The sequence below is a fragment of the Phalacrocorax carbo genome, chromosome 4 (assembly GCF_963921805.1).
Source record: "Phalacrocorax carbo chromosome 4, bPhaCar2.1, whole genome shotgun sequence".
NCBI classification, from domain to species: domain Eukaryota; kingdom Metazoa; phylum Chordata; class Aves; order Suliformes; family Phalacrocoracidae; genus Phalacrocorax; species Phalacrocorax carbo.
This window is the reverse complement of record NC_087516.1, coordinates 14,115,847-14,354,956: the sequence shown is the minus strand read 5'-3', so window position 1 is coordinate 14,354,956 and position 239,110 is coordinate 14,115,847. Positions and strand designations below refer to the sequence as shown.

Here is a 239,110-nt window from a genome sequence, read left to right as displayed (position 1 = left end):
CAGACATCAAAGAGTCAAATCTCTTCATAGGGAAGTAAGTAAATTTTTCTGTGAGAAAAATGTATCTTATACCTGTGGAAAAGAATAATGTGAAAAGAACTATTTTTATTAAAATTGTCATTGAATTATTTTGTTCCTTCTCATTTGAGAAAGCGAGAGCATGGAAACATTTAATCATTATATAGGAATTGTAAAAAAGAAGATACTGTATATTGAAGATTTTCAGAATTTTTGCTCATTAGCAGAACAGATAATTGGTTAAAATATTACAAGAATGAATATGGGGCATTCCTAATATTTTAGACAGTCTGATGACCTAAAACAGTAAACTCTCAAAGACAGCATCTAATTCCTGATACCTCCTCAATATTCTCCAAGTCATAAGGATGGGAAAGCAGAGGTCCATTTGAAACAGATCACTTTCAATAATGCAGCCTTGAGTTACCCAGCTTCTACAGTATACAAAGAGCAATGACAAACATACTCCTGTGTACGCAATATGCATAAAGGCCAATTTGCAGACACAGCCAAGATGGTAATTTTAGAGTGGTGAATTACCAGCGATCAACAACAAATGAATAAAAATCTATTGGCAGACATGACACATGACCATATTTAATTATTAGTGATGGTCCAGCCATAAGCAGAACAAAAATATATTGGAAAAATTTGACAATTATACATTTATTCCAATTAATACAGATACTGCACCTCTATCCACTCAAAATATTTTCTAATGGCCTTTCAATTTACACTCCTGAAAGTAATTTTTTACTCCCTCTGAAACACTCTGCATAGCTATATTTTTGATCAGTGGAGTAACTACAGAAACATTCACATATTGTAACCAAACGTCAATCTCAACTACACAAAATCAAGGACTAAAGCCTAACACCAATGCTCAAACTCACCAAAGTCTGCCCTTAGATTCCGAGTGCTATTTTGGCTTAGAATCACAGGATCCCAGGTCGGAAGGGACCTCGGGGATCATCTAGTCCAACCTTTCTAGGAAAAGCACAGTCTAGAATGATACCTGCCACTTCCAGGTTTTTTCTTATTCAGCTATCTTCCTTCAAACAAAAGTGGTTGAACATACACAGCCTTTTTCCTGCAGGTAGCTTCTGTGGCATAATAGAAGAAGATGCTTCAAAGAAGTTGACTTTTTCAAAATATAATTAACTTCCCTGAATACATAACCAAATGCCTGCCTCCTGCTCGCCAGAGAAATGTCTGAACCTTGGCAAAAACAAATTGCCTTCAGTCAACGTGGCTGTCAAGCTTCTTGGTACAGCTGAGGTGGGAAAAATAACTAGTGGGTTTATATACCAACAAGCACAGACTGATTAACTACAGAGATGAGGATTATCAGTTCTCATTAAATGGACCATTTGTATCACAACTTGTCTGCAACAAAAAGGCAAATGGTGAGCACGCCGTATAGCTTTCCACGAGTGTTGGGCCTGACTTTCCCTGCCTTGCTCCCTGCAAATGACAAGAAAACAGATGGAAAGAGAGCACTTAAGACCTGAGCTGGTGGCCTTTGCCAGTCATTTTGCAGATGAGGACTTGAGTGGAGAAGCAGAAAGTGGCAAAGGCTGGATCCCACCTGGAGCACTAGGCTAGGAGGATAATGTTCATCACTTGCACAATACTGCTCTCATACAGCTCTCACCAGCCTGTGACAATATAGCTTTTGTAGTTCAGTAAGGAAAATAAGCTTTCTGCTGATACCAGTTACATCAGCAGAGCAGCAGAACATTTCTGCATAGGGCAGAGGGGGAGCTGGATCAGCTGAGTGAGCGGACTTGGCGTTTGGTGCTTCAAAAATCCTGCTGTCAGTCTCTCAGGAAGCGAGAGCTGTTGATGAAAGGCAGTGTAATTATTGGCCCTAGGTTGTATTAAGATAACCGCATAAAAGCTTAACATTCCCCAGAAGAAATAAAGGTGTTAAAATAGCAGCTGGGTAAATACAAGATAATGAAAGAAGGCAGCATGATTTCCCCAGGTTCAAATAAAGCAGACAAGTATTTTGCAGAATTGACCTTATTAAAGAGACATTGTCACTTTAAAAATTAATCCAAACCCAAAACTATTATAGCAATAAGTGAACATAAAGTTACCTATTAAACTTAACAATTCCATGAAAATATCAACCCCTGTAGTGAAGTGCCAGGTCCATGTATGTATTTTCACTTTTCTTTATAACTGATTGACTGTTTGACACAACGTTAGTAGTCTCTACCAGAACATCCAGTCATTCATTCTTGGTATCATCCTTCATTAGGCTTAGCGTGTGTATTCTACTTTATAATAAATTAATACATAATACTAAGGACAGGGAAATGAAACAGAAACATTGTAGGAAATCTCAGCTCCCTCGTTTCATGGAAATATTTTCAGCTCAACCACTGCAGAACAACATTTTGTGCACATCTTGCCTAAGATGTTTTTCACCACGTAGGATCTTTTTTATTGAAAAAACCTTTACAATGAAATCTTTTAAATAAAAGCTTGATCTTAGAGTTAAACTAAACAACTGAGTAAGCAACATGTCTTTCATACTAATCCAGTATCTGTATCTCTGATATGCCAAGCCAGAAATAGGGCAAGGAGAATAAACAATCCTCTAAAATCTTATTCCTTCTAAAGGGAACTATGCAGGCTTCAGGCTATTACCTACGAGACTGTGATTTTTTATTTCAACCTCTATTAAGAGATGTAGCAAGGAACTTCATTACTCAAATTAATTAGACTTCAGTAAATGCATTCATGAGGAAACTACAGCATACAACATGAACAACAGGATGATAATACGACGCAGCAGAAAATCTGGTGAATAATTACTTACCCCACTGCAAATAGTTGCACAGGTCCAGAAGCATATGGATACTGATTCTGTTTAAATCTACGGACACTGAGGACCTTGACAATTATAACCATTCCAGTAAGTGCTCATTTAATCTTAAAAGGACCAAAGTATCTTAAAATAATTTTCTTTGAGTCTTCATATGGCACTAGCATTTTGTCCCCTACTAATGCATACCCCTGCATTGGCAAACACTGTGTGGTCCTTCATGACGGATCACACCACGAGCAGAAAGCTGGGCTAATGATAATGCCGAGGAGCCTGTGCACAACTAATAAGCCTCCTGAAAATCCTGAGCTGGGAGCCAAGGGATGCACTGTGCAGTGGGTGCAGACTGCAAGCCAACACTACTTAAGTGCACATTCAAGAAATGGTAACATAAAGCTATAGTCTACTAGTGCAGCGTGGAGAATAATTTATTCAATAAATTATACCATCACCAGTAAGTCAGTTTTTGTTTTTACTGTGTGGATTAAAGCGTTGCTGCCCAAGAGAGCTACTTTTGCCTGAGTTTTTGCACATTTTGCATCCTTGGTCAATAGCTTCAGGTTGAGGGGAGACAACAGCTGCAATGGAGATGGGAGCACGTGGTCAATGGTCAGGCTCAAGATGAGAAGTAATGAACTTCCAGGGGAACACAATTAATTGTGGGATTAATTAGAGGGTCCTTCACTTCCAGGATTTTCAGTGTCAGTAAAATGCATTATATAGCCACGTAGAAACCAACAGGAAGCACTGCTAAACAAGTGAGGCATTTCTCTGGGGCCCCAAATCTACCATAAGTACATTAGCACCCTTAGCAGATACTATTATATTTTATTATAGCAGATGCTATTATTCTAATTTGGCTACATCTGTTTAAAATAGGAGGTTCAGCCAGACTATAAAGTGCCCCTTTCTGATGTTAATTTAGGGAGAAATAAAAACAATTTGCCCCATGCGGATAATGTCCAAAATCCTGAAGAATTTGGCCTTATATTACTCATTGATGACTATGAAGCCAAATGGGCTTAACTTTAATGGCTTGTCCAGCACACATTCCTTGGAAGACTTCAACTGTGAAACTGGGACCAGTGCTGCTTAACATCTTTGTCAGCAACATGGACAGTGGGATTAAATGAGCCCTCAGCAAGCTTGCCAACAGCATCAAGCTGTGTGGTGCAGTTGATGCTCTGGAGTGAAGGGGTGCCATCCTGAGGGACCTGGACAGGCTTGAGAGGTGGGCCTGTGCAAACCTCATGAAGTTCAACAAGGCCTAGTGCAAGATCCTGCACCTGGGTCAGGGCAATCTCAAGCACAAATACAGACTGGGAGGAGAATGGATGGAGAACAGCCCTGAGGAGAAGGACCTGGGGGTGGTGGATGAGGAGAAGCTCTGCATGACCTGTCAATGTGTGCTGCAGCCCAGAAGGCCAACCGCATCCTGGGCTGCATCAAAAGCAGCGTGGCCAGCAGGTTGAGGGAGGTGATTCTGCCCCTCTGTTCTGCCCTTGTGAGACCCCACCTGCAGTACTGCGCCCAGCTCTGGGGCCACCAACATAAAGACGACACAGACCTGTTGGAGCAGGTTCAGAGGAGGGCCATGAAGATGGTCAGAGGGCTGGAGCACCTCTCCTATGAAGACAGGCTGAAGGAGTTGGGGTTGTTCAGCCTGGAGAAGACAAGGCTCTGGGAAGACCTTAATAGCAGCCTTCCAGTACCTGAAGGGTACATGAAAGCTGGAGAGGGACTTTTCGCAAGGGCATGTAGTGATAGGACAAGGGGACATGGCTTTAAACTGAAAGAGGGTAGATTTAGATTAGATATAAGGAAGACATTCTTCATTCTGGGGGTGGTGAGGCACTGGAACAGGTTGCCCAGAGAAGTTGTGGATGCCCCATCCCTGGAAGTGTTCAAGGCCAGGTTGGATGGGGCTTTGAGCAACCTGGTCTAGTAAGTGTTCCTGCCCATGGCAGGGGTTTGGAACTAGATGACCTTTACAGGTCCCTTCCAACCCAAACTATTCTAGGAGTCTATGAAATACAGATGCTGATACCTACTGTACACACAGAGAACTGCACACACAACACCTGGCCCTCCCATGTCCTCTGAACAACTCAAAGCTGAATGCAAGTCAAACCTTTATTGAAGTGGGCCATTACCTAGGCAGTACTTCTCCCATAAGGCACAACAGATGTTAAGATCTGGACTTTTCTTTGAATGATATGAAACTGGTTCATAGCAGGGCATGACTTTCTCTGCTAGAATAGTTAGAACCACTGAACTGGTTCAAAGTTGTGATGAGGTGTGTGAGAATTACAAGTCAGCTTTCTATTATTAGCAACACAGATTATCTGTTAAGGATAATAAATTGATATTGCAATCAATATTCAGATGTTGCATTGTATTATAACTGATTAAAGCTATTGGCCCCAATGTCTAATCCGTGATCAGTACTGTCATTTCTCTTTTATATTATAAAAGCCTAGAGTCTGGGCTTGCCAAGAAATCTTGGAAGCCTCTCATTCAAGACAGCACTCCTTGCAGCCTCCAGCACAGCTCAGGTTCTCCTATTGGCTTTTCTTGCATCAGGCCAAACCCCTTTCTGAAACTTTAAATTCGTCAAGAGAAGCAGGGGCAGGAGGGGAAAAATGTCTTTTTCCACTTGGAATAGAAGCCAACTGCAGACACGTACATTGTAACATTTTAATTTTTAAAATTAAATTGGCACCCTATTAATACAAAGACACAGAAACTCCATACATGAAAAAATACAAAATATACTATCACAGTACCCTCAGAGCACAGCATTCAAATACAGTTAAAAAAAACTCAAAACAGGCTTGAATATCATGAAATGTTAACAAATACGTGTGTTTCTTTTAATTAGCCTCAGGATGTAAGGCTAAGCAGATATGTATATGCTGAAGATCTGGACTACCCAGCTATCACTGTAGGACACAGACTGCAGAAGTAATATTCAAAGCCTATTAAGAACACAACATTAAACAGTAAATTAGCGAGAATAATGGAAAATCAGAGAACAAAGGACTTATGGGTCACCCACTTCATCTTTTCATGTCATCTGCTATACCTCAGTTTGTTACAAGAATATATAAATACAAGAACAATAAATCAGTACTTACTTTATAGAATAAATACCCTTTCTATATAAATTATGAAAATACAGCAACAGTAAAATCAGTGCAAAAATGATCAAAACCTACTGAAGGAACACTGAGCCCTGCCTGCCAGAATGTGCACCATAAAACACCCATATTTCCTCTACTGCATCATATGCTGACAAGAATTTAAAAATGCACAATGCACATCACCAACTGCGTCATTCTAAAATTACAGCTATTTACAAAGTCACACAAATGAGATTAAAGCAACGCCCATGTTAAAATTCACACTTCATTTTTTCTCACTATTTTACTGAATTTTAAATAACTTGCTCTTCCCTAGTTGATACTTTGAATGGACGTTGCCTTCATGAGTCCGTATTTGCACAAGCAGCCTTTCTGGAATTAAGAAAGTTCTTTTTCTTTTTCCTTGGAGAATTATGCAAAGAAAGTATTGGATCACTTGGCTCACGGAACAAAAATACCTTCTCCCCTGTGTCTGACAGCTTTATGGCTTCGGCAGTTCCACTGTTCAAAAGAACAGGTGGATCAGACTGTTCCATAGGAGGATGTGTAGACGAACATCCAAGATGAAGGAATGATGCTTTTTCCAAGAGGGCAAGTTGCTTCTTTATCAAGCTACATAAATGAAAAAAAATTAATTGAAAAATGAAAATGTAGGCAAAAAAAGCATAACTTCCTATATAATATCCTGACATAGAAGTGCTGACTTTAAAAGCTAAAGAAAATAATATTTCAGACAGAATTGTAATTTCCATTCCAATCCCCAATAATTTTATGAAACACAAAATTTCATAAGGAAGGTAACTTTATAATAAATAACCTTAGGGAAGATGGGCAATATATATAAAAAAGCTGTGAATTTTGTGGATATGTATGGAAAAATTTTTTTAGGCATTTACTATTATTGCTTATTACGTGTAAATATGTTGTAGGAAACACAAGCACCGAACAGCAGAACAGTGCAGACAGTGTGTATTTTTGAACTTCTTTTCTGATTTCTAGCAGATATAAGAAGAACCTTTGGAGACGAAATAAAGTATAAATAAAATCAGATATATTTCTTCCTATTTTCTCTTTACCTGTCTTTTCTCTTGTTCAGAGAAGGGATCTTTTCCAAACTTCTATTTATCAGATCTTGCCTTATTTTGTTCTCCAGTGCTTCCCACAACTCTTGGTTCTTCCTGAAGGAGCAGGAAAGAAAAAAATTCCCAGCAACAAATCTCCAAATACACACACTTTCCTCCCCCTTCTGATTTTAGCTACCAAACCCACAACAATAATACCACGAATACAGTCAGTAAGAGTGTTCAAGGATTTTTGCTGCCCTGCCAAAAATCATTTAAATCAGCTAAGATCACACCTCAGGGCACGGTCCCAAGGATCCTTATCTGTTCCTTGACAGCTCACATCTGACAACTAGAGGGCCCAGTGCCACAAGACCTGCTTTTATCCCCTTCCCATGTCATAGCAGGGAGTTGGGAAAGAAGGTCCGGGAGCACTCTCCTCTCCGTGTTAGCTGCACAGCTATTCAGCTGGTGTTAATGGGGATGAACTGGAGGGATGAAGGCTCTAGGAGACTACCTGTCACTGTGAGTAAACAGAAAAACAGCGGCTACTTGGGACTTCAGCAATGAACTACAAAGGGACAGGCATCTGCAAGGCTGAAACCCCCATTATTAGAAAGGAGGACCTCCTTTAAATCTTTAGGAGCTACAGACACCTGAAATCTCATGTGCTATGAATATTATAAATACAAAAACCTGGAAGGAAAATATTGTAATAAACTCCAATTAAAGTCAACAGAAAGAAAATTATCAGAACAAGATTTATGAATCTATAAAATAACCACTTAATTAAGAAATCTATTAACTGTTAATCAATCAATTACAGTTCAAATATTTCACAAAATAAGGTAGCAGTTTCAAAGTATTTTTACCCCACAAAAATATTTCAGAAGGAGACTTATGTGCCTGTGATTTTTCTTCTGTGGCTGTCAATCTGCTTGTCCAGCATATATATATACAGCAATAATCTTCTCTTGCAATGGTCTACCAAAAAATGTCACGCTTACCTTTTCTTACAGCTGCCAGACTCATCTGCATTACTGTCACTTTCAGCAACACCATCTGAATATTTACTGATGGAATCGAGGACAGAAAGAACCTCACTTTGTGAGCTGGAGGGTAGCAACAAGTTCAGGATCCTGTGCAACGTCCCCATTGGCACCCTCGTCAGTTTAGCTAAATAACCTGCCAGTCGGAGCTCCTGGAAGATTAATGAGAAGATGACAGATAAATTTAGCATTGAAAAAAAAAGTTAGTGAATTTTAATTACTATCATTAAAGAACTATACATTATAGAAACAAAAAATATTATTGAAAATCATGTTAGTGGTGACAGTTTTGGTGTCAAGTGGTCATAGCCCCATGTTCACTGTTTCTACCCCCACTGGCCCATATATAGTACGGTTGTCCATTTCATTCTGGATTTGGCCATGTAGATGTTAAACAACCAGTTGACCTTAGTGTACATGCTTAGGGTATGTACTTGATGCCCTTTGGTCTGCAAAATCACAGAGCAACCATATTCTAGCATGTAAGGTTTAGTCAATTTATGGATTGTACTATTATAAAGAAATCCTTTCAAGATAGCAATGAAGCGATATGGCACTCCTTGGTCTGCAAAATTAGGGGGAAAAAATAGCCTCTGAAATTTAATAACAACATTTACATGTTGCCATGGTTGAGCACTTCACGGTTCAGCCTCTCTTAATACCGGATTCTGTGATAAGCTCAGAAAATAGCTTGTAACACTTGTTAAGAGGTGAAGCAAACATCTGTTTTTGTTTTGGTGGTTTTTTTTCCAAATGTCCTCTCTTTTTTGGCCCAAAGGTCAGTGTTAAAGCATACCCATACAGTGTTCAAACAGACCAAGTTCAAATTTAGTTGTTCCCTAGACAATCAACCAGCCCCATTTCCTGCCTCCCTCCAAACACCAAAACCCCATTATTTTCTGCTCCGCTGTCAAAACTACTGTGTCCCCAGGGCAGATTTCTCACACGTATCAAATATGAAAGTCTACAATATATTGAGAACTACATGGAAAGAAAAAAGTGGAGCAAATTAAAGCAAGTTAAATGCCTTAAAGGATGCCAGAAAAATGCTGTTGTAGTCTATTCAAACCATACATGTATCTCAGGTAGCTGAAGTTGGTTAAAACGTGCCAAACATTCAGGATGACCCACAACAGCTGAGTCACCTCCACTCTGTAGACCCTCCTATAAGCATCGATGCAGGAGATGACTAGAAGGCCAGTGTCACATGAAAAACCCATAAGGTCCCACCATGCAGGAAGACGGCCAATTTCATTGTCCACAGTGGATTCAAAACATCACAGCAAATGTTTGAACTCTGCCTCTTTTTTGCATGATGAATTTTCAGAGCAGCAAATGCACCTAGGAGATCCCCTTACGTGAATCTTCTTTGAAAGAAGCCATTTCACCAGAAAGGTTGCTCTGTAAAGGACAATTCTTTTGCCAAATCCATATAAAACAAAGTAATCACCACCAAGCAGCCCTAACCCAAATTTAGATGGCCACACAAAATAAAGAAATTAATCAACCTCCTTTTCCCAAGACTGTTCTCCAAGCAGAGAACTCCTCTCCAAAAGGCAGGAAAACTAGCGACCTCCCAGAGTTTCCTGGGTGTTGTGGTTTAACCCCAGCTGGCAACTAAGCCCGACACAGCCACTCGCTCACTCCCCCAATAGGATGGGGAAGAGAATCAGAAGAGTAAAAATGAGAAAACTTGTAGGTTGAGATAAAGACAGTTTAATGGGTAAAGCAAAAGCCGTGTACACAAGCAAAACAAGGAATGCATTCACCACTTCCCACGGGCAGGCAGGTGCTCAGCCATCCCCAGGAAAGCAGGGCTCCATCACGCGTAACTGTTACTTGGGAAAACAGATGCCATCACTCTGAATGTCTCCCCTTTCCTCCTTCTTCCCCCAGCTCTGTGCGCTGAGCATGATGTCCTATGGTATGGAATATCCCTTTGGTCAGTTGGCGTCAGCTGTCCCAGCTGTGCCCCCTCCCAGCTCCTTGTGCACCCGCAGCCCACTCACCAGTGGGTGGGGTGAGGAGTAGAAAGGCCTTGGCTCTAAGACCTGCTCAGCTGTAACTAAAACATCCGTGTGTTATCAACACTGTTTTGGCACAAATCCAAAACATAGCCTCATCGTAGCTACTGTGAAGGAAGTTAACTCTGCCCCAGCCAAAACCAGCACACTGGACTCTTCAGTGTTGTTATAGGTTTTCCATGGAAACCACTGAGATACTAGAACAAACAAGACAAAATCCTAAGATTGATGAGGCATTAGTAAGCTGTTGCAGTATCTAAAATGTCCAGTATTTTACCCTAAACAGACACCAAAGTTAGGTAAGGGAGATGTCTGTTCAGGCTACTTAGGGCAAGAAATGATTTGGCTCTTCTGGGGAGAGGAACATAAATAAGAGCTTAAATCTTAATACATACACCAAAGTTCAATTTCTATAGCTGCATAGAGACTGTGTTGTACTTCGGGTCTTTAAAAACTGTTTTTCTAGAAACTTACAAAAAAACAACATTAAGTGAGAATAAAAACGACATCTCTGTGACCTACTCTACCCTTTTTGACTAAATGGTCTCAGGACCTTTAACTCAGTAATTTATATGCATCGTGGTGTCAGTACTGTCTTCCTCTGTAATAGTCTCCTCTTTAAATAGTTCTTTTCTGCACTCTGACCCTTAATGGTTTTCTAACCCAGCAGAATTCACAATTAAGTAATGCTGCAAGGTGCCACAATGCTGTCAACAGTACCAAAAGCAGCACAGGCACCCACGGGCCAGGTGCATCTAGCATACATACGGCAAAGGGAGCGCTGATGTGTGAACATGCACCAGCAGTGAGCAGCACTTCCAGATGCTCACAGCTACCCAGGCCAGCTTGCAGACGCAGGAGGGAAAGTGAATGTGCATGCGAATACAAGAATGGTCACACTAGTCAGACCAAAAGCCCTCCAGTGTGGGATGAGTTTGAATCTTCAGGTATATTATATAGTAAGGTACCACAAAGATTAGGAATTCACTTTTTTCATAACATCTAATGGATAAAAATGCTACTTGCACTACCAATAACCTCATCTGTATTCTCTGAATTTGGTCAAAATAAAACCAGGAATGAACTGTAGTTTACAAACAGAATTACTTTTAAGTATTTGGACTGAGCAATGTGTATTCAAAAAACTAATGCAAGAATCAAGTAACTCAATCCATCCTGTGTTTCAAGCTTACTGTGCTGTTTCCACATGACAGTCTGCCTGCATCATTTGTTGTCTCTAAAATGCAGCCAGTGTACCTGGGGCTATAGCTATGATCTTATTTAAAAGTACCTTCTCAGCCAGAAGCTTATGATCCTGAACTCACTATCATTCAAGCAAATCTCTTCTTGACCTAGATCTGCTTCAATAAGGATGTAAGCTGAAACACAAAATGTAGGAAAAGTAAAACTCATCTGGTTTTCCAGAGAGGGCTGCATCCACAGTTCTGTAAACTAAAGGCAAAAATCCTCTTTAAAGAAAAGAATGAATATAATATACAGAGGAAAAATAGCTATAGTTTCCTAATACTTGCCAAATGCGATGTGTTCTATAAATTGTAAGAAAATGGGGGGGGGGGGGGGAGATTTAAAGATCAATTCCCATATCAGCTCACAGGATAAGCACATCCAAAAGTAGGAACGTTACACTGTGCGCCTTAATAAATTAATAAATTCCTCTTCTACTAAGCACATACTTCTCTACACTTGAATTAAGAGTAGTCAGGTTTGGAATTATAGTTGGAGTTATACTATTATACTTGTTGAGAAATTTTGTTTTGTATATCTGCAAGGTAAATATGTATAGGTTTTATGGAATTTCAAAAAAGTATGTCCCAGAATATCCCTGGGCTACACTTTATATGAATAACTATAAATTCAAAAACCCCAATGGTGTATCTAATGCATATTTACAGAAATTATTTATTTCTTCAGGGAATCTTATGAACAAACATAAGTCATGCTCCCCCAAGTATACACTGAACAGTGCATCCAGTTTTTCCAGTTTTCTCACTTCCAGTGAGGCAACAGTGATGCTCTGAAATGTCTGCTTTCAAGATGTCAAAAATCTGTAATTATTAAGGGTCACTGTTCACCTGCTAGGGTGCTAACAGGACTGGGTACTGTGAAAAGTATCACATTCTGTTTGCATGCATCTATAATCTGCAAAACAACAATTTTAACCTCTCAGCTTGCAGAATGCATGCCATGCTGTTCAGAAGTCCTTTCACAATGTATCTGTGCCAAAAAAACTTAACAACCATCACAGGAAGACAATTAAATTGTTAGGAACTTAAGCAACATGGTTTACCTATGCTGTAGAAAAGCAATATCCAGCTCCCCCTCCCAGCCAAGTGGTATAATCTTGGGCAATATAAAACAAGGAGCGTGAGTGTTTAATTATAAAACTTTCTAGGACCGAGCGAGCCAAAATAACATGCAAAACCAGCATATTCCTGCTTAGTCCTGAGCAGACCAATTAAAAATATGATTAACACTTCCAAAAGAAAAAGAGCACTGCCTTTGAACTGAAATGCTAAGAAAAGAGCCAAGCTCTCTTGGGATAGGTTTCCCCTCCAAATGAATGATTCGCAGCCAGCAACAATAACACTCAGCCACCAGGTTTGTCTCTCTTCGCTCCCACCAAGTCCTACACAGCTGCTTCAGCATTCATCTTAACATGCCACACATCTTGAATTCACACCTTCATAAGGGACTAGATGCTGAGGCTTTATCAGAGACAACCCAAACTCGAGAGCAGCAGAAAAAGAACACAACATCCTTAGCAAGATAAGAACTCTTCTGCTGAGTAGCTGGCTTGTTACATGCATCTTCTTTCTACCCTCCTACGCCCAGGAGTTTGGCAAGCTAAGAACCACAGTATGAGATTAATGCAGTCTTCATGCTCTCTTTGAGTTCCCACCTAGTGGTGACTGTTTTTGCCACCCTATGAAATTGCTAAATAAACGCTGTACAAGGTTCTTCAATTAGTCCAAGAACACAAGGCAATAGTGGCTTTAAAAGCATTGAAATTAAACTATGAAAATGGTCTCAGTGGTGCTACTCTGGAGGAGTTGGTCTGGGCTGTTTAAAGCCTTTGTAATGGCCAGCAGTTCTGGATGCAGCAAGTTTTGTCAGATAAATATATAATGAACTACGAAACACACACCTCCACCCCCAAAATCAGTGTAAAAAGAATTCACAAGACTATGTCTCACCAAGATCAATGATTTAAACCACAGTAGTACAGGGAAAGATCAGCAAAGCCCAAAGGACCTTTCAAAGCATTTTCAATTTTTCTACCTGTTCTGATGTTTATTTTACACTAATGTTGAATGGAGTTTATTTTAGCCAAGACTTATATTTATCATACTCAACATGTAACTGAAGCATTTTATGTGGCAACAAAATATTCACACAAGCCTGTTAACTCCTTACCTGTTTTACAAAAAAAAGAACATTGAACAGGACAAAATCTCTGAAATCTTGAGCTATTAGACAAACTACAACTACAAATTGGTGAATAAAGCCTCAGATTTAATATTGGCTCTGAAAAGCATGATATAGCTGTCACTGCCAGTATCACCTTTCCAAGACTGAATGAGTATCTGAAAATAGTGGGTGACTGTCTGTCGTGGTTTTAGCTGGGATAGAGTTAATTTTCTTCACTGCAGCTGGCACAGTGCTGTGCTTTGGATGTAGTATGAAAACAATGTTGATAACACACCGATGTTTTAGATGTTGCTGGGTAGTGCTTGTACTAGTCAAGGGCTTTTCCAGCCTCCCGTGCTCTGCCGGGTGCACAAGAAGCCGGGAGGGGAGGGGGCACAGCCAAGGGAGTGGATTCAAACTGGCCAAAGGGATATTCCATACCATGTAACGTCATGCCCAGTATGTGAACTGGGAGGGGCTGGCCGGGGGAGGGAGGCAGCAATTGCGGCTCGGGGATGGGCAGTGTCGGTCGGTGGGTGGTGAGCGGTTGTATTGTTTGTGTTTCTGGTTTTTTTTTTCCTTTTCAATTTTATTATATTATCATCATTATTATAATAATAATTATTGTAATTATTATTTTTATTGTAATTATTAAACTGTGCTTATCTTAACCCACAAGTTCTTTTGCTCTGCCGATTCTCTCCCTTGTCCCACAGGGTTAGGGAGAGTGAGCAAGCGGCTGTGTGGTGTTTAGTTGCCAACTGAGGCTGAACCATGACACTGCCTCATCACCGTTATGCAAGTTGGGCCCAATATTATAGAACATCTTCATAAGTGATCTGGATAACAGGATCAAGTGTAACCTGATGAAGTTTGCTGATGACACCAAGTTGAGTGGGGAAGTAGACACTCCAGAAGGGAGAGCTGTTCTGCAGGGAGATCTGGATAGGCTGGAAGAGTGGGCCAGCAAGAACCTTATGAAGTTCAACAAGGAAAAGTGTACGGTCTTGCACCTGGGAAAACATAATCCGGGAGTGCAGCACAGACTGGGATCCACCTGGCTGGAGAGCAGCTCTGTGGAAAGGGACCTGGGGGCCCTGGTGGACAGGAAGCTCAGCATGAGCGAACAGTGGCTGCTGCGGCCAAGGCGGCCAACAGGATGCTGGGTCGCATCAAAAAGGGCATCACCAGCAGAGAAAAAGAAGTCATTACCCCGCTTTACTCAGTGCTTGTCAGGCCACACCTGGAGTACTGTGTACAGTTCTGGTCCCATCTATACAAAAGGATGTGGACAGGCTGGAAGGGGTCCAGAGAAGGGCCACCAAGATGATCAAAGGACTGGGAAGCTGCCATATGAGGATAGGCTGGGAGAGCTGGGTTTGTTCAGCCTTGAGAAAAGGAGGCTCAGAGGGGATCTCATCACCACATACCAGTACTTAAGGGGTAGCTACAAAGAAGATGGAGACTCCCTTTTTACAAGGAGTCCCATGGAGAGGACAAGGGGGAATGGGCACAAGTTGCTCTTGGGGAGATTCCGATTGGGCACCAGAGGGAAATTTTTCACACTGAGGACAGGCAACCATTGGAATGATCTCCCCAGGGAAGTGGTTAACTCAGCCATGTTGGACACCTTCAAGAGTTGTCTGGACAGGGTGCTGGGCCATCTTGTCTAGACTGTGCTCTTCCCAGAAAGGTTGGACTAGGTGATCCCTGAGGTCCCTTCCAGCCTGGGATGCTGTGAAGTTACTTTAAAGGAACACAAATGAAGTCATATAAAGTTTGAAGCTATAAAGAAATAATCAGATTAAAACTCACAATCATGTGAACATTTTCATGATAAGCACCCTATAAAGGTCTGCAGCAGAAATTTTTATCAGTGTCAGCAGGATGCTATTTCCCTGGTCCCATTAAAACATTAGTAGCTCTATGTGCAATAGGCCATAGGGACAGAAAACAGTGAGAATGAACTGAAGGCTGGAACAGAATTTAACAGCTCCTGATAGCCACATCCACTTACAAAATAAAACTTGGAGACAACAGCGATTCATTTTTAATACCTTTTGTGGTACTGACAGGCAGCCAACAGATGGTAAGTCACCTGAAGAGGTGATGCTCTTTTTGAAAACAATATGAGTGATGATACTAGAAAATTTAACTAGCAGCCCTTCTATGACTTAGTTTCGTAACAAGATCAATGCAAATCCTTTCTAACACTGATTAAAGCCTAAACAAAACCCTTGACTCATTACATGAAAATCACACTGTAAATCTGTCTGTAAAGCAGATACTCAGGCAATTTAGTTCTCTCCACAGAATGAAATGCAATAGGGCAACCCCCAGAAAGGATTTGTAAGTGAACAAAAAGAAGTATAACTCAATAAAAATCAAAAGGCTGAAAGGAGGTCAGAATTAACTGATGTGAATGATAATACAGACTGCAAACACCAGAACTGGTAGCAACTGTTAGCAGAACTGGGTCCAAATACATCTGTAATTGTTCCCCAAAAAACAAGAAAAGCTGCTTTCTGGATACAGCTGTAATTTAAACTTGGAAGCGTTGTTCAATTTCATGCTTACCTGACTATAAAGTCCCCAAAATGCATCCATTTCTATATTTTCCAGGAGATCTTCAAGCACCACGCAATTCCATTGCTCATCTCTCAAGCTAAGTGAAAGACAGAATTAACATTGAAATCTTCCCAGACGCAATGACTGTATTATAGGAAACAACACCTGACAGTCATCCATTCAGGATTTCTGTCAGCCAAGTTGGGTCAGCAGCATAACTTCTAAAATAAGCCAACTTCTCCCCCTTTCTCCCCTGAACCACCAAGCAAACATCAGAGCAGTATCTAAAGCTATGCTCTTGCACACAATTCAAATCCAGAATCGCTCCAAAACATCATGATTCAGCGTGTCCCCATCCTCCTCTTTAAACTTCATCATCACACATTATGGCAAGTTGTGGATCTTTTTGTTGCTGGTATGTAATAGCTAACAGTTCATTTCCTCACAACTGGTGATTGTTTTGTTTCTGGACCAAATCATGAAGCCATCCTTATGTTGTCTGGGAAAAGTACAAAACTGATACATCTCCACAGTAGTATCCACAAGTCAGTAACCTATCTGCTCATCTAGTGACTCTCTACTTCTGGCAACAGAAGAGTTGTTAATCTACATCGAGCAGAGCTCCAGCCCTTTCAGAACTGAAACAGACTTCAGAGTGCAATAACCCCACCAAAGGCTATCAAAGCCATTTTTAATGTATCAGTTGCTTCACAGAAAACCCTCTTTGTAATGGAAAGCACCCTCTCAGGAAAATTTTTCACAGTGAGGACAGTCACCCATTGGAATGATCTCCCCAGGGAAGTGGTTGACTCGGCCACATTGGACACCTTCAAGAGTTGTCTTGGACAGGGTGCTGGGCCATCTTGTCTGACTGTGCTCTTCCTAGAATGGTTGGACCAGATGATCCCTGAGGTCCCTTCCAACCTGGGATTCTGTGACTTTTGCTCAGCAGAGCAGCTTCACAAGACAGGTATTTCTATATACCTCCCAAGAAGCTTTTTTTTTTTTTTTGGTCACTGATATCTTTACTTAAAAACTGGAGAGGGTAAAGTGAAATTGAGCCTGTCTGAAGAAGGGTTTATATATCCTATCAAAAAGGATTGCATGATAGGTAATTCAGTCTACAGTGTGACAACAGAGATGGAAATCTAATTTAAATTGTCTCAGCTACTTCCTCTGACCCCAGCGGATCTGGTTTTATTGAAGTCCCTACCTGTCTTTTTGGGAGACGAAGGAACAGGATTAAAATTCTTTTCCTCCTTGCTGCTAAGGAGAACTGTTATTTTTCCGCTGTCCCCATCAAAAAATGGTGATTGCCATGCAACACATCAGAATCTATATGTAACTAAGTTGTTATTATTTCATGTTTCTTATTTCAATATTCCCAAGACTCCTCAGTTATGCTCTGGGCCATATCACAAAAATACACTGTTCAAACACAGAACATTTAGCCTGTTGTTTCTCTGTGATATCTCAGAGTTTATAAGGACTGCAGTAACTTAGTAAAACCTGAGACCAAAGTTCTTACCTTTGCTGGTGCAGATTTATAAATTGCCTACATTTATTCATGGCCTGTCTTAGCAGAACCGTCACCTGTCTGTCTGCATTTGTTTCCACAGCTTCACTTGAAAGTCCCAGTCCATCCGGAGTCCACCTATGCCTACTCATCAGATGCTGCTGCTGAGCTGACTCCTTATGCAACATCTCATACTCCAGCTTCCTGTCAAGTTCTTCAATCTCCTAGAGGTTGAAAACACATAATGATAAAAAGACATAACTTGGAAGAACAAATTTCATTTGGAGTGAAGAGAAAAGATGGCATCAAAATTTCTCATTAGTTTATTCATTTCTCATTCTATCCAGCCACTTGTAGTCATTACACTTTCCAATTCATTGCATGGCTCCAGTAAACATGACTTGCACGCTATGAATATTGGAACAATGCCGAAAACTATGAGTTGATTTTCATTGTGTGAAAGGTTGATGCTGTCTGAAACATTCCACTGTAGATGACATCTAGGAAGTACACTACCAGCATGGCTGAGATCCAAAGGAAAGCAGCTCTATTGAGAAGGACCTGGGAGTGCTGGTGGGCAGCAAGCTGACCCTGAGCCAGCACTGTGCCCTTGTGGCCAAGAAGGCCAACAATATTCTGGGCTGCATTAAAAGGAGTGTGGCCAGCGGGACGAAGGAAGTTGTCCTCCCCCTCTACTCCGCCCTAGTCAGACTGCATTTGGAGTGCTGTGTCCAGTTTTGGGCTCCCCAGGTTAAGAAGGACGTGGAACAGCTTGAGCAAGTCCACCGGAGAGCTATGAAGATGATCAGGGGACTGGAGCATCTCCCTTATGAGGAAAGGCTAGGAGACCTGGGTTTGTTCAGCCTGGAGAAGAGAAGACTGAGGGCAGATTTCATCAATACCTATAGATATCTAAAGGGTGGATGATGGGACTAGGCTCTTTTCAGTGGTGCCCAATGAGAGGCCAAGGGGCAATGGGCACAAACTGGAACACAGGAAGTTCCACCTCAATATGAGCAAAAACTCCTTTCCTGTGAGGGTGACAGAGCAGCAGCACAGGCTGCCCAGGGAGGCTGTGGAGTCCCTTCCCTGGAGACATTCAAAACCCGCCTGGATGCATTCCTGTGCCCCCTGCTCTGGGTGTGCCTGCTCAAGCAGGGGTTTGGATGAGATGACCTCCAGAGGTCCCTGCCAACCCCTACCATTCTGTGATTCTGTGAAAAGAATGGCACCATTAGAATTCATCTAAGCTGCATAAAACCACTGAAACTACATAAGAAACTCAGACTGACTAGTTTTAGCTATACTGGATCAACAGCTAACATCAAAGAGGTTTGAAGTTAAAAGACAATAACTCACCTTTAGTGTGCTAAAATTAGGATAAAAATACAATGCTCTGAAAATCAAAGGGTTAAAAACCAAGAGTCTTAAGTGGACTGGAGCCTCGTGCCAAAGATCTCTCCTTGGTCAGAGTCAAACTAGACATTAGAAAGATGGCTTCATATTCCAGTTTTCCAATGTCATTTTGCTTGACCTTGAACAAGTTGCTTAATATCTCAGTGCCCTACTTCCCAACGTTTAGCTTGTAGAACATGCTGAATTTTAATCTATTCTGCCATTTCATCAGCTGTGTTAAGACTAGAAATTCATTGGAGCGTGGTATCCCTATGTATCTGTTCCCTGGTCAGCAAGATCTGACACTGGAGCTTAGATCACTCTCCTAACACCAAAACTGAATATTACTTTGCTATCCTAAAGGGATGAAGTAAATTCACATATAGCCGGATGTGTTTGTTTCGCTGACAAAACTATCAATGTCATCATCAGCTTTAGGGAATCCCATGTATTCGGATATATTTGTTTTAAAGTAACAGGTGTTTAAATTTGCCAGCTAGTACAACAAAGGAGCAGAAATAAAACACAGCAAGAAAGGAAGGTTTGATCACCTGAAGGCAGCCCCCGTACACCAAGCCTAAAAGGCACTTTAAACAATGCCTAAAATAGTGGGCTAAAGAATCCAGTGCTAGCTACTCTAGATCTCTCTTCTGTCCGTCTTTCAATCCTTTTTCTTCATCTGTCCAGGGACAGAGAAGCTAAAAGCAATCTCTTTCAGAGCCCTCTTACACTTACTGCATAAAAGGCTATAATTCCAGATGAAGTTATTTTTAATATTCCATCTCCATACAACTTTCACTATTTCTTACAGATTTAACACAGATTTAAACAGAACTGGAAACATATAAGCATCCTAACTGCCATTCTAAGAGAAACTCTGTAGAGATGACAGTATTAAAATTTACCCAGGAGTTTTCACAGCAATAGCTGTCTAATGATGCCCTCTAGCAAAGAGGCTTTGCTCTTAAGAACCCATTTTGTTTGTTCTACTCCAGTGCTCTCCCAAGCCTCACTTGGATGGTTGCAAATAGCAGAAGTACAAAAAAAAAAATCTTCATGAATACAGAGCACTGAAGTATTAAAAAAGGATTAGAAAACTGGCACATACCATGTATGTAATAAATACGATGAAGGGAAGAAGCTTTTCCGAAGTTTCTGCTATTTAAACAGTATGAGTATAGCTGGAGGGAGGCAGACAGGTAGGAGGCTGTATATATGATCTATAAAAACTTGAGGACTGATACATATTGTGTGGTTATGGATTTTACTATATGGATAGTACTATAACATGAACAATTCTGTAACACAGTCATGACAATTTACACGCTGTCCTAGTCAGGACTCACAATCACTTCCTAATTGTCTTCCTTGCGATCAACGAAACTTCAATATTAACTTACCCACCAAAATACTGCTTTTTCTGACTGTAGATCTCTGGATGCTACTATAATAAATAATTAGTAATACTAATACTAACAATAATAGACAATATTCACTGGCTCTAATGCTTTCCACCTCTTTATTTCCTTTACTGAGTGCATTAAAGAGTACATAATCACAGAAATTAAAGGCTGGGCCACCAGGAGCTGCAAACCAGCACAACTAAATCGAAGTCAAATAAGCTACTGTGACAGTTGCTGTCTCCTAACAGGCATTTTTCCTTTTCAGAACTTAATTACTTACAGGATTTTGTGCTTCTAAAATCTGAATACATTCCAATTTTGACAGGGTTTTTGACGTGCTCAGTTGTTCAAAGAGCAGAGCTTGTATACTTATGATAGCAGTATACAGCTCCAACATTTTGGATTTTTTAACAGTCTTTCGAAAGGCTAAAGAAGCAATATATTCTCCAAGTTTATTTTCCAGATCATGCAGCTGACACTCTTTCTCAAGTAGCAATTCGTATTTAACCTAAAAAAAAAAACAAAACAAAAGATAACAAGGTCAACAAAAAACCTTACACGCATGTTCATGGTTTTAGTATTCTGTAACAAGCAGCAAAGAAATAAATGCTGCTACCTTATAATGTAATATATTATTTAAAAAATTGCTTTTAACATTAAATTCCAAGATTTCATTGTCTTTAAGTGATCAAAAAAATACTACAGTAGGTCAGATATTTCAGAGAGATCAGGCTTTGTTTTAGGTGAATCGTAACTTCCATATTAAATACTAACCTAAAATAGAAGTCTATATAATTTTTAATATAATAAAATTTAAAATTAAAATTATAAATAAACCTATGCTTAACTATGTAATTGGTTAAATGGGAAGATAAAATATATCCTTCTATTCAGCAAATATACAAAATGAATCGAAAGACTGTATTTAGTTTCAAATTAGCAAGTGTCAGTTAATACTGACCAACGAAAATCAACCCACTAGTCTTTAAACAAATAACCGAAAATACTCTTACATAAAACAAAGTTAAACTGTAAATCAACAGTCTATTGGAAATGGATTTCAAAGTGGATTGAATGGACATCGAACAGAATTAAATCAAAACGATTTAACTCAACAGCTACATTGCTGCCACCCATCTGATGGGACATCCACAGAAATTATCCAAGGGTGAAAGGCAAGCACTATCAAAGGCAAGCTCACTATCAAATGCTACATGACTGATGAGCTCTCCATGCTACACCACTGACACTCACAGCCAGTGATATTGCTACTGTGACCATTTTTCTGCAGGACAATGTGGATAGTAGCCATCTGCAATTACCCTCTTCAGACGCTTCCATCCAAGCTTGTCACTCTAAGCTCCCTTTGTATTCAAAGAAAAGGAAAGGTACTTCTCAGTATGCTTCATATCCTAAAAAATATTGTTCCACTGACATGTAAGTGTGGATGTCTAGGTTAGACATTGATGGCTACGCTGCATATGTAACATTTGGGTGGCTGAATCCTCAAAGACAGTAAATAATTATCAGCTTGTGTTTATTCTCTCTCCTTGTATTATCCTCATGGGCCCAGAAGCTGGACTGTAAGAGAGAGAAGACACAGAAAGCACATGCAACCATGAGAGCTCCATCTCCACTACTTGGTGTTGGTGTCAACTGCTGTCCTACACACTGAATTTAAAATAAAGCCAAGCACTGAAACAGCCCATCTGTACACTGCTGGGTATCGGAGTGCAGGGCTTTTCCTCACTCTACCTCTAAACTCTCTTTTAGTCCTGACAAATATAATCTGATAGGTTTCACAGCATACAAAAAAAAAAGGTTTCAGAAATAAGCATTTTCAGAAGTTTCCAGTATTATGTGTTTTAACACATAAGTAACTACTGCCTGTGAAAGAACAGAACCACCACAACCAAAGGAAGCATCTCAAAAACTCTTAAATAAGTTTTAAGTTTACTATCACAGTCACCATGGTACCTGAGAGCAGGTACTCACATTTGCATCCTCTGGAAAAGTATTTATCCCATTAAGTTTGGCCTCTCTCAAACAACAGGCAGAGATGAGCATCCCTATTAATTGAGATACCTACATGGTCACTATCTTAGCATGGTAGGCATCCTGTCATATGCCTTCATTTATGCAGTCTTAATCTCTCTACAGTTTTACCAGTCCCTAACATAAGAATAAAAAAACCCAACAGTATTTGCCCTACAAGTGTGAACTACAACACTGTAAATGTCAACTGTAGGCTTCAGACACTGTATGACTTTCCATTGGCAGAAGACCTGATTTTGCCCCTCAGAATATCTTTGCACAAATAGAGATGGTTATGTACTCAAGACATTAAAACCTTATTAGCTTTCTATTCATGCTAATCAGAACTAGACATTATTGACTCTATGAATGAGTAGCTTTAAAGGAGCATTTAAGGAGACTTCCACCAAGTTTTTAGATCCCTAAGATGATAAATATGTAACACGATGCTCATGAATCTTCTCTGGAAATTTTAATGATAAGGGACCTGCTAAAAGTGACTGGGTATTACACAAATTCTATGAGCCAGTAGGTAGAGCTAAATTTAAAATGTGATTTGGAACCACATATGCTCCCATTCATGCTCATGTGATACCCTCCAAAGTCTCCATTACATCATCAGGAATGCCCTTGAATGCAAAAGAAGGAAGGTTAGTAGGAAATATTTCCTGAAGGTAACGTGAATTAAGGCAATTATAACACAAGAGTAAGAAATCATGCTACAGACACAAAGTAGAGGCAAGATTCATTTTCTTGATATTGTTAACAAACCTCCATCTTAAAAGACAGACATTGTCTCTCAGCATTACTGTTAATCTAACAAATCGACCTTCAGTAATGTAGATGTGTGACACTAAATAATAAGAGTAAGCATATGGGGTTACAATAAAATGGGATATTTGAGTTAGGAGAATTGAACTCAGATCATATTGGAAATATGGTAACAAAAATGCTAAAAACTAGGGTGTTATTTTTAAACATAGGAGACAGATCTCCAGCGAAAAGCAAAAGAGATGGCCAAAATTGGGAGTTTATGGAAAAAGAGCTGAGCTGCCTTCCAGTACATGTTCAAAAATAAGTAGATAACATTTACCTCAGGATAGATCCAGAAATATCTATTGCTTGTTTCTATGTTTCAGCTTCCAGTAGGAAAAAAATCAATAATAGTAATAGGTTTTTATTTATACCTACTATGTTCTTTTCAGGGAGGCAAGAAACCTATTACAGTGAATTTGAGGCCTTTTGTTTTCTGTAGAATGCATTTTACTGAAAAGTAACTTTTGCATTTAAGCTCGCAGTCCAGCAATTCACAGGCATTCAAAGGTGTACACTGTACTGTGATCGGAAATCAAAGATAAAAACTTCTGCAGAACATCCTACAAGTCACGACTTTGATATAGATAGCACAAGACAGCCAATCCGACCGTAACTCAGTTTTTTGGGGGGGTTTTTTGTTTGTTTTGGTTTATTTATCTTCTCAAAGCAAAATTATTTTCAAAATCCAAAGCGTTATTTCAAGATATTCTTATAAGCCAGTGACATAAGACTAAGGCCTAGAAGCCAGAACACCTCAGTGCCGAGGCAAATATCGAAAACAGTAATAATAGTAATAATCTTTCTTCAAAAGCCTGTGCACAAGACTGATTTCTCAAATAAGACTCAAGGTTTTGTTCCAAAAGGCACACTGAATTTACTGTTATACTAGTGATCACTGTGACTCAAGACAATGTTCTCAAAAGCAATTAGCAGTTCTCAGAGCTGTGTTGTCCGATTGTCCCATTTTTTAAGGTCTCATTTGTGAAGTTTCCATTGACTTGCCCTCACCCCCCTTGTCAGCTGTGAAAGTTGTTGCACTCTCAGGTGATTCTTAAAGAGAGGGTGGAATGGAAGTGAGTCCTTAATAGTAAAACAGACATATTAACAAATATCAGAAGTAGCAGCTTCTAAAGGAAGGCAAGGAATTTCTGTTTGGTTCAGCCAGACACTTAATATTTCGCTAACAACAGCTGCTACCTAGCACAGTGTTCAGGGAGATGCATCACTGCAGCAGACATCACTTAAAGGGGCAATTCATGTTAGAAATGAACCAGGTTGGACAACTAACGACACAAGTCACCTTTCAAAACTTTGTCCACACTGAGTTTTGAGTTTACTTAAAAGCAAGAAAATGAAGATGGATGAGAACCACCAATGATGTTGTTGCAAGAGACTACATGGTTTATATTATGATTTTTATTACAATAGCACCCATTCAAGAAATGGGGAAAAAGAAAAAAAAAATCAAGCAGACCTGTCTGACTAGACATAAACAGGTCCATTTTTAAAACAACTAATGCTTCATAGTCTATGTGATGTTCCCTATTCAGCATATTAGGGCAGCTTCTTAACTAATAGAAATTATTACAACACTACTAGCTTGAATGAGTTATGACAACATACACACACTGAAGAGCTGGTCCTGCTTTTCTTTCAGCTTTTTTTTACACATCTAAGATACTGCCTGACAGAATACACACATTTTTACACTATCTCAAAGCAGGGGAAAATATATGCTTGAGGTATGCTTTGTTTTATATGACACAAAATTAGTAAGCAATATCTGAAGGCTGCCTTTGTGGTTTAGGAACAGGATGTGCTACAAACCTTTCAGAATTCAGACAAAAAAAATTACAGAAAAATGTTTTGACAGGTGTGTGGACACAACTGAATTTAAAGTTTGTTTTTTTCTTCACAGGAGGCTCAGTTTCAAACTCAAGGATTTTAAATTAATTATACATGTATGAAATCTGGGGATGGATGAATGAATAATGAATGGATGAATGAGTAAATGAGTGATCACCTTTAGCAGAAGTTTGAACCCGTTAAAGTGAATAATGAATAAGGATGGAAATGGAGTTTGACAACTCAAGTTCACTTCTAAAGCACAAGAATGTATATTTTAATTGCAGCTGAATTCAAAGGCACGAGAGATGACACTGATGACAAACATATTTTTGTCAACTACTTCAAATAACACCTGGTTTATAGGGTATGTTTGGTGTATTTCATGAATCATAAGATTTATGCTTCAAACTGCAAAACTAGATACTATTTGTATATTACTAAGGACAAAACCATACATTAAGCACACCCAAATACATGGGAATGATGTTCAGCTTTATCATTCAGCATCTATTCAACATTATATAGTAAATTAACTGCTCTTAACTAAACAAAATATTGTGTTACTCATCTGGTAGTACTATCTGACCCTAGCCACTTGAGTTTCCTTCTGCCTCCTGTCAGCTCTGAAATCACAGCTCTGCAAACAGAAATACATTAGTGAAAAATCAAAGCTTGCAAGTAGACCTGACTTCAGTGTGACACAGAAGATGACTTCAGTAGAAGCTGGATCAAATATTGATTATAAACTAAATTATAAATTAGTTTTAAACTAATATACCTTAGCCATTCCTGAAGCTTTTTATCATACCAAACAGAAGACTAAAATACTGCTTGACATTGCACTACTTGACACAATATTATCAGAGTGTCAAACTACTTTGGTTATGATGAATCAGCTCCTGTAGGTCTGAACATTTGCTGCTGATTCCACCTGAAACATCCAAACTACACAAAAAATTGCCAGCGCTGTAAACACACTATGATTAATCCATTGCTTGAAGGCACCAACTTCTAAATTCCACATTTAATTCAGACTAATTGCTAACTAGTGTTGTCTCAGTCCTAAATATAACACATAAAGGGAATAATCTGAAAAAGTACTTGATTACCTGCAACCTCAAATACATTTCTCACGCAAGTCTTATTATTGGGTTTTTAAGCCTAGCAGGGAAAACAGACTAAAGAATGTCAATATTTTTACCACTGTTTCTTTGGAGGTAGGTAACTGCTATTTCAGAAAGGAACAGCTATTCCTCATGCACAGCTCAAAGACAGCTCAAGACAGTTATGAAACACACAAGAAGTGATCTAGTCTGCTTCTGAAGATTCTTCACAGCAAGGTCAGTGATACTCTCAGGTGCCCCAAGACTAGGCTTCAAACTTTTTGCTGTGGCCTCCCAGCTCGCTACATCCTGTCTATGAGTTGTTCTTCTCTGTCATGGCTGTTTTACAGTATTACAAAACACATCCTCCTGCTGCTGCTTTCATAAGCATTAGCTGGAAACCATTTTACAGCCATCCTGTAGTGAGACAGAACCCACGACGCAGTATGAAGTCTGCAGGAGAACAGCAGCAGTGAAGGCAGAAACACAGCAGAGCTGTGTTGCTCCATAGTCCTTGTTCCCTGCCTTGAACTGTCTGCAATTTCAGATGGTTGTTTTTGAGTTAGATGATAAAATTGTTCACATTAATGCAAAATTTAGAAGTTTAAGATTCTAAATGAGGAACAAGGCAACACATAGCAACAGCCAAAAGAATGAAACTCTACTTCAGTGATCAGCATAAGGTTTCTTGCAATACTTCTGTGTTCTAAGAACAATGTGAGACCTAATAATTTTCCTTAACAACAGTTTAGCCTCCTTATTGTGAAAAGCCCAAAGCATTTGGCTTTGTATAACTAATGTGCAGCCATTCAATTAGAACAACAACAGGTATGCCAGATGGGGCATATAAAACTGAAACAATGAGGCTTAGAGAAGATAACTTCCCAATTTTAAAACAAGATGCTAAGAAAAATGTCAGGCAGTATTCATACCAAACAAGTATTCAGTACTTACTGTAACATAAGAGCTTAGCCCATACTCCACTGTATTTTCAAGCAACAGTACAAAAAAAAAGTATGTACATTTTGGAGGTCAGGGCATCAGGTATTGCAGCCAGAAGTTTAAATGCCTCCATTAAAGGATTAGGGCATTCTTGGACCAGAGTAATTAAATTATTAAAAAGAGTGCCAGAATACACTTGCCCACTCGTTGCATTCTTGCTCAACCACCTGCTCTCACTTTCAAACACTATGTGCTGGACTAGATGAACATTTGCTTTTATTATCTGCAACCAATACTAACAATGTTGCTCTCACATAAAGTGAAATTATTTCTGAATAAACATGTCGACCCAGTATTTTTCATTCCTCAGGACACAAGTATAAAAAGCACAGGAAAAAGGTGTAAAACCCAAATTTTGTCCAAAATTGTACTAAAATTGGTATTGCAATCATTTGTGAAACTATTTTTAACTATCCATAGCACCTGCTTGTTCTGCATAGTTCTTACAGCTTTGCACTGCCTATGGCTAACATAGTTATCGCTATAATGTTCCTCTGATATACAGAGGTAGTATTACTCATATTTTACAAGTGGGTAAGAGGAGAAGAAGGTTAGGGAACACAAACAAGACCTCATGGAACATCTGTTAGCAGAGAAGGAAAAAGCCTTCAAAAATCCATATTGACATTGGACCTACTCATTCCTTAAGCATTAACTTCACACTGTGGCTGTGAGCCTTTTAAAAGATACCCACCGGAATCAAGGCTACCTTTCCGTAAGCTCTGTACAAAGAGACTCAGCCCCAATACAAGGGGTCTTTGGATCTAAGAACCCATTTCTGGGTTTTCAGTAGCATTAGGAGAGGTCCAAAAACTAAATCTTGCTGAACTGAAAGCCAACTGTATCCTGGGCTGCATCAAAAGCAGCGTGGCCAGCAGGTCGAGGGAGGTGATTCTGCCCCTCTGCTCTGCCCTTGTGAGACCCCAACTGCAGTGCTGCGTCCAGCTCTGGAGCCCTCAGCAAAGGAAAGACATGGACCTGTTGGAGCGGGTCCAGAGGAGGGCCATGAAGTGATCAGAGGGATGGAGCACCTCTCCTATGAAGAAAAGCTGAGAGAGTTGGAGTTGTTCAGCCTGGAGAAGACAAGGCTTTGGGGAGACCTTATAGCAGCCTTTCTGTACTTAAAGGGGGCTTATAATAAAGATGGGGACAAACTTTTTAGCAGGGCCTGTTGCCATAGGACAAGGGGTAATAGTTTTAAACTAAAAGAGGGTAGATTTAGACTAGATATAAGGAAGAAATGAGGGTGGTGAAACACTGGAACAGGTTTCCCCAGAGAAACATTCAAGCTGAGGCTGGACGGGGCTCTGAGCAGCCTGATCCAGTTGAAGGTGTCCCTGCTCATTGAAGGCGGGTTGGACTAGATGACCTTTAAAGGTCCCTTCCAACCCAAACTATTCTATAATTCTATGATTCTACGATTCTATGTTTTGAAAGCCTTACTAAGAAAACCACAGGATCTAGGGGAGTCTTGCATATGCCAAGCCGCAGAACAACCAGAAGAAAAAAGGGTGAGACATGAAATCAGTTCTGTAACTGAAATTAAATTAAAACAAAGCCCAAACCATTAAGCTTCAAATACAACATCTTGACAAATGCATGCAAGAGTAGAGAGATGCATTATACTACTATACTTCATGCCTTTTTTAATCTTCTTATTCACATGCTTATTCACATTGACAGAAAAATGTCATTCGTTAATTACTAAAGATCTAGTCTTTGCCCTCAGTACAACAAAGTTTCACTTACCTTATTCAAATTTTCATCTTTCACCAAGTCTTCATAAATGAAAATTTTGTCCTGTAAAGATTTCTTCAGAATATCTACCTTATTTCTATTCCTGGATCCTGTTCTTTTCATTTTAGAATGTTGCTGTAAGAAGATGAGCACCAAATGCTTTATTTCTAAGAGGTATATAAGGATGCTAACATTAAGATTATTATTTGCAGATCCACCAATTAATGAAACACTTGGCAAGGATGACTTTCACTGAGAACATCTGAAATGAAGGTGCTGCCTATTGATTCAGAAGATTTCTTTCAGACATCCAAAGTTGGAAATTTCATTTTTAATTTCTTTCAAGCAGAATTATATATTCACTCTTTCCATGAAAACTGCTAGCACATAAATTTGATTTTAAACAAGCTTTAGCAGTGATAATAAGAGAAGATTTTAACTGATATGTTGTCTCCTCTGTATGGTTAAAAATGAACAAAGAATATTAATTTAAGAACGACATTGTTTTCAAGACACAGTATATGAATCACAAATGAACCGTGATAGTATTAAGGGGCACCGTTCCATGTAATCAAATTATTCTTGACCTTTATATTTCTTCATGAGAATATCAACTAAGTATAATGTACTCTTGGGAAATGATAACATCTGTTCAACTACAAGGCTTTGCAAAGTCATTTCCCTTCTTTAGTACTTTAGAAATTATTAAGGCTTTGAACTAGGCTAATTCCTAGTACAGTTAACCCAAATTAGAAAACATAACCGAACAAAAAGCAAGCAAGGGAAAGTTCTTATGATGGTATTGGATACAATTTGCACAGGAAACACTTTTCTTCCTCTTATTTAAGAGTTGAAAATAATTTAGGATTCCACAGGTTTTATATTTTACTGAAGGAATTAATGTTCCTTGCCCCTTTCCTACACGGACAAGACAGTGTAGGAAATTCCCCTAAAAAACTCCCTAAACCTTTCCTTGATTTAGTGCCAAATTTAGTACTGTGTAGGGGCTGCCATCTGCTTCTTTATACCTATGCCTTCTTCTTGGGAAAGCTGGAGGACATGCAAGCAGCAGAAATATGCAGGCGTACGTGAAGAAAATATTTATCCAACTGCTACCCAAACCATTATCTTTAAGGTCCACTGACCGACACAGACAGGAGAAGTGTGCACCGCTGTCACACCTATGTAGAAGCTCTGGACCCAGATCTGCAGCTGAGGCCAACAACCTGCAGATACACCCATGAACCCTTTGCACATCCCCACACTGATCCCACACCATTCCCACCTGTTTATTGGTCATTGCTAAATTCTGGTTGACTTTCAGCAGTTCTCTGTCCCTCTGCTCTGCCTCGAAAGCCTGAAGCAAGGTTCTTGCTCTTATCTTGGGCCAAGACAAGCTACTGTCCATCTGAGAGAAGCAGCAGTGCAGCTCTTGCCTCATTCTTAGCAATTCCTCTTCTGATAGCGAGAGGGGTGAACTTAGAAGCTGCCTGTTAAAAAAACAAAAGCCATTTGCTCTTCAGTGGTACAGGAAATTTTACATAAAAATGTAAGAGACGTGCACACAAATACTTTACATGGCAATGGTCATCCTCTATTGTCTTATTCATACATAAGTTAATGATTCCACACATAGGACTGAGCTGCTCAGCTTTTGCAAAATATCCTTGAGGATACTTAAAATTCTGCATATAGAACTTCCTGGAATGGAAAACTTCATTTTAAAGGGGAAACAAGTTTTTGAATATTTTAAAAAAAATAATTTAGCACATCTCCTGCACAGAATCCTTCCACCTCTTCAGAAAATACAAACCCTGAACTTAGGGCTGAAATCGAGATAAAAGCTTCCAATAAAGCCTCCCCGAGCTGTTTCACAGCACTTAGAAGTCACAGCTACTGAGAAGGGATTAAAAAAAACAAACCACAAACCCCAAAACCTATCTCTTTATAATAAACTCATATATGTCATCCCTCCCATCACCAAGTTGCAAGGGTTCTAGCTGTTCTTTGTAAAAAAGCTTTTAGCAGTCTGAACAGCAAAGAATATATTTTAGCAGCAATTTGAATCACTCAAAGTTCCTGTTTTGTAGAAGGCAGGTTCTCAGCACTGAAGTCTGGGGAACCTATTCTCAGGTCAAGCTGAAATTGACTTAAAAATAAAGCATGCTAAAGCCTAAATTATTCTTACAGTTGTGATTAACCTTAGGCTACCTTTACCACCTTATCTTATGGCTGAAGTATTTCCTTAAGAGTATTTAAAAAAAAAAGCATAATTTCTTGTTTGGAAATTTTCTCTATTTACCCAAAAATACATTTGTATTTAAAGCATGAACAGTATATTTTTAACAAAGTAGTTTTATCCTAAGAAATATATTATACTGTATGTTCCCTTAGGACTGATGCTTTTATTCAGTATATCACGGGCCTATACCACCTCATCATTTCACTAAAACTATTTCTGAATTTAGAAATCCTTATTTCTGTTTACTGATTCAGCAAAGTACAGCTAAATCCTAAATCAAAACATTTTAAATGCATAAAGTTTTTCTCTTCAAAAACTTACTTTAAGGCAATATTACTCCAAGCAAGCATTTACAGTATACTTAACCATTTCTCATGTTGTCTTAGACTTTTAGAAGTAAATCCATACTACATATCCATATATACAGATATATAGCCAGAGATATACAGGAACATACAGTAGAACATAGCTTTGTCATGTCCATGTTTAAAATAGACTTTAAGCATTAATGAGCTTCATAAATATTTTGGACTAACTCATAGACTGTTTGATAAGGAACAAAGATAAAAAGCTATCATTCAAAATAATTATTTGTGAAAACTAGATAGTAGATGAGAACACAAACATGAAAGCTGGCATCTGTCATCAAAATATCAAAATTGACAGTGGACTGAACATAAAGACAGTGACAGAATTTAAGGGGCTTTTGACAGGACAGTTGTGCAAATGCTTCATTTCTTCTATGTATTTTCCAGTATTTTATAAGAAAAAACAAACAGCTTACTGTTGCTGTAAATAAAGATAGCATTTAACAAATACAACAGGTGACACTGCAGGCTGGAACACAATTATAATGGAATCTTAAGTTAGAAATAGGAAAGACCTGCTGGGGCATACAATCTACTTTCTGGCTCGTGCAGGTCTGCTCGCAACAATATAAATAAGAGATAATAAGGTAAGATAGAAAATTCATTGAAACGGCTTATAGAAATAATTTAAAAAGGAGAATAAAATACAAAGGCCTTGAAATTAGAATGAAAACAAGAAAAAATGACTTTTTATTTTAACAAAGCAAACATGCAATGGGCAAGGTTTCTTTTCATATTTCTTTTATATGGTTTGACGCTTTGCAGGAGGCAAGCTTACAGATATGCTGTCTGGCAAATCTGTTTTGCTTTAAAGAGGAGCTACAAAGGAGAAACCTTAACTAATACTTTTTTTTGTCCTCTTGCTGTTCAATTTCTCATGCCCAGTACGTTTGCTCCAGGGCAGACAGCCTAATATAGGTTTGCCTGTTTCAGTTGCTTCTCCTAAAGCTGCAATTTTGACAGAAAACTATTTTTTCATGTTCCCATGTCTCTAACAATGTCTGTTGTTAAATGGACATTGTATAGGAAATGTAGTAGTGTAAATATTTAGGTAATACAATGACTAGTCATAAATGTACTTCAAAGCTAAGGAGAAATGGCAATGAATGGTGCAAATCTCTCGGGACCTTGCTGCCCAGTCCGAGTGGCACTATGCATGTCAACTCTCGGCTGCAGCCGCGGCCTCTCGCTGAGCAGTCTCCCAAAGGTGGCAAGTCTATCGCTCGCTTTCCCACCTCCCCAGGGTCCCTTTGTAGCAGGCAGCGATAGCCAAGACATGTGACCGGGGCCAGCAAAACTCACCCTTGCTATGACACCTCTCTGGCTGGGGGCTGGGTGCCAGGGGCGTTTTGTCAGCAAGCCAGATCGGCCAAGCATGAAGCCCATGAGCTGGAGAAGTATCCTACTGTGCTGTGTATTTATGAAATACGGCTAAATGCTGTGGCAGAACTTAAAATGAGCACCCAAGAAGTAAGGCTTGCCTTGCAGCTAGAGGAAATATATCGAAACTGAACATGGGGCTAATCAGGCCTGACATACTAAATGACATTTCCAAAGTGCTGGACCTCTGAGAACAGATTGAGAATAATAATGAAAGATGCGCAAGTGAAACCTGACACGGAGTGAACAGAAGTATAAAAACACTCCACCTTTTGGTTTCAAAATGGCTGTTTCCCAGGATTTCCACTGCAGCACTATGAGTACTGGCTCACCCGCCAGCACCGGAGGGGTTGAACACTTGTGAAAAATCAATTCCCAAGTGCATGTAAGAGAACCAATCATTAGGAATTATACCCAGACAGGTATGAAAACTCCTAGTTCATCTCTATTTGCAAGAATAACTAAGAAAAGAGTACAGAGAGATACTTGCATGAATACTGATTGTTCCCAGCTCCTTAATTTTTTTTGTTCTAAAAGGCTCGTCTCCAGTTCTTGGCTCAGCCTCTGCCTGGTGAGCTGAAGCAGCTCTTCAGCGGTCGTGCTCCTGTCACGCTCTTCCCTTTCAAGCTGTTCATGTTTAACAACCATCTCTTTTTTATGCTCCTCCACAGCTTCCAGCAGGAACATCTTTGGCACACTGAGCTTTACCAGTTCTTGCACAAATACTCCATACTGAACACGTTTAAGCTCTTCAATGGCTTTCTCTGTTAGACTAAATAGAAGCCCTTTCAGCTCTTCACTTGCCTCATTGTCAAGCTTTTCAGTAAGTTCTTCAAATTCAATGGTGTGATCAGTCAGAAGATTTTTCCAGTAGCTCAGATAGTAAGTGACCTCCTTAGTAGTTTTGAAGGGGTCTCCAAGTGACAGCTGCTCCTTCCGATGCTCTTTCTGCTGATTCATTTACCAAAAGGAGGAACAAGGTTAAGAGAAGGAACATCTCAAATTCTAGGTCTTTAAATGTGTATTTCGTTGCAACGTAAAATTTCATACTTATGTTTATCAGTATTCTCAAACTGCTTTTCAGTGTCCAGAGACTTACCTAGCCCTCAACATGATGGCTTTGCGTGCATCTAGCAGGCCTGTGATAATTTAGACTATTGTTAGATAGATGGGCTAACACAGGCCTGTGATAATTTGGATTGTTCCTACATGGAAGGGGTAACACCTAAACAAGTGCATGATATTGTGGTTTGACATAATCCCAACTGCCTGAACTGTAATGATCTGTCAGCATTCCACATTCCAGAAGTGAATCTGGATCAAATACCAAGGAAGAAAAAGAAGGAATAAAATAAAAAGAAAAAAAAAAAAGAGGGGAAAATAAAAGGTTGGGGGTTTTTCCCTATCTTACAGCATACAGCTCCCTATACGGAGAATAAATACAACAAATGAAGTCTCCAACATTATACCTGCTGTCTCTTCTTGCACTGGTACCTGTTAAAGAGCAGAAAACACTAGAACACATATCCCACAGAAGGTTAAGTTACTCTGCCCTAATTTTGGTCATCTAAAGAAATATCACCTAATCCAAGAAGACATTTTTTTCTACATACTTTAGGCAGAGAACAATAGGGACCTCTGGGTAACAACTTCCTTCCATTTATCTCAGATAATCTGCAAGTCATCTTCCATTATGAGATGATTTGGAGCTCTTGGAGTTAGCCTTGATTTTTAGATGGCTGACGTTAAGTGAAGTGAGTCCCACCACAAGAAGCCACAGGTACAGCATCTTTTAAATAGTTTTGTAGCTAATTTTAACTATGCTGTAGAAGTCACTCAATCACACATATCCAGGAAACCCATAGAAAAGGACGACTGTCACAGATCTGTGCCATCTCCCTCACCGATTCCAGAACCTCAGTTGGCTTTTGCTTGTCTGCACATTACAGGATTGTCATAACCCCCTTGCTCAGATTAGGCTAAGTAGAGGGGCTTCACAAGTTTCTCCAGTTATATTACTTTCTTGCAGGTTTTTCTGAACAGTTATTAATTACTGTAAAATGAATACAGCACATGGCAGTACACCGCTAAAAACAACGGACACATTTTCATCCATGCTCCTGTCAGTGTTGAACCCTGTCCTAAGAACTACACTTTATTTTTCAATTCATTCCTTTTTGACTCATGATAAGCCCTATAAAAATAAATATACTGGAAATAATTACCTTTTGTAGCATTTCCCGCCTGTGCTTGGTAATGAGTTTCTGGCGAAGCTTTTGCTTTTCTTGTTTTAAATCATGATCAAATTTCTGTTTAACAGAACTGATTTCAGCCTCAGCTCGGTCCAGCAGCACTCCCAAATGACTTTCAGGTAGATGACCTGCTCTGTAACAAGAGTGTTTGAAGGCTCTTATCCCAAGTTCTTAAAAGCAAATGGACATTTGAGGCAATTACTACCATAATAAGGCTCAACAAAGCAGCAGACACACAGAATGATGTTTGTTTCTTTAGGAATGATACCTGGGGGATCAAACAAGCAAGTGGATAACAGAAAGATAATCTTAGAGATGAGCATAGAATTGAGGCAGTTTGTGAAGGTAGAGTGAAGGTGTATGAAGAAGGAATGGGAAGAAGGAAGGAAGGGAAGGCAACTGCAACACTAATTATATATCAGTTAGTAATGTAAGCAATATTCAAATGAGACATTTTAAACCTTATCTATTATTCATAATATTTACATTTTTCATTTAATGCCTCTGGAATGCAATTCTAGATGTCTATTATAACTCCTTCTCCTCAATTAGAAACAATTTTCTCTTTAAAGGATGTAATTTAATCAAGTAAAAGCTATTAAAATTATTTGAGATACAAAGCAATCATATCTATTAAAAGACTTATATTCAGATTTCCTATTACAGTTACATAATCAGAAAAATTAGAAAGATTTCAGACTGGTGAAATACAATAATCTAACCGTACATATTCTCAGTCTTAAGCACAAAGTACTTTCAAATGGAAGTTTAAGACCGTGGTCTACCTCCAGTTGCTACAGTACTTAATTTCAAAGCGTAAGCAAGATCCCAACCATGCCTGCAACAGTTAGAAAAACCTCCTTCTCCGTGAACGCAAACTGAATTTTAAAAATTACCTGCTATTGTATTCACACCAGAAAATTCCCCAATCTTTCTCAGACAACAGAAGAATAAAAGGACACCTTAATTCAGACCAGGCTGTTGGACATTTTTGAGTTATAATTTCTAACATCAGACACAGTGGACTTCCAAAATGTGGGGCCGAAAAGGTCAACATGGACCTCACACCAAATCCTGACCTGAACCTGGATGTTCTCCAAACACTTTCTCACTGCAATAGAGAAAAGGAGAGATGTGCTGGAACCACCCAGCAAATGAAAGATACAGGAAAAGCCATGCAACATAGAATGACTGGAAGATAAAATATACCTACCTATTCTTAGGATGGGGCAGGCGGGGGGGAAGCCTACATTATTTCAGTTTCAGGTTGTTTACTTAGAGATCCAACATGTCCACAGCTCAAACTGAAGGTGATGAAATACTGTAAAACCCATCTATTTTTTTATTTGGTACCTACTTATTTAGAAATCCCAGATAACAAAAATAATGGGGAAAACACCCACCACCACATAAGTACATTGGAGTTTATGTGGCAACTTACTTACATTAAGCAGTATTACAGTAATTCCTAGAAGGCTCAATCCTGGCAAGACACCTTCGTTTCTGTTTTTGTATAAATACAGTATAAAAACAATTACAATATTAGAATTAGAAGGTGTTCTGTTCCCAAAGGAGTCTGAACTGAAACACAAAATAAAAGGAGAGAAGGATAACAAGACAGTACAGACTGTATGATAAACTGCTTGGTCTCAGCATACCCATCTAATCACTGAAGAAATGTGCAGGCACATCTTCAATGTCTCTGAACAAGGAGAATGTTAATGAAGGAGAATACTGCAGTAATGACAGATGGTGTTTACAGGAGATCCTCCCAAATGCAGCAAGCTCCATGGAAGAAACAGATGAAGCACGTGGCTGACGGCAGCAGTGTTATAGGTCAAGCAGAGGCATACCTTGACTTCTCTGTACTGCCCGAAAGCCAACAAAGTTAGGAGAAAGTATTAAGTGAGTGCACTAAAAGTAAGTAGTAGTAGTTTGTATTTGATGCTGTGGAGAACTATCTAAGTGATGTTGGACTCCAGCAATGGAAGATTGTTTTATGAAAGCTAGACAAGGCACAGGAGAGTCACTAGGACATAAGGGAGATAGATATGAAGCAGAAAAGTTGTACTAGCCTGGATATACATGGAGGCTGAATCACAACACGGTACAGAGACTATACAGAGAGAATCTGCAAGATGGTGCCCAAGTTACTCTGCTTCAGCTACTTCAGGATTTCACCTGCTGAACTGGCATCTTGCTGGTGCCCAGACCAAAATTTAGGTAAATAATTCAGAGCACTAAATGCTCCACATAGCAAAATGCTACAAGCAGACAAGGTTTTAAGCATTATTAGAAAACTTTATACTAATGCATTACTGCTGGAGGCATTCACTTTCCAATACCAACCCACTGAAAGGTCCAGGACACTGTTCAGAAAATTACTTTGCTTATAACAACGTCCCTATAAACAGAGATTATTCAGAAGAGTGAGAGACCAATATGAGATGTTTTGCTTTGAAGTTTTATGTCAAAGATAATCAATTGCCTACTTTAAAGAACACAGTTCACAAGGAATGCTTGAGGTCTTATAAAAACTAAAATTTAGGGAGAAATGCATAAAGGAGCTTGAGTTGTTCGTACCTAGTGAGTCAGCAGAACTGAGATTCAGTTTTTAAGAGGCCAAAGAAGGGTGAAAGCTTCTTATGAATGAGCAGATACTGGCAAAAGAACGATGCAACATGTTACAGCTCCTATAGTTCAAAAACCTTGAGAACCTCGTGCCTCTGGGGACAGCCAGAACCCAGGATAAATACTGCTTCAGGTATCGCCCTCCTGCACGTTTATTCTTTAAGGAAAAACACAAAAAGCCTAGCTAGACATCCCTGAAATCTATCATTACAGATATTTTAAAACTTGCTTTCCTGCCTTTTGTCACTGCAGTCCATGGACTTGATTTCCAAAGGCACTGAGTACCCACAGCCAGTCCTGACAAATGAGACATTTTACATAAATACCATCTTTAAAAAGCCCAGCTTGAAAACTGGCAGCTCTATTTCATTTAAAATATTCACAACCCTCCCTAGAATTGGTTTGATTTTATTTTGTCTTTTAGAACCTTTATTTCTGGCCACACAATCTTTTTCATGTTAATTGCCTTGCTATCTGATAAATTTTAAACATCCTATCAAGCTCCATTTTTAAAAGACCTCTCTCCTCATCATTTATCTGGTGGTTTATGTATCCCTGGATCCGTTTTGCTGTGGTATATATAATCCACATCTTTTCTCAGTTCCTCTTTTCCATACAAACAGTTCTGCATTTTAAAATTCCATTTATAACACTGAGTTTAAGGCATGCTATTAGAGCTGGATACAATAGGGTAAGACAGACCTGTACCTATATTTAGACAAGCGGATTCAATGCTAAAGTAAAAAGAAACAGGACATTATGGATACAAATTTAAAGTACAAGCCATTCAGACCAGACTTCTCTTGCTGCTCAAATTTTAATGCTCCAATTTGTAAAAACACCCCAAATCACTTTATAATTAGAAACTAAAATAACTTCCTCAGGGTTCACACTAGGATAATTCCATTTGCCTGTAGAAAAAGACTAGCAAATAATCTGAAATACTACGTTCTGGAGTTTTATAATCTCAACAGCTAGAGGACGAGTAATAACGTAACAGTTTGGCCAACATTTGCCTGAAAGGAATTCCTGCCACAATAGGTGTGGAAGGTTGAGGGAAAATAACTAGTTCTAGTCCCAGAAAGTCAGATGGGATTGCTTCTCTACAAATGCTGTCTCCAACTACGGACACCTTTCCTTTGTCTGCAGAGTACTATGACCACTACATACTCTGAGAAGTTTAATAGCAGAGTGCTAGAAAAATTAATTTTTCATCTTGGTAGTGATGCTTTTTGGTTTTGGAAGCTTTTGGGTAGGTTTTTTTTCTTTGGTACATTTTTTGGGATCAGATCCATGAGGTCTTGGATTACTAATACTACAATTTTTTTCTCTGATTTGTAGTTGATCTGTTTTGTGACTGTTAGGTGCAATAACAGGCATTAAACAGTGAGGAACATGTTTTTCCAGCTTGAGAAGTCTCAGTTGTTCATGGCAATGATTTAAGCCATGGATGTAGTGGTCATGCAGATGAGAGTTTCTCACGAAGGCTTTTCACATAACCACAACATCTGTGAAAACATCTCAGATCATTTCTCATAATCCAATTCCAAAGGGAGGCATGAACTGATGGAAGGGGACTCTCTGTGAAAGGTGTATCTGGATTATATTTCCTATGCCAAGACATTTATTTTTGTTTTTGAGCCACACAGCTGCAGATGTTAGTAAAATAGGCAAAGCAGTGCAAGCATACTTGAAGAGCCTCTCTCAGATCAGAATATTGAGGCTAAACTTAGGGTATGATTCCAATGAGGCAGCACACAACACAATCAAAAAGCCAAACAAGGAAGTTATAAAAACACACCACCCAGGTAAATTACTTTATTGTATCAACAGATGCGATCTTCAGTAGCTTTTAACAGATTTCCTGTTTCCTAATATTAAATTACTTTTAAATTAAGTCAACATTATGAAAGAACCACCACAGTGTAAAGACTGCTATGTATACTTGCTCTCTTAATGCACGTCCCACATGTTGTCAGTGATTGACACTAATATAGACATCTAAAAGATGCAAATAAAGCTGCATGCACAGGATCAACAGCAGCAGTGCTAGGTTTTTTCCTGCCCACTAATGTATTTTACTGCACTGGCATGCTCCTGAGTAATCTCTCTGTATGCCAAACTAAGATATGCCACAGTTCTTTGGGTGGTCGCAAGAGGTCTCTCTCAGTGCTCCACATTGCTACGCAATTCTAAATAACTACGTCTCTGGTAAGTTACCATTTCTGTCTCTCCACCTTTACTACAAGTGTCCTAGCATAGAGCATTTGAATCAACCTGGATCTGGTGTGATATCCCAAAGAAACTGAGTGTATTACAACAGTCCATTTCAAGGTCTAATTTTTACTTCATCTGAACTTTACTTTTAATATTCCCTGCAACAGGTGTATTCTCTGCTAGTCAAGATCTTCCTCAGTTGCATTATTTATAAACTTAGTCAACTTGCTTTAGAAAATATTCATGCTTTCCAGCTTCAGACTGTACATCTAGCTCTGCAAACACATGCAATCACAGGTGAATGAAAATTGTTCTTTTTTGTTAAATCCCGATATTTGCACATAAAGAACTGAGACAAATGGTCTTAACTGCCACATGTTCCAATGGACTCTGATAGGACTTTTCATATGACTGGGGACTATTTACATTAATAATGAATATATAAAGACATTGAGACTCTTCCATGAGCTGGGTTCCAACCAAAGTCAGAATGACAAACAGGTACTACACATGTTCCCAGCAATTGATGTCTGTGCTGTACAGTGTGGACACAGACAACAAAACCTCACCTTAGTGTCTGCTGGCATATTAACTAAGTCATCAGTTACAAAATATTTTCTTAGAATTAAAAGACAACTTTTTAATGCACCTTTCCTGCTAGGTAACATAGCCAAAAAGACTTCTGAAGAATATTCTACTGTCTTTCAGATAACGTAGTCAAATGGCTGTCAAGAAAACAATTGAGGTATTTACCTTTCCATCTTATAAATGAGACTTGATATCTGGGTTGCTGCTGCATTTATAAGAGCAGAGGCTTGAGAATCCCTTAACTGTATCTTACTTATAAGATACTCTCTGTAAGCAAACCTTCTATTCAGATGATATTTCTTGCTAGCTTGCAAAAAATCCATTAGCTCTTCGATGTCTCCCTACAGGAAAGAACATGAACAAATATATTTAATTAGATGTAATGTTAATTTCAGCTAACACCTGTGCATATCAGACCAGATTTGTTCATTAATAGTGCAAAGTTCAAAAGCTCTTACAAGTGAAAACCAATAAGCTTATATAAACTTAACTCTAATGATAATGTAAAATTATTACTGTTATTTCAACAAAAGAAAATAAATAATGTGCTGAGCTTTTGGCCTGAATACCTCAACATTGTGTGTACTCCCCTGAGTAGTTAGTGCACCTCCTGAGAGCCCTGAATTAACAGGTCATTTAATCAGGTGCCCACAATTAAATACACATTCAACCCTACCAGCTTGAGTAGAACTGGTCCTGATTAAAGATATCTACAGGCTAAAAGGTCTTCTTGAATTGGGACCTGAAGACAGCATGTGTTCAGTAACAGCAGTAAGTGGCATCATGTCCTCCTTTCTTTTTTTCCCCCTTTCTTTTTTCTCTACAATGTATTGTATGAATAAATAAATAAAGGGTAACATTTTCAAAGGCATCTAAACTGACTTTAAAGCCAAGGATAAGTCTTCCACATGTGTCCAGTAGCATTGGGAAAGCCAAGCCCACTGCACACAGGCTGGCATAGAAGTTCCTGCTTCCAACAGTGGGAAATGGGAAGGGTTTAGGTACCTACAAATGAGTCTGGTAGAGACCAGAGGTAGGTGCACAATGGTCTGTCTACAGCAGACATTCTGCTAGCATCAGGTAGCCAAGACAAGATCTGATACTTAGGTGACCCACATCTGAGCAGCCAAAACATTGTCAAAACCTCTTTCACTTGCTCTGTCTTCTGCTAGATGCTCAGCTGACTTCTGCACAAGTGCTTGCTACATCTGACAGCGGCCTGCATCTATGTCTGACTGAGATCTCACAGGGCATCCAGTTTTAAGAGTGGGCATTACATGTTTTGACACCTACTTTCCAGATCACAGAATCCCAGGTTGGAAGGAACCTCAGGGATCATCTAGTCCAACCTTTCTAGGAAGAGCAGAGTCTAAACAAGATGGCCCAGCACCCTGTCCAGACGACTCTTGAAGGTTGCTTTTTAACCTCCAGGCCCTCAACCTCTAGGAGCACAACAGTCACACTCTTCTTCAAGAAGCAGCCAGAAGAACAATTCCCAGAATTCTTGGAACTAGGACACTTGCTTTCAACACAAATGGAGTAAAAAAAAAAAAAAAAAACACCAACAAAAACCACCATCTCAAACCCTTGAGGAAACAACTCAAGCTATTCTGTTGCAAAAGGCTTAAAATGTAACTGAAACCCTGAAACCACAACTAAAGTTCCGAACATGTTCTTCATCAGCATCCCTGACCACATAAGATAGAGATACTCAACCCTCGAAGTACAAAACCATAGCACTTCAGACATGCCACAGTTTCAATAATCTACATGTACTGAGCCCCCCAATCCAAATATCTTCTGAAGTACATAAAAACACTTGATGCCTAGGGGGTTTTGAAAATGCCTATACAGAAAGGCCTCCAAAGGTATTTACCGTTCATTAGACAGCATCTGATCTCTTTTAGAAAATGCCATTCATAAAACAGATTTAGGTACCTAGCTGTTCTCTTAGTTGCTGAAGTCCCTTTATCTGGTCTGAAATTACTTTTGAAAAATGGCACTTTGGCCTTTCTGTACCATGCTGATGGCCTCATTAACACCGGCAAGGGTTGACCTTGAACCAGAAGTTTGCTGCACAAGCACAAATCTTCTCTCTGACCACCCTGTTGGGGAGGGCTTCGTTTCAGAGCTGCACAAACAGAGCTTTCAGTAGCTAAGCAGAGCTGCAAGATGTGCAGATATATCAAATTATTCACTGCAAAACTGGGGATTTATATTACACAATTTCCCACTTCATGGTTTGAAAACATGTCTACTCTTCTTTCTTTTGCATGATACAGGTGAGCTACTGGTCTTATTTTCCCTGAGCAGTAAAGTCAAGCTTTAAGCACTTGGGTGCTTTGGAAATATTACCCATGAAAACAGAAGTCAGCACTAAGCACATAATGTTGTGGCAAATACATCTAACTTACTGTTGCAGAAAAAGGCTGTGCGTATGCATCAATATACCGTTGTGTAGATGTCTAGATGTGCATAATGATGGCATTATACTTTTTACAATTCCTCCTAAGGAAATTCATTATAAAAGTTATAACATTTATCCCAAAACATATTTCCTGAAATATTTCTTAAAAGTTACTGTGAGTTTGTATTCTATAATTAGGTTAGGAGTGGAATTATCATCCTCTAACCTGTATTTTAGAGTAATCTTCCACTAATGTTTTAGCTGCTTCCAACTTCAGTTCTCCCTTGAAAGTAGCATTTGTTATTTGTGTAAAAAAGATATTATGGAGCTCCTTTCTCTGGGTAACAGCCAGCTGTCTATAAGCCTTTGCAAAATATTCCTCCTGCTTTACCAGAAGGAACCTCTTCAGGTGGTCCTGCTCCAGTCTCTGAAGTCTATCCAGAAGACTTCTGTATTCTACAGCAGGCTGCAAAGAAGAGAGAAATAAATATGTTGAATATTGAAAATAACTTCAAATTTATTTTAAAGTATCAATGCTACTAGCTCGTACATATTTTACACATACCCTGATTACTGTCATTTCAGGTTTGAATGAAGGCTAATACTAAATCAGTGTACACTTTCCATGGTTTTCACCTGTTTGGAATGACAAGGGTTGTATAGCTGTCAATCTCTAATCTAGATAACACTTCCAAGGCATAATGAAGTCTTTTTAGAATTTAGAAGCATTATTTAAGATATATTAGACAAAACAGCATGAAATTCAACAAGAAGACTGTATATGAAATTAATTTGTTACGTTTCATCAATCCTGAAATCCTATTAAAATTGAATAGACTCATGTAAGTCAGAACAATGAAATACACATACATTTAAAAAACAATATAAATTAGAAAAAACTATTTTACTAGAAATCTCAAAGTTCTTATTATTGGTGACCTACTTTATCTATTGGTTTCTACAAGTTAATCCAAGAACATGATTTTAGAGTTACAACAGTGGAGTAGAATTAAATGGCAATTTATTTAAAAGCTTCTTTGCACAAAATACTTTCTCGTAGTTCTCCAGTAAGACTTATATATTCAGAGTTTTAACCTCAGGTGGCATAAACTCATTAGAGAATCAAAACATACATGTCCCACAGAGCAAAGAATGCTTCTTATGCCAGCAGAGCTACCCAACAGTAGCTACGTTGGTCTTGTTCTAAATTTCATACTATTTATCTGGGGAGAACTGTCCTCTGCATCTCACCCCTCAGTCCCAAGAGACACACTGCAGACAGCAAATAATTAATCAAAAAGGGAGGGAATATACATTCTGTGTTTTGGCTGTCAAGGGGAGGAGGTTATTGCTCCAGCTGTTTTTCACTGCTGTCTCTTGGACATCAGTACACCCGCTGGCAGGAGCGCGCAAGTGTGGGCCATCTATAGCGCTCCAGCACATCCTTTTGGACCAGATTCCATGGCAAGTACAAAAAGAGGTCCTTTTAGACAGGAAAGTGAACAGCAAGACATTAGTATATGACAAATGCATCAGGACAAGTACTGGATTGGCCTTAATTCTTTGATTCCTACCATTCAGGATTTCCAGTATAAACCAGACTGAACCAATAACAATGTATTTTGTGCAAAGAAAAGCCACTTTGCTGAGAGCTTATTTAGTGTGGATTCGCATACTGAGTTTCAGTCAGGTCCCTCTCTCTGCAAAGGTAGGATTTATCTCAGTGAGGTCGAAGCGTTAGATAGCTAGTCTAGGCTCTGTCTATAACCAACAGAAGGAAAAAGAGTTCTGCAGAGTACAATTCACCTCATCCTTGAAAAGATGTCCACAAGTATCCCTTCCTCACCATCCCTTCTGAGTTAACTCAACTTTCTTCTGTAGTTATCCTACAGATATTTGAAAGCTCCCTAGGGTAACAATTTAAAATTCACCTAGAAACATCAATGAAATTCAACTGGCTCACTAGCCTTATGCCATCAACCTTCTTCACAAAACAGCCTGACAAACCAACACTCTTCCTGAGCGCCTCAACATCCTGTAGTACCTTTGATGGGTCATGCTCCGTGAGAAACTTTTGTCAAAACTGCAATTATGAATTGTCATAAAAGTCCTTAACAATTATAGATATATGATATGCAAATAATTTTTTTAAAAAAAAAAAAAAAAACCACCACAGAAAAAACCAAAACAACCACCAAACCAAACAAATAACAAACACACACAGATGGGCAAAAACCTAAATACTGTCTACAAAGATAGCATACACAAGTAAGTATCATACTGGTCCAAGGGATTACACTCCTAACATAACTTACTTTGCCTCTATAATGGAGCTGAAACAGGCAGCTGGAAACTCGGCGGCATCACATTCCATACCCACACATCCACCAGTCATCCTCTTAATACGAGTTATAACATTTGATAACACAAAATATTAACTTGGGTATTTTAGCATTTTAAGCTTACAGATGTGAAATATTCAAAACTTAACAGAATCCTCTCCAGACACATGAAGTAAAAAGAAAAAAAGGGTGGGGGGGAAGGAAGAGGCAGGGGGAAATCAGTTTTTTTTCCAAGTATATTGAATGTTTATAATAAAAGACATGTAAGGCTGGAGCACAATTTTGTACATGGGACATTGGACTGGTGACCCAGGCTCTATTGCCAGCTAGTGACTGCCTATGAAATCCTGGGTAATGATACTTAACCATTCAGACAGAGATCTTTGAAAGTGACACACATAAGCACTAAACTTACTTAAAGGGAGACTCTAAACTTGTAAGAACATACTCTGCCTTAAATTATTTATCTCGCTATTATCCAGAGGCTATTTCCAAGAGAAATCCACCCCCTGCTGTGCCTAAAATATAGATTGTTCTGCTTGCCTTCACTCGGTTTGGAGGTATATCTGCCTTTGGTTGCACTTATATTCTCATTTTTTAAAAATAAGAATGTCAATATTAAAGATTTTACCTAGTTTGTACATTTATGATGCAGAGTTTGTTCTGCTCTGAGTGCGCAAAATACACACAGTGTCTGACTGGAGTCCTTAGGAACTGCTGCAGTAAAATATAGTAAATAAGAATACACCGTTTTGCAAGTGTTTAAGTGACTATAAAAAAAAAGACTGTAATGACAACCTTTTGTTTTCAGTGTCCCAGATTTTTGAGATAAATTCATTTCATGATGAAGTAAACCAGAGTTTCTTATTAACAACTACCCTAAGTATGACATCTTAATTTTTGAACATGTTTAAATTGTGCAGCTTTTCTCTTTACTCTTGTAAGGGCACATCTCAGCCATTCTAGCCTAAAAGAGGAACCATCTATATAAAATCATATATCAAGCAAAATATCTTTATTTTATTCTAGATTTACCTTTTCATTCATTTTCTTCATTAATTCCTCAGCCTCTTCATTTGCAGCTCTTGCTTTTTGGCACTGAGCCTCCATTTTCTTCCTAGTTTCCAGATTACATTCAGCTGTTAAAGCCACCATCTTCCTTTCATACTCCTCTTGAATCTCCTTCTCCATCGCAAGAAGCTGCTTTTTGAGAATTGAACTCATCCTCTTCTCCACATGAGGAAAGAGGCTGTGACTTAAGACCATGTTCTTCATCATCATAGCAATCACATCTTTACATATCTGCATCCGATATGTCTCCAGATCAGCATCTGCTCGTGTCAGGCTGGCAACCTCCAGGCTGTAGAAAGGTAATCAGGACTGTTTGAAATTGCAGATTATAGGAAATTTCTATCAGAAAACAAGGATATCTAGATTCATTCGATACTGGGTAACCAAATGGCAGTCAGAGAAGTGCAGGAATATTACAGTATATGAGTTTACTAATCACGATAGCAATCATTCATTAAAAAGCATGGTGAGCCAACTTCTACTACAGCAACTTTAATGAAATATGTCTATTCTTGCATTTCCATTTCAGACAGAAAAAGGAAAGGCATTTTTTGAAACTCAAAACATTCCCTCAAAGGCAAACAAACCCCACCCACCTCACTCCACCCACCCCCACCCCCCCCAAAAAAAACCAACCCCAAACCACACTTCTGTTGGGAAGCAGATAAAGTGAGTATCTGAATAGTCTATAAAAATTTCACTGACTTTGTAATAGAGGTATAAACTCACTGACCCATCTACATCGATACATCACTGCCTCGTGTTCTGCACTGGTATATTCCCTTCTGTGCAGGGAAAAGGATTGTTTTGATTATGTGCTGATACAAATAAAATAGCTGATACCTTTCTCTCATGAACATTAACAGAGTTTTAGAAAAGAGATTAAAACCAGAGGAAAATACAAGGTTTTTTACAGAATACAATAAATGTCATGTTGCATATGAATACATTCTCATTTATCTTTAGAGTTAATTAAATTTGAATGATAATTATTCTTATTTCATATACTATGAACTATTGTAATTCTATAACTGCCTATTCTGCACTCAATTCAGATTGAAGAATTAGGCAGGTTTTGCCCCTGCAAGTCAATTCAGATGAACTCACAGCACCGTACACTTCTGGATGTGGATTAAGTATCAAGAATGTCTTTGTGACCTACAAAATAAATTTTTAAGAGCTTAAATCTATTCTTTTTTCAGTTAGGCTAAATTATTCGTTTGATTTGTTCCATAGTCAAATCTTAGAATAAATTTCAAATCCATAGAAAAGATCTTGGCAAGATTTGCAAGGTAGTAGAATGATACCATTTTCAGAACGTTATACATCAAAGCATGCAAATCTATAAACACTTCACCGTTTTGTCAAACTTTCCTTTCCTTATATACGCAAATAAAGTGTAACCAAATCAGTAATATATTATTATCACTACCCCTCTGTTAAACACAAGAGATGTATTTTCCCCACTTAATTACATCCTGTTGATTTCTAAGTTCTTATTCAGATACCTGAGTAGGAGGCATTAGCTTAAGCTGTGAAAATCTATCTATTGCAAAGAGGCAGAGAGATTTTTCTGTTGCAGTCTCTCAAAACCCCTGAAACACCCTGGTGGTGGCCATACTCGTCTTGGTGATCTGTTGCAGCACTGGCTGGTTACAGCTGTAAACCCTCCTCATTTTCCCCCTTTTCCTCCCATACAGGAGCAGGAAACAGTGCTGCATGGGGCCAGATCCCTGTGTCTGAAACATTGTGTGCCTGAAACTTTCTTCACAGTAATCTGAAGATCCCATAAAAGCTAATATTTTTGGTAACGTCCCCAAGACAACACAACAATCCAGCTTCTCTGTGCTGTGTACAGAGGGGCAGGGCAGGACAGCACCTGCACATAATTTGCCTTCTTTGGTGGTGTTCAGCTACATCCATCATTGAGTCCCCTGGGACACTAACCTGCTCCCCCTGCTTGGGGAGAGTCCTTCTTGCTCCAGGACAGCAGGACAGATGCAGAGGACAGGTGATGGCATGATTAAGGGAACAGGATGCTGAAGCAACACAGCAAGCATTTCAACTGGGCAGTGCAGATGCATATTTTTATCTCAGTCTTTCTGTTTACAGAAGTCCTAGGACTTTTGCTGAGCCGCTTACTTACAACAACCAACTTAAAAAGCCTTTCAGTTTTGTACAAAAACACTTAAACAAAAAGAAGGATCGAAAAAAATGGGAGCTTTATGCTATAACATTTCCCTAATGACTGTCAGGCAGTAATAGGAGGCTCCCATTCTTGAATTCACCAATTCATTACTAGCCTGTAAAATCCAAGCCACTGGATTTATTTTTCTGTTTTAAATCCTGTTTCAAGTCCAGTAGCTCTGATTTAACTGAAGCGTGTCTGTCTTGTGTGTGAAACATCTCATCTTGGTTTTCAAGCATCCCCTAACAGAGAACTAAATAACACTTTAATTAATTGTTCCACTTGATCATTCCTTTAAGACCTAAAAATGATCACCCTATCCTCAGCTTGAATTTGATTAGTTTTCAACTTCCAACTCTTTTTGTTTGCTGGAATAACAAGTTCCTTAGTTGTTATTTTTCTGTTCATTATGCGTGAACTGATAGATTGTGGTCACAGCACCTACTAACCCCTTCTTACTGAGGTGTTGAAGATTGAATTCCTCATCTCTCTCCCTGGAAGGCAACACTTCACAACTCCACCAGGTTGATACATGGCTTGTTAATACATAACTTGTAACACAACATTTATTTCTTACCACAAATGCAGGATTTTTTTCAGCATGCTCTGAAAAAAAAGATTAAGCCAATCCTCACCCACCTCCTTACTTGTTACTTTTCCAGTCTTCTTCAGCAGTAATCCCAAGAATGAAAGGCAAAACCAAACATCATCACATTTCCTATTGTTATCTTTCCCTCAGTATTCCCACAGCAATTCTTCCTATTTACTGCAAGTCATTACAGACTAGACCTGATTTCATTTTGAGCAACATTCCCACACTCCTTCTCGCCCACGAAGAGAACTACAGCACCCAGTTAACTCGACTCCTCAAGATCATGACACCAAATGCAGGAGGAGCAATAGGTTTAGTTCACCTGATGCTCATGTGCCAGCAAGTGAGTGATGAAGCTGTTAAAATCTCAGGTGTATTTAATCTGCAACTCTCATCCTCGATTTTCCTGAGAGCACATCTCTGAATAAGGCAATGAAGCAGAAAAAGCATGTGAAGTGCTCCACCAATCCAAGGGTGATGGCACAGGGAAAAAGTAATTAGAAGCCAGAGCCCTCCCAGGTGACATCCTGGAGGACAGCAGTCAGACCGTTACCTTTTTTCAGTAGCAGGTGAAGAAAGGTTGTGTCTGTAAAAACTTGAAATCTACCTTCCATATGATGTGCTCTGCTTCTGGTCTCCCTTCTCCTCACAGCAGCCAGGAGTAAGACAAGCTCATCACATGCACCAGAAACCTTGCTTCAAGCTCTTACTCCAAATGAGGTTGAGGGCAGCCTTAACAAGCTGCATCAACATAGTCTTGGAGTCTTAGATGCCAACAGTCACTACAAAACAGGAATCCTGTACGTATAATAAACCAAATCCTTTCAGATACAAGTCCATCAGAAGAGCAATGCTTACAATCATTCAGATTAAATGCACAATGTTTTGTGACATCTAGGAAAAAAAATCCTATTCTGACATTCTGTACCTCCTCAAAACGAGGCAGATTTAATAAGCTGCTTTAAATACTCTGCACTCTGCTTGTTACAGCAATTCATGTTTAAAAGGCCTAGCATCTCTTCCTAAGCTTATCTGACCTAAGTGAAACATGAAAGCCAATGAAGTAAAGGTAGCAGATGGCAACCTACTGATGAAAAAGATCAAAACTCCTGTTGGACAAAGCATGCAGAGACAGGATGAGGACAGTACAGAAGGTAGGTTATACAAAAGTACGGGGGGAGGAAAGGTAAACAGACATGTAGAAAATGAAGCTGCAAACAGCAAGTGTAAAGGTTTTTCACTCACTTGAAGAGGAAGAGGATTTAAAGATCTGTCAGAGAAGATCTGGGAGGGGAGAATCCCAGATGCCAAACACAGAGAAGCAGAGAGAGTGCCTGAAGCATGTCTTCCACAGACCTAATAAAAGAATACAGGAAAGCAGCTAGTGTCAGTAAAGAAACAACTACATTTAATTTTAAAAAACCACACCACATAAAAGGAAACCTCTCATTAACTACAAAGTAATTGTGTCTTTAAATCTTATTATTCAAATTAGAGGTCCACAAAGGGAATTTTTGAACAGGAGAATCTAATAGCAGCTGAATGTAACAGTAATGGCTTTCTGACACATTTTTAAAACAAATTCAGAGTTCATGAAAATAAGAAACTCCTGTGACACAACCTTATGAGGTCTAAAGGGGAAAGAAACATCAAGCAAACTCCCCTCTTGTGACATTTCTCACCAAAACAGAAAAACTCATCTTTTTTAGAAGACTCATCTCTCATCTGCAAATGGTAGCCAGTTACTAGCATATGTGTTGCAACAGCATCCAGAGGAAACTGGAGCCCCGTGGTAGCAGCTTCTACAAAAGCATTCCTTCATGATAAACAGTGTTGTCAAAAAGGATGTAATTCGGGCTGTTTGTGAACCGTTTGTGTCTCCACTGTCCCAGATGCCCCACTGCAGCCGTGACCTGGAGCACTGCAGCACAGCAGCTGCATCAGCTCCTGCTGGAGAGGGGAACGCAGCTGGAGGTGGACAGATGGACACACAACTGCCCCTAGCCCTGTGGCACCCACTGCTACCCCCTGAGCCAGAGCAGCATGTCTCCTGCACCCACAGGCACAATGCCAATGGGGCAGCTGAACTGAGGAAGGGAAAGGAGAACAAAAAGAAATGTTATGGTCCATGTTGCCTTGTCACACTTCAAAGAAGTGCAGATAGAGAGTGGGTCGGGCAGGGAGAATCGTACAGCTGAGACACGAACCAATCTGTGCTACTGCTGGCTTTAGTAACAGTAAGTGAAGAAAGCCAATTCAAGTATAACAGGCATCAAAAGTCTTCAGTTGCAGATGTGGTCTGTTTCCTAAATCACCCGTTTATTGAGGGCTTAATAATACAACATCAATAAGTCGGGCTGTGTTTTCTTTTCCTTCCCGTTTCAGTTTTGTTTGGTTGGTTTTTGGTTTTTTGCTTTTGTCTTTAACTGCTGTGTCAACGTGGACCCTGCACAGTGCCATAGTTTCCTCCTTTCAGTCTCTCCCTCCTTTTTTCCCCTCCTCTGCTTCCCACACTCTCCTGCTGGGTCCAGCCACAACAGAGATTGCAAACACTTCAGGGCAGGGATTTATGCAGGCTGCAGCAGGACGAGGTGCAAATCTTTGCAGGAGACCAAAACTGTCCGAATTAGAAGCAGAGGTAATGGCACGCGATCTGAACAGCCACCAACAGCTACTGTCTGCTCAAAACCTTCAGGCCTCCCATGCTGGAGCGGGGCGCATTGCCTTTCCCTTGTCTCTCTACCTGCTGCCAGGCTGGGCACAGCCTGCCTGTCTTAGAGGAGGTCTGAAGATGCTCTGTGCTACACCAGTAGCTGTACTGGCCTGCAGCCAGCTCTGAACTGGGGGTAAGTTCATCCATCAGTCCTGTGACACCATTATACAGCTCAGCGTAAACTCAGCACATCTGAAATATGAGCTTACAGACAATACAGGACATCTCATCAGTAAATGAAATTGCTACAAAAGGTATGTGATGATTATCTAAGGATGCATTCACATGGATGAGTCACAGGTTAAGTTTAGCTTTCCAGAAAAAGCCAAGATCCTGACAAAACCAGAAATAGGATTCTCAAGACATATAGCCGAAAATCTAAAAAAAAACCCGACAAAACTGAAAAAGATGATAAATTAAAAAAAAAAATTATTAATGAACATCTGCCAAAAGTCTAAGCACTAGATTTGGCAGCAGTTTCACTATCCAATTCCTTCAACTCTCCACAGCAATATAAAGAGAGTAAAGGTATTTCAATTCTTTAATTAATCTGTTTAAAAAACATTTGAAAAATCCTGCACTTAAGAGACTGAGAACCTCTGCTTTGATTGCAGAAAGTGTAAAAACTGATAAATCAGTGATCTTCAGCAAACCAATTTAATACATACAACTAGCTACAACACAGCTGTTGCAAGTGAGCTCACACAATGGTATTTCACTGAAAAACTACTCTGCAAAAAGAATGTAAAAAAGACTCCAGTCCTGCTTCCAGTGAAGTCATCATGCATTTTACCATTGATTTTAAAAGCACCAGCTTCAGCCTGGATACTAACAAAAGCATAAATAAATGTTACAGTTACATGCATTAATGCCTGAGAATCTTCCAACTTTGCTGTGATCTACCCAGATTCTTCTGATCTACTCAGGCTGGGTGAGTATTCAGATGACAGAAACAGTATGAGACAGCAATCATCTTTCAAAATGTTATGGAATAAAGCATCACCAATAGCACTACTCTCAAAAGCAGACTGTTTTCTAGATGAGATAAATTTTTCTGTGTGGACAGCAGAAATGACCCATATAATTCTGAACACCATTTCTTCATAGCTAGCCAACATCAAAGCGCCAAGTTTTAGATGAAAAAAAGATATGTATTCATTCATTTCAAATGACTTGTTTTCTTCAGTTTCCCTGTCTTACAGACTCCTATCACTTATTAAGAATTTGAGTTTCTCTGATGAAAAAAAAATGTATCATTTACACACTTGTCAAGTTTGTAACAGCACTGATAACACACAACTACAAATGCATTGTTTCAGGTTCACTCCATGTATATTCACTGTATCTTATTGTTATATCCGTGCGATTATTATGTATTGACGTATACCTGCATTGTACACATTGCACAAAAACAGAGCAATGAATATACCCTCCCTTCAAAGATTTGAAAATTTAGATCACCCTTTTTAGAAGTTATGAAATACAGAAATTTAGCTCCTCTTTTTTTTTTTTTGTACTAACAATGTAACTATTTCTCACCATTATCTATGTAGGAATATTCAGGTCTAGCTGCTATGACAATGTGATCTTTTATTCTTACTTTCCATTTGAATTCAGGGTTAAAAAAACTTCATATTTGCTCCCTAGCAAATTAAATTGAGATGAACAGCAAGAAATTTACATTTAGAAAGAAAAAGTGAACTTCTAATATGGTAGTAAATTGACTTTGACTTTTCTGTCAAGGCTCTCTAAAGACAGTTTGATCCTGTTCTCTAATACATTGGCCTCAATGCCCTCTACCATCAGAAAGAAAATCAGCTGCGATGCATACATATTACTTAATGATTTCCCAAAATAATTGGCAGTATGTATTGTGTAGCAGCAAGCAGGTTCAAGTTCAGCTAGGGCTTTGCCAGACTCAAGGAAGCATAGCTGTACAAAATGAGGATGAAAAAGAAAAGGTGTAGTGGTGGAAAGCTATTTAAAGTAACTAAGTTGCCTTTAACGTATCTGTATCTTCTGAGACTATCATAGTCTCAGCATGGTCAGACTTCATCCCCCCATTGGACACAAACCCTAACTGCTCAGCTCTCTTCATATTCTGTTCTAGACATACAGAATAAGAGACCACAACATTTTGGAACATGATCTTCACATCAAATATTCAAATTATATAGCTGCTTCTCATTAGCATTCATTGCCAATGGGCCAATATTCAGGAACATACACAGTAAGGAACCTACTGAGAATAAAAGCCAAGCTATTTTGCTGCGTAATGTACATTGAGGATATGACTTATTAAGACAAAACTCACAAAGTGAGTAACTAAGAAGCTTCCCTATGAAATATTAAAAGTATGTTTTGTTCTCTAGCCAATCCTCCTGACACTGCAAACTGTCTACACCCCAAAGATATCCCTGTCCATAAATACTGAAGACATGCTCCTAATGTATTTGCTAAACAATTTGGGACTGTCACTTCGTAGAAGACATTAACTATTAACATAGCTTTACATTGTAAAGAAGACAAAAATATCCCATGGCTCTTAGTTTTCTGAGTAATTTTCTCATCTGTGTCTGGACAAAAGAACAAAGCACCAGAATGATTCCAACCATGTTTACTACCACGGTGCAATTTAAAAAGGATGTATCAATTGTGTTGGCAAGCTTATACGTATGCCATGCAGAGAAAATTACACATAGCTGCACCAATACCTGCAGAAGGAATTATAAAACTAGTGTACAAGCAAGATGTTGTTGGTTGGTTGCAAATATCTAAAGCATTGAAAGCTCTCTAACAAAAGCCCCTATACTTTTGTCTCCCTAGGTAATATAAATGAGTATTATGAGGCTAAAATTCATATTGGTATACACATGGCTTGAAAAAATTGCACTCAAAATACAAGCCCCATCCTTATTGTCAGTATACTGCCACTCCTATAAGACAATACAAACCTCATTCCTCAGCTTCTTAGAGGAAACCAAACTATTCTACTGGGTGACACTAAATGTAGTAAAACAAAATGCAATATTGTTGAAAAACTGACTATGACCACAATTAGTAAAATTACATTTCATTCAAGTACAGAATCCATTCAAATTGACTGCCATTATCTATTAACAAATCAGAAACATACAATCTTTCTTTTTCCCATTATATTTTGCTAATTACTATCCTTAAAGCAGGTAATTCAGTAAAAAGGATTACTCCATTCTGGTTTTAGCCTAGATCACTGTCATAGAAGCTCCTAAGGCAATGAGATGGTATTTTATCTTTGTCTTTGAAATCAGCTGAAAACCTGGATAATGTGCAACAGGTTATAAAGTACAAGACTAAAATGAAACCTTTAAGGAATATAGATTAGAAATTAAAGGACTGCTTTGCCCCAACTTGCAGAATGAATAACAAATCCTACGATGAGGAAGCATCCTAAGCTAAATGTCATATAAAAGTGTTAACAATGAGAGATAAAACAAGTGGTGTCTTCCAACTACTGAAGAAAGCAGAAATAATATTGCATGTATCTAATACAGGCGGTAAAGGAATGCTGTAGCTTTTTTACCAACCAGCCTGCAAGGCTGGGATTCATCTCACTCACCTCCATACCCCTACGGCCGAGCTGATCAGCCCAGGCTCCAGTCTTTAGGGTCAGTGGGCACAGCAGCCACGCAACTCAGTTTTAGGAAATCTACTTTAGGATGACAATAATCATACCCTAGAAGTGCCCTTTTTCACCCCTGAGGAAAAAACGGGACTCGGGGAAACTTGGTGTAGGACTTCACATTGTGGAGTTCCTCACTCAGATAAACTGCACCACCAGTAAAGAGGAGAGGAATAGGTATGTAGTAATTGAATACACATATTCACTGAGTGCCAATAAAAAGAGGGAAAGAATAGAAAAAAATAAGGTAAGTGCATCCATGTGTCGCCTCCTAACAGTAAACGAATCAGAACTCCAGTTTAAAACTACAAGAAATAAGAATAATTGGGTTAATCTAAATAGGGATTAGGAAGCACCCATTGCTAACAGGTGGAGGCTGATTGGAGCCCTTCACAGTAAGGTCTATCACCCTTTCAATCATCTTTGTAGCAGAAACCACTGTAACTCTGGATGCTTCTCTGCTCCATCTACCCTCCTCATCCCAGAAGACAGAAAAATAACTCAGAAGGTGAAGACGGTTAGTGACTGTTTGCTGATGGGCATCTATTTTACTCACCACAATGCTCCGCCTCCTTAGAGGCAGATAAAATAGAAACTGTGAGGAAAGAAGCGGAAGCAAGAGAGATATTTGTGCTAACTGCGTAAGAATGTTAAAAAACTTGAGCCCCTGGATACATACTCAAACTAAGAAGTTAATCCTGTTTTATGGGTTTAGAAATAATCCAGTTATAAAAATAATCCTATCCAAAGATTTGCAAGAATATTTACCTTTCTAAACTATAACATATCTGAAAATAGTCCAGCATTTTTTTCAAACTAGCTAGATATTCACTATCCTTGAAATAAATTAATACTAAAGCAAGTTAAAAAACATGTTTGATCCTGTTCTTCTTAACATTCACATAATGATTTTTAGGATAAGTCTTCTCAAAGCCTGAGTTGCTGTATAGTTATACAAGCAAGGACCAATGTGCAATTTACAGAGATAAGTATCCCAATTATCAAGGAAATGCAGGAAATAATAATGCTGTTAGTTACTCTTTAAGAAAGAAAATTATTTCCATGGTCCCGTAATTTTTCATTTTCAGCTTCTACAGATTTTATAGTTGCATAATACTGCCTGCAGCCTGACTTGCCAGGAGCTAACACTAAGACTGAACAAACAAAATCCACTCTGTCCTCACATCAGACCTTTTTATCAAATTCAGCTGAAGAACAGATGACCTTTAGCAGCAGCATATTTCTGTCAAACAGCCCTGACTGGCCTTTCAACAACATCAGGAGAGTTTCTCTGCTCTACCCAGTGGTCCCTCTGAACGCAGCTATGTGGTATCTTTCTGGTAGCGCTACAAACTGTCACTCCTTAGATTCTCATCCAAGTGTTTCCAAAATATGCTTCTAAGTAACAATGCTGGCAGGGGCTCTCTTTTCTAGGACAAAAGCCACCTTTTTGGAAGCAGAATGTGTTCAGTAATACACCCTTTCAACATTTTCTTGTACACAGAAAAGTTTCCCTTTACTTAGTGAACCACAGAGAAGCAAAACTGGATGTTAATTTGGACTGGAAAACTTGCATGCCAAAGGCCTAGATGGAGCTGTGACTTCTATAGATAAAGCAATATGAAATATGACAGTTTTCAGTTCCCACTGATGGCTATTTAATACAGTTCAAAAACCTACGGTAGTGCAGTCACATGTATAAACAGATACTATGAAGAAAGATTAAAGGGTAGATACTTAAAGCATGTTCAAAAGTACAGTTGATGATAAATGTAATAAATCTAATGTGATAGCACAGAATTCTTACTCTTCCAAAGCCTGAAGCATGTTCCCAGATTCTTCAAAGGACAGAATATCAATGATGTGATCGTTCATAATTATATCTTCACTGAAGAGATCACCTGAATTGAAGTGAGAATGCTCCAGTTTGTGATTTTGACTGAGCTCAAGCTGTACCTCCTAAAAAAAAAAAAAAACAACACAAACTTCAGATTATTAAAAAAAATTTACACTGAGTGGCTGATCTGATTTTACTGCAGGTAACTCTAGGTGAGAAGGTTCCTACTTATCAATCTGTCCAGCTAGAAAGGGTATAAAGAGCTTGTGCAACCCAGATACGTATCTAAAAATCAAATATACTCCTTTTGTTTCAGGCTGAACTTTTGGTATATAACAGATCTGGAATACAAACGAAGAAATTAGTGGAGAAGTCAGAAGACTCTACATTGACTTCAGAAGGCTTGTAAAGCCTTCTAGGAGGTTATCTTCCACTATAAACTTTCTAGGCCAACTTTTTAAAAAACTACCAAGGTATACAAATTATATATGGCAAGATCTCAGTATTACATGGTGAACAAAATGAAAAACTAATCCTATGAAAGATGGAAGTGACTCAGTTCACAGTTCACTGAGACTCCCTTGAGACTGAGAGCTAACAAAATTACTATGTGAAAAAAACAGTTTAAATATCTGATGCTAGGACCAAACTGGCCCCTTTTTACAGTTTCATTATCACAGCTTTTTCTGTAAAAAGAAACAAGGCACACCCTTTACATTTAAAGGGATTATTTTTTCCAGGCCTGAAAGAAATAAGAATTTTTGATGGAGTGTTGCATTAACAGTAGGAGTCTGAGGAGTGGCTAGGGGGAGACCCTACCTTTGAATCATGAGGTTCAGACAGGACCCCCTTGCTTTCTACACTCCTCCTCCAAGAGGAGTCTAAGTGTGGCTAAACCCAGTCTTAGTCTCAGACTTGGTCAACCATTTATTTTCTAAGGATTGTAGATGTACCCACCCAACTAATTTGGCAGATGTGTTCAATGAGGACAATCACAGCTAGATTAATGAATAGTACAGTTTATTAAAGCAACAGATACACAGGTTGTCTGGATTACTGGTGATACATTTGCTGGTTATAAAGCACACATAAATACTAAAGATATGAGTAACACTGCTTAGCTACAAGTGCGTTAAGCAAATATGAAGCAATTCTAATACACTGGAGATTTAAAGTGACTCTATATAGAAGTTTCTAAGGTTTCCCAGGGAAACACTTGGTATGATCAAGTGTTCAAATCTTACCCAAAGGCGTCCCAGTGTGGGGGAAGAGAGGCTCAGCCCATTGGCTGGTCCCAGAAGTCAGAGTGGTACACGATGGTATCTTCCCTAACACCCTCTTTCTATGTTATACTATTTTTAATTTTCAGGTGTAGCTTGAGTGACTCCAGTCATACATGCCTTGATTATGATTGGTGTAAAATTTCCTCACTTTGCTTTCAAAGGTGTAGACTAGAAAAATTCAAAGCACATGCCCAGTGAGGGGTTGTTGCACCTTCGAGGCAGGTAGCTTTTGGGATGGAGGTGTGTTTTGGTATTATAACGATATTATAATTAGCAAAGTTCACCAAAAGGACAGCATTTTGTCAAAAGTATGACAGACTGTTGGCTCAGGGTGGCAAATTTGCAGCGCACCAGCTCCATGGTACCTCGAGTTCCCATTTATCACAGAGCCTGGCTGTGATGCCTCCACACCGCTCCACCCTCCAGACAGCTCCTCTTACAGTCGGTACGCCAAGTTCTCCTGGCATTGCGACATCTAAGGTTACAGGCCAAAGGGACTTCCATGGAACGGATTTCTCATGTCAGCTGCACTCTACCCTGAAAGTTTCTTCCACGCTGTACCTTTTCTAAAAACATAAGTTTAATTTCTAAGTCACCTCCATCGACTATTCCACATGGAGTAATTTTGAACCACAGAAAAAAAGGCTGGAAGTAATTTGTGAGCTCCTCTGGTCCATTCAGAGGGATGGGAGATCCACCACCATCCCACCAAAGGAAGGGTTCAAAGCTCTGAGCACACCTCTCTTAGAGGACTGCTCCAACCACTGTAATATTCTGATTGAGGTCTCCAGCTCCCTCCCGTTGAAGTTATTCCACTTTACATAAATACCTAAATAACAAATAGAAGCAAGGGCTGGAACCTGGGCCATCCTGGTGAATATTTATCAGAGACTGTATTTTCTCTCTCCAGCCCAGTATGTATTAAAACACTTTCTCCAAACTAGGAGACAGCTTGGATAATGAACACTGAAAATGCTCCATCCGCAAACCCAACTGTTTTGCTTAATCACTCAAGAGATTAAGGCACATCCAAAGAACTAAGACCTAAATTCAAATCCCTATTCCTGATAATCAGAAATATAACCTGGACCCAAGTCTGCTGTCCTTGAGGTGAGTAGTCTACTCCCTGGGCAACTGCGTATAACCCACAGACATCCTGCCTCTCTCATTTTGGGGGACAATAAGGAGAGCAGGAAGGGAGGAATATGAAAAGAAACTAACAGCCAAAGGGTAGTCTCCCTCCAGGTACTGATAGCAGTTCTTTTGATCAGATTATCACTTACACTCCCCTCTAAATCTGGTTGTGCTAAAGATTAGATGTTGTAGAGATTACATTACCTGCAAATCTAATCCATCACTTGGTGGATTTTTATTTATCTTCAAAATCTCCTTGGACAATCTGTATTAGCTAGCAAGTTATATCATCAGACATGATCAATGAAAAAATGTAAATAAAGTACTGTTACAGACAGTATTACTCACCTGGTTTTTACTACGGAAACTCCATTTTAATATTTGGGTTCGGTAAACAATGAAAAAACCAGCAGATGTCAATATAAGGGAAATAAAAAAAGCAATGAAGAACCCTGAAGCATGGATGGCATGGCTGTACGAAATCTGAAATTAAAAGACCACATGATTAAAACTACATTTTAAACATATATAAAGATCAAAGATTATAACTATAAGCAACATAGTAGCTGATTTTAAAATAGCTTCACACAACCTCAGGCTTCCCAGCATTTAGTTATAATTACTACACTTTTATTAATATTTTCAAACAAGTGTCTATTTTCCATAGGTTTTCAGGTCAGCATGGTTCATTTTCTTCACACAGGCCAAATTCCTCTATAACCCCAAGCAACAGAACTCCCACAGATTGAATTTTAGGTGCTGTGACTTTTGGGTGTCCTGTACTTAACAGCTGGTTTTCCAGAGCTGCCAATCTCTCCTAAGTCTCACTGAAATTAACGGCATCTGATATTGCTCAGAGCCTCCAAAAAATCAGACTAATGTTGGCTACCTTTAACTAATGGCCTTTTCTCTGTTCAATAAAACTCAGTAATCCCCATAGGGAAAAAGCACCAATGTGAGTTCAGAATAAGTATGTAACTGACCATTGACAAAACCACCCAGCTTGTGTGCACCCTTGCAGTTTCTGCATGAGCAGTGTCAGAAAAATATAGCAGGAGCACCAGAACCATGTGCCAACTACTAACTTTGTAGGCCTTCATTTTCTCTCTTCATTTAATCTTTATATTGAATTGCATTAAAAATTAATTTTTACTTTGTGCTCCATGTAGGAAAAGTTAATTCACTGTTTGTTTAGTTCTTTGAGATCTCTGAATGAAAAACATAGCACAGCTATTAATGTTTCACCACAAACTAATCACTCTGCTGGGGCTAGAAAGTGTAAATAATTAACATGCTGCTTGCAAGCTGGGCTTGGTCAACTCTTGGAGCAGAAACTGTGAGCATTCCATGGAGTCAATGGTAATTCTGCATAGGAATCAATAATCAAGTGTGATCCACAATTTGAAAAGGATGTATTCCGATGTAACAGCACAATTTTATCCTTTTACTACCTATTTTTTCTCTCTCTCTGATATGTTTTTGTGCACTCAAAATCTCTCATATCTCTATCAGAAAGGAACTGCTTTGCGTCAGACTTTGCTGTTTCACAGGCTCAGCTCCTCAAAGGTGCTGGAGATGCTCAGCACTGATTTCAACATGATTTCAGTTGAATTAGGCAATGGTGTCAGTATCAAGGTTATCAAGACATTACTACAGGCTATTGTTTGGCACTTGCACAACTCCAAGAAGAAGATCCGAGGTTTATTTCATGGTATTGTACATACAGAATGAACAATTATTCTGATTGCCAGAGGTATGTTTGGTTTGGTTTTTTTTGTTTTATAGAATCACAGAATCCTAGAATACTTTGGGATGGAAGGGACCTTTAAAAGTCATCTAGTTCCAACACTGCTCCATAGGCAGGGACACCTTCCACTAGACCAGGTTGCTCAAAGCTCCATCCAACCTGGCCTTCAACACTTTCAGGGATGGGGCATCCACAACTTCTCTGGGCAACCTGTTCCAGTGTCTCACCACCCTCACAGTAAAGAATTTCTTCCCAATATCTAATATAAATCTACCCTCTTTCAGTTTAAAACCGTTACTCCTCGACCTATCACTACACTCCTTATCATGGAGTCCCTCCCCATCCTTCCTGTAGGCCCCCTTTAAGTACTGGAAGGCTGCCATAAGGTCTCCCCAGAGCCTTCTCTTCTCTAGACTAAACAACCCCAACTCTTTCAGCGTGTCCTCATACAGGAGGTGCTCCAGCCCTCTGACCATCTTCGTAGCCCTCCTCTGGACCCGCTCAAGCAGGCCCATGTCTTTCTTATGCTGGGGGCCCCAGAGCTGAACACAGTATTCCAGGCAGGGTCTCACCAAAGTGGACTAGAGGAGGATGATCACCGCCACCAACCTTTAATGTGCTTAGTCTAAAATGATGAAACCTTTGAAGCACTTTGAGGTTCACTAAGATGTTTTAGGACTAAGTATTTACCCAAGTAAGCCAGACATGCTGAATTCCTTCTAATACCTTTCAATATCTTTAAGTTTTAAATGGATACAAGCAAGGAAACAAAAAGAGGAGCAACACATTAACTTCCTGGTTCCACATGTAATTACCAACACATTGTCTGAATGTTTTTTCTTGATGTAGCTTCCTACTACTTTGGCCAATTGCTTCTGTTACGCTCCCCTGTGCCATGGCCAACCACTAAGGACACGCAGCACATCTACATCAGCATCAGTACCAGCTCTTTCCTCCTCTGACTCTGCACTGTCCCCCAGTTCCTTGCCATGAGCTCAGTTAAAGCTGCATCACTTTGCATCAAAATATTTTCATCTTGAATGATTATGCAAATATTAAATAACTCTTTTCCCTAACCCAGTGTTTACTCCCTTCACAGATCAAAACAGTTTAGCCCATACCCTTTCAACAGTCACAGAGCCAACAAACATCTCTGCGTGACTTGGAAAAAATGCAATTCCTCTTAAGTCAATCTGCTGTCCCCAGCTTCTCCAGTTGCACTGGGTGGCCAAGAGGGAATCACAGGAGGGTTCTACTTGAGCTCTGCCATACCAAGGCTCTGCCTGAGGTCCCACCGCTTTCAAGGAACAGGAGATGCTCTAGATAATAACTAGGAAAAAAAATTCTGCTTTGGAACCACTTCATAATTTGGCCTGAGTTCACTCACATTTGTCTAATTTCCAAGCAGTCTGTGAAATTTAGGGATCTCTCTGGGCTTCTGGGGAAAGCAGGAGTCTGGTGAGGCTATGGGTTCAGCGAAGCTGAAATGAAGCTGGTTAAGTTTTGATGGAGAAAAAGCACTGGCTAAGGAATGATCCTGTGCTTTTTAAGTAAACTAAAAGGCAAAATCTGTGATGGGACAGTCAGTCTGCATCAGGGCAGGCAGTTCTGTCAGAGGTTAAGCTCCAACAGAGAAAAATGGACAGGGAATTATCTGTGCTTTTATACTTGTGGTTCAGCCTCAGCTGGCAACTGAACACCACGCAGCCGCTCGCTCACTCCCCCCCCCACCCCTGTGGGATGGGGAAGAGAATCGGACGAGCAAAAGAACTTGTGGGTTGAGATAAGCACAGTTTAATGATTACAGTAAAATGATAATAATAGTAATAATGATTATGATAATAATGACAATAATGTTAATATAATAAAATGGAAAAGGAAGGGAAAGGGAAAAAAAAGAAAAAAAAAAACCACGGAAACACAAACGATACAACCGCTCACCTCCCGCTGACCGACGCTGCCTGTCCCCAAGCCGCGATTGCTGCCTCCCTCCCCCGGCCAGCCCCTCCCAGTTCACATACTGGGCATGATGTTACATGGTATGGAATATCCCTTTGGTCAGTTTGAATCCGCTCTCTCAGCTGTGCCCCCTCCCCTCCCGGCTTCTTGTGCACCCGGCAGAGCACGGGAAGCTGGAAATGTCCTTGACTAGTACAAGCACAACCCAGCAACAGCCCAAAACAGCTGTGTGTTATCTCAACAGGTTTTTTCCATGCTAATTTCAAAGCACAGCACTATACCAGCTAGAGTGAAGAAAATTAACTCTATCCCAGCTTAAACCATGACAATACTTAAAAGAAAATGGGTTCTGGGAAGACAGCCACATCATTGGGGGGCTGTAAACCTAAGCAGGAGGACACAGCAGGCGCCTAATGGCATCTGAAAGCATCACAGCGGATGGTGTGGGGCAGGTGCCAGAGGCCCTGCACAAGCCCCGGCATAGGGCCAGTGTTGGCACTGCAAGCCTACCTTCAAACCACTGACCCACCAGTGAGCCCCAAAACCCATATCCTAAGCTAATTTTTAAGCCCTCCCAAGAGTGGGAAGAGGCATCACAGGCCCAAGTTTCTTCAAAAAAATGCTCTGCTCCTACTGATTTGAATGGTGCTGAGGGAAGCAAGCCTGGTAAAAATCAGATCAAAGTAATTATTACCATCCATCCTATGCAATGTGCTTAGATGGGAGAATTTCCTTTTGTCCTTTTCACTACAGCTTCCCATTCAGCATCAAAACCACCCAACCGAGGACAGAGGTACACAGTACCCACAGCCACTGAAGCGCTGTGGGAGGACTGGCACAGACACTCAGATGAGCAACACTCATATTTTTTCATAACCCACAAAATTACCATGTCACAGGCAACGAAGCTCTTTCTTCCAACGATGCATAAGAGAAAATCCACAGAGTTTGTAAAACTTTAAAGAACAGCATGGTAGCCAAGTGTGCAAGCAAACCATGTGAAAACTGACGGGACCTATTTAGCATGGCCCTGACATGACTATGTAATTAATTCTCCTCTTTTCTGTCCCCAAAGTCAACTTTTAGTATCCTCTTAGTCACACATATGTGTTAGCTTTACCACACCCATGAACAGGTTTAAATAATTATTTTTAATAAATAAAATCTGAGATTGAGAGCATTTATGACAGCTGAAGATATGGATGAAATACAATACATCACACCTTTTTCAGCTGATCATAATTTCCTTGCACAAACTGATTTCATTCTGAAACTCCTTATGCTTGGCCACAGCCCAAAGGCAAATATTACGTATGTGAAACATGATGTGTTCCATAATTTCTAAGCTTTCTTTTTTAAAAATTAACAGTATTCTCCACACACCTTTACCACACATTTTAATGACAAAACCTGTTCGTTTACTAAGTTCAAATGCAGCTGAGCCAATTTTACCTAACTATGGAATAGTCCCCAAGAACTTGTTGAGGTCTAACTATCAAGTTCAAGTTGGAAAAAAGTAATAGGCTGCAGGAATTTTCACGGTGGGCTGACACCAATGTAGCTTACAGTCTTAGCTTAGACATGACTATCTGCTGCAGACCAATTTACACTGAATTCTACAGAAAACCATTCATGAAGCTATTTTTCTAACCCAGTCAGCTACTACATGGCTTACACCTTTAAGAATAAGAGTTTCCAAAAAACACATTTATGGTAATTCTAAGCATAATTCTTAGCTATACAAACATCCACTCCTATTAGATCTTATTAGAACTTTATCCAGGATCAATGAGTTCTCTAGCTCATAGCTAGATGAACTAATTTTACTAGTTATCTAGTAGTTCGACTAGTACCAGAGTTTCACTCTATATCATGAATAATTTCAGCTTTCATTTTAACAGAATGGGCACTTTATCTTCAATTATGAGAAAGGCAAATCTGGACTTATACCTATTACACTAATAGAAGCTAAGAGGGCAAGAGATCCCCAGCAAAAGAGAATACTTGAACCAGAGCCCCCCTGTGCCCAGACTCCAAAGAGACTACTGATTTTAAAGGTGGAGAGGAACTCATGGGACAGGCCCACGGAACAAATGAGTGGTCTAGTCCTCAGGACCTCTTCAGGCAAGCCCCATCCAGATGAACTTTAGATTTCAAATGATACAACCATGGCAAAAATGTTCTGGGTGAAACAAACTATTTTCTTCTGCCTGAACACAAATAATCACAGTGTTCTTGCCAATCAAGCCACAGCTCCTTAAAAAAAGACCCCTTACAACACAGCAGCCTGTCAAGGTAATGAGGGGTTGGGGTAGAAAAACAAGTTTGGTGGAGAGAGTACTCTAGGAATGAAACCGACAGATGCAGTGGGGAGTTCTTTAACAAAAAATTATCTAGAAGAACAACAGTGTTTGCTGCAATGAATGTAGTTTTGAAGGTTTATTTGGCCTCTTAGAAACCATGTTAATTCAGAAGCCAAGAACAGATATTGGAAGGATGACTAGTTAAAAAACGAAAGGCAAACATAAACTATGTCTCTCTTACTGCAGTTCTTTTTCTCAGGCTCTCCACACAGCTGTTTTCTGGTTTGTGTATCAGCATGACACAGAAACCTTTTCTCAATAGGTTTAGGATAACTCCACCCTTTTGGAAAGGCATAGAGTTTTCTCATGGTGGCTAGGTGGAGGTGAGCATATTCCTTATCACAGTCTCTGTGCCTGGACAATTCTTCAAGTGAAAAAACATGGCTAGCAATATAACAGAAGTTTGTAGATTTTCCATACTAACTATTGCTCCTTTAAGACAACAAGGACCCCCTGTCTTGACTCCTGTTTTCTTCCTCTTAAAATCAGAGAAGGCAGAACTTGTGCATGATTAATATCCAGTGGCTGACTGATGAGATACAAGTACATGAGTACTTCCTTAGCTCCCAGGATTTATCTTAGATTGTTCATCTGTTTAAGCAGGAGAGTCAACACAATAACAAATCATAAAATTTACCTTGGTCTTTTCTTCTTCCGTTATGGTGAACGATGCTGTCAATGATACAAGATGTGTTTCATTCTGGGAGAGATATAAAAATATTACATATTGAAAAAAATGAGCAGAATCCACTGCCAAACAGTCCAGAGTCTCTAGAAAAGCCTCTTCTCAGAAGATAAGCTAGACTTCTCATTAAGGTTAAAGCTCAGTAAATCTGATAGGAAAATGCAGTGTAGTTAGGGTAATACTAACAGACACGGAGGCAGCTGCTCAGTGGAATATAGTCCTCTTCTAATCACACAGAGGCATATTCCAGTGCTTACAGAATTACATTTTTCTGTGTCTATGAAATCTGGGTTGACTGAAAACACATAAAACAGGACGCAGTCTGTGCATGTCTTTACTCTCACAACTCCCTGTTTTTTAAAGTCTTGCACTACCACTCTAGTGCCACACTCATGCATGCTGAACATTTTTTCCTCTAAAACAAAGGATATACAGCAGCTGAAATTAAAATACATCTATAGGTTCCAATTACATGCAATTATGAAAAGCACAGAAAAAAAGATCAAGCCATATTTAAGAAATGGAAAAATTTACTTTGGAAGAAACCACTTGTCCTGCCTCCTGCTCAAAGCTTGGCTAACTCCAGCATTAGACCCACTGTCTTGGAGCCTGGTGCAACTGAGTTCTCAAAAATCAGCGAGGATGGAGATTCCTCAGCTTCTCTGAAAAGTCTCTTTCAGAACTTCACAACTCTCATACTAAAAAAGTGTCTTCTTTAATGTGCAAGGAGGTTTTCCTTTGCTGCAACTGTTTTTTTGGTTAGAAGAAATTACTTCCTGATAAAAATATGGCAAAACTTTCAACCTCTCTCAGACTACAGGAATACACATATAAGTAACATGGAACACCATTATTTCCAGGATACATAGAAAAACCAGAGAGAAATACAAAAAGCAGAGAGAAAAGCTACAGGACAATACACAAACATGCTTCATCTATTTAAGGAGGTCTAGGACTTCCTAAGCTATTACAAATAACTCATGTATTTATAAATTCATGGTAAACAATCAGAGAGCCTAAGAACTTCATTTCATTACATGCAGGCCTCATTACTCAGGCAGACAAGAACCACCTTGGAGATTTTTTTTTTTACAAAAATTGTGAAGAGCAAAATGAAATTGTAATGGAAATACCTGAGATGAACTCCTAAAAGTTAGCTTTGCAGGCAGCATCAAGACCCTGCCATCCCACATTTCTTTTGCATCAAGAAGTGCTGAGTAGTTGATTGCAAAGTGTTCTCCACCTGTTAAAACAGAGAAAAAAAAAACCAACTGTGTAGATTAAGCAGGTCAGGTACATCCACCAGTGCAACAGAGGCTTCTAAGTAATTATGTCTGTGTTTTCTTAAACAGAACAGTAGCTACACTGACTTGAACACAACCCCGTACAGTTGCACATCTTTTTTTACACAAGATAATTGGGTGTGAACCTGTGAAGAGTTGAGCTGCAGTTACAGGTATTTGCAAAATTTGAAAAGCAAGTTCAATATGAATGTCTGAACAGCTTCAGGTTCTCCTTTAGACTGTGCTTCCTCACCAGTAAAAGTGCTCTCCTAGGAACCAAGCTGCAGTAAGCTCACAACACTGACCTCAAGGGAATTCAGCAGCAGAGACAGCCAGAGCCTACCAGCATAGTCCAGGGAGAAGGGATATGGATAGATTTGCTCTGTCCTAGGAAAACTTCTCAGAGATCCATGGGGCAGGCTTGAGACAGCACTGCAGCTTTTCCTTTCTGACATAGCAGATGCCCCACATCCAGAGTACACAGTTCCTGGCCACACGAGTCCAGCAACATCCTTTGTATCTGCTGCCTCTAAGAACTCAACCAAATTTGGCCCGAGGTCTGGAAACAGCACTAAATGATGACTCAAGCATCACGTTTTAAACAATGCTAAAACTCAACATGAGGTATTTAAAAATAATTTTGTTTATAAAATGGACGGCCTACATTATAACCACTAACTGGTTGCTTCTCCTCCTGCTGAAGCCAGAGAACTCTGAGATTTCAGCTGGATTTTGATTCACAGTGCACTGGAGCACTGGAAAAATATTATGGCTAACATGCAGCATGACAGTACACAGGCCATGGTAGGCAAAGCCTTTCTGTCCAGCCCTAGGGGCAAGGTAGAGGCTGAGTCCAGCACTGGCAGAGTAATGACCAAACCTAAAACTATGCAGAAATCAATTCAGCTGGATTCTCTTCCACTTCAGTATTCTCCATGCTGATTTGTGCAATGTATATGGGCTGAAAAAGCTAGCTTCAGGTCCAGATTCAGTAATTATAAATAAATTAAATATCTGCTCCAACTTGGTTTACTAGATCAGCTCTGCAAGCCATTTTTCTATTCTTTCTCAGGGATCATTCTTTCTTAGGAACCTCTGCTGAGAGCCAGCAATTCCCTGATGTTTAAAAAAAAACAAACCAAAACAGCCCTGTAATCAGTACCACTACTCACACTGCTGTTATTAGAAATGGAGTCTGGCTATCCATCTGCAATCAGACAGCAGCCCCAGGTCTATTTATTTCTCTTTCCTATCTGGGAATCTTTCACCAGTAAAACACTATTATAACCCTAGATACTTCAACCATAAACAGATATCACTGAACACTTCTGAAGCTCCAAGAGAGCTTCAGAACTCTCAACAGTAAGCTGCTAATCTTGCATATGCTTGTGCTTAGGAAAAAGGAGATGAAGAAATCAAGAAAGGTGAAATTTTATGAATGTGCAATGATCCAACCGCTACCAAAGGAACAGACTCCAGAAGTGAAACAGGTTTATCTCTGTTTTACTCGCTTTGATTTTATAAATTGCTCAGTTTGGGGAGAATGGATACTGAGGAGATCTGCCTTACTTCTGATGAATCATCTTGCCTGCTTGCATGGCCTTTTGCAATTCCAGTGCACCTCAATACCTCAGCAAGCCAATCTGCCACGCTTGGCTAAAGAGGGAAGACTCGTCAGATATGATTAAAATGGCTTGTGCAGCAGCTTTTGAAAGTATCCAAAATGAACAAATACTACATGAAAGATTCTGTTTCATTTTGATGGCAGTGACTTTTACAGAGTTCAGGGGCTCACTTCTGTGCCTGGGAGATGAGAAGCAGTTCAAAGGTGGGAGTCAAAATGTGAGTTAATAAAACTGTGAACTGCAGCATGAAACCTTACCCAGTGTTTTTCACCTGCATTAACTGAAAATGAGAGAATTTACACCACCATAAATAAATAAATAAGCAAGCAAGCACGCATTGTGATTTGAACAGATGCTCTTCCACATGCGGAATCAGGGGTACCTCCCTGCAGATTTTGTTACCTTGCAAGAATCTTTTCCTGTAAATCTGTATGCCATCTGTGATTTTATTATTGTTGTTTTTTTGAACATGTAGACCAGTGATATTGTCCAGAAGGACAAGATCTGTAATGTTTGTGGAGAGCAGCGTGTTGGTGTTATTAACCAGAAGTGTAATGTATGCAGTCTGAGGGTCATGTTCAGCATCCACCTGAAAACAGAAATATTACTATTAATAGTGCAAAATGGCTGTATGTGCATCTTAAAAGCAAAATTCATAGTCTTGATTACTAATAAATGTTCATTATATGTGTAAACTTATTTCCCGAAGATATCCTGAGTAACGTGCAAATAGCACTACACCGTTAGATCTCAAACTCCCAAGGAGGTTTTAATCTTTGGTATGTCAAGCTGTTGCTTGGAGACAAAGGGACAGAAACCAGAAGTTGGAAACCCAGCTCTTGCAGAGCCAGAAGTGAAAACATGAATCTGAATATCCCCACAATACCTCAAACAACACAGAACTGGATCATAACCTTATAACCAGAGCCTGGAAAATTCTTAACTTTGAATTTCCGTACCACGAGGATGTTTCTTTTGCAAGCTGCCCTCATTACAAATTCTTTCTCTCCATGCAGTTTTGGTGTCTATTTCCCTTTTTTCATGGCAACCACACTCTCTGAAGGGTGCCAGCTGCCTCAGTTCACCCTTCCTGTGGGAGAGCTAATAGAGCCACCGGTACTCTTGGCGTTCACAGCTCTGCTTCCATTTAGTGGTGAAGTTCATACGCTAATCACCAATCTCTAGCAACACGCCAATTAAATTCTTTTGAGCACAGAGTTGCTAACTGACCTCTCACCTTCCAAACTGCCTTCCTCTATAACTCGTGTTAAACCAGAATTGTCTAAAACTTTATCAGATCTATAATACGCTGGCCTGTAGAATAGCCATGATGGTATACCAGGCTTCTAATAATGACAGCAAATTAACACTTATTTAACTGACTGAAGTATGATTCAGGCCAAGCCTTTATCTTTTTTTCCTCCTCCTTTTTAGGAAATGTCTACTTTGTATCTGGATACCAGCAAATATAAAAAATAAAGCAGCCCCCACAGAAATGAGTTTTAAAACTATGAATTGTGGTAGACTTCAGAAGTCACACCAGAGTTCATGGCAGCCACAGGGTTCGACATATGTAGTTATGATTCCATTGTGCACCATTGATCCCTTCATTTCACACTAATTCGGTATAGAAACAGATTACGGTTTTAGAATAACTTATGAATCAAAGAGAAGAAATGGTTTATTGAAATCTAATATTCCTTAGTTTGCATTTTTCTAATTAAGTGTCAATAATTAAAGTATAGTTGAATAAATCTGTTTTATATAACTAACTCTCACTGGCATACTACACTAAACTTTCTGAACTCATTACGGCAAGTTCAACCTCAATTTTATTAAATGATTTTTATGGAGGATAAAACCCAACTACTATGCTAGATTCTGCAAATAATTGTCAGCACATATAAAAACAAGCATAAACATATTTACCAATGTCATATGTTTGTTTATCATTAATTATATTCCAATATTTAGGAGACTTAAAATCACCAAACATTAAAAATGTGATCTATTTGGGGCAGATTTTCTCTCTCCCGGTTTCTGATCTGGGATGATGCAGTCACCATGCCTTTCAACCTTTCCTGTGCAGTCACAAAGGCTAGAAAGTTGCTTAAAAAACATAAACAAAATGAAATAGGGAAAAAAGCCTCAAAGCCACAAAGCGGAGACCCTGACCCAATCACCAAAACAAGAAAACACACCTTGAAAGAGTCAAGGTTCAAACTGCACAAGTTGTTAATACTGTATTATGGTCTACAGTCAAGTGTGGATGGGCTTGTGCAGACAAACATGCATGCAACAGCAAAAGAGGGAGCTGGGGAAAAGGGGAAATAGAAAAACTTTTTCCTCCCTTCATTTTTCCATACCCTTCCCTTGCTTTTCTGTGAGATGAAGGCAAAAATGAGGATTTCAGGGTCTCTTTCTGTGCTTCTGATCAGGCATAAATATATTCCTTTGCATCTGGGGAGAGGGGATGTAAATAATAATTTAGATAAATTCCTACAATAAAGTAGGCAGAGAAGGCAGCATTAGTCCTCTCCTTCCCCTGCTCAGGAGGTTTAATACACACTCCCACATGCTGTTCATTCTCTTTCTCCAATCAATTTTGGACTTTCTCTTCATTTTGTTTCATTTAATAAAGTTCTTAATTCAGTGACTAAACAATTCAACCCTTCAGAGGTATCCCAACTGTACCACCGACCTCCAACCACAACCTTCCTCAGGTGGCCAAAAGGCCACATTTGGTGCATTTCTGATTAATCTTAAATACATGTTTTGTGTTCTTTATTTCTGACTGGCAGGCAGTTTTAAGCTAAATTGCAAAGGGGTTGAACAAATTTGGATTTTTTTTCCTGATAGCACTGGAGAAAGCAGCAGATGAGATTCAAGCAGTAGGGAATCTCTTGGATTTGACCTCTCCTAGAAAGAACCTCCTCCATATGCCGCTGTCATTGGGATCAGCAGCCACTGGACATCTTTAAGTTGCTCCTCTAATTTGCCTGAAGATGTTTTTTCTTACTTTTGGAGCAGATGATTATGCTGCCAACTGTCTGCAGGAACTGAACCCAATGGCAGCCACTGATGATGCATACATACATACTCAATTTTCTCTCTGCTGCTGAAGCACACCATAGGTATCATCACCGCCTGCAAGTGATGTCCCTTCAGGTACCTGGGAGAGCGGAGTGAAGGAACCACAGCAAAAGCAAGGACATGATAGGAGAAAAGAGGAAGGAATTGCCATGGAAGTGAAAGGAACAGAGGATCTTTGGGAATAAGTTAAAACAACTAGAAAGAGTAAAGAAGGAAAAAACATGAAGGATTATAGAATCATAGATGATTTGCAATGCAAGAATGCTAAGGTGACTGAGAAAAGAGACAGGTAAATGAGTTAAAAGCCAAACAGTCGAATTTCAAGATTTCCTTTGGCCCTGCTAAAGGTTATGGTCATTATGAAGTACTACTACAGAAAAGTTCATGTCATACTATGGAATGAAGGTCTAAAAGGAGCACATTTCTGGAAAGAAGGAAGGAGGTGGTTGCTGAAAGCACAGGTAAAATATAAACACCCCAGTTTCAATAAGGGTATTTCTGCAATAAGGTGTTGGAAAAATCCTGACTCCAAGAAGTAAACATATGTCACCTCCATGCTCTGGGAGCCACTCATGGTAGGATAAGGAAAATGTGCAAAATTCACTTTTTTGAATTTAAAACAGCTAAAGACCACCATATGGCCAGTCTGTCTCTTAGCAGGAAAAGCATCTGTTTAGACAAATTAGGACTGAGGTAGATGACAAGGTACACAAAGGAAAATGAAATGGGAACTGCACTTGAAGGTGGAAGACAATCACATACAACTGCATAGTTTTCAGTAATGTAGAGTAATAGCACTGCAAAATTATTTTCTGATAATCCTAGCATCTACAACAGATTAACTCTGATCTTGTACAGCAAGATTTCACAATTTTTAATGAGCCTCTGTGAGGCTGTGCTATAAATAGCAGAAAAAACCAGCATGTAACTCTCTCAAACTCCCTGTCTGAGAGGCTCTGAAATAAAAATTGGGAATCTACAACTGGAAAAGCAGAAGACTCTGTGTTACTACTTCTTATGTCTGAAATGCTCACTATTCAGCCTCATTATGATATGCCACCATTTCAATAACAACATTATAGGTAATTAGTGCCATGAGATGTGATGCATATTCATCCTTTTCTATGTAAATGATCTAGTGCAGGTTATAATGTCACCTCTTCTGTACTCATTACTGAATCCTCCCCCCTCATATGCAGCATTTCAGTGGCTGAATTCAGATTAGTATTAAAGTTGGATGTACTTTCTCTCTCTAACGGACAGGTAAGATGAGCTGTCTCTAATTATAAAAATTCAGACTTGCTTCATCCAGTGTAAATAAAAAAAAAAAAAGAGGGGGGCGGAAAGGAAAAATAACAGTCTAGGTAAATCTAAGAACCCACACCACATAAAGTAAAAATAAAATGGAAGGTTTAAAATTTCCTTATAGTAGGGAGGTCTTTGCTATTCATAGGTATTTTACATATGCCAAATGAAACCTTTATTCATTAAATACTGTGCTGTAGGTGCGTCCCGCTGAATATGCAGACAATGACATATTGGCTCTTCTACAGCTGTGTGACAGGATGCCCAAAGACACAATGGGCATCATGGGGGTCAGCGGCCCATCCTTCAAAAGGAGTCCACAGCTGACACAGGTAGGGCACCCATGGTTGAGACAGAAGAGTATCTCAGAAGGGCTTATCTCATCCTCTAAAGAAGTCTGTCTCTATCTCTACCCAGCCGTGTGGCTGAGTTCTAGACTTCACTGGGCTTTACACATTTATAGTTTTACAAATTCACACTGAGGAATTTAGTTTGACCACAATCAAAAATCCCTTTAAGTCTGAGAGATTTCACTGAATTCCTTCAGTTTTGAATCAACATTGCAAAACTGTGCCTCTTACAGAGGGTGCGACCATCTTAACATCAAAATGGACCTTCTCCCAAATACTCAGCATGGGCACAATTCTGTTCCCACTTTTTAAAGGACATTTGGCACAAACTTCCTACTAACTTAACAAGACAGATGTAAGAAAACTTACCACACCACATTTTTGAAGGGTTATTCCAAATCCAGAAGACACTGACATATTGGACACATCTTCAGGCTGTGGAGGAAGAGGAAAAGTCTACATACTGTATGAAAATATCATAATTCACAAACTGCAGCACAAGTTAAATTATGTAAATAAGAAATGAGAAAAAAAATTGAGTTATTAATTGCCTTCAAATTTAAGAGCTTTGTTATCCCAATAGTTACTCTTTTTTTCTAGTCCAAATTTGTATGAGCTACTTATTCCCACAGGTAATTACTAGCATCTCAATTGATATATTCATCTTTCGGCTATCACAATTCCCCAACAAAATACGCTATACACAAAGTTCATCAGACTGTACAGATTCATTTCATTACCATGTGTCTATCAAAATTTATGCAGCAATCACATAGCTGTATCTGTCACAATAATTCTTTGGAAGTCTCACAACTAGTTGGTGTTGCTGAAACCATCTCAAGCGCAATCACCTGAGACAGAATTAGAAACGTACTAATTGGGGTAGTGAATTCCCAGCAATGTTCACTTTTGCTATAATTGCTACAATCCTTACAAATATTAAAAGTGGCAAACCCTCTTTTACTGACCAGCTGGTGGTTAACGGAAGACTCTCGTTTGAACAAAAGCTTCTTTGTCCATGAGGGTATCAAAGCAAACAGCGAATGGCTCCACTGATCGTCCGAGGCTGCAGAAGTCAAGAGCCGGTGAGGGGCTTCACTTGCTTGAATGACCAGAGGTAAGAGCATTGCTGAAAACCAAGGCAACACTCTGCATTAGAGCTAGATGGCTCCTGTGCGGCAGCCGCTTGGTGCAGGTTCCAGCCAGGGACGGGGCTCGTGGTACCTGGTGCTCTCTGTGCACACAGCGACCAGCATGCTCTCCCTCAAAGCACTTAAAATCAATATAGGTAACAGAGACAAGGGGCCAGTCAGGAAACAGAGATGGGATTTGCCCCACAAAACCCAGCAGAAGTTAAAATAGAACTGTTTCATACCTAGGGAACTCAAATACACCCACAGAAAACTTCTTGCCATTTAAATGTAAAGCATCTAATGCATTAATTGAAAGGTTTCAGTCTTAAATCAACTGTTAATGTTTTCAACATAAAGAGATTTTCAGCAAAGCATAAATAATTGAAGCAGTCTACAACATGAGTGGCCTCCGTGCTACGGATGTTCCGCTTCAAAGATGTAGTCAGCCAATTAACCACTAACCATGTCTATACATATTCAGAACAAAATGATTCTCAGCTGAGTAAGGGTGTCAGTTACATTTCAGCTGAACTGGAGTGCCATCAAATCAAACACTCCTCAATTTAGTAATTAGCAATATAAATGCTAGCTTATACCTTTATATTTTTATGGAAGATTAGTCCGTGATATCACACAAAATTACAAGAACAATTTTGAAATCGTATTACTTTCATCTACTAAAGTAAAAGCACCTATGACCTTAATAAAAGGAGCTTATACTAAAAATCAATAATTTAATATATTAAATTGTGAAAAGGTAAAGCTGCTGAATGAAGAGAAAAAATGTCATGAAAATTTCAAAATTATAGTTGGCTGTCTATGTTTAGATAAGATGATAGCTTTTTCATTCTTTGCATAATAGTTCTCATTTATTACTTATTTTTAAATCACATATTTTAATCATTAGCAATATATATTCATATGAACAAAAACTCATTGAAAAGCAAAGATTTTTGGCAAATTACATTTTTCTATAAAGTTTTCATTTTTAAAAAAACCTATTATATGTTAATGAAATATGAAAAGCTGAAGGTACTAAAATCTCATTAATATGAGAAACAGCATTGTTTTGAAAAGACACTGCTTTGTTGGAAGACCAATATAGAGAAATAGTTAGCTGCAAATAGAAAGGACATGCACAGAGCATTCAGAACTGGACCCTTAAAAGGAGCTCCTATAACGGGCCTTGAAGCAGTGATATACATGAATCACTGAAAAGATTTCTGTTAATATAATGAATGAGATGCAGTCGTGCTGCCTCCAGAACCCAGACGGACATGTGCACCTTGGGGAGCTTTACTGTCTTCCCATGCTGGAATAGCATGTTTTTTATTTGGGAGGGAGTGCTTTATACTGGATAAAATTGTGGATAATATGGGCCAGGAAAAGCTAGTTGTTTATATCTTACGATCAGTTTTCATTCACTTCTCTTATTTTTACTTAAGTACTTAAACCGCTGTTAAGCAATACAACAGACTCAGACTAATTTAGGGACAGTAAAAATAACAAGGTAAACATGGTCACAACAGTAATATGTATAATTACAATACCAAATGTCTGCATATCTTTGAGGTTGGAATTTTTTCAGGGTAGTCATGCATGGCATATTTATGTTTTGAGAGTAAGCAACAGCCCAAATCACTCAGGATGACACCAGTGCTGAGCTGTCAGTGCAGTACAGACCTATTAGCTACCAGTCTGAGCCCACCTGGCCATGGCACTCCCTAGCATGTCCAAGTACCATCCTGTATCCCACCTCCAATGGCTCTAAACCTATGTTCTGACTACTGAATCAAGCCCCTCTCCAGTTTTATACAGATGTACCCAAACACTAAAAAAGAGTCATTCTGTATTTGCTGTGTCTCTCATATATTAATGCAACTGCCACCCCATTCCTATGGAGGTGGAGCACCAATTCTCCTTTTTGTTTTCTTGCCACACTACGGGAGATGCACCTTCCTTTATAGTAAACAGAAACCCTGACTGAAGATATGGAGCTTCTTTGTAGGGCTTCCTAAGAGTCAGAAGTCAAAATGGCAAAATATATTGGCTGGGTTGAGCAACTACTGCCTTGGAAGTGCTCCTTATCTAGCAGACCATGTCCTTCTGTATTTTGGATGAGGGAGGTCAGCCAACAAGAAGGGGGTAATTGATTAATAAAATAGCTTTTGTTCTTGTGCCCTATGCAGCATGACATCTCCATCAGCACACCCAACTACACTTTTCATGTGACAGCAAATCCTGATACCCTCCTCCGGAGAGTATCAAGTCTAAAGTAACCAATTGAATTAACTGATCATATTCTTTGACTCTGAATAAATCTCTGGATTACTAATTACACAGATGAGTCTGTTTTCAGGCTGTGCTTTGTCTTCACTTACAATCCCAAGATAATGTGGCCAGCTCCCAGCAGAAGTCTCCAGGCATGTTATTTGGCTGCTCCATCATCGGTAATTGGAGCTTGGGGATTTTGCAGGTTCTTGACATTATGTTAAACAGCCTCAACGTTGATGATGTCTACAAAGATACTTCTGCAAATTCACATGTATCTTCCCAGCACTCAGTGGAAGGTTTAACTTAAATAGATTCAGTGTGACGTGTGTCCATACAGCAACATATGCCACTGCCTTCCTCAAGACTTTTCCTCATCCTTCCTATTAATTTTTAACAGTACAGGCGTTTTATAATACCCTGGTTTCCCTTGCCAGTAAACCAGCACTTTTCTATCTCATTATTTTTTGTAGCATCAACTGTCAGTTAAACAGAATACCTTTTTCCTGATCCACATATATTTAACTGTCACTGGAACATTATACTGCTCAGTCCAGCTGACCTACAAGAACATAACTGCTTTTCCACATAACTTGCTTCATACTCTTAACATCAGGACGACATAATTTTATTTATTAATTCACCTGCTGCCTCTTTTCAGATAAGGTCCTAGATGGATTGTAGATGGCTGATGATCGCTTGAAAAGCTGAACGCTGAATATCAGAGAAAGAATGGTACAGGCAAAACACATTCTGTGGTTTTCACATCTACTCTAGATTTACGTTCTGAAATTGTTTTTTTTTAACAAATAGTCTCATCTGGGGTTGGAAAATACTAATACTTGACTCCTGAGGCCTTTCACTAACAAGCGTCAAGCTTTCTTTTGGATACCCTGCTGCTCAGAAGTGTGAGTGCACTATTGTCAGTGCCACTTCAGAGGTGCACGCCAAATCCGACACTGACTCCGCAGTCTCCTTGTTCCTTCCACTCTCTTTTCTTCTTACAGCTTCAATCTTTGCCATTTTTCTGGCTTTTTTTTTCAGAAAAGCCATTATCAGAGCTGCATGATCTTCACTTCCATTAGTTTCTAAATGGAAACTATTCCCATCCCTTTTCAAAAGGAAAACTTTGCAAAGCAGGGGAACAGTTTCAGCTTTACACACAGTCTAAACAGCCCCCTGAAAGCTGGGCCTGCCAGGCTGCCACCAGGCACTCCTGGAGTACAACGCCTCAAGCCAAAACATTCCCAGCAAGCCAACCAGCAGAGCATGAGGCTTCATCTGGGGCTTTCCTGCAAATATCTCCCAAGATGCCAAGCAAAACACTTAATCAAAGAAAGGCAGTCATTTCACGTTCTTTTGAGATGTGAAACAATATCACCATTTTAAAATGAAATTTTCTTTGTTTTCCTTAATTAAGCATTCCACATTTTTACAGTGCATTATCAAGTAGTTAAATATTTTATCTTACTTGTAATTAGCACGTTACTGAAACGTTTTCCCATGATTTAATCCTTCATAAACCCAATATAAACAGATATGCCAGAACCCTGTCTTAAACTCCATATTCCTAGCTAATTACCAGTGCTGGTAGGTCGACTTTGTATTGAATTACCAAATGAAAACATGAAATATTAATATAGCTGAAACAGCTGGAAGATTGGTGTAACATTTTACTATTCACATTACTATAGCATTCACTCAGTCCCACATACGGTCCACAACAATATGAAATGACAAACGCACAGTTGTTCAGAACAGTCTCTGCTATTTAGTACTGTTAGATTTTCTTTGCTCTTCTCCTCAGATAGTCACTTGCCACTCCTCTGCTTTGCCCACTACCGCTATGGGTGGTGATCTTTCACTCTTTTTGACCTCCAGCATCCACACAGAAGGCACATGCAAGACACAAGGCACTTAGGAAGGAGAGCTCCCCACTCCCAGCACTCACTTGCTTCTCAGGGTGTGCAAATAGAGAGAGGATCTGACCTGGTATAAAATGCACCTACCACGAGGAGACTGTGGCAAGAGTGGCTCTGTGTTCATATGAGCTAGAGGTGGAAGGATAGGTATCTAAGAAAAGAAACTGTCCTATGTGGTCAGCATACTGTCCTTTGCTGAGAAATTAGTTTTGTGTAATGACAGGGACCTTCAGTACTGAAGCACAAGCCTTTACCACTGGACTAAATGGGCTGAGTCCTGAACATGTTAGTGGCACAAATGGACCGCCATTAGAAGGGTAGGTACAACACTACAGCACCTTTCTTGTTCTTGATAGAAGTTAAGGTGAAGGTTATTCTTGGCCATAGCAATTAAATAGGAAGATACAAAATTAAAATAGTCTCACAACAGGTTTGCAGCTAAGTCTCCATTATATCCTTAAGGCTCCCTGTCATGGTTTAGCCCCATTCAGCAACTAAGCACCACACAGCCACCTGCTCACTCCCCCCACCCCAGTGGGATGCAGGAGAGAATCAGAAAAGCAAAAGCAAGAAAACTCATGGGTTGAGATAAGAACAGTTTAATAATTAAAATAAAATAGTAATAGTAATAATGGTAATGATAACAATAAAGATTATAATGATAATAATAATAAAATAAAAAGGGAAATAATGAGAGAGAGAAATGAAGCCTGGGAGAAAGAGAAAAAAAAACAAAACCCACAAGTGATGCAACTGCTTACCACCCGCCAACCAATGCTGCTGGACCCTGAGCAGCAATCGCTGCATCCCCTGGCCAGCTCCCCCCAGTTCACATACTGGGCATGACGTTACATGGTATGGAATATCCCTTTGGCCAGTTTGAATCCGCTCCCTTGGCTGTGCCCCCTCCCCTCCCGGCTTCTTGTGCACCCGGCAGAGCACGGGAAGCTGGAAAAGTCCTTGACTAGTACAAGCACTACCCAGCAACAACCAAAACATCGGTGTGTTATCAACATTGTTTTCATACTAAGTCCAAAACGAAGCACTATGCCAGCTGCAGTGAAGAAAATTAACTCTATCCCAGCTAAAACCATGACACTCCCATACCTTTACAACACATTCTAACCTGCCAAATTACAGCAGGAAAGTGAAGACTGAAGAGTTTGTGAAATGTAAAGTTCAGAATTAAAAATTACCCAACACTGAGAGGAAAAAAAGCAATTTAACTACGACAGTCATTCTAGTTCTTAGCTATGGAGGGCTGCATACTTCAAGTGCCACATCTGCTGTCTGATTTGCTTTCCCCCAGAATTTATCAGCAAAGCTTTGAGTAATCTTGCTTTATTTCAGTGGGAAAGAAAAGGGTTAAATATACTTGCTTACTATATTTTTGTTGTTGTTCTGAATTATCCCCTCTCCTGAAAACCATCCAGGATACAAGATCCAATTTGAAGTCCTTTCAATTACACACAACAATGAACAGGCAAAGGTAGTAATTTACTGTACTTCAGTTTTGAATGTTGCCATTAGCTTTTATTGTTACAAAGTCAAAGAAACTATGTGCATCAACAAGACAAAACAAATCTACTTTCCAGGCCTGTTTTGAGTAAGTCAGAGCAGACTTAAACATAACTCTCAAAAATCCATTGTGTTCCCCAATCACAGGGCTATTCTGGGATTGTTTTTTCTCATCTTACCCAGAAACAACTCGAAAAAGTTTCCAACAGAAACCCTGAGGTCAGTGTGTTGCCACAAACTGTTTCCCTTCAGCACATTGCCATTTTCAATGACAACGGTTTTATGCAAAAGTTCCCACCTCGCTGCTTTCATTGAGAAATTTTTCAGAAAGAAAAAGAGTCTAGTACCTTCATTAAGCAAACCACTAAAAACTTAGCTTTAAATATGTTAAAAAATCATGTTTATTAGAATGGGAAAATTCTCAAGTTATAAAATCAAGCACACAATTAAGTGCTTGTAGCAGCCCCTCATTTAACACGTATATTTACCTACTAACAAAATGGCAGAGTTTCATAGAATCATTTAGGTTGGAAAAGACTCAAGATCATCGAGTCCAACCATTAACCTAGCATTACCAAGTCCACCACTAAACCCTGTCCCTAAGCACCACATCTACATGTCTTTTAAATACCTCCAGAGATGGTGACTCCACCACTTCCCTGGGCAGCCTGTTCCAGTACTTGGCAACCCTTTTCAGTGAAGAAATTTTCCCTAATATCCAATCCATCCTCCCCTGATGCAGCTTGAAGCCATTTCCTCTCATCTTATTGCTAGTAACTTGGGAGAAGAGACCAACACCCCACCCATTACAACCTCCTTTCAGACAGCTGTAGAGAGCGATAAGGTCTCCCCTCAGCCTCCTCTTCTCCAGGATAAACAACCCCCGTTCCCTCAACCTCTCCTCATCAGACCTGCTCTCCAGACCCTTCACCAGCTTTGTTGCCCTTCTCTGGACACGCTCCAGCAGCTCAATGTCCTTCTTGTCCTGCGGGGCCCAAAACTGCACATAATATTCAAGGTGTGGCCTCACCAGTGCCGAGTACAGAGGGGCAATCACCTCCCTGCTCCTGCTGGCCACACTATTTTCAACCACTAGCAAAAAGACAGTGTGTGTTAAAATCTTCCAATCACCCCACTTTTTCTTTAGCACCAGAATGTTCTTCTGATCTACAAAACCGCATGCATCTCCTCTCTCAGTGGATGGTACGTTAATAGTTTGCAACCCATCAGAAAGTAAGATGTGAGCAGCAAAAATGACATTGAATAAATACAGGAAAAAACCAAGGAAGCTCAGCAAATCTGGATTATTTGCTTTCGTATATAAATTAATAAACTCATTTGTGAATTAGCCATGGCACAGGGCAAAGAAATTGGATGACTGCTTCAGAGCATGTAATTTCTTGGCAAATGAATGTCATGAAAGCAACTCTTGGGGAACTGCAGCCATGGGGGTGGGGGTGGGGGGGGGGTATCTATTTCAGACATTGCATTGCCTCTGTTAATGCACTGTATGAGGATGTTGTACCCTTCCAGGGAACTCATCTCCACTGCACTTGGGTGAGGCGGCACACTATTTATTTTACACATATAAAGAAATAAAGACCAGAAACTCAGAGAATATAAGTGATTTGTCCAAATGTACACAGATCCTTTGGCAGTCAGCCCTCAGCTGCAGCTCCTACAAGCTGTAAGGGACTTCTCTAAGCATCAGAGTATGCTATTTCCATTAGATTAGGCAACTACCATTGGAGATGCTCACTGTATCTGGGATCAGTGACAAGTAAACTTGATACCCACTGTAAAGAGTATTAGCATCCCAGCAACACCTCCAGACTCCCTACATCTATGAGTCTTTAACAACTTGGTCCAGGACAAAGTATATTAGTTATTGTAATTGCAGAAGTCTCTGAAAATAACTTCAAGAGTAGGTATTGCAACAGTGCTAGTAAATGCATAGAGGTTAAATTAGCTTCTGAAAAGGTACAAGGTCTTGATCAGCTTTAAGTAATTTGGGTTTTCCACAACACTGGGAACGCTGGGCATCAGAGGGTGCTCCCCTACATCATTATGTTTAATGAGGAAAAAGTGCTCCTCCTGAAAACGATTCAGAGCAGGGTACGAACTAAGGTCTTTTTACAGGGGCTCCGTTATAGATGAGCTGTTTAGGGAGCCTAGAGCACCCTCGTTCCAAACTTCTGAGTTTTAAAGGAAAGCGACTTCTACAACATGAGCAAACACTCCCCTGTGGCCCAGGATCAAGAGTCCCACTGACAACAGTGGGCCACCAGGGCACAGCTCCAGTCCCCTGCCCACCTTCACACTCATGTCCTGGGAGTGCCGGGACTCCCACAGCACTGAAAAGAGAGAGAAAACAGTTACATACCTGTCATTCCCAGACATCCCATCTTTTTTTGAAGCCACAGATTATCTTTAATAACCTAAAGTTAACACAGAAGAGAGCAATTATGAAAAAGAACTGTATTCATAAATGTCTAATATTGAACTCTTTGCTAAATTTATGCTTCACAATTAGGCAGAACCCTGTTCCACAAAGCCTAGAGTTTCCCAAAACTAACCACCAGAAGAGACACAACATGGCTGTAGAGGTCTCCCACAGCTTGTCAAGCAGTATGAGGCTCTACCGTCTCCCAGTATGGCTATGCACACCTGGGGTTCAAACTGTACTTACACTTCATACTATGAGGCTGAGCCTCTGCACAATAGTGGAGCAGAAGGGCTTGCCATTAGTTTGTTCCTATAAAATAATATTTCTTTGCCATTTTCAAAGGGAGATTTGAGGACACAGGAAAATCTGATCACTAGGAGTCAGCAGGAACGTGGCCATATTGGATGATCAAGTCTATTTACATTATGCTCATTTTTCCTTTGGAGCATTACATGGAGCCTTTCAAAGGGACCACAGGCTAAAAACTGCAGCTTATGAGGCAACCTGTGACTGCCTCCCGCCTTGCCCAGACCACAGAGATTGCTACAGAAATCACAGCTCTAAAACATCAGCAAAAGAGAACCGTTTTAAGGATTGCTAATGCTCAGCGTTTTGATCAAGATGTGGTAGTCATACAAGAAAGTTTTCACTTAGTAAAAATGCCTCCTTGCAAGAGATAATACAGAGTTAGGAATGCTGGCTGATTAACAGCAATCTTCTAAGTATGCTGAGTGAGGTGACCCACACTTGCTGTTTCCGTTTGCTCTCAAGCACAAGATGTGAGTAATGTTATGTCAACACCACTGTTACAGTACAGCAAGTTAGGGGCAATTTTCTTTTTTGCTTGCTTGGGGAAGCCATCACTCTGATTACTGCTGGAGCTGTAACTTTCGTTAACCTTGTATGAAAATAGTTCTCACTTCAGACAGGGCACTTTCCCTCAAACTACAGAAAAAGCAAGACATCTCAAATTTGGATGCACCAGGAGCCCTGGGTTTTAAGTGGACACTGCTCTGGAAAACAAGTACATATGGGATTGGAGGCAGCTCTTGCAGAGGAGAAATAAAGGACAGAGAAATGAACACAAGTGGGAACATGCATGCAGTTCTGGGAGACCCCAGGCACTGAACTCTTCACTGGGGGCTGTTTGCAACTACACCATTGTACAGCTCTCCCTGCAGTGCAGAATTCTTGTACACAAACCAAGTTATGCCAAAATTCTCTAATGCCATTATTGATTTCTTCTCATTGGTTAAACAATCTAGATGACCCTGAATTTTGAGTAGCCAAGTATCTCAAGAACACAGAAAAGTAAGAACAGGGAACTCCAGCAGCAAACTTAAACAAAAAATTGGCTGGTGGAAAGACATATATGTGTGCATTTCCACGTATGCCTAATAAAGGGAATGCATGTTTCTAGAGCTCTATCTGCATTAAGGAAGTGTGTACCAGTACACTAAATGGATGTAATGGCACCAGTGTAAAACACTGATGAAAACATAAAACACCAATATAATGGACTATTATGCTAAATGTTGAAATAAGTCCTGTTTATAAATATCAATCCCAAATATTACTCTAACACGTAACAGCATATATATGAATGTAAATTTTAAATGTCAACAGTTCCTTTGTAAATGAACCTGTAACAAAAGTAGACTGTGGTATAAGCATGCGTAAAGGCATGCAGAAAATGTGGCTTGCTAGCTAAGAAACTTTAGTACCTATTTCCTAGGAAATCAGAATAAAAATGGCCCCCGATTTCCACAGACTCCAAGCATTCATTCATCTGTGTTTTCACAACAGCTCATGCACGAAAACCTATGGTGTTCGTACGCCCACGTGCATCAACTACAAACGACATTTCAGAGCTCGTTTTTTCTTCTGCCTTATCTGACATGCCCCTCTCCGTAGTCTGCACTGAAAAATATAGTCTAGATATTGCGCACCATCCTTGCACGTCCATAATACCAGAGGGCGTCACGAGGGGCTCCGCATCGGCAACAGCGCCAGTTCTATGGGCCAGCACTCACATCACGCTTCAAAAGTAATTAATTTAATGCGGTAATATTGCCAGCAGACATCTTCCCAAGTTTTATACTAATTTATTTTTCTGGTGGAAAAATAAGGTGGGTTTTTGTTGTTTTTTTTTTTTTTTCTCGTTTTCCTGCAATGCTATTTGCCGCTGATTAGGCTCTTTTTGTAACCGTAACGCGAACTCTCGCCCGTGACTCCCTCCGTTCCCCACCGCACGGGCTCAGCTGTTCTCCGCGTGGCCCAAGGAAAACCCAGTTGACACATTTTGAGGCAGCTTCATAGATACATGACCAGATAAGGAGAAAGAATGAAAAACAGAAGCCGTACCCTAAACCGCTAGTGGCACACCTAAGAGTGGGCTGACACCGGTGGGCACGGGTGCTGTGACTAGATAAAAAACCCACCAAACTCCCCTGCCGAGGAAACACAGCGGAGCGGGGCCGCTGCCGGCGTGCGGCCCCACCACGCCGACCCCTGACAGCTTTTCGGGCCGTCGCCCCCAGCCCAAGCGCCCGGGCAGCGGCCGCTGCTCCGCCGGGCACCGCTCCGGCAGCAAGCCCCGCCGCGGGGGCTCGCTGCGCCCTCACGCAGGGCCGCTCCTCCGCCCGCCATCGGCCGCCCCGGGCCCGCGGGTCGCGGCCGACCCGCCACCCGCCACCGCGGGCACGCCGCCTTACCCCAGCCGCCGTCCGGCCGCAGGGCTCCCCGGGCGGGCCCGGCGCCCCGGCCCCCTCCGCGGGACTCGCCGGGGGGCGGCCCCAGGCCCGGGCGCGCCAGGTGGGGGCTGCGAGGGGCCGGCCGGGCGCGGGGGGCCCGCCGGGGACCAGCGCCAGCAGCACGGCGGCCAGCAGCCACTGCATGGCGGCGGGCGGCCCCTCCGCGGGCGCGCAGGGCACCGCGGTGACTTCCGAGGCGCTGCCCCCGAGCCAGGCCGGGCCTCAGCCGCCGCATCCATCCGCCATCGGTCTCCTCCCACCGCGGCGAGGGCGGGGGACGGGCGGCGGAGAGGCCCGGAGCAGCGGGGACCTCCCCTCTCTGCGGGCCGGGCCGGGCCCGATGGCGGCGGCTGGGGGCTGCCTGCGGGCGGTGGGGCTGCAGTTCTGGGCTCGCTCACTGCAGGCGCTGCCCGCCCTGCTGGCTCCCGCTGTCCTGCTGGGGCTGCTGCTGGGCGCCGGCGCCGCCGCCCTGCTCTGCCGCTGCGCGCTCGGGCCGCGCCGGCGGAGAGAGGTACGCGGGGCCGGCGGGCGGGGGTCGGGCAGGCGGCCGGCCTTCCCCGCTGCCTCCCGCCGCGGGGAGGCTCGGGCCTGCGCGGGGCGCGCAGCTCCGAGGAGTCGGGGCTGGTTTGTGAGGGGCGCCTGAGCTGGACCGGGGGCCCCGGGGCGAGCTCTGCAGTCGCGACTCGCTGCAGGCTCGGGGTGAGCTCGGTGGTGCGCGGGGAGCCCCCTAATTCCTGACGCGCCCCTGTTGGGAAGGATTTTACTGTGCTCTTAATTTAAAAATTCACTGAAACAAAAGGGCTGACTCAAAAAAGAGGCCGGTTTAAGTACTTACGTGTTCTGAACGTTGCCCTACTGGCCTGTATCTTCAAAGGCGACCCAGTAGTTGCCTCTCGTAGCCATCACCTCTTGTAGGAAGCTGTGTTCCTTTTGGGGGGTAGTGGAAGATGTACCCGGCTTGCAGAAACTTAGTGAGATAATTGCAAAAACCCACTAATTTCCATCTTAAACCAGTATGAACAATCCGATTTCCAAAGCATTTTACGAACTTTTCCAAAATTCACTTTACACACAGCACAAGCAGAGTATTCGTACTAACCCACAGCAATAACTTTGTGCTGAGGGTACATATGTATTCTGCCTCCTTTATTTCTCGGGTATGTACATCTGACTGTTTGCAAAACTAACAGGGCTTTCTAAAGCATGCGATTTTGTTAGTAATGTACCTGCCTTGCCATTTGAAGGACTGTGGTGGATGGTTCGCACCTCTTTATTACATAGAGTGTTTGGACTCAAGGATTGCAGAGGTAGCAGACAACCCGCAAAACCTCTAGCGGGCAGATATATCTTCTGAGAATTGTTTCTGACTTCTGCTTCCTTCTCCCGTCGCATTTAGTCCCAAGTCGTGCTGGATGTAGCAATGGTTGGCGCTGGCGCAGCTGGTCAGTTCGGAGCCCTGCGGAGCATTCTGCCAGCCTGCAGTGGGGGGTCTGGTTTAGCTTCAGTTTTAACCACACCTTTTTTTCAGCTATAACAGCTCTGCTGCGTGTGCATCTCTGCTAGTGTTGATCATCATTAAACATGACATAAGAGAAAAATCCTCTTGCTGCCAACTGCTTTTAAGTAGGAGGTTTGAAACTCTGTGTGAAGCCATGCTTTAGCCTAGTAATAGAGGCACTTCAAATGGTGGATCAATGCGTCCCGTGCGAGCACAAGCCCCTCTGATTCAATTGCTCATTTTCCTTGCCTTAATAGGTGGTATCTTTATTGTACTGCTACTACCAGCTCAAATATAGCCATGTACAATTTTATCCTTCATGTAATTTATGTCAGTAGGGAATAGAAGCTGTCAGTTCTCTCTGGCCCAGATCTTCAGATGCGTTTAGATGTTTAAATGCCATTAAAATCAATGCTGCTGCTGTAAAGGAGTTTTTTATTTTGAAAGAAGAATAAACTGCCTGCTGGTGCGTACAGAGCACATTGCAGGGTGGGCAGGTTGTATCCTATGGGTCTGATTTCCCAAATTGAACAGGGCTACCTTAGGCTGTCCATGCCTGTTCCTTCTTCATACTCTCTGCCCCACCGATGCTACGAAGTAAGCCTGTTGCATGTATAGCAGGTACTGAACTGCACGTTTTACAGCCCTCTGCATCCAAAGTAAAAGCAGGGACAGTTTGCCAAAGTATGCCACGCGGCTTCCCAGGCAGCTGAGTTATCCGTGCCGTGGGAGCAGGGCAAGTACCTGGACTCCGAAGTAGCCATAGGCAGCGTGGTAAGCTACCGGCATTTGTCATTCAGCCCCAATTAATCACTATTTCATAGATCACAGCCTGAATCTGTGGGACTTCAGTGCATGCAGTTAAGTGCCTTATTGGTCTGATGATCTGTGCACAGGATGCACTGAGAGAGTTTTAAGAAGAGACCTTTACCATGGTAACTTCAGACCACATAGTGTACTGTAATAGATTTCTATCAACAATATTCTCCTGTTAGGATACAGTGTTGCCTGGAGGCTCTTGTGACCCTTTGGGTTGGGGCTTGTCTAATTACAGTATTCTGGTAGATTAGCTGATGAAGTGTTACAGTAATTACAGTTAGACTTAGTTTTTTTCAACTTAATGCTCTAAAAGGCAGCTCAGTAGCACTTCAGTTGCAAAAACAACAGGGCAAAAACAAATGGAGAAGAAGGTGGTGGGATTAGAAAGGTTAGGAAAGAAATTAATCCTGGAAAAATTCAAATACTTTTAAAATTATAGTGCTGGAGATGTAAAGGAGTGAAAATGAATATTGGATGAATATGAACAGTCAGAGAAATAAGATGAGAAAGGCAAATTCTTCTTTTGGAGTGGCTGTGGTGTGCGGTACAGCAGTGAACCCAACATGGCTACTTCCACAAGTCCCGATCACTTAACCTAAATTTTGTGAACTTCTGGTTTGGGACAAGTAAGTGACAAGATTGCTGGGGCAGTCTTGTAGCTGTTCTTTTGTCGTTAGTAGATTTTTAGGAACCAGCATGTGCAGTTCACCAAATTTTGGAGACTACACTTAGAATATGGTCTGTATTATTGAGCATCTAAGTTCCAGAGAGGTGATAGAAGCAAGTCGTGAGGAGTGAAATGTATTCAGAGGCTGGGCAGTTCTCTATATTCTGATAGAATGGGCTACTTTATATGCCATGCGTCCAAATAATTCAAGGAGAATCCTTCCCTAAGACAGTTACGTGCATAGTGGCTGCAGCCATATCATTAGACTACATCAGAAAGCAGCTAGTGGAATGAAAACTTGAAAAACAATTTTAGAAGTAGTCGAGGAAGGGAGGCTGCCATCTTTTCCGTCACTAAAAAATTCCTTGCAATGCTGTGTTTGGATGCATTGACCCACATTATTATTATTTTTTGGTCTATCTAGTGCACAGGGAAGAGCATGTGCAGCAGGAGGTTTTGTTCCTGCACAGTCTGTGTGTGTTTGTTAGGGAAGTCAAGGCCAGTGATATGGGCTGCTTTCAGGAAGGAAGATGCTGAACATTTTCTGATGGTTATTTCTTCCTGACAGGAACTTTCCCACATGTAAAACTTAATTTAGGAAGTTGTTCCTATAGCAGGGGAGCAAAAATAGTGGGCGTTCTTTTCACTGCAGGGAACTATGGACAGTTTTAGTTAATTTGCTTTAACTGAGAGGTTTGAACTCAGACCATGAGTCTCTCCATAGTCTGCAGTAAGACATTTTGAGAGCAGATGGATTGATTTGACATGTTTACAGCCTCTTAACAACTTTTCAGATTAAAATTCTACTCTGGACAGACAAAAATCATAAAGTTCATTAATTTTAATTATTCCTTCCTTATATGTAAAACTCGTGCTCATTTTTAGATTGTATTTTTCCAAGATTTTCAACTAATGCTGAAATAATTTTCAGGATGGAGACATGAATGTATCCAGGCTGCTGTCAAAGATGTTTCCAGTGAATCTGCATGATCTCAGTGTCATAATTTATCTGTTTTCTCTCGGAATTTCAGAAGGATGATTCCGAGAGACTTCTGGAAAGCTTCAACTCTGATGAAAAAGAGCACACACTCATGAAAAGTAAAGCAGAACCCTATACATCAAAAGAGGAAATGGTGCTGGAGGTAAAGCTCTGCTTTTGTTGGTGGATGTCCATTTTGCTGGAAGTAGCGATGAGCACATTCAGGGCATAGTCCAAACTGCCTTAATTTTATTGGGTTTGGAATTGAGCCCTTAAAAAGTATTCAGAAAAAGCATAAGAAGGAGAGTGGGAGTTGATGGCTGCCTATGAATGCAACAATTTCAGGCACTCATTCCTTTTATGAATTCCATTTCTCTCAGGGGACTCTTTTTGGATATTTTAATCAAGATCCTGAGTTCTTTTTGGACAGGGACTTCTTTGGTTTTGTCTCTACATTGTCCTTAATTTCAAGAGCCTGATGGGAAAAGTTACCAGTATTGACATAAAAAAAAGTAATTAACTACTGAAATCAGTGCTGATAGTTGACAGTGGATTATTTTCTGGAGAAGGAGATTTATTAGAGAAATTTTAACAGTAACAAAGTTCCCTCATCAGGTCCAATCTGGAACAAAAACTTTTTTTCTAGAGCCTCCTTAGAGACTCCAGCTCTCAGTTGGACTGAGTTGATCAATGGAGTCAGAAAGACTAAATGAAGTACAACAAGTACGTTTTTGCAAACAGCAGCATCTTCAGTGGCTTCCTCACACAGGAAGTTCTCCCATCAGGTACCAGCTGTGAAGGTACAGTGCAGAGGTCAAGCGACCACAAGTACTGAAACACCAGTGTGGTGAGCTGGGATTCAAGGAGAGCTAGAGAAACAATTTGGAAAGAAAAGTAGGAGAAGGTGTAAACTTAACCTAACCGTAATTAAGAATTCAAATACCTTTTTTTTTTTTTTAGATAATCACAAAATAACTTGGGAACCAGTCCTACTGTCTAGTTGTTAGATCACAGCCTGTCACCTAAAGCTGATTTGACTGTTCTTGGTGAAGCTAAAGGTTGTCAGTTAAACTGCACATTTAAAAAAATGTGCAGTTCAGCTAACTCATTCAGTCTGTTGAACATAAATTAAATACATGCAGAAAGTGTTGTTTAAAGCTAGGCAGTCTGGTGCTTAGCTTGTAAGGCGAAGTGGTTTCAAGACAAAGAGAAAGACAGACGTTATTGTAAACATTTTACTATTGGCTTAAATCCTGACAGATAATTAATCCTCTTTTCAGTTTTGTGATCAGGAATGGTTACAAGCTGTGGTTGGTCATTTTGCTCAAGTTAAAGTACAGCATAACAAGTGAGCATGGATTAGGTTCTCCTTTGGAGTGTAAATCCTGTGGGAGAACTTAGGTAATGATATAACTTTATTCAAATTACCAGTCCTTTTGAAATAGGATCACAGTCTTTTAAAGGTGAACATTCACAACTATATCCATTTCCCAAACATGTTAGCTCATTTATAACACATTAAGAAGTAACCTTGTTATTTGAAGGGACTTCCTTCCACCTGTTTGTCTAACTACTGAAGTTATGGGGGTTTTTTTCTATTCATTTGTTCCAAATCCCAGAGGCTTTTGCAGTTACTAGCATCAAATTGACAGTTCATGGAGAAACATAGATGGGAAGTGCTTTTAGTTAGGTTAGAGCACTTCAGAAAAACAGGTATTTTCATTTTGAGACCTTCCACGTTGCAATAATACCATAATTACCATATTAATAATAACTGTGTATTACTCATGCCTGCTGAGAAGCAGGATGTGTTAGTTCTAGCACACTGCGATATGGCTTTATGGCTTTGGACTGGAGCTGCTCTGCCTCCAGCCATTGCAGAGCAATGATCTGTCAGCTTTTATCCCTGAATATGTACAACAGCAGTGGGACTGCTCAGTGTGAGCAAGTGTTTTACGTGCTGACCGCGTGCTTTTGACTTTATCAGTAAATCCAAAAATGACTTCTGGAAATATATGAAATGGAGATGAAAAGGTGCAATGATAAAAGAGTCTAATGAATGACGTAGTTTGCTGTTCCCTTCCCGTCTCTATTTTTAGACTCTGTTAGTGCTTTGATATTTCCTAGAAAAAAATCTATACAAAGAAAATTGTGTTTTGACAAATCAGATTCTTTCATTTCATATGACAAAGCCAAAAATGTTAGAACAGGAAAGCTGCTGAAGCATGGATTTAAACATTCTATCTGTTACTTTTAGCCAACCTTTTATTAAGCCACACATAACCTCAGAAAACAAAGCTGATTATCCCATTGTTCCAGTGCATAAAGCAATGGCTAGGAAAGAGGAGGAGCAGAAAGTCAGATTATGTGATATAGCAGATTGTATGAAAAGAATGCATTATCTATAAAAAGTTCTGTGGAAAAACATTGGTATTTTCTCTAGATTATAGGTAAGGGTTGTACTATAAAAGTTCTTCCTGGAAAAAAACAATGACAAGTTTTGTTTAATCTATTGTTTCTTTATTGAAAGTGAGAATGTGTAGCCATGATATCTATGGAGCTTATCCTTTAGTAGTTTCTATTGTTAAGATAATTTCAGTCTCTGATATGAAATCTTTAGTTGCTACTAAAGGAGGGGGGGAACACGAAATGAAAATAACTTGTGGATAGCAGCTATTACCTATTTTCCCATGCAGGAGTAAAAACATTTTTGAGCAGTGGTAATGACAGAGTTCTCTCTTCTGTGTTTCGTACTCTGAATGAGTCTGATGAGACGACTTCTTGTGCCAAAGCAGAAACAGTCAATGAATAGTTAGTTATTGATAGGAGTTTCTAAGTTGTGTGACCAAAAGGGGCATGCAATACTTACAGTGAACAACTGTCAGGTCTAGCGTTGTTCCCAAATGGTGTTCTGTTTTTCCGTACAGGAAAGTGAGTCTCCTCTGAACAGTAACATCACGGCATTTGCATTGAAGGCAAAAGTGATCTATCCCATCAATCAGAAATTTAGGGTAAGGTTTTAGAGTCTACTTGTAAAAATTAATGACAATCATTCTGTGTCAAATTACAGAGTCAAGTACTGGAAGAAAACTTATTGCCAATCTGCTTAATAGGGATCTGTCTGTGTTTATAGTCCATTGACTCAGGGCTTATTCTGCAAGGCATCAGCTGCTTTCAGCTCCCCCTGAAACCTGCAGTGCTTTCTTTACATGGTGTCTGGGCAATTTTCACTGTAGTCAAGAGACTTTTCTTCCCACTAATGTTAGTGGAAGTTGGGTCTGTCCAAGGAGACATAAGAGAAACTCCACAAGGATCTGCCCTTCAGTGAGAAAGCATGCACCAGACGGATAACCACAATGGAAGAATGCTTTGCTGGGCAATGCAGAAACCTGTCAGTATGATGAATCTTAATTTACGTGGAAACACTTTTGCTGTGTATATTGTTTAATTTTTTCGCTTGAAAGCAAATGCTGCAAACTGATGAGATGTTTATCTCTTTATTGTGTTGTATTAACTGACCTTGTAAATTTTCCTTGACTGTAGCCTTTGGCAGATGGCTCATCCAATCCATCTTTGCATGAGAATCCAAAGCAGTCAGTTCTGCCTAATCAGATCATGGAGACATCTATGTCAGGCAGCCTGGGATCCCTGAGCCAGGGAGATAAAGAGGACTGCAGTTCCTCCACGACAATACATTCCACAACAAGCGATGACAGGTTTCAGGCTCGAGCCTTCCTCAAGGTGATCAGTTTCCCTGAAGTGCTAACATGTGAGAGGTAAGCGGTAAACCTGCCCTCGTGTTTGGTCATTTCCTAGCATGGCCTAGTGGTTTTCAGGACAATTACTGAAGGTCTGGTGTAAACCAAAGGCTGGGTTTGAACGCATACATTCACTCAAGACAGGGTTATCTGCTTATAACCCTAAAGAAGTGGTTGGGGAGATTAAAGTAATACATCATGCTGCATATTGAAAGTCAGTTTGTCCTTTATGCAAATCTGGGAATCAGAACTTTGGCAAAAGCAGTCTCCTAAAAGGTATATAACTATTTTGATAAAGAGATCCCTTTGTTTTCGCTTGTATGCTCAGTTCACACATGCAGTGGCATGCTCAGCTGGGGATGGAGTCCTCTGCACTGTACAATGCCAAGTCACACAAAAGGTGCCTTGAGAGCAGCAAGTGGCAGCGGTCTGTTCCCTCTGTTTTAATGGGAACTACTCATGTCACGTTGTGGGAAAACTTTTCCTTTCTCAGACACTCCAGTGATGAGCAGGTAGAGCTAATCAAAATGGCTTATCAGCTCTGATTTTCTTTCAGCTGCACAACAGCGAGATACCCCTAGATGAATACATATGTGCCTGTATTCTCATTAGCAAGAATAAAGATGATTATATTTGTGTCAATGTGGGGACTGGGGAAGGTACAGGCAATGAAGAATCTGCCTGTGTTTACCTCACCTTTTTGTAAAGGGAACTGCAACTCCAACTTTGTTAAAGCACTATTTTGTTTTGATTACTTTTATGTGGAGATATTTTAACTGAAAGAGAAGGCAATGGAGAAATTAAGTGCTGTTCTAGGGCCAATGCTTTTAGGAGAATGTAGTGATTAAATGAAACTATTATATGGTGTTGCTCTTTTATGTGACCTTCACTTAGATTGATATTAACACACTCTAAATCTTTGTTCTAGTTTTGATGTTAAGCTCTGCCTTTGCAGTCTTATTTTAAAAGATCTCATGCTTCTTGATACTGAACTCAGAAAAGAAAAATATGTGGTAAGTACTCATGTCTCATTTATAGCTATTTGCTTTGAACATCTTAGTTGAGTATCATTCCAGGAAATAACAGACTGCTAACAGGCTGGGAAGTAGTGTAGCAGAGTTGCATCTCTACAGTATTCTATTTTTTCTCTCTGTTCTGCATATATATGACTTTGACAAAGGAGTAAAATACTGTCATGGTTTTAGCTGGGATAGAGTTAATTTTCTTCACTGCAGCTGGCGTAGTGCTGTGCTTTGGATGTAGTATGAAAACAATGTTGATAACACACCGATGTGTTGGTTGTTGCTGGGTAGTGCTTGTACCAGTCAAGGACTTTTCCAGCCTCCCGTGCTCTGCTGGGTGCACAAGAAGCCAGGAGGGGAGGGGGCACAGCCAAGGGAGCGGATTCAAACTGGCCAAAGGGATATTCCGTACCATGTAACGTCATGCCCAGTATGTTATCCAGGGAGAGGTGGCCAGGGGAAGCTGCAATGGTGTCTCAGGGACTGGCAGTGTCAGTCGGTGGGTGGTGAGCAGTTGCATCGCTTGTGGGGGGTTTTTTCCCCCCCCTTTTTTCCAGGCTTCTTTTCTCTCTCTCGTTATTTTCCTTTTTATTTTATCATCATCATCATCATCATTATTACTACTATTATTATTATCATAATCATTATTATTATAATCCTTACTATTACTATTTTATTTTAATTATTAAACTGTTCATATCTCAACCCATGAGTTTTCTTGCTTTTGCTCTTCTAATTCTCTCCTGCATCCCACTGGGGTGGGTGGAGTGAGCAAGTGGCTGTGTGGTGCTTAGTTGCTGACTGGGGCAGAAATATTTTGGGCTGTGAAATACAGGAGGTGAGACCAGATAATGTAAAAATTTGGTTTTAAACTTTACTCCAGAGAATAATGTACAGCACTTGAGGGTCATAAAAATAGGAAAAATATATATTTAATAGATGAGTTTATGTTTTAAGGACAGTGCTTGTGCATTGCAACTCCAAGGACTCCAAGCTCTTCGAATAAAATTTAAAATTCAATTCAACTGAACCAGTAGTATTGTCATATGTACAATAGTCATGATTTTCTATGACAGAGGAATTAAGGTACCCATTTAAACAATAGATAGCTAACTACATCAAGTCATAGCATCCAAAGCTGACAGGAAAAAACCAAAAGAGGATGTATACAATTGTTTATGGTAATTAGTTATGACCAAGTACAGAAACATTACCATTACTGAGTTTAAGCTAAGTTAATTTAAGTCTGCACATAGAGTATAGAGCTTTCTCCTCCCCTTCTTTCCCAACCTCTGTTTAAACAGATTGGTCATTTCTGATATAAAGTTAAATGCAGTAAGAATATTTCTGCTCTGGGGTTTTCTGAACAAATTTCTACACAATCCAAAAGAGGAAGCATGAAAGTAAACCTGGAAAGCAGCTTCTCTTCTGATGGGATTTATTCCCATCTAAGTGGATGAGGAAGGGAAATTGAGATCAGTTTCCAGAAGGAAATTTAGCTTGGCTACAGAAGGTTGAACTTCATCTCAAAGTTAATCATCCATTTGTAAATGAAGATAAGTTAACAACGTGGTGATGTAATCACAGAAACATTGAGGAAATGAGCATTTAACATACTTTGTGGACCACCAGAAAGTGACTTAAAAGGCAGATGACTTTGACCTTTAGCTGAGGCTTTGAATAGCTGTGTATTTTCACTAGCAGGGGAAAAGGGCAAAAGGATTTCAGTTTAGAGAATATTTTCTTCCTTTTCCACTTTGCTTGCTCTGATTTCAGAGTCAGTCTTTCTTAGCATCAGTTCTAGGAAAAGGAAATGTATCCTCTTCCTTCAGTGTTTTCCTGAATTCTTTTTTTCCTTTTTGTTTTTCCCTTTTTAATGTATGTGGTACCTTGGTGTCGTGTCTTCAAAACTTGCTAAACTCCAATCCAAAACATTGGCCAGTGGGATCCAAAACACGGCTGCTTTACCATTTTCTGTTCTACGCAACTCTAATAATAACATACTTTACAGATTTTGCTCAGCTGAAATGTTGTCTTCAATAACTGTTTGTATATATAAATATGGTTTTATTTATGTTGTTACATGTTTAAAGTGGGCAGCTTCTGCATCATCTGTTTTCAAGTACATGAGTAATGGCAGGTGGCTGTTAAATTCCATTTATTTTTATCTTCATTTTGGAAAATGCTGCAGCAGTTAGTAATGAAGTGGACTGTCTTTACACTGGCACTCTAATCGAGACAAGAGGAAAAGAGGTTAAGCAAAAATTATGCCAGTATTCAAAAACATCGTTTTGAACACGGTAGTGTTACAATCTTAAAAAAAAAAACAACAACAAAAAACCCCACATATTTTGTTTATTTTGTTTATGATTCATTATAGTCACATTGATGGATTTAGATCACGAAAAGTCACAAAGATGTCATTACGATGTTGAACAGGCACTTACCCTGGGTTTTGTTTCCTTCCTTTTGAACAGATGTTTATACAGGTTCTCAAAATATACCTCACAGACCTTTGTCATAAAAAGAAGATCACTGATGATTTGTTAAAGAAGATCCTTTTAATTCAAGAAAATGTAAGTGGGTTTGTTGCTTAATATTTCAGACCACAGAAAATAAGAGTTAATCTGACCACTTGGTGCAAGCTGCCACAGCAGGCTCTCTCACCTACTCTTTTTAAAAAACAGCAGTGTCATCTCTAATCTATTTCAGAAGAAATGCAAAGAAACCCCCTTGTTAGTTGATTCTCTCCATTGCCTTGTCCACATTTCCCCTTTCTTGTTGTAGGACGTGATCAGTCCAGTGATGTGTCTCATCTGTTAAGAATAAAGGTATTTTGTAGTCGAATCCATTCAGTCAGATAGAATATTGTGAAACTTATTCACTCAGATTTAAAAATTTCTAATTATCAGGTCTTTGTCTGGTTCCAGGTATCATTACTGATAATAAAATAGCAGGAAATAAAGTACTAAAATGAAACTCCAGGTTTGGTTTTTTTTTATCAAGGGAAAATATACTTGTTTTCCGCTTTATCCTTTCTTCTTCGATATACTTCTATGAAAATCCATTTTCCACTTCTGAACTAGATGACACACATTGATAGTCAATATGCATTTCAAGTGGAGTCACAATACTATTTTTAAGACTATTAGAAGGAAAAAAAGTTTTACAAAACTGAACAAAATAGAAGAGCTACTGGTTCCATTTTCCAGATTAGAATCATAGAGAAGTCTGGGTTGAGAGCCACCTCTGCAGAGCGTCTGGCCCAGCCTTCTGCAGGAAGCAGGGAATAACATAAGACTATCAGGTGTCCTGCCAAGCCAAGACTTGAACATCTGCACTGAAGGAGGCTCCCCCATTTCTCTGGGCAGCCTAGTCCAATATTTAATTCTTCTTACAGTAATGATTTTTTTTTTCTTGCATACAGATGGAATTTCACATTTAGGCATTAAAGTTTATTGGCTTGCCAGCTCTAGTTCTTGAGATTTGTTTGTTTAGTCTCTCAGTCTGTGAATGAATATCAGGAATCTCTGTAGTTGTACCTAATAATTTATTTCAAAATAGATTTTGCCTTAAAACCAGTTCTGTGCCTTAAATCCTCAGGTTTAGTGTTAGAGTTGGTTGTATTTACTAAATGAAAAGTGAGATTTGGTGTACAGATCCCTTTTTCTGATGGACCACTGGTAATGTCTTCAAATTATAAACAGGTAATGCAGATCAGGCATGTTTCCCAGTATAGCCTAACCCTCAATGAGGCTTGACGGCACTGGTGTCTTCATGCACCTAACTGAGCTGCTGCAAGACAACGACTGGACCTTGTTTATTAGATGTAGTAATTGCTGGAGTAGGCCAGTTGTTTAAGTGTCAGTGTGGGATTCCTATGTCCTATATTCTGGAGAGAAAAGTCTGGGAAGCATGACAGCCCTAGGGTTGGGATGTCACGTAAGGGATGAGGCTGATTATAGATACCATGTAACAGAGACATTGGTAATAAACAAAAGCATTAGCACTGGAAACCACTGTATGAGCACTGCATTGGCAAGACCGAGGGTTATATGATTTATCACAGACAGCATTTTCCTCTTTTAATTCTGTGTTGTAAGAAAAATTCATGGGATTTTGATGAACCTGTTTGTGAAGCTTGTCAAAATCTGGTTACATTTCTTTAAGACATAGGGTATCAAGTTAATGCATTGACACCCAAAACTGTGGTATTAAAAGTAAATGCTTGTTATGTAAGGCATGTTTCACAACTGAAGCATCATCCATTTCAGTACCAAGCTACCAAGTAAGGGCAGAAGACAAGTATTTGTCAGTATCATTAGCTTTCAGAAAAAGTTATCCTGGTTTCAAAGGATTGAAAAACTTCAAAAAGCCATACAATCATGTAGCCTGTAATTTGTCCCTTATGAACATTAGAGGTGTGTTCATCCGTGTGTGCTAGTACTCTGCAGGAAACACTGTCTGATTATCGTATCTGGATACCTCTCAGTGTTTTCAAACACAGCGTATACACTCACAGCTGGCATTTAAGATGGGGCATGTGCATTAAAATAAAAATACTTGTGGATAAATTCAAAGGCTTATTAGTATGAAAGTTCAAGGAATAGTGTTTACTAAACTTTAATTCAGTGGAGATGGACAACAGTCTTGACTGTACTCACATACTAGGGGAAATGTGTTTGTATTGAGTGTAGTTAAGAGCTGCCATATATATACCTTGAGCTTTCTTTGCTTGCTGCAGGAGGTGCATTACCCAGAGACAGAACTTTCCAAATGCTCTTGTTCATCTTCCTTAGCAATGAGCTACAGCTGACATACAAATTCACTCCTGAAATTAGAAATTATGTCTGTTTTTCTGTTTAACAAATTACTTGCCTTTTTTTTTTCCCAGAATTTTGAAGAATTACAGAAACAACTTGACTCCAGACTTCAGAATACTGAGATGTCAGGAGCCCATAATTCAGAGTACCAGACTCTAGAAGACTTAGAAAGGAAAGAAAGAGAATATTCTGAGCACATAATAGATAATGTAACTTTCTAATATTTTTTCTCCTAAAATCTTATTTTAATGTTATTCTTTTGATGCAGAGTGCTTTTTTATTTCTTTTAAACTGTTGTGTTGACTAGTCCACAGTTAGTACTTTAGATGTGTGATGTGTGAGAGTCCTGAAAACATTTTTACATGGCTCCAGCGAACTATTTCCAGCTCTGTTTGGGTCCAGTGTGTTTTTTTGTACAAACTCTGTTTTATTGCACTGGGTTTAGAGCTGAGAAATGTCTATTTCTTGTCAGGTGGTAAGATTTATTTCAAGCCTGGTATAGTCTGACTTCTAGGAGTATTAGCACCTTGTTTTCTTCAGTCCTCCATAACTGAGTAAGAGAGTGATACGAGACTATAAAACATTTTTTAAGCTGAAATAATTACTAAGAAAATAATTACCTTTTAGCATGCTTTGCACATTTACTTTAGCAAAACATTTTGCCTTAGCAGCTCTGCACATGATAATACACTTATATGGGGTTTTTTATGTTAAAAAAAAATACAGTTTGATAGCAGCCATTCTCAAAGTGAAGTCTGGTGGTTTTTTTTTTCTCTACAGTAGTGTCACTGTGTCCAAATAGCTTGCAGGCTAGAAAACTGGAGGTTAAGACTATTCTGCATATTATTTTCCAGTAAACTGAGTAATCTGGAAGATATCCTTCTCCCAGTCCTGTTTTTGAGGTTTGAGCAAATTCACTGCTGATGAAAACAAGAGGCTGACTAGTCAGACTGATGGCTCTGTGAGCTGCCTGTGCTGATTGACTGTGGCACTTCAGCCCTGAACTAAACAGCCTGTTATCTCAGCCTTGGGCCTGTTTCATAGAGGAGTTGGCATTTTTTAAATGGCTGATGGTTAAGCACTTCACTAGGAATTTTCTCAGCTTTCTTGTGATTCTCTGTGCCTTTCGCTTTATAGTGGAAGTCCTGGTAATGATGGTACATCTGCGTCAAGTTTCTTTTGCAATTTAACTTTGCTCTTTGAAAAATTGATTGTTTGGAGTTCTCTGGAGATAGTCACGTAAAAACTCCCTGGCAGCCTCGCTGAGCAACATCAGGCAGTTATTCACCAGTGACAGTCATCCTTCAGTGGGTCTGTCACTCTTATGCCAGCAGATGCTTTTCATCCATATTGAAAATTATTTCCCTGTATGCAGATTCATATAGAGCAGACCTTGAACTAATCCACTCTTCCCTCCGTAAAATAAAGGGGTTTTTTTCCATACTCACAGATGCCATAGTCACCATTTTTTGTAAAATTCACAGATACTTAATACAAATCTTGGCGATGGATACATTTTCTTATCTTTATGTGTACTAGTAATGCCATTGAAGACCACAGAATGTTCACAGTTGTGCACAGTCCTAAGTGTTTGTGGGATTAGAGCCTAAAACTAGAGATTACCCATATGATAATATATCAGAATGGGCATATGCACTGTGCTGATACTGCATAAAGTACGTAATTCCAGTGTAGCTAATAAAGTGCTTATGTAGCATGTGGCTGTGAAGGGCTTTGATAGTGAAAAATAGTGACAATTTTCAGTTTTTCTTTTTTAGCAAAAATCTTTTTTGAGTGGAATGCCTGCTCCCACAGCTAAATAAAATTCCCAGAGAAAAGTGCTGCAGTTTATCTCTTTCAGTTTTCCCATTAATACTAACAACATAACAGACTTTTTAGATGCAATATGTGGACAACTAACAACAAATTCTTAGCAAGTTATACAGAATGACTACATTTAGAAATATTAGGATTGACCTACTGGTTATGTGCCACCAACACCGTATTGTCATATAGTAAATAGGCTCCTTAGCTTTTCAAAATGTTCACTGTAACTAATACTGAAAGCTGTCTATAGTCTCAGTGACTTGTATCTCAGTAGTCTCATAAGCCTCTCACTGTAATGAAATGCTAGATGATTAATGAGGGAACATGGATTGTTTTTTGATTCATATTCCACAGATGGAAGCTTTCTGGAAGCAGACTGACAAAGCCCAGCAGGCTTTTTTGGACCAATCAAAATGCTCAAGTGCCAAAGCAGCAAAGATAATGATGGATCTGACCGAGAAGATGATTGCAGTAGAAAGCTTATTAAGTGAATCTCAAGATTTGCAGGCAATGGTAAAGTACAAAAAAGAAATAAAAGTTGAGAGGGTCAATCTGAACACAAAGAATGATGCAAGTGTACAGTCTGTCAGTCCTGCCTCAGGAATGATGTAGACTGCTTCAGTTGTCTCTTTCAGGTTTGTTGCAAAGAGCTCAACTTTCATGGCAGTTTATGAAGGCTCACAGGAGGGTGAACTCTCTGCGCTTGAGTTCTAATTCTCAAAATACCCTTTAGGCAGTCATATTAGGAAAGTGATATTAATGCAGCTGGTGATCTAGGAGCAGGAGCACTAGATCTACCAATGAAGGAGGATCGTTATCCTGGGCATTAGGACATTTCTTTTTCTTTCAGCGTATTTATCTCACTTCGACTGAGAGATCCTAATTTAAATTTTGAGTCCGATTCTGTGCCTCCAATGACTTTAACTAGGATTAAAACTCTTAACATCTTAGTGGTATGGTCTTAAGAGGGGAAAAGTGTTTATAAATGCAGCAGCACTATGCTTTATGTTGTGTTAAATCCAGCAGATCCTTTATTTGCTTTGCACAGGACATACTGAAAGAATTTCTAGATTAACAGTACAGTCAGAATCTGGACCACTGCATTTATTAGTAATTTGGAGAATAAATGGATAGCTAGCTTTATTGGCTTACTAATAAACAGACACAGTAACTATTAGCTTGTTAGTTTTGCACTGGAGCAGCTACATAAACTGAGCTGGCGAGGTATGAAAATAGTCTTTGCAGCTGATCACACTTGACCCATGCCAGGCTACTGTACAGTAAGTTCCTTCAGACAGGCAGACTTCAAGTGACGTGTTTGGATACAGATACAAGAAATATTCCTACCTGAAGTCACTACTGTGATGCTTGCATCTCATTGCAAAGGTCATTGTCTTTGTGTCTCCATTAACTACAGGAGTTGTCACACCCTTTACCACCTTACAGCATTGTCTAAAGTAGTTGCAGTTTCACCCAGGAAATCTTGCTCCCTGCTGTAATCCTGGACTTCTTTAATAGTGCAATGAAACCTGCTGGGTCATAGGCAATTATACTAATTTTTAGTATATTTACTGAATTGCAGCTGACCACATACTTGAAGGAATCCCAGCAGTATCAAAATCAGTCCTCATTTCAAAATGAAGGCCCATACTGGTGTGTTGGTGGTACCATGAAAAGTGGCCCAGGACTTCCATGTTGCCCCTATGACATGTTGTCTATCTTTCCCCCTTGAGTATTTAAGTTTGTTCTGCAAGCTTGTTGTTGCCCTTTTCTGCCTTAATATCTTATTGACAGCTACAAATAATGAAAAACACTCATAGTTTTAAATTAGCTCTGGCAACCAAACACGTGATAAACCCACTGCTGTCCTACACCAGTCAAGGTTTTCAGAAGTATTTGTGTACATGAAGATTGTTATTCACATGGTCTTGAGAAGCTTTCTCAGTTTTCTGTATAGTGTGGGAATGAATAACTCAATGAAAGGACTAGCACAACCAAAGACCCATTCTTGGTTTCTAAACGGGACTTTTTAATGTTTGTTTTAGGACATTCAGGAAAGGTTATTCAACTGGGAACTTATGGTGAAAATGATTGATTCACTGAAGTCCTATATACCGGAAGAATGCAAGTGTAGATTAAACATGGTATCCAATATTCTGGACCATTTAACTGTAAAGAATAATCTCTCAGTCCAACAAAAGGAAGAACTTTTAACGGATCTGCACAAGGCCTTCTGGGAACAGCTGGCACTTTTCAGTAGTGGTGAGTACTTAGACCAGAGCTCATGACTTAACAAATATGGGTGTGAGTTCTCATTATTCTATTAGGTAGTGAAAAAAATATGGCTTCAGTCTTATACCCCTCTATTTTAAAAAGGTATTGATGAATTGCCCAAGAACACTATTGATATGAAGGGTGGATGCTTAGAATAGGAAATTTGGCTTCAAGCCTTCTAGGTCTTGTTTCAGGCATTACTATGAACTTATTCTACAGTTCGCATAATCTATACCTTAATTCATTAATTTGAAGATTGAAGAAGAGTCACATTTGTTACAAGTGTTTGTTAGAATTCTCCATTCACTGTTCATGTACTTGACATTATTGGTGATACGGGCTAATATTAAGGACAGTAACAGCTGTGTATGTGCAGAATACTCTCTTATGATCTCCTGCTAGCATGTGGAGCCAGAAGATATACAAAACATAGTTGTACTATCACTCTTGCGAAAAGATAATTTTAAGGCTTACGATCTTCAAATAAACCTCACTTTTATTGTCACACTAAAATACTTTAAAAAGGAAGCCTTTTCTTCTTGCAGCCCTTCACATTGCCTATCTGTAAAGTACACAATTAGAGCAAACTCTAAGCTGACTGATCCACTGATTTAAGGTTCTCCCTGTGTCACTTTGCATGTTACGTAATGCTCAACATGTTGAGAAGCATACCCCCAGTTTCTCTGATAGGTGCTGTATCAAGGGCTCAGTGCTTCCCATCAGCACTCATGGAAGATTATGGTACATGTTCAGCCAAAAGGAAAACAGTGACAAGTATTTTACTCTCATACATCTTCCAGAAACATTTCTGGTACTTGTGGGTATATTTAAAGAAAACTGTCCTAGCAAAATGGTATCAAGGTTAGAGTTCAGTGAACTGAATAGTCAGAATGAATGTAGTCTCATTGCAGTGTATTCTTGTTGCAGTGCTGCTTGTTCACATTCAGGCTTCGTGTTGGTAAATTGTGCCATATTTCCTGGTCAGCAATTCACAGAATCACAGAATGGTGGAGGTCGGAAGGGACCTCTGGAGGTCGTATGGTCCAACGCCCCCCGCTCATGCAGGGTCAGCTACAGCCAGTTCCTGGGACCATGTCCAGATGGCTCTTGAATATGGAGACTCTACTACATACCTGGGCAACCTGTACCAGTGGTCAGTCACCCTCACAGAAAAAGTGTTTCCTAACATTCAGAGGGAACCTCCCATGTTTCAGTTTGTGCCCATTGCCTCTGGTCCTGTCAGTGGGCACCACAGAAAAGAGCCTGGCTCTGTCTTCTTTACACCCTTCCTCCAGGTATTTATATATATTGAAAAATCCCCCTGAGCCTTCTCTTCTCTAGGCTGAACAGTCCCAGCTCTCTCAGCCTTTCCTCATAGGAGAGATGTTCCAGTCCATCACCCCAGTTCCGCTTTCATGGCCTTTCATTGGACTCTTTTGAGTCTGCCCATGTCTCTCTTGTGCTAGGGAGCCCAGAACTGGACACAGCACTCCAGGTGTGGAGTAGATACCTGTGCTGAGTAGAGGGGAAGGATCACCTCCCTCTACCTGCTGGCAATTCTTTGTCTAATGCAGCCCAGGATACCATTATCCTTTGCTGCAAGGGCACGTAACTGTCTCATGTTCAACCTGGTGTCCACCAGAATCCCCAGATACCCTCCTGCAAAGCTGCTTTCCAGACGGGTGGCCCCCAGCATGTACTGGTGCCTAGGGTCGTTCCTCCCCAGGTGCAGGACTTCCCCTTGTTGAACTGCATGAGATATGTGTCATCCTGTTTCTCCAGCTTGTCAAGGGCCCTATTTTGATGTCAGCGGGACCCTCTGGTGTATCAGCCACTCGTCCCATTTTTTGTGACCTCTACAAATTTGCTGAGGGTGCACTCTGCCCCCATTGTCCAGGTCATTAATAAAGATACTGAGCAGGACTGGACCCAGTGTTGACCTCTGGGGTATACCACTCATATACCACCTGGCTTCCAGGTGGACCTTGTGCAAGTTTTCAATCCATAGTATTGTCTGCTTACCCAGCCTTTATGTCATCCTCTTCTCTATGAGGATCTGACAGCAGACTGTGTCAAAAACCTTGCTGAAGTCAAGGTAGACAATATCCGCTGCTCTTCCCTCACCTACCAAGCCAGTCATTTCATGATAGAAGGTGATCAGAATTCCCATGCTGCAGGCTTGCTCTACTTTAAAGATATCAATTAACCATGTGAACAGTTGGCTGATTCTCATGAATTCATTTATATTGTGATACAGATTATTTCATGGATGTTTGCTCCTAAAACTGGGATGCCTAGTTCATAGTCTTTGCATAGGTTCAGCCACTAACATTCCTTAAGCATAAATATATGTCTGTGGGTGGTTTTCCCCCCATTTTGTCAAGTTTCTCTTGTCCCAAAGCAAAAATACCTCTGTCAAGGCCTTGATTTTATGCAAAATAGCTATGTATAACTATAAATACCTATAAATTATAGCTAGTACAGCCTGTGCAGAGGTCATTATCAACCTCATGGTTTTAGTTAGAAATTAAATGTGCTTAGAAGGAAAAAGACTGGAGTGCAGCATTTTCACATGAGAGTCTATGTTGACCTTGCTTATGAGCCCCTAAATACATAAGTTAAACTGTACCTATAATTCACAGGCAGAACAAAGAGCAGCAAGGCTGAGCTCCTAGGATACAAACAAGGAAGTAGTAAAGAATCAAGTAGTGTTTAAAAATAACAGTTGCTACCTTTGTTCAAATGACATTTTTATTACAGGCTTTTCTGTACTTTCAGTGTACTTTCAAGTGTTTTGTCAGTGCATCATCAGCCTGTGGATAAGCACGATAAATCAGCATGGAGAATAAGTAACATGCTTGGTGCTGCAGTACTACCCTCTTTTATTTTTCCACAAAATAATTCCTCCTAGTTAAAGCAGCTTGATGCAGTGGCAGGACAGCAGCCACAGATGGCTGTAGTTTTGCATTCCCCGTTAGCTGCCTCTGTCAGGAATGAAGTACTGGTCTGAGGCAGGGTGGGTGGAAGGAAGGAATGAAGTCCTGCTCAGGTGGACAGGCAACGAGACATGAAGTAGTGGCAGAACATCGTAAGCGCTGATTCCGCTCTGCAACACAGGGTCCAGATAGACTCATGAATTTATAAATCACTTGCAGCTGTAGCAGGGACGAAGGGGGGAAGAACTCAGTCCCAAATATTTCACAGTACTAGCACAGAATCAGAGGGATCTTGACAACTTTTGCTGCAGGTTCCTGAATGAGTCACTCTGGAAGCCTGGTATGGCTGCATGCCAGTTCAAGCTAATCTGAACTAGCACTGCTCTAGACCTTTCCTACCCACCAAATGTTACCGCCCCTGTCCTTGCAGCAGCATATGCATCTCTGCAGTTAGGTAATGGCCACTTCTGGACCTTCCCAAAGCAGGAGGGGGAGGTTTGGGGTGCTGCAAATAGGAATCTGTTGAACTAACTTGCTGCCTTTACATAGCAGCAGCAGCAGTGAAGGGGAGGGTGCGGCAGGATGGTAGTGATCCAAAAACTTGAGAGATTTAAGTGCCATGTAACAACCCAAAAGTTCACATCTAAAAAGACCATCAGGGTAAGAAACAAATTTGAAATCCTGCATGGTAATTACTTGCCTATTTCACTCACTAACAGATTTCTGGGAGCTTATGTTGTGTGACAGTAGCAGATGCTACTTTCTCCCTGTGGAGTTGTGGTATCTAATCATTGGTGGTTTATGTTCCAGAATGTATCCAGCAAAGTAAAGACCTGATCTTGAAACGACTGGAGTGCCGAGCAAAGAAGAGAGAAGAGTTCAAACACAGACAGAAAGCTGAACAAGGGAGTTTCCTCAGTAAAACTTTTCATATTAAAGATGTCCATGATTTTCTTAAGGTGAGCATGTAAAAGCTTGTTTTCACTGTTCCATTAATTTTTAAGGCCAAGTATGTCACAGATTTCTCCCAGTTCCATAAAATTGGGATTTTTGGGTCGTCCCGAGAATCGCGTATAGTAGCACAAGTAGGATAGGGTCAGACACCCTATTGCCTAGGTTTGCCTAGAGGCTTTTCCTCCAGTTTTGGTCTTGGCACATTGTAACAAAATACCAAAGGGTGTTAATGGTAGATGGCACGTTTTGTAGAAAACATCTTTTACTTAGATACTGTGTGTTTAGTTCAATATAGGAAATCTCTGGAGGAAAGTATCTAGCCTGCATTACAGAAGAAAACAGACTGCATTGATCTAATTGCTTTTGTACCTGTGAAGTTACTGAGGCTCAAAAGAGTATCAAATTTCACATAAGCAGAGGGCAATCTCATTACGATTGCTGGCAGGATACCTTGGAGAAGGTTTGCGATAGATAGGTTAATGTGGTATACAATGGCCAGTGTAATGTTTTCCTGGCCATATTTTCTACAGAGGTCTATTGTTATTGTTCAGAATGTATATACAAAATCAGAGTTCTTAGCTGTAAATGCTGAGAGCTGCAAAACTATAACTGCTGAGAACTACAGACGCAAGTTATTAAGAAATAAAAAAAAATCAATCCTCAATTTTCATGAAAAGAAATAATTTAAGGTTAAAGTGGTTACATCCAGCAGCATTAAACTTGATGAAATCTAATAACTTAGATAAATTACTGTATGAGAAGACTCAATTCCAGCTGTAGCAAACTGTCAAAATTTATTGATCTCAACACTGCAATTTTGTACTGCAGGGCCAAGTTCTTTAATTATATTGTATGAATTGGATAATGCAGTTACTGTTCTTGTGTGCAACGCCTGTCTGGCAACACCTGACTTCAAAACAAAAGGTTTCAGGCACTTCAAAACAGTAGAGTACATTTTACTTCTTTGGCTCTTCATAACTTGAGGCAAATAATTCTATCAACATTTTGGTAGCCACCGAGCACTTGTGAATGTATTTTCCTTGTACACATCATTCAAAAGTCTGGGACACATCCCAACTTCATTAAACAAAGCTTAGACATTTTGTATTAAGACCTCTCCCCGACCAAGTTAGAGCCACACAACTTGTGCAAGAGATGCTTTATTCTGTACACCTTAGAAAGCTGATAAAAACACTTAGTTAACCTTTAGGCTAATGGTCTGCTTATGACAGGGGGACCAGGATTGGGCAACTTGCTGCAGGACAGAACACAACTGAGTCTTAAGAGTATGAAATGCCTGTGTGCAAATAATAAAGCAAATCAGAGATTTAAGCCTTTCTGCTGCCACAGTGGGCAGATCCTTTTGTCCAGGAACAGATGGGGCCTTGAGTCCAGAGGCTCTTTGAAAAACAAGAAATATATATATATATCTGCACCTGATATCACAGAATCACACAGAATCACAGAATCACAGATTGGAAGGGACCTCAGGGATCATCTAGTCCAACCTTTCTAGGAAGAGCACAGTCTAGACAAGACGGCCCAGCACCCTGTCCAGACGACTCTTAAAGGTGTCCAACGTGGCCGAGTCAACCACTTCCCTGGGGAGATCATTCCAGTGGTTGACTGTCCTCAGTGTGAAAAATTTTCCTTTGGTGCCCAATCGGAATCTCCCCAAGAGCAACTTGTGTCCATTCCCCCTTGTCCTCTCCATGGGACTCCTTGTAAAAAGGGAGTCTCCATCTTGATCACTTTGATCAGAAGTGATCAAAACCTTTTCAGCTATTTAAATATACCTGTTGTGTTTCTTTCAGGCTTACCATGAGCTGTTAGAGAAGCATCGGCAAGCACAGTGGGAGCTGGAGGAGGAGGATGACTGCAAGAGCACAGAAGCTGTTGCAGATCTCTACAAGGTGCCACCTCTAGTTATACATGTCATTGACTAAAATAATTCTGAAGATCCTCTAACCCCACTAGACAATGTCAGGCCCTGGGGGAGGACTGGGGAATTGCAGAAGAGATCATGGCAGCTCCAGGAAGCTAGGCTGGAAAGCCAGGAGATGGAGACCAGTCTTCCATATTAGCCTGCCTTTTCCATTATCTTCCCAACACACTATGCTTCCTACCTCATATTAGTCAGAAAATGCCTACGTGGTCTGCCAAAATGTGCTGCCTGGGTGGCTGACAAGGCTGCAATAAATTGAGAGCATACAACGTCTGGCATTACTACCAGGAGAGAGCCTTCATTTCTGTAGCATAATTACCTCCTGTGTACCATGGTAGGGTGATACTATCCTTAGTTAACTTCACTACAGCTCCAAAAATAGTTTTCTCATCTCTTTGCCTCACAAAGAAATTGTTTTGACACTAGCTAGTTCCCTGAAATAAGTTCAGATCTTTGGAGTAAGTAATACTGTTATACTTCTTTATGCTTCTGATTTGGAAAATCAGCTTCACGCTTTTTGCATCATCTTTAATTATTTTCTGTCTGCAATGGAAAAGTAGGATAACATCATCTATCTGATGAAGCCCAAAACTGTAGCCAGCAGTGACCTTTAATTAGCCTGGAACTAATCACTTTCAGCTCAACAGGATCCTTGTCATGATTAATTATGACCAGATCAGGGTGTTACGGAAACTTGTAGTCCCTATCACATTAGAATAAGATACCCGCACAATCTTAATTAGCACTAGGCCACATGCACTTTTTCAAATTCAGTTAATAAAAAAAATAAAGCTGCTGTATTTAGAACAAATAGTTTTGCCATGGTTTTATGTAATAGTGCAAGCAACAGGATATTTGAGAAGAACTGCTGCTTTGGAGAAATGAAAAGTTTGCTTGGAGGGCTATGCCAGTGAATCAGTAGATTCATTCTACAAAGCTATTTAAGAAAAGTCAACATGTCTGCTGATATTACTGTGCACAGAATCACAGAATGGTAGGGGTTGGAAGGGACCTCTGGAGATCATCTCATCCAACCCCCCTGCCTGAGCAGGCACACCCAGAGCAGGGGGCACAGGAACGCGTCCAGGCGGGGTTTGAATGTCTCCAGGGAAGGGACTCCACAGCCTCCCTGGGCAGCCTGTGCCCCTGCTCTGGCACCCGCACGGGAAAGAAGTTTTTGCTCATATTGAGGTGGAACTTCCTGTGTTCCAGTTTGTGCCCATTGCCCCTTGGCCTCTTGTTGGGCACCACTGAAAAGAGCCTAGTCCCATCACCCTGACACCCACCCTTTAGATATTTATAGGTATTGATGAAATTCCCCCTCAGTCTTCTCTTCTCCAGGCTGAACAAACCCACGTCTCTCAGCCTTTCCTTGTAAGGGAGATGCTCCAATCCCCTGATCATCTTGGTAGCTCTCCGCTGGACTTGCTTAAGCTGTTCCACGTCCTTCTTAACCTGGGGAGCCCAAAACTGGACACAGCACTCCAAACATGGTCTCACCAGGGCAGAGTAGAGCAGGAGAATAGCCTCCCTTGACCTGCTGGCCACGCTCCTTTTAATGCACCCCAGGATACCATTGGCCTTCTTGGCCACAAGGGCACAGTGCTGGCTCAGGGTCAGCTTGCTGCCCACCAGCACTCCCAGGTCCTTCTCAGCAGAGCAGCTTTCCAGTAGTTCAGCCCCCAGCCTGTACTGGTGCAGGGGGTTGTTCCTCCCCAGGTGCAGGACCTTGCACTTGCACAGTCCATTCTCCAGAGTTACTAACTTCTCCACACCCTTCCTCCATTCACATGAAGTCTCTGGAGACCAAACAGATTTTTTCACCCCGCACAGTTTCACCTCATTTGTGAAATTATATTTCTTTTCTTTATTCTTTGTTGTTTATTGTTGCTTTAGTGACACTAAGATCAGACTGAAAATCCTATTTCTTTCAGCACTGTAAGCTAATTTTTCTTTTCCATTAAAGAAAAACTGGTTTGAGTGAATTAAGTGTTTCTAGCATTGCCAAGTTGCCAGGAGAGCTGTGCAATACTGAACTCTGCCAATCCACCCATCTCTAAGCCATTAGATTCCATTTTACAGCTGCTCTCTTATTTCTAGACCCAAACAAACACTGCCAGACATGAAAAACTGCAAGTACTGTGATCCAACTGGCATCTGTTGAATGAGGGTCCACAAATCTTAATTTGCATTTTTTTTCCATAATAGGACATCTTTATTGTGACATTTAACATAATGAACAACTGCACTTTCTCCCCTTAACCCTAAATACAGACACTGCAGACTGTTTTCGGAGAGCTGACCACTTCTGAATATACCTTGTAAGCAGCATAAGGTAGAAAGAATAAGAAAATACAAATGAGCACAGCCCCACTGTAGGTAAATGGATCTGTTCTGACTTCTACAGCTGAGGGAAGTGCAGTAGTTATGCATGTTGTCCACTACCTGGGGCATAAAAGCAAAAGTAGATTTGCCATTAAGAGAAGGAGTTGCATGTCACAACCACGATGCCTTTGCTTGTCTCTTTGCTCCACCACACTTTCAGAGCAGAAGCGCACCTTGGACAAGCAGAAGCCTTTCCTTGGGCAGCAGGGCTTTGCCCCTTCACTTAGTTTCTCTGGGTTTCTACTAGGGAGAAGCTACTGCTACCAGTGGGGAAGGCAAGATACCCATGGGAAGGCGACAGGGATTTGAGGTACTCCACAGTGCAGTGGTGTGACTGCAGCTTAAGTAGACATAAGCAAGCAAACATTAGACTAACTAGCTGGGTACCAGCAGCCCTTACATGGCGATAGTCAGCACTGTGCTACAAGACCTGTGTCCTAGTTGGGTTTGAACCAGCTAGTTTGTAGAACCAGATAGTTTGGGCATGTCTGCAAACACTGCAAAGCTCTGTGTTGTCATTCCAGAAGGTCTGTACTCCCTGAAGCTTAACTGATAGTCATTTGCCTTGCACTCATTTGGAAGGTTTGGACTCTGATGGTTCTGTTCTACCATAAGCAAGGAAAAGGTTAAATTAAAGATTTGGTTAAACATTCTATTGATCACTTAATCTTGATATTTCCATATTTGTAAGCATGTGTTACTAAGTAAGTTAGAGGGCAAGAAAATAAGTTCACCAGTAGAGAGTTCTGTTCTGTTGCTCTTTTATCATCCCAGTAAAAATGGAAGCCTAGCAATATTACCAAAAAAACTGAGTGAAACTCTCTGAAGTCACCCTGGCACGGTCCACAGAAATTTAGATGAATATTCCTCAGCCTGTGGTCCACAAGACTTCCAAAGATAAACCACAAGACAATTTTAAAAAGATGCATTCATACATTTGTAAACACAGTCAGAGTGGAAAGAACTAGAAGTAATTAAATACTTAAGAGTTCAGCCCAGTTTTTATATTGTTGCAAATGAAAATTAGCCTTGCAAAACTGCACAAAGTAGTTATGCTTTCCCATACACAGAAGTTAAATAGCTGTTCAATTTAAGGAAAATAAAATTGAGATGTCTTACAAGGAGCTAATTACCTAAATCCAGGAGTTGGCAAAGTGTTATCTAAACCACAATTTTTCCATAACCAAGATTTGGCAATAGCATCCTATATGCCCCCTCTGTCAAGTAGCTCATACTCTCTACTGGCCCAGGATTAAAGAAATATCACATACATCTTCTGGGCTGAACAATCTAATATTGTCCAGTACTCACAGGATTTAGGGTTCCAGTCAGGTTGCTGCTTGTGTACCTATTGCCATCTTGACTTTGGTTGGAAGCCCCCAGAGCTGGAATGAATCACACCACACTTTTCAGATTAAGGGCAGCGGAACCCAAACCATGGTGAGGTTTTTCTTCCACATTCAAGTCCTCTATTTTCCTAAGTTGCTTTCGTGGTCCTTGGGCTATCATCAGTATTGCAATTTATCAGATAAACACCAATGTCCTAGTAAAGGACAGCCATGTTCATTCAGACAAATGACCCTTTGGAGTAATAACCAATAAGTTCAGGTACTGTAACAGCACCAGTGCTAGAGAGATGCATAATACCCAGTTAGATAGAGTTAGGTCCGGTTCTCAGGCATACCTTCAGCTAAGAGCAGTTACTAGCAGCTTTCCAAGCAACTGTCTTAGGGCATACAAAGTGCCTCCATTCTATATCAACTATGTAAACCATCCACCCCCATTTAAAAAAACTTGAACTGTTTGCAACTTGATGACAAACCAGAAAAAATCCTCAAGAAAGACAGCCAGCCTGAAGTTCCCAAGGGCTGCACTCTGGCAAATTCACTCGACCAAGCACAGAGGCCCAAGTGCCCAGCCATCACGCTAAGCTCATGGTCCTTGGCTGCTGTATTTGAAGGCCATTACACCTTTTTTTTTCAAGGGAAAAGGACCTGGCGAGGTCTTATACATGATAAAGGCTTACATGTGATAAAAAGTTTAGGCCCTCAGTTCCTCCTACAGTTGTGCACTAGAATGACTTGACTCATTTCAACAGTTGCCTTGGTTTGTCCTAGTATAAACGAGCAGGGAAGCAAGCCTGACAGACTGTTTCATGAAAAGATAACTTCAGTGCAGGAGGTGATATTAAAATATAAAGGAAAGGTCACCATATGACCAAATAGGAAACCAGTGAATATCCTGGGGTCAGAAAAAAAGACGTCACATACCTGTAGGTGCCACTCACTTGCGGGAGAAGATCCTTACCTTGTTCTCACAATGCTCTTCTAAGCCCTTCTCAGATTTCTATGTCTGTTTTATTTTTTTCAGGTTTTCCCCTTTTAACCAGTGTGTGGGTTCACCAAGATAGATTTATGTAACCCTGTAGCACTACTGTAGTCTGTAGTGGTACAGTACATCACAAAATTATTCAAATTGGTGAATAAATATGTAAAAATGCAATGATCTGGAACCTGTCTGTATTTACATAGAAAATTGAGTAGGTTTGTTTTGTGTACACAGGAATAAATCAATTAAAATTATTTAACCAAGGTAAATGGAACCTTTTGATGCCTGAAGTGAATGAATGAGTTACATTTGGAGGATAGCATAGGACTTTTCACCCATGCTAGTGGATTAAAATAGTGTGCTGTAGGTGAATAGTCTGTGTCTAGACACAGGATCCATCACTAATTTTTGAAGTACAAGTTGAGGAATGGGGGCAAGTGATTTTGTTTATCACAGTATGTCATAACTGAAGGAGGAATTGTGTCAGTGATAATTGAACAGCTCAGCCTAATGTTTCATAAACACAGTCTGCAGAGTTACCTCATACACAAGGGATATCGTGCTGCACTAACAGTTTTGTTTTGGCTTGGATAGCTTTTCAGTTGCAAAGTTTTTACCGTAATTTTCTTTTACATGGCAGCAAAAGCACCCCCCCATATATCCTGTTCTGTTTCTCATTTCTCGTGATTAATGGCTACCTCCTTGCAAGTCTGTCTCAAGTTTAGCCTATCAGATGCTCGCCAACTTTTTATCTTTTCTTTCTCTTTTTTTGTGAACTACCTGCTTATTTCAGTAGAGAAAGGAGAAGTGAGAAGAGGTTGGTGGTTAACAGTTCATTATTCAGAAAACAGACATGCAGATTGCACAAAGGAAATCAATTAACAGCTAGGAATTACATAGTCCGTGGTAAGATAATTATTTTTCCTCAGCCTTTACATCAAAACCATAAAAACATACAATTTACTGTAATTTATAATTCCCCTTTGCTGATAGCAGTTCACCAGAATGTTATTTCATTTGACTTGACAGAACATAGAAATGCACAGGAATTTAAACTAAAAGCTATTAAGTAATAAGTATTATCAACAGGCAAGGCAATAAACATTTTATGAATGGGTAAATGTGAATGTGAGGTTGAAGCAAAGTATTTGGTTTTTCCCCTTTGTTAATAAAAAGGGAAAATTTATTTTGTCAAAATAAAAAGTACAGATTCTCAGAGACTTACTCTTTCATTACTTATGTAATTTCATTAACATGAGGAATGATTTTCCTAGAGTGGACTGTGGTTTTGGGTACCAAGAGCTAGCTTCTTTTCAAGGTGAATTACCCACAGCTTGTCTCAGATGGAAATCCATATCAAGAGACCTCCACCTCAAATGCTCACTTTTGAAAATTTTGCCCTGTGACATAGCCCAAAAAGCCTGAAAGACAGCGTGATCTAATAGATCTAATTTGTGAACTCTTACCGTGCAAGCTCAGTCTAGTTCTGGGTTTGAGCATTGATTAAATTTGACCTGGTTATTTCAATCAAAGCTGATAGAAGATGCCTGATATGGATAGCCTTCATTCTGAAGTTTGCTTCTTGTCTTATTGCATAAGAAAGTGTATTTTACCTCTGTATGGGTTCACAATTTGTTAACAGTTCGATGTAGTAAAGGACATAACCTTATCTACAAAGGCACATTATAAAAAGGGAGTACAGAAAGAGAAGATTGAAACTGCCCTCCTGACCAGTGAGGGCGCAAGACTGGAATTTCAATGAAACTTCATTTTAAATGCATGAAAATCAAACTTTTTTCCTTTTTTATTAGCTTGTGCTAAGGATGACTTCAGTGTTGTTGCGTTTTATTGGTGTTAGGATGCTTAAAAGCAGGGTACTGTTTCCATTTTCCAGTTAGCATTCCGAATTCTTCACGTGGAAGAGCGGAAGAAGTACACGCAATCAGCTTTTCCCCATTTAGTGTGATTCATAATGTGAAGTATCTTCTGGTGGCCAGTGGTGTCCAAGAACTTTTGGAGTATTTATGGGATGTGTGATCTGAGTGTTGTATCTGTGTCCTTATTAAGATACAATATGGTTTGGGAGATGAATCTTTTACCTCCTAAACAATTGTCCTAGCCATTGAGCTTCTGGAGATATGGGCAAGAGTGTTCTACAGCTTTGACCAGTAATTTTAATTATTTTAATGAAATGATGTTGTATCACAAGTTAACAAAGAGCTACTGTAAGTTAACAGCTGTGCAGTTGCCTCTTGCAAATAAATATACTAGTCAGTGGCTGGCATATAAAATACAGTACAACCAGCCTTTCTAAGTACTTTTTTCTGCTTCACAATTTCATTATTCACTTCATTCTCATCTGCATGTAGGAATCTCTTAATTATTTGGGTTTGAGGGAGAGCTTTAATATTGTTCTTTGGTTTTGTAGCAGAATCTGATAAGCTGTGTATTTCCCCTGGTTTTTGACAAAATTGTATATTTATTGCCTTGTTTGAAATTCAGATGCACTCAGCATTTTAATCTGAGCCCATTTTATTTCTGCATATACCCCGTGGTATTTCTTTATGCTTGATGAATTTCTCTGGAGATTTTTTGAAAAGCTTTGAGATTGACTGCCAGGTACTACAAACAGGTTCATTCAACACTGCAATCAGCTATTCTGTTAATGGAATCAGTTTGAATAAATTCCATTAAGTAAAAGTTCTAAAAACAAGAGATGGCATATCAGGAAGCTTGTAAGAACTATTTTGAAGGGTTTCTAGTCCAAAAATAAGATCCTGGAAGCAGCAGGATTTCTTAATGGTTTTCTTTTCTTCCTGTGTAAAATAAGCTTTATAATGGGTAGTGCACTGTCCCTGTTCACAGACCCACTTTATTGCTGTTTCAGATCAAGTGTATTCCTTGGAGTACAAATAGGTTTGAACTATTTTGTTAGCTTGAGTTGCTTTGGTAGAATTCAATCACATCTGCAATCTTTCCGAAATGTAGACTTTCCATTTTCTCTACCAAATTTTAAAAGGCCATTCCACTCCATTTTTTTCAAATGCTGCATTAAGCAGTGTGGCCATCGTATTGTACCTGTGATATGTCCTCTGGGTGGATCATGCTGTCATGTTAGCGTCTGGGTTGCAAGGACTGCTGGGGTCTAATGTCCATATGATGTGTTCAGATTAAAGAAGCCAGAGGCCAGTACTTCCCTGAATACTGAAGAGAAGTGAGTATTTTGATAGTCATCACTGACAGTGGTTTATTTTGTGAACTTGGACGATGATGAAACCAGTAAGTGCAGGATTTGTGTCCTGCACAGAGGAGAATTTCTAACAGAACTTAAAGTGAAAGTGTTCAGTCCTGTGAAAAATCACTGTCGCAGGGACTTACAGCACCTGACCAGGCTTCCTGTTGTTTTGCATGCCAGTTTGCAACATATATGAGATGAGAGAACATACTGCTTAGTCCTGCTTCCCCTCCATGTATTCACCCAGCATTTTCATTTTTCAAGGGACTGTTGATGTGAAAAACTGCTCCTGGAATTCTAATCCCACTTTCTTGTCCTCTCATACACCAGTTTCAGCAGAGGGCAATGAATTATTCTGAAAACAAATAGTTAAGCACTTTTGATCTAAAGATAACTTGGCCCATCACATTAATGAGGTGATGTAGGTAAGTAATTTTGTGGGAACAGGACTTAGTCACGTTTTTCCTGGGTAACTATATCCCCACCCACTCTGGTAGTGCTGAAGCTAAGTATACAATATAATTTGAAGTAGCAGGGAGTGCAAGCAGAACTCTATTCATTTGCTATTTAAACAAGATGGCATGAAGGCAAGTAACAAAATACTTTCTTTATCTTCTGTGCAAAAGATTTCCTAGTAAATGATAATAATACAGAGCTGTCAGCATGCCAGGGAAATGCTGTCAGTTCTGCAGCAAAATATGTTGCAAAGTTATTTAGCTGCCATAGGTGGAACTCTGTTTGTTTAAGAATAGAGGTCCTTAACACCCTGCCTGAGATCTTTTGAGATTGCAATAGAAATGCCACAGACTCATCTAGACTGCTTCTGAACTATTTCAGACCCAAGAGAAATTATATCCCTGAACGTCCAGTAAAGGCTGGAGAATTAACTTGTCCTGAAAGGCTCATAAAGCTCAGGCAAGAGATGGTTTACAGAGATAGTGATCATTCTTTAAATGATGTATGGGATACAGAGATTAGAAACAAAGGATCTTTGAACTTATGTTAAATCCTAGAATTTGTAGGCTTGAATTTTAAAATAAATAGCAGCAGAAGAGAGAATTCAAACAAACCACTTTGCATTAGTGTTGGCAAGCTAAGCCAGACCCACAACTGCACAGATGATTAAGACAGTATAAATCCTGCCTCTTCTTGTAACAGGAACTGGCAACTCTAATAATTAAGGAGTAGGATGCACACGTGTAGCAAATGTTACCCTAATGATACTGTCATGTTCACATTGGGAGCAATCTCTAGAAATTGGAGAAGTGTTACCAGAAATGAGGTATCCAGTTGTTGGCTCTTTGACTACTAATTCTCACGCTTATGCCCAGTACCCAGTTTCAGAAACCTGTAGTCCAATTTACAAGAATTCAGAACACTTTGAGATTAAACAAAGCCAGCGGGTGGTGGAAAAAAATAAAGGCAGCTCATCTCAAAGGTGTAGTGAACACTTTTGATAGTGTTGTGCCTCAATTTTATCCATAAGAAGAGGTTACTGCAGGGAGCTCTTAAGATAAGCTATTTATTGTTAGTGAAACAGCTCATTAATACGGTGATTAGCATGCTAATGGGATCCCAGGGGGAAAATAATAACTGATTATTCAGTGCACAGTTTTGATATTTTACAATAAATGAGAAATACAAAATAAGGATTTTTTGAGAAATCTATCCAGTCAATGGGTATTGATAAACCTAAACACAGAACAGAAAAGGTCCTGTGGAAACAGTACATGAACCCCAAAGTTATCATTATGGAGGCATAGAACTAGACTTCACATACAACCTAAGTTCTGGTCATTCTTTATTTCTGAGTCCTTGACTTTGCAATTTAAGATCCTCTTTTGTTTTTTGGGTTTTGTGGGTTTGTCTTATTTTCTTTTTTATGATACCACATCTAGCAGTTGGAATAGGTTCTTACACAATAGTACATTATACCAGTGTGTTTCCCAGAAAAAAACAAGTCCACTAGAACTTTTCATGTCTATGAGCTGCGCACAAATGGTTTTGACACTTAGATAAGTGTCTCTGTGTTTCTATTGAGTGGTTCTAGATTTTGATCACTTAAGAGATTGTAGTTAAACCTATATTTAAAAGAAGGCAACAGCTGGAAGACGTGACTTACTTTTGCAACAGAAATGCTGAAAAGAGCTGGGAAAATATTAGCTGTATTCTAAGGAAAAGAGATGTGTTTCAAGAGGGCTAAGGCTGACTTACAATGAAAGCAGAACCAAGTAGGCAATAAAGCTTTTGGAGCTGGTAAGATCATGTGGAACTGTCATAAAAATAGGTCTTCATAGTGCTGGAGTCCTGCAGTGTCCACATGACCTTTCCTATGCGTCTTTGTTTTCTCTCTTCTGCTGGGGAAAGCTTCCTGCCCTCACACCTTCTCCTCAGGGAATACCTCAAATTTGAATAATTCTGTAATTCCAGAAGGCATTGGAGAGTGTCGTATTTCGGAGCACCAACTATTAATATGACTGGTGTCAATTTTGTCTTAGCTATTTAATTAGACCAGGGCATACTGTCTCTTTTAACTCATCTGTCTGTCTTGCCTTCACTCATTTCACATCAGTACCTTTGAAAATGTGCCTATGATGTGTTGTGCTACACCATATTGTTTCCACAGCAACTTTCAAAATAAGTGTTTTTATAATACATCACCATAGCTAGTAAAACAAGATATTCTTTGTACTGTAGTTGCAACACTTAGGATTCAAGGTCTCATGTGCTCATATTGCATTTTAAATACCTTTGTGTGCTTTGAACCAAAACACTGAAGTTACTCCATCTACAAAACCTGGGTTTTTTAACTCAAGCTTTAGTGGCATTGGATTTTAGCTCTAGGGGTCAGTCACTAGCCCATTGTCTTCACTGGGACATGGTTTCCTCACTGGCATCATGGAGATGTGCAGTGAAACAGCTCCAGAGGGCTGGGAACTTCGCTTTCTCACCTGCCTCTCTCTGTCCCTCTTTGTCCCTCTGTTAGGAGCTTTACTCTAAAGCTTCCCACGCTTTAGCGGAGTTGGTGACGGAGCTGTTTCTTCAGACCCTGCCTGTTGTGACCAGCCTTTCTGTAAGAGAATGTGAGCTTCTGAAAGAGGAATGGCAGGAGAATTTGGTCCCTCAACTGGAGAAATGGGAGACCCACCGCCAGAGACGCTGGAAGCTTTTCCAGGAACAGCTATTGCAAGAAAAAAAAGTAAGAAAGATCCATTTTACATCCTGGGACCCCAGGGTCTAAAAACGGGTATGATAAAAAAAATCAAGATACTTATCTGTGGGGAGTATTTTGTCTATAAATATACAGGTCAGGTCCAGACACAGCATGAGACTCAGGATGGGCAGTTTGACCTGCAATATGGAGTGAATATATACGCTGTGCATGTAGACTTGCATAGAGGAGTCAGGGAATAGTTACTGAACATCTGTTCACAGTGTTGGACAGCTTTGTCAGCACATAAATATTTTTTGGCATCTTTGGCATCAACTCTTGAGCATCTACAGAAACAGTTCAAAAAATCTTCATCTGGTCTGTTTGAAGAGGGTACATATGAATACAGTTTACAGGAAAGGAGGTCTTACAATGATAAGTATTTCTTAATCATTTTTATGTATTATTACTATAATAATTGGAAACGTATGACACACTTCATATAAAACTTATTCTTTACTCTGAGAAGGTGAAGAAACATACATCCAGCTTTCCTGCTCTCTTTGTGCCCAGCATAGGGGGCATTGACACCAGAAGCAAAAAGCACCAACAGTAATGCAGAGGCAGATATCTTCAGCATTAGGCTGAAACTCAAATATAGCTTCAATTTATTCATGCAACGTCATGTCTCTGTTAACACTGCTTTGAAGACTAACACAGCTTAGTCAAAGAAGGACCTTCTGTATACAGTGGTGTGCTCCTTCCCAAATGTCAAGTGTGTGCTGCAACATACACAGTACTTGGAGCTTCTTAAAAAAAATATTGGCAGAGTTCTTTAACACTGGCAAAATCATACTTTTCCCTGGCCTCATTCTCCAAAGTGCCTGGACAGTCCAGTACATGGTTGATAAGGTACTGACTGGGTCCCTGATTATTAGACTGCTATAAGGTGTTTAACTTTTCCACCCACTCATATTGAGGGTTCTTCCATAAAACCCTGTGATTCAGGAAACTGGGCTTCCTACTAAATCTGGTAGAGTGGTTTGCTAACCAGTGGTTTTAGAACACCCTAGGGAATACAAAAGTAAAATTAACCCTTGGAAATTCTTAGCTATTTCCTCTTTTTCTTCTCTATTTTCCTTAATCTGGAGTTACAAAACATGCACCTCCCTGATCATTTTACATTTATTTTATTGTAACTCATCTGTTATCTCAACTATTTTGAAATACAATTCTGCTTGTCTCTTCTGTTTCTGTGTCACAGGGATATCTAGCAAGCTAAACTAAAATACACTCGGGACTAACCACTGATGCCAATGAGTCTGCTCCCGTGCTTTAAGTTAGGGGCAGGCATTTGTGTTTTCTAGGACTGCTGGCTGGCATTTAGTGTTTGAATTTGGCATGCCTATACCTTCAGTGATGATTGAAACAATGTGTGACCTTACCTTTTTTTGTTTTACCCCTTTTTATCAAGGATTAGATTCAATATGTGACCTGGCAAGCTTAAACTTCTAGGCCACTGTTCATTCTCACATTCACCAAGGGTTCACAAATTGCCTGTCTGTGTATGTGAATAACCTGAGCATCCTGGACTAGTAGGTGTGGGAAACTGTAGGTTTGAATCAGCATGTGGGTCTCATGATAAGTTGTTTGAGATAGAAAGCGGGCTGGAGAGTTATAGGTATGCGATGGAATTAGCTTGACTACAGACCCGGCGTCAGACCCGCTGATGGAAAATTACAGAGATCAGACCCACTGATGGAAAACTACAGAGAATCTGCAAGTCACCAGGAGGAGGGAGAAAGGCGAGAGATATCCTGGCCTTGAGAGCAAAGAAGAAAGGCAGGGATATCTCTCGGCCTTGAGAGCAAGCGATGAACAAGAACAAGGAATTAGGCACGAAGTACAGAAATAGACTGTTTGTTAAGAAGGTGTCGCAACCTGTATTAGGTAATTGTTGAAGCTTGTTTACAAGAGCATATAAAAGCGCTGTGACTTAAAAATAAAGCTGAAGCTTGCTCTATCACTCACATTGAGTTGGCCGCTTGCTTTCCTCGCTCGCCGCAAGTAGGTGCACTACAAGCATGTCTCATAGTGCATGAAGACCAAAGCACCATGGTGGTATCCGCTGTCATTAAAAACCACAGTCAGAGGAGGAGGTTCTGGTGCAACTTGTGATTAGTCTGAGAAGTCAGAGTGCCTGTTAGGGCACCTCTTCTCTGGTCCTTCTACTGTCCCATTGAACCTCAGCCGTTGTTCAGGGGCAGAGAGGATGTTGTTCAAGGGCTATGGGACTTTCTACAGAGCGGCAGATCTCAAGTCTAAAGCTTTGTTCAGAATATGCTGTTTATGCATTCCTCTGTTACTATCATTGGGCACAGTAATGAGTGGAGAAACCACACCCTGGGATTTTTTCTCAGTGATTAAAAGGATTAGTTCATCTCCAGGACCCAGTTGCTGGATAATAGCTCTTTGGGTAGCACTGTATGGTGGATTCATTGTATATTAATTCAGATATTCCAGTCATGCCCAAGCATAGGTTATTTAAACTAGAAAGTTGACTTTCTATCACTTTCAGCGTATAGTAGCATTCCTAATACAAAGCAGATGGCTTCCTAGGTGAAAAAAAAAAAAGAATCAAGGGTTTGCTTACATCATTAACAGTAATTTCTGAGCTACAGAGGAATTGATTTGGCAATGACAGAGCTCCCACATTGGTCTCTGGGTCACCAGCACTGCAGTTGGGCCTTATTCAATATAAAAATTTCCAAAGCAGCAGACACAGAGTCCTAAGGACGAGTGATTCTGTGGGATAAATTCCTAGAAGAGACAAGCGTTTCTCCTAGTGGGAAAATGTGTGATTCCTTAAGGCAATGTTCTTTGCAGGAGCTTAAGTAGCTTTTTTAACTTAATGCGTGTGGCTTTTTAGAAGTGGTTTGAACTAAGCTGGAAAAAAAGTGTGCTGTATCTCCAAAGAGAGCATGCAGGGAGATAGCTATTCCACAAAGCTAGGCTGGCAGATTTTCCTGTATAAACAACTATGAAAAACATCACACAACTCATTATATTATGTTCAAATGCATTTCCTGGCCCTTTCCCAGTATAAATGCAGCAGCACGCACATTTAAGCAATAAGCTGACACATGAGTCTGACATAAAGCGGCACTTGGTTTCCACCTTAAGAAAAGAAGAGATCAGACACTTGTGACAGGTGACCATGTCATTTAGGAGATCCCATAGGTGTTACAGTGCTGAATATGACAGAAGATCCATAAATCAATATTCATATTGACAGGCCTTTTAATTTATCAGGCATTTTCCAGCAGAAGATACGTCTTTCATTTGCCTCTTGATAAACATACTATACTAAGAGTTACACAGTCACCTGCTTTACGGACTTGGGAAGTTGAACACTGGAAGGGTTTTCACCAGAGTATTTATGTGTGCTTTTCAAGGTGGCTCAAAAAAACATTTTTCTCATTTTCATTTACTTGAACTGCTTTTTTTTTAGATTATCTTTCGTAGCATTGAAACATATCTGGAATATGATGTCCTTTGGGGGAACAGAATCTCTTTTACAATTGAAAAGAAAAAATAAGTTTCATATTTAACTTTTGCCTTCTACATGCTTGAGGATGTGAGTGAGGCAAATGAGAATAAATGATTAATGAAAATAAATTTTGAGCACTTTCCCACATAGCCCTTACCTCATGATTTCTGTAGACGAGCTGTCCTGCCTGGGCAGCGGTTACAGGGAGCAGACTGCTGCACCAGGCTGAGGTACTTGCTTGGCATTCAGCGTGTATCACACCCCATCTACAGGCTGCTAGGGAGAAATTGCTTTCCTTCGATTTCCTGAGAATCTGTGCTAAAAATGTCAAACTGAGAGCTGCAGAGAACAGAGTGAGCTTACTTGGGTCTAATTTGCTGTTGTATCTGAGGTCTAAATCAAAATATTTTATGGGTCTCATTACCTACCAAAGACATGTTCCTCACCTTTATTGCCAGACAATAATACCTAACATTAGCAGTGCTCCAGAAGGTCTTGTAATGAACTTGTTGCCAGGAAGCAAAACACGAAGAAGCTTACAGACAAAAAACAGGGTGAGGAGATTTCTGTCCATTCCCACATTGTTGCTTGACACCCAGAAAGCTGAACCAGCGTCTGCTTACCAGTTTTGACATGGTGTGCATTTTATTGCTTTCTCTTAATTTTATACACATTTTTTCATAACGATTGGAATGACTTCTTTTCAAGAAGCCAGGGATTCCTCGGAGCTTTATTCCCCCATTTGTCATGCTTTTGTCACTGGTTTTACTGTTTAAATGAAGGAATTGGGGAGCCTGAGCTCTGTTCCGGTCACTGAGTCTGTGCAGCAGTGGCATTTCCTCCACTCCATACTGACCTGTCTCTGAGCAAAATAAGGCCATTCTCAAGAACAGGAGAGCTTGGAGAAGCTACTGGAGATTTGGCCCAGTGTTGGAAGGTGCAGCACAAAGCCTGACCTTTCCACCTGGCTTGATGAAATAGTTGTCTCTGTTTTCAGCAATATGCCAGCAGCCTCAAATCAAGATTCCCAGAGGATCTTTGCTGTTGCATTTGTGCCTGCATGTGTGAGCTCTTCTAGTGTTGTGGAGGGGGGAAATACCCAGCCCTTACAGCCAATCCCAGTGCGCTGTTGAAGTGTTCCTTCCAACAAAACATACAATATTCTGTTATTCCCAGCTGATACTTCCCTTCTTGATCATCTTCTTAGTAACCTTTTTGAGACAAAACACTGGTTTAGTATTTGGTCCAAATCTCCATCTTCTCTATTTATCATGCCATCTTAAATGAGTAGTAATCCCCCTCCTTTCTTCTTTGTTCTCTTACTACTTATATGGCTGATGTACTCCTACTGTTCAGTTTAACAGTTGTGTGCAAGGGTATTTTCTGCTGTATTCTCAGCTTTCCACTGGTCTCAGTGGTGAAGGGACCTTTTATAAATTTTGCATGCAGCTTACATTAAATGCAGTTGCAATGGAAAAGGTAACACATTCTTCTCCTTTAAAAGAAAGTCTTGTGTTCACCACTGCAGAAGTAGGCTATTTCTTCATAAACAGAAGTAACAAACAACTACAGTCCATGTCATTGTTATCATTCCAAGTGCTTTTTTGGATAGGATATACTGATAGCAGCAGAGCTGTTAAGTTTTAGTTTCTTGGCTGCAATATTAGATCACTTATCATTCCAGCTGTAATTCAGAAAACATCTCCTGTCGTCTGTATCTTGGTGATCTACATCAGATTTAATCCACAAGCTGTTTGAGAGTAAGTGTGCAGACAGGCCCTTCAAGAGCAACTTCTCAGTGAATAACCAGGTCTTCAAAAATGATGGGAAGCCACATCTGAGTCACATCCAGTCTCTCACTGAAAATGAAAATACTTCTAGAAAGTAAAAGGTCTTCTTCAGCCCTTCTTTTAACTGCTGATAGAGACATTAAAACACAAAATGTGATGGATCTACTAGGCATATGCAGCGAGGTGTGAAACACTAGGAAGCCATATCACCAGAGCTGCTCAAGGGAAGTACTGATACAGTTATTACTTGGAGCAAGTATTTGCCATCTGTCATGATGATACCTGGAGACCTGATAGACCTTAATTTGTCACCTGCAGCATGCAATCAGAGAAGGCACTGTGCTCAGCTGTGCTCTGTGAATTTAAGAATTGCCTAGACTCAAATCAGTTGAGGTCTAGATACATTGGTATATTTTGTGGCTCCTTGGTGCTGTGCAGACTTTCAGGCTGTGCTTCTCATGTTCAGCTGAACTCTTTCCATCTGTTACCTGTTGCTGACTGCCTGCCCATCCTCCCCAGACATCCTGCTCAGGGGTATGTGGTTTGGTAAGGTTTTCTTCATGGAGAGGGATCAGTTATATGTGTTGCTGTATATACTACAGAGAAGCTGCTATCCAGGGAAGAAATACATTTTTATTTTAAAGCCAAACATGATGTGGTTTCTGACATTCTCCCCTTCCCAGGGGAATTCATTCTGTGCTCACAGATAAAGCCTCTCTCCTGCATACATTGCTGCTTCCCAGGAAAAAGACTATCACATACAGTAGCAAGGCCCAGTACCACTCTTAGTTCCCAACAATTGTGCAATTACTCATCTAATTCTTTGCTAGACATATTGATCTAGTGAAACCTCTCTGTCTGCAATAATAGAAAACTTAGTCCCTCATATTCTGAGTGAGGCTAGAACATGAAGCGAAGCTCTCAAGAGAGCCTGAGGTTACATTTCTTTTAGGGTCCTGCATACGTCTGCAGGCAACCTGAATTTATCCAGCTGCCAGTATAGCCTAAAATATACTCTTCATCTCACAATAATAGAGTTTGGGCCTTACAATCGTTTAATCTTATGGCTTACTGTTCATTAAATTCTGGCAGTATGCTAAACAAAATCTTAAGTCCATATCTCTACCAGTTTACGTTCTAGTGGTAAATCCATCAAAACATTTAAAGATTAAATTCTTTGATCTAAATATCACCCTGAAGAAGCTGTAAACTTGCAGTCCATAAACCTAATCACACAATCTCCGTTTCTATTAGCACTGTGTACTATATACAAAAATGTGATAGAAGGTGATATCTTTATTTTGTTTAGTGAAAATAAAAACTACATTCTCTACTAGTAAAAAAACCCAAACAAAAAGCCCACTGCAACCTGCTGATAAGAGTCAATGCAATATTTTGTGCCATATTGTTTGGTTTTTTTGTGTTTCTCCGTTGCTGAAACCGGTAAATCTGTAGGAGGCACAACTCAGGGGTTATCCAAAACAGTGCAAAGCCTCTCTTTCTTTTCAATGAGCTTTGTTTAAGACTTTGATCATTGAGAAAAAAATATTCCTAAGTAGAATAATTTTAATTCAGCAGTTTGTTTCTTGAAAGAGGGGGATGATTGTTTTTAGCAAAATAACATCAAATAAACCTGTTTCGTAATGTACTGACTAGAATGACTGAAATGTTACTTATCTTACCATTGTAATTTTTTTCCCCTGCTTTTAGCTGTGGATAAAGGAATATGCTCTGTCTGCTGTGATGCAAAAGCACCTGTCTGAGAAACAAGAGAAGATAATTCAAGGTGTCATAAGCAGACTAGGATGCCTCAGTGATGAGTAAGTTTGGTTTTATCAGTAAGCAGTGGGGTAAAAACTGTACTGCTGCGTGCACAGATAAACACTTGTGTATGTTACATTGTGGAAAGCAATGCTGAGGGACTACGAACATCTTCAGACAGAGAGGCGGGTACTCTAATTTTTTGTCTAAGTGTGGTGCCTTACACGTACACACAAGTTAGATACAGGCACAAACAATGTCATCCCAAATGTGCACACAGATTTCACTCACCTGGTCCAGAATCAACTTCAAAATTTGCTGTCCTCTTTAAAATTCACTACAATCTCGCTTCAGCCGTGTCTGCCCTGCCAGCTAACACTAGCCTCTTCAATGTCTCTTCAGAGCGTGCCTCCTTGTCAGTCCAAGATACGCTCTCCTGAATTTTCTTGAAATAACTTTCCTGTAGTTCTGATTACATTCTCTGTTAATCTTATTTCAAGTCTCCTATTAAAAAAACATTTATTATGTAATTATAGATTATTATTTATCTCTTTTCTTCCCATTTTTATTTTAATTTAACTTCAGTGTGACAGAACTAGAAGCCTATCACAGTAATTCCTATTCTTCACACCTGAGCAGCTCTCCAAGGCATGCTTCATATGAGAAGACATTACACAGAGTGAATACTAACTCTTGTCATCTTTGAGCAATGACTGCTGAACAGTCAGCAAGCAGCTCAGCTGACTGATTTTTAATGCTCCTTTTTACAGGTCTGTTAACTATATATTGCAAAAACACCGTCTTCTGCTGTGTTCGGTACTCACAAGGTTAACCCTCCGAAGAGTTGGAATGGCAGCCCTGGCTTGCATGAGAATGTCCAGAAAGAAGAGCTTGCTTCAGGAGCTGAGAGAGCAACATACCCTGCAGAAGGGATCCTCCCCCTGCCAAGATGAGGACCAGTGGCAGTTACAAAAGGCAGTGGTAGGTACAGTGTCCAGGTGGCTTTTCTCCAGAGTCTATATGTTATGATGTCTGTCAGTAGAAGTAGCCGTAGAAGGTCTCAAAAAAATAAAAATGTTCAAGTTCCAAACAGAAAGGAAAATATTCTCTGTCAAAAATGCACCCACTGCTGGCGTAGGAGGTCCTTGAGTGTGCCTGTTTTGGTTTGGGCAGAGGTTTAAAATTCTCTAATACTTTATCTACTGGCTAGCTATCTGTGATCTGTGTTATCACAGTAAGCTTATTTAGCTATTTATTTTATTTAAAAATACTAATGCCAACACGTATGAAGGACTTGTACACAAGTTACTGCTTCAGGCTAAGATAAACTCCTATTAATTCTGCTAGGGATCATAATATGCACTTGAAAAGTTCATACCTGAGCATCAGAAGAAATTCTTCCCTCTACCAGACTTAGCAAGTTCTTCTGTACTGTCATAATTTTTCATTCTTTTTTCTTTCTCCTCTGTCCATGAGAAGCTCAGAATCCATTCCCCTGACATCTCCAAATAATCTGGCTCCTGTAGGTCAAGGAGATGGGAGAAAGTTTAAGGGATTTTTAAACTTGATATTCCCACAGGTTTCTTTCAGATCTGTCTGTGACTGTTTTTTAGGGTTACTCCACTTAGTTTTGTTGGTTATTTACTTCTATGCATTAGATACTTACCTAAAACAACACTGAATTTCAGATTTCAACCTTAGAGGACTCTCCTAGCGGATGTCAGTGACAGCACCTGCCCAGTCCACTGCTACTACACATATGGGTTGAACCCATCCAGCACTTTTCAGCTTTGTGCTCCATGCTGTTGCTGTGTAATTAGCTGAGAGATAATATTTTGCATCCCTCTAATTCTGATTTGCATAATACAAACTCTAATTTTCCACTTGAAGAGGAATAAGGAAATTCTGTCTGCTGCCATTTTCATATTTGATACTTCTATTGAAGTAGTTCCTGTTAAGTGTGAAAATCTCAAAATCTCATTAACCTTCAGAAGAGATAAAATATAAAATGATAAAATATAAATGAATATGACTGCATTCCTCCTGTTATATGCTTTCCACCACTCCCTCTCACTTAGCTCCCACAGGGATGTTAATTGATGCAATTACTGTGTTCCCTAACAAAATTGAAATGTCCCCAGGTATTACTGTTCCTTTGGCCTCTCTCCATTACAGCCTCTTTCCAAGACCAGCTAAAACCCATCTCACAAGGAAGTGCCTGAAAATACACGTGTAAGATCCTTGCTGCCAAAAAAGTAGGGCCTAGGTGTGGAATTGTGAAAAGTCAGAGGGAAAAAAAATGTTACGAACAACCTCCAAAACTAGAATGAATATATAAGGAGTGAAGGAAAATGCTAATTTACAGCCACTCAAGCAGAGTTTTAGACATACTGTGCTGTTTGAACTAAACTTAAATTGAGCTTGTGCCAATTTTAGACTGATAGACAGTGTCTTGTCTACCTTTTGATTTCATATAAAATGTAAAACAGCACTAAAGAATCCTAGATTGGACATGATAACATGACACTGAGTCTCTTAAAAAAAAAAGAGGAACAGCTTAATGGCATTCCAGCTGTCAAAAAAAAAACATCAAAAATAAATGTCTATAAATAAAGACATGTCAGAATAACCCAGCGTTAATAGGGACATCATTCTTTTCTGCAGATGAATGTAGGCAGACCAGGTTCTTTTCCTACTTGCATTTCATGTTTCCAAGAGGGAATCAAAAAGGAACTGTTGAATCCCCCAGAATAAATCAATGTTATTTAGCTTTAAATGAGAATATTAATATAAAAGGGACATCAGCAGCTCAACAGAAGGCAATCTATGGAAGACTTATGCATGTAAGGAAGACAGAACAGGTTGTGCTGGTGAGTGTACACCATTGTGTGCTAAGGATTGTTTAGAGGGAAAGTGGATTACAAAGAAATGTAGAAAGTAATGGCAACGATGGTCCAAAGACCTCAAGAGACTAGAACTCTTCAGCCTAAAAAAGAGGTGTCTTCTGGAATATCATAGGTTTTAAAACTGGCATAAAAGATGTGAATAGGGGTCAATTTTTCACTTGTTTCTAATAAAAGAAGAAGAGAGCACTAAGCAAAGCTATTAGATGGCAGGATCAGTATTAAGAAATGTATGGATAAGCTGTAGAACTCACCACCACAGGATGCTGTAGATGTCAAGAGTGCAGATGGTTTCCAAGGGCTATTAAACACGTTCACGATCTCTCCCAAGGGCTGTAAGTACCAATATACCAATTTTTTCTCAGGTAGACCCCACAAAATGTATGAGTACTCCAGGTGCATAACTGTATACTTGCCTTGTTCCTGTGCATTTCATCAAGGCACCCGCAATTATCCCTTCTGGAGTCAGGATATTTGACCTAGATTGTTCATATTTTTTATGAAATAAGACCAAATTCAACAGTACAGGATACGAAGATGGGAATACATCGCCTGGAAATGACTAATTGGACAGGATGCAGCTGTTGTACCTACCACAGCAGAGGCAATAGTTTTGTGGCAAAGACAGATGTGTTAAATAACTGTTCATAAACTTCCACTGGAAATTAGATTATTCTAAGTATTTTAAAAGTGTCATTCTGAATGGGTGTAGGACTTACTTTTAAAGTGGAGCTGACTAAGTTTGCCAATGTATTTAAATGGCAGTGCTATTTTTTTGTCTGATTACCAGGAGTCCCACATTCTGGAAGAGGAGGAAAAGCTTGAGGAAGAAATGCAGCAAACCCATTTAGAATTTCACCAGCAGCTAGTCACAGAAATTCAAGAAGCAATTCAGTTTCTTCAGCAGCACATGGAGCAGGTGATTGGGCGGACGCTGCTGCAGCATGCCCGACAGGAAGCTGGAAAAAAGAGTTCAGATGATGGTCAGAACTTCAAGGTATAGAAATGTTCAATAGCAGTTTTCCAAACAAAATGAGTGCTACTTTGCTAAAAGGGAAGGCAATTTTATTTATGCATTACCCTATGTCTAGAAGTAACAGCAAGAGACCATTACAAACTGTCAAAACTGAAGATACCTTGCAAAGTATTTACAGACTAACACTTTTGTAGACATACAGTATTTTCTAGTGACTTGCTATAGCAGCCAAAACAGGATTCATTAAGTCAAACACTAGAACATAAAAAAAAATTGAGAGTTTCTGATGACAGAGAATAAGAGAAATGAGGAAGAAATGGAGATGGTTATCTATCGATGAAGATTTTATGGTGAATTAATGGCATTTGTATATTAACAGCTTAATATTAATTCATAGATAAATAATTAAATAAAAATAATACTTGCTTCATGGGTTAATAAAGTTGTTCCAAAGTAAATACTTTATTTGCTATATAATGGAAAGTTGTAGTAGAGCTACACATATATTGATTTATTTTTCTGGCAGTCAGGTTGACAGGTAAAATGGGCTATAGAGATTGAACAGATAGGGGAATGGTCCCTTCCCAGATGGAGGTGAGGCACAATAGAAAGATTTTACTGTGATTTTTCATTTGACATGTTCCATGGATGAAGAGAAATACCTGTTTTCCCAGGTCTCAGTCTGCCACATTTTTAAAGCACAAAATACAAAATTTTGTGTGCATATACAAAATTAGATTGGGTCTTCAGTTTTAGACAGATCAAAACGCTTCAGTTTTTGACTTAGAAAATCAGTTGTGACTTGCACTGTGTAATACAGGAGAGACTGGTGGAAGCTGCTGTGGAAAGTGTGTATGGGACCAGCAATAATATCAACAGACTGGTGCAAAACTATTATCAGCAATTGGGAAAAATCACAGAAGGCTATGAAGGGAAAAAGCTTCAACAACTGAAATCCTTACAAGGTACGTATGATATTGACAAATATAAAATAATTCTTGGTGTTTAACAGATAAATTAATTTTCTTATTACTGTCAAGATTGCTTTCAAAGATAACAGAAATATGTTATTTAAAGTAAGCAACAAAGCAAAATGAATGTGTAGGTTCATTTCCATCTTTGAAGAAGTGGGAGAACTGTTATTATTAATAATTATTTGAATTACAGTCATAGATGCCGGACCCTGTTACTCCAAGTTTGGTACAGACACACACAGAATGATGACCCAGTGTTGGAGATTATAGTTTAACCACAAACTCTGGTTTACCAAGCTAAGATCAGAGATACCACCATAGTCACAAGCACCAGCAGTTGATTTTGTGGTGCTCTAACACCAGGCAGAAGAATTTAGAAAGCAGAGAGTTGTACAAGTATTATGTTGTACAGCCAACATCTACCATAAACACTGTTCAACTTTGCATATTAGTATATGCAAATAAAACAAAGCAATTAGTCAAATATTCATGGGTGAGAGAGAGGGTATATGACAGGCACCTACAAGCTGAATCTTTTCCCTAGGAGGGAGGAGATCTGGGTTTGCAATCTCTGCTCCCATGTTAGAAAACATAAAGGACATTGGCAGATAGTCTGCTTCCTCTGCATTGACTGCCCTCAGCTTTGGGAAGTAGATTCTTGTGTTCATTCCTCTTTTGGCTCAGTGAAATGTTGTTGTCTCTGAAGTTGAGGAAATGCATTAGAGGAGACACCAGAAGGCCAAGCATTGCCATTTTGGAACACTCTGTGAGCTACTGCATTGTTTCTTAGCTGTCAACCATGACCCTCTCACAGGTTGTGAAACTGCTGAAGAGGTTTATGAACTGCTGGATCTCACATAAATACAGACAGTTTCTGCTGGAATTATTTTTAATTGCTTAGTTCCTTCAGGACAGGAAAACAAAAGCAAGCTGTGATTATTGTTCTCTTTTGTAAACACTCTCCCCTCCCCGGATAAAGGCTGTTGGCATTAAATGAAGTTAGCAAGTTAGCAAAATGGCAATAGCATCAGAGGCTAAGTATTTGAGACACATGGGATGGATTTTTTTTTCTAAAAATAAGAGTTAGGAATTTTAAATAGAAAAGGCTCTTTCACCCCAGAAGAGAGTTTTTGAAGAGCAACAGGCATATCCACTCAAGGCTGAGATCCAGAGATGAGTTGGTAGGAAGGATTTGTGAGCCCCAGTAGTAGCTAGATATGCTCACTAGTTATAAGACAGAACCAATCTGTTCTGTACTGCCCTGTTGTGAACCTTGAAGGCTTTAATATTGGAAGCTGAAGTGCTAGGGTTTGGCAAAATCTGTGTAGGGATTTTTGACAGTCTGTATTTTAGACACTGGCAGCTAGCAAGGCAGTCAGTTACTTAAGTTCTCACAAAGTCCCTCCAAGGACCTCTTTGGCCCTGATTCAGCTAACTACAGAGTCTAAAATCCCTTTGAACTGAGTTCCTTTAAGCAGGAATTAAAACTGAAGCCTGTTCCAGAATGGTCCTCTGATCTGAGCTGAGGTGGATGTCATTAGAATCATAGAATCATAGAATAATTTAGGTTGGAAAAGACCTTTACGATCACTGAGTCCAACTGTTAACCTAGCACTGCCAAGTCCACCACTAAACCCCGTCCCTAAGTGCCATGTATACGCATCTTTTAAATACCTCCAGGGATGGTGACTTAATCACTTCCCTGGGCAGCCTGTTCCAATGCTTGACAGCCCTTTCGGTGAAGAAATTTTTCCTAATATCTAACTAAACCTCCCGTGGCACAGCTTGAGGGCATTTCCTCTCATCCTGTCACTTGTTACCTGGGAGAGAAGACTGACATCCACTTCACTACAACCTGCTTTCAGGCAGTTGTAGAGAGCCATAAGGTTTCCCCTCAGCCTCCTCTTCTCCAGGCTAAACAACCCCAGTTCCTCAGCCACTCCTCATCAGACCTGCTCTCCAGACCCTTCACCAGCTTTGTTGCCCTTCTCTGGACACGCTCCAGCACTTCCATGTCTGTCTTGTACTGAGGGGCCCAAAACTGAACACAATATTCAAGGTGTGATCTCACCAGGCCAAGAGTATGGGGCAGGATCACTGCCCTACTCCTGCTGGCCACACTATTCCTGATACAAGCCCGGATGCTGTTGGCCTTCTTGGCCACCTGAGCACACCACTGGCTCATGTTCAGGCGGCTGCCAACCAACACCCCCAGGTCCTTCTCCTCTGGGCAGCTCTCCAGCCACTCCTCCCCAAGCCTGTAGCGTTGCATGGGGTTGTTGTGACCAAAGTGCAGGACCCGGCAATCGGCCTTGTTAAATCTCATGCAATTGGCCTCAGCTCATCGATCCAGCCTGTCCAGGTCCCTCTGCAGATCCTTCCTACCCTCAAGCAGATCAACACTCCCACCCATCTTGGTGTCATCTGCAAACTTAGTGAGAGTGCTCTCGATTCCCTCATCCAGATAGTTGGTAAAAATATTAAACAGAACTGGCCCCAGTAGTGAGCCCTGGGGAACAGCACCTGTGGCCAGCCTCCAGCTCCGTTCACCAGAACTCTTTGGGCCCAGCCATCCAGCCCATCATTACACACTTGGATGTTCTGCTTCATCAGTGTTTTGATATTGCTCTCAACTGGTCTCCCAATTAGGTTGTGAGCCCTAGAATACCAGTCCTAGAACCACAGTCAGCCTTCTGGTAATTACTCATTTAGATTATTTCTCCTCCTAGAATTTGTGTGGTTATTTTATTGTTTCAGTGTATTGGTGTTCCATGCACTGCAAGGAAGAAAATTACATGTGTAAGCGGAGAACATTTTCTTTTCAACTGAAGAAAAAGAAAATCCTTCTGCTGCAATGTAAGCCTACAGGGATGAGAGAGGATGAGAGCATTTATGTTGGTAATAAAAGCAGGAGTGTTTTAGATTTTGGTGAGAGAGAACCCAGCAGAAATTCACGGATCAGATGAACTGCTACAGTGAAAAAATATTGCAAACCTACATGTGCATGCTGCAGCCTGGCTGAGATTTTTCAGGATCAACAGATAATTACTTCATCTTTGTTGGTGCTTTTTACATTAGGTGTGAGCACTACCACCTAATACAGGACTTTGATGCTTTAGTACACCCAAGTCCTTCTTTAAACTAAGTCCAAATTTGTGATGCAGAACCCCACTCCTTTCTCATTTCAACTCCTGTATTGGCCACAGAAGCACTTCAGTTTCTCTCTGTGATTCTTAACAGCCTGAAGCTCTGCTCCGGGTCACAGCCAGGACACCCTAAGCCCTGCCAACCAGCCAACTATTTTCCATCCAAGCTCAGCAAGGAGGCAGAACAACCATGTTTCTTCCTCTTCAGAAGGGGCTGATCTGTTACATGATCTCCAGGCATGATTACCATACTGAGAGTGTGATCCTTCTCACCAAATACTCTCATAATTTCTCTCCCTAAGACACAAGATGGAAAAAACAGTGTTGGCGATAGAGCCACCTACTATATGATAGCCCTGGGATTGAATGGCCACATAGGAAATGACATGTACTTCATTCAGTGATAGCTAAATGGGAGTGAGGACCATAATGCCAGGCTTCTCTCTTGCAGTGACTCTGCTTCATGTCAGGCTTTTTGTCAGGATTTTGCTTCTTTGGGCATCCCTTGGCCTAATAAATCTGAATTTACAGTCTGTTTGGCACAGCCACAGGAAAAAGGTGGAGAGTACCTCCCCTTGCCCAGCCAGCCCAGCCCAGCCTAGAGTACAGCCAGTAACTGCTCCCTGGTGGTGCCATTGGTATGAGAGGTGCCTGTCAGCCTCTCCAAGCATTTGGAAAAGGTTGAATGCTCCCCAGATGAATGTTACACACCCTAATCTGTTACATACCTATCCATCTCCCTCCTTCTGTGTTTTATTTAAAAGCAGTGGTGCAAGGAAACCGGTCCTGTCTGTCAGTCACGCACCAAGCCTTTCTGCTGGGCAGGACTTCAAGGTCAGGAGGCTGGTCAGCAGATAAACACCAAGTTACTTGCAGAGTGCGAGCATAGGCAAAAGCACCTGGAATAATTCTCTGTCAAATGAGGAGACATCTAGTGAAGCTCGGCACTCACAGGACTAAGTGGCCCCTGGCAGAGGCTCTCTTTATATTACATTTTTTGTTTACATGTTACAGTTCTTGCTTAAGACTTCAAGGTCTTTTCATAAAATTTCTGCTTTGAAATCCATGTTAGCCTAGTGGGAGAAGTAAATAAGAATAGGAATTCCGTGACATTACCATCTCAGCTAAATGATGCACAAACTGTTGTCTGTGCAACAGATCACAGTGGCAGAGCAAGAATGTGTAAGAAGTACTTGATATCCCTAAGGAGCAGTAACTTTGGAAAGACTACCTAGAAGAGAGGTTAATTTGTGCTGATGCAAAACATAAATTGTAAGGTTGCCACAACTCAGAGTTTGTCATTTTGAACAGAAGATTTTACAAAAAACATTATTTCAGCAGAAAGAAGTGAAAGGAACAGTCTTAGGAAGAAACAAGAGAATGAACTGGCATTGAAAGAACAGACCAAAGGCCTCCTGAACGTAACATCCACAGTCCATCAAAGGTAAATGCAGGCAGCAGCACTGCTGACTATTTAAATGTTGTGTTTGCAGAACTACATAAATGTCTAGCTGAATAAATGTCTTGGGTTTGCATTTTATATTTGTCTTTGATGGAAAATAAATATTTGTTGCCAAATTACATCTTGCCTTTGATCTCAGAGAATTACTTTCTTATTAAATAAACTTTTTAATGCTCATTAATTACAGACTGAAGAACTATACATAGACAGTTTGAAAAGAGAGAATGAAAACCAATGCCAAAACATATGCCAAATTTTAAAATAAATTTAACATAAATGTAGGATGGGAACCAATGCTGTCCAATTCATTACATTCCATCTTGTCTGCTTTGAACATCAAAAGTGTTTGTTAGTTTGCCGTTGAGTATATGTATACCATAATGAAGAGAAACTGTTTGAAATATAAATAATACTCAAAACAGCAAGAAGATTTCATTGAATGCCTTGGACAATCAAGATTACTTGCACTGTATTTAGAGTGGAATCCCTCAAATGTTAATGAAATAAAAATCATACTTAATTCCTTGCTGGTTTTATGAAACTTAGAGTCCAGACAAAAAGCACTGCAATTCCAAAGGAATAAGCTGTCATAAAAGCTGTATGACTTGGCATGCACATGACAGGCTTTTGTAATCATTTTACTTCTTTACTCTTGGTTTATTAGCCAGAACAACACAGCATCTGCAATTTTGACATTGTAAAGAGGTTAATTCTTTTTTTTAGATGTTCTGTTACTTCTAAATTGAAAGAAATCATTGCCCACTTTCTGTTTTTCATCCTTGTTTGAATTACTATAGAAATAGTTTCAGGTAATAATGGGCTTCATAAAAGATGTGTTAGTTATTCATTATCAAGTTTATAATTTATTCTGACATATAAATTCACTTCTAGTTGTTATTTTTTTCTCCCATAATCTATTCGAGTGTCTTATAACAATATACGATCAAATTGGCCTTCATGCAAGCAGAAATATGGTATTGAAGAATGTAACTATTTAGTATCTAAGCTGGTCTCATAACCATTAGTAATCAAACCCATTTTCCTGTTGTCATTATGATTTCCTAGTCCAGTGTAATCTTAGTCCAGTGTAAATTAATGACAAAGTTTCCATTAATTTGTCTAACTCCTATTAAACTCAACACAGATTGTTTTATCTCCTTTTGCTCTTGGTGCAAGGTTATGAGTGTGAGTTCGAAAAGCAAATTTTGAAAGCTAACCTTCCGTAAGCGTTGACCATTACAATAGCAACCTCATTATGTGCAGATGTCAGAAACAATTTATGTTATCTCCTTCCCTGAGGAATGTGATGGGTGATCGACAGCATTGGTTCAAGGTAGATCAGGCAAGAGAACAGAAGAAATACAGATTCAGCAAAGTTGCAGTCATTCAGGTTCTACTGTATTAATATTAATCTTTAACCAGCAAAATAAAACAAGCAAAGAATATGCTCCCAATTGCCCCGTTTTGAATTACCATGTCTCTGGCTCAGTCTCAACCTAGTACTGAAGAGCACTGAATGAAATGCCTAATTCTTAATCCCTTCACACCTGATCTTCTAACAGCTTGTCTCTTTGGCAAGCAGACAGTAAAGCTGGCTTTAGAAACATACAGTGGTTTTGAAAGCAGACTTCAACATTAGAGCTCAACTCCAGCTCCGGAAGTCCAGGCATGGACAAGCCAAATTCCTGCTGCAATTCCTACTTCTGAGAGGAGCCTGTATCCCATGGAGAGCCAAGGCAGGTTATTAAAATAAGTAAATCAATCTAAAAATCTACTGCAGAAGCTAGATGGGCTGATACTGTTAATGAGCCATTCTCACTAGAAAATCTTCTACATACACCTTGCCAGGATTGTATTTCTTCCTTGAACAGAACAACATCAGTACTTATAAATTTCTCTTGACCAGGATGGTGCTGCAGCAAAAGAAGGTTTTGTCTCAGTTTGAACTGCAGCAGCAAATGCGTCTGGAGTCTCTGAAACAGAAGCTGCTGGGGTTGCATCACCTAGAAACTGAGTTGGAGACTCAGCTAAAGGTAAATCAGGGTAAAACGACTCATGGATCTGAAGCAGCCCATGGCAAAGCATCGGACAGGCTGAAAGGGTTTCTTCACTGTCCTAGTTGAAATCAGTTCTATGATTCATCGCTGCCTTGTAGGGAATGCTTCCCTCATGCTAGCCATTTTGTTTCCTGTGTTTCTGCAACGACATACACCTTTTTTGCCATGCCACTTGTGGAATAACATAACTCAGAATCAAGCTGTGTTGTGTTAACTGGCTTCTGGTATATCATTGTGTGCAGGAAGCAGAGCAGGACTTTGTGAGCGAGTTGGCTGCACTGGCCCGAGTTCCAGTGGCTGTGAAGAAGAAGCCTTCCAAAAGGAGCAAGCCAGCAGGTTGGTGCAATCCTGAATTGTTGAAAAAAAACCCACATCACTCCACACATCAGTGTGTATTTTGCAGTATAACACATTGGAGTTTCAGGAGCGATTTTTCATCCGTGCCATTTCCCTAACTGGGATGTAGAAAAGTAAGGCAACCTTCCAAAGTCACCCAGCTCGCCAGTAGCACAGCCACAAATCAGTGTCATCATTCCTCACTCCAGAGCAGTCGTTGAACCAATAGATCACAATGTGTCCACTGACGTAAGGCTTTGCCTTGCTCAAACCAGAATTATTTTTCATGTCTTTACCATGTTCTTTAGAAATGACTCTGTTCACCTCAAAGACTAAGTCTCTGGGAGGACAGCACAGGTGTATCACCCAGCTTTCATTCTCCTGGTAGAATGGAAGAATCGCCTTCACCCACAAATGCTGAAAAGTAAAATCTTACTGAATCAGGAAACTTGAAATATTTATATGAACTTACTGCAGTTGTAACAACATAGACTAATTTATTATTCAGGAGATACTTAGGGACAAATTGTCAGAATAGCAGTTGTGTTTCCTGATCCACATTTGGGGTGGAGCGTGCAAATTCTCATCCTTTGAGCCGTGCAATCCTTCTGTCAGTATCAGAATGAAACACTTGGCATTACATTTGAAAGATGCTGAAAGGAGAGATGGGTGCCAAAAGGGAAAAGCAGCTCATTCACCTGGACAACTTTGAAGTCTCTCTCCCCAGTCAGTTGTTTCTCAAGCGTGCAGAGCTGTTTGCCCTGGTAGACACCATGATCCCAGGGACGCATGTGGAAGCTTAGTGCAGGGCCCTAAAACCAGTGACTTTCTAACATCATATTGTTCTGATTCAAATCACATAAAATTATTAATCAGCTTTTCTTCTGTTTTCTGGTAGTAAAAAGCTATTTTGAATTATTTGCAAAGAAAATATATGATAGGGCTTTCAACTGTTGCATCTCCTGGAAACTTACTTCAGCATTCAGCAATTATGAAAGTTCAACAACTGCTCTGTGAGAACTAACCGATAGTAAAAAACCCAGTTCTCTAGACTAACGTAAAGTGGAATGATTTCCTTGGAATAATAACGTATATGAATGAAGAGTTGGAATGTATTTTTTTGCTTTAGGTTAATCAAAACTGAACAAGCTGTACTATCCGTTATTTTTTTTTAAATCCACATGCATTTGACAACTCAGGGAGAAAAACAAACTCAAAAAGAAAGACCTTTCAGCCACCAGAATCAGAAGACAAAGATAATTCTCATTAAAATATTCAAGAGCCCTCTGGACTGACTTCTGGCTTATGCAGGTACAGTAGAGGCTAAAAAAAATGAGCGTGTGAAAAACTATTTATAAAAAGCAGTACAAAATCTACATCACAAGCAGGTATGTCAACCCTTCGCAAAATATAACACCTACACTAGCTGAGCTTCTTCCTTAATACTTCTCACATGTATTTGACTTTTTTTTCCCATATTCTTTTTTAAATTTGGGAAAATCATCTGAGTTTGCTTGTCTGTGCTGTTAACGTATTTTATAACTTTGATTTTAGGTAGAGAAAGGAGAAATACTGTTTCCAAATTTCCTTTAATGAGGTTTTCTAAAACCTGAGTCACGGACAGCATAAATCAGCAGAGGCAAGTGAATCCAATGGAACTAGGCTGACAAGTAGCAACCAAAATATGGTCTGTGGTATTTAGGCTTTCAACTTCCACCTTTATTTCAGGAACAAAAGGAAACGCCAGGCTTTGGCTGATGAGGGTAGCAGCTCTAACAATTATTTTCTTGATAGATGTTTCAGTTGGCTTATGCTGGGCTGCTAACTACAGGAGAAGAAATGGCTACAAACCTGAAAGATGCCAGCTGATTACTACGGGCAGATCAAACCAGCCAGCTGGTCACTGGGGCTTGATATATTGAGCAGAGAAAATCCTGTTGACAGGCAAAGCAAACAGTTGGTTCTCAGGAGCCACAGGCCTTTGGGGAAAAGTATTTATCCCCTGAGTGACCTCAGCCTGGGACTGACTTCAGGAGATGGCTCCTTTCCCTGATGGCATCAACCCCTTTCACACACTCCTTTCCCACAGCCAAAAAGGGATACATGCGCAGGGAACAGGGACCCAACAAAGGAACGTTTATCTTTATGCAACTTTGTTTTGGCAGCCTCCACAGGGCAGCTGAAGCCAGGGAGTGCAGAAGTTATATTATATAGCAAGTGCCTTTCTTCTCTTACCAAAATTAATTTAGTTTAAGAGAGAGCTGTAGTGTTTGAAAAACTGTCTACAATTTTGTTTTATTGTTTATTTCTTTCAGAGAGAGGTTACAGAGTCCACATGAAGGGGAGACTGAACCAAGGAAAAACTCAAAGGTGCTAAAAAAAAGAGGCAACAGGTAGTAAAAGCATTTATATGAGCTGTCTGAACAGAGTGCCAAACCATTCCTCTGGGGGATCTCAGCAACTATACTTACTGAGCTACTTTACCAAGGAACAACAAACAACATCGATAATAACCAAGAAGTCTTCTTTAGCTGCAAGACCAAGAATCAATCCCATGTTCCTTTAGCTGTTAATAAAACATACCCACTTGGATTTGGTAAAGGGGAACAAGGAATTCCTTGGTATAAGTCCTTCCAGATCTCTTGGGAATTGTGGAGGGGAGATAGTTTTAGATTAGGCATATCCCTGAGGAGAGTGCACTGGTAGCAGAACAGACCCACGCTAGGCTGGTTGCCCCGATCGGAGCATTTCAGTAAGGTTTCATTGTAATAGTGATGTGCTGTTTGCTTTTGAGCCCTAAATGTGCTAGATTGGGTCTTAATATTTTGTGATTAATGCTTTGAACTAGCGAAATCAGATAGAAATATAAAAAATATGTAAACAGGCTTCAGATGGTATTGGTACATCAAAAGATTAAACTTGGTCTCTCTTTTGTTATATTTTATTGTTTCCAAAGCTCTGTATGCTTTTTTAAATTTCTACAAAGATTTTTATAAATATATTTCTCTGCATTTGTCTCAGATTTCAGATTATTATTTTAGGAAGAGGGAGACAAAACCGATTTAATGCTTCATTTTTTTATACTTTCTAGTCTTCTTCCTTAAGTACGTTCTTTTGTTTCCGACATACTTTGTTATGCTCATTATGTTTCCTGTGGGAATTCTTGTTATGCAAAGCAGCTGCTTCTTACTGGCTGTGCAGAGCACCTGTATTGTGTCATAAATTGTCCCACTTAAGCAATCTTACAGCTTTCATTAAATGAAAATTTTCTGCCTTTTTAAAGTGAATGTACATTCTGCTAACGAAAAGGCTGTCCTTTGGCACAGGATGGAAAATACTGCATCAGTTATGCAGCTTACCTCGGACAAAAGTGCCGCCACACAAATGACTTTACCAGAAGTGCTACACACAATTGTTAAATGGTTAATTTTCACCTCAATTGTTGTAAACTTTCTTTTTTTTTTTTTCCTAAATTGTACCACTTCAAGCGTTTGATTCTGGTATTTCAGTGCTTGGGCTCTATGGTCTCTCTGCCTTCCCGATATGGACATTTTAGTTGCTGCTTGTGCTTTTTTTAAAACGGACACAGCATATTTACCTCTATTTGAATAGCTTAATTCTGCAGTGCACTCTACATAGATAGCAAGAAGGAAGCTTTTACTATTAGAGTTGATGATGTTTTAAACAATGCAGCGCAGCGGCAGCTCCCATCACAGTTAGGATGCAGTAATCGCCCGAGCGGCGTCTCCACGGGTGCGCTGCGACTCCTCTGGCTAAGCAGGGCTCAAATGACTTTTCCTGTGCCTTGGAAAACATAGAAAGGTTCCGATTATTCCAAAAGCAGGGCAGCAGTGCCCTCTCCCGGGCAGCTGGTGGGTTTTCTCCCCCTTGCCGGCAGAGGTGATGGGGAGGGAGCCGAGGAGGGGACCCCCCAGAGTCCCCACTGCCCCAGCTGCCACCTGCCCAGCCTCCTGCACTGGGCTTCCTACAAACAGGCGTTTCTTCTCTTTTCCCACCGCGTTGCCTTAGCTTGCTGGCAGAAGCATCCACTACTTTTGCCCGTTACTAATTTCTCAGTCTCCTTGATTTACTCCATGGATTCACTGTCCTATTTAAAGTCACCTGCAGATTTCGTGCATAGCATGGCACTTGCCATCACTCCCTGTCAGTGACACAGATATTGAACAAGAGTGTCATTAGACCAAGAAACAAGCGTAGTAAATGCCAGGCTAAGCTCACAACAGTCACTCTTCAGTTAAGCACTGGTCAACTAATGTTATGCTTTGTGTTATGGTACGTTAGGTTAGGTTACGTTATTCAACTTTAACCATAGTAATAGTCAGTATCTGTATCCTGATGCTGAAGATCTCCCTCCCATCTCCTGACAATTGTTACAGAGTGGGGTTTTTTTTTAACCTCTGCCCCAGCGAGTTCAGTTTAAATCCATGTGAGTGATAATTTCTGAGCCAACAGAGAACAGTACGGAGACTGATTTTTTTTTTTTTCTTGGTGCTCTGAAATACTTTATCACCAGCCAAATGGGCACAGGTTATTGGACTAGTCACAAATTTCAGCACAGACATTCCAGTTACTCATCAGGAAGAAAAAAAAATCTTTGCCATGAAATGGGTGAGTTGCTGGAACAGGTTATTCAGAGAGAGCATCCATCCTTGGAGGCCTTGAGCTCTCAACCAGACAACATCCCAATCAACCTAACTTTGAAGTTAGCCCTACTTGGAGTAGGAGGCTAGACTCCAAATGGTACCTCTTCCAGCCTAAAGCTTTCCATCATTCCAATATTCCTTCCTACGGATGTGTTACTGAAATATTTGGTGCATCCTTCCCACCCCTACTTTGTATCCTCCCTGTGTTTTAAAGCATGGTAGAAATTACTTGCAAGCCAGGGATTGTGCCTATAGAGTCCCTGGGAGATAAACTGCTAAGCAGTTTTGCCAGCTGAGTGCAGTCTCCAGCCTAGTGGTTGTCAGATGGGGGGAAATGGGATGCTTAGGCACCACTGACAGCTCAGAACACTCACTTTGTGGTGTAAATCTATAAAGCACTCTAGTTTATTTCAGAGAGGCTCACAAGGAGCTTTGATCATGCTTTGCAGGCACATATCAAAAACACTTGCTGCAGAAATTTAGGGAAAAAAATGTCATGCCTTTTTTCTCTTTTTTTTTTTTTAACATCAAGGGTAACAATTATTACAATAGTTTATGACTCTGCTCAGTCTCATTCACAGCTCTGTGACAAGGGTGTATCTCAAACAAATTCTAGGCATGGTGTTAGTGGTGTTCACTTCACTGTGTATCATGCAAGATTCAAAATAGCCTGCAATGGTTCCTCTGGTGTAGAAAAATGTGGGAAGCCTCATCATGCAGAAGTCCTGCTGAAAGGCATCCTGAACCACACTGAAGAAGTGTGCAACTTGAAAGACTTGTACTTGGGACATTCAAGCTGGTGGCAGCTCCTCTGCAATATGGACAGATTCATTCCTGATGTAAACAAGCACTCCTAAGTCACACATAAAAGACCTTTCATCCAGCCTGTGCACATGGTAACCCAATGCCAGGTAGCAAGCACCAGGTAACACCTTCATTCTCTCCATCATGGTATCTACAACAGTCTTGGGAGCCATTCTAACATCCAGAGATCATTATGTACAACAGCTTTTTTGATCATGTTTCTTCCACCCAAAGAAAGGCTTCTTCGTATGTTCAGCAGAGACAATGAAGGGCTTGGTGCGCAGCCGCCCAGCATGCCCCGTGGTGTCTGGGAGCTGCCTCTGCGCTGGGAGGGCTCCTGGTCTCAGCACCCTTGCAGCTGTGGCCACTGCTGCACTGCAGAGTATCGGGGGCAAGGGTCTGGACCCTGCCAGCTGAAGACTTCCAGAAACAGCATTGATGTAGTCGCAGGTTGGCTTACGTGCAGTTGTGAGGAAGAAGCTGCTAAGCTTAAAGCTTTTAAAAGTGGTATATATGACTATATATTTAAAGGTAGCCATGCATGTACTGCTCACTGTGCTAGAAAATTACAGAATATGCAGTCAGGGAGCAGGGGCTGAGACCTAACTACTTTATCCATATCACTGCAGATACTTCATGAGTTACATGATACTCAAATAACAGTATCCCAAAGTCTGCATTTTACTACATTGTCAGACATTATTCCATCTCCCATATACAATTTATTTTTAATTGAATAGCCCTCACTGTCATCTCTGAAATATAGCTGGAAAGCTTGTGCAAAGTTCACCACAATCATGATGAAAAACTAGGCTATAATCAGTTTAGATCACTGAGATTTAATACTGGCAAGAATTAGCTGGTGCCAAGTAGACTAACTTGACACTTTGTAATCATGCATTAAGCTGTTCAACTCCTTGCCCTAGAAAGCCATAAATGCCAAGATTTTACCTGGGTGTGGTGGGCTGACCCTGGCTGGATGCCAGGTGCCCACCAAATCCACTCCATCACTCCTCTCCCCAAATGGACAGGGGAGAGAAAATATAACAAAAAACTCATGGGTCGAGATAAGGCCAGGGAAAGACCATTCACCAATTACTGTCCCAGGCAAAACAGACTCAACTTGGGGAAATCAGCTTAATTTATTACCAATCAAATGAGATTAAGGTAATAAGAAAATGAAAACTAAATCTTAAAATGCCTTTCCCCCATCCCTCCCTGCTTCCCAGGCTCAACTTCATTCCCAAATTCTCTACCTCCTCCTCTCCAGCAGCACAGGGGAACAGGGAATGGGGGTTGTGGTCAGTTCATCCTACTTTGTCTCTGCTGCTCCTTCCTCCTCATGGGGAGGAGTCCTGTAAGGGAATGAAAGAGTTAATATCTCAAACGTTGTTGTAAAGTGGGATGTAGTGAACTGCAGGCAGGAAATTGATGGACACAGGGCGGGGGCACACGGGAGGATGCGCAGTCCCAGGTTCTGCTGGGCCTCACACGGCAACTTGTTGAGGTTATACAAAGTTTAGTTGAGGAAGGGGCTTGTGACTGCCTGAAAGACCCCTCGCGACCACCCCTCACACTGGTGCCTGTGCAGAAGGTTATAAAACTTCTGGAACAAGAACCATATAGACTCACAGGAGGCGTACCTGAAGGTGAGGCTTACACTATAAAGGACACTACAACAAAGAGGCTGGTGCGCACCCACCACCAGAGGATCATCATGTCTGTTGTCATCGGCGCTGGATGCAAGGGTAGTGATATCTCCCTATCTTTCCCTATCTGTCTGTTCTTCCCTCTCTCTATCTCTCTCCAAACACCCCACTCTACTTTATTTTCCTCTTCATTACAAATATTCTTAATAAGAACCCCCACCATCAACGCTTTTCCATGTTTTCAAGTTCAAGTTGCCTTTTCAAGTTCAAGTTACTTCTGCATTGAAATAAAATGTTTAATTGATCATTGGGACTAAACTAAGGCGAAATAACACCAAGGGGATCGTTAGAACCTTGGTCGCTCTCCCTTCTCCTCTCAGGTTGGGACACGACAACTCACACTCTTCCCCTGCTCCAGCATGGGGTCCCTCCCATGGGAGACAGTCATCCATGAACTGCTCCAATGAGAGTTTGTCCTACGGGCTACAATTCTTCACAAACTGCTACAGGGTAGGTCCCTTCCATGGGGTGCAGTCCTTCAGGAACAGACTGCTCCAGTGTGGGTCACCCACGGGGTCACAAGTCCTGCCAGCAAACCTACTCCAGCGTGGGCTCCTCTCTCCACAGGTCCTGCTAGGAGCCTGCTCTAGCATGGGCTTCCCGCAGGGTCACAGCCTCTTTCAGGCACATCCATCTGCTGCAGGTGGATATCTGCTCCACCATGGACCTCCATGGGCTGTGGAGGGACAGCCTGCCTCATTATGGTCTTCATCACAGGCTGCAGGGGAATCTCTGCTCTGGCATCTGGAGCACCTCCTCCCCCTCCTTCTTCACTGACCTTGGTGTCTGCAGGGTTGTTCTCACATATTCTCACTCCTCTGTCTGGCTGCAATTGCACTGTTTGGGTTTTTTCCCTCCCTTTCTTAAATATGTTATCGCAGAGGTGCTACCACCATCACTGATGGGCTTGGCGTTGGCCACCAGCAGGCCGAGTCAGCTGGCATTGGCTCTATCAGACACAGGGGAAGCTTCTAGCAGCTTCTCACAGAAGCCACCCCCGTGGAAGCCCACCTGCTATCAAAACCTTGCCACGCAAACCCAACAGACTAGGTTTATAAGCACCTTGGAAAATTCATGGCAGAAAAATCCACTGACAGCAATAGGACACAAAGATGCTGCTACTTTTCAAGAAATTACAGGGCCCTAGAAATGAGGGATATTAGCATTATATGTTTGCTCTTTTCTTCAAGCCTCTCTTAATCTTATATTGTTGGCTACTGAAACTCGGAGTAGATGGTCATCTGACCTGGTCCAGTCTGCGTTTTTTATTCTTAAGCATGAAGATCAGTGTATTGCTAATGAGAAATGCTGAATGGTTGGGGCAGCTGTCAGTTTTGGGAACAGTCTTAACATCATAATTACAGAATTTGCTACAAACACTAAAACTTAAACATGTAACTGCATTGCTCTGGTGGCAGACAAACTAATTCAAGACAAATAGGTCCAAACTGTCACTCAGGAATCGATCTACGGACCCAACCTTCTTCTCTACTTCACCTGATGGATGAAGATAGTCCTCAGACTGGTCACAGGGACTGATTTTAAGGGGTCTGCAAGTGGTAATAGGGAAGAGCCAGTTTTACATCATTAGGTCTATATCAGGCATTAAAAGGTCATAGCTGTCCTGCAAATTTTTAGAAACTTGACAATTCAAACACCAGGAAAGCTTTGCACTGCTTTCTTCTTGCGGTCTGAGGTAACAACAGCTCCCCACCCACAAGCTCACGAATTGTACATCTCCGAGCTTGGTGCTTCTCCAGGGAACAAATTCAAGCGTAGTTTCCTGCTCTGCAGATGTATTCAGGCTCATGAGATAATCCACATTTTATTTACTGTTACCGTTTTATCTTTTTAAGGACAGGTTAGCACTGTAGGGGCAGGGGCATTGCTGTGAAACAGGTTTGCAGCTGGTAAGAGAATCACCAGTTGCCTTGCTTGGTTTAAACCCCCCAAAAGCATGGCATGTGCCAGCTCTCCGACAGTGTATCACAGTAACCATCCAAGTGAGGCATCCTTCACCTCACCTGGTGACCACGCAGTAAGGTACCTGTGCTCAAAAAAAAAAGCTGCTTAAATCACATCCAGGTAGTATTGCATGTCCAGAGTGAAGAGACCCAGGCACAGCACAGGATCCATAGGCTTCCTGCAGGCTGTCCCTCAGCAATGGCATGGCAGCAGCGGTCAGGCTACAGGGGCTTATGAACACCATAGGTACGCTAACGTGTTTCTCCTTGGAGGAATCATATAGCAGAGTTACATTGACCTGAGAAGCAGTCTTGTTTGCACAGAAGCACTGAACCATGAAGCGCCTCACAAACACCCACACATGTAGTTATTCACAGATACTTCACTGTGAAAAAATAAGTGCATGTTAACAACAGTGGATCTTGACTAGCTTGTAGGCAAAGGGTCCTTTGGTTTAGGATGCTGTTTAGTGTGTAAGAAAAGTAGAATCTGTCAATACTACTTACACAATGATCATTTCTGTCACCTCAAGCATGACAAGCCTCATAGATCAAGTAGTTTTACTCGAAGGTGAGCAACCATTGCTACTTGCACAAACCACACAAGAAAATCACTAAGGAAATTGTAACCAGCAGTTCCAAAATTTTCACACGATGTCAGTTTCACAAGCCAGCTTAATTTCTGTTTTCAGGGTTAGATTACCAAAACTGTTGCTGGCTCTGTCAACACTCATAGCAAATGGTTTGGAATAGGACAGTAGAGATGGAGACTTGGTATCTTGAGACTGCCTTACCTGCTAACCTGTGGGGTATTCCAGGGCAGGCTGTCCTCAGGCTTCTCTGCTAGCATTATTTTACTTAATATAAAAAACCTGAACCACTGAGTGAGCAAGTTATTTTACTTCATATAAAATACCTGAACTGCCAAGTAAGCAAGCAAGCCTAGGGATGAGGACACTCTCCAGGCAATAGGAAACATGAATTTGAATCATTAGCAGAAGGGATTGTTCATTAAAAGCTTTATTTTCTCTTATTTTGGGAGCAATCAATTCAGTTCACTGTGGGTTGAAACACAGTGTTTTTTCACTGGTTCAGATAAAAGCCAGAGTGAAAAAAAAAAAGCTCAGACCAGCTCTGCTGCCAGGTTTTCAGACCAAGCTGACTGAAATGGACTCTTCCATGGTAGTGGTTCCTTTCCCAGCAAGCTGGAGGTGATAGCATACTGGCTTCAGAATAAGATGACAGGCTTCAGGTAGGCTACTTTCCAAAATTTTTGTGTCCCACATGCAGCTGGCATGCACCAAATGCCCTGTGCCAATACGACTGAGTCTTGCATGGAAAGGATGGACCAGTGCTAAGCGGTCAAGCATCCCAGTTAGATAAAACCATTCCACTGGCACTGCACTGTTAGAAGACTTCTCCTGGTGCAGCTTTGCAGTGTAGACAAGGGCCAAGAGGAGGTGTTTTGCTGACCTGCTTAATTTCATAGCACCCACCCTCCGCCATAGCCCACACCTCACACATCTGCAACACAATCAGACAAGTAAAAACCAATAGAAAGGTTTTCTTTACACAGTTTGTGAAAAGGAGAATTCAAGTCCGCTTTCCTCACCCTACCTCCAGCATGTCCTGTTCATGCCATGCCTAAACACTGTCCCAGTTTAATCAGCAGAGAGAACCATTATTAAGTCAAATATAGTTAAGTCAAACTGGAGCTCTGCATCCTGGTTCTGTACTACAGATGAAGATTATGGCAATCAATTACCATTTCAAGCAAATCAGATGCAGACCAGAAAGTCTTGGGAGAAGTTAATTTAGGTCTCATTTGGCCAAAACTGAGGCAGTTGCAATGCCAACAGTAAGAATGTTTTTACTGTGAGCTCTATTTAAGACAGATTATGGCATGCTACAGTATGCATATGCAGACATCTATACATTTAACACCCCTTGTGGTCTAAGGAGGTTCCTTCTTTCAAAGGATGTCAACCTAAAAGATGATTTCTCAAGTTTCTCCATTCTAAATTTTCAATCATTGAGCAACAGCACTGAAAAGCAGAGGAAGACGCTTACCCATCAATTAATTTCCTTTATTTCACAAGCTTTGAATTCAGAAATTGAACCACAACTAGTAGATCTTGATACGGTAGAGTAAGTAAAAATGTATGTGATTACAAAGGAAAAACTTTGTACAAAAAACTTTAAAAATCCGACGGCAACTTGGATTATTTGTAAGTACCAAAAATCTCATGCAGAAGGAGAGCACTACTGCCCAGGTGGAGAAATCCCTGCAGGGGTGGCAATGGCATTGGTATGTATAAATTATGGCGCTGTCTAAAATGGAAACAAGAAAGACACAGACTTGGAACGTACTGAGTGGGAACAGACAGGCGCTACAGAGACCATTTGTCGTTACGTGTCCCAATGATTTTCTGTGTCTGAGAGAAGTGCTTCTTGGGTTTATAATAAATTAAAGATTAAACAGAAGCTGCCTATACTACTCTACTGCATACTTTCAAGATGGCCATTTTCTTCCTTCATAAGTGTTTTTGGTGGTTTTTCTCAAATACAGACATTAATCTTGGCATTGTGTCTAGTCAATTGTTGGCAACGTGTTCTAAAGGGACTCACTCACAGAATGCAACTTGCATAAATAACTCAGTAACATGCATTATCTACTCTAATACAGCAAAAGGGTGCAAAGGAACCATCATTCAGTTACGAGACAAAGCTAAAACCTGTAGTCACTAAAGGGGCAATGGAAGCACCATGCTTTAAGGTGACTATGGCATGAAAGCACAATTGTGAGGCAAGTAGTTCCAAGCAAACACACCACACTATTATCACCTCTTCCTATACAAAAAAAAAACAGAAAAAACATTTCGATTTTTATTTCCATTAGTACCAAATAAAACTGTGGGTTCGATAACACAGATATTGAAGGGAACTGACATTATTCCCATGATCCTTCGTCCTTGTGTTTCTGTCCATCATCATTTTTCAGCCAAGACTGGTAATATTAGAGCGACCACCAGGAGGTGCCACGATGCGGTGGCCCGTACGGCGTGGGTTATTGTCATCTATCTGAGCTCCTGCAACAACAGAAAATCAGGAAGCAGCTATGAAAAGGAAAAAAACATCAGCGGCGAGACTTTCCCGAGACTTTCCAGCTATGGGCCCCTCATACCACCGTCGGCAGGTTTCTTTTGAGCCAGACCCAACTGAAGTGCAGAACGGACCTTCAAGGCACATTTCTGTGCCTAGCTCCAGTTGCCTTCAATGAGAAGCGCTGGATTAAATGTTTGGGGTCAGACTGATGCTCACCCTACATGGGGAATTCTTTTCCACTGACTTGAAGAAGAGCCCGTGCAGGGATGACAGCCTACAGCCTGGTTCCCTTTGCGAGATCGGGCCCTGGCAGAAAATATTACTGTTTTAACTACCAAAAAATCCAAAAACATATGTGGAGAGTGGACTTTTCAAACCTGCCTCATTGATTCAGAATACCTGTCCCTACTGAACCCATGGGTCAACAGTACAGTAAATCTGATGTCAGCAATCATAAATCCATGAGGAAAGGAGCACTGAGCTGATGTAAACTCACATCCACTTCAAACTGCATTTTAAAATGTTGAAAGGTTAAGCTTAAGGTGATAGCAAGCTTTCTGCCAGACTAAATATTGTGTGATCACACTCAGCTTCCTGAAGGCAATATAAGACTACCATAAAAGTGTAAGATCATTCTAAATGCTGTCGTAGTCTGGTTCTGCTTAATTTCATAAGAACTGCCTGATTCGGATCAAATTCGTATCACTAGATGCTTTGGTAGTACCCAGATGCAGCAGCGGACTGTGAAACCACAGCTTCAGATGCTTATGAAAATCCCACCTATCAGTTATTATTATTAGAGGTCAAATTTCTAAGCACTTTTATTGCTTTAAATAGCTTTACATATCTGTATGTGCCCCAGGTGTATGGACAAAAATATACTTCAACTCAGTAGAAGGGTTTTTAACATATTTGTTCACCTTGGGCTTTCTTCCAGAAGTTTCATTTAGTTTCTAAAGACAGGATCTGTCAGAGAGGAAAACTCCACCATCCACAGGAGAGAAAATCCAGTGACTTTCATAACATCATAAGGGGCCACTTACTTACCAATTGGGCTGTAGACTTTTGAAGGATAAGGATTTGAGACACTTGTAATTGTCTTCAGATGACAGAATTATTTCCAGCAACCCCAAAGGATGGTTTTCCAGTCTCTTTCTTATGTACCATGGAAAATGTTTTGGGCACCAAGAGCAAAGAGGACAAATACTCTAATCTGCATATGAATAGCTTCTGCACATGGTTTGCCAACCATGGACAAGGACAGTTGAGGTTTCCAAGTCTAGCAGTTTCTGGTGATGCAGCGCGAAAGAAATCTGAGATGTCTGAGCCACATGGGTTGCACCAGACCCAAGTCCCATCAGCTGTACATACCACCAAGGGGCCTCAGTCACATCAACCAGAGACCTCGGCTAACTGCAATGGGCCAGGTAAATAATATTAAGACTGCGTGCAGAGAAAAATTTTAGATTGCGAACATTTTGAATATTTGGTAATTTGTAAAATATTCCTAGGGAAAGATTGGATAAAAACATATATACACATACATATATATGTTTGTAAGTATATAAAATCCTCTCATATTTGATTAAAGAAGTATTTATAATTTAAATTTATCACCAGTAATCCATACTTATGTCTTCAAAACATTTCTGATGAGTCAGGCTGACTTACCTGATAAGCTAAAATTGGATTGATGGAGGTTTCTGATTGGTGGGGGCTGGTTTTTGGCAGGGGAGGATTTAGTTGAGGGTGCAGGAGTTGCGTATTTTGGTGTAGCTGGGATTTCATACACAGGCCCGTCATACATTCCTCTGGAGACTCCTTGCAGTCCTCCCACCTAGGTCAAGAGGAGAATAAAGACCCAGACACTGAATGCTCTGATAATGCTCCGATAATGCTCCCTAATGATACTCCTGCCTACATGCAGAGACCACTGAGCACAGAGCTATGTTCGGCATTAGCTGAAGTAAAAACACATATATATTCTCATGAAAGCTACAGCCTGCTTAATATATAAAGGAAATTATAAAGCCTCCTCCTTCCATTTTTATAGATATATGAAGTATAAGAGTGAGATCATTATTAGGTATCCTTCACAGTCAACAGGGAAAAATGGGGTTCAAAAGAACAGATCTGACCTAAGATCTTTCTTTAAGTAAAGTAAGTCACCATCAACTCTTCGCTTTCCATTCAGAGGCTGTTCAGCAGGGTTGGTTCAGCCGCTGAATCCCACTTGTTACAAGACTGATACCCACTCTACTGATTGTAGCAGTTTCACTCCCACCTGTATTGTCTGTGCCCCTGCGCCTCCCCTTCAAATAAATATATCATTGTCTTCATTCACTGAAAAGCAGTGGCAATTTTTAAATTAAAATTTCCAATTTTCCATTTCTTGTCATGAACTAGAAAAGCAGCTATACACTAGGCTGTGGCACAGGACCCATCTTTCATTATTTGTCAATAGCATGTCTGTCATTTGAGCTCTGATTTCAGTCTGAGGTCTGTAGATTTTATCCCCGTACAGTTCCTATGAGGAAAGACAATCGCAACAGCCTCACCGGCCTTAGAATCACAGGAATCTGGGAAATAATTTTTTTAAAAAAACAGTTCCAATTTTCAGGAGGAGCCTGAAGCCCCCAGACTGCAGAATCCAAAGCTCACCAAAAAGATCAGAAATATGTGGCTTACAAGATTATTGTTTCAGAGCCATTTCCCCAACAGGTTAACAGTGAAATTGAAATACCATATAAAAAGGACACTATGCACAGGGGTCTGATCCAGCTCTTACAGAAATCAATGACTTCTCCTTGCTATCAGTGCCGGGGACATCAGGCTCAGAAGCGCCACCATCTTGCAGGCTGAGCCAAAACTAATGCTGATCACAGCAATGAAACCATCTCACAGGGATCCACAAAGGCAGGAATTTATACTGCTATCCATGCGCCAGGGACAAACTGAAACTGCTATCCAGTGCCAGCTTCAGCTCTGCAGCCCCCGTTTGACATGTTTTTTCTATACCCCTTTGTTGTGCACTGACATATTCAAATGGTGGCTGACATGACCATCACTGGGTTTTTCTAAATAGTTCCGGTCGATAAAATTTGATAGTGGGAGAAGAAACGCAGACATGAATCTGATTTTCCCTTCCTCTCGCCAGGCAGCAGAGGGAGCTGCAAGAGCGAAAATATCTGTCCTTTTCTTGGTCGCTTTTCAGCCCTAAGTATCTAAAGGTAAGTATTTCCTAAGTATCTAAAATCAAAGGTCTGTCCCAAAATCCAGGCCCCCTTGCAAGATGCAGGTTACTTGGCCCAGTTACTTTTGTGCAAAATCCTTGTATAAGACACGACTCTCTGATTTTCATTTTTCAACTGTTGCTTTCACTATTTAAATATTTTTATAATTTATATATAATTCTATATACTTGATATATTTTAATAATATATTAATGTTATGTTCCTATAATTATTATATTATAATATCTACTTTATATAATACTTCCAAAGTGCTAAACTCTTGCGAGGCAAGTGTGAAGAGAAGGCACAGGTCATCTAAGTGGACAATGTAAAAAAGGTGTAATACTGATAGGTATTTTGCAAAACTTTTGCAGATGCATTTGGTTTTTACAGTTCCTTCTCTTGTTAGAAGAGCAGACCTTTTGTATCGCACAGCTTGACAGAATCTGAAATCTATGAACCCGCTTGTAGACTTAATTTCAGCTGCCATCCCCACAGGCTACCATATATGCTTGGTTGAAGAAAATATGGGGTTTAGTCACTTCATCTTGCTACCTGTCCTCCCACAGTGAATTTCTTGTTTAGTGGCAAAAAGCAATTTCAAAATAACCCCAAACTAGTGCCAAGCCAATTGGTTTTCAACAGAGGAGCACTGATAAAATTCAAACCCAGAAGTGACCCAGTCTTAACCATGGTCATTTCCCAAGCTTTTTATTAAACACATGAGAAAAGTTTTCTGAGCTGTGAATGCTGCTAATACTCAGCTCAGCAAAAGCACCAACAACAGTTCAGAGATGCCAAATATAATGAGTATCTCTGGCTGCATGCTTTTCTTCTCTGCAGTGTGGCTGTTCAGTATGAAAAGCTCAATATCAATACAAATTATGTTTTTCTTCTGGCCAACCCTCTTCCCAGAAAAGCTTTATCTTTTTCCTGAATTTTAACTAAAAGTAAATTCTATCACTATTCCACCTCCCTTCAAAAGACTGCACAGCTGGACATAAGGCAGTTATGCCCAACCGGCAATTATATGCTCTACCCACTGAAGTTCACGGAGTTAATTAAGCTACATCAGTTCACACTTGCAGACAAACCAGGTTTTGGTCACATTTTGAGTAAGTCATATGTAGCCCATCTGATATGGACTCATCCTAGCACGATAATAATAAAAAAACATGTGCTACTCTGTTTCCAAGAGTGTATGACTACAAAGAAAATAATATCTGACATTACCTTATTCCTGATTTTGATGCGCTGGTAAAGATATTCAGGGAAAGGTTTGCGAGGGATGAAGCGGCCCATTCCCTTATTTACGTGCAGATTTCCATCTTCAAACACAATCTTCCCTTGGCTTATGACCACAAGTGGGGCACCATGGCACTCCATTCCTTCAAAGATGTTGTACTCAACAGCCTGGGGATCAACCAACATATTCACTGCAAGTTTGGTACAAGATCTCTTTCAGTTAGTAACTTATAATCTGTATTCATAGTCATGTTTTTAGATAACTGTCATTAAGAGAAGTACAAAATTGTTTTGCCTGAAGGAAAAGCAATGCATTACGATAGGAAATGATTTAAAAGAATCTCTCTGAACAGACTTTCTTGCATCATACTTTTCCCTTCCATTGCTCACTTCCCATCAGGACTTTATCTCATGTGTTTTTGAGGACTTTCTGTATTTATCCAGAGCCTCTAGAAGTGTGATAGCCTTAATAAGAAGGAAAATTGTGACAGAGCTGCCAGATACCCAGAGGACATGGTCCCACCATGCATCTCCTGTGACTGTACAAGGGAATTTCAAAGGAGCCAGCACACATATTTCTGTCTGAAAAAGCCCAGAAAGGACCAGGAAAGCCTGAGTCTAAATGGGAATGACTGTCAAAGGGCTGGAGATTACTACTTTCTTAAAAATACAGAGAACCCAAGACAGAGAAATAAAAACTGAACCACCTAAACTTACTTTCTAAAGGTTTCTAAAGGTTTATGCCTTTTTAATATAAGTCATGTTACTGGATTTCCAGTAGAACATTTAGAAGAACCCCCCGATATAAAAGACCAAAGCCCCGAACAGTAAGATAACAACTTTGAAGTACACAACACATAAGATAAAATTTGCCACAGCCAAAACTGAAGCAACTGTGAGTCACTGGTACTGTGCACTAAGGGCAGAGAAGTATGCGGCAAAGCTTTGGAATTAAATAGAAAATCCCAGCCAGGGAGGTGCTCAGGGCTGTACTATCAGAATATTTAATCATTTGTCATAATTTAGAATACTGTTGATTTAATCATGTGATTTATGATATCAGGTGCTTTTCAGGTAAGCGATAAAGTGAGCTGGTTTTAAATTTATCATTACAGTTTTACTAACCTCAGCTGCAGATGTGCTGATTCACACTTATTTGCAGATCTGTCACAAGCATGCAAAAAATAGTGCAGTAGTATATGCAGAGAGAAAATAAATCCTCCCCGATCCCAGTGCTTTCAACCTAAGATTTCAATACTTTCATCATCTGAAACATTTACCCATTTCAGAATAGGAGTAGACAGTTACCCCACTCCTCTCTATCCCGTGCATTTGGTGTTCATGTGAATTAGATCAACATTTGAAAAGCAACAGTGACATTTCTTTTTTCTTGCTGGTTTTCCTTTTCTTACCGATTTATGGCTTTTAGCTGTTATAGTCTTCACCTTATCAGGGTCCCAAATAACCACATCAGCATCCGATCCCACAGCAATCCGGCCTTTTCTTGGATACAGATTAAAGATTTTGGCAGCATTGGTACTGGTGACAGCTACAAACTGGCTCTCGTCCATCTTACCTGTGGCCTGAAAACAATGTGACTTGAGCAAAACATGCTTATATAAAATGGGGATTTACTATTCAGAGTGCTGAACGATCAAGGAGATGCAGGAATGCACGTGGTTCATACATATGGTGATGCTGCACGGAACAGAGGTTTCATCAAGCAGGACTTCATACACGGCACATTACTTGGGAGTTTCAAATAAGTGACTGCGTTATTCCTGGCACCCCAAAGAGTAGCCAATAAAACCTTAATGCAGGTGATACCATCAGGCTGCTCAGTTATCTAAGGTCCCTTTCTCTACACACTGATGCCTAAGTGTGTTTTGTTGCTAGCCCTAGTAATTTCTATTTAAATGTTTTAAATATTTTAAAACAGAGAAACTTACATGAGTATTATGAGATTAAATAGAAGATCAAGATTCAGACTCTTTTAGAAACACTTCTTGCAGATTAGGTCCATTCTACTATTAGTACTACCAAACCTATACATCTAAGTAATACATCCCAATTATAACGTCCTTGCCTGGAGAAACGTCACCACCAATTCAACTTTTTATACAGTCAGTGATGGCTTAATAGCAGCTGTACCCAACAGCATTTTGATTTCTCAGTAGAGTATTTTGGGATGTTCCCTGGCAATAAGTAAGAACGATGTTCCAAGAAAGAACAACAGTGCCAAACTTTTTAATATTAAATGAACGCTTATTTCCTGCCTGGTAAAACATGAGATTTGCAAAACAGACGCTACTCAGTGGTGCAGGACTGAATGTCACCACCTGTAAATCCCATGTTGCAGCCCTTGCTGCAGCTCCTTCCCTTCGCGGGAGTAACAACAGGGAAATATCACTGGTTGGCTGCACCTTGCTTGTTTCCCCGCTTTGCTCCTACATGGCAGATACCTGAAGCTGCTTCTGTGCTTGGAATCTCAATAGCAGTCCCTGAAGAAAGTGGTTATTAAACACAGTCTGGCAGAAGTGCTCACAAGAGCACTGTAAATTACTACCACTTCCCTGTTTGCAATATGCATTCGAGCGCAATGCAATATAAGGTAACGAGTGTGTGTGAGTGTGTGTGTGCATGGGTGTGTATGTGAAGATGAACAATGGAGGGAGAATATCATTATATATTAGGATCTGTGGAACTATCAAAAAATTGCTTATACTGGCACCCCACCGCAAAACACGCCAGTATGAATTACACGCAGTGTTCTCCTTCAAAGCATTTTATCGTCTAGCCTCAGGCTCAGTTGCCAACCATTTGTAATTTCTCAGAAACGATGAGACACTTCCCAGATTCAAACAATCCATTCATCACGTTTATATGGGGTCCACTTCAAAATCATTAAACTGCTCCAGGTCCTACATCTCTGAGAAGCATCCTCTCTGACAGAACTGGAAAATTGAGCGGTGGAGTCTGTGAAGCCTCAGGTCTAGTAAAACACGATGGTGTTGCAGTGTAAAAAGTGAAACACGGCCCTGAGTTTATAAAACTGGAGGTTTTCGAAATAAACAATATACCTCCTAGTAGTGCTCTCTCTGGGAATTCTCAGAAATATATTAGAAATTCACTTAAGTGCTGGCCAAGAGTCTCCTGGCTTTCATTATTCAGCCAACACTCAATTTCCTTTTAGTCCATAAAAGTAAGTAATTACTTACTACAGCCTTGTCCCAGACAACAGTCATTCTTTCCTCAATTCCGTTGACACCTTCAGGAATCATAGTGAAGTTGTCCTTTCCAATGGCTTTCTGGGCAGTGCTATATGGGCAATGTCCACTTCCCGTCACCTGCAGGTCCCCGCTGTGGAGTTAACACACAGAAGGTTTAGACCAGGCATCACGAAGGTTACCTTGGTCTCAGAAGAGCTGTGAATGGACCTTTCAAGCCTACACACCAGAGGCATCGGCTGTAAATCATGTCAGCAGCCTTTACATGTTGGCTACAGATCACTGAAGAACACAATGGCATTGGTCATCTCCACTGTCCCCCAGGAGCACCCTGAACTCCCAGATTACAGATCCCTCGGTTTTCCGGCTGCTTATCGACAGAGATCAGGCATGAGCCCACTAACCAGGAAAAAGGATTATTCTAGGATTAAGGAAATGATCAGAAGCTTTGATTAAATAACTGCCACTCTCAAGAGAAATGAATTCACAATCATGTTGGAAAATAATTGAAAATTTTACAGTGCAAAGTCATGAACATCAAGCTTGCTTCCCTGCATTTTTCCCCTGCAGATATATTTTTCTTGCAGTTCTTACATGAGTATTTCTTGTCTGACCTTCCAAAACAGAACCATGAAGATAAAAAAGGAAGGAAAGCTTTTTACCAGGTAGCCTTCTAATTAAACAAAGAAAGGCATAGTGCAAGTCAAATATGTGCTCTGGATTTATCTACCTTAAAAGTCTTACACAGAAAAAGGCATGGAGTAAAATACAAAAAGAGCTACCAAATAATAATTCTTTTATTTAAGAAGTAATTTTTTCAGCCTAGAGAAAATATTTTGCAGAGAGGAGAACTGGATCACAGCTGCTCTTGGGAATAAGAAGAAAGAACATAACCAATATGCAGAATCTTGCAAAAATAGAAAGACAAAAATGAAGATAGGTTCTTCAATATCCACAGAAAATAGGTGATATTTTTAGGTCTTGGTTAAGCTTACAGGAGTCAAGCACATTAAAACCCACTACGACTTCTCTTCTATTGTTCCAGAAGGACGATGTCCCCAAAAGCCTGTCATCTTTTTCTTTAACAGATTATGTAAGTTCCAGCTCTGAAACATCTGAATGATTCTGGTCCACAAATTTAGATTCCAGCAAGCTAACAAATAGCCATGTGCAGAGGAAAAAAGTGTCACACACCAGTAATTCTAATGCAATTTTCTGGGCTGCCAGCCCTAATGATTGCTGATAGTCAAAGAAGAACCTTTGGCCTCTTTTCTGGTTCTCCACTATGCTCACATCCATCCACCCATCCATTTTTTAGCAAAGCAATGTATTTAAGCAAACCCTTGTATTTAATAGTGAAAAGGCAGCTATGTTTTAACTATTATTAATGTTTAGCAGATTATTAATGACTGCCTGGCTTTACTCCATAGGATTAAACCAAATCCATCAGTTAAACATTCATTTATTCTAACAGAACAATAAAGTCAGAAGGCTGCAATGCCATTTCTCCCTTTTTGTTGCTTTTCTGTCAGCTAAGCTTCTTGTGGCTCACCCTCTCTCCCTTTCCTGCCCTCTGATGAATACAACCATGAAAACATGAATGTCATAGCCAGGCCCTGTATCGCTGCCCATTTCCCTGAGGTTATGTTGCACTTCTTACACCATGCTATTAATTCCTACACCTGAAAGATAAAATGGAGTTGCTTCCTCTGAACTCTGTTTTCCCTTTCCTCTGACATTTAATGACATGCACTGCACTCCCCAGTCTAGTCAATATAAGACTTCTGCAGCTGAAGCATGAGCTCAAGAGCCACCCAATGCCTCCTGGTTAACTCCTACTGTCTAGATATACTCTACTGTCAAATGGGGGGGGTGAGCATCAGATCAGCTAAAAAACTGACAGACAAGAAGGGATCACCACGGAAAACATCTCCAAAAGAAGGAGAGGTAGGAATTAACAGCAGACATAGGTGTATCTTTAAATGCCACATCAATACCTTATCATCTTATTCTTCACCGTAAAAAACGCTTTCACAGCAGATTACATCTTCCATGAAGCGCCAAGATCTTACATCTCTAGTTCAGAACAGATGGCATATCACAGCAGCAATAATAACACAGCATTACACCATGGAAGACGAAAGCTACCTCAGGTGCACGGCCCATAGATGACACAAGAACCAAACCTCATAAGGCCAATCCAATCTGTAAACCCCATGAGCCATGCTGGATTTTTACATATTCAACTTTCCAAAGTGAAAAATCAATATTTTCTGTGAAAAGAGCACAAGCAGTATGATACGTACTTGCAGAGGAAGAATGTTGTACAGATTTTTTAATGAATGTAAATATTGGTCTCCTGATGAACAGTGCCACAGGAAAGTGAAATACTGTCTTTACCATCACCCTTGCACAAAATTCCCCACAAATGCATATCAGACTGATAAAATATCAGTTCTTTTTTTAGTTTCACAGTATAGATTTAAAGTATTAACACTGAAAGCAGGCTAAGCTGCTGTCATTTAAGATCTAGGACTTTAAGCCACTAGGAAAAAAAGGCCATTTTTGCATGCTTGGAGGATAATGAAAACTTCTGCGACTCCTCAGTTTGTCTTTCTGATGTTAGTGTTAAAAAAAGTCATTATTTGGATTCCAGTTCTAAAAATTCTCTTGCTATTTTAGCTAATCTGTTTTGACCCACATACTATTATTTTGGGACTCTCTACTAAGAAACATACGGCCATGTCTGAGAGAGTAAAGAGCCAAACCTTTTGATACACATTCACATGTTCTGGGTAAAAGCCTTACCCTAACACAATGAGCTTCACTATTTATAGAAGTGCTCATAGTGCCAGATCAGACCAGAAAAGTCATTTTTCTTCCTTGTTTTAAGGAACAGAAAGCTCAATTATGGAAAACCATTTCTGCCACCAGGCCATCACAACAGAACAAATTCCTGCATATTCTTACCAGAAACACATGTAACTCAGAGCTCAACTGTGCGTGCATTGATAGTGCTGTGAATGCAGCTTCGTTAGGGCAGCTGAGTTAAAACCTGGGTTTGGCGGACTGCACCGCCTGACCCACCACGTGCAAGGAGAGATGCGCACACTGCAGCAGCAGCACTGATTGATGGCAGCTTCCCTTCACACGTAGTGCCCATCCACCTAACGGGCAGCTCTGCCCAAGCCTGAATTACACAGGCAGGAGCCGTATATGTATACCTGCCACACCGGCACTGCCTGCCATACAGCCTGCCAGGTAGTCATGTGGAAAGCTAACCTCAGGGGGAAATGTTTTCTGAAGACCAATGGGTCACTTTTAGGATTCAAATTCTACTGCTCTGTCTAGAGCACTGGAAACTGTAGAAAGGGCAGGCAGCAGGTGAGATGAGTGCCACCATGTGGCGTTAAATAAGGTTTTGAATGGTAAGTTGAGCTCCTCACTCCAGCACTAGCAATCTGTCCTGGTGGGACTTCAGCTGTGAATTTCCATATCATTTCAAAGCAGATGGTCTTTTGATAAGCTAAAGACGACCTGGCTACAGGAAGGAAATATTTCAGGGATGCATTTACAGTCTGGGTTGCTGGCATGGCATTGCTGATGTCTTCTTTTCTATATGAGAAAGACACTTCTCGTTCTGCTGTCCACACTCCTTTCACCTCTCTAGTGATAACCCTCTCCCTGCCAACCTGAAGACAGTCAGCTTGTACCCCTATTCCATCAAGTGATGGCCTCCAGTCACCAGCTTACGCCCCTGAGTCCCTGACAGTCTCCTTTGTAATCCACTCTGGCTTCTTTCTCCTGCCTGACATACCTTCGCTATATGTACCACTTATCTTGGCTGGATTCCAGCTTGAGGACCCTGGAACCTATAAAGACACAAGGCAAGCTAAAAGGATAAGGCTGCAAAGCTAAACACAAGCAAACTTACACGACTTTGGTCCATCCCAGAGGAAGGCAAACTACCAAGTCAGAAGTTTGAGATACACAGGAGTTAAAACCACTGTTAAAAACACTTAGAATATAGTTTAGGACAGCCTAATTCTCAAAAGTGCTCACAGCTTAGAGCCCTGCACCAGCTTTGGCAAAAATTGCACCAGGAAAGTTTCCTACATTCCTAGATTCCTACATTTCCTGCATTCAGGGACAACCCTGATTCCAGGAGCTGTGCTTGCAAGATACGAGCACGGGTTTAAAACTGAGTCCGTTTACACAGATGGGGGTTTATCCACAAGGCTGTTGTTTGTGCTGGACAGTGAGGATGAATCCAATCGTATATTAACAATTTGGCTGGAGCAAACAGAAAATGAGGGAGAAAGCCAGTTTGAAGGCCTGGGCTAAAGACTATCTAGCCATACAACTAGGAATCACTTGAAAAGCACAAAGAAAAAGAAATAATTCCTGAATAACCAGCAGTTACCTCTCTAACATGCTAACCAGGAGCTGGAGAGTCCATGCCTGCTCACCTGACTGACAGCCTAAACACAGGGATATAACCATCCCTGCTTTTCCACAGTCCTTTCTCTGCTGTTTTGTGTATGAGACTGGTCTAAAGGAAACTGAGCTTATCCCTAGATGCTTCATCCCATGTGGTTTTTGCACTTGCCTGACCATCAGCCTGTAAAAAAAAATGAAGGTCTTACCATGCTAAGAGCGAATTTAAGTGATCTGGAGTGGTAGGATCAGGGCTTAGAGGTGGCGAGGTCACAAAAGCTGCAGCTTTGGCCCAGTTTTTGCTCCAGTAATGTGTCCCATCTGTCCCCAAGCTGGCAGTGATTGGCTCTCCAAAAACAAGGGGACCTTGGGGAAAGCAAAGATATACAGGAACTGATTACAATCCACTCTCTCTTCAGCACATTATACTGCTTGCTGCATGCAGCCATGTATAATTCACGCATTGCTACCATGGCCAGCTTAGCTCCCAGAAAATTAAGCAGCCCTGGCTTTGTCTGTATGATAAAAAATTAATCAGAGGCTCTCTCTGCACTACGCATGCTTTTGATCAGCATATTTAAAAAGCTCCCTTTCTAATCCAGGAGGAGACAGTTCAGATCTGGTTTTAATTCGTACTGTTTTAATCACAGCCATGTTCTCTACGTTGCTCTGCTTCAGAGTGCATTTAGGTGGAGGATGGGCTCCAGCAGACAGATGCCTTTTTACTACTCCCAGGTTGGGCACAGCACCAGCAGATAGCAGCGTACGGTCCCCAGCACCGTACTCCAAGTCTCAAGAATACAAGTATCAAGACAACATTTTGCTCTTTGGCTTTTCCATATTGCTCACACCAGCCAGTAGAACAGTGGTTGTAGCACCAACCAGGAGAACAGTCCTGACTTGCAAATGCAGCTTCAAAAGCGGCTGCCCCCAGGTCACAAGTCCCTTTTGGATGTTTTGTAATCTGGATCCCTCCGCGGCCCCAGCAAGCAGTGTCAGCCCACAGACATCCCCAGTACACATCTGACAGGGTCAGCTTCCAGCAGCAAGGCCAGGAGCAAGCACCAGGCGTCTCTAACAGCACATTCACTGTCCAACCCACCCCTCGGAGGGCAATACCCTGAGATATCCCCCAAAAGGCACAGAGGATGCGCTAGACCCTGTTAGGAAGAATGTATCTCCCTCCCATGAACAGTCTAGAGGAAAGGTAAAAGGGAAGACAGGATAAAGAAGAGTTACAACACAGTCTTCTAGGGTACAGTTTGTGAGGATTGGTTCTCAAATGAAAAATGTAGAAGGATTTCTCTTCATCTCTCCCAGCCATAAATATTTAGCGTCTGTGACGGTATTACCATTCTTCAGTAACCTCTCCCTATGTCTTGTGATTTGCGTCAACATGTACAGGTTTTTCCACCAAGCTTCTATTCAACAACAAAAAAAAAAAAGAGTTTGGGGGAGTAAAGGAAATCTCTCACCTTTCTTTCTGGCCAGTGCGATGATATCAGCGGCACTCTTGCTCATCACCTTGGTGATGTACACTGGGCAGTTTATTCGACTGGCAATGGTGATGGCACGGAAAACTGCTTCTGCTTCAAGCTGAGGAAAACAAGGATGAAAAAGGTAAATGCAAAAGCAGACTGAAAAAAATGAACTAGAGGACTGAGCCATATTTCTCCCTGTTTAGCAACAACTCTTCAGGAGTTGGTTCTGCTTTTTCATAAGAGAGACGCAGTGCTGGGAAACAGGGAGATAACTCAACCTCAGACACTTCACGTCTAGTAGTAACCACAGCCAGGCTGTACTTCCTAACAGGGCACAGCTGCCCTGGCACAAATACAGCTCCCTGGGTCCCTGCACCCCAGGAAAGGTCACATGCAAGCAACTTAGGGGGCTTCTCCTTACCTCCTTCCCACCTTCCTGCTTCAGACTTCTACCCTGCATTTGGAAGGAGAATGAAGCAAGGAAACATTGCCCCAGCTCAGAGACAATCTCTGAGCTCTCTCTGGCAGCTCACCCTAGGCCATCTTTACACAAGGATAAGATGACAGTGAATGTAAAGTATTCTCAAACAGCAACTTCAGCACTATGGACTCAATTTAGCTCATAATCCATAAAAGGCTTTGAAGCATCGCCCAGTAAGTCCCCTCTGTCAGCGAGCATAAAGGCAATCTCCTCCCAGGGAGCCATCTGGGATGCAGGCACATGAAGCAGCCATCTTCAGACAGAGAAGCAGTGTTTCCCAGGGGCTCTGGAGACTCCTTTCCCCACTCATTCATTTTTATACCTCCTTCCCAGATGGACTCACAGTATCAGCATTGTAATACCTAAAACTCCAGTGTGACTGAAAATACTGACACAATGGTACAGAAATTTCTCTCCAAGAGTTGTGCTAGAAAAGTTGAGCAATTTAGCTCTTCCAAACCCACATGGCTTCATTCGTCACAGTTTTGTAAAATATTTTTTCTTAGATCAGACTGTTGTTTCAGGTTTTCCTAGGACTTTTATCACATTTGCTTTGGAAGCCCCAAACACACCCGCAGAAGACCAGGGAAGGAGGCAGGACCTCTCTACCTCGTGCTGGGGCTGAGGTGGTCAGATGCGCAGTCAGAAAGATACAATATTCCTTTCTGGAAACTGCAAATGCAGATTTTCCTTAGGCCCTTGTTCTAATTAAAAGGAAATTGCTCCATTCTTTTAGAATAATTTAGGTGCAAGTTAAATAGCAAAATGAAAAAGTACATAAACAGTTCAATAGAAGAATGTGACCAATTAAGCTGATTCCTTTTGCCTTGGAGAGAGGTTATATAAAGATCTGCAAACCACAACAATCTCTTCAAGTTTAGCCTCAAATCCCCAGGGCCTTGTCTCTTTAGTCTTCAAGAAAAGCAGTCACTTCCCACTACCACCCTCCATCATCCCATTAACGGTCTGAACTGTGCACATTAAGGGACATCCACATGTCTCCACCTTCTCCCTCTCATTAAAGAAACCCTTTCCAGATGCCCAAGATGATCCTTGCCAGAGCCTGGTTTCTATTATAAGAGTTGCATAAACTGAGTTGCCTTGCAGCATCTTTCCATTCTCACATATTTGCATTTCTACAGCCTGCATTTCTACAACAAGTGTATCTGCCGGCATAAATGTAGATTTATATGTGGGCGTATGCATATTCATGGTATATACATAGACATCTTATAAAAGGTTTTCAGCCAAACTGTTTTAACAAATGCAATTACTCCAAAGCCTAACCCACAAGCTGCACTGCTGATTTTTACCCTGATAAGCCCATTTTTTCATCAACATGAATTAAATCACAAGGGTCACATTCAAAAATACATGCATGACCATGCCTGGGGCAGCAGGAGCTGAGACTCCTGAGTGTACAAGGACTGAGGGAATGCACCTGCTGCAGCAGCAAAGGGCATTTCAGGCAAACAAACAGGCTGAAGGCGACCTGGACTTTTCAAGGCTTTGAATAATACTAGAAGAGGCTGAAGGAGAAGCAGACTGTTGCCTTTCCCCACGCACCCATCCATCTGCACATGCAGAACCCAAGCTCCAATACTACATGCTTAACAAAATATTTCCATGAACGACAAAATGAGTGAAGTCTCTTACCTCCTCAGGCCTGCTCAGGGCATGTCCCTCGGGTCCGGTGATTCCCATCTCCAGGATACGTTTTTGTTCCTGCAACATAAGAGATAAATGCTGACAGCCGCTCGAGGTGAGGCCCTTGCACCAGGCATCCTCTGGCGGATTAACAGCCATATTGTCTGACTGCCCCTTTTTTGTCTGTGTAAGTGCAGCTGTGTAAGCCTGCTGCAGGGGAAGGAGGACTGAAAACACCGGCTATACGCTGGTCCCATGCCACTCTGGCATCTGCTCCATGCAGCCGGCACAGATTTCAGAGGAAGATTTGTCACTGCAGTGCAATAGAGCACATTTGTGCCTCAAGCCCTTGGGGTGCACCATCCGAAGTCTCCTCTGCTCTCCAGACATCAACCCAGGGAACAGGTTTCGAACAGTATACTAAACAGTAATTATGGATATTTCCAGCCCACAATTCTTTCTTCACGTGCACAAGTTCCTCTCTGGCTGCAGTCCATGAAGCACTGTTACCTTCATTAAACTTCCAGCATCGCTGACACTTCATCAAATAAAGTCTTGCTTTTGGCGTCCACTTTTCTGTAACACTTTTTTCCTACAGAGTGAATCACTGAAATTTTGTTTTCACAAAAGCAAAACAGTGCCCTCCAGTTGTGAGGGGACTGTGTCCACAGCAAAAAGCCCATCTTAGGACCATTGGGGATTTGTCAGAAAAAATCTGTACCTATCAAGCTTCACAGCAGTGACATTATTTTTTTGAAATAGACAAAAAACTTCACCTATCTTTTAATTTAAGATCAAGCAGTGGTATTCGAATAAATTTCCCCTTTTGTAGAAAATGGTGGTCAGCCACTTCTGATCTGGGGTTGGTCCAGGTCTGCCAGCAGAGCAGAAGCGGGGCCAGAGCTGTTGATGTACCTCCGCCCCTGGCTTGCCCTCCTCACGAGTCTCTAATGAGCCAAGTTCCACAAATCTAATGACTTCGTGATACAGACTAATGTCCCCTAGAGACCAGGATGAAGTTACCGAACATACTTTACTGTGTCATCTAATAAATATTTTATCCCAGGCCCCCGAGGGTGAAAAGCTCACGTATTACCAACATAGTCCAGCAAAACCTGAGCAAGTTAATATTCACATACACTTTTGCCTTTGCTGTAATCAATCAAGGCTGAAGAGGCATTAATAGGAATGTATCAATCTGACTCTGCAATTAAGATTATTTTGGTCAGAAAATCATAATGTTTCACAGGTATTCTTACAAATAGCTGTTCTAAATCATTAATGCGACAGCTCTGAACAGTGCCAGTCAAAGACTTCAGATAATTAAAATACAACAAAAAAAAAAGTTGCAACTGTTCCATACAAAAAATAGCAAGATGGCAAAGAACGGAACACAAAGAAGGACGGTTTGCCTCTTGAAGGAAGTCATAAAATCAGATCATATGATAAAATTATCCACCATAAGAGGATTTGATAGTGCTAATAAGATAGAATATTTGTTTGATAAGATCAAATTCAGATTTTCACACAGGATAGTCCTGCAAAACCTCCCTGCAGGCAGCTTTCTTTTCACTATCCAAATAATCCTTCTGAATAAAAGCATAAGGAAAGACTAGTTTTATGAGACACAGCAATGGCGAAGGAATACGTTGATGTATAACATAATTTACATTTCTTTACTACTTCCTCTTTTCCTAATAATTTTTCTGTCCTATATGTTCATATTCCATGGCTGTATATTAAAGCTGATCAAAGAAAAATATAACTGAAACAGATTTCTATAAGAAATGCAATTCCACAAGGGCACCTTGATCTGAATGGGGAACATATCAAGTCATCATAGGTGCCATTTGATTTGTTTCATTTTGCCATTCCTTCTGGAATACTGACTTACTATGTTACTTCTTAATTATTTTCATTCTACTGGATATTTTAGATTGTATTATAACTATAAATTATATAGTTTGGTAGTTTTAAATCATGCTAATCTTCATGGGGAATCCACTTTTTTTCCCTCTTGAGTCCAAATGAGGGTTTTCACACGGTTTCAGTGGGGAACGGACACAACTGCAGTTTATGTGCCTGTTGAATCCTTGCTAGTAACTTTTGAGTCCAGGGGTTATTTTGGCCAAACTTGAAGGGAAAAGGGAGAGATGGCTCTCAAAGGTGGTAAATTCCTACCAGGCAGATAAAGGACAGAATCCCACTAAAGGAAAAACAACAAAACATACCCATGTGGGCAACAGCCCTTACACATTGCCCCACCACTCAAACGTTCACCTGAGGTTCTCCCTTAACCACGAGACAAGGTGGCTTCTCTAGTCCAGATCTCAAAGACAACTTGTTTTGAGCTATTGCAGTTTCCCTGTCAGCTCTGCAGCCTAGTCCTTAGCAGATAAACCAGCAGCTAAAGAGCTCAGCAGATAAAATCAGTCAGCTCACTTGGAGCCTCACGGACCTCAGAGAGGCTCTACACACGTACATGGGATCAGACGACGGAGACATCTCTGCAACAGCCTTAAAAGATTAATCTGCCACAGATGTATGCAGTCATAACAATACCCGTCCAAACCCACCCATTCTGCGTTATGGAAAGACCAGCAGGAGGTTTACTATCGATTGCTGTCCTTGGGATACCTCTGTTGCACAGATCAGAGCTACGGCACGCTCCAGTGTGAGGACAGTACCTACACAGGGGACCTGACCTGCAAAGAGTGCACTGGGGATCCAAAACTTTTTAATGGAACAAACTGAATTTGAGCCCAGTTTCCTGGTTCTGACAGGCATCTTCAAAGAGCATGACTCACACTTTAATACACATTTTTAAAATGTTTAGATGATTAGCTATTTTCAAACTATAGAGATTTATAAAAATATTCTCAAAAATAAATAGGTCTGAGAGCTTTACCACACACTCTAGATGCACTATGCTGCTTATGTTGATAGCTGCATAAGAGACATTATTATAAAACTTCCCAGCTCCAATTTTTGTCCCCATAAACTCTGAGTAAGGCTTTAGGTTACTGTGCTTCACTTGTTTCTGATGGACTCAGAAAAGATCTTCTTGCTTCCTTCTGCCTCCCTCACCCATTCTTCATCTGCTGCCAAGGTAAGATGCTGTCTGGATCACTTCTCTACCTCACAGATGCTCTGCCAAAGCACACAGAAGGGCCTCCACCCTCTCATCCCAGGGGTTACACCAGTGGTGTGTAGGGCATCAGGCCCAGTTAAGGCACTTGGAAGGTAGTTCCTTTTTTCCTCCCATATTCTGACTGAAGGGTTTTACTTCTCTCTTGTGTCTATCTTCTCACAAAGTGAATAAAAAATGACAGTTCACTCACCTGAGCTATCAAGTCTCCATTTTCAGCATGGACCAGGATAACAGCCCCAAGACTTTTTAGAAAGGTAAAGGCTTCATAAAGCTGCAGGTAGTACAAAGAAGGAAACACTGCTGAATAAGGAAAACACATTACTTAACACTCAGACCTCTGTTCATCTCAGTTTTGCTCTTTCTATGCTGGTAATATTCTAGGCAAATAGCAAATTATCTCCCTTTTCCACTCTCCACTTTCTACACAGAGCCAGAGCTTCACTGCTAGGTGTTCAGTTACCCACCCCCTTACACACCAGCCAGCCCCAGGACGAACCTCTGCCCTTCTGCACCAAGACAGGGTCAACAGTCCCGAGCAGGGTTATATCTCCCTCGGACATAGTGCCTCCTCCAGCCCCTTGTACCTCTTCCTGCCCTCCCACGCAGGTCTAAGTTAACTGAGTAGTCTCTCTTCCGTAGTTTTAGCAAATGTAAAATGGAATTATTCCCATGGAATGGGAATAATCAATGGACCGCAGACACTTTTAGTACAGCCAAAACACCTCTCTTCTGAAGTGCAGGTATTCTGCACCATCTTCTTAGAGCAGAGAGTGTCAAGCTTTCACCAACATCTTTAATTCTGCAATTAAAAGTTGTAAGATTTTCTCTAGAGCATCCTTTTTTTATTGCTTTCCAACATTCAAAACCCATCCATACCGAAGGGAAACCATTGATTCTATTGTTTTACTGAGAATTTCTGAGCACAGATCTACTGATATTTTGGTTCCCTGTCCAAAAGGTATTCAGCTAATGTGTTTCCCTGTTTAAACAGACTTCAGTAACATGGGAGCCCAGTTTTCAAACACAAATCAAATACTGAATACTCAGTTTCTTCAGTGCCCATTTTTGCACTGGGCAGTTCAGCTAGCATTGAATGGGTTGGAATACACAGCTTGCAACATGCATGTTTAAACAAGGTAACAGGCATTAGTCTGATACATTTTCGTGTATTTCTCTTGGCGATTCCAACAGGGAGTTGAACTTAACAGGTGCTGCCTCTCAGAGAATATTTATATATTATTATGTCTAAAATTCCAATTAAAACCACATGGACTGGAGGTGTAACAACACTTATTTAAGAGACCGAGAGCTATAGCTCTGGGAATAAGTAAGAAAGAAACATTTTTCTCAACTGAATAAGCAAACATTATTACTAACAGATGCCATTGTCCATTTACAATGACCTGATACTTATGAATGGGAAAGCTGAAGAGCCTGGAATCTGTAATGAGCTCTGGACAAACAAGCTCATTGTTATCTCCAGCCCTAGTGAGAAAGGACTGCCTCCCCCAAAGAGCAACTCCATTTAGCTGTTTGGAGAAACCGAGAAACTCTTGAAATCTCAAAACTGCCGCTGCCTTGAAGTCTTCGCCTTTTCTTCCCTCTCTGACCTAGAGTTCTTGAAAGGTAACAGCAAAATAAAGTGCATGGCAAAATCCTGAGCAGTGCTGAGTGGTTGCAATGTTGGGAGACACCAGATAATCCTTGCAGCAGGTGAATGTCATAGACTTGAAGGAACACATGCAGGTGTTCAACACTGCTCAGCACTGACCCTCCAGAGGGAACAACTCCGCTGCACATTTCCCCCAGTCCCATTCGGGTGAGTGGGAATGTTTCTCTGGGATTCAACCTTAGCCCCTCCTCAAGTGCTGAGGGAGATCATAGGAGAGAGGACATAATACAGCAACGAAAAGCATTCAGAACAATACCTGGCTGTCGGACATTTGGTAGAGATCTTTGTAGGCCATGTAGACTTGAAAAGAGTTCACACCTGTTCCAAGACAAAATTCAAAGGTGTTGCCATGTAAGTGGATTATTAAATTGTATTTGAACAAAAACTTCAGGAAAAATAAGCCACACAATATGTTCTGGACTAGGCTTTTCACGAGTGATTGCCAGAAATAAAGCATGGCTCCATAGCTGCATTACAGCTGCTAGGACTAGAAGCCTGAATCCCCTCTTCTCTGGGGGAATTTGTTGGGCTCTGTGCATGGCCTGTGTTCAGTCCTGAAGCAACTCAGCCACCACCGCAAATGAGATTGCTTGTAGCCAAATCACAGACAAGTGATAGTGACTAAAGAAAGCATGTAAAGTTTGTAAAGTTTAAAAAAACTTGTATAATGTTCTGTGAATCACTGGTTTTCTTTTTAGCTTTCTTTAGCTAATCATGAAAACGTTTCAGCTTGACCTAAAACTGTGCTTTTTAATAGATAAACTTCTAGTTAAGTTTCCCCAAAGTGCTGAGAAGCTGTAGGACCTGTGTATCTAAATTTGCACACAAACTCGCTTTTTCTTGACCCTACTGCCCAAAGCACCCAGCTTAGCTGATAGCAGACAATGGGAAGGAGTGGAAGCAAAACCTGAAACCAGTTACAAGGGCAGCTCACCACACCTCTCCTTCCAGCTTCCAAAGATGGAAGGATTTATCTTGGCAGTCATACAAAACCATGAAAGATGACAGCTCCAAATTTTAGAAATGAGTAAGAAATGCTGGTGTTGAGTGTCAGTGGCCAAGAACCAACTGTATTCAAACCACTAGAACTTTTGTTATTTATTTCAAAGATTCGACTATCGACTTCATATTCTAAGGGAATGGGAGTACCAAGCATCTTCTGTTCATATCTTCTGTACATACAAATTTATATTAGTTGATACATTTGCCTTACGCTTTAGTCTACTGACAACATCCCTAGTTTGGTAAAAGGACTGATCCCAGAGTTTCCTAGCTTAAAAGAAAAGTAAATTCTAAGCTGTCTAAGCCTTCAATGCTGCATTTCAAAATAGCTGTCATGAAAACTGTGCTTCCTGGGGCACGAGGAATAAGACAGAGATCTGTTCATGCTTTTCATGTTGGCTACACCAAATGAATAAGGCTCTCTGATGAAGACATAACTCCTTCATGAGTCTAGAAGGTGCAGATATATCCTCAGGCAGAGGGTATCGCTGTTCACACTCACACAGAGAATTTGTTTATTCACAATTACAAGATTAAAATACCACAGCATACATGCAGCATAAAACCTTAAAATGATCCCTGGCATTACGTCCTCCTGCTGAGGCCAGGCTGCTCAGGGAGAAATGCAAAGCGGGAGCCGGCCCCTCCTTGCTGACCTCATGCTGAGCTTATCTAGCCTGGACCATGGACCCCGTCAGCCTGTGAGCCTGTCCTTTCTTCCTGTTTTCCTGTTTCTCAAGTTCCCAGAAAACACGCATGGCCTTTACTAACTGTAACCCCTCAGCCTATTCCTCAGTACACAGCTTCAATGTACTTAGTTAGTATGTCCCTGCTTTAAAACCTTTAAGCTTGACTATACCTTTCCTGGGGCCGGTGCTTACAGCCTCATGCCTGCAGCACCATCTCCCCTCTGACTGCTCACATCTTCCCAACTTGCCTTGGAGGAAAGCTCTGTTTCTTTTCACAAACCCACACAGTGTCTCAGATGTCAGCCGCACCTGGGAGCCCCCTTTCTGCATAGGTGACCACACACACGCGAAGCAATGAGAGCCACATCAAGGCTGCAAGCCATGCCAACTAGCCTCAGTGATGGTCAGAAGGGACTGAATCCTCTCGTACACATTTCTCTGTCAGCAAAGAGATAGGCTACTTTTTGCTCTCCTTTATCCATTGGGATCTAGCCAAAGGTGATTCACTGAATCACAATCCCACAGGAGATAACGCGGCTTTCTCTGGGTACTGTGGTTGGAAGACATGCATTGAGCCAAGCAATATGTATTCTCTTCCTTTTTCTTTTATTGCCTTTGTAACTTAGGCCCTTTTCTAACTTTGGTAAAATGACTGTAAGATTTGCTCCCACTCACTTTAATGTTGTCCCTGAAGTCAATGAGAGTAGAAGGGATCCCGCCATGGGATCTTGAGCCTGTCCCTTACCGACAGCTCCCACAGTGCAGAAGCAGAGTTCTCCTACCTAAATGCACATCCATGCTCTCAGTTACCACAACAGACACACACAAGGTGGAAGGGCATCTCACAGGCTGCCTTTACAGCTAACAGGAGAGATGGTTTGAACCACCCTGCCTTGCAAAAACAGTACCTTTACAAGACACTGAGATAAAATAACAACAATTTACATATAGAGGTATCCAAGATTAGACTCTGCCTAATGCCTTGGTCTGGTGTCTCAATCTACTCATTGGAAATATGTGGCTTTTCAAAAGACCTGGTCCATGGCCTGTTGACCTTAATGCTTAACACTTGTTACATACTACATTCTTGTTAATGTCCTGCTTGCTCTTGCACCAGGACTACTCAACAGGATCCTCTCCAAATTTCACAGAGTTGTACAAGTTTTTTTGAACAGTGACAAAGTGCAGTGGCTAAAGGAATGAGTGAGGTGTCTGTCAACATATTTCAGGCTGTTATTCCTTTGCATATGCTGGAGAAGTCCAGCCCCACTTTAGCCGCCAAAATGCTACGAGCCTGAGTCTTTATAATCAACATTTGGTTCTACAAAATTTGCAGGCCCTTCCAAAGCCTGTGTCTCCTTAAATTAGCTTGGTATTGATTTAAAACTGATTAATTATTCAATTATACCTCATGACAGGGCACCTCAACAGCAGCTCTGTGAACTCCCCTGTTATTCATGCCAAAATTGTATTAGGCACATGAAGCACTGCAACGTGATTAACTGAGCCGTGTTACTTGGCTAACTCGCCCACCAGACAATCAACTGAGAACAAATTCAATCCAGATTCCCAGCTGATGAAAACCAATGTCACTCCATTGACATCAGGTCTATTTGCACCAGCTGGCTCAAATGTTTCCAATTATCAGCAGAAACTATCCATTAATCTGAAAGCCCCTGCCACACTGAAATATTTCCTGTCGTGCTTGTGCTTTCGTACTCGCCCTTACCTTGCATCTCCTAACACATCATGAGAGTAATTCACATTGACTACCTGAGGCATACTGCAGCATCCGTGAGAACAAAGGTGAGCTCCTAATTCTATTGCCACCAAAGAGGCCACCAAGGGCCCTGTCACACATCCCAGTTCAGGAACTGACGAACAGATTCCTGCTTCCCTTGAAGAGTGAAAGGCAGGTCAGGTTTACATTGAAAACTCACATTTCAACAGTTGGAGAAAACTATTAACCTAACTGTCTGCACCAGGCTTTTAATGTAAGCCCTCAGGCACGTTTGGGAGTGCTGAGCCATCTGTGATCTGGGAGCTCTGGAAAATAGTATCTAACCCTTGAAACAAGGCACAGTACATTTGTCTGAGAATACAGCCAGCTAATGTACAGCAGCGTATCCATGTTATCACTGATAGCAAGGAATTAGCACAAATTTGGCACCATCAGTGTTGACAGATGTCATCACCTTGTAAAAATCACCTATATTATAAAAAACTATGTAAGACCAGCTGCAGTTTCTCTAAATTATGTGTAATCTTGCTGATTGAATGGTTTTGTTGCCTCAAATCTGGTTATACAGCACATGTACTGCTAGCATGCTGCGATACAGGATAAATTCCCCTACGTGATCACACCTCCACAGTATCTCAGTGAACAACTGCTCGCTCAAAAATAGCATTTTGCTTTGTTTTCCTACTTTGATGGTACATTTCTATATGAAGAGCATTTTTCAAATCTAAGTCATGACTAGCACCACACCCTACAAAGGATGCTGCAAACACATATTACTTAGACTTCCCAGCACAAGGGTCATTATGATTTACCCATGGTAACTAAGTACAGTTTCAGAAAATATTTCTTAATTAATATCCATGCATTTTCAAGGAAAGTATCAAGTGAAAAATATTTGAAAAAATACGTTTCTGGACTGAACTTCCATGCTGTTAGGTAGAATTTTAAGGAACTAGATCAAAATTATTGTTTTCTGAAGGCTAGATTCAATTGTTCACACGTATCTTGCACCACCAAGATGCTCTCCATATATGAAACCACACACTGAGCTGGCAAGTATGGAAAAGGATTCATGAGAGGTTTTATCTGTGCTATTCTGGAGTGGTAGCTGGAGTCCAGATAGGATAACCTACAGCATCTCACATGGTAGTAGACCTGTTAATTAAACTGAATCAAGCCCATACATGTCTTAAATAGATTCCTAAATAAGTGACCTGGTTTTTGTAAGTCCTGAAACAAAGCATCTTCTACTAACTGCAGGGAAAGCCACTGGAGACCAAGCACTTGAGAAAATGAGGACATATTTTCAATATTAAATATCTAACTTTAGCATCTCTTTTTTCTAATAACTTGAAGCTATTTTAAAAATATAGGCATGTTTTATAAAAAAATCTAGTCCTGGCTAGTAAATTATCCTAAGCCATTCGTGATAAATGAGATCTAGCCTGTGATGATAGTTTCTCAGACACATGTGCCCTTCATATTTGGGCTTAATTTGAGGAAGCTAAATGGGCAGATTCCAGTCTAGTTAAAATCTGAACTGCTACATTTAAACATCTCCTTCTCTCCATTCATGAAATAGAGGATCTAAGATGACTGGGCTGATTACCCTAAATGCTGATCTCTGAGTTTTATCTTAAAACAAAACCTAAGTATGCAAGGTCTGAGCCTATTTCCACATGTACAAGCAAGCATAAAGTGATACATTTGTGTCTGACAACATATGCATTTTAATTTTCTGTGCCTATATTGGTGTAAACCTACTCCCTCCACTGGCCTTGCTGCCCATTAGCACTAATGCACAAAGTTTTATGTCCATTTTACACAGCAGCAAGTGAATACAAAAGTCCCAAGGTAGTGCAGAACCTTGGGCAGCATAACCAGCAGCTCTGCATTTCTGTTCCAGACGATGCTTTCGTTAAAATACTTCAAAATGTCATCTCCATATGATATTTCAATAAAACAAAAAAATACTGCTAATTTTCACTCACTAACCTTTGTCTTGCACCAGTATTTCCAGCTCTTCTCGAATCCCATCGTACCAGCCGGTAATGTCCACGTGGAGAGAGTAATCACAACAGGATTTGGTGTCAGCTGCCTCATGCCACTTCTCAAAGGAGGTCAGTAAACTTGATCCAGGTTCTGGAAGCACGTGGTCAACTGAAAAAGACATTCAGTGTCTGTTACCTGGCCTACGTTCTGTTCACATTTCCTCAGTGCCTGTGAGTAGCCTTCCAGCATTTTGGCCAAAACAGCAGATTTGGAGGCAGTTTGTGGGCAGACTGTAACTTGGGGATACTAGCCAGGTCCTGCTGTCTCAGGTAGACTTTGTGGACAGTCTATACTAAAGCTGAGTCTAGCAACCTGCTTGGTGCAGCATCAATAGATGGTGGGAGAGACAAGCATCTCACAGTTTAGGAAACATTTGTTTTTCCTTTAGTGTTGTGTAAGAGACCACAAGTTCTGGACTTACATGTATTTATTGCCTGATGTGTCCATTTCTAATCATCAACCAGTGCCTCGTAGTCACTGAATTGGCTGACTCTGCCTTACCAATATATCAGTGGAGATGTCCCAGAATTGGGAAAATAGCCAGAGGTCTGAACAGAGTTGATGTAGAGCACACTCAGCCACACTATATGGCAGATCGAGTGCACTGCAACTAAGCATCTTCACTGACTCAAGGCTTTCTGCAACTGATGATGCCACAATGTTTACTGCCATAAAATAAAGACACGACTCCTTATGCATACATCCTTATCTTTGTAGGGCTATGTCAAAAGTAAATAGGGAAACAAAGCAAGATTGGCTTATTGGTGGTATTTGCAAACATAATGCTGCACAGGAAGCCCCAACTGAAGAACATACACTAACAAAATTACTAACAAAAGCAATGAACAGCAGTGCATTTTGTGCTTAATGCCAGAGATCCTTTCAGCTAATACTTGCTGCTGAATGTAGGTAATAGATAACACTACCCAGCAAAAAAAGCCACACTCCAATTCAGTGGGAGTAAAACCCCACTGGGCAGCTCCTCTGCACAAGGAAGCTAAGATCATTTACGTCACCTGAACAACTGCCTCAGAAGTCTAACAAAAGGCAAAGCCACTGCTAGTAGGAAAGAGATAAATCTTGGCCTGCCATCTAGTAGACAGAAGAAGGGTTTTTAACAACTAGAAACAATTCTTCCTTCCACCAAGAAAGATGTTCCTCCAGGACATCTCTGGTAAGGACTTCCTCAATTCCTGGTATGAAAACCAAGTTCATAAATAAGCATCTTGTTACTTCTAAAGCCCCTGAAATGTCACTAGGAGGGAAGAGCAGATCTTTGTTGTATTTTCTGTGCCATATACTTACAGCACTAATTACACTGTTTTTCAAAAATCCCAAGAGTAGGTGTATTATCCCTCAGTGCTTGTTCTGTATTTCAGAGGGAAATCCAAGAGACACTTCCCCGTGTCACCCTCTCTTTCTGAGGGTAGGTTTATTTTCAGGACAACCCTGGGTGCAATGATGAATGGATGTCCAACACAGTACCCCAGAATTTTGAAGATTCATTGCAGAAGATCTCAGAAAATCAGTATGGAGCCTCTTGTAGCTATCCCCACACGTGTTACACAAGCTTCTGCTGGGGGTGGGAAGAGTAAGTATTGCTAGTACTCACTGATCATGGTGGTGCCCCCTGCTAGTGCTGCTTTTGTGCCTTGATAGAAGTCATCAACAGCAGTCATTCCGTGGTAGGGCTTTTGTAGGTAAGTGTTGACATCTATTCCCCCAGGAATTACCATGCGCCCATTAGCCTCTATGGTCTTGACTCCTCCAGGAACAATCAGATTCTCTCCTATTTGCCTAGGCAGCAAGAAAGGCAATATTATTTTACCTAAACAAAGCAGCACAGGGGACAGAAGCTATTTGAGGCACGTAGGGGAGAGGAACCATGGGGCCATACAGAAGGAACTGGGACCCCAAAGCAAAGGTGAAGCTCAAACACCCCCTCTGGCCACTCTGCACAGCACTGGCAGAACAAAGCATCTGCCAGCCTGCCTAGCTGGGCCGTGTGCTCGGGCTGCTTTGCATTGCTCTAGTGGCCAATAAAGAAGCTGTAGCACACCAGCATTAAAAAAAATGATTATTTTTTTATATGATTCCTATCTTTAAACAATTACAAATATGTACAGTTAATGCTCTCTTGGGGTCTCTGGTTCTGTATATTATGTTCTTAAATTAAAACAGAAAAACATAGATCAAATATGACAGCAAGCTGGAATTGTAAATATATGGCAGAAGCACAAGGCACATTAGAAAGGAGTTATAATTACTTTGTAACTCACAATGCAAAATTTATCCTTAAAAATAAATCTAAATATCCTAAGATACAGAAATACATATTTAAGAGACCCAAACACCATCAGTCTACCACGTTACATATTCTTCATCCTCCTTTTAAAGGTAAAACTTAGTCAAACATTCTGCATAACTGTGTGGAGAAATGTTAATTAACTGTTGCAGTCTTCTCCCTTCAGCTCTTCAAAACAAGATCTTTTTTTCATTGTTAAAAACATTAATCTGTCCCTCATGCTGATATCAAGCAAACTCTAGATACTTAAAATCAAAATACTTTTCGTGTTCATGGACACAACTCTGAATAAATTAACCTTCAGCTTTTGAAGCCACATTACATTTTTACTGTCTACATTGCATGGTGCCAAACAGGAAAAGCTATGGGTCTGTGTGGAAGCTGTGTCTCTGCGCTGTTACACTGTAATATATTTGGGCTTAGAGACAACTATAAGGTAGTCTAAGTTCACTTAGTTTATCTCGTATTACAGACACACAGACCTCGTCTTAATTTCCTTTTGTCTGAGATAAAATAATATTTATCCACAGCTAAACAAATACCCCAGACATCTGAGCTGCTGAATCTGTTTCTCCCATATTAAAATGCAGCTCCCACCTACAGAGAAAAACACAGCAACTGATTAACAGCCAATCGCAACAAGCTAGAACTGAAAATGAATATAACCATTAATTAAAACCAGTGAAAAAAACAGGGATAATTATTCACATTGGAATTTGGCCAAACCGCCAGAGTTAATAAATAGCCCCAAGAGGTCAAGAATTTGTTTCATATGCTATGCAAAAATGTCACCTCCAGCAGCTTGGCTCCCCTGGTGCTCCAGGTTTTGGCTGGAGGGAAGCACAGCCATTCGGTTAGCAAACTCCCTGCCAGCATCCTGAGCTGAGTCTCAGCCACTCAGCACCAAACAAAGCCAAAAGGACTTGCTCGTGAGAGCTGATAATATCACAGCTTGAAGTCACACAACTCCATGTCTGGCATCTAATATTCATCAACACGTATAGCACTGGGAGCATGTCATAACCTGTGCCAGCTGTGAGGAGCGCTGACAAACATGGAATTGATATGTATGTAAAAGGCAGCAGCAGTCCAGCACATCCTATCGCACAAACAAGTTGTAAGAAGCTCTCTGCTGTTAAAATCTGACTGGCAAAAGCATACCATAAAGCACTCCAACCCATGAGCACATTGAAAGCTTGCATAAAGCTAGGTAGCACCATGGATAATAATGGTGTTGTACTGATTTTCATTAGTTGAATCCATTGCCCAGATTTTAATCAGGACAATCCTCAACCTTTCTACAGTGATTATGTGGCTAAAAAACTCAACTGGGAAAAAAAATCACTATGACCAACCTCCTTTAAATTTGTCTAAGGTGGAATTGCACTCCAAGAAGTACCACACCTTCTGAAAATAACAATATTAAAGAAAACCTACAGAAAAATATAAAAGCAATTCATTTTCTTCTTCCACAGTCAGTGCCTACCAGTTCCCTGTTCAGGAAAACACATTTCCTACCGAAGTGAAAGAGTGCTAAGTATGTACGGAAGATTTTTGGTGACTCATTGCTCATTATTTTCAGTGTACAGTTGAGTTAACAGCTTCTTTGGTAATGGCTGAAGCCATCCAGGCTGAAGTGACATGGGACCAAATGGCCTTTGTGGATGATGCTGCACTATTACCTGTCAGGAGCCTGTCTCATCTCTTGCCCTGGCAAGATTAAGGCTGGGAGAAGGCTGATCTTCACTGCCATTCAAGGTTATTTTTATCCTGACTGACTAGACCACAGAGTAAAAGATAATGTGACAGGATTTCTGAATTGCTCACTTGTTAATGCTAATGTTAATAGGAATGGGGTTCAGCTACTTGTGGGTGAAAAAATAATATAGCACAGATAACTGTATTCTAGACACTGTACAAACGACTGAGCTGGTTTTCTGATACACCAGCAAGTAGAAAACTCAGAGTCACAGAAAGCTGATGCTGTCTACCATGTTCAGTTGAACAAGCTGGTAATCGTGTCGTACGTGAGCTGATTAATGCACAACAGAAGAAGCAGGTTTCAACTCTTCATAAGCTTAACCTGAGAAAGCTGAAAACCTCCCCCAGAACTCAGCGGAGTTATTTCTGTCATTATGAAGCCCAGATCTCTCTTAGGCATCTGAGGCTCCCCCTAACTTGGCTCATGGTCTGCCCAGCTCTGGAGACCCAGTCCCCAGCCACCCATCCTGCACGCTTGTTAGTCCCCTCCAGCCCGGACGGACCCAACCCTTCCCCCCCTTGGCAGGGATGGAGCAGAGGACAGCAAGCACCAGGCTGTGACCTGCCACTTGGCATGGAGACCAGGGCTCATTTCCTCATGTGGAAATGAGAGACAGGATAGATGTAAGCAAAATATATTACTTAGTACCAATGGCAATTTAAATTACTAAATATCCAAATTACTATTTAGATACCAGAAAACTGTCTCTCAGCTGCCACCTGAGTGTGAAGGGCTTAAGTTTCAGCTAGGAAAAATCCACACCAGAGCTCCCTTGTACCTAGGGAGCCAGACTGAGCATTGGTAGGTAGGAAAAGCATCTACCATCCACCAAACTACACCTAACCTTCAAACACATTCAAGGTTATATCTGCATTCCTCTCTGCAGGACAATCTGCAGGAACATAAGCCTTAAAAGACCCTACTTCATTTCATTAGTCAGCAAGAGAAACCCAACCCTCTATTTTCCAATCAGTTTCTACTGCAGAATAAGAAAATTAACCCAGATCTTTTATATCCCAGCAATACTAGACCACTATTGCCTATTCTGGGCTGAGTGGTTTGGTGGCTGCTCCATTCTGTGGAGAGATTTCTGTCTTATCAGCAGGATTTGTAGCGGGAGAGTTAGGGCATCAACTGAAATGTGGATGTCCAAGGTTCAAGGTCCTGCTCCAAAGGATCCTGAGCAACATTTAACAACTATGTTAAATATTTAGAAACAATGGGCAGTTCCAGCTGGAGAAACTAAAAGAGACCAATCTCAGGAAATATATTGCTTCCCTAGACTGCAGAATTTATCACCTGAACACAGTTAGGACCCAAGCCCATCTCACGCCAGGCTGCCCTCACAAATTAGCTGCTTTTTCAGAGCAGGACTTACTGAACAGTTTACAAAGAAAAACCTCAGGTCATCTAAACCCAGGAAACCACCCACAACGCAGGGTGTTGAACAGTAAACTTGCCTCCTTAGGCATCGATAAAGGCATTTTAAAACTTAAGATCTTGTCTAAGTAATCCTAGCTATCTATCTCGGGCAGCTGCGATACTTTCTGGAAGTATGGACCCATGCATGAATTTCAGATGGAGTCTATGCACTTAGCAAGGGCTGCTAAACTGCAGGGCAGCTGAAAGCTTGGCATTGCTAACCTGCCTACCAAGTACCATTGCATTTCACAAATCAAGGCCAAAAATCCACAGGAGGTTCAGACTCACAGCATCTCATGCAGTTAGTTGTTGTATCTGTTCTGATGCTTACAAGTGATATGAGGAACAAACTGGGAACAGAACAAACAGAAGCAGAGAAAAACTCTCAACTAAAATGCCTATCAGAGAGGGCGCAACTTGGTTGATTGTTGCTATTAAAAAAATATACATGTTCATAATCTTGTGCCTTCTCCACTTAAAATTATATACTCCCTTTGCCACTTCTGCAATACAAGTAACACTGCAACTGGAAAGCAGAGCACAGTATTAAAAAGAAAACCACATAGTCTGTGGATACAGGCATTCAGCATTTTCTTCTGTTATAATAACCTGAATTGTGAATAATATAAGTAGCCACAGATATGTAAAGAATCTGACTTCTAATCTTAAGGAGCTCAGAAAACAAGTAGGTAATGAATTATTTACCAGATAATTATGTTTGTGTGCATTAAATTGTAGTCTCTGAAGCCCAAACTTGTTAAGTCACTAGTGAAAATGTTTAGCAGTCAAGAAAAAGGGTTTGATCCTTGTGTACATCAGAGTGCTTGTACATGCTACATAACTTTGCAAAACCAGAGACCCCCATCTCCACTAAGCCAAGGTAGGACCGGTAGAGCTACATGAATAGACATCTCTGTTACCATTTCCCAAGCTATCAGTAACATGATTTTATCTTTTTTCAGCTAAGGAATATCCAGTTCCTGTATTTTATATACTAATAGATCAGTAGGATTTTCTGTCTAATTTAAGATTATATACCTTTGCTAAACAAGAAAAGGGACGTACAAGCAATGCATAATGATGTTGTTCAAACAGAACATGCTATCTTCAGCATTAGCCAACAGGGGAACTGAGAAGGAGCAGGTCCCTGATAGCACTGAGTAACACAGGGCGCATTTCTGTGCCATACAAACCTCTAGAGCATGGCTGCATTGCCATGATTAGGTGTGTGCAAAAAGCTGTAATGAGCCTTCTGTCATATATGGACTCAAAAATATCCATTGTCCTTAGCATTACTTCTTGAGAGAGCCTACTTGCCTTAACTATTTTGGAAGAAACTAGGATTGAACTGTTTGAAAAGCAAATACCTTCAACTTACAGTAAATAAAATTTTTACTTATCTAATCTTAATAAAGATAAAATGACAGAATTTCATAATTAAACACTCCTTTACTATGGCCCCATATCTAGAGGTAACCAAGACACTGGCTGCAGGTCAGGACCATCACAGTAGTCTATACTAACAGGCATGCAAAAAAAGTTCAATATTTAAAAAAACCAACTTTATAAGTCCATCTTCAAGGTATATGTCTGCATAGAAGGAGTGGTCATCATTGATAATTCTTCCACCTTTAATGAGTAGTCGGTCACTCTAGGGGAAAAAACAAAAGGAAGAAATGTGGGTTTGTTGAAAAAACTAAACATAAGAATGTACTGATGATATCGAATAGGCTTATATTATATAGAAAGCCATTAACATCAAAGCACTTACCCTATATAAAGGTCTATGCCATAGTTTCAGGTGGGTACACAGACAGTGGAGAGGAAAACCACAGTTTCACTGAGCATCTATTTTTGACTTTTAGAACATGAGGCCTCATGGTCGTCACAGTCTTTTTTCCTCAAAGCAGAACTCACTGCACGTGGAAATGCTTGAAATCCCACTACACCCCCTTTTAAGCACCACCTTATTATACAAAGGCCAAAATGGGAAGAGAAGGCCCCAGAATAAACTGCCAAACACTGGAATGGCCAAGCTGAGCTCACCTAGGACTCTCGGTACCCCTAGAAGAGTAACAGATCTTGAAACGGGACAGGTCACGGTCAGGAGAGGCTGCTGTCCTCTGGAACACAGAAATTCCTGCCCAGGGAAGCTGCTTCACGCAACGCCAGCTCCTCAGGGTCAACCGTGGTGGCCAAGGGACATGGCCCACAGCTTGGGCCTCCTGTGCTGTGTTACAGACTGACACAGAAAATCTAGTTTCTAATGGGCATGAAGCCTGAATTATTGTCTAAATTGTGATTCCTGCAGATCAAAGGCTGCTGATTAGTTGGGGGCACTCTGTAATGAGGGTCCCCACACCATACCTCACTCACTCCATGAATGAGGATGGGAGTGCAGCCTCCAAAGTTCAGTTTACCTGAAATATCATACGAACAACAGAGTGAGCTACTACCTCCTGGTATTTTCTGAAGTGCCAGAAAGCAAACATTTTTTTCCTGTGAAGAACTGTTCAAATATCAAGTCTGCTGGGGCACTGTTCACAGCAATCATTTTTCCATTTTTCTCTGTTCAAATGGTTACACTCGGTTCTCAAAAACTACATTTTACGGAAAGCAAATTTTACCACTGCATATTCCTGAGAACCAATATTTGAACTCCCTCACCGAAGAAGTTGTACTGGAATCACCAGCACTCTATCACCTACCCAGAGACAGGGAAAGTCTGTAACTTCAGTGCATAACACTTTTGGAAAGACTTTTGCCAAGTGACTGTGAATGCTGGAAAACTAAAGCAGTCAGAACCTTCTTCTCCCATTCTTATATAAAAAAGCGCCATTTATTGTAAATTATTTCCTTGGCTCGCTAAACAATAACCCAAAATCTCCATTTTGTCCATGTTTTATACTCCTCACTCCAGACTCAATTCTTGGTTTAATTACAGAATGACTCACGCATATAAACCATGCATGTCCCAAGTTCCCAGTTTAGAGAACAATTAAACAATTTAATATGTTTCCTCATCTATAAAACCAGGACAATGATACAGACCTCCAAAAAATGTATTGATTAAGAACTGCCAAGTCAAATTTAGGGGTACTACAACAACTTTTCTTCAATGTAACTTGTCAGTTATATGTAGCATATTTATTTTTCAGCTCGTATTTGAATATTTTACAGGTTCAGATCCTCTGCCACCTTCTATATCATTCTAGAAAAGCAAAAAGGGAGAAACAGACATGTTAAGGGGAGAAAGAAGGGGGAGAAAGCCATTTAAACAACGTGTATGACAAAAGAGCACGTGCACAGAAAGTTCGAGGCTTTTCTCCCTGTGCTGCAGCGGTGAGATGACCTTGGGAGGGAACCAAGACCCAGAACTGCAATGAAATATGTTCCCAGGACCTGCCTCAGATGTCAGTACCCTCTTGCTAAAGGATGGAGACAAATGCAAGTCCTCAGTCTGGAACTTGCCAAAGCAGGCTCCCTGTTTTCTTCCCAGCCTCTCTACTGTCACTTGCAATTGCAGGACTTGTGAATCAGCAACCTGAACACTAATAAGTTATTTTGCTACATGCTGGCAGTTGCATCTTCTCACCATGATGATTTACTACACCACCTCCTGATCTGCGGACACCACCATCTTACGAGCTCTTCTTAAGCTCATTCAATCAGCTTCCTAAACATTAATACTGTCCAATTACAAGAGGCAAGAGCTTATTGATATGGGCAGGGAATACTACCAGAGCACTGCATCTGTCACTGCTAGTGAGTCAAAAATCTACACACTCATCAAGCTGTTCTACATTTTATTTCTTTTAAAACAGGAGAATATGCATAATAAACAGAAATAAATTTAACAGGCTGGGAAAATAAGACAGACTAAAATAAAGCATAAGAACATCCCCAGAAAAATAATTGTAGATGTAAGGAATTCATATGTTTGTGTATATAAATATACATAAGTGGAAAAAGTAGGTATTAGAATAATCTGAAACTAAAAAGGATACAACTGCAGTTTCAAGAAAGCACTCAGTTATGTGAGTCATCCATTCAATTAAGCCTCACTTACAGTTTATAAAGAATTACTGAATGTTTAGCTACAAAGTTTCACTCTTCAGAATTTTGGAGGGTCTACGAAATTCTGGTGAAGAAAGAAAACTGCACTTTTTTATGACTTTCAGTGTTTTAATTCTTGACACCTTCCCACTCAGAAGAAAATACAAACTGTTCAAAACCGTTGCAAAAGGGAGCAGGTCCTGCACCTGAGCTGGCCTGTGGCTAAGGTTGCCCGCAGCCAGGAATAGGAAGCCACGGGAGATGAGGCTGCCAAAACCCCACAAATCTTGGTGCTCCCCAGGTCACGTGCCAAGCCACCAGGAGAGGTGCTGTGGAGCGTTGCCCAGCTTTCATCAGGACCCGATAGATGTGGAAACACCTCTGATACACATTTCCATCCCAGCAAGTCAGCAAATTCAGAAGAAAAAGGGTTCTACTGAAACTTTTCCCAACCAGCTTGAGCTGTCGGCATGTCTGTGGGACATGTTACAGATCACTGCAAGCCAGGAGTACAAGCAAAGCAGGGTACCTTTACACAGATGGTGCTGATGGGCACAAACAACTCAGGTGGGGTTTCAGTGCCGCACAGACACCCTAGCAGCATGCTGTGCCCAAGCAAACAGGCGCCGCCTCCTACACCCTGCTCTGGACCAGGGGTGGCTTGTCCTTAGCCAGAGCAGTGGTACCAAATGCCTGTGTGCACTTCCCCAGTCAGGTGCATTTCCATAAACACACTGGAAAAATTACACAACCGTAACTGACTAGCAGGGAGGCATGGGTTAATGTTGACAAGCAATTTGCTATATTCTTCATGAAATAAACTTTCATACAAGCCCTTGGTCAGCATGCGAGCATTTGTTCCCCGCCATAGCCTACGCATGGGCTTCGGGGACAGGCACAGCCCTGGCCTGAAGGCAAAGGGACGCTGCTACCCTGCACTGCTGCCAAGACCACCACCGCCTGGGTGCTCCAGCACTGGTTTAGGTCACTGGTACTTGCAGTGGTGAAATCCTGGACAGAAATCTGGGCACACACAGGGTCTGTGAAGTAGGTCAGCCTCCTCAGGCACTCAGCCTGCCTGTGCGTGGTCAGGGACCATTTATTATTTAGCACGGGCTTGATGTTAGGCAGGCTGCTTGCAGATTTCTTACCAAGTGCCAAATGTCCAGAAAAACTAGGGACCAAAGTCTTTTTCTACCTGGACAATGTTCCAGGCTGGAGGACAGCCACACTCTGTAGCACCCTGGGGAAAGCAGAGTGGGGTGGGAGGGAGGAGTGACCTGAAGCTTATGAATTAATCATGCAGCATTGGCCCAGATTTCCCCTTCCCAGCTGTGAACCCCTCCACACTATCATTGCCTAGCTCTCAGAGGTACCCTCAGCCAACATTTGGATGACCTTCAGGTGAACAACAATGCGGCTATTGCTCAGCTCAGGAGGCGACAATAGTGTAAGCCTTTACAGGGTGGCTGCCACCTTTCTATTCAGCTAGCTATTCAGTCGCTGGTGCCCTGCTTTCTGAGCCCCAAGGGCTCCATACCAAATTTTCAGTGCATTGGGTGGCACAAGAAGCTGCCAGCCCAGCTCTTACAGGTGCAAGCCAAGGGAAGCTGCCTGGACCCTCTCCTCTCTCCAGCTTGCCAAGGAGAGACAGCAGAACTTGGCAAAACAGAGAGCGGGTATTATATTGAACATATAAACTGAGCAATTCATTAGGTGCCAAGATTCGAAGGGAAAAAAAAACCCTCTCACTGACATGGGAGGTGCGGAAAGCACCACTGCAGATCTATGCCATTGGTCAGCATTCACTGTGGGGTGTGGGTGTTTGTCCTCCACGCGTTGCTGCTGCAGTGATGCAACCACATCGATGCAAAGTTGTTTGCTTCCAGGTTTTGTGCCTGGCTATGACACAGCATCAGCACAGTAACGATGCTTATCTTCTGTCTCCCTGCAGCTCCATTTTGCAAGCGCTTCAGCACCTCGCATCTCTGCTGGCGGCTGAGTATGATACATCCATTCCTGTTATTCACAGCTCTTCACCTTCAAACCTTGTGCACTGCTTTCCTGGTGATTTTTTGCTAATCGCAGTCTAGCTTCTCCTGCTTAATCTGGCAGCAAAGCCACAGAGCTGAGTCTGTGACACGACAGCAATTTTCATGGCAGTAGAAGATGTCACAAACTCAGCATCGTTTGCTGCAGGAGGAGGGGCCAGCTGCTCAGACACCAGGCGGTGGCTTTCGCTCCCTTACAACTATTGTTTGCATTACAGTAAGAGCAACACAAAACATTTGTAACCTGGTGACGGGCACAATTTGTACAAATTGCCTGTTTTACTGGGTTTTTTAAATCAGCTTGGCTCAGCTCTTGTGAAGCATGTCCATATTTTCATACGCTCCCAATGGCACAAGGCCAGGAGAGACAAGCAGCATCCGCATCAACCTGCCGGATGGTGAGCCTGAGCCCTGCTGCGGTCCCGAAATCTGCAGTGGGCTCTGCGCAACTACTAGTGAATTCAAATTCCTTTGGTCAGTAAATCACTCAACTCTGGGTTATTTGTAAATATGATCCAAATGTTAGATCCCAATATTAGAGCAGGAACAATTGCAAATAAATATAAAATTAGCCTTTTTTCATTCATCAGCTCCACTCAAGAGCTAGAGGTATTTAAAAATGTTACACACACACAAAATTCAAAGACATTTTTTACGCATGCAATTCCCAGTCTGCTTCTGGAACTACTAAAAAACACAGTAACAGAAGAAATACAACCGCCATCTCCTGACATAAGATTTGCTAAATAAATATTATTTCAAGTTGGTGCAGCATGTCAAAATAAAATGCAGCACAAGTTATAGCAAACCACACACTTCAGTATCAGTACCCATGGTACTGCACCTGCAGGCACCTGTCAGAGAAAACCACACCTCTATCATACAAGATGGAGCTTAAAAAAAAAAGAATCTGTCATTATCTATTCTAGCCATATGAAAAGATTCAAAGAGATTTGATTCAAGAACGGTGTTTTCGACAAATAGCAGCATCTGTCCAGACTGTAATTCTGAAACATGCTATTACATTTTTCCTTTTCTTCCATGAAAGGAATGTCTATCTATTACATCTCCAGCTCTAAATCAAGTAAATTATGTCTTTTTGATTATTTACAGTTTGCTTTATAATTTAGCTACAATGAACTTTGTATAACATACCCAGCATATGGGTGTAAGTGCTGCTTCACTCTTGGATTTGGACTTTTACAATTCCTGCATTGCAGCCGTTGCCAACTGAAAAAGTCTTTGCAACACTCTTAGCCCCAGATTTTCCAGGCCTAAAGGAGGAGGAAACACTCGGCAGTGATTTCATCCTTTGCATAATTCTAAGGACTTACTAGAATATACCATTGTCCTCACATCTCCAGAGCAACAATGGCTGTATTCTCTAAAATCCAGATTTGCCAATGGCTCTGAAGACGACTAAGGATTTTAGGCTAAACAGCCATATAAAAACAGTTTAAATTCCAAATCCACCTGTATTTCCAGATGTCTGCCTATAAATGTGTGTGGTTTAAAAGGTATCAGATTAAAGGCAATAGACATAAGAAGGCATTAGGCCACGTTATCACTTGCAGCCAAGGCATTCATCTTTACTTTTTTAGCATTTGAGAATCCTTTGTTGCTAAGGCTTTAAAAAAGCCATCGAGAGTTAGAAAAGACGCAGAATCCCCAATTTAGAGGGAAGATTCAAAAGCCACAGGCTGAAGTTTGTGTTCTCCTTGATTATCCAAATCTCCACAAGATGAAATTTGGGAGGGAAGTTTCTCAAAGGCAAAAGTCTCACGGGGAGACGATGGAGGCAAAATACGCAGAGCTCCTCTGTGCCTCTGTGAATTCCTCCTTGCGGAGTTATTATACATGAGATTTAAAAGATATTTCCTTTGTAGATATATTTGGTTGTCTATTGTCAGAGCTGGTCAGGTTCAGACTCAGCTGTGATACAATACAGTTAAATTACCTTGATTTAGCAAAGTACTTACAAATAAGGAACATTTTTAAATTTAATGGCAAAAGAAGAAAGACATCCTTCCCAAGAGGACTGCTTGCTTAAAATCCTTTCATCAGGATCAAAGAGCTGTAAATGGGATTTCATGAAGTCCTGTCTGCTTATAGAAGATCTGCTTTTAATCAGCACTATCCTTCCTTTTGAATTTCATGTCTAGGTTACCCTCCATAGGAAGTAATTTTTAGCTAGGGTGATCCCTGAATCAACTCAGGGAATTGCTCGTAAAACATTGTATCCTTGAGGCATCATTTCCAATAGGCCAGTGGAGAATCCTGCTTTTAAGGTCCTTTTCTTACAACTGCACCCCAGTATATGGCAATTCATTTAGGAAGGATTATGTTGATTGTAGTTATGCTGTACCTTGGTCTGTAGCCAATATATTCGTTCATCTTTATTCATTTAAAAGATCTGATGTTCTTTTGTTTCCCCTTTGGAGACCTGACTTTATATTCAGCCAGCAATTTCACTCCTTAATCACAGAGTCTAAAGTGGCTACTCCTACAGCTACTAATTCCATGGGGATTTCTTCACTGTAAATGTCATCTTTGCTTTGCTTTTAGAAGGGAAGCACAACACACATCTTCTTGATGACAGTATTCATTGGCATCAGCAGGGGTTTCACCTAAGTATGGGCCAGAGGGTTGAACCCTCCATTTTGCGTAGTTATAGCCATCTCTTGGGTTACACACAGGTTACGACAATTAGAGCTGATCTCAAAATCTCAGCAAGGCATTCATACGGACGGTTAAACTTGGAAAAAGAATAACAGCAATTCACAGCACGGCTGGCTGCAGTGTGCAACTGAACTGAGGATGAGTTTTATCTAAGTTCCAGTCAGAAACCTGCATCAGGTTACTGAGACACATCAGCCTTGGCACCAGTCATGGTCGAAATCCAGCTAAGACCATAAGGAACCCCTTCTCTAGCAGGCGAGGTGGATGCAAGAGAAACACAATAGCAGAAAATATCCTTGAATATGTTAGCAATGGTAATTCATGATCGACTAAATGTGGTGGATGCAGGCGCATACTGCTTGCACTTAGACACTTCTTGCCCCACACACCTACTTTTCCTGCAAGTCACAGAAAGCTGCAACACTTGCTGCTCCACTCCCATGGTATCAGCACCAGTCCATGAACAACCCTTCCACAGTTTTTTAGCTCTGAGCATACTCCTTTAGCCAGCCACACGCAAGGTGTGCAAGGGTGATCAGCTTTACTTAGAGAGATTTTACGCATTTTATTGAAATCAGTGGGGACATTTATTATTCATTGGGAACGTAAGCAGGAGCTGAGGCCTTAAACCTCATCAGGACATACACTACAGATCGAAACTTCATCTTGTGACAAGTGCATCAAGTGACAAGCAAAAGTAATCCCGAAGTATCTCTGTCTCAAGGGACAAGGCCACCATCTTCATGTGTTGCAAGATTAGAAACCTGCAAATTATTTTGCTGCTTATCTCTGTTCCATCTCTCTCATACCTACAAAAAAGAAATTTATCCCAGCTAACTCCCAGTGTCTGCTTCAAAGCTTCACAAGCCAGTGGGCTCTCCTGACTCCGCTCCTGGAAAGGAAAATGAAGCTTTTCCCTTTTACCACATGTATAAATCTGCTTATGAAAGAAATGGCAGCATAGCAGAAAACAGGCGCTGACCTCCTGTCAGGAAAGTGGTTCATTGACGGCGGTTGCTCTCAGCACTATTAAGAAGGAGATTCAGACCTGCTGAACAACCACCTCACTGCATCAGTTGTCTTCCCAGACAGCCACTGTCCCCTTTCCAAACCTGCCCGGCTTCCAGCAAAACGCAGCTTAGTTCCCTGTGGTGGCACCAGCTATGACGCTGAAAACCCTGATGCCTGGCTGAGCACATCAACTGACGAACTTTCTGTGCCAGCTAAAGAAATCACTGCCCCAAACCCTTCTTTCCGTCCCTCTGCCAAAGGTTTCAGTCTCCATAGAAATGTGCCCAAAGGACCTACTCTGAATGTAATTTAAGACACCAGATGGAAGTGCCTTAAACACTGCAGCAACTTTTTCTCCTGTAGAAAAAGTAAAGGAAAAGGCTTATCACAGAAACACAGAAACAGTGGTTGGAAGTCCAACAACTTCCACTGAAGCAGCTAAAGCATCCAAGAGCTGCCAAGTCCAGTGTGATATGCAATGTAAATTCACAAATGTTCATTGATAGACTAGTAAACTGGGAAAGGCCACGTCCATTAAACAGCTACAGATCGAAAAATAAAACTTTTGAGTATTAAGCAAATATTCAAGAGTAAGAAGGGATCCAGAAGTCCCAGGCCTTGGTGTTTTACAGCAGAACAAAAAATGCTGTCTACATCAGTCCAAATCTTGCGTCAATAGCAGAATAACAATGTGAGACATTGTTCACACGCCCAGCACTCAGTAGGCTTTTCAAATGCTTTTGGCAAGTCACACACCAATCTGCGTGTAACTTCATGTTGTTCAGCAAAGGTGCATGGGGAAAAAAGCATGGCCAGGGGAGATATTAATAGTTCCAAACCTAGATGAGGAGTTTGGTTCCCCAATCCAGGCATTCACCATGTCTTGCATCTGTAGGACATGTGTCCCCCCTGGTGTCCAAAGTGAATTAGCTGGCAGCTCTCACACTGCTGTTGTCTCACACCAGAACCCATCACGTTACCCCCAGCACTTTGCTCAGACCGAACAGAAAGTTTCCCATCTTGGCCCTCAGAAGTTAGCCTGAGACCAAAGAGCCACACAGCAGAAGTCCAGATGAATGCATTTTTTCTTTCAAAAGTATTCCACCGTGTTCAGCTGAAGCCTACTTATTTCTCAGCTCTCTTCATGTCAATCAATTCAAAAGGCTACAACTAAAATTATTCTCTGTGCCCACTTCTCTGAATTTCCCCAGCCTCTCTTCATTTTCTGCATCTGCTTCTTTTTCTCATTTTGTGCCAGCTCTTCTCTTTCATTGCTAAGCTCAATAGTGAGATCCTTCCCCTGTAACACCTCGTTTTTGAGTTCTCTGTCTCCCCATGCCTTACAGTCTGCCAGCTCAGGACCAGCAATTCCTTCCCCCATTCATATGCCAACCCTTGGACCATTCCCAGGAATATTATTTCCTTTTCTAAGAGATTCAGGCACCATTTGCCTCTTCCATGTCCATCCTTGCATCTGCTTTGGTGACTAGCTATTCTCCCTTTGCTCAGCAGAGCTGTCTTCACACCTCCTCTTCACTGAGCTCACACTGATTATGTTTTAATGGTTGCAATCGCTACTGGAACAAACCAGTCCTGTAACTGATATTTTACATGCCACATGCTTGTTTTTTAAATTGTACTCTGTATATACTGTAATTTTGAGTTCTTCTGGGCTCGGGCCTTGCTTGAGAAGTACCAAGCGCTACCAAAACACACAAGCCAAACTAATTGGCGACAGATCTTTCAGTGTCATCATCCCCATTGATTCCCTGTAATATGCTGCACAAGAGGAGTAAAATAGCAACATTCAAAGCAATGGGCAGGGAGGGGTGTGTCCTGGAAAATCTGGTCTGCCTGAAAGCATGCCTGCACAACCAAAGCACAAAAGATTGCCACCTCATGCAGAAAAACACCTCAGCAATGGATGTGGTGGCTGACTGTACTACACAGCCTGAGAAATATGCTCCTACAGATGCATTCTTGGCCACCCTTACATTATGCACACCCTGCTCCATCCCCAGCTAACACTCCTGAAACAGGGGAGTGAGATCCCCCAAGGACCTCAGCGCAGTGCAGAGGACGTGACTGAAGTGCTTACATTAACTGGTTCAGTGCATCTCTATTTTACAACACCCAGAGGCTGGTCTGGTGCTTCAAATACAGAGGTCCTTCCCACAGTAGTTACAGTGAAAGGGGCCCAGTTTCTCCAGTCTGACTCACAACTGAAAGGCACCTTACACTGGAGCGGTGCTGGTGCTCAGCTGACAACAGCAAGCCTGGATGCTGCATGGGATCCATGAAGGGCAGCAGGAGAGTCACAAGCAGGATAAACTGCAAGAAGCATGAACATTCAGGGGCCAAAATGAAAAATACAGCAGGTGAAATGAAATTTTAAAAAGCAGGTGCAGATTTGGTAAATGACAGCAGGTAGATGCTGGGTGCCAAAGGTGGCCTGTCTGCAACACAGTGTCTCTACTGTCCTAGATACTTCCAGGAGAAAGGGGAGAAGTGAAGGCAGGAATAAGCTGCTTCAGGGGAAAGGGGTGAAGGGCGTATCAGTCAGGCACTGCTCATCCTCTGAAGGGGTCAGGAGGCGCAGCACAGTCAGGCAAAACATGAGGAGGCAGTGATGCCCACATGCACCAAGGGGAGCATGCCAGAAAGGACACGACAGGGTTACCTTCCCAAGGGCAATACCTGCTCCCATGCTGATCAGAGCTGAAACCAGCCCCTGCCTCTTCCTTCACAAAGTTCCTGATGCTGCAGACCTGACCCTGGAGGGAAGTTTTGGCCAGGTACTGACTGCAGGGAGTGCCTGTGGCTGGATGCTGTGGCAGGATGTCGGATGTTGTTCTTGTGTGCTCAGGACAACTCCTGGCCCCATGCAAGGAACACAGGCTTCATACAGGAAAATCCACAGCAGAGAATCAGGGCACAGGACACTGTCACAAATTAGTTTCTCACTATTCCAATGAATCCAGGAGCTGGTGTAGCTCCAAAGAACGGGGGGAGGGGGGAGAATGTCAAGCACAGTAACAAATGACATTTTTATATGATTTCATCATCGCTGTTGTTGTTGCATAACTTTACAGACAGAATTATCACATTTCCTCAGAGCCCAGAAGGCATGAAGCTCCAATGTATTTCTTTGGTGGCAGGACAAAACATCTAATTTACCATACTTTAACAGGGCTTTCAGAAGATACACACAGAAAAATCCAGTGGGCTCTTGTGGGACAGGCAGCATGTACAAGGTATAACACATAGAGTGTCTGACTTGCTTTTGCTGGAGAAGAAAAAGGGCCAGAAGTGTAAAACATTAAAATAACAAAAGGCAGTCCAAGTCTGATGCCAGCCAACTTCACTAATGTTAATTTATGCCTTTGATTTGGTCACAAAACTCAACGCTAGCATTAATGAATATTCATTTATAGAACGTTCAACACATCACATTTCAAAGAGAGCAGGCTGAGGTTTGGGCTTTCTTTTTCCCAGCACAGAGAAGGAAATTTGTGAGAAGTGAAGAAATTAAAATGAACTGTTGATTCCAAGGCAAATCCTCGTAATTCTTCCAGTTTCTTCTTCTACACCAAACTGGAGAGCAAACAACTAGCTATGGGTGTGAACTGGTTACGCTCCAGCTGCAGATGAAGGTTGAGCCACACACAAAGCACCTGACACTCACCCAGAGGGCAGCCAGGGCCTCCCCCAGCCCAGAGGTACCCTCGGTAACTGCAAGTCACACGACACACTGAGGACCAAGGCGAGAGGAGCCACCACCCAAAGAGCCATCGCAACGCCCAGGCTCAGCCTTGGCCACCAGGCACTGCTGCCTGTTGATAGTGGACAACTGAATAAATGCACCATTTTGGTATCATAAAACTCTGCTTTAGAAGGAGGCTGTTCCCCTCCTGGGCAAATATTTGGGCTAAAGGATTTTTTTTAAATAATTGGAAAGCCTTGAGGTGCTTACAAGCCTTGTAACACTGGCTCCAATAATGCCTTTAACCATCAGGTTTGCTCAGGAAGCCGCCACACCCACCAGTCAGCCCATTCTCCAGCTTCTGAAACTTGCCCTGCTTCCCAGTGCCCTGACGTGCTCATTTTCCTGGGAAAGCCCCATGAAGCAAAGCGTCTTTGAGCTCACCCCACACCCCCACTCATCTCTGTCCTGGGGTGCCACAGCAGCAGTGACCCCACCGCCCACCGACCCGGCCTCCCGAGAGGAAAGCAGGCACCAGCCTGCAGACTCACACTGGCTCTGGGGAAAAGCTCTGTGTGACCAAACTCCCGGGGAGATTTCCCCTGAAGCCCCACTCCCCGCCAGCTCTGTCTGTTCTTTATGGCCAGCCCTGTCGATCCCGTGTATCTAAGGGAACCAATATACTGAATGAAAGGATCCCTGATCCTTCCTTTCTGGCATGGAAAGCACGCTCTATTGTAGCCCTGCTTGGGGATAAAAGCATCTAGCGGGAGACAGGCACAGATAGGCAGAGGATGGTTATGATTAACTCTTTGACTTCTGATCCCCACCATGCCTGATGTATTAATAGCGCGCAGAGGTGTTGGTGCTGGCATCATGGCGCTCTTTGATTTTCCACGCTTCCCCCCCCGCCCCGTTCCCGCACCCCCCAGCCCCCCGCACCCCCAGCCCACCGCCCCCTGCTCCCGCCGGGGGGCTGCGCTGCCCCTGCCCGCTGCCGGGGGGCGGCGGCGGCAGGGGCACGTTGTGCTGCGGCTCGTCCCCTCCCTCTTTTGTTCTGCCTCGCCCGGCGGCCGAGCCTCCCCGGGCCCTGCTCCTCGGGAGGGCGGCCCCGCCGCCCCCGGCCCCCGGCCCCGCCACCCCCGGGACAAGCCTCCCGCCGGCCCTGCCCTCCCCGACCCGACCCGCCCGACCCGCCGCCGCCCGGCCCCGGGCAGGCGGGAGAGCAGCACAGTGCTGAGCCCCGGCTGTGCGGGGGGCGAAGAGAGGGGGAAAAAAATAAAACCAGAAATAAAATAAAATAAAATAAAATAAAATAAAATAAAATAAAATAAAATAAAATAAAATAAAATAAAATAAAATAAAATAAAATAAAATAAAATAAAATCCCCCGGAGCCCAGCAGGAGGCGGAGGGCAGCGGCGCCCCGGCCGCCCGGCCCCGGGGAGGCTCGGCCGCGGCCCCCCGCCCGGCGGGCTCGGGCTCGGCTCCCCGCCGCCCCCCGGGGGCACCGCGCGGCCCCGGCCCCGGCGCCCCCGCCGCACGCCCGTCCCCGCCCCGCTAACAAAGGAGCGAGGGCAGCGGCTCGCTGCGTGCCGGGATCCGCTTACCGTTATGTGGGGGATGCTCTTCTTGCCCTGGTAAGACATGTCGGCTCTCGCTAGCGCCGGGCGCACGCAACACACCCCGAGGAGCGAGCCGAGCCCCACGGAAAAATACCGGTGGTGGTACAAGGAATAATAGCCCGGTCGGGTGACGGGATGGGGCGGGGGCGACCCGGCAGAGCCGTGTAATGGAGGCGAAGTTCCCTCGCCCAGAGCAGGGGGAGCCCGACAAAACCGGCACCTTTTTTTCCGGCTGCAATAAAACGGGGACGCGGCTCCCGGGGGGGGTCGGCGAGCGCTGCCTCTCCCGGCGGCAGCAGCGCCCTCCCGGCTGCAGGTCGGAGCAGGATTCGCTCAGCTCAACCCAGGAAGCGTTTCCTTCCCTCCTGTCCCCCACCCCTACCCCTCGGCCCCCCTTCCCAGCCCATCAATCCAGCCGGAGCCTCCCTCCCTCCCGCACCGGCGCCGGGAAACGCCGCCCCCCCAGCTCCGCCACCGCCCCGCTCGCACGCTGAGGTCACCGGCGGGGTCCCACGCGTGGACTCCCCCAGGGTGGAGACCGGGGGGGGGGGCAACCCCCGGCTGTAGGTCCTCCGCGCGGCACATGGTAGTGGCGGTGCTTGCCGTGTCCCCATGGCCCTGACCCGATGGCACTGCCCTACCCTGCTCTGTCCCCATGGCCCTGTCCCGATGGCACTGCCCTGCGCTGTCCCCGATGGCACTGCCCTGCTCTGGCCCCACGGCACTGCCCTGCTCTGGCCCCATGGCCCTGACCCCGATGGCACTGCCCTGCTCTGGCTCCATGGCACTGCCCTGCGCTCTGGCCCCACGGCACTGTGCTGCTCTGGCCCCATGGCCCTGACCCCGATGGCCCTGCCCTGCTCTGGCCCGATGGCACTGCCGTGCTCTGTCCCCATGGCTCTGACCCCAACAGCACTGCCCTTCTCTGCCCTCCTTGTCACCATCCCAATGGCATTCCCTGCTCTGCCCCGTCCCCAGTGAGGGCGTGGGGGCTGGCACAGCCCAGGACAGCCAGGCCAGGCCAGGTAGATGCTATGCCAGCAGCTGCAGGAGAGGACAAGTGGCTAACTGAAACTTCTCGGTCTTTTCTGACTCACAGAGTGCCTCCCTCCACCCACAGTGCTTGATCAAGGCTCCATGAACAACTGCAGGGAGGGCAAAAGGCACTGCAGAGCTGCACCCAAGTTAATCCCCCTGACAAGCAGCCAGGGGCTGTTAGCACACACACCCCTGTGACACACACAGAGGTACAAGGCATTTCCCACCCAGGCCACATCCCTGACACATCTCCCCTGAAATCACCATTCGGAGCTTGCAAAAAGGCCACCCCTGCGCAGGGATCAGGCACGTGGCTGCTGCTTACAGTGCACCTTCCTAAGCTGGCAACCAAATGCTGCCTACGTTACCCCGACCTCCTCCTCACCCCCTCAGGTCTAGTCCAGAGCCAGACAACTTTGGAAGCATGGTGAGATCCAGGGAGGTACTGTGCAATATGTCCGCTACCCTCGGTCCCAGGCTGAACTAGGAAGCAGGGAAGATGGGAGGAGGCATCGGGGTGTCCCTGAAGATGGACGTTTAGGGTGTGTCACGCCATCCCACTGCCCCAGCATCCTGATGGAAAAAGGCACAGGGGTTCAGGTGAGCTGGGAAAGAAGACTGCACTGCAGCTGGAAGCCTCTGAGGGCAACCCTGAGGTCGTTGCAGTGAAGCAGCACCATGGCAGGCGCAGTCCCACCAAGCCCTGCCTGCTCGCTCCAGTGTCCCACCACAGCAGGCACCCACCGGGCTGCATGGGAGGCCATGTAGCACCTGCACCCAGCCCCCAGACCAGAGGGGACCAGTGCCCCATTCATGCTCAAACTGAAGAGGGGGAGAAAAGAGTAGAAGCTCTCAGTTTAGCCTGTGAAAAGCGCAGAGCGTGGACCGGCCATACAGCCTCCGTGCTGGGTGCTAAGGGAAAGGGTGCATCTATGCAGGGGCATGACTGCAAGGCCACATTTCTTTCTAAGGGGAAATTAATGACAGCCCCGGTTCCCAGCAGAGCCAGCCCCCGGGTCTGCCTCCAGTCTGCGCAGCACAGACAGGGTTAAGACAGAGGAGCACAGCTGGCAGGGGCTAGCCAGCCCCAGCGGCCTCACTTTTTCCTTAAGTCTACAATATGAGGGCGGGTTGCAGCCCTAGAGGTGGGGAACCCCGCAGGCAAAGCTTTCGGCAGATGTTCCCGCCTGACGCGCTCCCAGACGGGGAGACAATGAAGGCGCATGGGGAGCCGGGGGGCGCCGGGGGGAGCCGGGTGGGGGGCAGAGTCGGGGGTCTCCGCCTTGGACCGGCTCCGCGCAGTTCTCCCGCTCAACCCAGAAGTGCAGCGGGGGCTGCTTTGTTTCGGGGGGGGCGGCGGGGAGGCGCCGAGGGGGCCCGCGCTGCCCTCCAGCCCACCCGGCATGGGCAGCGTTTTACCGGCAGAAAGGGAAACGGAGAAAACTCATCGCCATCACTTACAAAGGAAAACGATTTTTCGGATCGCCCCCCCCACCCCTGACCCCGCTAAGCTCAGGCAAGTGAAAGAGTTTAGGGGCCAGCCAGGCTCTTCCTATAGCACCACCGTGCCGGGGAGGAGCGGTCCGCGCCTCCCCGACCTTCCGTGCCGAAACTCCCCGCGATGGTAGCCCCCGTCCCCCGCGCCGGCGACCGGGGCTCTGCGGCACGGCTCGGCCCGGCTCGGCTCGCCCGGCGATCGGGGGCGGCGGCTCCCGCCCCCGGCCCGCGGCCCCGCTCACCTGCCCATTGTCCTGGCCCTGCAGCAGCTCCTTCCCCACGGGGTATCTGATCTCCACGCCCGGGGTCTTGTCCTCCCGGTCTCCCGGGGAGCTGATGACGGAGCCGGAGACCTCGCTGATGTCGCTGGCGGTCTCGCTGTAGTTGTCCCCTCCGTCCAGCATGTCGTGCCGGCTGCCGCTCCGCGGGGTCCGGGACCCCTTCTTCCCCACGCTGTAGGCGTCGAAGTCGATGGTTTTGTTCTCATAGGCCCCCTCCACGGAGGCGAACATCCCCCCGTATTTCTGCCGCGGTGTCTGGGCTGTCGTACCCGGCCTAGCTAGATACACGGGCAGGTCATCTTCTTTATTCCAGTTCCTCTTTCTCTCGGCCATTCTCGCTGTCCGGATCGCTCCCTCCCTCCCTCCCTCCCTCTCTCTCTCTCTCTGCCTCCCACTTCTCTGCACCTTCTGCTACCGGGATAGGCTGCGAGTGACCATAAAAATGAATGGATGGATGCAGCAGTGGCGGAGCTGGGTTGGCTGGTGGGCTCTTTCCCTTAGGGAGATGCAAACGTTAACCTCCCTCCCCCCACCCACCCCCCGGGGGAAAAAAAAAAAAACAGGAAGAAAAATAAGAAAGAGAAAAAGAAATAAATCCAAGCGGGATTTAAAAATAGCCGTGTTAGTAAAGAGCACGTGAAAATAAAGTACAAAGAGCGGAGAGGAGAGGGTGGCAGAGGCAGGTGATTGGAAAGCCCTTGACGAATAGGAAGAGCAGCAGCAATTCCCAGAGCAAGGACCGCAGTGCACACGCTCCCCCGGTATAAAGAATGATCCGGGGGGCGGGAGGCAGGGGGAGGAGGGAGCCCTCTGCGTGCACTCACAGCCGGTGCAACCGGGGGCCTTCCCGGCGGGCGGGCGCCAGTCACCTGCTGCTACGTGGCTTCGGGGGGGGGGGGGGGGGGGAGAAGAAAAAAAGGGGGAAGGATGAAGCAAAGCCCAGAACCTCCCCAGCCCCCCCGAGCGAGCCGGAGGGAGTTTCTCCCACTTCGCACACTCGCAGTCTCCCCGCCTCCCTGCGCAGGAGGAGGCTGCGGCGGTGCCCCGGCGGGGGGGCCGGGGGGGCGCGGCCGCAGCAGCCCGCCGTGCGGGGCGGGGGCGGCCCCTCGCTGCCCCCCGCGCTGCCCCCGCCGCTCGGGGTGGGCCGGCGGCCGCAGGAGGGGCGGCGGGGAGAGGAGGGGGGTGCCGGGGGCGGGGGGAGGCAGCACAGCCAGCCCAGGACCGCGGGGCAGGGGGGCTGCCGCTGCCCTCTCGCTGCCGCAGCAGCTGGTGCCCGGGGGGTGGGGGGGGGGTGAGGGGGTGGCCCCGCCCCGCCCCGCCGCGGCGGCGCTGGGAGGGCGGCCGGTCCCGCGGCGCGGCGCGGCGCACAGGCAGCATCACATCACCGCGGCGGCGGCGGCGGCCGCCCTGACACGGAAGTGATCGCGCCGGGCGCTGCCGGCCCCGCCGGCTCCGCCACCGGGGACGGGGCGCCAGGTGGGGGGCGGCGGCGGCTCCGCGGCCCGCCGTGTCGGGCCGGCCGAGCCCGGAGTGCCCGTCCCCCTGGGAAGCCGGGCGTGCCCGCGGTGCCCGGCCCGGCGAGACCCGGCGCGCAGCCGGGGGAGCCCGAGCCGCCGCCCCGCCGGTGCCGCGGAGCCCCGCGGAGCTGTCCCTTCAGCACCCCGGGCCGCTCCTGCCTGGCTCGCAACCGCGAGGCGAGCGGGGGAGCCCGAGGCGCAGCGCTCCCTCCCGCTGTGGGGGGCGCCGGCCCCCGAACCCAAAGAGAGTTCCTTAAAGCGGGACGGGTGGAGAATGTGCTACCGTCGGCTCTGTGCACAGCCCACTTCAGAAAGTCCATCTTTCACCTCTGCCCGTCCTACAGTGCCTGAGGAGGTCATCCACCGAACACACAAAACCGTGGACGCTCCTCTCCCGCACAGGCAGCCAACCTCAGACAATTCGACAGGCCTTGAGTACACCAGCAGTTACATAAGGAACATTTTCTATTGCTCTGAAATGATACATCAGAACAAACTGCTCTGTGATTGATTAAATGACTAAGCAAATTTGACACAGTGTATGAGTCGCAAGACCTGTTTACGGCTCATGTACCACATGGTTATGCCATTTGAATACAAGCCCAGCCACACAGCACTATTGTCTATAGCCCACAGGCATGCCTGGTGGTCCCAGCACGAGAAAAATTGCAAGTTATAAATTCATCAGGAAAAGTGGGAGGTTAAAGACAGAGGTTCCTGGGATTTCATCAGAAGCAAGTCCAGGTAACCGTCTTTCTCATTAACAGCTACCCCTGGACCAAAAACATGTAAAAAGCAGTGGTGTAACATACCTGAGTATTGCCAAAATACATCAAAGGAAAACATCTTTCTTGTCTGCATTTGTTATAATGCAGTGGTACCTTCTGTCCTGAATGCCCTGGAACACTGTGTGTTGTTTGCATGGGAGGAGTTAGGGAGCTAGTTGAAAGTTCACTGATCATTTGTTATTAACACACTGATTTTAGTAGTTGCAGAATCATGACTGACATTTCTGAGCATATATTGCCCAGGATTCCACAACTCACTCAATAAACCTTGCTACTGCAATAACACTAATATCATAGGGAGGTTTCACTGGTGTGTGGAAAAATAAGTAGAGCTTGTAGGACATTGCTTTGTTGCTTCCTTAAATTCTTTTCTTGTATGTAGACAAATATTGATTTTTTGTTGTTGTTTTGTTCTGTTCCTGATGGTAACATTGAGATTTATCGATCATGTCGGGGGAAAAAAGTCAATCTGTTCCTCCACAGGACACCAAACCCTGATAGTGAAATATGCAGGTGGTAGACAGGGTGTGATGTGTGACCTGCATGTCTTTGTAAGTATTGGAAAAATTAGTAATTTTATGAGATATTTCTTTCCAATCAAGAGGTTAATTTAGCCTCCAAAAAAGAAAAGATTCTGATGGCCCCATGGTAGATCCAATATGTTGTACATAGTGCATGTGTCTGCCAAATGATAAGCATCTTTTATTTAACATCCATAAAGCTAAGAAAGATGGACTCTGTTTACACTTGGGATCTAGTTAGATAACATTGTTCAAGTTTCTAGAACTGCTCAGTTTTTTGTAATAACAAAGAATAATGCTTTTTTTCTTTTCAGTATTAAGCTAGGACATCCATCTTAATGCTAATACATAAGGAACAGAGAAAAAGTCAAATCAATGCTTTAGAAAGCATTAAACTTTCAAGTTAGAAATAAGCATAAAACCATATCAGCCTTTCTTTGATTTTAAATGGATTCTTTTCATATTGTAGCCCTTAGTTTATTGAAAACTGTGTTCTAAGTCAACAGACAGATACTGTTCTGTTCACTATGAGATAAAATCGCAGTTTCAGGTGCTACGGAAGCAGACACAGTTAAAGCATGATACCCTGTCACCCTGCTAGTTTACCTAAAAACATACATGCAACTTTGGAGAAATATATTGCTTTGGTATATTCTCTTGCAGACATTGCATCTCATCCTGTCTTGACATAGCTCGATGAAAAGAGGCCAGAACTTGATTGAAACTGCACCCTCTTCCTACAGGACCTTTAATCTTTATACCGGTATAGCATCAATGACAAATTATACTCTGAATAGACGAGCTGAGAGATAGCAGAAAACCTAAAGACATGCTTGTTTCACACAACAAAAACCTTCAACGAAAGTCCAACAAGAAACTTATCATTTACTGCCTTGGCTCCAGTTGTAGCTGGAACTCTTCTTGCAACAGTGTGAACATCATGGGCTGGAGCAGGACTTCCCAGGTGCAGAGGCTCAGAGAATATGCAATGTATATTGTGCACCTATTTTTGTCATTGTGTATTTTGCAACAGAATCATCAAAGTGTGAAGAGCCTAAAGGGAGTGAGTGTGAGAGAGACCCAGGTTTTCTTTCTCCCAGAGAAGTGACTTGAGCCGCTGTGTCATCCTCCCTCTCCCTGCTTTACATGACTGTTGTACCTCCAGCTGCAGCGTCCTCCTCTCTCCACAAAACCCCATCTGGTGGACTGGTGATTGGGACTGTCTCCTGACATGTAGGAACCCTGGATCCAAAAGCCCATGAGCTGGGGAAGGCTCAGATTTCCCACTTCCTGAGCAGTGATCTAGCCCATAGTATTCTGCTAATTCATATTAGTTCTATTAAATCAGCAAAAGTTGAATGGCAGCTCCTCCACCAAGAGGAGCAGGAGCTCAGGAGTAACAGTTTCCTTACCCTGTTAGCAGACCAGGTGGCCCCTTGCTCAAAATGGAGAATTTGTGGGTTGCTATCGAGGGATACAGTTGTCCTTACAACTATATTTCAGAAGCTCCACCACCATTTTAGAGTTAAAAATAATTAAAATTATAAAGTTTTTAATTTAAAATATGCATACATTTAATGTACAAAATTATACAAATTATACATTTAACTAACATAGAAAAATACATCTTGTTAACAAGATAAAATGTCAACATATCTTACATAATTTAAGTGAGAGTTACAAATCTGTGATAATCATCAAGTAGACTTTGTGACTTCAGTATAATTCTGTATCCTCCTAGTTACACTCAAAATTAATACATATGTACAGTTGATATCCATGACAAATGTCTTAGAGTGGAAATCTTTGCTGAAAAGTTGTGCAGAAGGCTTTAATGGAACAGACCAAACCAAGAGTGGCCTCTCTCATACTATCGAAGCTCCTCACTTAGCTGAGATCAGTCTGACACCCAGTTACAGGGTGGTCATGGGTCAGAGTTTAAACTTGTTGCACATGTTTACAAACACCCCTCCCTCCCCAGCCTACATCTGGTACATCTGGTTAATAAGTATCACGCCATAAACCCCAGCGTTTTTGTGCATCCTTCGGCATCTCTTCAAATGGATCCCAATTTGTGGCCCTAACAACTGCTCTGCATGACTTCTGGTTACCATCCCAATGCAACGGAGTTAAATAGTTGCACAGCGCTAGAGCTCAAAAGGCAAGATCTCCATGCATTATTCATTCCAGATTTCTCATTAATACCTCAGGAGGTGGGAAAGTATCTTTGCTTCAGTCAAACAAATGTGTGCAGTAAGTCTTTACTCCTTATTTAATTTACATGGTTTCTTTTTCCAAGTTCCAAACAAAAGACAGAAGCGTAATTTATAAACAAGCTATAAAAATCTGTTCCATGCTGGGCCTTGTCTTACATCCTGTAAGCCACGTAATGATTTTCTTTTAACTATTTACATATTCTTTAAAACTTGCTTGTCATCCCGGGGAGCAAACCAGAAGACCACCACCACTCTGATTTTCAGGTCCTCTTTTTTTTTTTGGTAGCTCTGCACCAACAAATTGCTCTTAATTCCTAAAAAGGTAAAATTCACTCATGAGCTAAAAGCTTATTCAACTTTTCCTAAGATTTGTTCAGGACCACCAGTGAGCCATGAATTGCCTCACACGGGCTTTTTTTTTTTTTTGCACAGGAGTATTTTTCACCTGTTAACTACATTTTCCCTCTTTTAAAAAAGGCAAAACCACAATTCAGAGAGAAGAGAAATGTAGTTGTTTGGCATCGGTTAGTGCACACTGTGCAGTAACCTCTCACGTTGGAATTCACATTTGCATATTCATATTCCCATAGCAAGAGTCTATGTCACACAGAAAAACAATAGTGAACAGAGATTTATACCACGGACCCCAACAACTCCAAATCAAGGCAGGTCCCCACAACTACTACTCTCTCTGTTCCTCTCCTACGTGCATAGAAAACATTAAAGCATGATTCTTAAGTGGCTATCATATGTGAGCAATCCTTAAGCCAAGTAGAAGCAAGCATGAAATCTTGGTCCCAGGGAAGCCAGTCATTTCAGTGACACAAGCATCTCATCCAGCACTTTTAAATTTTCTGCTTTTTTGGGGGGCCTTACCTGGAACTTGCAACTTTCCTAGTTGTTACATAATGGTTTATGCATGGATTCCAATGGCAGAACTTAAGTTAGCTATATTTTTAATTCACATCCTATGTAAGAGACAGTATACTCTCTTTCCTAACATTTGTGCAGGGACAAAAATTCCTGTCCATAATCCCATGGCTAGTGATATCTAATGCAAATACCTTTGGAGCCAAAGGCACAGTATATTTTAAAGGAATTCTACTAAAGCAGGAAAGAGGTTTGAAAAAGTTTCTGTAATCCTAAGGTCTGTTCCCCCTCTGCCTCCTTAAGGCACTAAAGGATTTCCAAAGGATTAGTGACAAAACCCAGCATGCACATGTCCCTCCCTCCCTCCACCCCACAACCACAGCAAAGTCAAATACTAAAATCCTTCATCTGCGAGTGAGAAATACAGGTAGATTTATGAAACATAGATCAGAGTTTCTGCTTTTTAAAAGGCCACAAAGACAAACATGAGCAATGCCTTAGCAGGAGGTTTACCCTGGGAACCCTGCTGTGTATGTGAAATATTTCCTGGCAACTGTATTATTCTGAATGTAACATGATTATCATGCTGGAGTCAATCATTGTACTTCCAGCATCTCCATCCATAGTGGTGTGAAGAACAGAATTTGGGATTTAAATGTTGCATAAGGAGCTGTGGAAATACTAAGCTGTGTTTTCAGAAATCCTGTGATGCTCTACACAGTAGAGTATATGTAAGTAAGTGAACTGTCAAAGAAATCATATTTTTCATGTAACACTGCCCATTTTGTCTATTTAGGGTGACAGAAGATTGTATTCACTTATGCAGAACTTCGCAGCATCTTAATTTTGACTGTAAGGAATTTGGTCAAAGCAATATTGTGCATATAAAGCAATCAGAACAAAGTGCCCAATTTTGCATTCTGAGAAAGTTTAACACAAAACAATGATACACATAAAGCATTGCCTGGCACATTTACCACAGATAGCACATCTAAACAAGTTAACTTCCGCTTAGTGAAAGAAAGCTGAACAGACTGTAACTAGACAACACTTTTCACCATAAGGCAACCAGAAAATAACAGCTAGGCTCTCTGTGTCAGCTAGTAATCTCACATTAAAAATTGTACGGCTTTCTTACAATGGTTTAAGATGAAGTTGGGATTTTAATTCCTAATCCTCAGCCACATGAAATTCACCTACTGGTCTATGAATTTAATTAATAATCAGGATTTCCCAATATCATTAAGACAATTTTGTATTAGGAGGTGGCAAAATTTAAAGGAGATCAATGTGGTACAAACCACAAAGAATGAGGCATGTTCTACATTCCTTATGCTAATCATTTTAAAATTAAACCAAATGGCACAAAGCCTCAGATGTTACAAAATGGACAGGCTCATTACCAACATTTATAACTTACGGCAGGAGATTATGCAGAAATACTAGGAAAGAGGCATGATGTTTTAGTTCAACACTTAATTCACAAGTAAGAAGTAGGGTTTAATTGCCTGAGTGTTGCGGAGATGATGTATGTTTTCAGGTGGATAGTATGCAAATGGAGAGAAACCTACACATATGTCATTGCCTTATTTTAAGAACTTGTATTTAAGCTTCAAGCGTTACCATGCCAACGTGTCATCTTGTTACTAATCATAATCTAGAAATGCACATTACATTAATCTGATTTTGGCTTCCACAGTTTATAATCCTTCTGCCTCCTTTCAAAGGATATCTGGAATTACTGACTGACTACACATTGTAAAGACAGCACATTCTAGCAGCCAGCTCAACATTAACAAAAAAAGAAAAAAAAGAGGAAATACAATTCACAAAACAGTTATCAAAACTGAAAGTGCATTACACTGTAAGGGACAGTTTGAGAAAGCAGCACCCACAGCTGCTCCCATTCAGGACAACACAAGTATTGCCACTGACTTCAACGGTGCTGTGTGCAAGCCTTTAGTTAAAAAAGGAATGGATGTACTCATATGATCCCTTGTGCACAAGTCTTGTGCCTGCATCTGCATCTCCCTGCCTTCACAAATGGGCACTCAGATGTCAATAGAATGGGTTACAGGTGCATAAATCTGTATTGTGCAGTGTGGTTGCAAAACGTGTTTGCATCATGAGTACTGTTACCAACCACCGTGTGCAAAACCACCTATTTCAGGAAAAGTATGTATGTATCTGGATACCTTATCTGAAAGTTAAATTCAGTGTGGCCTGTTCATGTGGTTGAAATAATCAATCTAGAGTATTAGGACACAGTGCTTTGATGTTCCAAGTGCCTCTCAGTGCACATGCAGAATATTCCCAATTCCTACTTACCTTTGTTAAAATGCAGTTCTGTCTCATTTCCTAAACAGTTTGTACCCTCAAGTATGACGTCCTCAGAAATACTAAACACCCTAACTCAGATCAAAGCCTCTTTCAGGAATGCTCAAAGCCATACGAGGCTGAAGATATTGCATATCCACATAAGCAGACCTGTGAAGACTGAGATCTGTGCTTAACTTGATAATTTCTTTAAAATGCAAATGCTGAGATCCCGAGAAAACAAAACAGAATGAAAACCCAAACCACACATGGGGTTGGCCCGCATGGCCAGCTTCCACTACAGGAGGTGGCTAAAACATGGCAGAGAGTAAGCCAGGACAACTTCTCAGTTTTTCCCATAATGAAGCAGCTGCGGCCACCACCAGGTCAAAGCACCTTTTGTCATTCCTTCAGAGCAGTATTGCTTCTTCTGTGTGACTTACACATTCATTCCTGAATAAAAGGGAGGATTTAAAAGAAAAACCACATAACAAAACAAAACAAAAACAAAAACAAAACAAAACAAAAGACACAACCATCAGATAAGTATCTGGATTTTCACAATTTAAGAAATCATTTGTTATTAATTCAAGGCCAAAATAAAGCATTTGGGAAGAAATGTGCCTAGGTGCTTCCATACAAACATAACATAATGGCAGTGTTAAGAGAACACACTGTAGAAACTAAACTTTTGAAACATATTGAGATATTCTACCATGATTTTAAGATGAAAAGCACATCCCATACTTTTCCCTTCTGTTACTCCTTCTTGTAAACAAGTTCCTGTCAACCATTTAGCGATACGAGAATGAGCGCTCCCTGCCATCTTCCCAACACCATTTCGTAACCCCCTTGGCAGGGATCTACAAAAGTGGTCTCATGGATGAAGTTCGTCTCAGGGATGGCAGCCATCACAAATCCAGCCCTCCAAGTAAGATTTCTGTGCCTCTTCCCAGAGCAATATTCCTCATTTGAAATTCCCTCAGATATTAACTTTCAAAGCCTGCAATATATTATATCTGGCTTTGCAATTTCCACCGAGGCTGTCATTATTACTGTTAAATATGTGATGCACTGCCTGCATACTTAACTCTGGCTAAAACTTGACATATAACGGAGAAACATACATCTTAGAATAGAGTACAGGACATGACACTAACATACAGAATTTTAAAAAACGGTATATTGTAATTATTAATATAATAACTGACTGGTGATAGTAATTAACTGTCATTACTAAAACATGTCCCATTCACTGACATGCCTCTCAAAAGAGAAAAACGAAAAACTGGGAAAGAAGAGAGCCTTTACGGTTTGTACTTTAGGAATGAAAGGTTTTTCCAAGCATGAAGAATAAAACTGAGAAAAAAAATCCTGCAGATTAAGGCAGAGTAATAAAGGGGAGGCCGTTATGTTTGGAGAAGCAGGTAGATGGGATATTGTAGGACACTAAACCAGTGAGGTATGCAACTATCAGTAATTGAGCCAGGAGAATGCCAGTTGGGCAAGAGCACATCTAGGAGTCCCAGCGAAGAGAGGCATTTAGAGCCCTTCCATACTCCCTACTTCAGACCTCCATCTTGGATCAGAAGGTGGCAAATGCTCAGACTTGCTTATGATTCAAAACAACATCAGAAGCTTTCTGCAGCCTTCTTAAGGTGTGATATATTATCTCTGCCTCTGCTGTAGGTGGATCGAAACAAAGCCATTTTTGGAATTTCTTCTCTTTCCATGGTCTAATAGAACTCCAGGCTGTACTGAAAACAAGCAAAGTCCGCTGCAGTTCATTCTTCTCTGCAGGAAAAGAAAGGGAAGTCTACTAGAGTCTCTATGGACCGTCTTTTTTGATTAATGTCTTTGTAGTCTAGGTGCAATCAAAACAAGACCCAAGAGAACATGCTTACAGCCTTTGCTATCCACAGCTTCCAAGGATTTCTCAGGGCATCAGGCACTTTCCCTTTTAAAATTAATATTACAAAAAGATATATGACATGGTAATAGCAGAGCTGGCCTTGTGTTCTGGGATGGTCTGAAATAAATTTCTGTCTCTCCCCTTTACTCTCACACAAAGTCTCTTCTCTGTGATCCCATCGCTGTGCACTGGAGCTGGGAAGGATCAGAAGGATGAGTCCCCAGGTCCTCCTAAAACAGCTTTATTTTAGAAGACAGAAAGGTTGCAATTTTAGTCCTTCAGTCGCTTGCACAGGAGCCACCCATTGTTGCCAGTTGTCAGTTTATTGACTCGTTGAAAGGGAAAAATGATTCAATGACTTTTTTTTTGGGGGGGTGACTTTAGGGGTCACATCTTCTATTATACACCAATTTAAATTTAAACCAAGTTCTCCAATTTTCCAAAGTTAGGGAAAAAGAATATTTACCAAACATGCATTGCTAGACTAAGGAGCATTTACAAATGTAAAAGTAATTTTTTGCATAATATTTCCTTCCACTTTTATTATTTTTTCTTGAAAAGTTAGCTGCCAATTATATTTATTTTCTTATTTTTGTCAGATTCTTCACTTTCTCTTTCACATTCCTTTCATCCTCTTTGTCTACCCTTGCTCCTTCCTATGTGACATTTTTTATCCCTCCTTCTATTCTCCACTCCAAGTCTTTTTGAAACCTTGTGGTCCTTGCAGTCTTATTTCCCTGACTTATTTATCCTTCACCCTTCTCTTATTCTTTTTTCTTCATACCACTTATCTAACTAAGTAGTATGGCAACATAAACACTAGTGAACTGTTTCATAATTACTTTGGTCAGGGGGGAAGTCTGTTTTGTGAAACAGTGGAGGAAAATAAAAAAGCTCTTCATGACGTCACTGTACCAAGAAAAATATCGACCAATGATTTTCCGTGCTTAAGAACAAAGGTGCAGTTTCCAACCATGCATCACAGTGACTAAAAAACAGCTGAGTATCAATAGTGGACCTAAGAGTTTCAGCATGGGTATTGCTGCTGCTCAGAAATTTGCTGGCCTCCCATACTTTGTTAGGACTAAAGCATAAGCTTGAACAACGATGTGGAGGCTGGGCTCGTTCCTTCACATCACAAGCAAAATCAATTTCAGTCACCAACACAAAGAACTGCTAATACAGAAGGTCATTAAACAAAACTGATTTCTTCATGACATTGGAGCTTTAAAGGGAACCTTACAAAATAAAAGTGGTAAGACTGTGCACTGCTCTCTAAGCCGGGACTTAATAATTTCCAACCTAACAAGGTCAGTGATCCATTTCCATGTACACTCACTTGATGCTCTCAAATCTTTACCACCTCTGTGAGCTGCCAGCATTTGTTTGTTCTAGCTGCTCCCAGGCCTCCTCATCTATCCTTGCTCATCATGTGCTAAGCCTCAGGAATCTATACGATCTTAGGAAGGAACCTCAGAAGATCATTTAGATCAACCTGCTCAAAGCAGAGTCAGTTCTGAATTCAGACCAATTTTCTTAGGGCTTACTTAGTCAAATCTTGAAAACCATCTGTGATAGAGAATGCACAACCTCCCTGAGCAGCCCATCCCACTGCTGGGCTGTGCTCATGAGGGAAATGCTTTTCTGTATCTGGTCTGAACCTCCCTTGTTTCAACTTATGCCCACTGTGCCTCATCCTCCACCATGCACTCCTGTGAAGAGCCCAGCTCCATCTTTTAAATTACTTCCTCACAGGTTCAGGAAGGCTGTTGTGAACCAGCCTAGATCCCTTGGCCTCTCCTCACAGAGCAAGTGACTTACGCCTCCAAGTATCTAAACTAACATTTTTAAGGAAGCTCAGAGAACACCAGTACTGCCAGCCAAGGCCATTGCTATCCCCTGGCCAGCTCAGCTTGTTCAGAGACAGACAATATAAAGAATACAATGATAGAAATCGTACTGACTGATCTGCACAAGCTCATCCACCTCGGCTCATGCTGGTGGAACAGAACTAGTGCCAACCAACTGCACCTCCTCCTAAAGAGGGCCGTCCTGTCTAACTCCTCCACTCTGATCAGTTCCCCAGAAAGAAGATAAGATACAGCAGTAAAAGCTTTGCAAAAACATTTCAAAATTTGCATCAAAGTCAGAAAGAAATGAGCCAATAGAGAGACTTTAAAGTCAAACAACAGCAGGACTGGAAGGAAGAAAATAAAATAAAACAGCTGCAGGACAGTATACACATTCCTAAAATCTCTATAGCATCTTCAGAGAGTCCCTGTTCTCCTTTTTAATTAATGAATGCACACATAAAATTTTAAGTTAAATAGTTCCTTCCATTGAGACAATAAAAATGGGAAAAGGAGGATGCTATTTTATTCTGAATCTCTGAAAGATAACATGAAATACAGTGATACCACTATAAAAACATAGGAAAATAACATCTGCTAACTTTCCAAGATCTGAGGTGGGTTTAGGTGGTGGACCGTCATGCAGTTCCAGCTGCTTCACTCTGGCTTCTGACTAATCTCAGTCAACATTTCCTCAACAGCTAACACACAACATCAAACATCTCAAGTCATCAGTGCACAGTGAGTGCTCTATACTCAGCCCTAATATGCAGGCTAAGTACACCATATTTCCATTGTTTTGTATCATTAGAGGTATTTAAAGGGAATAAAGCGCAAAATTCAAGGAATTAATAAAATGCCTTTATATACAAGGACATAGATATTTTTGCTATTGTGAACAAATATTTGAAGAAGATACTATGCAACACCTGAAGTGTTTCTGTCGCAAAATATAAAAGAACTACTCTGCTGTGTCTCTGCCCTTACCAAGTGACACATATTATCCTTTCTTTAGTATCTCTGAAGTGCCACTGGCTTCTACCACTGTTCTGGAGCTATAGCAGCACAAATGAGAGAAAATGCTAGACATGAAGACTTGTGCTGTTCTTCAATATTTGATACTGAAGTTACAGATATTTTACTTGGTCTAACTAATAGAATCACAAGCATCCAGTCATTTTATAATCTCTATTAATTACAGAAAATCAAACGTGTCTGTAGCACACACACCTTAATATGAAATATCTACCATAAATTATTTCATGTGTAGTTTACAGTACTTTATTTTAAAATATAAATATCTGTATTTAGAAAAATTTTGATACCTGCAAATAGAAAAACTGGTAAAAAAAGAAAGTGATTGCAAGAAAGGAAACGTTGCAAAGCTGCATTTTGCCATAATACACATGGAATCCCTCAACTGTTTGGTAAAGAAACACTATATAACCAGAGCATACTGATCGCTGCAAAAACATTTGATTTCTGTGTTTGGAAAAAAGAAAATAAAATAGTATTCTGTGTAGTCTTCTCATTCACAACTTGCTGCTAATAAAATTCATTTCTAATTGATGGACTCACACTGGAGCTCAAGAGGTGTGAGTCTCATTAAACACTGAGTGAAGATGTATTGATCCCAATTACAACCCAAGGCCAACAGAGCTTGCCTATATCTCAAAGGAAAAGCTACACCAATTGCATGCCAGGGAAAAAATAACAAACCATGGATGTTAATAAATAAATTATATTCTGTTCTGTTAGAAATGAAATAATGTTATTCTACATTTTTGCACTTAATGTAGGTATTACATGCTAAATCGTATTATATGTATAGATCTGGTGCAATGTCATTGCTCTGGCTTTATGCCAGTTTCTTTCTTATGAAACTAATGTATTAACTCTGGTAAAATGAATTCATGCAGTGATGAATAATGTCTGTTTTAATCATACTTTATGCAAAATACATTAATTTCATTAACAGTTGAATCCACAATATGATCAATATACAACACGCAAGCAGCATTGCTATTTAACGTTACAGAACTCTTCAGAAAAATGTCACATACACACTCATTTTCACACTGTTTGGAGAACAATTCTAGAGTCTTAACTAGGGTTGGGTAACCACAGTGAACATGAGTTGCAAATAGGAATCTTATAAATGTACATGGACTGTTGAATTCACTGCAGTGCTGAGTGCCGTTCTGGCGGTTTATTTCTTTTGTTAATGGCCTATCAATATATACAGAAATAACATATTTGCTTTCAAAAAATGTCTTCTAAAATAATATCCTTGCAATCCTTTGCAGCTTTGAGATGCAAATGCTTACAGAAGAATCCCAAGTCTAACCTCCTGCTCATCAAATATTCCACAACTTTGCAGGCAGGCAGCAGTAACATATACACTTATAAGATCAATTGCTAACCCAAAATCCTGAAAATGCAGCCAAAGCAAGCCAGCTTGCCAAGAAGCTTAGGGTGAAACACACTGATATGAAGCAGTCCAAAAATTTAAAATGACAAACTAGGAAACCTCAAAGTCTGATCACAGATTGTTGAGAACACACAAAAAATGGAAAAAACAGTTGGATTTTTTTTTTATTATAGAGTTCACCCAGTGCTAATCCTAATTAAAGAGTGGCCCTATTCCAATTTAAAATAAGAAACAATTAAAACACCCTCGTATTCAAAGCATCTTCCACAGGACCCCATTTACTGATTCCATTTTCCTGTACAGGCATTGCCCCATTCATATACCCCAGAGCTTTTCCTGGCCTTGAAAATCTAACTGTACTTATTAAATATAGGCCTTTTTTTTTTTTTTTTTTGTGCTAAGGTAAATTGAGGACAAGAACTTAGTGTTATTTACATCTTTCCCATTTAGACAGTTGTAATGGATTTAAAGGCTAATATGAATGAATTAACCTCACACTGTAGAGACAATAACAGCATGACACGTCCAAATACAACAGCAGCGTGCTACCTTCTGTATAGCAGGCATATTGTTTCTCAGAAACATCTCAAAACAATAATGCAACTCAATACAATGAAAAAGCAAATTCGAGGATTATCTTGTCAAGTCAAAAATGGAGACAATCCCTATCATGTGCATGTTTCGCTGAGGGTAGTTAGTGAGCATTATCAAAAAACTACTAACAGTGACAGTAGAAACAACCACAAGAAACACTTCACATCTAATGTACTTCACTGTGTGCTTTAGCACAATAATACATCCAGTTGCAACTGGGACATACAGTGTTTCTTCCAGTGCTGAACATGCAACAGTCATGTTGACCCACAACAGTCGCACAGCTCCAAAAAAACCCAATTCAGTAGAAGCTGGTGAGCCGCTCCTTTCCCTTACAGTTTCTCAGACATATCCTTAATATCAAAATCTTAATGATAAGTAAGGTTCTGTTGGTGACGTGTTAATACCAGTTTCACAGACGAGTTGTAGAACACCACAGGAACAGATATATTTGCAATAGGTGACAGCCATGAATTGTGTTAAAACACGCTTCATTTGCTCAGTTTGAGTCAACCTCCTTGCAGCAAGGCATTGCAAACTGGATCTATAGTCTATGAGGGGAAAGCCTGTGCCTCAGAGCAGCACACTGTTCTGTGGGGATGCTGGGGAAGTCAGGGAGGTAAGTATAACTGTGAAAATCTGAAAGACCTACTAAATCGAAGAGCACAAATTGTGAGCGGGACAACATAAGATCCTTAGAAGTAGAGTCCATTTGAGCCATTCAGTCTCTGGAGCATGCTATCTCTTTACCATATGATCTTCCCAGCTGTTCCAGTTTGCATTTGCACACGTAAAGGCTGCCCAGAAGGCCGAGGGTTGCTTTCACCTAAGCCACAGCAACCTTTGGGCCAGCAGGGCTTTGCCCTGGGGACATCAGTGATGCCTGCAAATGCAGGCATGCCCATTGTCCTTTAGGAATTTTAATGATCTGAAAAGCACTACAAATGTCCTACAGAAAACCATTCATTTAAATTATTTGAGTTAGCAGGAGTCACAGGCATTTTTTTTAAAAGTCAAGGTCATTAAGAATGGCTCACTCAATATGAGACAAGATTTTATGACTCACAGGAGACTGGGAAAATTAGCAGCAACGCTGCATATTTAGAGTATAATGTTTAGTCACCAAAGACACTTTCAGAGTTATTGCCTCCTCCTTAGACACATTTTTTTAATTGCTGCAGCAGTAACAAAGAAATTCTTCCCCTAAAATGCACAGTCATACAAGTAACTGATCAGCAGGTTCGCCTTGATGCTGTCAGCCTAAAAAAATGGGCATGTGAATTCACATTTCAGCAAAGCTTTTTTGTATCCTACTACCTCTCCAACCATGCAGGGAAAAACTATGTATTAGTGTTCAGAACAGATTAAATAGCATCTGAGGAAGAGGATTTCTAGATGCTTTGCACCCCATAGCACAAGCTTAGGAACACAGGAGCACACAAAGTTTTGAGCTTTTCTGTTTTGTTTTGTTTTCCTTGCCTGATCTTTACAAAGGCCTGTTACAAACCAGAATAACCGCTAGAGTAGGTTGGATTTTTTTTGAAGTAGCAACCAAAGCAGTATCATTACAAGTCTGCGAGCAAATCCTAAGCTTTCTGTGGTTACTTCCTCACCCTATTACCAGATCAACCTACAGCAGGTTTGTGTGTTCACCTGCACTGCCCTGTCTGCCAGAGACAACGGATGCACAGCTGTGGTTGCAGGAGCACTGGTAGGGTGATACCCTTGAACACCCCATGGCAGAGCCAGACAGTCCACTCATCATCCAGAAAGCCTCCAGACCAACAGTGAATTTTGCTCAGAAGCAGCAGTCCAAAGACTGTGGAGTTTAATAATGGCAGCACATTGTTACCACAACATATTTTAATGCACCACCACCACCAGTAATTCTGTGATTCAGTAAAAGTCTAAATGGTTTTATGCCAAATCTAACTACTTGAAAATTATTAATAAAAGAAAAAAATTTGCTATTCCCATCAATATTTACAGAGGCAAAGCAAGTTTCCCAGTCCAGCGTTACCCTTTGGTGCAGGATTCAGCACACAGCATATGACCTACATAGCAGGAAGTCAAAGTTTGTTACAATCCTGTCTCCCTGAGCACTGAAAAATTTGGAAATCAGCCAAGATGAATGCAGTGCCCCAGATTCTCTCTGTCATTTGGGCAGTTTTGCATTGCATCATTAATCCTCATTCATCCTGCAGGGGCCATAGTCATGACAGTGAGCCACAAGGCCTGTTGTGTTATCATCCTCCTGCTCTATGGCTAGAAAAAGCAAGAGCAAGTTTACCTCCAGGGACCCCAGCTGCTGAAACATAACTCTGTAGCTGTAGGTTATACAAATAAATTACAATAACCTTTAGGTTGCTATAACTTACATCGGAAATATCTGTATTGAATTTTAAGTACATGCTTGTGACATGTGTGTGCCCAGACGACTCTCCTGTCCACGCTCTGGACCAATAGCTGTACTCAGACACAGACTCAAGGTCAATCATAAAGTAAGTCTGGAAAAAGTACAGGGTGCCAACATGTATTTCATCTGCCTTTCCAGTACCATCATATTAGCCCCTGTGCCAGTCAAGAGCCTTCCTAGAATAACCATGTCCTCCAATACCATTAGGGCAACTGGGTTTTGTAGGCCATCTGACTACAGGCAGCCTAGCACTATGTGAAGAGCTGCAGCTGACCCATATCCCAACTACAGAGATACTAGGACGGTGTAAATATCTTTGTCCTCTCTTCTGCCTCATTGAGGTTTGCATCCATTATATCTAAAGCAAGGGGATGCAGGACCTCCAGGATGGGGTGCTAACACGGTAGGGTTTCTGCATGGGATTACTAAAAGTGGTCAGAAACATTTTGGATGGAGCACTTGATTTTGATGAGGCTGCAGGAATCACGCCTGCTTTCTTGCCAGGTCCCCTTCCCTGTTCTTCAACAGTACTCCTGGCAGGTTGACAGAGAGTGGGAGTTTGAAAGAAGTTATTGCTCCAGGATTGTCTCAGAGATTGCAGAGTTCCTAAGCTGCTGGCTCCTCTACAGATCTCATTAGGCAGGATGCCAAGAAACTCAGAGCGGAGTATCCCTGCTCATAAACTCCAAGGCTGCCAGCTCTCTGTTAGCCCACCAGGCGGAAAGACAAGAAGCAAGAGTCTGGAAGTTCTGGAAATGTGCAACTCCTTGGCATCACAGGCATCCAGAGGATCCAGACAGACTGCCCTGAGCTGGGGAACCCAGAGTTTCTGATGCCCCCAGTCATTAACTTTGGACTAGACAATTGTTGCAGGTCTCTTCCAACTGAAACCATTCTATTCTGTTCTTTAAGAATTTAAAAAATACTCCTTTTCAAAAATGGCACCATCTTTTTCCATGCTGCGCCACTTAATGGGCTGTTATGGCTGGCATACAGCATACCTTGTGGGCCCATTCCCTAAACATACAGATTGTACCATTACTTAGAAGACTGATCTTTCATCACATTCATTGCCTCCTCACTCTTCCTCTTTATCCCAGGTATTCAAGCCCTCCCTATTTTATTTTCAGAAGCAAGCTCTTTAAGAAATAATGTGTTTTGTGGGATTTTCCACTTTAATCATACCTGTATAGCCATACAACTCCAGTGAATGCAGGCAGAAAGCAAAAAAATTTAAAAAGACACTAATTTTGTATCTTCACATTGTCAAAGTTGAACAGGATTTATTTTTCTCAAACTTCTATTACCACGAAGCCCTATATGCAGGTCAGCAGGCTTATGTAACAGTGATGCATCTGGCTCTCTGTCCCAAATAAGACAGAATATGCTGTGACTGCCACATAACCTTGTGTGCTGTTCATCAAAGGCTCATATCCATTTTTATTTCCTATTAAGGGAGACATACTGAAATCTCAGCCTTCAGTTTTCCAAAGACCAGTAATTGTTACATGTTCTCAGCCTGGTGTTTACAATCACACATATTGGATCATTTTCATGAGGCTTTTTTTTTTTAATTACTGTGCATCCATTCAAATGCAGTTTTGTTTCTGGAAAAAAAAGATTTTGAGTTAATTCATGTTGGTTATATTTTAATATACTGTTTTAAGTTGAGTTGTTAACTTGTGAGTTCACTCCATCACATCACTGTTGCTTCTTGCTCTGCCTTTTCCTTTGACCTTTTCCATTTTCTCACACACCCACCAGTCACCCCTGTGAAATGGTCATGGCAATGGTCAGGCACTTCATACATATCCACAGGACACAGCAGAGGAGGAGACTCTATCCAGACTTGGATGTTGTAAAAATCTTCTCTCCATTAAAACTAGGTCAAGGTATTGTGAAGTGAAGGAGACACAAGTCAAACGCAGGTGCCCAGCTCTCACACTGAAATGAAGCATGCATAGGTCTGTGACATGCACTCCTACTTGAGAACAACAGATTTGACCTACTAGAGTAGGCAAATGCGTTTTATTCATGTGTCAAATACATGTAGACATCTATGCAAATCCCAATTCTAGGCCAAGAAGGTAACTCTAACTTGTTAACTCCAGCCTCCAGCTAGTGTGGAAAAGAAATCACTGATTTTCTACAAATATTCTAATATGTTTAAATGCAAGGTGATACACTAGGAACAAGGCATGCATCCCATGCCTGCAGAATGGTAGACTGTGTCCAGAACAGCACCAAAGAAAGATCAGGGGCCAACTTTGGTCTAGCCAAGGAGTCAGCATGACCAACCAGCACAAACTGGAAAGACCATACAGGACTTGGCATGTAAACTAGCAAGCTGATTGACAGACAAGCCTTTGACATGTCTTAGGGGTACCTATGCTGAGTAGCATATGTGAAGTAGGATTTCCCTAGACTTACTCCCGAGTCTGAGACTTTTCAGAATAAATGGTCCATTCTGTAGGTGTGGCTTCACTTTTTTGTTTATTTTGTTGTTTGTTTTTTTTTAAAATTTGGTTCCATTTTTACCACAAATTAAAATATTGACACTAGGCCAGGACAATAATTCAATACCAAGTTTATCAAAAGCAATGTTTTTATCTGCAGAAGTATAGCTCTAAAACTTCCTGAATTTGCATCCATAATAACATCCAGAGCGTGGCCTGTTAAGTTCATCCACAGAGCAGGTTAATCCACTGAGCAATTTTATGCTCAGTTAATATATGCAGTGCTATCCTAAGCCCAGTTAATCAACACTATCTATTCTGAAAGCAAGAAAAAAGATTCTGTATGTCTATCACACTCCATCAGCTTTCCCCACCCACTTTAAGCAATTAGTTTCAAAGGCTTCCTGTCTAATTTACATAAAATACATCCTTCCCTCCTATACCTTGTTAATGCATTAGACTATAATTTTATAAGGAGTTCTTGGAGATCACTGGTGGCAGACAGGTATTGGAGATGACACTATGCCTCCAGCACACAGCCTCAGGAATTTACAAGGGCAGCAATTTCCCAGATCACCTCATCACCTTCAGTGGACTTACACGGCTGTGGAGCAAGAATGCTATATACCATCAGGGAATCTCTGGGTCTGTCTGCAGAGAGAAGGCTATGGATGCAGATAACCTCTGCAGTATTTAGGCTCTGCTAATAGGTGGGTGAGAAAAGAACAGCTATGAACAGACATAAAGCTGCAGTGGAAAGATCAGCAAGACTCACTGGAAAACCTCTGGAAAAGGGAACTCCAACATTTGCAAGGGGAGAAGCAGGTGGAATTAACTATCTGAATAAGATTTAAGGGGTGGGTTTCTTATGGTCAAAATGTTTGGTTACTAGGGTTTTTAAGCCAGGACTTCAGCTGGCATAACTTCATGAACTAGCTCAGTTCTAGACTGATGGCTTAAGCAGGTGATGATGTATTTGTGGCTTCCAGTTAACAACTTAGTCTTGCAAACCCTCCTCACACAGATCTGTTCGAGAGTGTTGGAATGGGAACAGCATATTCAGGGACTTAACAAGATTAAGCCCAAAGTACTAGGACACAACAGTTCTGTTGGCAATCAGCTACTGCAAACAGTTGCATAAGCTGAAGAAAAGCAAGAGCAGTAGTTCCAAATGTCTGCTTTTAGCATTATATTTACAGCTTTTCCCTGACCGTGCATACATTAAGCAGATTGCAAACTTGTAGTGAGTGGAGGGAACAATCTGGCTATTTATAAAGCAGTTAATCTTTAGGAATGGCCTTCGTTTTAACATTAAACTGGTCTGCTTCATGTTCAGAGGACCATCATTTTAATTGTTTGGAAAATGAGAAAATATTCCATAAGTATCTGTGAAGAAGCCAGAAAGATTTCAACCTTACACTCTGAAAGATTTTAGCTGATGCAGACCGTGTAATGGTGGAGTCAATGCAATCCTGAACAGCGACGAAGCACGGTGGCAGAGTGAAGCAACTCCAGAGCACGTGCCAGGATGGGGGAGGAAAATGCATTCTTTTCATGTTTTTCTGACATGATGACTCTTCACTGCAAAGTATTCCTGTTGTCTTTCTTCTAATCAAAACAAACATACCACACCTAGCTTTGTTCAGGAGTCACCTACCAGTATCAGCCAACAGCTGGACTCCTCAGCCATATAATTTATCTAGTATTAAGCTGGGACCAAAAATCTAGAAACAATGGTTGTCATCACACCATTTTTGTGACCTTACTTCAGTGTTTTCTTGTTTCCAGGGCAACTCACAAAACTAACGTAAGAAAATCCCTGTCATAATTGAAAAAGTAGATTTGTATTTTTAGATTTGGTTAACCCATCCATTAATAAAGGGAAACAAATTCACATGAAATTGAGAGCTGCAGCAACACCACTTTAGGATAAACACCATGTTGTCATTGACTACATCTGTAGAAACAATTAAGTGAAAGTACAAGACACTTGTTTACAGAGGTCCTGGGCTGATTTACTCAGGTTACTTTTATCTTAGCAAGTTATTTCATAAAAATATTTCAACATATTGAGACTACTATACCCTCATTATGCCCTCTTTAATTTGTTTGGCTGATTCAAAATTGTCTGATAAAAGACTAGGGGAGCCAAACTCTGCCTTCCATTCACTTCAAAGACACAAAAATCAGGGAAGCAACCTTTAGTTTTCTCCAGAGAGAATATATGATGGTACCAAACTGCATACTAATCCCATGAATTACTCAAAATCATAGCAGGCAACAGCAAGCATTTTGTTAGGTGTAATGAAAGCTTAAACATGAAAAACCACAGAAGGAATAAAATTGACTAAAAAAGCATAGTTCAATTAAATAGCAACTCCACTGTTGCTTTTGCACTTCATTGATGGATGGTTTCTGGTACTAGCCCCAGTCTTCACCAGTGCAGAACTGTTCTAGCCCCACAGTTATTCCCTCTTGCTCCATGGGAAGACAGACCCAGAGGTCCGTAAGGATACCAACTACAACCAGTCCCACTTCACTTCAGCAAACAGGAGACAAGAGACAAGTCTCCATCTGCTTACAGTTTGCTTGTTGTCATTGGGAATATTTGGAGAGCAATTTGAGGCAGGCCGTACTCCTGTCCCTCCAGCACATTTTTCCAGTACAATCTTGCCCCAGATAACTAGGATTCGCTACATTATATAGTATTACCATCAATAATTCCAGCCCTATTTTCTAAATGTGAAAAATGATGTCTGGGGTTTAAGAAACATGCCCTCTGTCATTCAGCGAAGCACAAGAGATACTTCATGGGACTAGTTAGTACCTGTTCTACATTGCTGTCTGACTCAGCATAATGTAAGGCATGTTGTAATAATGTAAAGAAAGAAAAAATTCTATTCCAACACAGGAACATAGATTACTGGAAGTGAGGCTTAATGTTTTTATGGTTTGAATTGTTCACACAGCAATTGTACAAAAAGAGCTGTTCAGAAAGTAAAGGGAAAAATTACACGTTTCCACAAAACTAGTGAAGATCAGTCATTCAGCAAAGTACAGATCTCCTGCTTCCTCCATCTCATAAATTATATCACAAAATAATATAATTTAGGAAGTCTAAGACGAAGTCATGGCACATGTCTCCTCAGAAAAGTGTTGCACTGTTTATGAGGAGAAAATTCAATTCAAAAAAGAAGAAAAATTAAAATATAAATACCTGCTGCAGTGGTCTTTAATGATAGCACATGACCTTCACTTTTGACTGAAGGCCTCAAGTTGGAGGTAATACATCTAACGTATTGCCAGTTATACCTCATCCATTTCCAGTTTACATTTTGTATCTCCCCAGGTAATCATTATTTAGCAATACAGAAAAGGCAATTCAAATCTTTCTTACCCCCAGAAGCCATTTTATTCTAAGTGATACGAATTAAGGGATGTTGGCAAGCTCACAGGAAAAAAAATAGACTTTCACTGAAAGCATGAACTAATTTTTAAATAAAATGGTTCATTCACCCTTATTTATTTCCACGCTTCCTCACTGCGTTATAAATAGATTTTCATGTGAGGTCTTCAGAAGATTCATCAACAGCACTGGGATGAACCAGTTCAACAGGTGCGCTTCTCCGATGGAGAGCAGCTCCACAGACCACGAGCCTCTTCCACAACTCACATCTGTGTGCAGGCAGCTATGAGGAAGAGAATGACTGTGCTTTCTCTCCATTCAACCCCCAAGCCAGCATTTAACTTGCAGTACCAAACACCAGAGACAAAGGTCAGTTCTCTAAGTCATTTTTAGCCAAAAAAGCTGGAAGGAGACTGTCACAGCTAATTACCCAGACATTCTGTATCCCATACCTTTGCTTGAACATACAAAGCCGCTGAGGATTATGTGGCTGATTATCCTGCAAATTCCATAGCCTTGAGCCTGAGAAAGGGCAACAAGCTCATAAAGAATGACACCAGACATCTTCGAGGTACACTCACTTCATTAACATTTCTTACAGAGGCATTACACTTTCTTTCTTTGCTTCAAAATGCCTAAACCACTGTCTTTTATAGGAGCAAAAGGAAATACATTCTCTGAATTTCCTCCATCATTGGCCAAGGGATTTAAGCACCCAGTTGGGCATTCGGTTACTCATCTGATTTTGGTGCCCAACTGCCCTGGGTATATGGGCCATGCCTATCTTCTTATCACTGTAGCCTAAACCTTGAAATGAGCTCAGCAGTGCTCTGCCTGTGTCTATATTTTCATAAGACTAATACATACAAAAGACTTCGCTATATTCAATATATCTGCCTCATCTCTGACAGGAAGAAGAATAATGTAGATACTTCTCTGATGCTGTAAATCCTTGGTTACACAAGGAACAAGCAATATGATTAAGAGCTTTTCAGGGGCAGAACCTATTTTATCAACAGGGAATACACACCAGTGGGAACCATTGGGAGAATTTTTATTTCAAAGAATCTAATGTTATTCAGTCTGCTCAGGTAATGACCATCTTGAGATGCCTAGGTGGGTGTCAGCTGCAAGGGTTAACTGCTCTACCTCTCTCCCACCTTTCTGACAGCACCAAAGATTCTGTTTTGAAACAAATATCAATGTCAGCAAACCACAAATACCCAACCATTCCCTCTCTCCCACCAATGAAGGGGAAGCACCTTTTCTTTTAAGCCCTCTCCTATCTACATCACAAAATTAGAATAGAATATTCTAATTTACTAAATTATTTCTGTCAAGGATTCAAAACCAGCAACTTCTGCCTCATTAACTGCTCTGTAGCTATGTGAAACAACACAACAACCAGCTAATGCAAAAGCCACCTCTAGCCCGTGACCTGGAGGAAGGAGCAGGTAGAAGTTTGTGTCCAGCAGCCACGTAGCACATCTTCTACCCCTTCCCTCTTCTCCAGCGAAGAGCTTGTTTCACAGCCAAACTTTATAGTTGGTTCTCGAGCACAAACAAAACCACCTTTGTGCTAGGAAGGAGGGAAGGAAAGCAATACAAATGGAATTGCTGATGCAGAATCTTTCTTTCCCTTTCCCCCCCTGCAGAAAGCTGCCAGGACAGCAGCAGCCTCTCACAGGGAGCGGGCTGACAGTCTCAACAAAGCAAGTCACAAAACTGATCTGGCTTTTCAGGGCCAGACAAAAAGGAAAAGAGCTGAGACCCTTCTAAACCACTGAGAGGTTTCCTTTGTAGGACTGAAGGCTGAACGAAGGCTCACGAGAGACTACAGCTTCAACTCTCTCTTTTATTTCACTGGTTTAGGCTTGAGTATTATTTTACAGGCTTAGCCAGCACCTTCAATTGGTAACATAGATGAGCTGTGGCTATAGAAGTATTTTTAGGCTTGGTTTCCAATGGAAAGAGAGCATTTGTCACTACTATGCCTCTCTGTACCTGCATGCCTGCGTTACTTTTGAACCCAGTGGCCATATTTAACTAAAACCAACTTAGGGGAAAAGCCTCAAACTTCCTAAAAGTTTCCAAGAACTCAGAGGTCTGGTAAAATAAATCAACTCCCACAATAGGCTTCCTCACTGTAGAAAAAAACACACAAGTTAGGATTCTTCCCTTATAGAATCCACACGGGTGCTTTGCATACCCAAATACTGCAAAGCTTCAGCTGGGGCTCAAGGCCCTGGAGCAACTGTCAGAAATATTCAACTCATGGAAAAATCCAGTTCATAAATCTGCTATTTCTTCCCACTTACAACTTCTCATTCCTTTATCATCAGGCCAGGTCCCCATGACAGACTGGCACTACCATTTGATGATGCCTGTTACCTAGCTGCTGTATAATCTTGTCTTTTCTCCTGTAAGATGAAGTACCTAGTCCCCACTAGCACCAGGCTGTGTGCTTCAACTGTATTCAACGCAGACTTACCTCAGCTTCACAGAAACCTCTTTTTCTTGGTTTTCAAAATATCCAAACTATATCTGCTTCCCAGATGGCAAGTTCACACATGGGTTCCATACCGGACTGTCTTTTGACAGCGTGATTGCAGACTGCAACAAATGAAGATCATACACCATAATGTGTGGGCTTCCCCAGTGACTAGCACCTCTGTAATTACTAACCGTTCCACACGAAATTGGCTTAGAGTGCCAGCCTTTCCTGCACTCCACAAGTCAAGGGCCTAATCCACGCTCATCCAATGGACCTTTAATCAGGGTGCTGGTTGCAAGCACCCCTTGATTACTTTTTTTTACACCTAGGCAGATCCTTCACTGCCTTTACATTGGTATGCAACCTCTGTGTGACCTGCATAATCAAGATAGCAAAGAAGAACTGATAGCCGAATTAATATAGTTATAGCCTTGAACAGGAAACTTTAAAGATTAAAGATTAATGGTCTATGAAATTCATCTATATTCTACTCATGATGTTACATTTATCCCATTTCATCTCCTTTTCAAAATGGTTTTATCTTTAAATGCTAGAGTAGATGATACAATATATTAAGACAACACTATTTAAACTGGCTGTTTATTTTCAGTTTAGCACACGATTAAACTAGTCCAAAGACTAACATACATTTTATAGTATGGTTGAGCAATTTATTAGCATCTTGTAGAAGTTAGTTATTAACCAGTTTTGCAGATTGTATACATTTTGGCAATATTTAAAATAAGCAAATTCAGAACTAGTTAGCCAGCTTATGGAATATTAAGTACAGAGATCCCATTCTCCTTCAATTTGCTTTTTTATTTTCCTGTACTGAACAGGTTCTTTTTAAGAAGTCACTAACTTTTATTCAACCAGAGACTTGCTTGCCAGCAGTCTACTACAAGTTCATAACAGATCAACATAAATTTAAAAACTTGCTTGACTGCTCTTCAGCAGACAAAAGAAGATATTGCTCCTGAATCCAGGGCCAGGTGAAAGTTGCTCACACAGCCAGGATTGTGACATGAAGGAGACGTACATGGAGGGAGGCACTGGGGAGCTAAAGTAATAGTTTTTATTTTCTTTTTCTTGAGCATTGTTAAAATACAGATTCAGTTACTATAAGAATGGCAGGCAGCAAGCATCGTTTTAGTCTGTTTCCTTCATTCCTACTACACAAACTGCCTGAGTGTGCACACATGATCTTATATTAGAAAGGCATGGGTAAAGCTGGGTTATGGGTAAATGGGTTAAAAGATCTATCTGGCTTTTAACTGCTTCAGGTCTGGGACAGGCAAGAAATTCTTATTCTGAGTAATCATCCAAGCAAAAGAGGCACAACAGTGGGCCTTCAAGTGAGACTTAAGTAGCACATAAGTCATATGGTGACCTTCCATGCAGTCACGAAATTCTGTCTCCACAAGACAGTAAATAAACATTCATTGTTCTCTCTCAGGCAAGTTCCTTTTTTATTTTTATGGTTTTTTAATATATGTCATGCTAATATAATTCTTCTCTGAGCCAATTCCTTCTCCCAAAGGCAGCAGGATTACTTTTCTATTTTCAAGAAGAGGGAAATTGAGCTTCAAAATGCTGTTCCTCAAAGCCATACACTATAAAAAACCCCACCAGTATCAGTGGAGGAAGTGATGGGGATGAACTAAATCCACTGTAAGAACCTTCTATCACTGCAGTCTTGACATAAAATGCAGAAGCATTTTTGCCCTTGGAGTCTCATAAAGCAGACAGTGGCTTAAGGGATTATTGGACTAAACAACTCTGTCATCAGATGGACAGTTGGATTTTTTGGTTTTTGGTTGGTTGGTCAGTTGGTTGGTTTTTTTAAGTTTGATTTCTTACTGTGGGTGATTTAGCTAACAAAGAGCTTTTGTATCTTCTGCATTTGGCCTTTTTTTGGTCATTGCTTCTGTTGCAGTTGTGGACAGTATAGGACTCTCAAGTCCAGTGAAAAATTTGCTTTTGTTAGCCCACAGCCATTTTCCAGCAAACCCACTAATTTCAAAGATACTTCGTTAAGGCCGTTAAACTGCTTCCATCCACCTGCTTCCCTAGTATTGACAGAGTTCTGCTTTAATTACAATCAACTTGCTTAATCGATACCAACCCAAAACCCATCACACCATATGTCTGTAGGGGAATAGACAGGGATCGGCGACCGGAAGATCACGGGATGTGACGGAAAGATAGACTCCTCCCCATAGGAGTGGCAGGAACAGGAACCGCAAGAGCTATATAAGCGTGTGACGCAGCTAAATAGACGGACATTTTGCATCCATCATATTGGTGTCTGTGCATCACTGTCCCCAGGGTGGGTAGAGCCCTGTGTCCCGGAGATATGCGGCCCAAGATAAGTTCTCCCGTAGAAGCGTACAGCTACATATGTCTAACTTCACACTTGTAACATTTAGACTTACTTCCCTTTGATATTTTAAGGCTTTTTGGCTAAGATCTTTAAAATTTGCCTTCCTTAACCTCCTAGTTAAATTTAAATGGCCTGTTTTTCAAAAGTGCTGAGTATGTCACACCATCACAGAGGTCTGAATAGTGCTTAGCTTTTTTTGGTTGCAGCCTCATACGTCATGAGTTAATCTTCAGAAAGTCTTAGACTGCGCTTTTGCAACACTCATAGCAACCACCAAGGAAAAAGCTTCCTATGCCTCTAGCCTAACAGAAAGATGAGAAGAGGGGTTTTTTGGTCCATCACCATTACATTCCCTTGTGCCTTTGAAACTGAACATTACATCTCTCCAGCTAATATGACCATACATCAGTTCTCATCATGTCTTTGCATCCTCCCGTGTTCTAAGCCTTTTATTTTAATTGACTTAAGAAAAGGTTTCATTAGAGAGGACAACACGCTGACTAGCAATTAAAATGCATCAACATAATTTCTGCAACCCTCTTTTGAATCCTAGCCCATCTCTCTCACCTTTTGAAGAAAAGGGTCAAATACTTTCTAAAAACAATGCAAAGACAAGGAAAAAAATATCCATAGATATATCAAAGTGTTGCCTAATACTTTTATAAATTATTTTTGTGTTAAAAGTTTCAGTCACTTTTGTTAATAAAACTATCCTAAAATATCTGTCTAAAAACATGTCCAATAAAAGCTCCTAGTGGTGCTTTTTCCTAGTGGGTTTTTTCCATCCCACTGGGATGTGCATCAACAAATAGAAATGCTGACACTGTCTGCATTTTAAGGGTGACTTTGCAGGTGACTCTTGAGTCTAACCTAGTGTCTGAAGCACAAGAAAATTGGGTTCAGCTTCTTCCTCCTCCCCAGACATCTTGGGAAATGTTGGGGAAGTCACTCAGCTTCTCTGTGTCTTAATTGTCTCCTTGTAAGAACAAGGATGTAAGAACTACTCCAATGTTTAATCACCAGCTTAACTAAAGGTGTAGGCAAACTGAGGGGTTAAGTGTCTTTTGCTATTGAAGTTAATGAAATTTCATTACATGCTTAAACATACACTTCAGCAGTTTTGCTGATCTGGCACTGCAGTGTACAGAGTATTCCCATCTCTATAGTGATATTAAGAATATTTTAAGCTAAATAAGAATGTATTTTAAGATCATTAACAAAGTCAATATTTTATTTCTTAAATCCCAGGCAATCACGTCCGTGCTGCCTTTGTTAAAGAATCAGTGTGGTGTTTGGCTTCATGCGTCCAAATTGAAGCCATTAATCTCTCCTGTTTGTCACCTCCAGATTAAAGTGGTTTTGCAACCAGAGATAGCATAGCATGTTCCTGATCTTGAAACAAAGCTCTCTCTCAGGAGGCTCTACTTACACGTAAAGGACAAAAATTGAATGTTTTACAAAGAGCACAACAAGCAAGAAGGAAATTGTGTATTCATTCAAGCTTTGATCCTGCCCAACGGAACTGAACTATATTTTACTATTGACTTTAACAGGAGCTATTTTACTGCTACCAAAAGCATGCAAGTGTTTAATACACCGTTAACAGCAAATAACCTTTTGGTCTCAAGTTAACACAGCTTTTTCAAGATTGTGCGATGATGAGAACAAAGACCATATGTTTGCAACTGTCTAAAAGGATCTGGTTACAAAATTTTTCTGGTTTTGCTTTTTTAGTAAATACCTGCTCTTAAAGACATTTCCTACTTTGTGAAACATATTTAGGAAAAAGGAAATATGTTTTTATTTAGACAATTTTAAAATATTTTGGTACAGAGCACTGAAAACAAGTTTGTTGTCATAGAGCCTGACCTACTGAAGTGTTTGAAGGTACCTTTAGTGATGTACAAAATAATCTAAAATGCAGTTAAGATGTTAAATTCCCATTAATATTTTTGCTTTTGTCTAGCTTAGCACGTAATGAACTGCTATAGGAGCAGATAGAGCAGAAAGCTGGTGTTAAGGACGTAATATCCATACTGTACAAGTTTTGGAGGCTTGATTTTGGAACAGCTTTAGTCTAGTCCAATGGACTGAAAGTCATCAGCAGCTGGAGAGATCTTCCCAGTTTAGATTCACTTAGAAAAGAATCCATTTTGCCTACTCCACTATGTTATTTATAGTGCAGCAAAATGGGGATGAACAGAAGATTCATTTCAAAAGTGCAAACCAAACACTCAGGCCAACACATTCAATCTGAATTCAAGTTAGGGATTTACACCAGCTACACACCTATCTCTGTATCTTTGTAAATTTGGCACTGCAGACATTACTCCTCATGTTACTCCTTCTGAAAATCAGTCAGGTCGTCTGGGAAGAAGGAATCACTAGTATACAGTGTGCTGCATAAATGGTGCCACATAAATTAATATACAACTTAAGGAGGCACCTTCACAAAAGGAAGTTGCGTTTTGTTCGGAAAAATATTCCATTTACTTAGTTAAAAGCAAAATCTACATTGTTATAATTAATGTAAGTATATAGTCCTTAGCTAAAGTTTAAATAACAATTTCTATCTCTTGCTGAGCATGAAGCTCAAGAAAGCCGACAGACTGCCCCTTGCAGCCCAAGAGAAGTGTTACTTTACTTGTATTTTTCTTACATTGCTCACTCTGCATCTTCCCCCAGAACTCTCTAAAAAACAGCAAAAGAGATTGGAGCAAAGATGACCACAAGCATGCCTTTAAGTGTCCAGCTGGGGACAGTGTACAGAACATTAGTTCTTCACCTCTGGAGACCACCTCTACAACACTAATATGTGTTGGATCAATTTGCCTCTGTGATTCAGTAATTTCTAATAAAATCTATGAAATAAAAGAGTATTTCAGATCAGAAGTCACAGAACTCTTGCTTTAACCCAAGACAACTAGTTTTCTTCTTCATTAGCTTTCTATCCATGTTCTCACACAGTGCGGTATGGTATTTGCCAAGACGCTGTCAGTTTTATCTGGCATAGCTATGTTAAAAAAAAAAAGTCTTAAACTTAAAAATATTCTTTAAAAATATTAAATCTGCATCTGTTGAATAAGCTATTTGATATAATCAGAGACTTTAAAAACCTTTTGTGAAGAATTTCAATTAAAGCTTTACAAGCATTAATTAAAAATATATGTAAACCTAACAAACATGCAGAATGTCTTGTATGGGAACAAACACCCAAGCATCACCGCATTCTTATTTAGGTGAGTAAAATTATTTTGCCTTTATGGCATAAACAAGGAAGACATTTGTCTGGATCAAGATTATCTCCTTCTATTTTGTTAGATTTGTCAGAAAAATTAAGTTACAATTGCCTGCAATTGTGTGAAATCAATAGGTTTCACTTTTTGATTTCAAAGGTAAAAATAAAAATTAAAAAATCCAAAATCAAACAAGATTGTTTTTCAAATGAGTAAATTTGTGTTGTGTTTGCAGTCCAGCAGGCTGCCTGATTTAATTTCTGTGGAGATGTACAGCGCAGCCTGTGCCTTCCCCTGGACACTTAACATGGGAGTTAACATGTCCAGGAGCAATAAATTGGAGAATCTCATGTCTGGAGACAGGACTGCAAGAAGGGAACATTACAAAGCATATTCATGCCTAAACATTAGTCACTCTGATCTGGGTTAAAAAAAAACCCAAACCCACCTTTAGACCTAAATACCTATTCATATATAAAAGTCACAGTATAATATATATTCTTTTAAACTAAAGAGGCCTGCCACAGCTCCCTGCTGAAAGTCTGGCTTGGTGGCTTTTCAAAAGCACTACAGAGCATTTAAAAAACTGAATCAATAAAAACATTTAAACAACTATCATTACTTACTGATGTTAGCCTGTACACGCAGGAGCTTGTAACAGCAGGCATTTGTTATTTCTCTTTTTGTTTTAGGACGTGTATAATGCAGAATTGCTCGGGTCAGGGGGACTTCTCTGGGTAGCCAGTGCTATGTAATGTTCCTCCAGCAAAACCCAAAGTCAAACTCAGATTTCACATCTTACAGACCAGGCATTCTTGGTGAGGAAATCTGATCTTCTCACTGTTTTCCTTCATGCACTGCAGGAACCTGACTTTTAAAGACATTTGGATTACCATGGAAGGGCCTGACTAAAATCTCTTTACCAGAGACACTCTCTGCCTAGCCAGTATTTTTCTCCACTCTTCACTAAGACATAATGTCTGCCTCTTACTTCCTGCAGTAAGAGAAATCATAACTGTCTTAACAAAGCTCCAGAAGATCCTGCGAACTTCGAACTCCCTGTATTTCTGACCCACAAGGCTTTACATATTAATTTTCTTAAATTCTCAAAGCAAACTTTGCCATCGCTGAATACTCTTTTGTGCCCTTACTAACAGTTTTCCCATATTACAGTGAATCAAATCAGGTCCCGGTCAGGTGATTTGAGGTTGCATTTACCTGCCTGCTCTGGTAATCTCCTTATCAATCTGTATCAAATCCAAATATCTCAGTGTTAACCAGGGCAGGAGGTTTGATTCTTAGAACTGAAACCAAACCCCCCAGCTCACACTTTCCTTACAATTAATTGTAGTTCCAACTCCATCTGCTGCCACTTGGAACTTGCCTTTAATGAGACACTGAAACTCTGTTAACCCAGACACGTGATATTTACCCAGGAATCATAAACAGATGCGTCAGTTAAAAAACAAAAAAAGTAGCACTCACTTAGCAGTTCCTCTGAATTACCTTAATGAACTACGGACCCTTTATGGGTTCTTTGGCATAAAAGCGTCTTCTTATTAGAACATACATATATTAAATTAAAGATGCTTTTGCAACAAAGACAATAGCATGGTTTTGCACAGAGGTGCTCTGTGGATAAATGTCAGCATTCACTTTCACACGAAGGGTGCAACTGCTACCTTACAAGAGCTGGCAACAGGCCGTTGCTTTTCAGAGCAAGGCTGAGCTTCAAATCACAGGGCTCCCCTCGCACAACTGCACTGGACACTCGTCTTCTCAGAAACCAAGCCAGAAACACCAGCAGTTTGAACTCTGATTTGAAATGCACACAAAGAGCATGAATTTTCTAAGACAGTCTGGAAAGACAAGAAATATTAATTGCAAAATAAGTTAGTTTCCTACAGCCTTTTTAGCAATACTACTCATCAGACATTTTCTGATATAGTACTAGACCAAGCTAGCAAACAAGTACTAAACCTTTGACTTGGGAGGAGTTTTACCTGACTGCAGAAGCAGAAATTACAGTACTTTGTGTGCTACGTAATGCACATATGTAATATGGGGTACCTGAAATGAGATACAGAGGAGAAATATCATCAAGTTTTATTTTATTCTAAAACACTTAGGTTACACAGGAGTGTCAGACAACTTGTGAGTAATGCAGGTCATCTTAAATCCTTATCATTTAAAGTCTTTATTCTCTACTTGTCATTCTTCAGAAATTTCTAAAATATATTTTTGGCAAAGTACTTCATGGCTTCACTGCTCTAGGTTTTGGCATCTGGACTTGTGCTGTAAAAAGCTCACAAAAGATCATAAAATTGTTTAAAAATTAAATTAGTTCTTTCATGCTAAAAGTTATTATGGCTTCAAATCTATGATCTCAAGCTTTCAGGGAACTGAAAGTGTTAAATCACACCGAAAAAAAGTTCTCCCTTTCCTGTGGGACAGAATACAACAATATCCTGGACTTTAACAATTATCCACATACCCTTGACCTCCTTCACAGGACTTGCAAAGGAGCAATTTGTATCTTGAGAATTTCACAAGAAATAGAAGGAAAAAGATCTTGCCTGTTGTATTTTTTAATGGCAGCTCCTAGCTCAGTGGCACAGAGTGCTGGAAGAGCCCACTGGAGCAGAGATCAGGTAGAGGGGCCAAAGGGACAAGATAAACTAATTTGTCATATGGCCATATGGCTTATGGCATTTCCATGTTCTTTTACCATACCCCTATCATTTGCGTATGCAGTCGATGCATAGGTAGGAAGACAGAGAAAGGAACCGGTATCCGCAGTGGGAGAAGGTATGCTACTGAATTTCTAAGGACAGATGCAGGGCATTGACATGAGAAACAGAGTCAAATGAGCTAACGCATTTTAGATCACAGACTGAATCAAATAATTACAGACAATTAAGACACCTGGGAAAAGGACATATAGGCAAAGCAGCATGCATGATGATTTCACAGAATTTGTTATGAATAATATTCAGGGTGAACTCTAAGTAGCTCAGAGAAATGCACCTAATCTCAGTGTCCTTACAGTAATAAATGTGAATGATGCCATTAAAGAGCTGCTGTAACAGACTCAGAAGCTGCCTTCATATTCAGAGCCACAACAAGCATGGAGAAGGCTAACCAGGAGTAATGCTACCAAGAGCAAACTGACCTAGTCTCACCCCACTGCTTACGAAGACTAACTTGGTGTCTGCTAGGGGCTCACTGGGAGAAGAACCACAAATCCCAGGAGAAGTTAAAGTGTGTCTAAGAAAGCACATCACATGTCGTGTCCTGAGAACCAAATTCAAGGTGCCAATAAGCCCCTGAGCAACCAACTGGCTAAGAGACACTGCTGAGCCCCCAAGAGAGTTTCAGAAAAACTGCCAGGAAAATATATGTGCAATACCAAGTCCTATTATCTTGTTTCACACCTTTCTTCTGGAACACAGTATTTGGTGTTTATTCTCTTATATTGCTTCTAAAGAGTGGAGAAAGCATGAGAGCATTAGAGGTTTTCAGGGAGCAGCACACCCATCTCTATCAAATCATGCAGTTCAATGATTCTTCCACATTAAATATGGATAGAATAAATATCTTTCAACAAAGACTTGGGTTACCTTGGTACTTGCTGAACTCATGGCAGACTTACGCAATTCCTCATCTGTGTAAAACCATGGCACATAAGAAAAATAGGTTAAAAGATGATGTAAAAAACACAACTCGTTTAAATGACTTAATATAGGATAAATATTTGTCTTTGGTGGTCCTGAAGTCTTAGGTGGATATTAAAGGGTGATTTATGCTTCATAGTATCTACTTTATAATGATTTGATTAGATGGACTCAAATGGCAAGTAGATTTTCTGTCAGACTTGCAGATGAGCAAGATAAAAGCCTCTCTGACCCTAGTACAGCTGTGCTAGTCACATAACTGACTAGAAATTGTCCTATTAAAGATTTCTAATGTCTGATTCCAAACCCATCCTCAGATTCACACCCTCCAATGATGGCAGAAAGGCAACCAGAGACAGTAATACCTCTGTGAAAATCTAAAGCCCAGGCTAACTGTATGAGGCCAAATCCTATAGTCACTACTCTTCTCCCTCTCCTCCCCACATGCATATTTAGGAAACTGACTTTAAATCCTTAAACAACTAAGCATCTTTAGCATTCAGGCAAATCTCATGCTATTTTCAAGCAAAAGGTACATTTCCAGGCTTTCACAGGAAGCTGCCAGCTAGGTCTCCTGTGTTAACGAAAGCCATAGGAATGCCTCTGACTTGTCCCAGCATTTCCTGCCTAAATGAAGCGGCACATGTCCCTGCCAGCTCCCTGCTGCTTGGGGCTGTGCAGATGTATCCAAATTCTCTTTTAAGTCAGTGTCTACACCTTCAGTCTGTTCAGTTCAATTTGGGCCATTTGGATTCAATTTCAGTTTTGCATAGCAAGGTGCAACTTAATCCTCAGGAAGCAAAGGATTTTGAGGGGACTGCTTGAATAATCAGCTCTTAGTATTATGCTGAGCAAGGGCTTCAGCCATGAAACTACAATTTCTGCTTAAAAAAATTCTTCTGAGTGCCACAGTATAAACACTGACCAAAAAACCCAGATACAAACATACAGTAATGAGGGACACTAATAATTCTTCAACTACTGTCTTAGTATGATGAAATACAAACAATTTAAAGAGCCTGAAGAGCTGCTCCTAAATGTGTATGTATATACAGACATATTTCTTAAACCACAAGTCATAGAAGTTACTGTATTATGGAAATTGTTCTTACTAAAGAAAATGGATCTACTATTGTCTTTAAAAGGCAGGATCGAGCCCCTGATAAGATGGAAACAACATCTCTCTGAATATTCATAAGTCATTTCAGATAATACATGCATAAATCCAAATGACAGGATGACTAGGAGTAGTGACATTATACTCATTGGGACTATGTTTAGAGAACTAGAAAGGGCAGCAAAGACATATATTTCAAATTAATTATGCATAGGAAGATGTGGAAGAATTGCAAAGAGTACATAATTTCAAACTACAGATAATAGTGGCAGAGTACCCTGTGTACCTTTAAAATTGCATCTATACCAAAGTATTATAAAGAATACAATGTACTAAATCCATATATTGATAATAGAACATATTTTCAGTAGTTGGTTGGAAAGGGTTTTCATTGTTCTTAATAAAAAAAGAGGCAAGCGATCCTGAATCAGTCAGCACATATGTGCTGGTTAAAATGCACACATACCTAGACCCAGGTGAGCTGCAGCGAGTGCCCAGCCAGTTGTCAGGAGCTATGAGAAATGGCTACCAGTGTTGTAGGGTCTCTGGAGGGAGTGAAATGGGGAAGGGGCATAATGGGGCAGACAGAGGAAACATTGGACTTACTGTAAAAGCGAGGAAAGTCTCTGATTTGTGATAGGGGAAGGTGGAGCAGCAGTAGGATAGAAGTACTCAGACTCCCATAATGAATCCAATAGCATGTGTCCTCCATTAATAGTAATACAAGCATTCAGGCAACCAAAGCATCAAAGTGCGGACTATGAACTCTCGTTTTTGTAGAAACGTATCTCTTTCAAGCCTGAACAAGTTTTCAATAGCTATATCATTGTAAATTATTGTATCTATTGATGAATATAGGATTCCTGCATCTCCCAGGTAATCAGTCTGGCACCTTTCACAATAATTAAATCTATTTAATACTAATAAATCAACTTCCCATTAAAATTACAACAGCTTTCAATACATTTGTTTGTATTGGGTAAAACGTCATTTCTCAAATCTCCCTTCCTGACATAAGAAGATCCAGTGCTTCATGCACTGCCCTTGGACTTAGACCGACTTCGATACCCTGGTTTGCATGACCTTGGACTTAAACTCTCTGTACCTCAGTAAAAGATAAAGCTGCTATATTTTAAATGCATGGTGAAAGGAGAACTACGTTTAAGAGCGTGGGGATCTTGAACATGATCAGAGAAAGCATCACACAGTTCATGAGAGGCAGGTAAACAACTGAAACAAATCAGATGACTCAGCAACAGTGTAAAAGCCAAGTACAAGTGTTG

The 239,110-nt window shown here is 41.2% G+C and overlaps 3 protein-coding genes across 4 annotated transcripts; 1 reads left to right on the top strand and 2 right to left on the bottom strand.

Annotated features, from left to right (window-relative positions):
- Nucleotides 1–5,537: 5,537 nt before the first annotated feature.
- On the bottom strand, nt 5,538–86,845 carry EVC2 (EvC ciliary complex subunit 2). Its single transcript, XM_064449121.1, is given in 23 exon segments — nt 5,538–6,609; nt 7,074–7,175; nt 8,066–8,259; nt 16,138–16,225; nt 17,657–17,868; nt 20,723–20,950; nt 28,995–29,117; nt 30,268–30,468; nt 33,459–33,923; nt 35,198–35,357; nt 40,826–41,001; nt 43,294–43,533; nt 46,445–46,769; nt 57,442–57,593; nt 60,237–60,371; nt 66,595–66,657; nt 67,776–67,885; nt 69,953–70,139; nt 74,668–74,733; nt 75,267–75,427; nt 83,526–83,580; nt 86,303–86,521; nt 86,524–86,845. Coding segments are annotated over 23 exon segments (3,990 nt in total). The 5' UTR covers nt 86,581–86,845; the 3' UTR covers nt 5,538–6,338.
- On the top strand, nt 86,682–145,418 carry EVC (EvC ciliary complex subunit 1). Its single transcript, XM_064450782.1, has 19 exons — nt 86,682–86,852; nt 90,357–90,467; nt 93,232–93,315; nt 93,848–94,080; nt 94,991–95,075; nt 99,979–100,116; nt 102,089–102,247; nt 103,780–103,996; nt 107,755–107,903; nt 109,713–109,811; nt 120,778–120,990; nt 127,993–128,102; nt 128,814–129,024; nt 131,737–131,943; nt 132,743–132,887; nt 137,354–137,486; nt 139,411–139,537; nt 139,804–139,897; nt 145,255–145,418. The coding sequence occupies exons 1-19, from the start codon at nt 86,682–86,684 to the stop codon at nt 145,416–145,418; spliced, it is 2,850 nt and encodes a 949-aa protein (XP_064306852.1).
- Nucleotides 145,419–151,104: 5,686 nt separating this feature from the next.
- Nucleotides 151,105–201,989, bottom strand: CRMP1 (collapsin response mediator protein 1). 2 transcript variants are annotated; one of them, XM_064449120.1, is made up of 14 exons: nt 201,592–201,989; nt 185,253–185,341; nt 179,814–179,998; nt 178,145–178,309; nt 172,974–173,035; nt 171,236–171,316; nt 167,904–167,972; nt 165,761–165,881; nt 164,495–164,651; nt 159,840–159,981; nt 158,034–158,204; nt 156,610–156,789; nt 153,815–153,980; nt 151,105–152,127 (listed from the first exon to the last, which is right to left on the bottom strand). In XM_064449120.1, exons 1-14 carry the CDS (start codon nt 201,961–201,963, stop codon nt 152,036–152,038), a joined length of 2,052 nt encoding a protein of 683 aa, XP_064305190.1. In that variant the 5' UTR covers nt 201,964–201,989; the 3' UTR covers nt 151,105–152,035. The 2 variants fall into 2 exon arrangements, with proteins under 2 accessions (XP_064305190.1, XP_064305189.1); XM_064449119.1 differs by lacking the exon at nt 201,592–201,989 and adding an exon at nt 198,800–199,174.
- Nucleotides 201,990–239,110: the final 37,121 nt, after the last annotated feature.

Coding starts and splice junctions, on each gene's coding strand:
- CRMP1 (XM_064449120.1), bottom strand. CDS start 201,963: ATGGCCGAGAGAAAGAGGAACTGGAATAAAGAAGATGACCTGCCCGTG. Junction 173,036..178,144: donor AATACTGGTGCAAGACAAAG/GTTAGTGAGTGA, acceptor GTCTTGGAACAG/GTGTGAACTCTTTTCAAGTC. Junction 158,205..159,839: donor TTGTCTGGGACAAGGCTGTA/GTAAGTAATTAC, acceptor CATTGTTTTCAG/GCCACAGGTAAGATGGACGA.
- EVC (XM_064450782.1), top strand. CDS start 86,682: ATGGCGGCGGCTGGGGGCTGCCTGCGGGCGGTGGGGCTGCAGTTCTGG. Junction 132,888..137,353: donor ACAACTGAAATCCTTACAAG/GTACGTATGATA, acceptor CATTTTGAACAG/AAGATTTTACAAAAAACATT. Junction 137,487..139,410: donor ACATCCACAGTCCATCAAAG/GTAAATGCAGGC, acceptor TCTCTTGACCAG/GATGGTGCTGCAGCAAAAGA.